The following is a 227,994-nucleotide window of genomic DNA, read 5'->3' on the forward strand; positions in this document are numbered from 1 at the left end:
TGCTGCTGGCAGGATAACCCACTCCAACTTCAGAAGGGTCAAACCTTCCTCCCCCTCACTCCAAGAAGGGAGCTGTGCCTTTTCTGAACACAAGGACTCAAACAGAGTCTGTACAAGTCACAGCTCAGCTCCAGGCTTGAAGAGGACCAATGACAGCATTATGCTCAGCCAGAGCAAAAGAAGCTGAGGACTACCATCCACAGAGACATTTTCCCATAATCAGATTGATTTGATTTGAGAAGGGGGCAGAATTCCAAGTACACTTTTTGCATATAGGAACTTGCAAACCTGTTGGGAGCTCTTGTTCTTTTCAGGATTTCACATGATTTTCCAACTAACTTATTTTTTGAACAATTTGGTCCAGCAGATTTTATTCCTGCACACTGAAAGAGCAAAATTCTCCCTCTATATCTTTGCAATAGCTTACCTGTCATTAAAAATGTAGAAGGTTTCACAGAATTCAAGGGATCTGATGATATTCATGCAGAATTTGGCCTGAAGAGAGAGCTGTTGAAGGGTAAGAGATGGAAACAGGACCCAGTCATCCTAAATGCTGTCAGACTTGTGGTCTTTCTTTGGGCCCAAAGCTAAAAGTGAGCAGGATTTCCAGGTAGAAGAGCAGAAGCTCAGCAGGAATGACACAAAGTTAGTGTGGGCATGTTTCAGGGTTTTTTTTGTTCAGTAATTTATCCCCTACATTCCTGAATTAACACACAATGCACATCTTGTGATCATTACACAAGCCCTAGTTTACACAAATATGACAAAAACCCAAGGACAGTCCCCAATATAGAAATGTCAAAATCTAAAAGCAGATCAGAGAACTTGAGACTCACCAGAAAACCAAAGGAAAGACCAAAATGGCATTCTCAAATATTTATTCTAAAGATTACTTGCCACTGTCCTCGTAATTTTTAAAGATCTTTTGGGGGATCTGCCAATGTAGAGGTAAGGCCTTGGATAACTTGACCTAATTGTAGGTTAATACTACATGACTTTCATATTCAGCAAGCTACTAGGACAAATTCTGCCACAAAAGTGCTCCTTTCAGCAGCACATTTCATATTTAATCCCAACTATCAGTTTATTTTCTAATTACAGTTTTTTAAAAAGTAGATTACCTTTTGTGAAGCAATGAAATGCATAACAATATATTGTTTCCCCTAAAGACAACAGATATACAATGTGGATGATAGGCATGATACACACAGTTAAGATGACTGTGTGACAGATTAGTAACCAGAGGCCATGAAAGAGCAGAGGGATAAAACAAAAGTAGTAAATAATTGGTCATTTTTAAGAGTTAATATGGTTGTCACATTCTTTTGTGTTTTATTTTTTATTTGGTGATAATCAGACTGTGCAAATATCATCAGAACAACAGTTCAAGAAAAACATGAACAATAAATGACAAGGTACAGACCTGAAGGATACTCTAATATTGAATTTCCACTATGAAATTTATAGATTATTGCAGCAACAATTAAACAAGCTGTTCTGTCAAGGAAAGATAAAAAAAGTACTTTTTAAAGTACCAGACTGTGAACTGCAAAATACACATCAAAAACCTCTATCCAGCAGAGAATTGTGTGCAGACTTATACATTGGTAGTAAATAAATTAGAAAGAAAACAGTTTGAAGAAGAGCCCAGCACAGTGCAGATTAAGCTCTTTTCTCTCACCTCCTCTGCTCAAAGCCATCACCTATCTTCACTACAGCCTCCAGGACCAAAATGGACTTTTCTCATCCTCAAACCATTACTTTCACCTCTAATGGTCTTCTGTAGCCTAAGTAGTTTTTTCATTCCTCTGTTATGGACTTCTATGTTGGTTTGGAGTGTCATGTCCTGATCTTTCGTTGCTGTGATGATAAAAGCCTCAGTGCAGGATCTTGCTGTGGCAAAACCTGGGCTTTTAGTAGTGTTATATTTTCTATCTTGGAAATAGTTTTGCTTTCAAATTGCCACTCAGTCTGGTGGCCACCACCATCCCAGGTACACTTTGCCAGCATGAGTAAACTGCTGCTTGCACAGACATTGACTTTGGGTTTACCAGCAATAATTGCATTAGAATAATTTTACTCCAGAGTGTGAATACAACACTTGTTGCCAGCTGAAGCAATTTTTACTCAGTCTGAACAACAGTGTCTTTTAGGGTAAATATGTTATGTTCTGGGTTGATATGCCATAATGCATTATTCTACTAAAATTTAAGGTATTTATTGAAACACATTGTAACTCTGAGATTAGCCAAAGTAACAAAACTTTCTCACTTCTTTTTCTAGCATCCATTAATTTATCTATTTGTAATTCAACACAATTAAAAAAAAAATTCAAGCTCATCATACAGCATAGGTGAATATTGCTGTGTTATCGATTACATATATGGATAGGTTGCTCCAGAAAACTAGCAAGTAGACAGTAATGTGGCTATGGAGAATTTGGGAATGCCACCAAAATCACTACTGGGATGCCATGAGTATTACTGAAAGAGGAGAATTACTCCTCCTCAATGTATCTTCCAGCTTTCTCTGTAGCCTTAAGTCCCCCTTTATTCTGCTATTAGCTCAGGACCTCAGAAGAGTTATTTCCCATCCCAGGGCCCGAAACTTAGTATTTACTTCTGTAACAATCTTCCTATAGTTATTCTGTAACATTTTTCCTAGTCTCATATTACATGATAAAATAGGACATACAGCTGTCACAATTTAGCAACTACAACTGATTTTGAGGTGGCAATTTGTTATACTCGAAGACAGGTCAGTAGCACAAACAAAACCAGCACCCCAGGTACAGCACTGCTCTGTCCCATGCTGAATTATAAGGACACTTTTCCTTCTGCCAGCCTGTCCCTGATTGCTGTGCCAAGATGAGCCATGCATGGTAAGCCTAAGGAAGAAGCAGGCACAGACATCAGCCTGGGCACACAGGGCAGCTGTGTTTCATCTTGTGACTGAAGAACAGGTCATAGCACAGTGGAGTTTCATTAAAACTACACATCTCATGTTTGCTGCTCTTTCCCAACTTTCATTTATCTCTAAAAGACAGAACCAAAGGCTTTACACTTTTGCTTTCACTTTTTTTTTTTTTTTTTTTTTTTTTTTTTTTTTTTTTGTGTGTGTGTGTGTGTGTGTATGTGAAACTTTCTGTCCTTGAAACTGCTTTGCCATTAATTTAGAGAGAGGTCACAAACTCACAAAACCCACATGGCTGCAGCTGGGCTGCTGCCGGTCCCCTGGGGCTTGGACTCTGTCACAGCTGCCCAGGCATCTCCACACACACAGAGCTTCCTCACTGCTGGAATCTCATTGCTGGGGCTGGGAATGGCGCCCGTGTCCTCTAAGCACCTCTGGCTTCCACATGAGTTTGCTCAGCTAAATGAAGACACCACAGTTTCTGTGTTTTTCAAACAGACAACAGATGATGTTACAAGGTCACAAACACCAGAGACATCGCTGAGCTTAAGAGACACAAAACCCAATGCACCAATCCATTTTGAAGACAAAAATGTTAATAATGGTTTCGTAGTCTAAGTAATGAATATAAATTTCCTTCCCCAAAACAATGACATTTCCTGAGTAACAATTGCTTGGACTTCACTCTATCCAAGTTACTGGCCTTCTACATTCAGCTGTCACTTACATGAGTAACCTTGGGTTTATTAAAATTCTTTGTTTTAATACTAAAGACAACAAAATTTTCCCATTTCAACATATCTCACTGGATTTATTACCACAGACATCTTGGAATATGAAAAATACAGAAAATCTTAAAATAGTTTCAAGAAGGTGTCTTTCATTACCTAGAAGAGAGCAGAGACAGTTTTACCTGTGAGAAATTCTGGACCCCCTGATTAATTCTGTTATGATAAATATTACAAGGTAATATTACTAATGCAACATAAATGGTTGGTTTTTTCAAAACAGCTTTCTCATATTTAGCTCAATGATCCTATGAAGTTAGAGGTTTACTCTAGTTAAAAGTGCAATACTGGTATACTGTACAGCAAAATGCACACAAAGTAAAATGATTAGTGTATGGGATAAATCCTTTGTATGTGTTAATGTTGAGATAATAAAATCGAGAAATATCCAAAACATAGGTATGTGAATATAAAATAACTTAAATGATGTTCCTTAAACCCTCTCCCCCTCCCCCCTCCCTTAACAACTGAAATCCCATTTTAGGGATCATTAACAGAACTTTGCTTAAGGAACAGTCTGTAAACTTTGCTTGAACTGCAACATTGTAAACATGCATATGTAATAAAATTTTCCAGGCTTTATATTTACATTACTGAAATTATGTATCTGTAATGTTGGCATTGTATCTTTGGAAAGTTCAACAGCCTTTCCACGGACAACTAACTTATTGCTAAGTCAAGAAAACAGTTGTAGACTTACTTCATTTAAAAGCAGTCTTATTGAATAAGATAGCATTAAACAGTGTATTAGATAGGTACAGAAAAAAACCAAAACAAAACAACCAAACCAAACAAAAAAGCCACATGGTTCATTTTGAAAACCCAGTTGTTCTCCTGACGCTGGTAAACCAATGACCTAACGTAGCAATCAATCCCTGTGCCTGCACACAGTTCAAACTCTTTTTTCACTTCCATGTTCCTTATGTACCACTGAAACCCAGAATCAACACTGAAGCAGGATCTGTGTCTCAGTAACTCCTCAGAGAAAGAATTCAAATGCATTTTCTACATTACCAGAATAATGACAGTAGGTCAGACTTGTTGACGCATTTTATTGTGAGATGGGGAGTTTGGTAAAAAACTAGAAAATGACCATGATGTAACAAGGAACTTAAAAATGAAGTTTCAGATTTGTAACATACATACATGAATACAGGAACAAATTGGCACAAAAATGTTAAACATTGTTCCCAACACTGTTTTATAAGATTATTCTAATTTGGCTTACTAAGGAAATGAGAGTTTTATGGTTAAACTAATCTCTTAATAAAACTGCAGAGCATCATGCTATTAGTCACACAGTGAATTTCAAAATTTAAGAGCTTTATATTAAAAACTGGGTAAAGGTAAAATGAATTGATTGCAATTGTAAAATTAATACATTCCCATTTTAATTCTTCTGTTCTACAGTCCAAGGCAAGTATAAATGTTAACATAACACTGTTAAATCAAATCTCAATGCAAGAGAACCGATTGCATCTCTACTTTAAATCTTATCAACTTTCCAAATTTTCATACTAAAATATATTATTGTATTAATACAAACTACAGTATTATACACTACACTGTGTAATAAATAAAGAAATATAAAAATAAGACACATAAATATAAAAGTTTTCTAAAACTAAAAAGGTACATATGTCAGTAAGAAGGGTATTAATACTGCCAGGTTTGAAGACATACAGTACAAAATGTTGCACAGATCTATAAACTAAAAGAAATAAAATAATACTGATAGGTAAAAATCAGCTAACATTGTTAATAAATGGGGTCCATAATAACTAACATTTGAAAATACTTATGAGCCAGATAACATGTCACGTATGTGTCTGAAATTAAAGTAAACCAATAAAGCAATAAAGCAGATTAGAAAATTTCCCTTGTAATTATTGTAGAGAAATTCTGCAAGTCAGGTATTAACCCAAAATACCACCAAATAATTAAATAATGAAATATACCAGTGTTCTTACTTCTCTGATGGCTGAGTGTTTTTTTTCCCCATGAATAGTTTAGAAGTTTGATACAAATCAACAAATGCTAGTTATTGTAGGCCACACATTGGATAAAGGCTGCTTAGAGCCTTTGTAATACTGATAAATGGCACTTACAGCACACAGGTCTTGCATAAGGCCAAAAGAGATACAAAGCTTCATATCATATCCTTCATATTGTTACTACATACTCAAAACACAATTACAAACACTGTTTTTGACAACTTTCCTGTCCTTACCAGTATTAACACTGTTAGTCCCTGCAATCAGAACTCAACGACAATCTTCTCAACTACATTTTTAACCACATGAGTAAGAAACTTCAGTTCTTCTATCATCTTCTTTCTTAAGGCTAACAATACACTTTAAATGATAATATGCTCTACTACAACATCTAATGTCAGAAACTGCTACCTTCTAGGTTGAATTTACAAAGGTAGCCAAGCACTGTTTGCAACTGCATTACACGTCTCTGCAAAAGGGAATTCTGTAGTGCAGAAGTTCTCACATTTTAAAACATAAGAAAATACTGAAGCGGATTTAGGAAATGTTTTACCATTAAAAAAAAAAATCATATAAATCTCTCCCAATTGTACAGTTTAAAAATTAATCAACTTAAGAATGAAAATTAATACTGATAAAACAAACAATGCCAGATGCTTGTCTAATAATCAGGTTTCCTACAACCTGTTAAACCTTTGCTTCCAGAGTCACTGTATTTTTCTAATCTGCTTCATGTTATAAACTTGTTCCTAACTTTGAAAACTGTGTGAAAAATTACTAAGTTTGAGGTTCAGGCACACCTGGATTTCTTTTTTTTTTTATTTTCTTTTTTTTTATATATATATTTTTTTACACAGTAGTGAACAGAAATCACAGTATGCAGGCTACTGCGTTTCCATGAAAAGCATGTATAATATAGAAGGAACTTCATTACCAATTTCTTTTTTTTTTTCCTTATAGAAAAAACCTAGCATGTAAGCTTTATTCGTTATTTTCTTCTGACACCTGCCCATTATTTTGTATAACTTCTGGTTCTGCATTGCTTGCTTGATTTACAGCTCCATCGTTCTTGTTCTCTTCAGTTTTCCCTTCTTCTTCTACTGCTGCGTCTTCTTCTGCATCCCCTACTTCTTGTAGTTCCCTACATTCTTTTTCCTCCTGAAGTCCCTCTATGTCTTTTTCTTCTTCCTCCTCTTCCTCTTTTTCGCTGTATTCCTCCTCTTCCCTGGTTAGGCTCTCTCTCTCATCCGAGTCGATCTGCGAGGGGGACGCCCTGACCACCACGTGCTCGCTGCTCAGGACCTCCGGGCCCATCTCCTCCGGCTCGGCGCTGTCCCGCTCCTCCGTCTCCCTTTTGCAGTAGGAGTAGCGATGGTTCATGTGCTGAGAGTAAGACCCCGAGTGTGAAAACCGCTTTCCACACTTGTCACATTGGTAGGGCTTTTCCCCAGAATGCAGTCGCATGTGTTCAATCAAATGGTGTTTGTGTTTAAATGCTTTTGTACAGATTCCACACTCGTGAGGTCTTTTACCTGTAAAGTAAAGGACAAGCAATTGGAGATTTTGTGGCTGAAGTTTTAAAAATGCACACTGTTGTTTTCATTGAAAAATGCTGGTGGTGAACTTATTAGCATGGATTAAATTTTATTTAACAAGATGTCCTACTCCATGCATTATCAATCTGAGTTTCTCTCCCAAAGGATGAAGGTGCAAGAATACATTGTCACAATCACAAGAGTCATTTGTAACTTTTTTAGGAAAACTCATAGGAGGATGAAGAGATTCTCAGATACAACTTTTAGCACAAAAAAAGTGCAAATATAAATTAGAAAAGGAGACATTTTTCTTGCATAAACTATTTTCAATCAAAACCATTTTAACTTTTCTATATTGATGGTAATCTAAAATCAACTAAACTTTTATGTTGGATTTTGTGTACCAAGTCCTTCCATGATACTGGTGAAAGGAAAAGCATTCTAAAATCTAGGTTGAATATTTTATGTACAAAACTTGCTGAATACACATGTATTGACATGAAAAATCTGCTTCACTCAGTGTGTTTCTGCTCTGTTTTCCAGCTATTGTCTTGATTCCAGAGTCTCTCATAAATGTATCAGGAGCCTAGCAGTGTTATTTTGATTTTAACATTTGAAGTTGTTACACAAAAGAACTTTGCAGTCTTAGCTCAGACATAAAAGACAAAGCAAGACAGCAGGTTTTTGGTCACACTACATAGACAACCAGCACATCCATGTCGTCTCATGCTGAACAAGCAACGAGGTGGGTGCTGGTCTCTCTTCCCACGGAACAAGTGACAGGACAAGATGCAATGGCCTCAAGTTGTGCCAGCAAAGGTTTAGATTTGAAATTAGGAAAAATTTCTTCACCAAAAGGGTTGTACTGGCACAGGCTGCCCAGGGAAGTCATTGAGTCACCATCCCCAGAGGTATTTAAAAGACGTGTAGATGTGTCACTTCTGGGACATGGTTTAATGGTGGACTTGGCAGTGCTGGGTTAATGGTTGGACCCAATGATCTTAAAGGTCTCTTCCAACCTAAATGATTTTATGATTTTGAACATTACATTGAACTCAAAACTGGTATGGGAAGAACAATTGTGTTAGGAAAAGGAGGAGTTAAAAGAGTCTCAGGACAGGATAGGTATGAAATTAGATACCCTTAATGAATACAACTTGAGAAGATCAAGGCAAAAAAGAATTTGCAATGCTTTTAATTTTATATGTGAGATAATATTAAAATGTTAATACACAGAAATATAATTAATAGAATATAGTATAGTAATTCATCTACTCTGCAAGCCAAGAAAGTAGAGCGGCATGATGGGAGTAGCCAAAAGTTCTAAAGAGTTTCTTTTATGGATGTGGGGAAAGAGGACATAACAGAGCCAGCAAGAAAGAAATACATAATACAAAACCCAATATGTATTTGGCACCTAACGAATTAAAAAAAGAATTTTTATTTTACGACACCACAGAAGAAAAAAGAGAGCAAGAGGTATTAAAAAAATCCTAAAGATACCAGAACTGGAGCCAAAAGGGACAACTATGAGAAATTAAAAATAAAAATCAAAGCCAAAAGGGTGTTCTTTGCTGGTTAGATTCTATGTCTAATGAATATCTGAAGCTGTTAATTTCAGGTCATTACAAATATGGCTCAGTTTGAAAATCCTTCATGCCAGATAGGCATGCTGCTTTTCATGTAAAGTATCAAATACATACATGATCCCTTTTTTTCAAAGTTGTATTTTTAATTTTTTCTTAATTTAAAACCAGGCAAGGTAAATTAAAAGCAATATATCCTCAGTTATAGGCTGTGGTTCACAGATGATTATTCACAAGCCAGATGCAAAACCTCCCATTTTTCTATTCAGGGTTTAGGTCTAACAAATTGAAAGAAAGACAGAATTGCTGTTGTGTCAAACAAATTTACAAAACCAGGGGTTTCTAAAGAAAGCTTAGCACAGGCAGTAAGGACTGCTACACTTCCCTCCACCGTCTGAAAACTGGATTCCAGTTGAGATTATCAGTTACACATTATCAAAGAAATAATGATTGGAAACATCTTTTCCCAGTACATACCTGTGTGTTCATACTTATGCCTCAATAATGAGCTGCTCTTCTGGAATATTTTGTCACATAAATCACATGCATACATCCCATTTTCTGTCTTTCTCATTTTTTTCTTTGGGGGTGTTGAATCAGAATCATTTTGATCTTCTACATTGGGTATTCCTTCTGAGCTAGTGTCTTGCCTTTCATCCTTCAGAAAAATTTAAAAAAAAGTTAAGTTCAATAAAAAAAGTCACCCACATAAAATGAAGCTGCTATTCTCATTCAATTCCATAAGCAGACAAACAAAATTGTTTAGACTTCCACAGTCAAAAAAAATCTTTTACTGCATTGTTCTGCTTTGCAGACCCTACCACCATCCAGATGCAGAATCCTTACTGGGACTGGCTTTAATCCCATCCAAATCTGACTGTTGTCCAGGTCCAATTCAGGGCCCATAAAATAAATGCAATATTACAGACCTGTAAAGCACTTCAGTAAGTGGGAAGAGCAAATCTGCCATCCTACTGCATTTTTTGCTAATGCTGGTCACCTACCTTTTGCTGCCTCACAGACTTTAAGAAGTTAAAAGGCTGTTTTTGCTGAAGTTTTCACAAAAATGCTATTTAAGTCACCATTCGAATTTGCATATTTGACGACCTTCTTCCTCATGAAACTACCAAAAATACTACTTAACCCCAAATTTAGGGGACTTCAAATAGTTTCATTACTAGTTTCAAAAATATAATTGTCTATTTCTAAGCATTTCAAGTGCTAAAGCTCCCCTCTAAAAGCACAGTGTTTTCTACTGACATCAGCAGCATCACTGCACACATATTTTATCACATATTATCAAATCTGAATGTAAAAGTGTACATGTTAGCTACCTCAAATGTCTGTCTCAAGCTTTTAATATAAGCAACCTTGTAACTCTTCAAGGCTCCTCAGTCTCTGGCAATACAGAAGCCTGAATAAAATGCAACAGCCAGTTTCTAAGATTTAAGCAGAAACACTCAGGCACTTTTCTGTTCTGCCCTGTCCCTACCTCAATGTGCACAGGTGATTCTCAGGAGGACTGACCCTGGTTAGATCACATCTGGATGTACCCAGGGAAGAGCAAGCCAGGATACAGGAATGGCAGATGAAGAAGACAAATACCTCCCTGACTTTCAATTGAGAGTATATCTGTGTTTTGTTTAAAATGCCATTATGGTGCAGGATGAATTCAGCTACTCTGCAAGCCAAAGAAGCAGAGCAGCGTGAAATGCAGCCAAACATTCCGAAGAGTTTATTTTCTGAGTGTGGGGAAAGAGGAGATACAGAGCCAGCAAAAGACAGAAGCTATGGTTTTACTTTGCTTTTTGATCAGGAGCATTAGATAGTCTTTAAAATAGTGAGCACTAATGTCCTAGAAAATTAAATATGGAGAAGAACTGAGCTGTCCCCACACAACAGTTTCTGTTAGTCTGGATTCAAGATGCCTGAGCTGACTAGCTTTGCAGAGGGCACAACAGTAATGTCTATTACCCATTTACAGTCAAGTCAAATAAGCCTGATAGCTTGTATTTATATTTTTGTTTAATTAACCCTGATAGTTTTCTGTTAGCTCAGCACTGATACAGATTGAATACATCATACATACATCATGCAGGAATATGGGGATCAAATTACCTGATTTCCATTGGCTTGGGTCTGTTTTGGTGGTGTCTCATGAACTGCAGGACTAACTGTAGTAGAGTATGTATAAGCCACCTGTGGAATCAAAATGGTTTGCTTATTGGCAGCAAGAGCTCTCAAGCAGGGAACACTGTTCTGGTCAGCAATGGCAACAATTGTAGGTAACTGGGCAGTGACTGTAGGTATAGCAATATTTATGGGATTGGCACTTGGTGGGATTACATTTACAATAGGATCAGAGTCTGTAACACTGTTGTCCTTTTGTGGTTCTTTTTTTGCACAAGTTAAGTTCAAAGGTTCTTCTTGGACAGAATAAACACTGTTCTGGTAAACACTAGTTATGGTAGATCTTTCCAACAGTTCTCCATGTTGCTTTGGTAGAGAAAGGTCAAGAGGTTCTATTTGTGGCTCTTCTTGTACACCCTCTGCCGTGTACGTGTAACCCTGTGAATTTCTTGATGAAGAAAGGTTTAGTGGTGATGCAGATGGCGTGCTACTGTGTGAACCATTCAGAGTTGATCCCCCTGGTAAAGTCTGAGATTTCGTTGTACTGACAGGATTTTGTGAGTTATTTGTGCTGTTCTGGGGTTCACTCACATTTGTAGTTGCTGCTTGATCATCGTTGTCTGTGGGACTGCTTAATTTAACTTGTTCAGGAGAAGATGGTCCAGAAGACTGCACAGAAATTTGTCCAGCTTGCATTTTTTCAAACCACTTTTTTACCACATCCAGTGGTAGGTTTACAGAATCTGCTATTTTTGAAAGCTCTTCTGCGCTTGGTTGTGCATTTAATGCATAATACGCCTTTAGGAGCGATAGAAGGTTCTTTAAAGGTGGCTGACCAGGAGATAAGTTGTTCTCCCCAGCTTCTGATGGGACAGGGGACTCGGGTTTCTCAGCTTCTGTTCCACTGGGCTGGGGAAGCTGAGGAGGGCTTTTTGTTTCATAGTGCTTTAATTCTTGAAGTGCATTAAGATCTCCTGGACAGTCATCACAAAGAAGACAAGTGCTATCGTTGGTCTCTCCTTCAAAGTTCTTATCTTTCTCAGACTTCACTGTGAGATCTTCTGGTAATTTCTCATTTTTGCAACTATTTGCAGGAACAGAGTTTTCTTTTTTTAGATTTTGTGGAACAACCTGAAGTTGACTTGGCTGCTCCAAGCTGTAGTTGATGATAATTTTGGTTGTCCCATCTTGGTCAACCAAAGGAAGACTGATCGCTGAAATGAGGGAATGGCCAGCTTGTTGTATAGATGCATTGTTGATTGTTTCTTGTTCTTTGGACACAAGATTAGCATGATTGTTTTCCAGTACTTGCCTTATTACATTACCATCCACTGCCACTTTCAGCACATTTTGAATGTCACTTAAATTGATGCTTATGGGAGACACCAGACCTACTGTTGGTAGAACAACAGCTTGCACCACACCCTGAGGAGAACTGGTTGCCTGCAATGGGCTACCACCACTAAAAACCCCATTCTGCAAAGGGGTTGAACAATTAATTCCTGAAGCAACCACTATGGGCTTGAATTCATAATCCACAGGTTCAGTTTTAATTTGGTTAAGAGGAAGCTGCTCTTGCAAGGGTTTATTTTCTATCTTTTGTCGTATCTGTGGTCTTGCTGGGCTACCTGGTGATGCAGAAAGGGAAGGGGAGGAGCACTGAGACATCTTGAGCCCTGACCGGGCTCGACCATTCACGGGCATCAAACCAATACACTTCTTACTGCTTATGTGTGAACTGTATGAACCAGAATGGGAAAAACGTTTCTTGCAGTTTGGGCACTCATATGGCTTCTCTCCTAAAGACAAAAAAAGAAAAGAAAAGAAAAAATGCATATGGAACAGTTAACCAGGTTACAGTGTAACTACATCAAATAATAATTACCAGAAAGAATACATTATAATGACCTCTCAAAAAGTCCTAGGGAAAAAAAAATCTAGTGAATTGAACAGTAAGAGTATAGCTCTGATCCAAGGCTCCTTTAATAAGTTTGTGATCCACTAGTAGGTATAGGATGATGCCCACATAATCATGTGTTCCAGTATTTCTCTATTTGACAATTACAGATTTCACTGAACTCCATTAAAATAGTACCCCCACTAACTTCAGAAGCTACATAAAGTACTTCAGAATGGAAAAAAAAAAGAATATGATTAAAGAAAAAAAATGCAATAAATGCAAATCATAATGTATAAGGAGCTATGCATATTTTATTGCAGCAAATGCAAATACAATCTACCCATATTTGCTACAATACTCACAATAACCCACAATACCGGGTTAAAGACAAAAATTAATAATCTCTTTTGAGTGACCACATCTAACCTATTGTTATATTATAAATTAAAATATATTATTATATATAACATTTCTTATAAATTGGAACTTTTCTAATAAATTGTGTCCTGAGTCTATGTTAATATGACTTGTCTTGAGTGATGACAATTACAGTGACAGGAGGAACACACGGTTCTTATGCCCTGATTATTATCAATTAAAATTCTCTAGCAAGGCTTGTAACACACTGAATGATCTGCAAACATTGAAGAAAAAAACAGACAAGTGAAAAGGACCAGAAAGATGTCCCTATTTCTTCTGTGACAAGTCAAGTTTTCCTTAATTGTAAGAGATTAAGTTGCAACTTAAAATCCTCTTTGAGTTTTTCTGCATATTCCCTGCACAGAGGTGAAGGCTGCAGGCAGTGCTTGCAGTATTCCAGAGGGAAAAAAATAAGGAAAACACTAGTATTTTAAACTTAGACTTACAAGACTGCTACTACATCAAAGTTATAAAGAGCAGAAATGGCAACATTAGTACTCAATTCAACGCTTGATTTATTTACCACTGTGGATTCGTAGGTGCTCCTTTAGGTGATGTTTATATTTAAAAGCTTTTCCACATTCAGTGCACTTGAATTTTCTATTACCACTGGACTGCGTCACATGTCTCTGTAAGAAAGAAGTCTTAATTATTTTACAGGACAAAATCTTGCACAAACACCTTGTATTTTCACATTGCAACAGAGAAAATGCAATACAAACCTGAAAACAATCAACCATAATTTTAAGACACTGAAGGTGGTATGGAAAAAGAAACAAATTACAAATCAGGTAAAAACTGAGACACATTTTTTCTGAATAAATCTGGTACAGTAAAAAGAAAAAAATAAATTCAAAATATAGTTGCCCCTTCTCCTAAATTCAGGTGATGTCTACACTGACATGTTATGTGAGTAGGAAGTTCCAGGATGAATCCTAATTCTACTTGTGAAAGCAAAAACATCAGGAAAAACCCCAAGCCCACTACCCACAGAATATTTCATGCAGGACAGAAAATATTAAAGTTGACAGAAGCCTGTTTAAACTTAAATCAATTGACTTGATTTTTCCATTTACATGCTTCCAGGGCTTACTGTTGGCCTTGGATTCCTCTATATAATGATGCCACAAGATTGCTCAAGGGAAGGTAGCTCAGTGACAATAAAGGGACTTCTGGTCACAATTAATTTGCAAACTAAATGTGAGAAACTAAACTGAAACAAATAAAAATATGGAGGGATTTCCCAAGTACTCAACATCAAACCTCTTCACTATTTGCACTGAAGCTCTGTGATTATTTTTGTTAGATTTTGCCTTGTGTGAGCATTTATTGTTAACTTCTAAATTGTTTTTGTCTTTATTGCTACACTAGCATAAAAAAAAGCAACAGCTAAGACAGACGTGCAATATGTAGTACATGCGACATGTATTTGCAAGATCTGTAATTTTACCCCAAACTGTGTAAAACTATGAATGTGTATTTTTAAGGACAAAAATCACATGCACTTTAAAAGTTGAAGCAGCTTAATTACCAACATGTAATAGAGGAATTAGGAATTCTTCTTTTCAAACAACTTGTTTATTAAAAAAAACCCAGCAGCTCCTTTTTAAGTAGAGCTTGCTTGACAAAAAGATATTGTACCACAATTGGGAAACAACTGCACATTTTTGGTAACTGGGGGAAGCATTTTCATAAACTCATGAACAGAGCTGTGTGGTGGCTGGTGAGCCTATGATACAAGGGACAAAGGTGGGGCAGTCCTTAGTACAGAAGATTTCTCCCCAGGTTAAGGTGACAGAAAAGGCTTTCCCCCGGAAGCATTATTCTAGTATGTTAATGTATCCCAGTTCTGCTTCCCTGGTTGGCCCATGGCCTCCCTGCCCCTTGCTACCTTGTATGTCCCTGCCCTAGAAGGTTCTCCACTCCAGGTTTCCCTCATTGGCCCCTGCCCCATCACCACTCCCTCAGAGTTTCCCCATTGGTTCCCTTACCCTAACCCCACCTGTGTACTGCCCCCGTGCCCTCAGATCATTGGTCCCTGAGGCTTGATCTGCTCCCATATTTAACCCTGGACCCTCCATTGTTCTTTGTCCCTGGAACCCTTCACGAGCGTGGCTGCATTAAACCCCTCCCGTGGAACTCTATATGGAGACCCTTCCCAGCTCTTTGTCGTCGACCCATTCACTGGAGCTATCTGCGTGTGTGTGCGTGGGCCCGTGTGGGTACAGTGGTCCTGCCGAGCGGCTTCGCTCTGGAGATGCTTTTAGGAAGGTCGTGGCACCTTGGGCTCCAGCACCGACAAGCCGCATCAGACAGTTTGTGGCAAGCTGTTCATGGACTCTGGGGACAAAGAGGCTGCCCACCACGAGCAGCGGGTGTGGATCAGTTGCCTCTGGTGTGAAACCATGTGGGGAACTCCTAGCCCTGGCTCCGGCCTGCTGCGCTCGGCAGCACTGGGAGCAGATGCTCACCACATGCTGGGGCTCTTCCCTGAGCACAGACATGACTGCTGGGCTGAGAAGTGTGCTGGAGCAGCAAGGATGGATAAAACTCGGGATGATGACCCTGCTGTGAGACACACGTGCAGATCTGAAGAACTCATGGTTGTGCAGGTTGCTGGATGAAAGTCTGAACTCTTGCAATGAGATATGCTGTCCAAATTATCAACCCTTCCTGTTCTACTCCCTGTCCTCCTTTATATGTTACAAATGCTAACAGAAGACAAATTGAAATAAGATAATCTAAATTACTTCCCAATACTCTAATTCAACGGTTCCCTTGGAATAAGCATTTGGTTGAGCTGCAGATTTTACCTTTCAGCAGATTCTGCTCCCACCCTGCTCAGGGTGGGCTGCTTCCTGTCTCCTCCTGGGCTCTGCAGTGAGGTCTCTACTCCAACTTATCCCGATTAGCATCTGACCCTCGTTCCGGGGTTTGTCAGCTGTCTTTTGCTAGTTCACATGGCTTTTCAGCTCCATTTAACTAAGTCCCTTGAAGATGATGTTCTAGAAGATTGTGGCTGACTCACTGCATTTCACTTTAATGATCCAACTGCACGGAGTCTAAGGGACCATGTCAAGATTTACTTAAGCCTGCCAAGAATCAGTTAGTACAATTTGACTTGAGATTATACAAGCTAACAGATCTCAGGATATATACAGTTACTGCAGGTCCTGGACTACATAAATATTCATACTAAGTATCAGTGCATGTATTCAATCTGTCAGAAATGATTCTGCTCCAGTCTTTAAATCTAATATTCTATTTCTAAGGCATGGAAGTCCACACTCCACTTACCAAATTTTTAATGAGTTTTCCTGTTTTCCTGATCATAGCTATAAGGTGCTTTAAGCTTTCTGCTATGTAGTGTTTCCAAATCTATTTTGCTTTAGCTTCTTATATTTGTAACTCTCTGTTCAGCTTTCTTGCTGTCTCTCGTAATACTGTTTTATCTATCTGGGACTTCGTCAGAAATACTTTGAAGGATCTTCTTTAAAAGTAACTGAGAACTCATAACACTTCTCCAAAGTACCACCTGTAATACTTTCACCTTCATTTTCTCAGATTCAAACGTTTTTCCCCATTTCAGCACTGTTAAAGCCTCATTAGAGAATTAACTGCAATATTCAAAGAACATTCCTTCACACTCCTTCAAGGACTGAAAGAAGAACCATCAGCATTAAGGTCTGTAACTAGCGACTAATACATCCCTGCATCAAATGTTTACTGTGCTTAGCACTGAAGCCCACCCCTCTCACACCAGAGAACAAAACTAATTAATGAGAATCCTCAAAAGTTATTTGGAAGACAGAAATGACAGGTATATCAGGGGTTTTTCACAGATGGTTTGACCACAGTCTCTAAGAACTGCCATTTTTCAGCAGTGTGCACAACACTGCAAAATTCTGAAAGACTACCTACAGGTGCTTCATAAATTGATGAGAAAAAAATTAAAACAAATATAAGAATCACTTTTTCACACTTCAGCATCTCTTCTGGTGCTTCACATGTGGAGTCAGACGAAACATACGCAGCATCACCTCCTACCAACTGTTAGTGGTGTAGGAGCAGCCAAGGGAGCCTTGAGGAGCATGGGGAGGAGGGAGGGATGAAGGAGAAGGTGCAGGATGGCTCTCATCTGTCTGCTGGAGCAGAAGTTTTGCACACCTCCCCCTCGCTCAGAAGGAGGTCCAGTGTGCAGGTATCCCTTCCACTGCCTTCACTACACTAGATTTTATCTTTGCTCCTTGCTTCTTTGTACAGAACAATTACAAAATTGTCACGTGATGGACATTACCAGCTAACCAAGTTATCCAAATAATCTATTGTCAGGTGAAGTTCTTTTAGAATAAGACATCAAGTTTTAAACATGCAGCTGTTTAAGATCCACAACCAGGAGGTCTATATTTTACTAAGGACAAAAGTTCATTTTCCATTACACAAATGATGTAATCATGTATATGCAGCCAAGTTTGAAGACATGACAACTTTGTGATAATAACCTAAACAAATAAGTATTTCAAATTTGCCAAGTATCTAAACTATTGTAGTTTTAATTCTGGTTATGGCTTGAGAGAAAAGAACACACTTAAACAGGTGTAATACTGAGTTCCAGATGCTTCCTAGAAACAACGTTAATCAAATACAATTGTGCCTTCAAAAGTCTAAATCCATTAAAACATATCTGTGGGAATACAATTTAAGCTTCCCTTTTTAGCAATTCTTCTGAGAGTGTTTACTCACTTGGTATTTTTTATTTTTTCATTCAAACTACATGCAAGTATGGGAAAGGCTTCCATCTCCCTCAACTACCTTATTCTTCTGGTTTTAGGCTCGTAACTGAAAAGACTGAAAACAAATGTGGTAGCCCACAAAAAAGCATTATATAAATAGCATTCATAGACTTTATAGTTAGAAATATAAGATGTATGTAAGACGAAAGTAACTTTTCAAGTAGAAGCAGAGCCAAAAAGGAAGTGAAACAGAAATTAATTGTTCATGGGAAGCATATTTGAATAAAAAAGAACTGCCACACCAGAATATGCTGGTGAGGTTATTCCAAAGCTTGTGAGAAAATAAAATCCTTGCAGCAGGATGGCTGATACTTCTTGTACCTATTTAGTTGACCTGCGAATGTGAACACTTAGGTATAGAAATGTATAATAAATTTTTAAGCCCTTGAAATTGCTGGACTTGGTAATACTTTGTAGGACGGAGGTTAATAGCCAATGTGTAAAAAAGCATCTCCTTTACTCTGGGATACAGCCTTTCAGTCTTTTAACAAAAGATCTGTTGGTTTGGTGCTACCAGAAATGGTGGAAGCACCTTTACTTTCAAATTCTGTTTTGCATCTTTCTCTTGTATTTGTCTCCTGTTTCGTTTCTGGAGAGTATCAATCTTTCTAGTCTGTCCTCAGAAGAAAACATCTCCAAACCTCTTTAAGGTGGCAGTGGAAAATCTGTATGGTTTTCTCTCTGCATAATTCCTGACTGTTTCATTTGGTTCCTGAGCCTCAGAGTGCCTCTGATAAGCTATGGAAGCATGTGCTGGGGATGGACGATGGGACATTGTGGGGATAAAAAAAGAAAAGAAGAAGAAGGACAGGAGAACAGAATCTCAGGATCTTCTGTAGTGATCAGAGGGCTAACTCATGGAAGACATTTCAGGGAACCATGCCCTCAGGTCAGTCCATGAACCAGAGAAAAGAAGCTCATAACATCTTTAGCCTTTTATGTTGCTTCATTTAGTACTGAAACACTGTATTTTACAGACTAATTATTTGTAAATTGTCTTATAGCATGAATTTAATTTAAAAACTGTACCTCACAATTCAAGCAATGGAAATTGCCCCTTGTTTCTTAAGGGCAAAAATGCTAAGAAAAAAAAAGGAAATGTTTCATTAAAGTTTTGCAATTAGATTTGAGTCATAATTTTTATGCAATTTTTATGCCAACGAATAGAAAAAAACCAACAAATTACTTATAAATGTAATAAAGCACTTCTGAAAACAACTGCCTAGATGAATGAAAACAGGAATTGAGATCTCAATCTTTGACAGCTACAGAAAAAGCCTGACTTGGGCAGCAAGCTTGAGTGTGTGCTCTGGGACTGGACCATCAGCACACAGATAATCTGCTGTGAACAGCTTACCCACTCTGCACATTTCTGCCCATATAACAACTCACAGGGTTGCTACAGAGGACAATAAACCCTTAATTCCAACGCCACTTACTGGATCTCTTCCTGATTTGTGTGATGTCATGTGGCGGTCGAGCTGCGTTCTGTAGGCAAATGTGTAACTGCACAAGGAGCAACTGAAGTTATCTTCATTTTTTTCATGGCGGTATTTGATGTGTTCCTTCAGAGAGGTGAAACGCTTGTACCCTCGATCACAGTACGGGCAGGTGAGCAGCTGGGAAAACGCGTCAGGTGTTCCTACACAGGAGAGACAATGCACCAGATTTAAATAAACAAGTTCCAAACTTATTACCAGCAACAAACAGGCTTTGCATTTACAGATATTGCTGTAAGAAAGCATGCAGCTGCTGGAAGCTCCATCTGTTTTAGAGAAGGACTAGTGATAATTCAGATTTTTTCCACAGGTATTATGCAACCTCCCACACTATGGTATGGCTGCCCCAGTGTACACTGGAGAGAGTCAGCACAATATGCTGATAGGACTAGGGGGAATGGTTTTAAACCAAAAGAGAGTAGATTGAGACTAGATATAAGGAAGAAATCTTTTGTGATAAGGGTGGTAAAACACTCGAACAGATTGCCCACAGGGGTGGTAAATGTCCCATTCCTGGAAACATTCAAGACCAGGTTGGACAGGGTTCTGAGCAACCTGATAAACTTGAAGATGTCCCAACTAATTTCAGAGGGGTTGGACCTAGAAGACCTTTAAAGGTCCTTTCCAACCCAAACCATTCTGTGATTCACAGATAAGTACATGTTATTAGGGCATACTGTCTGCAGGACAGAAAGTAGAGAGATCAAACATGAGAGCATACCTATGAGTCTAATGTGATCTATGGAATCTCTTTTGCTGGCTTTCATGAAGTACTTCTGTATTAGTACAGGGAAAAGTGAAACCAGATTGAAGCTAAATATTAATTTCACAAGTCTATTTCGAGAAGTCACCATTTATAAAGTTTTAACTCCATCCCTTCATATCAGCATATGTTTAGCCCTCCACATAGTAACTCATTCTATCCTTGAAAAATTAATTTTTTAAAGGACTGAAAAAAATATTTCTTTATAAATTGATGAAGGTATGTTCAAATAAATGCAGGGTTTGCTGTATTTGATCAAACCATCAATTTATAGGTATGATATACTCCAATGACCATGCTTCCGTGCTTCAAGACAAACAGGAAGCAAATGTTGCAAGGAGGCTTCTATGCACTGTGCTGAGCATGAGAAAGGTGGAAGGTCTTTACTGATTAACATTTTATGCTCTGACGCACAAGGGGCACATTTGTACACGCTGTCATTTTAAGTTTCAGAACTGTAAGAATTATTAATACTCATAAAATGAACCAGTACTTTAGAAAGTACTTCTGAATTATTTACCTTCATGACCTCTTCCAGCAGTTATCACCTCAGATTGATTATATGTTCCACGAAGTAGCAATTCATTCTGTTTGTGTGGAATTTACCAACTTTATTTTTACTGAATGTGCCACTGTTCTTGCAACAGTGAAAAGCAGAGTTAAACCACTTTTCCTTATTGCTAAAAATCACCACTTTTTCTGTCATATAGGTCCTTTAACACTTTGTATAGTAACAATCAAGGTAACCCCTATCCACAGGGATTTTTTGTTGTTCTTTCCATTTCCGCTTTTCCTGGTTTAACTGAAAAAATGAAGCCATCCCCACATGTGAAGAACAAGTATGCTTCCTTTCAATTCTCTTTTTACCATCTATAATTCAACTCATCTGACATAAAGAATACTCAATTTCAGCACAAATATAACTCAGTGGAAATGTCAAAAGCATGTTAATTTATATTCTATTTCCATTGGAGGAAATGGAGAAATGACAATGGTTTCCCAAAATCACTAAAAACTCTGACTCTGTCACTTCTCTTGTCCAGTAACCCAGTTTGGAAGCACATACCATTACCAAATGTCACTATATTTTTGGCATTTTCTGTTCCAAAATGATTAAAACACTAAACACTATTATTCAGCATTGTGATCTTCAGAATACTTCTCTGTGAAGTTACTGGGATAGGTCCAATTTAAATGATTAATACAAATGTGTATTTTTAATGATTACATGGAAATCATATGGCAAGTCTGCAAAACTAACTTGACAATATGTGCCACTGCAACCACATATTAAAATCTTAAATTAATGAATGCACTTTTTAAAGTAAAATTTCTAATAGCATAAAATCTCTGGAGCAGAAGAACAAAAAGGTTATCTTTACTTCTTTCACTGCTCTCCCTTAGACTCCAGTACAGTACTACTGCTACAATGACATTTATCTGTTCAGTTATATACATTTTTTAAAATGACTAGAACACAACAAATTCTAACCATTTATGTAAGATGTTACTTTTTACTGAAAAATCATAAATACTCCAACTATCACAAGCAATCTAAGCTGAACAATTAAGAAAACACACAGAATGCAAAACCCATCTGAACAGCATTTGCCTTCAAATATTTCATGACGAAGAAATGAACGAAGTGTAACTTCTCATCTCACTCAGAACACCTTAAGCATGAAACTTTCTCAGAGAAAAAGAACGAGATCTACTTAAAAATAACAACAGGCCATTATTTTTTCACATAGATGTTTTTGTATGAACAATGCTGCTTTTTTTCCCCACTGCTGTCTTTTCAGGCAAAAAAGCCAAACCCAAAAGCTTGTCATAGACTGGCTACCCAATAAAAGAAATTCTATCTAATAGATCCTTTTGGGAGCTTTGTTTAGAAATATAAAAAAGGAAAGAAACACGTTATAGCTATTCTTAAGTTATTCTTATATAAAACTGTACTATTTTGCTTTACATCTATTATATTTAATAAATGTTTATTCTGTTCTTTCATATAAGGATGTTGAATGGATTTATGAAAGCTTGAACTTTTCTTTTCAATGACTTGAGGTTATCATGTAGGTACTCATACAACTGAATCCCAGTGCATGTCTTGTTTCACAAAATCAAGTGGCAATGTTTTTTGCATGATGATCCTATCCTCTTATAATTATTTAACTAAAGTTTTTTACCTCTATAGTTACGTGTACATGCATTCTGCTGTCTTAAGTACAGCAGAAGTTTTGGGCCAAGTAGTGAGTACAACTGATTTCATAAGAACTGAACTGGTGACATATTTACCATTTTCATCCTGACCACTAGCTTCTGGTGTGCCTTGTCTCTGGTCCTCCTCAGGTGCTTCAGGGTAGATAACAGCTGTATCTTCTTGTTGAAGGAACTCTTCAACATTAGGGTCATGGTTTTGCTCATTTTCTGCATCAGAATCACATTCATCTTCTTTTACTAAGCATGAAAAACAAGCCACAAGATACAAAATTAAGTTTAAAAAGAACATAAATGAGATTCAGTAATTTACATTACCAAATCTCCCTCTAGCCAAGGATTTAAAAGCTCCTTACAGATACTAGTGTAGGTCAAGCCCTTTAAGATGCCAGATTATGCCACATTTTAAAAGAACTGGCAGCATAATGATATTTAAAAACTTGACTAAACACAGTTTACCTCTTTAACTCAGTGCATTTTTATCATTTCATATTTAGCTGTTCTTATCAATTTCCAAAAAAATCTTAAATGCAACATTAATTATGATTTAGGCCTTGTAGCTGGAAGGTCAGTTTACCATCTTGGCTCCTGTCTTTGCAAAAGGACCTTTGCTGCCTTCAAGACACAATTTTTCATGTTATTTATAACTGTTCATTAGCACAAAGAAGATATTTAAACTCAGTAACAAGCTGGCCAGAAAAATGCAGCAAACTTGAACTCTGACTGGCTTGCTCTCTGGTGTTGGAAATGGCTACCAAAAAGGCTTCAGATCTAGTTAACACGCTTCAATATTCTCCAGTTAAAAACTTAAAAGAGAAAAACCCAGTGATCAACTGTATTGCAAAATTAGCAAATAATAAAGTAAATATTTTACTTAATGCACATACGATAAATATTTGATACCAAGTATTTCCCTAAATACATTGTTCATAGAGTTTATTTTTAGCATGGTGGAACATTCTGTGAAAGCTCTGCCTGCAGCACCCTAAATCATGACAGATGTTCTCCACTATTAATGTGAGGTATATTTTTAATAGGAAAGAGAAGTTTTATGATTCATCTCAGTGTGAAGTCATATACTCAATTTACAATTTGACACAATCTTTTTATGACATGAGGCTGTCTCACATGTAGAGGGTAATGCAATGAATAATGCAGCTCTCCACATTTATGTGGAGAGAACTGACTTTATAGGAACTTAAAAGAATGTGTGAATCTAGAGTTTAAAACATATCAATGTTTAGATATGGGTTTGCTTTTAAATAAGACTTACTCTAATATTATCTATCTATCTAGTAAGGGCATTAAATAAACCCCCACACAACTTTAAAAAGTTGGATGGGATATATATTAATCTTCTGTCAAGCAGAGAACTAGAAAAAATAACAAACCATCTGTTTTTGTTTGAGTCTGAAACTGAAGTACACATTTTATTTTGCTTTCTGTGTAATCAGTACAAATAGAGGAGTTGATAATAAAATACAGTATTAGCTTAAGTTTATTTTTATATATTTTTTTGTAGTTTAAAACACTACCTGTTGATGGGTACACCTACATACGAGATCATTGCTACTCCCAGTTATTTCCTTTGGAGACATGGTGCTGCTGGAGCTCTGTGGTCAGTCCTGGGGAGGGAGGGAGGGCTGCTTTGTGTCACTGGTCACCTACACCTCTGGATCCTGGCCACCAAAAGGTGCCCAGACTATTTTCCTCAGCTAAAACACTGTTTACAGTTTAATACCTCTAGCATGGAAAAGCAAAGCAGTTTTATAAACAGAGGTGGGAGAATTCCAAAGATTTCAGAATGATACTCACCTAACCAAAATTCAATAACACTTTATGTATAAGGGACTCAGATTAACAAAGAAATACCTGTACATCCAATTTCATCTGTTTGAGCTTCAGGCCCCAGGATTTCCTTTCTTTCTTTTCCAGCTGAAATAGCACATTTCACAAAAAGAATGAACATTTTAAGAAAACCCCACAAAACAACAACAAAAGCCACATGCAGACCAACTTAATATACTTGAGTTATTTCTTCAGCAGTGCTTTCCATTTCTGTATTGTTTAGAAGAGTGTGTTTAAACACAATGTTCTTTCAAAAATATGGATGGCACATTATTTCAGCAGTGTGTGATCAGTTGAACCACAAAGGTATTTCATACTTAAGGAAACCAAACCTTAAAAGGAAGCAATACTAAACACTGACCATTATGTGAAGGGAGGTAAAGACATGGACAGTGTGTTTCACCAGCAAATCCAGAGTCAGCTCAATGGCCCCATCTGCAAATGCAGCCATCTGATACACTGGAATATTATTTCCAGAAATCAGAACATCATAAAACAAATGCAGTTACATTATTTTCTCCAATTAGCGGTTTTCAGAAATGATTGATAATTTGGTGGTAATGTCTGCAAACAGCAACCTAATGTGCTCTCTTTCTTGCAAATCATCTGGAAACCACTTAAGGCTGTGATTGCTTAAACAAAAAAAAGGATTTTAAACACGTGCTCCCCCTTCAGAACAACTGTGCACTACAGATATGCTTCACATATCGATTCCAATACTCGGTATGAGCAGAACCAACGCTGCAGAGACAACCTGCTGCCCCAGCTCTGCCAGCTCTGCTGAGCTGCAGCCTTCAAAGGATGCAGCATGGAAGTGTTAACTCACTACAGGTTGCTGGTTCAAATCAATAAATGGCCAAGTTGTTCTTTATTTTGGTTCATTGGGTAGCATGGATTGGGAAGTTCCCATAGGAAAAGCCACTGCTGATATTTCTGTCAGTACCTGCTTTCTGACAGAAGTACATAGGAAAGCTGTGTTTCTTGGTTTGCTCTTTATCAGTACTATGCTACCCTAATATACGTGAAACTGAAGTGTTATTTCATAGTTTCATTATGGAAACTTTGGATGCTTCAGACCTACACTGCAGAAAAAGGTGATGCAGAAGGTTAGAGCACACAGTTGCTCTGATCTGAAACGGCAACTATTACACTTCTATTTACCTTGCTTCACTCTACTTCAGTGCAGGAAAAATTCTTCAGCTTGGCAAATCAAAAGCCCAGAACATTCCAGCTTTTTAACTACAAGAGAACCCAATTTCTCCTTTATGTGGAAGATGATAAATCCTAGGAGAACTTTAAGTTCTCAAATAGTACCAGCTTCCTCAAAGGAAAAGCTTGATAATTCTGCCTACTTTGATCAAAGCCCACATACCCAAGGTATCTGCAAATAGTGACAATTTAAACACTTCTCTTGCTTTAAACAAGAAATGCATTTAAAAGGAAACTGTAACTCTTAAATCTTACTTTAATTTCAATTGACATCTGAAAAAAAACCAATTCAAAAAACCCCAACAAACTCAAACAGCCTGTATTTTATTGGTCAGTTCTGGATTGTGAACTAATTACATTCTTGGCTCATGGTACCAGACTTTGTTCAGAGTTTGTAAGATGGATGACTGGATGCAATGCAAATTTAAACCCAAAATTTAATTTCTTAAAATCAAACATGATGCCAACCCACTGTTTGCCTTTAAAGAGGGTTTGTGATTTTTCTCCATTATGAAATAGAGTCTACATGAGGGGGGGTATATCAGTAAGTTATTACTCTGGAAATTTAAATTACAGTGACTCCAGTAAATTCCACTGGCTTCAGTACAAATAAAAGTTATGCTTCCCAAGGGAATGACAAGGAATTTATGGCATTATAGATTAATCTCAGTGAAGTTATACCCCCTCTCAGTTCTAATAATCCTAACCTCTGTTTGGTACTGTCTCTTCCCAACAGCTAAAAGTAGGGTATAAGACAGGGAGAAACCCTTTTCCAAAGGGAAATGCTATAGGAATAATTAATAATTTGGAAAATACTAAGTAGATATCCATCCTTATACCTATGTATGTTCCAAGAAAAAGGCAACGTTGCAATCGTGCCCTCAGAAGTCCAGTTATCCCACTGCAAATACAGATGCTGGTAAGCAACAGAATGGGATGTGATGATGGGGGAACAGATATTAAGACACTGCTCAACCAAGCAGAAGTCACAGCTCTGAGTTCCAGAGGAAATTCAAGCTACCTGCTAAATGACAGCTAAAATAGAGGTCTCCACAAATAGCATGTAGGTCATGAATATGCATCCTGGTATTACAGCTGGACATACCAGACAGTTGTAAAACAGGTTCTTGAACGTCTACATCTCATCACTGTTTATGAGCTACTGCTTACAGACACAGTGGGGCTTCCCAGGGTTAAATGCTGATGATTTTCAGATGACAGGGACCAGTGTTAACTAGCAGCAAACATGCCTGACAACTACTGTCATTGGCTGACAGTAAAGATCTATGCATGGCTAAGATAACTGATCAAATCGAAACCACTAGCAAAGTGGAAATTTTAGCTGTAGGCAGAAAGACAAACTTCACTGAAATTTCCACTGCAGTCTTTATCTGCAGAGAAGGAAATAAATTCCAAAGCCCATCAAGAGAGTTTCTAATTTAAATTCTTGAGGGCTAATTTTCTGATACTCATGTAGCAAGCACTATTTACAGCTTGCAGTATTGACTGGTTGCTTGCTTTTTGATCAAAAAAAGGCCATACAGCACATCAAATGTCAGAACACACTTTTGAGCATATAGGCTCAACCTAACATTTGATGACTTAAAGGAATCTTTGAATTCCAGAAAGAGCTTAAACACAAAACATATTTATATCATTTTCAAAGATATCTTAGTTCCAGTCCTGAGACCTCCAGGTTTGCTAAATACTTACAGTACATAATAATGCTTTTTAAAGAGCTTTAATACAGCACATTTAATTCCTGCTTTTTTTTTTTCTTTTAATTGTAGCATAGCTTTTGCTTCTAACTAAAGAAAAATCATATTAGAGAATCATTGCACACATGAATGCTGGCACACTGTCAACAACTTGTACAGGATACACGTGGTTCACTTTTTTAAACCCATAGGACTGTTTCAGTTAAACCTCTTGAGAAACACACCTTATATTTAAAACACCTGTTCCTAGGGTCTTTTAGAAATTCAGTTAGAATGACTGGAAACGGAAGGAAACTAATCTGATAAAGAAATGTTATGTGTGGTGCTTCTATTCTTGGCAATTCGGGAACAGAATAAATATGCAAAAAACTCATTCTGTTAAGTTCAGCTAAACCCAGAACTACTGAGTACTACTTTACTGATGAAACACAACTTACTAAAACTGCTGTAGAATATATTTTCTAAAGATAATCACCAATCTTGAAGATGGTTGGACACCATCTACCCCAGTACCTTTCCCTGCATGAGAGAGATCATGTATTCAGTACCTCTCTCTTCTTATTTCTAACATGCAACCAAGACTGATGATATGATTTTCAGCTCATATCTTTCCTTCCAGGAAAGCTATCAAAAGAGTAAACAGTACTCTACCCTAGCAAATCAAAGCTCCATAAAACCTAATGTAGCCTTCACTTTTCTCGTGTAGTCAGAAATTTAAATGATTTATTTAAAAACCCCTAATTATAAAATTAAAAAACCCCTCCAGACTGCTACAAAAGAGGCTTCAGAATACATAATTTTTACAGACGAAATTTGTGGTTGTTGAGCAAGCCTGTATGGCAATTGATTAATCTTTTGTCTGGGTACCAATGAAATTCCATCTTCATTTGCAAACTCCAAAGTAGAGAAACATTGCCCACGTTGCAAATGTACACCCACAGTAGAATTTAAAATTAAATAGAATTTAGAATTTTAGCAAAAAAAAATTTAAAGGTTAAAAATGGTACATTTGACATAAGGAGTCAAAAAAGATGCCATCACATGTCTAGAGCCCTGAAAACCCACAGAAAGTTGCCCGAGATGCTGTGTGATGGGTACATCTCCAGGAAACGTCCAGTACAAGAGGTTTTGGCCCCAAATGTCTGTGAGCCAGTGCTCTTCTTCCCTCCCCTTTTCAGGTTTCCTACATCTATGCTTGAAGGGTTCCAGCCTACACAGAGTCCATTTTAATGTAACCACAACTTCTGATAGACACAGCCTGCAGGAGAGCAAAGACATTACAGGAAAACTAAGAAAATTACCTACCTAATAATTTAGCTCCAAAATACTCATTTCCCTGCACAGCATACCTTGGCAATAGCAGCTATGTAAAAACAGGCTGAGCTGATGCTATTCTTTGAACTCTCAGCTGCTCTCTCTCAGCTGGACTGCAGTTAGGGACCATATGACTGCTTTCCGTTTATTTAGATGTGAGGTCATGTACCATGTATTAAACCATCAGTGTTAAAAGGTGGATGCTAGGAATTGTGGCTGGAGTTCAGATACAAACAGGGATATGCTGGAAAACATTCTGTATCTTTCAGGGCATTAAGGCCAAATTCCACAATAAATTCCACTAATTTATGCATTTATCCCAATTTGGCTCAAAAGTAAGCATGCTGTGCGATATTATGAAACTCAGTATCTGATTCCACAGTAAAAAAAGCCCCATTTCCTGTCTGCTTAAAATTTTCAGCTTCTAAACCTGCTGCATAATATGTGCAGCATTTACCTCCTTCCAGTGTTTTCAAAATAAAGATTCATTAAGACTTACATAGCCAATTCTAAAACTAGTAATCTAAAAGTTATTTTTTCTGCCTGCGTTTTACAAGGAAAAAGAGAAATTAACATCTGAATTTTCTTTTTTCCATGATTTTTGGTTCCTGCTTACTCCCCAAGCTGAACCAATCCTGAATCTTACAGGGAGCTATGGCAGAGATCTGTCAGGCAAAGACTTGAAAAAACAAAGACAAAGTAACTAGTCTCTTTGGAATGCTGCATCTACACACTGGAAGCTCCTGTTAAACAGTGCAAATGGAATTAATCCACTTCTGAATCTGCTTCAAATAATAAATGAAGAACATGAAGTATGGTATAATAAATATGTTATAAACCCTCTTTTTTGATTGTGAATATTACATGTTATTTCAGTAATAATGTGACCAAAAAAAATTCTCTTGAATCTTCATTTTAGAAAACTTTCTCAACACAGTATCATCAGTGGAAATGAACATACCTTCATCTTCCCAGCAACTCTTTGTACTCCCTTCTCTTTCACTGTTTTCTGGTAATACTATATGGTCTGTTGGCAAGTCATCTTCTGGCACACTAGCATCACAGTCTGCTGCATCTGTTACACTTTCCTCTTCCACTATATGCAATTTATCTTCATCATCTGAATCTGAGTTTGCTTCTACCACATTGTTATAATTGGTGACTGTGGAGAGACAAAAACAAAATACTGATCAATATACTCTTAACTGACAGCATGGAGCTCCAAAGCTTTCAGTACTCTGGCCAGGTGGTATACATAGGGCATCTCCGTGGACTCACATTATTAGTGCTTCTTGCCCCATGGGGATGGCAGTGCCTTGTGAGCAACTTGGATGTAATGTCAGCACACAAGGAGACATCTGACAGCTCCTGGACTCCCAATCCACTGCTGGGAACCACAGCACCTCTCACTGTGCACACCCAGCATAAGGCTAGGGAAGGCAGTGGACAACTCCAGAGCTGGAGCCACAGTGGAGCAACAGAATTCCAACTGCATCACTCCAATTTGGATGCCAGCATTGCTGTACGTCTCACTTAGGATTATTATGGCACTGAAGACCCCATGGCCCCAGGCTGAGCACCCTTCAGAGAGAGCAGCCCAGCCACTCCTGGGGTCCCACGGAGCCAGCCCTTGCAGGCACACACTGTGTGCTCACCCAGCCCAGCTTCCACCGCCTCCTCCTGTAACCAATGCCACCCCACGCTCCAGCTATGGGAATCATGGAGAAACAAGCGGGAATAACAATGAGATTTAATTCAGAATGGCTTAAGTGCTCCTGATCCAAGCTAAAATGCTCTTGTAATTACATCCATTAAAGACTCAGAAGGACGAATGTGAAAGGAAAAATCACAGAGATCACTTAGATGGGGAATCTCACGTAACATTTGCCCAGTTACCATGAAAAGGTAATAACTCTACTTTCTTAGCCTGGAGAACATATTGCAAGAGTCTTTGGACAAAGGATTACATGACAATATATATGTTTCTGTCACATGGGAGCAGATTATTATTAAAATAGTCTTCATTTGTAGGCACAAAAGATCAGTTACAGCCATTTCAACTTAAAATGTAAGGAACTGAAAGTAAACTACATTAATAAAAAATGACTTTCACAATCTGTTTAAATGTCTTGTTACTCACACTGAAGTTAAACTATGAAACAGATTTACATGGGTATTATTCCTTCACTGCCAAGTTTGAACTTCTTACTAAAATGCTTCAAAATACAGTCTAAGAGAGAGAATAAATTTATAGATTGATAAACCAACAAGACTTGGCTGCAGCACTCCTTCAGTGGTTATCAGAATTATACCTGGGAGGCACATAACCATGGTACTTTATGATACCTGCATCCTGTCACTGTTAGTTCCCAAGAAGCCAGACTGATTCTTTCATGTGAAATACTGCCTATTAAGGTAGATAAATAGCAAACCAGACTCCTGCTCTTCTGAAGTTAGCTCTGTTTTTTTTAAAGTAGATATTTCAGTCATTTAAAAATGCATGTAACCAGGAAAAGTGACTAACATTATGAACAGACAGGCTACTATCTCATTTCCTTCCAATTCAGGAGAAAAATGTCTCATCTAAAACATGCATGAGAATGACAAAAGAGCCTTTTGAATTTAAAACAATCATTCAATGTTTCTGTATTTTAAATAGTGCTATTTGAAAAATGTAGTAACTCACTGCTCATGGTATTGACATCTTCTAAAACAGCAAATTTAGGCAAATTGCCTAAAAACTAGTATCTGGTCCATTTCAATTGATAGATTGATATTCACTTAATATCTTGTAGCTGATTTTGCAAAGTAAAATAGCTACTGTAAGTGATAGTGTCATACTGGGGGATATAGAAGACATACATGTATTCCCTCCCCAAAGCATAAGAGATTTATGAATTTATTCTCCTGAGAAATGGTAAATGCAACTTTAAAAAAGTGTGAGAACAGACATAAAACAGGAGGAAGTGGAAAATAATTTTAGCCTTTTATCTTGACTGGGTTTTGCTCTGAGGCTTAGATGTAGCAGATTATTAATATAAAATAGCAACATATTTACATTTGTCACACATAAAGGAGATCATTAAGAGCAGGGATCAAAATTTATAGGCATAAGTTGAAGTGTAGATAATGAATACTTGATTTTTTAAAAATAAATGTCCTGTTTAGTTTAGGAAATTAAGTGGCATTCCTTAGATTTAGAGTGGTTTTATGGAAAACAAAAGCATAATCAGTTTGTTTTCAAGAATTAGACTTACGGAGAAAAAATGTTTCTTCCTTCCTCATCAAATATATTACAGATATAATCTATTTATTATGGCTCTCTTCACCTTGAAACATTTCCATACATCCTCACTATACTCAAGTGCCAACTCTGCAAAAGTTAAAAACTCCTGCTTCCTCATAAAAAGCAAGGAAGAAATGGTCTTTGGGATTTCAGTTTCTTCCATTAAAAATCAGTTGCAAACAAGGCAAGACAATAAAGCAAACAAGAAATCTGGCTCTAACATCCTTTTTTCCTCTCCCCAAAATGCTTTGGGAAAAATAAATCTACCAAAGCTGCATCCAAAAAGGCCTCAGTGCATCTGGGATGGACAGGCAACCCACCACCAAACACAGCGGAAAGTCGAGCATTTAAAATGACAGAACCACTCATATACCTACACATAACTTTAACTAAATGATTACATGCTGCTTTCCTTCTGCAGGATTCCTGCCTCATCTAGTGCAGTGATAGCAAATATGAAGGGAATGCTCAGTTTTATGGAGTGAACTGAGCATTTGTAGCATTCTGCCTCAATTGTTTAGACTGCAAAGTGATTGCTCATTCTTCTTATTCCCGTCAGCCAGCAGTGTTCCCAGAACTTCCCTAACAGGATGATAGCCAGAATGGAACTCCATATTATATAATATATTGCATATGCTTATATGCAATATATTGTAACTGTATATTGTATAATGATATGATTATATATTTTATATTATATATAATTTCCTTACACGGTGTTCAGCAGGAATGCTTCAAAACATATAATTAACTGATCTGCAGTAGGGTGATACTATCTCCATTTTGCAGATTAGAACCCAGCTGCTTAAAACCCAGAAAAGTCTTCTGGCAATCCTGGCATTGCCACGTCAGTGCAGGGCACTTCAGGCTGTACTTTTCAGAGGACTCTGCATTTATACCGCTTTTTACACATCCAAAGCACATTTATGTTCACTCCAAATGCAGCTGTGCCCAGAGCCCAGGTACCTTGGCCCGTGTGCCACAGCAACTGGAAACATAGAGATCACCTCCAAATAAGTGACCTCCCAGAATCACATAAAACCTCTTTCGAAATGAGAAAGTAAAATCTAGTCTTTCTGTGGAGCTTTCAAACACCGTGGAGAGAGTGCTTTTGATTCCTGCAGGCCTCTACTTAAATTACTACACTTTCCAGCAATTAAGGCAAGGGTTCTGGAGGCAACAGCTTCCTTTAATAAACGCCCCTGATTCATTCTCTGGGCACCATTCCTCCTGTGAAAAAATTATGTGATCACACAATTAAAGATCTTATCGTTATGCATACATGCAAGGAATAGATTAAAACAGTTTGAACAATCTTCATTTCGACAATTTCCAACTTTTTTGAATGCTCAGCTTTCAAAGTCAAGTGTTTGATTTCAAAGAATGTATTAACATTCTTTAATGGAAATGATGGTTTAAAAAGAACAATCAAACCCTGTAATTTACTGTATTTTTAGCTAATTAAAATTAAAATCAAAAACCCATTACATGATACCATACTGATACCTTCATGGCTGCAAATCTTAGCTTTAGCAATGCAGATCTGCTTCTGGTGCCCTGCAAGACTAATGGGTGGTAGTAGGAAGCTGCTGCCTCCATTTGCTCAGACAGGTTTTGGCTCCATGTTTCACAGGAACTATGGCATCTGGCAATCAGTTCCAGGAGTAGTCATCCTCCCCCTCTCCTTTCTTCAGTTCAGTCCTACAGCCAAATTTAGACCTTCACTATCTGTACATAATTTTGTGCATTTTCTCCTCTCATCCTTGATGTTTCCTCAGTATAGTCACCACTGAAAGAAGAGGACAACAATCTCACAAGCCTTGCTCAATACCTGGCGCCACAGAAGCTGCTGAAGTTGAGAGAAATAAATTTCATTAAACCTTTTTGGATAAAGATTGAAGTATACTCAATACAAAAGCAATATGTAGAGACAACTGCTTACAATCTCTGAAAGAAATTCAATTGACTATACATAAAAGATGACTTCAAGGGGCTTCTAATTTGGCAAAATATTCCATGCTGAAAATAAAACACATGTAAAACCTTGCCTGGAACAGTTGTGGCTTCCCAGTGAAGTAGCTACAGGTATTTCAGACTTCAGTACTATTTACTTTTAGCTAATGTCATTTAAAAGTAGTGACTAGCTAAATAAAATAATTCAGCCTGGATCACAGAAACCTGGCACCAACAGCAGTCAGTGTCTCCACAATGAGACATTGCTCTGCGAAAAGCAAGGACAATTAGAGAGGTTACATCACCCTCGGCCACCACAGCTCCAGGGACGGCCATCAGCCACAGGGGACAAGCAGCAGACCACTGAAGGGTGTCTTATCTTTAACTGTAAAAGCTACAGATCATGAACCATGGCTGTAAACCACTGAAGACAGGCCACCAGACAAGCATGTATGATGTATGACACACATATGGGCCTATTCTGTTCAATGTACAGTATGCCACCTCAGCAAAATTTCACATTATTAAAGTTTAATTATTAATTTCAGCTTTACTTTCACAGATTAATAGAAAGCCTCAACAAATGTATTATGACACCGAAGACTAAATATTTATTCAATAAGACCAATTTTTATATCATTACTATGTAACATCTGAAATAACTATGAAATAGTAATTAAAAATTATATCTCATGAACCGTAATTACTTATTCTCCTCTTGAGCACTTTCTTGATACAGTATCCTGATTCTTAAAGAATAAATGACTATCTGTAGTTGAAACTTTCCTTGCTCTAAGAACAAATGACTGCAAAATGAACTGCAGAAAATGGACTTTGCTTTCTGGATTTTTACAGTCCTAAATGCAAAGCAGATGTATGACATTGCACAATTCTAATTAAAAAAGGAATGTGCTCAGATAGAAGTAGTGATTAAAGAGCTAAACCAGAAATACATATTATTTTGCTGGTTGAATACAGGTAGGAAACTATGATACATATGTCTAATCAAATCAAACATGATATTTGAAAGGAAAAAATTGCTAGTTGTCTGATTTAAAACCAGTAAACCCAGGAAATTCAAGGTGAACACTAATACTGTGGCGATGAAAGACTATAGGATTCATTTTTTCCATAACATAATGGGTGAGTCCCCAGAAGGACAATTATTATTATTGTGACTTGGGTGGCAATTGAAGGAAAGCTCCTTAAAAAGCTGTCAGTGGGTACCTGCTCACCACTCCCCCATCCAGACCTGCCCTCAGAATCCTTAGATGACATGGAAGTTGACATTCCCAGCACAAGGAATGACTCAATCAAGTTGATGACACTCAACAAGATAAAAACATACGTGATGGAATATGCATCAAAATAATTTGAGATCAGGTGGCAAGAGGACAGAACTCACTAAAGAGAGGACAGACTTCCACAGAACGAAGGCAAAATGCCTAGCATGTAATACCAGGATCTGGAAGGCTGCTTTGAACCTGCTACAACCTTTTGTTCAATACCTGACAATGGTCACTGTCTTTTATGTAGAATCTGGTCCAGCATTCTTACTACCTGTCTTTTGTACACCTCTCCATACTTAATCCAAAAATCCTACCTACTTCCACTGAAAAAAACCAAACCCACAACTTTTAGGAATTTGCAAGTTAACACCAACACCCTTGAATTTTTTAAGATGACAAACACGTAACCAATACATCCGAGTTGTGTGAGGTCAGCATCCCAACATTTAACTGGCTGGAGATGTAGAACAGGTGTGAGAGATTCTGATCTTTTAGAAATCCTACTTCTAAAAGCTCTTCCAAAATAAAAATTTTTTAATGTTCATGCATGAATACTCTTAGAAAGAAAGGTTTGATTATACAAACTGGTACAACTCCTGTGCTATTTGAAGTTCATTCCCGGTTCATGGATTTCTGCTCTGACAGCCTACAATCATCTCTTGAAAACCATTTACTCTCTGTCAGCCCACCTGAAAATCTGCTCCTATATATTATTTAGCTCTAGTCTAATATTTAAGCAAAATACATTGTGAAGTCTGAAACCCAGTCATTTAGCATTCAGTATTTTATACTTAGATTTTAGGGTATACTATTAATTTTGTTACTACTCTTGAACGAAATGCCATACTTTCGACTCTCCACTGATAAGCTGCCCAGTATCTTTAGTAAAGCCGGACCTTTATGTTCTTTTCACATTTTTCTTCTCAGTTTAATACATACACCTGACATCTAATAATATATACAGAACCATCTGAACCAGAAACATGAGAAAGAGTTTAAGGAAAAAGAAGGCATACGCTCATGCTTCTATTAAAATTCTCTGGTTGGAGATATCTGGCTTCTGGAATTCCTAAATGACTTGTGTTGTCTTCATACCTAATAGCTTCTTTTTCTGTGAATTTGTCTGCTTACTTCTTGAATTCATGAAAATTTTGGCATCTACATTAGTCTGAGGCAAGCAGTTTCACAGCTCGGTGTTGTGGGCAGACTAAGTTTCTTCTGCTGATTTTGAACCTGCTCTGCACTACATTCAGTGGGTGTCCTCTAAATCATCCCCTCTTGTGTTCTCTATGCTGTCCATGATTTCATACATGTCATCGTGCCGCCCTCCCCTACAACGCAAAGAGTCTTTGTTTGCTTGTTACTCATACAAAAGTTGTTCCACTGATCGTTTTTGCTGCACCTCTCTGGACCTTCTGTTCTGCTGCATCACTGTGTTAGCGGGGGGGGAGGTGACAATCTAGAACTGCACCCAGCATGCATCTTGCATTAGAATGGCAGCATAACAACAGGCTGTTTTCTTCTCTATCCCTTTTCTATCAGCACAAGCATATTTCTAGGACTTTTCTTGACTTCCACAAGTAATTAAGCTGTCCTTACTAAAGGCTTCTTACCTGTAAACCCAGAAGCGTTGTTCCTGAATGGTAACAATCAGCTCAGAACCCATCACAGGACCCTTCCCCAACATACACTGCTTCACTTTCACCCACCTAGAATTTTACCTGCCATACTACTGGCTTGACTATTTGGAAACACTGTCATTATTTCCTAAAAAAGTACAGGCAACCCTTAGTGGAAATATTTGCTGCTACATACTCATGTCACCGCCTTCATCAGGCAGCAGAGTGACTTCCTGTAGCACTGGGATGGCCAGCAGCATTACAGAGGAGAGTGGAGGCAGCAAAAACCATTCCATTAGGTAGCCTGTTGAATTCAGTAAAAGTACACAATGAGATCTCATTATGTGCAAAGTATGAGGAAACTGTATCATACTCTCAATTAAATCGTTCAGGAACAAAAACCATGCCAGAGATTAGTTTATGAAACAATCCATTTAAAATTTAATTTAAGAACATACTTGCAATTTTCAGAAAAGTCATCCTGCTTTTAAGAACATTTTACGTGCTATGACCATGGAGAGCAGAACTATATTTTATATATAAAAGGTTGACTCGTGTTGATTTATACTTGTGTTGATATACACATACGTGTGTGCGCTCACACAAGAACAGGGGAACTGGATTCAGTCCTTCCTCTGCCTGAAGGGATCAAACTTACATCTCCCATGAGTGTTTATATAAATACATGAATAGTTGGAAAAATATAAGTCTAAGTATTTATATGTACCAAGCACCTTTCAGATAATTTTGTTTAACTAATAAAAACCTCTTTCAAAATGTCTTTACACCTCTTAACTGAATTCTAGTCAAATGCAGCTTGACACACACTTTGATTGAATATTCCAACACATTAAAACCCATTAAATTCAAGAATCTTAATAAGCACTAAGGTATATAAATCACCTCAATACACATGTACTGGATTATTTGGTCTTCAGGTCAACTCAAAGAAACTTGGAGTTTAAAATAAATGCTTTGCAAGCAGACAGCAGACTACAATGTGCTCTAAATGCTTTACGAAAAGGGAGACTGGATGTTTGGCTTGGCTTACCTGACACATATTAAAATCAATGATGTAATTAGAATTTTTCTGCTTGTCAATTTTAAATCATGGTTTTAAAATCAATCAGCATTTGACACTAAAAAAAAAAACCACCCTGACCCTCGATGTTGATGGCAAAGTCTGGAGTAAAATCTGATGATCTAAGTCAGGACCATTTCCCCAGAACACTGGTAATGGCGACACCTCTGGCACTACGCTCTGAGATGACCTAAGTGATATATGGAGCAAATGTGGCAAATATTCCAGTCTCAGTGAGAAAATTTTCTGTTGGGTGCCTTGGTTCTTATCCTCAGGTCAGTTCTGGATAACTTAGTCTAACGTGCAAATGACATTGGAACAGGACAGTTTGGTAGTGTACTATTTGGAAATGCAGGAGGAGCTCGAGGCTTCCCAGTGGGGCAGACATGGTGGGAGTTTTGCCACCAACAGTGCCTTAGTGCCACTTGTTACAAATGTACAGATCTTACACAGGCAGGAAACTTCAAAAATCAACTCCAGCACTCATTTGAGAGTTTAGTTCTATGTAGAATTGACATGAGAATGTCCAGAGATGAGAAGAAACAAAGAGTACACACAGACAAGCATTTTAGGTGTTTAACCTTGGTCCAAAAATAACCTTTAATACAGGAAACGTGTTTACACATATAGACATAGAGATACATACTTACACACATATTTTCAAGTTTGATAGCCTACAGTTAGGTTTGGAAATGAATACCCATATCATCATAAAAAAATATTCTGCTTTTGAAATATTTCTCTTATTAAGGGCTATTACAGAGAATTAAATATAATTTTCACCACGTTGCTTTGAGACTCTTCATTACTCTGCATCTCTTCGGTGTTAAAAATGGAAGCTTTATAGCTTTGCAAAATGAAGTCTTTCAGTCTTTCAGTGACACAGAGGGACTTGCAATAGTAAATTCTCTATTGGATTTGCAAATGATGGTCCTTCGTCCAATGAAAAAGCTAACTATTGTCCAAATATTCTCTCTTTATAGTCTCTGGATTGATGTAAATGCTACATGCAAACACAAAAATTCTCAGTGGCAGCATAATTTGAAAAATGGTATGACAACAGGGTGCTTACAGGTTTGAAAATACTAAAAATTGTCCCATAAAAAAGAAATCAACCTGCAGAAACAAGACAGCCAAAGGTGTATGAGAAAATTAACTGTACCCTTTGCCTGTTATCACCATTGTACAAGCCAAGGTTTCTACAAATGAGAACTTAACTCTCTCTGTATAATCCCATGTCACCTGCTGCTGTCAGGAAGCTTTACAAAAACTTACAAGAAGTTTAATACTTTAAGGAAGTTTTTATAAAAACATGAAGCAGTGAAAAAAGAACCATATCCTCTCCATGTATTTTTTTAAATATCTACTAGAAAAAAAATTCTATAATTTCACTGCAGCTTTAAACACTGATCAGGGAAGAAGCCGTGTACTATCATATGTTTTTCTCTCTCAGAGCTCCCCCATTTCTCATGCTGTCCCTCAGGGAGCCTCAGAAAATGCAGAATAGTGTTCACTCATTATAGGTGACAAAACTTCTCCTACGCAACATGGAAGTTTTTACAAGTATTTATATTTTTGAATGCATATGGACAAAATAAATATCAAATGGAAGGTGGGGATACTCATGTAATGCACAGGCATGAACTTTTGAGTAAATCTGCATTCTGTCCATTTTTCACTTTCTAAAGAACACATAATTTTTCCATAAAGTTGCACAGGAATAAATAGAAAATGTTGATGTTAATGATTTTTTTAAAATCCCTGAAGTTTCAAAAACATACTGCAAGGACCAATTCTGGGTAGGTGGCAACATTTTAGTCACTCTCTGCTTAAATCAAAGAGGAAAAAAGCAGAAACTTTTCCCTCATGTCTTATGTGATTGCTGGTGTTTGCATTTGTGTCACCCGTATTAGTTATACAGTTTATCATTTTACTCAGAAGATTGGAAAAAATGAATCTACACACCCAAATGTGTCCCTCACAGCTGAGGACAGTCTGAGGGCTGCAGGGGTTTACTGCCTCCGAGACAACTGAGCGCCGTGATCATAAAAATCAAGCATAAGATGTATAAAAATCAGAGAAACCTTCATCTTTTAGTACCTCCAATTACTGAACAAATGGAAACAGTGAACTAAACTGACGAAAGGCTGAAAGGAAGAAGTATTTCCATGTATTACATAGTTAGTTTAACTCTTCAAAAATTACCTCTCCACTGGTGACTGTACCACTCTGCTCTGTGTTCAAAATACTCTTAGCTCCAGACAGTTGACATTTTTTTCCTTATAAAACTTCTCAGATATTAAAAAAAATTAGCTAAGAGATGCATTCAGGAGATAAGGCCATTAATTACTTTCTCAGAGACAGATTTTTAAAACCAGATGATTTATTACTACACTAGAAATTAACTCTTGCACACAGAAAAATGCCACCAATTAAAGATGAACCACAGAAAATTGTCGCATCATTAATTGGCACTTGGTACCAATGGGTTCCAATCATTTGGGAAGATGTGGTAAGAGGAACTTATTTGACTGCAGCATGATAGAGGCACTAATTTTAAGATGCATACAGGCATAAACCACACACACCAAAATTACATACAAGTTCCCTCATACTGACCAACTTTCTAAACAAGTGTAATACCCTATTTCTGCTCACAACTGCAGCATAAATTGAACACAACTCTAATACAGTTGCTTTAGATTTATCCTCATTGAAGACTTAATATGAAATACAGTTTGGTAATTACCTTAATCCATACTGAAAACCTTGATGGCCATATTTTATCATTTGTATGTAAAAAGTCAGGTTAGTAGAAGCTATCAGTTGTGACTAAACCCACTCCATGATGCTCCTCAATCCCTCAATCAATTCAGATACCATTAGGCCAGGTTAATTCTTCAGGAAGACACAGTTGACATGTTTATATAAATGTATATCTTTCATAATACTGGTTATTTTATATAACATCATTACCTAGGTTTATACACAGTAAATATTTATTTCAGGGATAATAAAAAGACCACAACACAGGGATACCAGTTTGGCTTATAGAGTTTTGAGATCCTCTTAAATATAAGCAGAAGGATGACAGTTCAGTGGCACATCCTATACATAAGAATAGCCTATGACAGGAATTTTTTCTTGTCCCAAAAATTTTATGACTATCATAAGATGCCACTAGAAGAGTCTTCAGCATTATGAAAATTTTATACATGGTACACATATCACTGAAATTCATCACATGCCTTGTGAAGCTCTGACATTTTTCTTAAAAAACTCATTCGTAAATTAATAGAACTGTAAATGACACAATTTTGAGGAGATGTTGCATAAATATAATCTCAATTGATAAATTATCAAAATAAATTTATTTAGAGAGTACAAATTTATTTTCATTTTGTATTTCACAACATTTTTTCCTAATCTCCAAGTAATTTCTTAAATCTATCTCTTGAGAGAGATGTACCTTGTCAAATGAACAATGGTCATCTATTTTCAAAAATCTGTCTTTTAAAGATGACAAGTTACATTTTGGCTTCACTCTAATTCCACATAACAACTGAACAACATTTTTAATGGTGTTCTAGGTTTCAGTTTTCAAAATATGTGTCCTGACTTTTGGATTCAGAGTAACTAATTTGTAGTGATTATATGTTATTATCATGACAGATTGTTATAGCAAACATCCCTAATTCCCTTTTTTTGAAAATAAAGATTATAAAGAGATGCCAGAATATCAAAATGTAGTTGAACAGAGTTTTACCATGTAATTTGGATGATCTGGTTTGCTACACGTAGCTTTGTACCTTGACTCACATGAGTTTATTATGCATATTCATATATGATATGCACATAATTTTTTGCATTTATATTCGCAGCTAATCAACCAAAACATTGGCAGCAGAAAATTACTGTCTGGGAGCGGTATGACAAGTTCCAAGTCTTTCCAATTTTTAACTGTCTACTGTATTTTTGCAATACTCATTTTTACATTACAGATTTTTCACATTACTGATTTTCAATTCTTTTAAAATATTAAATCACTGACCATTTATATGATTTATTTGTGTGAAGTGGGAAATAAAGCACCATCTAAATTCCAAGTGTAACTTGTTCTCTTTGCAAGATAATGAACAGCTATCATTCCCAAGAATCTACTGCAGTGTAGGAGCATTAAAAAAGATATGGTAAAAAAAAAACCACAACGGATTTACAGTGTTTTACTGGATTTCAAGGATAGACAACCCCTGGTGTCCTCTTGAAACAGGTGGCTACATGAGATTATGAAAGGCCTCATTTATCCTGTTTACATGGAAGCCTAAAGCTTAAGGAATAATTTAATTTTCAAAAGATGCATTCCATGAGGACTAGATGCATTGCTAAAATAGCAATGGGAAGTTTTATGTTAGTGGATTTTATACATTTAAATAAGACTTTTTATTTTTATACAAATCAGAATGAAACTTAATTGGTATTTCTGATACTATATTAAGGAAATAAACATATTTCACCATGCTAACCTCTTGACTTTGAAAGAGTATGAATGTATTCCACATTAGCAAGGTTATCTTTCTCTGAAGATCAAGTAATTTATGACAGGTGCTTCCAAAGGTGGGGTTAACTTCTTTAAAACTGTAATCTGGATTACAAATTGTTCATCTGTACATAAATTGTTCCCATATAGCTACTGAATCTCCCTGCAAAGGCACTTACACACAGATTTTTTTGACCAAAAAATGGACAACAAACCAGCTCTTTGGCTCCCATGTTGAAGAATAACCCCTATCTATCCAGTGCAATATTTCACTGTCACTGTTAGCACATGCTTCAAGAGAAGTCTGGTTCCCAAAGAAATGGTATGAGAAGAGAACACAACAGACTTTCAGGATTTGCACAGCCACGCTGATACTGGCACTATAGCTGCTCCCCATCAGAGATAGGAAGAGTCAAATCAGCACAGAGAAAGTGCTGCAAGAAGGAAGAGGAACACATACATGAGGTTCTTGCTGAAATACACCCATATATGCACTCTAACACAAAGAAATACTAAATTGTGCACTAGTCTTAATTTAAAAAAACCCTTACTTCTCAAAATAAGCTACTTAGGTGAACTAGCAAGCTATTAAATGTTCTAGCAAACTATTTCACACTGTTTTCATTAAAATATGAAATAACATCCTGAGAAAACAGCACTGCTAGCCTTGAAGAATGATACTCTATCTATCAAAACAGTCTTAATGAATAAGAAAATATCCTGCAAAGCCAGGAACTTCAGAGCAGACATAACATGATGACAATATTATCTCTGTCTGAACTTACGTGGCAGAGAAAGCTGGGGAATGAGAGGCTGGAGAGCTGTGCCACAGAAAGGGACCTGGAAGTCCCGGCAAGTTGAACATGAGCCAGCAGTGCCCTGGCAGCCAGGAGGGCCAACCATGTCATGGGGGGCATCAGGCACAGCATCACAAGCCAGGCAAGGGAGGGGGTTCTCCCATTCTTCTCTGGGCTGGGGTGCCCCCTCCTCGAGTACTGGGGGCAGCTTAGGGAATCGCAATGTAAAAAAGACATTGAGCTGTTAGAGAGCATCCAAAGGAGGGCCAAGAAGATAATGAAGGGCCTTGAGGGGAAGGCGTATGAGGAGTGCCTGAGATCACTTGATTTGTTCAGCCTGGAAAAGAGGAGACTGAGGGGAGACCCCATTGTGACCTTCAACATCCTCACGAGGGGAAGCGGAGGGACAGGCACTGATCTCTTCACTCTTGTGACCAGTGACGGGACTCAATGAAATGGCATGAAGCTGTGTCGAGGAAGGTTTGGGTTGGATACCAGGAAATGGTTTTTCACCCAGAGCGTGGCTGAGCACTGGAACAGTATTTCTGACTGGCAGAGCAGTGGAGCAGGGGAAGAAGGCCATTGCTTTTCCCACAATCCTGGAGGCTGCCAGCACTCCCACGGAGGGCTCCTACTCTTCCCTTCCTGAGCATCAGGGTTCTTTCCAAAAGGCAACCCTTGTCTTTAAGCCTCACATTCATCTGATTATACTTCATTCTCATATTTCTGAATCCTACCCGCAACCGAAATTCCTATCAACTGCTGAAAATTTATATATTGCTCAGTGATTTAGGAAAATAATCTGCCTCTCTCAAGAGAGATGTCGAATTCACAAACAAACGCAGTACAGGAAGAAAGGGCTGTAACTGACATAAGTACCAGGATTTCCAACATTCTTATTTATTTTTTACCTAACTTAAAGTATTTACCTAGCTTAAAGAAGCAATGGCCAAGAAAGCATTTTTACAATCAGAAAAAAAAAAAAAAATAGCTTTCCTTAATGAACAGAATCAAAGTAATTGGGCCTGTAATGTGACTGAGATCCAGAAAAAGCCATTGTGTTGTCCTCTGCTGCACCTCTGGAGAAACTCCCTCAGCTGCTTTGCTTCACTCAGCCTCACTTTTGTTTCTTAATAAACTCCAAAGTGAATTATTCCTTACACTATTTTGCATTTTCCAGTCACAAAAAAAAACCCCAAAACCTACAGGCAAAAAAATTTTTCATCTTTCATTCACTTGTTGCTACCTTTAAAGAAAAACATAAAAGGGAGACTGCAGATAATTATTATTTATATTTATATAATACTATCTGTAATTATTATTTGGAGGGGCAAGTTAAGTGCTGGCACAAAACAGTGGAAGGAAGAAAAGAACTTTTTGACATTCTTCACTTAGTGTTAACATGAGTGTACTGTGAGCTGAATGAAGAGTAGCTAATAAGCTAATGCTAAAACCTTTCTTAACCATTTATAATTACTTTCTACAATATGCAACTACATGAAACACTGAATTTCTACGAAAGCATGCACTCATGTTTGCACAGGATCAACACATGGCACAGTAAAGCTTGTAAAAGGTTCCTAACCAATAAATACTTTCAAAATAAAGCAAATAAAGATCATTTAAAATATCAATCCATAAAAGAAAACTGAGATTTTAAATATGATATTGGAATTTACTGTACAGCAGGTGTGTTCCAAGACTTGTTAATGGTGATGAATAACTGTATTCAGTTTAGTCCAACACCTCCAAATTCCCACTGTCTACACAAGGATGAAGTCAAACATTTTGAGACTTTACTTTAAAACAGCTTATCTATTTCATGTGACATTGAAGTTCATATTTAAGGTAAACAAACAGCAATAAACAACAATCTGACAACAGGATCAGTTACAGGGTAACTTAAACAGAGAGACTAGTTTCCAAAAAAGAAATTTAAAAAAAAACTGAAAAAAAAAGAGAGAGAAAGTATCCAACCCCATATTTATTCATGCAAATGACCTGACACGCATAAGAGGCATTCTTAAATTTAATTTTGCCAACTTTTTGTAAACAAATTGAAAAGACAGTTGGTATGCAACTAAGACATGTCTGACTTCAGATGAGTACTGAGGAGGACATTAAGAAACATCTGGCAGTCACTGCAAGACAGAGACTTTTCTTTGTAAATGCTGCTACAAAAACAGCTGATCCCTACAAACCTCAGTGGGAGTGTGTGGTTTACAGGTAAAACTGCTTTGTTTAGAAGGCAAATGATTTTTAAGCTTACTGTATCTGGTCTCTGATGAAGAGACAGAAATTCTAAAAAGGGAGAAAAACTTTCAAGTAACTTGTGAATTTTTTTTATTGCTTCACAGCCAGCATGAGAGATTTCTTAAGAGCTATCTGATTAAAATTACAAGTCAGAGAACTAGTGAAGACAGTAAAGGCATACTTTGTGTTACTCATAGCTACTTTAGTATATGTAATAGTTTAATTTTATAGACAGTGTCTCTATAGCAGATTTTCATTTTTAAGAATCTTATTTGCTCTGTCACAACAGCACAACTGCAATTCACTGATATGCTACGAAAAGGAATAGCAGCAGTAACAATAAAAAAAAATATTTTAACCTAGTTACTCCATTTGCAAACCTTAATAATGAAGAGTTGGCTGTTAATAGCTCAGATATTAAACATCTCTAGTCTAACAACCTTTTATTTCCTAAGGGAAATAGAACAAGAAAACATGGAATTTGAAGAATTCAAATGTGATCAGACCTGACTTCTCTCTTCTAAAAAGAGAAATATATTTTCCAACCTGATGATTTTTCCAAGAACATACCCACACCCTTTTTTAAGATCTATCTAATCTTCTGTTCCTCGTAAAAGCAGTTGAGACATCTTTATTTTGCAAATGTAACTGAAATGAAGATGATCTCCTAGAGCAGTCAGAATTGCAGAAGGGGCTGCATCAATACTGGACTAGTTTTTCAGGGGAATTTAGTTTTTTTTGAAGCTGTGATGCCATCAGAGAAAGGGAGATGCAGGGAAATGGATGGAGGATTACAACACAAGCACAGCCAGTGAGCAGAAGGCTCCTGAGAAGTCATCACTGAGTAAGAAATCAATTTACTCATGAAAAACAAACGGCCAAAATGAACGTGGAAAGATGGGATGAGATGTTTACAAAAAAAAAACCCCACAACTCAGCAAGGCTGCCTGACAGAAATAGCACTTCTGGGAAAGACAGCAGTAGAGGGGAAAAGACACATTTCCACGGTGTTGAGGATTGTATGGAAAGACTCTGTGCCCTAACTTTTCTTTACCACAGGAAGTACTTAGAGGTGTTATGGCCAGTATGAAGAGCTGCCTGCTAAAAAGTCTAATGAAATAGCTGAGAATATTACTGCATATATCAGTAATAGCCACATACATCCATACTGCTCTAGGGATGCCAAGTCAAGCCTACAACTTTCTGAACTCTGTGAACATTAATAAAGAGAATTATTAGGATGAACCTTTGTGGTTAAAGACACTGTGTAGAAACTTGAGATATCTGTTGTGGATTGGTAAAAACTGAGAGACACCTATGAAATCTCATCCTACAATTTTATTTTTTTAAGCCAAACATGAGACATGAGGTGAAATAAGTATTTCTCCCTGAAAATATGAGTCAATAAGTTTACCCTCGCCTTCAGAACATCCATCTTTCTGCAACCTGACATAAATGACATATTGGTTCTTTCTGGAGGACAAGGAAACCAGAGAGATAAAGAGCAAAGAATTTAGAACACACCCACAAGGCTTCACATTACAGTTTAAATACAACATGACTTTAAAAACCCTCAGTGTAAGAGCGAAAATCAACTTTGTTTTACCAGCTAACTTTAGATCAATTAGTAAACACTGTACTCTAATAGGAAGCAACAGGCTTCGGCCACTGCAGGTAATCACTGTGCTCCGGAAAGCAGCAGCTGTAAAGGTGCTGTAACAATACATCATCTGGCTCACTTATGAGGTCTGTTGATTAACAAACTCAAGGCCACACAAGGAAAGAGAAAAAAATGAGGGAGCGGAGTGGGTAATTAAACTTTTCGTTTACTACACAGTGCACAGAAACACATGTGAACATTCCCCACACTGGCTTCATTCCAGGTTCCTTCTCCAACATTACAATGTTGTAATACCATTCATATCAACTTAAAGACATTAAAAACCACAAAAGGAACTAAATTTTCTTAACACAAAAATGATTTAAACTCCCTGTGACTAGAAGTTTTGAACAATGACAGTGACTTTTGAGACACAAGACTATCAGGGTGGCCAGGATGGTGTAGAATTTAAGATAAAAAATTCAGTTAAATGTAAGAATTTCAGATAAATAGTTGAATTGTAATATGCCTGCTGTACTGAAAGAACAGCAGCATTGCATTTTTAAGCAACCCAAAAGTGATGTTAAACATACAAGAGAAGATCAGAAAAGTTAGTAATCCTGAGGAAATAAAAAAATAAGACATGACTGTATATATTAAAGCCAATCCTATGATGTTCAGCTCAACAGCAAATTCAGGTAATATGTTTTTGGATGAAAAAGTACAATCTTAGGGCCATTGCTTTGAGAATAAGGCATAAATAAACAACATAGGCAAAAGACGAAGTATTTCAGGCACTTAGAAAACCATACAGCAGAGTTCTAGGACTTTGATATTCCAAATAATATATTTTTTTAATGAAACTGTTTGTTTTTCAAAGCTACATACTTGTCATATACTCTATCTACATACTTGAAGAAAACTCAAGCCATATGACATTCAGATTCCTTTCTCCAGGAGAATTCCCAGGCGTTTTGACAGACTACCTACAATGGAAACACTCAACACTACAGACCCACCAACTCCTGAGTGGAAGTTCACTTTCATTTTTGGCCAGCTGAAGCAGAGTTTTGAGGAAGCTGAGCGAACCAGAAGAGCTGAAAACAATATATTGTCATAATTCGAACGCACCTAAGAAACAACATCCCTTCTCTGTAAAAAGCCTAATCTAGTTCTTAAGAACAGAAGCAATGAAGATTAATTTCACACAATACATTTATTTAAACAATATCTAGATCTTATAGTAGTCCATTAACTCAGTGCACTCTGAACACTAATTCTGCACTATCTCAGTGCCTTATGGGGTAAAACCTGTGAAATTATGAACTAATGCTTATGGAGGGATATCCTGTATGACAGCGTTTTGCTAGTACCAATTACTCCATTAAGAATTCTTAAAGGATTTAGCAAAATTATAAATTCTTTCTGTAGTTCTACTGTGACTTGTACCATTAGACAGTAGTGCAGTAGGATCAGTAACATGTTCTTAGTAATAAGCCAATATGAAACGGTGAATTTCTGTACCATTTATTAAACACTTTGAATAAGCAGTTCTGATATTACGGTCATGTCACTGCTAAAAGGCAATGCTGTAATGGAGAAAATTTACTACAGTTTTTGATTGCAAGAAGCTCAAAATGCACATGGAAGTCCCTGCAGTATTCTGATATACCCTCTCCAAAATAAGCTAAAAAGTTTTATGTTTTATACTGTCACCATGGGGTGTGCAGACCTACAAGAAACTACTTATTTGCATAAGCCAAGACACAAGAGAGAAGAGGGGCTTTAATTATTGTTCACCTTTAAAACAGGTCCACTAGGTCAAATGAGATACTAGTGATAGCAGGGCAAAAGCCAGAAAGTTATTTGTGTTATCAGCTGTATGGATAAACATTGAGTATTATTTGATTATCAGTCTTATCTACAAGCTCATTGGTATCTATGTATGCTGTTACAAAAAACTGAATTACTTCAACGTGATTTACAAATAAATAAGTCATGGTCCTTTTTTCTTTTGTTCTTATTTTTGAATAGCAATGGAAAAATTACCTGGTTGCCTTCTTGAAGTTAGAGATATTTAGAATCCTAATCACAAATCAAAAACATCAGAGACCAGTCTTACTCTCATCAGAAAGACAGATGTCTGGCTGCTTGATCAAACACGTTTGGAGCTACTCATTCTATTTAGAAAGAATTTCTGCAAGTAAAAATGGATTTGTTCACTCTTATTTTACTAACACACTATAGACAGATCATTAGGCACAGAGTAAGCAATTAATTAACTTTGTGCAGTTAAAGAAATAAACCCAAAATGTTTTCTTTAAATAATAAAAATGTCAGCCACATATACCTGTTCTGTGCACTTGTCAAAATGCAGCTTCCCCTCAGAAAAATGAGGTACAACTGAGCAGCATAAACGTTCTAACAGCAGTTTAGCAAACAAGGAGCTGTCAACTTCCAATAAGCTATTATTCACACCTCTTTAATCACTGCCACAGAGTCGATTATAAATAGCCTCATACATTTTTAAATAAGGTCATTCTGAAATGAAACAACAAAGAGGGTAGTAAATATTCCAGTACATAAGCAATTTAAATTCTACAGCATAACAGAACTGTGTGTTCGCAAATACTCAGTTTAAAGAAAGCCAACAAAACCTTTTATTAACTGGTGCAGTGTCAGACACGTAATCTCTGTGAGATCAATAAACCAGGCCAATTATGTGGTAGTTTGCAAACAGATCTGAAAGAAATGAAACTATTATGACTTGCTCACAAAATCCAGCTTCAACAGCATTATTTACAAATATAAAGTAATACAAATTAAGTTAATACAATACACAAACTGCATGTGTAAGTGTATTATGCAAACATTTCATAGGAATATGAAACAGCTTCTCTCTGCTTTCCCAGAAGAACAACACAAAGAAACAACTTATGTAGAACCCTGATTCATATGAGACCATTTTCTATTTTTCTTGGGATTTTAAATAAATAGAAATTAATACACAAAGAAAAGCAAGAAGAGATCTGCATAAGTAGAAGTGAGTTCTAATTTTTTTCCCCTCTTCCCCAGATTTTCTGAGATTCAACATTACTTCATAAAATGACAAATAGGACAATGCTAAAATCAAATCTTTATAAATTATCTCAGAGAAAAAATGATAAAAATTATGCAATTTTTTTTATCAGAAGCACTATAACAGTTAAGTGGACCACAATTTAAAGAAGTTAATTTAGCAGTACCAGAAAAGGAAAATTAGTAGAAAAAACATAACCAAATAGTTCCCATTTTACTGACCCCACGCTGCGTTGTTACTGTGAGAAGTATTGGAACATTACAAGCTCTGTTTTTCTAACTTGACAGCCATAGAATCATAGAATATCCTGAGTTGGAAGGCACCCAAAAGGATCATGAAAGTCCAGCTCCTGACCCTGCACAGGACAACCCCAAGAATCCCACCATGAGCCGAGAGCATTGTCCGAACACTTCAGGATCTCTGGCAGGCAGCGGTCACAGGACCAGGCCTGGGGAGCCTGTTCCAGGGCCCAACCACCCTCCGGGTTAAGAATCTTTTCCTAATATCAAACCTAAAAATCTCACTTGAAACAAATTCAGGCCATTTCCTCAAGTCCTGTCACTGGCCACCACAGAGAAAAGATCAATGTCTGTCTGTCCTCTTTCCCTTGTGAGGAAGCACAGACCAAATGACCTCAGCTGGGGTCATGAAACCTCAGGTTCATCCTGCAGGCTGAACAGACCAAATGACCTCAGCTGCTCCTCACATGGCTTCCCCTCGAGGCCCTGCATCATCTTTGCTGTCCTCTCTGTAGACATAGACTTGTCTGTGATTTTCAAGGCCTACTGATACATTGTGCTGTGTCCACCCATATACACATAGTCCTTACCTGTTCTGGAAAATAGGCTCCATGAGTGGGGGACCCCAATACTCCTCACTCCCCAAACCCTTCTGAGGTATATACCCAGTTACAATTTAAGCCTCACTTATTTATCAGATTTAACTCAAAGATGTTCTATATAGTTCACAGGCTGCTTTGTATCTGATTCTAAAAATGCTAGTATTTCCCATGAGCAGCAAAAATACCTAAATCTTCCTCCAACCTAGAAACATACCTTAATAGTAAAGTGCCATATTTAAGTATTCATGCACCTGGACAGACACAGGCGACAACGTTCATTGTACCTACACTCAGACCTGGCCATGCCCAGAAGCTGTATCCCCAGAGCACCATGCCTAACCTTACCACCCTGCTGCATCTTTGTAATGTTTCATGGTCTCACCATAAAGCAAGAGTGACCTCCTGCATAAAGGATATTCAGAAGTTCAATACAATTAAGAACTGAATTAACTTCAAAATTCAATTAAGAACTTCATAGCTATCAAAACATTTACCTACACCCATAAACACCCTAAAAACAGCGTAAAGGGTCCACTCTTCTCAGTCTTTCCCCACAGTAAGGCAGTACTGGTATTCTATGCAGCTATACCTTCTTATTTGATTCCTATGTCTTAAATAAAGCATATTACACACAGTGAAGTGATAAAATTGCAGCTGACTACAGCAAGATCTACCTAAAAGCAAGGAGCAAGTTTTGCTATTTCAGTTCCCAGACAATAGAGAAGTAGAAAAGGTTCAGATGTCAACAGGCATCTTCTCATTTTCTTAATATTTCTTCTCATTCAATATGCAACTAAGCTTATAATCTGGTAATTGGGAGAAGTCTAATGTTAGAGTAGTTTCAGTGGTTGCTGTAAGCCTCATGATAATTTACTTTCAGCTACTTAACAACCTTGCAGAAGCCATGGAAGACTGTGATAAACATGGAAGTTGTGATAAACAAAAGGAAGAATTGTGATACATTTCCCACCACAGTGAGAACGGCAGTTTGGATCCACAAAGCACAATGAAGTGGAGATGTGACAGGTCTGAACCCTGAAGATGTTTTAGGACAAGATACTCAGCACTATCATCAGAGATCAAGAAAGCTGCAAACCCACAGTGGCATTCCACAAGCAAATAGGAAAGGATCATGCAAATGAAACTGGAAAAATCCCATGACGTTTGGGTACCAATTATGATGCTACATTTTCTCAACACCAAAAAATTCAAGCTCACCATAAAGTACAAAAGGGTCTAGAGCAAGCTGAGCCCCAAAACAAATAAAAAGCAGTAAAGGCATAAACCACAAAAACCTTTCAATTGTAATTTGTATGCATTAGTATCAGACGTGACCTCTATAAAGAGTAAAAAGTAAAAATACAGTTTGAGTTTTATAAAATATATCTATCTAAAGACTATAGATATACAGACCTGTTTACACGCGCACACACACTTCATAAATAACTGTAGTTATAAATAACCAGTTATTTATGAAGTGCTGAACATCCTTGAAAATCACTGAAACCTATTTGGCAGTCAACAACTATAGGAAAACCAATTTTATTGTAATCGAGCAAGGGGGACTCCAGTCCTTGCTGTGTCTGTACTCTAAACATCTGAGCTGAGAACAGAAGCAGGAATGGAAAATGGAAGACAACAGAAAAGACACAACTTAGCTATGAACCAAAAGAGTTAAAAATAAACCCAACTCTCACATGATAGCAGAATATTACTCAGTATGTTAGGACCATGACACAGTAAACAGAGAATAATATGATACACATACACAGATGAAAGTAGAACAGCTACACCTATATGAGCTGTAAATTAGAATGAAACCCAATACTTAAACGGTAAAAACTTCAAAAAACTAGCAGGTGGGCAGCCCACATGGGATAAAATATCAGATAATGAAATTCAAGTTTAGAGATAACATTCCAAAGAAGGTCCTGGGGCACACAAAAAATCTGCACATGAACCTGAGTTCACTTCAATAGGAACACCGACTAAAAGTACAGCCCTACTTTTATCATACTATAATAAAATTATTTTCAACTTTATGAAGTAATTATACTCAATTACCCCAAGGAATTCAAAACTTAAAAACCAGAGTCTTGTCTTCTGACCTGCTTGTGAAAAGCCCTGCTTAATTTTTCACTTCTGACCCTACTTGCTTACTCATTTAGAACACAGTTTAATAGATAATTCCAATTACATTGAATTAAATAGTTTAAGGACAGGTATATGCATCCCAGTCATGATGATGTGTCTGTACTACTTCTGTCAGCTGACATACCAGGTACAATGGATGTTTTACCAAATCCCTGGAGAAATGAATCAGGGTAACTAAATGATGTATTTATTTAACTTGCCACTAGGTACAACAAAACAAAAAGGGGCACCTAGTCTTCAGTTCTGAATTCTGCTCTTCAATCCACAGGTTAACCTGGGCTACTCAGAAGCCATCCTACACAACTGGCTGCGTTATGGACACAGCAGCCCACGTTCAGCTGTCTTGACACATGGAGTACATCTTCTCTCAGCTTACCAGCAGGGAATTTCCAAGACAATGTGTACTTTACCCTGCTGAGCAAAGGAATTAGAACAATGAAAAAAAGGATCAGTGACAGAATGGCTTAACGTGCCAATAATATGAAAAGATGAGCCAGTTGTCAGAAAGTATCCATGGTAAAGGTTCATTTTGCTTTCTAAAGTCATTCTGAATTAGCTACATACTGGTGCAGGTGGCAGGTCTGCCGAGAAGGAATTTGACAGGGCAGTTTTTTCCTTACTCTATAGTTTAGAAGTTATGTATAGAGAATCATAAAAACACAGAATGGTTTGGGTTGGAAGGGACCTTACAGATCACCTAGTTCCAACCCAGGTGCTGGACCTTGCACTTGGCCTTGTTGAGCTTCCTGAGGTTTGTGTGGGCCCAGCTCTCAAGCCTGTCACGGCATCCCTTGCCTCCAGCAGAAGGAACTCCGCACCACAGGGCTCGGTGTCATCAGCGAACTGGCTGAGGGTGCAGTTCATCTCACTGCCCACGTCAAACAGCGCCGGTCCCAGGGGTAGCCCCTGGAATGCCACTCGCCACTGCTCTCCACTTGGACATTGAGCCCTTCTGAGTGTGACTTATCGGCCAATTTCTTATCCACCGACTGCTCCATCCATCAAATCCACGTCTCTCCAGTTTAGCGACAAGCATGTCCTGTGGGACAGTGTTGAATTCTTTCCACAAGTCCAGATAGATGACATAGCTGCTCTTCCCTTATCTACCACCGCCATAACTCTGTCATACAAGGCCACCAAATTTGTCAGACATGATTTGCCCTTAGTGAAGCCATACTGGCCGTCACTAATAATTTCCTTATCTTCCATATGCCTTAGTATAGTCTCCAGGAGGATCTGCTCCCATGGACTTGCTGGGCACTGAGGTCTTTCTTTCTTCCCTTTTTAAAAATGGGGTTATGCTTTCCCTTTTCCAGGTCCATATATAAATCATCATCAAGAAGAAATTACCCTAAGATGAAAATACATCAAAGGATGATTTCTATACCCATTTCAATGTTTTAAAATCATTATTAACCTCACACACTGAAGACAGACTACAAAAATCTTATTATTTGTAGGAAATGTCATTGAATTAATATGATACTCTTGAATTTACAGTACTGCTTCCTGGAGAAAAACTGAACAACGTCATCAAGTATTTTAGGATTCATGTAACCTGGTTGCATGAGGAACATATGACATTTCATTGTAATGAAGAAAAAACCACTACAGCATTAAAAGTCGTTCACTAGATGAAGTCTCACCTTTGTGCCTATGCCAGAGCTTCAACTAAACTATCAAAAAAATATTCCTGTTTGTTAAACCTAGTAAAATATTTCAGACAGTAAACATGATTACAACTTTTAAATAACACCTATATTTGAAATTACTTCATTCAAAGAGAATTTCACAGGTTCCCTCCATGTTAGGCTTGCAAGGCATAATGATAAACTGCTTTTATTTTCAGAACTTAGAAAAGTGTGCTTCAGAGGAAGACAACTTTTTTCATCTTTGCTTTTTAATTACTATTCTGAAACATAAAGGTGCTCTTATTTGACTAAAGACAAAGAAAAGCATACGTTTATAAGTAAGTGGTAGCAGGTATCAAATTTCTCTTCCCAACTGGTAAGAGAAACTCTCACACAGCACAGGGGAAGTGAGGGGTGCTGAGACAGAACACAAAGTTCCCCAGATCTCTGCCAGCTTTATAAAAGGTCAGAGCCTGGGGCTCCAGCTTCCTGGAGCTCCTAGGCTGCTGCTGACAAGTGAGAAGTGAGTGGGAAGGAGGGAATTTTCCCAGTTAAGTGAATGGCTCAAGAAATCCCTGGACAGGTGGAGATGGCAGTGTCAAGACAGGCTTAGATGAAAAAAGTCAGGAATCCACATCCGCAAGTGTGTATTTATGTTTACTTTATTACTTAGCAGCTTAGAGTTTGTTCTGCACACATACAGTAGCCTTATTTACTTAAACTACAAATTGTTCTGAAGAATATCCTTTTAATTTTTCAGGAAGTACTTACATGGCAAGTCCTCTTCCCATAGGTTAGTTAAGTAAAATTTGTGTACAGAGCAACCTTATTTAAATTGCTCTCTAAAAGCAAATTGAAATAGTCATATTGAAGCAAATGACAAAGAGACAGGTTTGAAGGTGAGAAAAAAATTTTCATAACACAAAGTCAACTTTAAACTTGAAACTATGAATTGATCTTAGAGATTAAAAAAGAGGAAGTGAAAAGTTACTTTTGCATGGTACCATCTGAAATTAAAGGTTTTATTTTAAAAATGCTTACACATTAACTTTAGCTCTTAAAACAATTATTTTATAACTTAACTTTGGAAAGATTCTAAGAATAGACTGGTAAGAAATGCCACAAAATAAATTCTTCCCCCAGAATCAGTGACAAGCAGTTAACAGATCAACAGCCCTCTTCAAGATGTGCCAGTTAGATTATTTCCAGTAATGTAATATCCTCTATACCCAAATCATAGATCATCTAGTTCCAACTCCTTGCCATGGGCAGGGGCACCTTCCACTAGACCAGGCTGCTCAAAGACTGATCCAATCTGGCCTTCAACACTTCTAGGGATGGGGCAGCCACAGTTTCTCTGGGCAACCTATTCAGTGCCTCACCAGTAAGGAATTTCTTCCTAATATCTAATCTAAACCTACCCTCACTCAGTTTGAAGCCACTCCCCTTTGTCCTGTCACTACACATCCTAGTAAAAAGTCTCCAATTTTCTTGAAGGCTCCTTTTAGATACTGGAAAGCCACAGTTAGGTCACCCCAAAGCCTTCTCTTTTCCCGGCTGAAATACCCCAATTCTCCCAGCCTTTCCTTGTAAGAGAGGTGCTCCATCCCTCTGATCGTCTTGGCGGCCTCCTCTGGACTCACTCCAACAGGTCAATGTCCTTCCTGTGCTGGGAATGCCAGAGCTGGACACAGCATTGCAAGTGGGGTCTTGCCAGAACAAAGCAGAGGGGCAGAATCACCTCCCTCCACCTTGTTAGATCTTTTTTATGTAATCTAACTTTGGATAGTATCACATTATCATCACAAATCAGCCCCAACTCCATTCAGAGCATCTCTGCAGAGGTGGCTGAATTTTGTGCCCTGCACACCCTCTCCTGGCTGTCCAGCCCACCTACTGAATACACAACACATATGCATGCATATACCCATAAATTTAGGAAACAAATCATGATTGCACTTATAATTTTGGAATCATAGGTAAGAGACCAGAAGTAATATTTGAATTTTTAATAGCTAGGAAAACAAACCTCTCCACAATACTGGTCTTTAGGTGTGATGGCAATTTCAAACCCAGAAGTAAATTGTGTCTGTCACTTAAACAGATAAAAATACAGTTTTTATAGCACTTTTTAGGAGCAGCTGTGCATTCACCAACAGAGAATTCATTTCAACTCTGAAAAAATTTTTCTGCAATGAGCAAAAGAGAAATAGAAGTGGTAAATATTAGCACATGCATAACTAAAATAAGAAAATTCAGTATCTTGTCAGAGGCATCTTTATGCTCTAAGCAGAACAGAAAAGTGACCGGGTATTTTGAGATGTGCATAACTTCAAAAACACAGTATGTCTTCTAATTTTCACCATTTGTTGTTACAACAGAAAATACATTCATGAGCTTTAAAGAATTTAACTACAGAATCAAGGTTGGAAAAGCCCTCTGGGGTCAAGGAGTCCAACCTCTGACTGGACACCACCATGTCAAGTGCCACATCCAATCTTTTTTTATGCACCTCCAGGGACGGTGACTCCACCACCTCCCTGGGCAGCCCGTTCCAATGTCTAATCCCCCCTTCTGTGAGGAAATTCTTCCTACTGTTACAGAAAACTTACACCTTCTGTTCCAATGTTAGTTGTGAGAGGCATTTTGTCAATGTATAGACTAACTGCAGTTGTCCCAGCACATCAGAATGTAACATCCTTAAAACAATAATCTGACATCAGGTGGGGGGAGGTTAAAAAAATACACTTCAGTACTGAAACTCTGATACTCAGCTCATTGACTATCCTCCTCTGAAATACTCTGTAAGACTAGACTGAAAAAGCCTGTGGCTCTTGTCATGACAGTACAACTTCATTTAAGCATTTTTTGGAAAAAATAATGTTTTGACCGTGTTATTTGATTCCAACAAAAAAGATCCAAGTGCCAGACCTAATGTCTAGAATTGTTGCCAGTTGAGGATTTCACTGATAAGAGAATTAAATTAGACCTAATGAAGTTTAATAGTAAAAAAACCCAAGTGGGCTGACTGCAGGTCCTACGCTCTCTCAGCACACCGCGACCACGACAGCAAACCCAAACAGAAGCAGCAATAAAAACAATAGTTTCTGCTACTGCAGAACTATTTAGTATCCTAAAGTTAAACTACAACACATCACAAAACAAACTTGCATTAGATAATTGAGAAGAAAACTGCTTGATCACCCAACCAATCCCACTGCAAAGCACCACATTTTGGGGGTTGTTGCAGTGACAGGTGGATGCTCGCTGGAGGGCAAGAACAGAAGGGGTTTGCTGCGGCACTACTTTGGCAGTTTCCTTGCCCCCTTCCATAGATCTGTCAGCATCCCATTCGTGACAGAAAAGAACTTTTCCCCTCAAACCTTAACAGTTCACAGTTTTATTTGTTCCTAGATTTTGCCATGAGAATAGGAAATCCTTATAGCCTGAGACATGTTACTCTCCTTCAAAGCAGAAGAAAATAAAGACTGTGGGTGAACAAGTAGCTGGAAAAACTCCCCTGATAATAGGCAGTATCCTAGGATGAAGAAAGTAAAATGTTCTTTACTTCTGCTTCTTCCAGGCCTCTGGCTAACTTCTCCAAGACATTAAGTGGCAGCAAGATGGGTATGAACTTGCAAGCAGCTTTTCAAGTGTTCCACTATTCATCCAACAAAATCCATGCTGTCCTGCTCACTTATATTCTGTCCAATTTTTAAGCTTTTAATTCCATTAATTTTTAATACATTAAAGATTACTTTCAGAATCTAATACATTAAAAAAAAGCCTTTGTGGAGTCAACAAAGTTGCTATAAATTCATTGGTCCTCATTTTTGGAATGAAGAGAGAACTCCACATCAGCACAAAGAAGAAACTGCCTGCCAGGTCCAAGGGGTCTGTACTCTCAGATTCTGGATTAGAGGGTGTGCTCCCAGATTCTCAACATTATTAACATTCTGTTTTCAAAACCGAAAAACATAATTTTTATGTTTTCCTTCTCATGTACAAAGCTACTCGAACATTTTCTGGTTTATTATAACAGTGTTAAAAGTCCTAGATACTTAGTAAGAGCAAATTCCTGTAACCAGTTGTTATGCTGTAGCTATCAGGTGAGCAATCTCTATCTCAGGAAGGATATGAAGAGGTCTGAAATTTAAGAAGCTAAAAATAGTTGTCAGCTCAAAACAAACCCAAAATTAATTGTATTAAACAGTTTTTAGTGTGTGAAGAAAAAACTGTCATATCTAGAAACATGTATTCAAATTTTGATACTGTACTAAATTCCCCAATTTTAAAGGACATGTGACCAGGCATAACCTCTAGCTCAGAGATGTAAAGTAGAAAATCTTGCACATGGAAGGAAAAAAAAGTTAAAGCAGGTCTAAGGTTTGAGTTTGGTTTTGGTTTTTTAAGACTGAATCTACCTTGAATAATTTTTCTTTGGGTCAGTGCTTCATTTCCCTGCCTTAGGTGTCATCTTTAGATGTTGATTTTTAAAATTTTTCTGCAGGACAAATTAAACTACTATTTTCAATAAAACTATATTGCTACAAGTGTACAATTTCTGGGGTATGTAGTACAGAAACAGGACAATTCAAAGGAGTTGTTTTTATTTTACAGATCACTAAGTTATTTTTAAGAATTCAGCTAACAGTATCTAGGAAAATGTATTAACAAACTTGAATTCATAATACAGTCACCTGTATCATCCTCAAGAAAGTTTCACAATCTACAAATGGAATGCTGAAAGCCACTGGCAGATACCCTCTGCATGGCATGTGCTACATCAACATTCGAACTAATATCCAGCTGGGGAAATTAATCTGAAAAGCATTGAACATTGTAGAAGAGATAAGAGCAGACTCAGCATATAAAAATAACTCAGCATAGATTACATAAAAGACATAATCAGGAGTTAAGCAAGGAAGATGACTGCACAGCTGAGGGGAAAATAATGCCTCCTGCAAATTCAGGTTGAGGCCCTACAACACTATACTGCATTTTTCACTCACAGAACCACCTGCTATTTTTTCACGGGACTTTCGTCTCATTCCACATACAAGACAGGCAATGCTCCTCCACTATGCAGGTAGTCAGATTTAACTTGCAGAGGTGTCACTGTGAGAATGTTCAACTCCCAGCTGACTCTGAAATTGTGTGGGACCTACTGCTCCAGCTGGATCCCCACAAATCTATGGGGTCTGATGGGATTCATCCAAGAATCCTCAAAGAGCTGGCTGATGTTATTGCAAAACCTCTCTTGATAAGCGGTCTCAAGAATCCAGAGAGGTCCCAGCTAGATGGAAGCTGGCAGAATATTGTCCCAGTTTTGAAGAAGGGCAAGAAGAAGGACCCCAGAAACTACAGACCTGTTAGTATCACTTCAGTGCCCAGTAAAATCACGGAAAAGAAGTATTGAAAAACACCTGAAGAACAACACAGTCATTGGTCACAGCCAGCATGGCCTCATGAGGGGAAAGTCCTGCTTGCAGAACCTGATTTTCTTCTATGACAGGGTAGCCCACCGAGCTGATATAGGAAAGTCAGTCGATGTAGCCTTTTTGGACTTCAGCAAAGTTTTTGATACTCTCTCACAATATGCTTAGAGACAAAGCATCCAGCTCACAGCTGGATAACCCTGTTACACGATGGGTGAGCAACCGGATCACAGGCTGGGCACAAAGTCACAGTGAATGGGGTGACCTGTCACTACTGGAGTTCCACAGGGCTCCATCCTCAGCCCAGTTCTCTTCATTAATGACTCAAAGAACACTAGGTAAGTTTGCCAATGACACTAAATTAGGAGGAGCTGTCAACTCCCTTGAGGGCAGAGAGGCCCTGCAAATTAGAGGTCTGGGCATTCGCCAACCACATGAAGTTCAACAAGGCAAAGTTCTGGATTCTGCACCTGGGATGGGGCAGCCCTGGTTGTTTGCATAGACTGGGGAATGAGAGGCTGGAGAGCAGTGCTGGGGAAAGAGACCTGGGGGTCCTGGTCCATGGCAAGTTGAACATGACCCAGCAGTGCCCTGGCAGCCAGGAGGGCCAACTGTGTCCTGGGGGGCATCAGGCACAGCATCACCAGCCGGGCAAGGGAGGGGATTGTCCCGCTCTGCTCTGCACTGGGGCGGCCTCACCTCGAGTGCTGGGGGCAGTTTTGGGTGCCACAATACAAAAAAGACATTGAGCTGTTAGAGAGTGCCCAAAGCAGGCCCCTGAGCATGGTGAAGGGTCTGGAGGGGAGCCGTGTGATGAGTGGCTGAGATCACTTGGTTTATTCAGCTGGAGAAGAGGAGACTGAGGGGAGACCTTGCTGTGGTCTTCAACAGCCTCATGAGGGGAAGCAGAGGGGCAGGTACTGATCTCTTCACTCTTGTGACCAGTGACAGGACTCGAGGGAACAGCATGAAGCTGTGGTGGGAGATGTTTATGTTCAATACCAGGAAAAAGTTTTTCACCCAGAGGATGGTTGATCACTGGAACAGGCTCCCCAGGGAAGCGGTCACAGCACCAGCCTGACAGAACTCAAGAAGTGTTTGGACAATGCACTCAGGGACGTGGTGAGATTCCTGGGGTGTCCTGTGGAGGGCCAGGAGTTGGACTCAATCCTGATAGGTCCCTTCCACCTAAGCATAATTTTAATAATATTTTTATGATCCTACGATTCTTTGTATCCATATACTTAAACATCTTCACAACATCACTCTGACAGTAGAAGAGTAGGCTTCACTTGATAAAGTAAGACCACATTTAAAAATTAAATAAAAAAGCCACCAACACAAAACAAAGTGTTCAATAATTTGAAAGTTCAAGTTTTTGGAAATATTTATTATTTTGACAGCCACATACATGGGCAGATGAGAATTTTAACAGAGTGCAGCTGCTCCTGTGAACACCAAGTGTTCTACAAAAGTGACCTGAGCAGCAGCTACACAGCCAGAGCAAGGTCTGTTCATTGATCACTGAATGAGGAACAGATGTGATGGAAAGCTGTAAATTACAAACCATTGTAACCACTACTGTTCCAGGTATGCAGTGGCCATGCTTCACATTTTACATATACTCTTTCCTTCCACTGGTGATCTTGCTCATCTCTTGGATGCTGGCCGCTCTGCATAATGACTACAGTAACTTGGTGTCAGACAGGATCTCAGACTTGTACCCCTCCTTTCTTCTCAACACTGAGAGTAATGTAGGCAAATTTATTTTGTCTCTCAAGTGTTTCCAGTCAGAGACCTGAAATAACCTTGCATCGATATCTTTGAAAGATACTATTCATTAAATCCTGAAGACAGATGAGAATGAAAGCAAAAGCTTGAAGACAAAGCTTTACCTGTACAGTAATCTCTGGTACCTCAAAAGCCTCTGCAAACATTTACACTCTTCTTGTCCCAATAACCTGAGTCGATACCAGCCCTGGCAAGGACCCACAGCCTGCTCCTTGATCCTTTCCTTAGAGCTTTCTCTTCCCCGTCAGTTAGCTTACAGGTCCCCTCTTTACAGTTTCTTTACTTTAGCCCACAGAATTCAAAGAAGTTAACAAATATCAAAGTAATGTTACAGGCACACAGAACTTAATATTCAATTTAAAAATACTACACCAAGCCTTTTCTCAAGTGCACACATGATTGGGCTAATTCAGGTTTTGCAGGTAGTTTCTCCACAGTTTTTAAAACCTTTGTTGTTTTGTTATTCTTCTTTTTAGGTGATATCCCAAGATCATAAGCAGTTAACGAAATCAGGCTAAAGAGAACCACACTCATGTCTGAGGTTCAGTAGCAAAATCCTGCTGAACAAAGTGGTTTTTCAGCTATGGATTCAGTTTGAGAGATATTAAAGACACCTAAAAACGATCATTTTGGGGACTCCTGAAATTCTAAGAACTACTATGATTAGTAGCAAAAAAATGGTATTATTTACATATTTAAGATGGAACACACCTTACTTACCAGATCTCTGATGAGAACTAAATCTTAACAACAGTACACATTTATAAACTGCACTTGAGAACCCTGAATTCTGAGTATTCTTATGGGTACACTACTAACCATATCAAAACCTTCTTTCCTGGCCCTAAATTTACCATCCTTTTGCAACATTTAGATGCCTTTTCTCAGTTAAAAAGCAAATGAAAAGTCTTAATGAAACCTTACAGAACACTATGTTCCGAACTTAGGACAAATAGTTTGCTCAACTTTCACTTCATAAACTTTGCAAAATCACTCCACAGCAAAAAGGAATTTTTAATAGAGACATGAACCCTCAGGAAGAAACAGCATAAACTCCAGCATGAAGACTTAAGTTTTCACAAAAGCAACAACAAAAAAAAGACAAAAACAAAAAAGGAAACAAAATCTTGCTTTTACAAGGTAGCATGTTACGCAGATGCAGCATACATGTAATACATATTTTAAATAATTAGTCAGATATTGGTTCTGAGATTAAATCTGAGAGTCTGGAACTGCTGTTATAAGGAAAATCTGGTAAAGCAGATGTTTAAGAATTGAAAGGAACAGAACAGATGAGGGCAGTATAGATTTTTGTCAATTAATACTTTAGAAGATAAGGAAATACTTACAGCTATTTTTAACCACAGCTTCCTGCTGTTTTCCAGACTTACATTTAAATCAAAGTGCCACTTGCAAAGTAAAACTGCAAGTCTGACAACTTTCACAAGCTGAAGCTGTTCCAAGAAAAGAAAAAAAACCAAAACCAACAAAACAAAACACAAACCCAAACAGGATCCTTCTAACTCTTCTTCTGTAAGCAATCTGTGCCATATCAGCTTATGCTAGACAGGAAGGAGCTCAAAGGGTCATGTTTTCAGTGCCATAATGTAAAAGTAAACACTGAAAAACAGGAGAAAGAGAATATTGATTCTTACAGGTCAAACAAGCACAAACAGAAAGGAAGAAATAAGTGGTGTCAAGAAAAACAGAAGTTAGCAAAATTTCCGAGAAGAACAGATTAAGTTGACTAGTCATCACACTAATTAAAAATGCTCTATATTTTCTCTAGGAAGTGCACTAAAATACATTCCTTTTCCGTTTTACAGGTGTACCTAATTTAAAACAGCATGAAACTTATAAATAGGAAAAAATCAAATAATCTATTTCCTCAAGATTGTTTGTTGCTCCACTTGTAACATGCAATTTCAGCTCAAGTATCATGCTAAAAATCCTCTTACTACCATCAGGGAAAGCTGGGTTTCTTTTCCCAGATTCATTGAAATTGAAACCAAAAAGACAGAAAAAAAAAAAAAAAGCCTTAATAAAGAAGCAGAGAAATCCAGAAATGAAACAATTCTAACATATCAAAGGCAGAAGTTACCATGTATTTTTTATGTAATGGCACCTTAATGGGTTGAAGTTTTTTTCCTATGTGTCACAGGATGACAGTCTTACTTTCAGAAATTAGATATTTAAAAAGCCATAATCATAATAAAATACATATACACGTACAAACACCCTGAATTTAAGGGGATAAACCTAAAAATCAGTGCACTGAAATGGCAGACTAGTGTTACACAAAGTGAAACTTGGGTAAAAGCAAGCGTAATTCCAATAAAGGCATATAGAAACAACCACATCAAATGCCTTTTGACTACTGCTATGGGCTGTTGGTAAAAACCAAAACTATGCTGATGAAGCTTCTAAAATAAAAAGTTAAACATGGAAATGAACTCTCATACAGCAGCACTAATACAGAAAATTAAAATCTTTGCAAGCATCCACATATCCAGTGCTTAAGTAATTGAGAATGTTTTCAGTGCATTTCATAATAGTTGTTTTATGTTTATACAGCTCAAACTCAAAGCATACAAAAATCACTGCCTATTTTAACACACTAACAAAACAATTATGAAGTGTATGACAGTTCAGGCAGAAATATTGGTTGTTATCCATTAAAAATAAAGTAAGTGGCATTCCACATAATTTACTAGTATACAAAATAGATGTTATTACTGTTCGTTTGTCACTGCAAAATCTCTCCCTATAAGCAAAACCCAACAATTAAAAAAAAGCAGAGTGAAATAAAAAGGAAAAAAACCCCAGAAGATCTAAATAGAAAGGCAAAGCATGTACAGAGGGATGATGAGAAAACTTTTTAAAGTAACAATGTGGCATACTAGACCATATAGAAGACATTCCACAGAGAATATATATAAAATCTTCTTGTTTGACTTTTATTGTATGCAGAGATTTTGATATGGGAAGTTACTGGAGCCACTGAGCCACACTGCTTAATGTGGATGGTTTGCTGTTCTCTTAGCATCTGCAGTTAGTATCTTTCACATTTTTCTCCATTTATGCTGCAAAACCAAACAGCTCATCTGTCAGAGATGAACAACAAATGAAAAAATTGTCAGAGCTTGAAGGCTGAAAGATGAATTACGAGGAGATGCCAAGCAGAGCAGCACTGCCAACACCCACTGATCCTTGAAGGTGTCCAAGGAGATGGTGGATGACACCCAGTGGTGCTCTGCCCAGAAATGGGAGTCTTGGAAGACTTGCGTAAGATGGAAGACTGCAGCGCTTGACTTTTGCAGTGGGTGGGATAGACAAGCAGCATGGGATCCACCAAGGCTAGTTAAATCTAGCTCATGGGCTCTCTAACCTTGGCACTACCTGCCAGAACCAGCACATGGCACGGTAAGGGGGCTTTCAGGCCCGTGTGCGGGATGGGGATTGGGCTGCAGTTTCTCAGTAAGGTTTCTCCTCACTTTTGAATGACCAAGAGGGATTCAATTGTGTTGAGAAGCTTTCAGGTTCTAAACTGGTTTTGGTGAAAGACTGGCAGGTCAGAAGAGTTTTGGGAAAGATCTTTTGATATGAGGGTAAAGAGCTACTGGTCACCTTGGAGGCCTCAAACATAAAAAAGAAAAGCCCACGCCAGAATGCTCCATGCAGGAAAGTCTCCATCACATAGGAATCTCTGTGGAGCTTGGAAGTAGAAGGTAGGAACACACCCTCCATCCCAGAGGGACCTCAAAAACCACACAGAGAACCAGTGAAGGACACTCCCATGCCAGATCCTTAGCCTGATTCAGGGCACAAAGTTCTTATAATCAGGTTTGATGACTCAGTTGCAGAAAACAAGGAAACAGTTTTTTGATGTATAATTTCTATCTTAAAAGACACTAAAAATTGGAGTCCTTGACCAGACTTTACTAGTTTGGCTCTGGTAGAACTGCACACACTCACCAGTAAGGGTGGGAGGGCAAAGGGACAGCTGTGGTCAAGAGGCAGAAGAGAGGCTTTAATTACCTTGTCATCATGGTTAAGGGATAACTCCCTCTTCTAACAGTGCAGTGAAAAACCAAGGTATTTAGTGTTATTCCACAAGAGCTGTTTAAAAATATGCAGGCTAGAATGAAGTTTGAAGATTGCTCAACACTCAAGTTGCTATTGGAACACTTTGTTTTCACTTTCTTATAAAAAGTAACATCAGCCAACTTTGCTAGTTTTGACATATCCTCTAATTTGAGGCAAATACTCAACATGAAGCTCATCTGTCATAAAATAGCTAAAATAATTTCAAGAAACCTGGATACAGAAAGTATTTTAAAACCTGAGCAAAATGCATGTGCACACACACTGAAGCCTCATCTTTGAGCACAGTGGCACCTGTACATTTAGTAGAAGGAGCCTGATATGTTTAACAATGTGCAATTTATAGGATAGCAATTTGCATTTTACTGTTTTCATCCCCTAGAGTTGGCCCAAAATACATCTCCAAGGCACTGTGGGAATAAGACATTTGTATATACTAATGATAATAAAAAAGCTGAGATCCACAACATTGCATAGCAAGTCTCAGTAGGTCTTTTTCAACTTTATCAGCTAAGCTGTCTAAAAACTGTGGACACTCTCAATACTGTCAGAGGTCTCTATGCTCCATTTTCCCCAAAGTAAAAGTTTTCAAGTTACAACATCCAAAGAGTTTTATACCGTACATAGACACAGCCCCAACAACTGAGTATCTTTTGTGTACTGATATTATCTGGAAGAATACTGCCACAGCAGCACTGGAAAAAGTTTAGGAATTTTACTGAGAGAGTTTTACAATCTTTCTTTGACAATCATGACTTCAAGGATAAAGTTGGTCTTTTCAAAAATGGATTTTCCCCACAGTTTTAGCTCTTTGGTTAGGTAAGCACTGAAAATACAATCCAGAAGCCAGAAAGTTTCTCCTAAGCTTTCAACTACTCTGTGCTGACACCTAGGCAACACAGAAAGGAAAATGTGATTAGAATGCAAAGGGCATGAATGAAGTGAGGAAAAGGAAAAAAGTAGATTGTAGCAGATGCGGTGAGTGGGAAGCTGCAGGAAACTGGCAAGGGAAGATTTGAGCCTACTTGGCAAGAACAGTGGGAACTGGAGGGAAGGTCAATGGAAAACCAAATCATTTGGGCAAAAAGGATGGAAGACAGAAGGGGCAGTTGACTAGGAGTCAGTAAGAAAAACGGCAGATCAAGGACTAACAAGCAGTTGGGTGAGGAGTGAGAATGAGAATGCTGAGAAAGTGGGAAAATTCTGGCAACAGAAAGAAAGGCACAAGGAGGGACTATCACAGAGCTGGGAAACTCAGAATGCAAGGGAAAGGACACAAAGACAGCATCACAGGTGCTGAAAGGCAGTGAGAAGAAGACACATTCGTGTAGCGCTTTTCCGTTTCTTCTGAAAGGCACTGATGAGGTGGGGGCACAAGAAGATGGAACAGAGCAAAAAGGAGAAAATTAGAAAGAGGTCCAAGGAAGGAAATAACAAATGGTAGCCAGAAAAAAGGAAGAAGGGAACCAGGTAAGCTTCCATGAAGATACTGGTACAGACAGAACGAATAGACTGTGATCGACACAGGAACTCTGAATAATGCAGTTGGGTACCATGACCAAGACTGAGACAAACATCCAAAGATGGAGTGGGGGTAGGGGTTTCCAAAGCAAGTTGGAAAAGAGAAATTTTCATGCTCAGAGCTACAGAAAAAGAAGCGGAAGCTTCAATGCTTTCCAGAACTTCTTCAAGTGGAATGTGTAACTCCCAACTGTTACCTGTCTTCCCTCCTGGCAAAGGTCATACAGCTTGCAAGCAAAATATGCCTTCTCCTGTTCTACAGTAGTCAATGTAACCAGCAGCAACGGCCCAAGCCATGTGACTTCATGGGGAATTTAAGGGTTCATGACTTGCTGATCAACTGCATACAGACTGACAGAATGGAAGTTCAAAGGTATCAGTTCAGGCTGTTAAAGTCCACTTTTCCTACCTCACATGAAAATAAAGACATGTGAAACCACTGTTAATGTGGCCCTTCCCACCAAAACGGTATTACTATTCAGTGTAGAAGATGCATCTCCATTGGGAAAGAATGAGGAACTGTCAGTGACTGTTGCATCTTTGGTTCTTTTATTGCAGAACTTGAAAAGCTGTGAATGACACCAGGATTGCAGCAAGACAGTCTCTCACTGATATAACCATATGCTATTCCTGTCTTTGCTACAGATTCTCTATTAACACCAAGAAAGTAATTCAGACCGAATTTATTTAAACGCCATTAATTATGCTACTTTCTCCATTTTTTTTCAGATATCCACCTGAATTTTCTTCTAAAGCAAATAGCTACTAAATAATCAGCTGCAGTTTTGCTAGCAGGAGCTATTCTTGGTATTGCACAGTATTTCTATTATTAAGTCACAAGTTAAGCAGGTTTAAGCACTGAAGTATTTAAGAATGTAAAAAAGTCACCCAAAATTGATGGAAAATCTTCCCTTTACAATTGCACCTCAAAGCAGCACAGTGAAAAGAGACAGTTGTGAAGTTTTACAAATACTTGTTCAGAAATAATTTTTATTTCTGAGTAGCATTAAACATTACACTGTAAGTTAAAAAACAATACATGGAACAATAAGATGGAAAACTGTAGTGATTAATTTTCCATTAAATATATACCACACATCTGCACTGAAACCTGAGTTTTGTGGAAAAAAATGCCAGTTATCAGGAACCTAAAAGCAATTACCCATACACATACATGCACATACATTCAGTGAAGAATCTGTGTTTGGAAAGACAGAACAGAGCGGAAAAGTAGTGAGATACAAATTAACTACGTAGCTTGCCATTTTTTAACCTCTGAACGTTCACTTACAGCAATAAAAGTTAAAACTGTTTAAGACATAAGGGCCCATAGATCAAGAAGGACAGGAATTTAGAGGGGTCTCGCTTCATGGGTTTTTTCATCTTTTAATAGAACAAGACTCCCAAATCCTAGACTACAGTCTCCAGTAGTCTTGCTGTCATGCTTCTTTCAGAGCAAATTACATTTGACAAGATTCGGATATCAACAATTAATTAAACTTGAAGTGGTAAATTATGTTCATAGCCCACTTAAAACATTAAAAGCTTCTTTTGCTGCTAAAGTTTAACAAGCAAAATTAACAGGAAAAAACAGTGGTTTTTTTAAAAAATCCTTTTCTGGCCAGATATAAGCGTTTGTTTCTCAGTCAAAATATCCACAGATCTGCCAAAAGCCAAGAAGAAACTAATGTTACACAGGGAACAGGTCATCTCCTCTGCACTGGGAACAGAGAACAGGTGATGGTGACTTACTTTATATGGGTATCAACGGCATGACTAAATATTAATTTCTCTGCAAAATATAGTAGCCCTTTCTCCAAAATAAACTTCAAAACCTGTCACTCACTTCTACAGAATAAATATAAATTAATAGAATTGCTGACATATTTTCTCCTTTGTTACATGCATATGCATCCTCTTGAGCTGGAATGAAAAAGCTTGGTCTTAAAGGTTTGAACTAGGGTAAAAAAAAAAATCCAGAGAAAGACTGGAATCCAACACATATTGCATATTTAGAGTGGGTGTGCTTAATTTGAAATAAAAAATTCCATTTCTATAGTTGAAAACCGAACAGAGAAAATAATTTAAAAGAAGTCTTCTCATGAAGAGGGAATGTTGCAGAATGGTATGTCTTGTCTTGAAAAAGAAAGAATTTACAGCAACTAGATGGACTCTCTGGAGTCTGCTGCACTCTGGTTTAGATGGAGAGTTGCTAAAAATCCACTGTTCCCATTTTTAATGTTATATTTAGTATCGGGGGAAAATTTGATTTGACAGTGAATTAATCTGTTCTTTTGGTTCTTCTTACAAGAGAAGTAATTCTGTGATAGCAGCAACCATGTAAAGCAACTGTGTTGCAGGATTTTTCTTCCGCCTTGCATTATACTTGCCTCTTAGATTGTAATTTTTCCTTTTATTGTTCTTTCCTGTTCTGCACTGGTGTTTGTATCATATTCATTTTAAATTAGATTATGCTGGCTACAGACTAGATGAAATGTTGTTGATATTTTCTCTTTATGTAATTTGGTAAATATGATAATCTGATATATAATGAACTATAAAGACCTTTTCAGTGTGCCAGTATTGCCGTTTTGGTTTAGTTTCATGGCGTGCTATGGTACTGATTTCCTCAGAGATAGAAACTAATCACAACTGCAGTAACCAGGACCATTGGCCTCAAATAAATGCTTTAAATAAAAATCAAGACTGTAAGAGAAGTCAGGAGCATTGCCATCAGAATATCTGCCATGTTTCACTCCAGTTTCCTCTTTCCAATTCTTTCTATGCTTATGAAGTTTTCCTTAACATGGGAAACAGCTACACAGTTTATGTTAGCTGAATTTGTACATTTTAAAAATGGATTTTACATAATTGATCTCACAATCAGCTGTTAAAATACATTAGTATTTGGTTCCAAAACATGGAACAAAAACCAGCTTAAATGAAATGGCAATTTTGTCCAAGCCCAACTGTTTTCCAATTCTGCTTTCTACTTTTATCTGTATCTGTACTCTATTTGCCATTTCAAATGTTCACATTGTCATTCCACCTCTTTTGAACAGTGATTCTACTTCTCATAAACCTCCTGCTTAAAACACTGCTTAATTCAGAAGGAGAAAAAACCCCCACAGTTTAAATAGAACTAGGTTAAATGTTTATTTTCTTGTTCTAGCTGCTACAGCACTATTCCTTTTAGTGCATGAATGTCTGTTGAAAAATGTTATATATCATGTTAAGATTTTAGTCTCTCTGAAAGATGAGACATCTGTTCTTTTGATGCATGTATTAGGAATCACAGATCAGCTACTTGTCCTTTATCATAGGACAAGTACTCTGCTTCAGTATTAGAGCTTTAAGAAATGGAATTTAATTTGTCCCTTTTCTATTCTAGCATGAAATCTCTCTGCAATTCCACGTCACCCTTGTTTCCATGACCCCGAATAACTTCACATCATTAGCAAAGCTACTCTTTTTGCTCTCCACACCCTTTTCCAGATAATTTATTGAACAGCAAATATCCCAGAAAGTTTTCTGCATTTGTGTGAGTATCCTATTTTATCACTACTCCCTTTTTCTCAATTTTAAATTAATTTTTCTGTATAAGTGATTTAAGAACCTTTAACAAGGTTTGGCTAACCATAACCATGTCAACCGCATATCCCTCTTCTCCACCTACCCTGTGACTCTTTTGGAGAAATCAGAAGTGTGCAATCAAGCCTGCAGGTCTGGAACTCTCTGGACTCATCCCAGAGCTGTACCCTCCTTCCCAACCACCCCCATACTGAAGCAGTCCTGAGCAATAAATATACTGAATGTCACAGATTGCTCAGCGACTTCATTCTCATGTTATCCATGAGGAAGACTACATTTTACCTGGGGGGCTGCTCACTCCTCCCCTACCTCCACAACCTGTTTTAAGGCATTTCCTTTTGCAAGGGAGCAGAGCAGGACTGTAAGTGAACTTGTCCAACCTCCTATGCTGTGAACACAGTTACCTAAAGGCATCGATTTTTTGTTCTATGACCTTATTTTCTTCAAGTGCCACTTCCATATATTAACCAGCTTCTAGTATTACAGAAAGCTTCTTGTTTCAGATGCTTGAAAAAACAGGCTTTAATAGTTTTCAAGGACCTTGTAAATTCTTCCCCAGACTCTTGGTTTGGCCCTCTCTAGTGTTTCTGGATTAAGCCTACTAGAACCTAATATACTTTCTATTCCCAGTGCTGGGCACCATTTGAACTTTGAGAAAAGGTTATGGTCCTCTTTCTGTACTTCCATTTATTGCACCATCTAATCACACAAACTCTCTTGATCTTTCACACAAGTCAACCACTTGCAGGCTATGTGGTGATTTCAAGGCTTCAAGAAAAATCACACCACTCTTGGCTGTCCCTTTCCATTCCTTTTTAGTATTAAGGAACATTCTTACAGACACACCAGTTAGGGGGGAGGGGAACAGAGAGGGGAAGGGCCTTCAATGCAACTGCAAAGGACTTGTTTTGGACAGTTGAAACATTCCTGCAGGAATGAAGTATAGTCTGATTGCTGTTAGAGTAATTCCTCAACAGCAGTATTTCCAGTATCTTAACTTGGGTTCAGTACATCATTTAGGACAAGTCAAAACCACTTTCCCTTGCAAGCTCTCCAACAATGTGGCCCGTGATATTTCTGCTATCTAACAGAAGTGTCATATCGTGTACTGAGATACTGGCAACTTCTTGCACAAACTTACCACCTTCTCTAAAAGGAGGATCAAGCATTCCTTTGGTCTTTCAGTGTAATTTAAAAGGCATCTCCAGATCCTTCAAATCATATTAATACAATCACTGTGGGGAATGATTTTATTGTGACCTTGAAGGGACAACAAAGTTCAACTGGGGACGATGTGATTGTATGTATGTGCATATATTTGCATATTAATGCCAGAGCACAACAGCAGCCTGAAGTGAAAGCTGTATCACCCCCCTTCAGCAATCACAGCTTTTATTTTTGCACTTCTGCAGCTCACTTATGTGCTGCATTCTCCACTGTAAGTACCTAATTAAGTACATTATAATTTTTCCCCATTGTATACTGCGCTATAAGATACTTTGGTTTGAGAGAACTCAACAATGTTTATAGCCAAATGAAACACTCCTTCTGAAAACAAATTCATTTAGGTTAAGTTTGGGCATTAATAAGATTATTTTGTTCTTTTCTTTATTAAAAGCATAGAAGATGTTAAAATAAGACAAGTCAGATGTATTAATGAAGCATTTTCTTTATTTTATTTTAAAATCATATCTCCTATTGACATATGCAACTAGAATTAGCTTTCATATCAGAAATATCTACATGAATGTCCATCTCCATTCAGTGCTATCCAGGTCAGTATTGACTGATGGGAAACGACAATGACTGAAACCGAAATTTTGGTTCCTTATACCAACAACATTTGTATCATCATATACATAACTGAGTGATTTCAAGATCAATACATTGCAAACACATTTAACTTGAATCCTACAAGTGTCAGACTGCACTGTCAAAAAAAGTGTAAGGTCATGTCACCTAACAGAGATGATACACAAGTCTCTATGTATATATAAAGTTCCCTAGGGACAGCTCTATAGAACAAAAAAATCTTACCAATAGACATAAGCCATAAAACAAAAATCATGTTTATGCATCTCAACAGTGGTCACTGAGATTAAACTGTAACTAAAATAGATTACCAGCTCTTTTTAAAAATGAGTTTAAAGAGTAATTGAAAACATTTGTTATCTATTATAATTTTTACAGTCTTTTTCTGTCTTCAGTCTTTGTTATTCACACGCATTTAATAACTTCCTTTGGTTTCTTCATGCCATGAGGTAAAATCTGAAAAGATTACTTTCATCCTAAAAGTGAAACCAAAACAACCCTACTCAAATCAAAGCAATTTTAAGTCAAATTGACACTAAAATTAAAGACATTCACAGCCAAGTCTTGACATTTATTATACATCAAAGGTAATAAATACACAAATATTTTGACAGGATATCTTGAAGCTGAAGAAACTCTGAATTTTATATTTTCAAATATCTGAATCAAGGCTTGAATACTATACTGAAGTCTCAGGTGAAGATTTTCAGTAGCTGTTTGAATGTATAAATATGAATAACTATAATGTAGTCATCAAATCCCATAATCCTTATCAGAACTACTATTCATCAATCCATATTAGCAGCAGAAAATGTCTACCATGCAGAAAACTCCAATATAATTTCCAGATTAAGAAAAAATACTTTCTCAATTGCCTAATAAACAAGTTAGGAAAATATTATTCTATCAGATTTTTCAAGGGGCCTTGGTAAGCACTGCTTTTTTCCCCTCCCACTTCTGAAATGCATATCTTCATTTAGAGTATTTCTAAATTTCTTACTGATTAAAAGAAAATTCCATTAGATTTAAAGCTAAGTCACTGAATAAGCAAGCCAATTCACTCAATGATGAACACTGGTAATTTTATCATCCTATCACCTTCAGTGGAAATTATAGATGGTCTCCAGACAAGAAAATTAGAGAGTAGCCTTAGAGACCAAAAAAAGCATTAAAAAAAAATGGTTGAAAGTTGACCAAAGTACACCCCTTCTGTTGTATGTCTTTAATTGCACTGCTGTTGAAGAAACTCACCACTAATGTATCTTTTTCTTTTCCTGTAAGCATACAGATTTTTTTTTTCCATTTTAAACTAATGCTTTAACCTAAGTTTACCATGCATTTTTCAAAAATGATATGCAAAAAGTTCATCAACTACTGCAAGAAACAGAGGTTGCCAAAGTTGATTCACTGGAAATTACCAAGCATTAGCAGGGATAAAGCAGTTGCAGAGCACAGACCAGTGGGTGCCCTGTTGTGACACACCAAAGCAGGACCACAACAAGAAGACAGCAGAGAACCTTTGGCCACGTCCAAGGTCTTGACACAAGTCCCACACAAAATCATCCTGTGGTCTTCCTGCACAAGTAATAGCAAGATCCCAGCTCTGAGGTTTTGAACATAGGCCATGGGACATTTGATATGGAACTAAGAATAGGTGAAACTATTTATTACACACACCCTCAAAAACCACAAAAAACCCAGACCCCAAAAAAAATGCAAGATTGTACCTACTCATGAACACAAGAGGGTTAGTTAGAGCTTGTAGATCAGAACAGAAGACTGCAAGAATGTTGTTCATTTACAATGGGCTCAAGTTTAGAATTTAGCACAATTATAAAATTGACAAGAATACAAAGCGAAATTTAACATACAGGAGTAAACACTACAGGCATCTTCTGTTAACTTCACTTTCTTTCAGAGGCCAAGTAACCAGGACACAATGGAGATGTAGGACAAAAGTTAAAATTTTTCTATTGACAAGAAGTCGGAAGAACTCCTCCTACTCATAGATAGGCAATGAATATGAATTTTGAATAATTCCTTCTGAGTAAGATTGCATGATCATTCTCTAGTACCTTTTTTTTTAAATATAAAATATCCTGACTGGTTTGGCACTAAACCTTTGCTCAAGCAGAGGTTCTTATTCAAAGATATTTTAAACCCTCCTTGAAGTTTCTGTCTCCAAGTTCAGAGTAACAAGTCAGTTGTTTTAAATTTAATTTTTTTAACTTAAATATTACTTTACTATCTATTCTTCCTCCCTATTTACATTTCACTTACATTTACTAGTCATAATAATTGCATACAGTCATGTAATCAGAAAATTAATGCAATGTATGCCTCAGCTGTATTGTACTGTTCTTACTATTCATTACAGTGCATGTTTTGATACCTCCATTTAACTATTTAAATACAGACACATATTTAGTAATGCTTCTTTACCTACTGCCATGGACACCTATTCTATTTGATAGTGGTTTCTTGAATGATGTTGGTTCCTATCTAAAAAGCTGGAAGTCTTCAATTGGCCATAGCTTTGCAAAATCACTTTCCTTCTCTAATAAGAAAGCATGAAGGAAATAAAAACAGTGGAGTTAGAATCAAAATTTTTAGTTCTCAGGGTTTCCTCTAAATTAATTCAGAGGAAGAGAAAGCATGATCCTTTTTCTGGGGCCAGGGGTTTTCCCTTTCAACTTGCATGGGAGGAATACAGAGATCTCAGAGTAATAAAAGTAGTAACCGGACATTTTACAAAACCATTTTATAAAGATTTTAAAATAAGTTAATAATAGAGCAGCATTTTGCAACCAGAGGTTAGGAATGCTTTCAGAAAGGGCACAAGAGGGAGGGGAAAGAGTAAGAAATAAAATAATAAAAGCTTTTAAAAATATGTATTTGGTTGAGGAGACCAAAAAAATCTGGATAATAGAGTGGCATCTGCATCTTCTTAAGGGTATAACAGGATTTTAGAAAAGACAGCATTCTTTATCTCTAAAGTATGGTAAGTCCCTTCTTCTACCTGACCTTTCTGATTTCTACTGAAACGCCTTATTTAACTTCCTGTAGCCCCTGCACAGGTGTCCATGTTGGGGAAGTATGTAGGTCACAGAACATACTGATGTGTAACTTCACTACACTGAAGAACCTAAGGTACTAATTTTTATTTCCTTATCTTTAATAATAAAATAATTTAATAATAATAAAAATGTAGGACAATACTTAATTAGAATAAAATCTGTTTGCATATTACACACAAATATTGACAACTAAAATATGAGTACTGTGCATATACAAGCTTTTCTTCTAATGGACTATTTGGTATCTAACACAAACCAAGCAAGAACTCACAGGAAAAACAGAATAAACACAGCATTTTAAAGCAAATGGTGTCTACAGAGTTCTACATGAAAAATCCAAATCTGCAATATTTACAAGGAGCCACTTGCTGCTGATACCAGGGCATGAGTTATAACATGGCAGTTGCTATTCCTGACAGCAGAATATCTGCATACCAGCTCCATAAGGCACATTTATGTTAGGTATTGGCCTCAACAGCTTAGCACTTGAACCTCTATTACACAATATCATGTGCATTTCCAGCAGGCTGAACTCTCACAAGAAACAAGAAGGCATTTTACTTTTAGTTTTTTAATGTAACATCTCAGCCAGGGTGTGATCAGCTAGAATGCTTCTCCAGTGTGACTCTTAACAGGTTGTGTAATTACCGAGTGTAAATACCTGCTTCAATAATTGCCTTACTTGTACTTAATAAATACCACTGCTGCCTAAGTTTATAGTTCCCAGTTCTTGAACATTTCACACTGCTCACATACCCAAAACTGTAAAACAGTTCCATCACTGATGTTCTAAAAGTAATAACCAGCACAAAAGATCCTGACTACTAGACTAAATTAACAGCGGAGGAAAGCATTTACCTTTAAATCACATACTAGTTATAAAAAGAAACCACACAAATCTTAAACAAAATAATTTACTCAGCATGCAATTAAAAGGGCCAACATGAGAAAGAGATGTTTCTCAAGGGTGACACTGGAGTCCTCAGAAGGCAGCATGCCAATACAGATACAAGTACATACAACACCCAAGTTTGTTGTATGAGGAAAGACTTGCATAAATATTTCAATATAATTCTCTAGGTCAAGACAGCACAACTGACAGTACAACTGCTCTTTGAAACAGCTTGAAACTTCCTGAAGAATCAGAACTGAATTTTTAAGCACCTTAAAGCAATGAACAATTCATACACAAACCAAATGAAAAAATTTAAATCTGAAAGCAAGCTACAAAATCTCTAAAATCATTACATACAAGAAGCTGTTGACTAACAAATTCCCAAAAGCCACATAAGCACCAGAACTACTCTTCCAAGCAAAGATCAGCATGAACCTCTCTACAGTTCTGAATGTGACCAAAAGGGGCAAGTTATTTCTCCCCCCGACCTGTAGCCTGTACTTTACTAATGACTGAAGATGAACAGAAAGGCTATAGCATTTGAAGGTTAAAAATACTGTTTGTATAAAAAAAGCAAATCCTCCACCTGAGAACTTATGTGGGAGACATTCCTGCAGTGCTTTAAAGGATGAAACTTACATCATTGCAGAGATGACTTACGCATCCAGTAGTAAAAATATTAAATTTGTCTTTAAAAAACTGTTTTCTAAGACTCCCACACACCCCCCAGAGGCATAATATCCACACAAATAAGTCAGCATGCAACAATGAAGGGTTACAACCTTTGTCTGTGACTGTGTGTGTGGGACACACAGACATGGGGATGGGGAAGGATGGCAGCACAAGGGATGTTATTTTAACATCAATCTGGAGAATACCATTGCAAACCTGAATAAGATAACAAGAAAAAGAAACAACAATCTAAAAAGAACAACAATCTTCTCTTAAAATGGATGAAGTAGAGAAGCAGGGTTATACTTCAGAAGTTCTTCAGTTTCAAGAGATGTCACTTGGTGTTTAACTCCAGTTTCAACTATTCTTCCCAAGCTGTGCATAAGGGGTTATTCCCTGGATCAGGTTCTTTGGCCATCAATTAACACTTGTAAGAAAACGGGTTATGAAATTTTAAAGATTTTTATCAATGGAATAAAATAAAAACAAACTAGGATTTTCACAGGTAAAAAGATTTTAAGCACTAGATACCAAAATAAGAGACAGGGAAGAGATGGGATGGTTGAGTACAAGCCATAATGAACTCGTTCTATGTAAAGGATGCATTCTTATCATAGAATCTGTTATTTGAAGATGCTCATCACACAAAGTTAAGAATGATAAAGCACCACATTTCAATTTAAATTATATCCCAAAAATGTTATCCTTTCACACAAGTTCATCCCTCAGTAATTTTCATATCTTGAGGAATATGGAGAACACGAAGAATTCTGCTTCCTCTACAACTCCAGAAAAAGCTGCGGTCCAGAATCACCAGCTGCTTAGCTCTGCACTGAATACCAATCCCATCACCTTCTTAAAACACCTGCTTACTGCTGAAACATAGTCAGTAGATATGTAGGACATCCTAAAGAGACTTTTTATGGCTAAGTGTGTGCATGATTAACTAATCACATAACTAAATCTACATAGTGCAACCTGCATCAGTACAAACAGCAAATCACAAGTTCTGTATCTCCTACCATACCTCACAAGAAACATGCTTTCACAGCAGTCTTCCTCAAAGACTAATGACAGGGAGGAGGAATTCTGCCTGTATCTGTTCAGTTGTTGGGTTTTAAATAGAGATTTTTCAGTTTACTTTGCTTCTTACAGGCACAGACAGGACAGCTGTGGGGAAACTCTACACGTATCTTGTTTTCAACTTATGCCAACAAGATGCTCACAAGACTCAGAGATCTGGTAACTCATATATTAAAACCCCACACACAGTATACACAATATTTCTTACCAAGGAAGTTATTTCCTGAAAGGGCAGAAGAATAACACTGCTCCTTTTCAGCCTGTGCATTATGAAGTAGTGTCTAGTGAAAACTGGTATTCCCTTACAAGACATTACAGATGAAGTGACCAAAAGAAAGAAACAAGAAGTAATTAAAAAAAATTTACACTGACGGTTTGGAGCAAAAAGATCTCTGACTCTGACAAGTTTATGATCTCTGAGAAACCAATACAAGCAAAATCAGAGCACTCTCAGTCAGAAAATAGGGAAGAAAAGTATTTACACTGGTGGCTCACAGTCCTGTCCCATCCTGTCCCCCCACATCTTCTAGCAAATTGACACATGCAGCCTTCTGGCAATTCTGTTTATTACATTTGAACATGAGCTTTATAAATTTCCAGGCTTCTTGTGTTCAGTAATATCACTCTATCCATGCATTCATCTACTGTTTTCTCTCCTACAGAGCTTAAGTCCATCTCCTAAACTCTAAATCCATGAAAGAAACATGCAAAATTGAAACAACAGTTTATTTGAAGTTTTCTTATAAATACATTAGCTTCTGTAGGAGAATATCTATCCACAAATGCATGTGTATATATATATAAAACCAGAAAGTGTAGGCAGTTGTTATTCTGTGAGGAGATTTGAATGACTTATTGCACACTCTTTGCACTAATGATTCAAAACTAAGTAGAATGCTCATCTGGGCTTTTTTACCTCTTCAGTGTAGCAGTAGAAAACCAGAGGACAAAAAAAGTGTGAGCCCATCATTCAGAAGTTACACACATTCTCCAAAACAGAACCTGTGGTGAAACAGGTATATCACTCCTCCTCAGGTATTTATGAAGTAACTATTTCTGTCTATACAGTCAGAGCCCACTGAATGTTTAACACTTTAAAAGAAAGCTTCATGGCTTAACGTGACATACAAGAAGGACTGTGGACCTCATGGAATAGGGCACTGCTGCCACTGACATGCTGTCCCTAGACCAGAAACATTTATTTGGAGTAGGAAGATGTAGCTTGAACACCACAAAGAGAAGGAAAGAGGAGGAAGAAAGTTCAGGACTTCTATCATCTAATAATGATCCTGGTTTCCTTTCAAATTATTTTCCTTAGCCAAATCATCCCAAATTTTCATCTGAAATTACCTTGGTTCCAAGCCTTTTATAAACACATAAAATTACTAATCAAGGATGCCAGAGATGGGAGGAAAGGAAAACCCTCAACAGCAGTGCTAACATGAAAAATCCTTGTGGAATTATGGTTTTAAATGTAGCCTGTTCAGTTTACTTTTTGGCTTCAAGTGTTCAATATGTAGTATGAAGAGCCATTAGAACCACGAAACATGGAGGTTATCTTTCTGACCCACTTCTGTGTAACCTTGCATTACATAATGGCACAAGGGCAACAAAAGGAGCCAAGCCCTCTCTTTGACAAGGACTCTGGCTCATTTTGTATTTGTTAGCAGGCTCAATAAATATTTGAAATGGGACTAGAAAACTATGTTAACAGTCTGACATTCCTCCCCACCCTTTTGTCCCTCCCAAACAGAGGAGATTGGCAGGGGTTATTGTTGCTCTGCATAGCAGAGTAGTAGGAATTAATGCCATCATGTTGGACACGGAACAACTTTATTTCCACACTTTCCAACATCAGTGTAACACCAGCACTGCAGAGTCTCTTTACTTAGCATACAAAACTTTAGCCAAATAGTCTCATTTTTTACCACTGTTTATTTTCAACTATGAACCATTAAAGCCACAGATACACAATATCAACTTTTGCCTCTCTTAACAATGAATTTAGAACATACTTAACTTTCTGCCAGATTATGCATGTTAAATATTTCCACATGCCAAACATTAATCTAGTAACTGCATCCAAGTCTGCTCCATAGAAGAATGATTTGCTTCAAGCGTTCAAGCTCAACTGAAAATGTGTAAAAACCCACTGTGTTGGTGGCAGTCTGAAATTATCTAGAGCAACAGGTGTTGAACCCATACATTCGATCCATTCCCAGCCAGTGACAACCAATTACAAACAAAATTCCACAAGCAGAAATGCACCAACCTTCTGCAGAAGTCCCACAGCAACAGAGAGATTACAGAGCAAAATCCACGAGCCGCTATGCCAGGCTGTGCAGGAAGCATGATGCAGCAATTTCCATTAGCACCAACACTTGCACACATCTTGCAAGAGCAGGGCCCCTCTCAATAGTTTACAGTGATGTTCTACAACTTGTTCAGCAACTGAGATTTGTCCAGCTTCAATTCCTTCTTCCTGCTGCTGTTCTACATGCTGACAAGGAAGATGCAAGCAAAAAAGGGGATGGTAGTTTACACTGAGAAATGCAACGCATACTGACAGGATGTTTTAAAAACCCTCATAGTACCAAACTGACAATCACATAGTGCAGACTTAGATCAGTAATCCAGAGCACTATTCAGCTGTAGTGTTCAACTGTGTTTCCTAAGAAGTGAGATGTTTATGGAAGTCAGAATACAATGCTTTAATCTGGCACAGTAGCTTTACATTTTACACACTATGGGTACTAGCAGTAGACTGAAGGAAAAAACATTCAATGCTTAAACCTACATTGGACTACTACATTAACTATTTGCCCCCTTAAAATGAAACATGGGAAGTTAGCTTGTTTTCCTTTTATGTTTCTCTAGCTTTCTCTCAATTTCTAATTTCTTTAAAGCTACTTAAATGCAAGCACCTTTTTCTTTAAACATAACCTTTTACATATTCTTCTGTTTTGTTTTGTGCAGCTGCTAATTTGTAAGTAGACAGTATCTGGAAACATTACAAGTGAGCAATACTTTTAGTTGAAAGAAACAGAAACATATGGATGGGTAATAACTATAGATACACCTGAAGAACAAAAAAGGAAAACTATTTAAAATTTATAACAAAAACTCCCACCAAAACCAACACCCCTCAATCTTACCACAGGAGTACCTTCAAAAGGTATGGGACTACAAACTATCATACTAATATGAAACACTTGCAAGTCTTAAATATCTACTCCATGCTGTATTTTATCACCCATCCATCTTCTCCACTGAAAACAAAACATGTAAAATCTAAGGTTTAGTCAAACTGCAACTGTTTATGTTTTCCTATTACAGTGGGAGTTAGTCATGCTTTTTTACAAACAGTTTTGAATAATTTCAACCTGTTCTCCAGTCAAGTAAGAGAAATGCAACAGCACTTGTGTACAATAAGTACAAGTGCTAAGGAAGGATACTGAACTATCTGCTCTGCATTTCTTTTTAAGGTTTTCCTTGAAACATAAACACTTAAGGTTGTAGCTCAATGATACTTTCTTCAGGAACTGTTACAACTGTTATGAGATGAATATATGGTTCTACACTTCTCTCCACATGGACAACTGCCTTTTTAAGAGAAAAAATCCCTACACCAGGCTACAGGTGACACTGTTCTCATCATGATGCTCTTAACTTTGAATTACTGCAGGAAGACACTTAGGAGTAGAACTCTTCAGGAGGATAAATGGAAAGATCTAAATAATTAGAGATACAAGTGTAGGTTACCTAAACCAAGAAGATGCCAGGTAGATGATGAAAGACAACATGCAGTACATATATAAGCATGCACCAAAATACTTCCCCCATCTCCCAAATATGAACAGCTTCCCAAACAATCATGGAGCATCCCGCATTGAAAGGGACCCGGAAAGATCACTGAAACCAACACCCATAAAATGTATATCTAGCAATTCAACAAATTTACAAATTTAGTCACCAATTGCCGATAAATACCATCACCTGAAGATCAAAATCACATCCTGAGTTAATTAGATTTTGGAATAATTGTATTTTGTTCTGTTAATCTCCAAATTCCCCATGAACAATGCAACTCAGTTAAATACAGAGGTGGGCATAGCAGGTTAATCACTAATGGCAATGCATACTAACAGAAATCTCACAGATGGCATTTGACAAATATTAACTGATATGAAGATATTTTTACAGAAGTTATCTCCTTTTCCAATCTCCAAAAATGCCAAAACATCATCACAAAACTAACATGAAAACTGAGATAAATATATTTCAATTTTGAAGAGAAACAAATAGAATGCTGCAGTTTAAAAAAGGGGAAAAATTAGAAAGGTCAAATATCAGTCTGAATTTCAGTATCTAAATTTAAGTATTAACCTTCATTCTGCCCTCTCATTCCTGCATCTCATCTAAATTAGGAGTCACAGATCCTCGCTATTCAAAATGGAGCTACCAAGTCCAAAACCAGTTAATTATTTCAGCCTGCAAAACACATGCTCTTCTGTGCTAATTAAATCCTGTAAGGACTCTTACTGGCATTTACACACAATCACATTAGTTACCACACCTCTCAGTTGAGAGCCCAGGACAATGTAGTTACAGACCAAGGCTGTCTCCACACAATCCCAATAATGTCCCAACACCACCACACTTCTCCACCTCACATTTCAAACTTCTCTCACTTTCAGTGTGGTGTAAATATACAGCACTTGTCAACAAGCTTGTAGGGTCACTATAACCAAAACAATTTCAGCAAATGAATGCTCTTGGACCACCGGAAGGACAAGCCAAACGAAGCAGAGGCAGCATTAGTTTTGCTGGGAGGCTCTTTCCTCAAAGGAATGACAGTCTTGTCAATATTGCTTAAAGTCAGGTTCCTCCTCTCCTCAAAGTTTCTTTAAGGCACATCACAAGATAGAGGGCTGTACTGGCTTTACATTGCAAGGTGTTGGTAGCAGGGTGGCTTCTAGGAGAAGATGCCAGAAGCTTCCCCTATGTCCTACAGAGCCAATGCCAGCCAGCTTCAGGACAGACCTGCTGCTGGCCAAGGCTGAACCCATCAGCGATGGCAGTAACCCATCTCTGGAATAAAACTTTTAAGAAGGGGGAAACTGCTTGGAATAACAACAGTGGAGAGAAGAGTGAATATACAAGAAACAACTCTGCAGACACCAAGGTCAGTGGAGAAGGAGGGGGAGGAGGTGCTCCGTGTGCCAGAGCTGAGGTTTCCCCTGCAGCCCATGGTGCAGACCATGGTGAGGTAGCTGTGCCCCTGCAGGTCCACAGTGGAGGCAATATCCACCTGCAGCCCACAGAAGACCCCACGCCAGAGCAGGTGGACGGCCAAAGAAGACAGACCCAGTGAGAAGCCCATCCTGGAGCAGGCTCCTAGTGGACCCACGGAGAGAGGAGCCCAGGCCAAAGCAGGTTTGCTAGCAGGACACCTGAGACCCCACAGGAGACTCACAATAAGGGAAATTATTTTAACTTCAGCAGGAGACCTATCTTCCCAGAACACACAGATCCTCTAATGCATTAGGACACGGACTAATGTAATTAACAGACTAGTGTAATTAGTTCAGCAACCTCCTTACCCTCTCGGAATAGGGAACAGGTCTAATTTGTCCTGCTTCCCAGCTCCACTTCCATCCTAGGTGGATAATCACTTACTCTTTCTGCTTCTTGAGTCAATAAGACAATCCCTTATGTTGTAGAAACTACTGCTTTAGCTGCTTTACATGCCAGAGTGCAAAAGCAAATTCCCAAGCACAACTGTGAGCTCAGTGAACACAAGAACAGCTGGTAGGAAAAAAATATGAATTACAGTTTCAAACTATCCTTGAGGACTGTTAGCATTAACTTTCATTCATGAACTGGAGCCTTAAGGACAAGCAGAAACTGGGGAATCTCCACAGGCATGGGTGGTAGCAGTACATCAAGGGAACACAGTTGTGCTGTGAGACTACACAGTCTCCTACAGAAACATTTTTCTTCCCTGTACTGAAGTGCCTTAAGATGGTACTTGAAAGCTTGACAAACACAAACTATTACAGCTTGAAGAACTTGGATTATCTGAGTATTTCTTACAACTTTCTGAACAACTACACTGCCTAGCTTTCCATGACCTTTACATGTACTAAAAGCTTTATAGCTGACAGATTTCACAGAGTAAGTATCTAAGGTTTCATCAACACTATTCCACATGTCTGTTTGGGTATGCTGTCACTATTTTTCATCCTGGAGAGTGTGAGGTTATTAACACAAATAGACACAAAAAGAGGTTCACACATTTCTGCATGTGCCTGTTTTCATACTGCTAAAGCCAGAGCCTTTCTGGATGAGGTCTCACTAAGAAGGTCTGGTTTTAAAATCTTGACAGGTATGAATTATATATATTAATGCCACAAAAGCCTTAATTATACTGACAGAAGCTGCCTTTCAAATTTACTTTGGAAATACTGTATCAGGAAATACTGTAACATGTACCTTTGTAAATTATTATTTTCCTAATATAAGCTGAATTTAATTTAGAACACCCTCAGTTTTTAATAACACTACTTCTAGTTATGCCTCCAGTCTACAGTTGCTCACCATGAAGAGCACTACTCTGAGTTACGCAGTACTCCACAAAACATCTGTAAATCACCCAGAGAAACTTACTCCAACTCAGGATTTACTCAAACTATGAGTTGTTTTGACTTCTCTTCTGAAACTGCTTTCATGGAGTTAGTCAACATGTTCTGATAACTTATGTTCTTGTTGTATCAGGCACCTCTAGTACTACAGATGGATTTAATACTAGTAAAACTACCATTCAAATTTTAATTCTCTGTTTAATTTGGTAAATAACCTGGTTCAAGTACTTTAGGGGGCCTTTAAGTAGACAAAATAAACAAAGAATAGCCTTGGCTAAAGCCCAAAATAATTATAATCAATTTTCAAAATAGCTCTGCTTGAGGGATTGTTCTCAACAGCTCCAGTCCATCACAACCCCTAAAACAATAGCAAAAAGTTTAATTTCCCCATCACTTTATGGCATGTTGAGTTGAACTTAACAGTACAATTACTGTATGAAGTCAGCATTTTCTTTGCAGCCTGGGAAGATTTAACATCTCTTGCATATGTTTCCTCAGATTTAAGTTCTTACAACTTTTCTCTAAACTTTCAATGATATCCATACACTGAGAAGCAATCAGGGTAGCCTATGAAACACAGTTCATCAAACCCAAGTTTTACTTCTGGTAGTATTTGCCTAAAAGAAACCTGAAGTCAGAAATTTAAAAAGGCATCAGGAGCTAATTTCTGCTAAGAAGTTTCTAACAATTTCAAAGACTCTTGAAATAACATCATTGGGCCCATACTACTTAAAAAGGCCATCACAACTTTTGTTAACCCATGGAACAAGCTGTATATCCAAAATAGTGAGCTATTTATGATGACAATAACTTCAGTGTGAAGAGACTCTAAAAACAGATGTAACCCCTTTGGGTCAATGAAGAGCTCTCTATATAATTCCAGGGAAAGTCTTTAAATTTGGCCTTAAATAGACACATGGAACTTCTTCAATCATGTACTCCACCAGCAAGAAGGTGGTGACTTGTCTTTGCTTACGAACAAAACAAACAAGGAATTCCACATTAACCTACAAAGTACTTAAAACGATTATATAAAAATGCCAAAAAATGCATGAAAAGCAGCAAGTAATATCCTAAACTTCAGATGGGTGTGGTCTTGATAAATACAGAAAGCAGATTATCTTTATTGTACAGAATTTTCCATAGTAACCTAATGCCTAACAGCCATCTGCTGTAAGGGGTTGCATGTTGCTGACAAGATTCAGGGGCTGCAAATTACCTAAACTGGCTCTAAGTGAGAGAGTTATATTCAAAGGCACAGCAAGTGGGAGATGCTCTACACAAAGTATTAGTGAAATTTTTAAAAAACCACAAACAAATAAATACCCACAAAAATGAAACCCCAAACAAAGTAAGTCAAAACCAAACACATGTTCTTCATTCACCATCAAGCAACCTTAAAGCTAGTGCCTATTATTGATTCAGAAGAGGGAGATTGATTACCAGAGACAGACAACACCAAAAACTGAACACAACTACTCCATTTGAAGCTGAAGACAGCACGGAGTCAGGCAGTAGGAAAAAAAATACGATGAGATTTAGTTTTCCTCCATAAAGTGGATGTATTCTTCCTCATTACTAATCTTTCAGGGTAGCAAGGAAGAGCAAGCACATAATTTGCGGGAAAACAATCAATGTTTATTACAAGGACACAAACCAAACCTCCAAATCCTTCAAAGAAGACAGTTCCAGCAATGTTAAAAGCAGTCACCTGTTTCCCTTTATCAGCAAGGTCCTTACCCATATTTGCACATTAGTGCAGAAAGAAAATGAAAGGTAGAAAAATGACTAACAAAACAGTAGTGAGATTCAGGGTGGAAATACTGAAGTGGTTAGGTAGAAAAAGCCAGGTTTCCTCACAGCTAGCTTTGTTGAGCTCAACTTCTGCACCTGGTGAAGCTTCTTGAAGAGGAGGGCAATATGAGGCACGCATTCATTTCTTCAACCACATCCAGGCAATTAAAGATAAGTTGGTTATGCTCACTTAAAAGAAATGTTTATTTTTCAATACCACATATCCTTCCATACTCTGAGACAGGACTATACAAGAAAAGAAATCCCCCTATCCTCCTCATGCTTTGACCATGCTTTCATGAAACCGGTATGTTTCATCCTTAAGCTTATCAGTTTTGATTGTTCAACATTAGATAAACCACAAATTATCATTTTTCAACACCAAAAACATAACTTCTACTTCTTTCAGTGTAAGAGCAGAGGTAACTTAATTGAGGATTTTCTGAGATATGGCCACTGCTTTCACACATCTACACTCAAGGTGCAAAGGCTGTTCTGATTAATGCATTTGGGAGAGCCACTGTAAACTTAAATTCAGGTATAAACAGCTGTCTAGTTGAACTGAGAGGACTTCTGTTTTGGTAAAAGCCTAACAAGCAAAAAGTGTTACTCTCCATCATCAGGAGCCACTGAAGGAGCAGCAACCAACCCACCAACTTGAATGACCAGAGGGAACTCAGAGAAGCAGACAGATTAAAGCAATACCATCCCTTCCTAAACATACACACACAAATATTCCCATAAAACCTCACTGCTTGCAGGCCCTAACATTGAGACAGGTAGCATAAAACCCCCTGAGGCTACAATTATTCAGTCCCAGAAGCACCTGACGGACACAGTAGTATATGAGGATCACCACCAAGAACTCTGGGAAAAAAATAGTCTCATTTTATTCTGCCATTGAAGATGAAGCTCTTTAGTACATTTTGAACCAACCCTAGAGCCTAGAAAGGCTCAAATCAATTCTTGAGCCTAGAAATGCACAAATCTGCTTTAACAATTCAATCACTCTACATGCTACAGATTTTACATCTTGTGCAATGAAAGACACAAACAAAGTGCATTACAACTATTGAAAACATCTCTCTAATCCAAAGACTCAGTTAAACCATACTGCACGAGCAGCTTGCCTCCTGATCACTTAAAATGATTTACACCTTCCACAGCCATGCAGAAGTTCTGACAGAAGCAATGCACCTGCATGCCTTTAATTCCTCCAGCAAAGCCCATTCAACATGTGTAGATACACTAATGTGTCTTAAGAATAGGAATTCTCCATACAGTGTATCTGTTCAATATATGTGCACATGATACCTCAGGTGAAAGAAAAAGCACAGTTCTAGTTTTCTAACTTGTCCTAGAGAGTACAGATCCCAGAATCCCAAATGCAATATATAAGTGAAGAACAAAAATTTCTACCAGATTATATTCCACAGAGAAACAGAAAAGTAGAAATAAACAAATAAAACCTCAACCAACAGCAAAAAACAAATAAAAACCACAAAAAAACTTAACTCAAATTGTCTGAAGATGTTGTTCTCTGTCCACCAGACAAAAATTCCTAAGCTTCAATGAGCTTTTCAATATATACAGTAAGACAAAGATGCAGTTAACATGAAAAAAACCAAAGGTTTAGTTGATCCTGGATTCCCCATCCATGACCACCTGTGAAACTTTAAAGAAGGCTATTTCTTTAAGAAATGGTTTAACAAGTTAACATGTGTGAAAGTGGTTCTGAGCACATCCCATGTCCTTCAGGGGCATCACTATTCTGAAGTAAAAAAGTTTTCAGCAAGGATTCAGTAGTCATCGATCCCATTAAAGATTTCTAACAGAAAATGAAGAGAACAGTGGCAGCCAGAAAAGCATACCAAATACCCTCACAAATCTCATTTTTATATAAAAGTCAGAAATACCCTGGGATTTTTTTCTTTGTTATAGTCAGGAAACACTCTCTAGTTCTTGTAAAGCTGTAAATCAGTTTCTAGGTCTTAAGTGATAAAAACATATCCTAAAGACCATAAATTGAAGGAAAAAGTCTCAACTTCCTCAAGATCTGATGCTATCTTAATTTTACCTTGTTGGTGTGAGGATATCAGTCTTCAGAGGTTCAAACACAGTGAAGGCAAGGGAAAAAACCCACACTTTGTAAGTTTCTTACTATTCTTTCAGGGCAACCAAAATAACTGGCTAATTAGCAAAAATTACCTCCCTCTAATGATATTAAAACTGTCTCAAATAGTTTCCTCCAGCACCCCTTGCTGGTTTTGTTCACAGTGATATAAAAAAGACACTACTCCCCAGGATACACGAAAAAGCCACAGTCTGGATTTGTAGGCCCTAGATCCTGTGTACTTTACTCTTAGACACAAGCTGAGGCCTTGCACTATTTCCTCAGAGAAAACAAAGGCTTCAACATGAAGTCTATCACAAGCTGAATACAGAAGGATTACAATAGTGAAGGGGTACAAATATCCCATACACTTAATTTTCCCATCATGATTTGTTTTACTATACAAGGATCTTCAGTGTAACGGAAAATACAGAAGTCCTTTGTGCAGAGGGCAAGTGTAGCTGAAATAGTGCCAAAAAGACTGACATGCTTTTTGCTCCATCTGCCTGCTAATAACCTAAGAAGCAATCAGCCAGCTGTCTCTGCTGTTGATCTCCAATATCCAGAAGTTCCCAAAAGACTCACAAAAGTCGCCAAACCGACACCCACAAGCAAAACCACAGCAAAGAAAATGTAAAGTCATTTTCCAGAATAGACTGGAAGACGGAGGAATCAACAGGGAGATTGTAATAAACTCCAAGAAAAATTTTTTTTTGTTTGCTTAGCAAGGACGAGAGAGAGGGAAATCTACCTCATGCTACAGCAAGTAACTGCCCCAGCACTTAACTCACTGTTTGACTAAGAGACTAACAGCGGCAGTACTCTTACCGTGAAGGAGATTCAGCATGACTATCAGGACATTAAGAAAACAATACATGCAAATCGCTGTTTTAAGAAGCAATTATCTAATGGGCTTTTGGTAAGTGCTGCCGCTTTATCAGCAAACCCTAAACCAAACAAAAACAAATACACAGGGTTTGGGGAGGGGGGGAGATGCCCACAACAAAAAGTCTACTGCCACCTTTCCCTTCTGCAATACAAGAGTGCATTAAATAGGATAAAGCCTAAACAGACATAAATGCAAAAGAGAGCATACAAATGTATTTAGTGCCACCTCTATAAAACAATATTAGTCTATACTGTTTTCATCTGCATAAATGAAAGATATACTCGAGGGCTTTTAAATCTGAAGAGGCACATATTGGTGCCCTACTCCAAGAATTTTTTACTTACCTTTTCAGAACTAAGAAGCACAAACTGTGACCCTTCAACATTTACTTAACAGTACTATTACATTTTGATCTCAAACTGATATACACGCTTTGCTTTTAAATCCCCTAATCCCCACAAAATTTCACATAGTTCTACAATGGTATAATGATAGGTGGGGCTTTTTTGTAATAAAGCAGTAGAAGAAGGATCCCAGGTGCCTGATGTTAATGAAGCTGGAAATACATCTCAAAACTTGGGAGGGAAAAAAAAAAAACCAATACCAATTTTTTCCAACTTACACTCAGCTCTTGTCAGAAGAATATTTAAAAGCGAACACCAAGATATAACCCAGTGTTTTCTTCATTCCCTCAGGTTCCTTATTTTTTAGCTGTAGTGTTTTCAGACTCTTGGCCGTCCAGTTACTGGAAATGAGATTTCTTCTTGGCAATACGTGCCACAATTGCATGTTCCAACACACAGGGCAGCACAGGCTTGCACACTCTGATCGTGATTAGAACTGACTCTCCAATGTTTCATACAGACTGATAGCTTGGGAAAGCCTCAGAAGGAGCTCTATTTTAAATTATATGTTCTAAACAGCCATTGAGACAGGGGAAAGAAGATACAAGACATCCTTGCCATTGATACTAAATAATTTGCAGGCATTCTTTAGGAAAAGGACTGCCCAAAAGGAAAGAACAACATTTTTGGATAAAGAAACTGAAGGTATCTATTTTAATACTGCTCCTGAAGTGTTATGCATGACTTGTAAAACTGATCAGTTTAAGAAACAAAAAGACTACATACAAGTTGAAAAAAAAAATCCAAAGACACCAAAGCAAACAAAACTAAATGCTACCAACTGTGACTTCAAGTTTGGTAGTAGAAATTTGTTTACTTCTTGCTACAAATTACATTTCTTTATACCACCACATGTGATGAAAATCTCTCAATTAAAGAACAGGCTACCTCAACTAGCAGCCTGATTGAAAGTACTTTATACTTCTGCTCTTGCTCTCTTTTCTAAGTTCTGTTTAATTATAGGGCTGTTTTGGGGTTGGTTTTCTTTTGGTGTGTGTTCTTGGAGGCTTTTTTTTTAGTGGGTGTTGCTGGAGTTTGGGGTTTTTTTTGGCAGAGGTGGTGTGTCAGGCATTATATATGCTTGTGACCTGAAGTTTAGAATCATGGAACAGTTTGGGTTAGAAGGGACCTTTAAAGGTCAAACTTCCACATGTGCTGCTATTGCCATCCCTCCCATGGTAAAACATAATGAGGTGTTTTGCTGTGACTGGTTGTAGCTGAAAGAAAAAGCATGCATATAATAAGAGAAAAAAACTGAAGTGTGTTGGTTTTATACTTCTGATTCAGAGGAAATTTTTTTAAGTGGACTGAAGTCTAACTGAAGGAGTTTAGCACTTGCTCAAGTTTAGTTTTTTTGTTGTTTAAAGTCAAAACTCACAAGCTGCTTCAAGGAGGCATGGTGTGTTAATTAGTTTTAAACAGGTCATAAAAGAGTCATAGTTCACATACAAAGTAATTTAACCATTCACTAAAATCCTATTCAATAGGCAATGAAGCCTAACAAACTGCTTCTTCCAGAGGTCTAGCAAAGACAAGTTCCAAGCACTTCTGAAATGAAAATATAAGCACCGACCTTTGTTAGCAAAACATATCCAACGTGGAACTCACAGCCAAACTGATTTCCCCACTTTGGCTGCACCCCCAGCAAATGGAGCATTAAAAATCATTGTTAGAAAACTTAAGTGAATTTTTCCACAATTTGCCCAACCATAAAATGTATTTTCAGTAGAAGGAGAAAGCCATCATCAACAGTTAACAATTACAAAACGTTACTGCCAAGCTGTGTGCATTAAGCCAATCTCAAATCCATAAACGTAATCTAACATCTCTCTCCCCCAACAGAGGCGAAGCAAATAAATGGAAGATGAAGAGATGGGAGTACAGAAGGCACACAGGGAGAAACTCCCTTGAACATAATAGACACTTCTTGTATTTTTGAATCCTACAAATCCAGTGGCTTTAATATAGCTGACTATGACAAGTGTTAAATTTGTCTCCTTGCTAAAAATCTCATATTAATATTTTATTTTGTTACATAATGCTTCCTTCACGCAAAGCTAAGTTCCAGAATCTTATACCTTTATGTAATACAGAGCTTACAATCCCCATCCTCAGCCTTCCCCCATATTTCACATTAAATTAAGATGAAACTAGTGTACCTCAACCCTTATCCCACAGGACAGAGTCTGCCATAGCTCCTTTCATGCCTCTTTCCCTGTGCACTCTTTTCACTGCAGCACATCTCCCTGCTCTGGAAGACAACCCAAGGCCATTCCTGGCTGAATCTACTCCAAACGCTGGGAAATTTTTCTACTTTTCTTCTTCACTCACAGTATGAGACAGAAGATAAGCAGTTGAGGAGAAGGCCCAGTGGGAACAGTAGGAAATGAACTTACAAAAAAACAGTTGTTACACAGAAACACCTTAAGCCCAGGTAAGTGCAGGGGAAATGGTTGTAAAATGCACACAATAATATTTTTGAGAATGTGGCTCCTTCTTACACTGCTTTTCTGGTCACCCCCTAATTAAGCCATCTCCTTTGTTGCTCTTTGACTAGCATAATGGCAAAAAAGGCTGTCGAAGGAACACTCAGACTTCAACAAAGCCTACAGCCTCTCAAGACTGTGTTTATTAACAGTTACATGAACACTTTAGAGTTTTTATGTAGTCATAATGCCTGGCATTATTTCTTCAATGCACCACAGAGACAGGAGGCCCTTACAAGAGACTTAAGAACATGAATCTGCTTGTCTTGAGACTGGCTTACTATCAGGTCAAAACAAACGACAGTACCCAAATATTAATCTGTGAGGTTTACAAGAGAAAAATATGAAACCAAGCTGGTCCAAGTAGTAGAAAACATCTTATTCCAAAGCTTTTAATTCTTGCTCAGGGTTGCTCTTTCACACTCAAGCTTTATAGTGTATCTTCAAACATGTTATGAGTCCCTACATTTGAATGGGTGTCTTTCCATTCTGCATTTGTCAGCTACTATTTCCTCAAAAAAGGCACTGCACCGACCACCTGTACTTGAAGTACAAGTTCTGATAATTTTTCCTGAGTTTTTTGTGCTCCTTTTATAAAAAATCCCCAAACGTAGAACTGATTTTTTCCCCCTTGAATTAATGCACAGCCATAAGACATGTCGTCTCTCCTGCAACTAGGCTGGTTCCCAGAAGCCTGAAGCTTCAGGCCTGGGACATCTCAACTCCATGAACTCTGCTGTATTAGCTATGTCTGCCAGCTGCTCTTCTCTTTTCATATATAAAATAATCTTTAAGCAGCATATGGCCTTGACTATGTGTGTATGTTCTGGCAGGTTCAGGCTAAAAGGGTTACAGGCCATTTGTCAAGCTGTATCACATTTCCTCCACGCCCTTCCTCTCCTGAGTAACCCAATGCCGCTCACAGCCAGAGCTCGATGCCGAAGCACGGCCATGACCGAGGGAAGGCTATTACTTGAACTCAGCATAACACACTGGTGCCCATACAGTGAGTCACGGCTATTAAAATAAAGCACATGACACAGCAGAAGTTAAATTGATAAGGAATTAACAGTTAATCAGGCTTGAGGAGAAAAGCCTGGCTCTCCAAAATCACAAGAGGTTAAGCCTTCAGTTCTTGGTTAGACAACCAGTGGAGCCACCATGCACCAGCACAGAAGTGAGGTCATGCTACACCATCCTTCAGATTCATGGGTGAGGAAGCCCACATTCCATGGGCCTCAAGAATTGCATTCCACTCTGCAGCATGAGATGTGTAACTGAAGGGCTCTGCCAGTTCAATACAACCAGCCAAGTCATGACCTGCACCGCCTGCTTAGGAAAAAGGACAGATCCAATAACATTTACTGGCTTATCTTAGTATCTCCAAGTGTGTTACAGGAAAACCAGAGTTTGACAATATAAACTTCTAAGTGACTCAGGGAACTTTTACTGCCATAGCTATATCAGTCAAGGCATGCTGGCCAACACCTCTGAAACCAATGCAATCAGGATGAGTTTCCAGTACACTACTGTCTTGCCTTTGGTGTCCTACTTTCCCTGAAGTGCCGTAGTGTTTTGGGACGAGGTATCCATGGATGGCTGGAACGTCAACTTCATTTCCATCGTCACAGCTTCACAGACAAGTTTTCTGTACTTCACAATTAAATCCTTTCACTGAGCCAAAGTCTTTCCATTCTAAATAGTGCCTTTAAAGAGAGTCAGTTGCATATATCAGCAGACATCTCTTTTCTCATTCAAAACAAACAAAATTAAAGGTTTATATTAACAGAGAAGGTATGACAATCACAAGAGGCTTTTCCAAGGGAATCATTCTGTTTCACATAGGTCAATGAACAGGTAATTTACAAGACATGCTTCAGTATCAGGATAAGAACTTTCCCCACATCTTGGCCAGACACCTTCAAAGAAAAACAATAAATTACTTCTTAGTACATTTAATTATGGTTGAGAAAAGTCTACAAATAATTGATGCTTTCATACCAGGGAAAAGGCCATTAAGTTTCAGAACCTGAAACGCACAGGACTTGCCACACTATGAGAATGATCAAATTTAGAGGCATTAACAAGGTGGATTTCCTCATTCATAGAGGACTTACAGGAATGGTGACTAAAGTCATAACAATAGGCAGTACATAGTGTAAGAATATGCTGTAGATATCTGCTTCAATATCTGCTTGGGGAAATATGAAATAACTGGTTTCACAAAGCAACTTTGAACAGGTGGCTGTGTTTCAAAGCATTTTGTCCAAATACAGTGGCAGCCCGATGCCTGAGAAACAGCCTAAATCCTTCTTTTTTGTAAACCTTCAGAACACCTCTATTTGAGGCACAGAGCATAAGAAAATAGAACTGCTGTACAATGAGATGTATCAGGATGCAGCAACAGATTCAGAATTTTCAACTTACTCTACCAGCTCTGTCCTGAGTCCAAGTGACTACATAGCACTACTTGGACAATGAAAATAGACCACAGTGTCTACCTTCCAGATCTTGCTGCAAGTTAGTTCTGAGATGCCCCAAAAGAGATGTTCCTCTCCTGACACAAGACCAAGCATCTGTAGAAATACTCTTACTACTCTTGGAATTGCATACCCTTTTTTAAATGGGAAGGTATGAGCTTCAATAACAGTAGTAAATTACAAAACTTGGCTTCTGAAGATATTTCTGTGCAGAAAGGCTGTCTGAATTGTTAAGTATACCATTAAAAGCATTTAGAGCACAACAGAAGAATCAACCACAGGAGTGCCCACTCAAGATAAGCCTAAGTATCATTCCTACAGCTCAAGAAGTTAAGAGCTCACCAGCTGAAGCACATATACCTTCACTTACCTGTCGTGCACTCTCTCCCTGTCCACTAACATTCATTGAAGTGGAGCAAGTTGGAGGAAGAGCTGAAGATATCTAGGAAACTACCCATGTCTACATTTGTATTGCCTGAAAAACAGTCCTTTGGTGCATCTTTCATATGCTGAACAAGCATCCATACAAATACCACAGAAGTGCCAAAACATAACCAGATCAACTTCTCAGGATTGCAACTAGAACTATGGTAGACTCTCTACTAAGATTATTCATGGCACAGCATCACAGAAGACAAATACTGATATTGCCTGTCTCACTCAGGGTTAGGCTGAAAGGAAGGGATAGAGGCAGCACATGTTTATGCAGTTAAATAACACAGGAGCATTGCAACATTTCAAGAAGTGTGGTCATTTCAAAGACAATTCATCAGCAAGCTGCATTACAATCCCCAAATAGCTGCTAACTCAACCACGTAACAACTTACAGGTTTGGATAGGTGAAAGCACAGCAGCAAAGTTGTGTTCTCATCTTCAAAACACAAGTTGAGCTCTTCATTCAAATTCTCACCTCCATGGGAACAGTGGAAGCTGTTAATGTCTCCTGCCATACCTAATATATTTTATTGGCTGTGCTACTTATTAATGTAACAGCAGCACATGGAACCTGGAATCAGAAACAGTGAAACTAATACCAGTGAAATTTATTTCTAAATGTGAATACCTAGCTTCTCAAACCTCAAAATAATGGACTCTGAACAGCTTCTTACAACCAGCTAAATGCCACACACCTAACCTTGAAATGAGTCGCAAAACAGACTGTCAGACATCTTTGCATTAGTTTGCTTTGTGGTTTGTTTCATCTATTCCAACCACATTTAAATGGGGGGGAAGGAGGGGCTGTTGGGTTTTTTTGGTTTTGGAGCTCAAAGCTATAGAAATACTCTTTATGGGACTTTTCCCAAACTCCTACACATTGGGACAAAAACTGCATTTCTTCCACTCTTCTCATGCTGGTGACACAGAGGGCTGGATCTATAGTGCTAACTGTTTTAGGAAAGGAAAATCTCATGGAAATAAATTTTTTGTCTCTTTGTTTTTTTTCCTCTTAACAATCTGTAACTTTCCAAACCATGCCTGACAGCAGCCTGCCTTCTACACTGGAAATCTGTTACAGTCCATGGTATCAAAAACATTGCTAAGCATTTAAAAGAAATTCCTTCTGGGTCCCTTTCAGAAGTTACTCCTCGGGGAACTCTTTGAAACTACCTAAAAAACTGCTGGACTCATTTACAGCTGCTTCACTTGACTAAGCAGCTCTACTAAAGTAAGTGCAAACCATACAGGTTTGAAATGGTCCATTACCATATAACTGCTGCTTTGGTGGTTCAAAACAACCACTGGAAAATGGTGATCGGCAGTCCAGATTCCAGCAGACATCATAGCAGGTATCTTTCTTTACAAAAAGTTGGTTGATATACCTCAAAGGAAATCACTGACAGGTATGATAGCATTGTCAGGAGTTAATTCAGTCACAGGACAAGAAATGCCTTTCAGTACCCAAGACTGCTACTTAAACTTTTATGTTGATGGCACGGTGGCAGGAACTTGCTGCTGTTACTCGGCAGCAAAAAAACTACTGAAATGTTGAAGCTGTAAGCAACAGGTTTGCTTTATACATTAAAAGAAACATTTTTCTGACCTGCTCAAACTAATGAGATGGTACTCAACTAGTTAAAAGACATTCCCATTACAAAAAAAAAAAATTACTTAATACAGATGCCCCTGTCCCTAGTCCTTTACACACAAATACTATACAACTCTACACAGTCATTACAGGACTGTTCTAGCTCATTACTGACCTTACCAAAAACACTACAAGTTTAACTTCAGAATGCCATCCTAAAAGAAATCCAAGGCTGAGTTTCCTGTTTGTGTAATTGTTATAGTCATCACATCTAGCAATTTATACAGATCTTCTACACTTGCACAGTTAGCAGAAAGCTTTGTTCCTACTTCACCAGGAATTAGGCTCAGAGCACTGCTAGAGCTAAACCTAAACACTCCAGTTAGACTGGGGGCCAGAGAGAGTGGGGGGGGGGGGGGGTGTGGGAAGGGGGGATAGCAGGGACAAGGGGAAACAAAGGGAAAAAACCTCACACCGGTCCAGAAGCAGAAAGGTCCACTTGGGCCCCAAAGCCAAGAAGCATCCATCTTTTATTATTTTTGCAATATAAACAAAAAAACTGTGAAAAAGCATAGCAGGGATGAAGAAGAACTAGTAAGAACTAGTAAGTTGATTCAGAAGAATGTTTGGGATGAAACAGATGCAGCCTGTCTAAACTTGAGTTGAGTTCTTCTAGCATAGATGATGGATTTTTACACCTGTATGTGATCAATATCTCAGTGCTGTAGTTATACCAACAGAGACTGTTGGCCTTGTTTCAGTTCAACTACTGTTACATGCTACTGCAACAAGAATACACCAGAACAATCACATCCTTCAAAAGAAGAAATAACTCTAAACAGCTTACAAAACCCAAAACAATTTCCTGCCATGTATGTCCTTACACTTGGAACAGAAGAAATACATTTAAATCCCAATCCCAATACCCAGAATCTGAAGATATTTTTGGTTTATACTGTTGAAAGAATAATTTTTTAGCTGAGAACACCACTTTCCCAAAACTAAAAAAAAAATTTTAAATCAAAAGAGCATACACTTCCTGTAGAGATTCCAACTTGAGCAAGATGCAGTTGTGGAAAGCCTATGATGCATGTTGCTTGCACTAGACTAGACTAAGTAAATCTGCTCTTTTCAAGAATTTTTGAAAGAACCAGATTATCTGAATCATAGTAACGATGTTGCTTGCAGCAAAGTCATTCGTAGAGATTGATTGACATTGTAACTCTTCTCTGACTTCTGCAAAGAGCTACATTCTACACTGAACAGAATTGCACTGCATATGGATATTCCTCCCTGGGTAACTCTTCCACGCTAAAAACCTCCATTGTTTCATTTACAGGAGGATGCTATTAAGTAAAGTTGTGAAATATTTCTTGCTCCCATCCAGTAAAGCAGATGCTGGTTGATCCATGGAGTGCAATCTCCCAGAGTTTACCAAGCAGACTCCTCCAGACAACTCCCACACCACATAGAAAGCAGACAGGCTCCTGGGACTGCCAGCATTTCAAAGCTGATCCTGACCAGCACCAGTCCATTTGACAACTGTGCAGTTAAGGGCCGTGTTGGGCTGTGTTTCCAGAAGGCCAGGCACCTTACATATGCTGAAACACAGGGTAGAGAGCCAAAGAGCACACACATTCAGCAGAAAACCACCTCAGAGAAAAAGCAAACATTGATCTGCAGCACTGTAGGTAGGTTACAACCACGGTGGCTTTCAACTGCACTAGCAAGAGCAGAATGGGAAAAAGATGACTATTTCACATCATCATCATCACTCTGCAAAATAGCTGGCAATTAGAGTTGCAGTGATGCTGATGACCAGCATAGTTCCTTTCTCCTTACTGATCCATTTAAAACATCACAACTACTTTTCTTCCCTTCTGGAAGACAAATCAAAAATACTAGATATGCACTGGGCCATAAAAAATGCAGTTACAGCCTTTCCAATGGTAACATCAGAGATTTAAGGTGCATCAGCACATGAGCAAGGATCAAAACAGTCACCTTTGTCAGTTATTCCACTCAATAAACAGCAGAAAGGATCACTGACAGCATCAGCAATGTGTTTTCCCCTTCCACCCCAGTCAACAGCATCTCCTGTTTAAAGCTGGCTTTAAAAAAATGCTCAAACATCTTGAAAGGTAAACAATAAAATAAATATTGTAACAGAAGGATGTTAACAGTACACTCACCCCTTGCTGAGTTTTTAGAAGCCAACAGCAGCCAATACATTGTACAGTAACTGTGTTTCTTCCCAATACAACTATCTAGTTGAAAAAAATTTGGTTATCAGGTGTACATCAAGAGCATCTCCAGCTTACTGTGGGTAGCTGCTGCACATGTGACCAAGAAAGAGAACCTAGCATCACCCAGCCCCCAGACAAAGTATGGCCAGGCACTCATTATTAAAAAACTCAGAAGTCTGATATTTGAACATATAAGTAATGCAAATAATCTACAGTTCTACCTGAGATTAAGTCTTACTTGCTGTTCTTGTGTTTTAACCCCAAGAACATCCTTCTTCAACTGTTTAGATTACACACAAAACTCAATAGTGGAGGTGATGTAAGAATCAGCTATTAATTACCTTCCCAATTCACTTGTTGGGGCAAATAACCCGTAAGAGCTCTGCTATCTGCAGAAAGCTCTCACCAATATACCAATGCTGCCCAACAACTATTCCACTGCAATGTACTTTTGCCATGGGAGAGGGATGCAGGCATATCCATTTTAAACAAAGTGTAGAAGACATACAGTCAAATTATCACATAAAAGAATATTTGTGAAAAAGGCTGCATATATTCTCCAAACTTAGAGATGTGTTGCATGCATGTAATCTTAACCAAACTGCATCTGAGTAAGTTTTTCTCAACTTTTCTTAAGCTACCGGTAATTTGGGAACATTTCTCAGAATACAAATACTGAAATCTTATATCTAGACTGTAATTCATTTCCAAGTGTGCAAAGAATTGTGTGTCCCCCCATCCCTGGGTTAAAAACAGATATCAGCATGATGATCTAGTCTGCCAACTTGAGTAGCACAGAACACAAGTTTCAGCCACCAGCTCAAGAAGTCCGTGATTTCTGGTTAACCCAGAAACTACTATTTAAAAAGGCTTATTAAGCCCATTTAAGAAATTCATTTATGGTCATCACAAACTAATGTTTGGTAAATTCCCCAAATTTAACTGTCTTTAAGATCTGGCATGTAGAAGTAGAAGCTATGCTAGTATAGCTACTGAGGAGCAATAGACATCTACCTTTACCTGCTAGCAATAGACATCTACCTTTACCAACTTCAGCTTTCACATCTTCCTCTGAGTTATGAGACTAACCACAATATTTCTTACTCTTCCTTCAGGTAAACTCAAAGTATGCTTCCTTATTCTCAGCACTAACAGTTTTGCTGAAATTTTAATATAAATTTAGTGGTTTGTTTTGGTGTTTTTTTTTTTTTTTTGGTTGTGGTGGTTTTGGTTGTGGTTGTTTATATTTATTTGTCAGTTTGGTTTGTTTTAATACAAACACAGACACAATCTTTCCTGTATATCAGGCTGGCAACAATTCTGGAGAGCTGGTACAAGAAGTGGGCATGATATTCTAGCTCTGGTCTTCACTAGTGACATATACAACTGCAACTCTCCTGCCAACAAGGAGCCATCTCAGAGTCCTGGAAGCTCACAATCAGCTGATACCACGAACCTCAGTGTCTTTCAGGACCATCCTTTCTAAGGTATGCACACATCAGCAGCAGTGAGCAACTACAGTCTGAAAGACTTTCTAGGGTTTTCAGTAATTACATTCTAGCTGAAGCTATTCAAGACTGAAATCCCCAAAAGGTCAATATGAAAAGTTAGTGAGTGAACATTCCTTCTGAGTAGATAATCTCACTTACTGCCACATATAGGACAAATTATTTTCAGATCACCAGTTTCTTTCATATTACTTTTCATAAGTTTCACTATCAAACACATGGATTTGAATTCTTCAAAAGGATATTCAGAACAGCTAAAAATACGTAAGGGTTTTTTTTAAAAAGCATTTCCTAAAGACTTCTTAAAATTTACACTAACATGAAAGGATCGGAAGAAAACACTGCATAGATCATTTTCACTCAAATATCACATTTCCAGATCATTGAAGGAATGTGGTGACTTTTAATAGAGCTTCTTGTATAACTTCAAGAGATTTTGATTTCTACAGAAATAGATCAATATACTGCTTATTCGATGAAATTAAATTAGTTCTTTTCAATGAGAATTTGGAAAAATTAATGTAAAACTTCTAATACAGTTACACATACAGACATATCTCCTCTGCAATTTTTAATAGGAATTTTTTACTCTCAAGTAAAAGCCATGGCACAAATAAACCCCAGATACAAACTGATGTTTCAAAGCAGACAGATACTACACTGATACAGTTATGAGAGAGAAGAAAAGGAAGAAAAGATACTTGTCAGGCTGCCTGCATTTATATCTGCAGAACAAGACACTGAAGAAAAAAAATCAGCATGAAGTTTGAGACAGGGATACCATCCCCTCTTAATCTCCTCCTGAGAAGTCTATACCTGTAGGGATGGTTCAAACAATCCCATCACTTTATCTCAGAATCTGAGATTTTAGAAGAAACAGTTACAGGCTGAATTCCTAGAGGATGCCTGCTCTGCATTCCACCAGTCCCCTAGTTTATTACAATAGAGAAAACCGACTCCTGTTCTAACATAAATCTATCAATTTCCATAAATGAAGTCAAAAGGACTGTAAAACAACACTGTACAGCATGAACACTAAAAGATGGAACAATTTCAGCTATAACTTTATACAGCGTGGGAGATTTAACTAAAAGTATCTATTTGTTTAAACACCATTCTTCAGTTTGTGTCTGTGCTGCTCCCCCCCCAGCCACTTCACTCTGTAAGTACTGAATGCATCCTGTGGTTAGTGAGCACTCTGAACACTGAGGACCTTGCAAAATCCAACCTGTCTGCATACCCAGAGAGGTGCACTCTGGCTACGAAGAAACCTTTAGAAAGCAACTAGGACTATAACAGGAAGAAGAAGAAGGGAGTAAGAAAAGACATTTTTGTGTCTAAGTTGCTCAGCTACACAATTGATTATTCCTTGATCTGAAACAACTAGCAATTACTCTAATCACATTGAACTCAAGGCCCTGAAAATTTCACTGCTATTAAAAAAAAAAAAGTCCTTCATAGATTCATCTCAATTCAAAGCTTAAAAGCAGCTTTTCCCATTATTAAACCTCCCCACTCCAACGCCTCAGTCTCATTTATGATCATCATTTCAGTACAAAAGCACTATTTAAGTAATCAACAGAAAATAACATTATAAGTTAAAAGCTAGTTGTGACCATCTGTGATAGCACATGCAACTGAGCAAGAGAAAACAGCACAACTTCACTGCTGCTTCCTCACAACACTTTGACATAGCATACAGATTGCAAAAAGCTCATTCCTTTCCCAGCAGGAGACACAAGAAGCCTGACTTGAGTCAGATGGGTTGAGCTACAGCTCAACACCAAGACGTTCTGAAGGGAAGCACATGGGGCAGCAGGAGGGCAGATAGCATGTTTCCCAGCTGAACTAAGACACCAGTCTATGAGTCCCAGAGAACTGAAGATTAAATTGTTAGAGAAAGCTTTAGACAGGTACCATCTTCAAGATGTAGCTTTTAGCACTCAGGAACTTCAACCACTATTGTTATTTTCAAAAGAAAGTAATAGAGGAGAGAACTCACTAAGGGGGCTGTAACAGCGAAAGAGCATGAAACAGTTTTTCAACTGGTAAAGGTAAAAACAGCGTTGAGACACAGCTCACAGATAGTAAAACCTAGATTCAGGCATTTTTGCATCAATTAGCTGCTTAAGTTCCTGCTATAATCAATGGTATATTCTGTTCATCCTAAAGCAGATACCTATGTTCAGTCAGCTGAACACTTCTTCAGGTCCACTGAGTAGGTCTCTGCAGACTATAATGAGAGCACAGGCAATGAGCTCACACCCTGGCATCTAAATTTAGGTGCCCAAGACTGTGAGCCAACTCTACAATTTATACAACCAAAGCACATAGGCATGCTGATAGACCAAACGTACACATGCTGTAAGCAACTGCTGGGACAACAGTCCTTTAAAAAAAACCTTTTCTGAGAAAGGACTTAGGGGAAAATACAAGTCAATAAGAAAGCCTGCTAACAGAACAAGCTGAATTCCTGAACTATGTTCCATACAACTTTCAGTCTGCATGAAAAGGAAATACTTTTGAGATATACATAAGGAGGGAGAGACTGCCCTACAAAAGTTGTCTTCAAAAATAGCAACACATCTGAATGACTTCCAGCACACAACTGCTCAGGGAAAACATCCCTCATTCATGAACTGTGTGAGGGCTGACATAGATTTATCTTTTTATCATAGTTTTGTCACATTTTCCCCAGTTGCTACATGGACATAGGTAGCACTGGACTTACAAACTAGAAAACTAAATAAATAAAGGTCGAGTGAAAGAAAATAATGTATTCTAAACAAAACAAAAACTCAAACAAACAAAAAAAACCCACACCAAAAAACTCCTACAACACAGAAGCTGGAATTTGAGTTAGGGCATGCTCAGACACTGCAGTAAGACAACAAAGCACCACTTCCCTGAATTGCCGTAAATTGACCACTTGTTCTTAATCTGTCCCAATTGTGAGATAACAGATCCACTTGTTGACAGAGCCATAGATTGCATCAATTGGTTGCCCATAGAATAACACTGGGACCACTTGTTTGGCAATTATGCAGGCTAACATCCCTCTCTCTCTCAGTCCCTCAGTATCACAGTCAGAGGAAAGGACAGAAGAGTGAAAGCAGCTAAAGCACAGGCTACATTCTTAACCCTTGAGATGCCAACAGTTGGGCTACTGGGGTGTTCACCTACACCCGGCTTTCTTGGTGAGTAGGATTCTCCAGGGTGAAGTGTGAGTGACACCCCTATCTACAATTCATTAATTCTTTTTCTCCTTTGGGCTTGCCTGCCGCCTTGACCAGGGCTGATTTTCAGACAAGAATCAAGATATAAAAGCATATATTCAAGCAGCAGTTACAGGAAGACTTGAGCAAAATACTGCTGTAAATAATATGACAGTGATCCTGCATTATTCTGCCATCTTGAAGTCTGACAAAAGCTGTTTGTTTCTCGCCTTTACTTTTTTAACATGACCACCAGACCTAATGCTTTCCCTAAATCTTTACTTGATAGAACATTATTTCCCTTCATCTAATACTTTGTCAAGTAATCCCAAGTAGCAGCCTCTCTGTTATTTTCCCCGAGGACCTAAATTCATAATTATTTGGATTGCCCTGTATCCTCTCTCAGCTACTAGGACAGGACTGGCTTCAAGAAACAAATCATACCAACCAACAAATAAAAATCCTGGAGAACAATTCCACAATACTACCAGTGTAGAGCTGTTGGCTTGTTTCAGTCTTTAGTAGCTGCTATTTAAATAGGATCAGAGTAATTTTTAAATGAACAGGTGAGGTGACTTTTAATTTTCCTTTTGGGATGACACATTCTACAACACAACCAAATGACAGTAGTTAACTAAAGCTCAGTGCAAAAACAAAAGCCTTGGGGCTGTCAGTAGCCAGACACTTGAGAGGGCTCAAGTGTTCCCAGACAGAGAGAAACCTGGGGACAAACCCACCAGTTTCCATTTTGATATAAGGCCATTCACATGTTCAACAAACATTGTTTAAGAGCTCAAAATTGGAGCAGGGAGCTAGAACATAGATTTCAGTCCAGTTTGAAGGAATGCTTTATGCCACTGGGCTCCAGGCGTCAGAAGGAAGACTCTCTAAATTAACAAGAAGACTCTGCAGCATGGCAAGTTGTAGGGGCAGACGAGCTGAAGGACCCCCACATGGCAGGCTTCTGCTCAGCTATTCTGCCAGGAACAGTGGCTTTGAATACACTTCTGTCTGTGCCTTTATGGTCTAAAATATTCAAAATTAGACAGCCTTTAAGGCACATTAGAGTTCATTTATTCCCCCAGGCACTTGGGACAGTAAGAGAAATGTAAAATCCAACAAGTTTACACTCCTGAATTGTCAGCTGTTGGTATTACTGAAGTATATAGCTGTCTCCTTGAACTAAACTGCATTTGAGAGCAGCTGTGAAATCAGATCGGCTTCGCAACTAGGTACAAAACAGCGGGTTTGTTTCCTCCGGCATTGCTTCTCCAGTTCAGCCTTTTCACTTCACAGCTGGTAGAGATGCTCTCCAAATCCCACCCTCACACCACTAGAAACCAAAAGAAGCCTAAGAGAACATATCAGGCTTGGAAACCAATAGAGAAGCTGTGGTAGCATTAGTTACTAGAAAACCTCCCTTAACATTTCAAGTTTGAAAGAGATTTGAAACGGAGAACATAAAGAAAATAGAAACTCTTACACAGCATGCAGCTTCATAGCCTGACAGAAGAGGAGGGAGGCAGAAATAAAAGAAAAGCTGTCATTACATAACAGTGTAAGTAGCATTTTAAGAACAGAAGGTTTGATTTACCAATTAAAAAACTTGAAACTGAAAAAATGAACATTTGACTGTTGCCTTTTCATTCTGATTAATACAAGCAAAGAATTTTCTGGTATTATTTACAAGTACCCAAGATTAGTAGATGAGAGCTCATAAACAGCTCTGAAAAACATGTATCAGTTTCACTCAACTAGAGTGGAACTGTTCAGAGTTTTGCTATACAGAGGAACAATAAGCATTGTGACATTTTATGACATATTCTAGACATAACTTACTAGTTTACAGCCTGCAAGAGGGAGTTTTAAGATGCAAGTTCTTGCTGTCATTAATATTATACAATTGAACTAAGCATGCCACAAAGAACACTACAGGCAGATTTGTCAGCTCCTAAATGCAGGCTAGTGACACTCAGGTATGTAAGTGCAATATCCAAACCACGTCAGGTTGCGATAGGAAGGGAGAGGGTACAGACCCTGGGCAGGATCCAAGCAAAAAAAGCACACCATGCTGCTCAGCTTGAGTTTCTGAGCAAAATTGCACTGGTAGTGTCAAGCAAAGGCACTAAACGTATTCCTTAAAGCAGTAAGAGATGAAATACCTCTTCTGCTCTCCTGCCAGTGGCTACTGCCTCCATAGCCCAAGACAGCTAACACAGGTATAGGTCCAGGCCTCCACTACTTTTATAAATGACTCTGCTGCGCTGAAGCCTTTTAGTTCCAGCTTGTGTGCAGGGCTGTGACCTGTGCAGCTGAGTACTCCTTCCATTGCTTCTGGGAGGAAAGCAGGAGCCAGCTCGGGGTATTCATGTCCAGTGAGAGCATGAGGCAGCTGCCTGGGTCAGGCAAGAGAAGAAGAGCCCTGATCTCCCCAGAGCACTCATTCTCCTCTCTTCCAAGACAGACTGAAATAACACAACTCTCCCTTAAAAAAAAAAAAAACAAACCCCCAAAACATCCAGCTCAAGTGTCATTCTTTGTGCAAAAATGTTTTAAATTTGAAAATTGGGTACTGAGTGAAGCATATTTGTTTTCAAGCAGAATGAACAGGTTTTTAAGAACTTATCCTCTAAGCTATGAAAAAAGAAAGTAATCAATTAAATACATAGAAGTAGTAGAAGGGAACTGCTGAGGACATCGAACTTCAAAGTTTAGTTTAAAATCTAAAGAAGTACACTCATGATTTCACAATTACTCTTAATAGGTTAGTTATATATATATAAAAAGACAGATCTCCTTGATGTTTAATGGGCTTTAAATCTCTGAAGTTAATGAGGGTGAACTATTTCTCAGTTTGGAAGCCTTTAAAAAACAAGCAAACACACTCTATCCTTAAAAATAAACTTTTCAAAATTTAATTAAAAAGTCAACAGAAAAACACCCAAACGCAAACAAGTGCAAGTGTTAAGGTGGAAAACACTGGCCAAAGCATCAGACTGGGAAGCACTCACCCCATGAGGTGCACAGGGTTCAGACACACATTAAGTTGTTTCAGGGAAAGCCTCAGAAGATGCAGGGTAAATCTACACAAGCTGAAAACCCACAAGTCAGAGAGAAATTTCCCATAAGCCTCATGTGAAAGGCTGCCTCCTTATCCTCCAGTCTTTGAATAGTGCTTTTCTTCTGAAACAAAGTGTATGAGGTACAGCGAACAAACTGTAAAGGTAACTAGGCCTTTTGTCATATAGTTCCTCCACCCACTTGTACTTTACTGCACAATAGCTCGTTTACAGATTCAGACCACTCCAGCTCCACACAGAAACAATCCTGCATTGTGAAGTGATTCTACCAGAGGAGTAAAATCTAAAAATACTGCAAAAAGTCTATAACAATCATTTCGTAGAACTCTACGGTTCTTCCCTTAGAGACAAAGGCTTTCCCAATTTGAATGGGTAATAACAGACTTAGTCACTCCTTATTTGAGTGTGACTAATAGCCTGCAAAAGCAAAAATACATATGTACCATATAAAGCTATTTATCTCTTAAAATAAAAAAAATTATTCATACTGAAGCAAAAGTAGTTGTAATATGAAAACCCATGCTACCTCCTCTCCCATGTCCACTGGGGAAAACAAAGCACTATATAGCACAGACCCATTCCTGCATGTGCTACCCAGGACAAGCTATACGTGTTTGTTTACACCAGTGGGTAGGTGCAGCAGCTACAAAACAGTGATGGGTAGAAAAACTAGCAAAGCACATGAATCGACTCTTAATCTGCCTAGTCAGCCATACATTAACACAAGTAAATCATGGGAGGCCAGTTAGGCTGTTGGGAAAGTCTGGAAGAAAAGACGGATAGCCTACCTACACTCTACTTGCACTTTCACCTCATAGAGAATAGTAACTCCATCCCCCACAAGCTGCTATAATAGAATAAAGATAAACGCAGGGATTATGCCAAGTTGACCCCAGGCTTTGTTCTTTCCCTCCAAGCATAGTCAGTGAAAAGGTCTAAACACACATCTGATTTGACAAGCATTCAGATTCACAAAGAACATGGTGAAAGTGAAATCATACTCGGGGCATTCATGGGTCCCTATGTCAAAGGTCATTCAGCAGTTTTTCAGCTGCTGCTTGCTAGGATTTGAAATGAACTAGTTTAAACCCCCATTGCCACAAACACTGACATACAGTTTATGCCAGCCAAATTTATGTCATAGCATGTTTAGCAAAATTTAGCTCAGAGATAATGTAATTTTTGCACAAACATTTAATCCTCACAACTGGCATTATCTCATCTAGAAAAGATGGATAATTTTCCTTTTTATCCAGATTCATGTCAACTCACATAACTCCTCTGCAGAAAATTGAACTATTATTAGAAAGAAGTCTGACCAAACCATTTATATGCTTCCCTCTTTACATAAAAAAACAAACCCACAGGTTTTTCTACCTAACTGGAGGTTAATTAGTTCGTTCAAACCAGAATAAAAGTCACATTTAAATCACTTAGCTAAACCAAAGAGCTCAAAAAGCTTTATCAAATAACTTATCATTGATTTTCTTAGTTTTCTCAAGTATTATTTGAGTCTTCCAGCTGCCATTCATCGTATTTAAAGAAGGCGCAGAAGAAACTAACTTGAAACAGTAGCAGGCTAGGAAGCTTCAGGGCAACTAAAAGTGGGGGAGCAGCAACTGTAAACCTGTTGAGAAATAACAACAGCGAAGGAAAACAAATGTATTCTTCCAAAGCCTTTGTGAAGCTCGCCTTCAGCTCCGGGCAGCACAGTGGCAAGCCCAGCTGTCGATTCAGCAAGCTGCAAGACTGTCACTCCAAAACAGGTCACAGTTCAGCAAGCAAGTTGTTATTTGTTTTTACTGCCGACAAAGAGGTCTACAACCTAAAAATCAGCATTTCTAAGGCAGTGTTTTCCTAGGAACAACTCTATGTCTTTACATCTTACATATAACATTTTGCCATCGGTAGACATCAGTAGACATCTGAACTATAGAAAATCTCAAGCCTCACTTTATTACAGGAGATAGTTTCACATAAGGATGCTAGCTCACTGTAGCTGGCAATCAGACTTGTTTCTGTCACTTTGTCAGCAACCCAGACTTCCCCAAAGCTGAAGAATAAGGCACCAACATCTACTACTACCACCACCTCTAGTTCCTATGCCAAAGCACTGGGAGTGCATCTGCCAAAAAGCAGCCTCTATTCCTTACAGTTTCCACCAAAGGCACACAATTTGGTAACAGCAGACATGGGACCGCTCCACTGACTGCTTCTCAAGGCAGCAGCAAGAGGGCTGTGTTTAGTGGGACACACACCATTAACTGACAGAGTTAGTTACATTACATGCTCTCACCTCAAACACTAGGGCACCAATTTAAGTAACCCTTGGGCAGGAGACAGTCTTTATTCTTTTGACAAATGGGAAAAAAAAAAAACCCACCTCTCAAGGAAGCACAAAATAGCTTGTTCTTTCTGGCTAAGGAAATAGGACCCCTGAATCGTGCAGATACTCAGGATGACTTCTTCATCTGCACCTTTCCCACATGAATAACTAAGAATCCATTTTAAGTAGAAGATTGACATGATCTCAAAGACTGAATATTTTGTTCCAGAGCACTCAAGCCTGAATGGAAACAACCCACATGTAGGCTTTCCATGAGTGTCCCGCTTGCAGAAATGGAGAAAAACAACAAAAATAAGGACACACTTCTACAGGGTTTGAGACAGGAGAGATGACTAAAAAACCCTTATTCTTTTCTCACGTGAGGATGACAACACAAGCATCACAAGGCAATGCAGGCCTCACTTCTCTCCAAATCCCTTCTGTCCCCTGCTGTGAACAAAGCACATTGCTTTCCTAATGCCTGGCAGGTTGTGTTCAAGATGGTACAGAAATTCCTCCTATTCTATCATGCTGTGTAAGCAAACAGATTTGTCATGTTGGTGCAGTTGCTTACTAGTTTTAGAATATTCTGAGATTTGTAAATGGTTGTGGTGGCTACCAGACAGTTTGGGAATCTGCGAGGTACAGTCAACAAAAATTAAAAAAAAAAAAAAAAAAAGAAATGGAATCAGAGGTATTGATTAGTATCATCAGTAACACCCAAGGCAGTAATATCAACATGCTTTTGGATGTAGGGTTTTCCAGAATACCCTTATGAGTCAACATCAAAAGGAAATCTAAGGGCAAGCCATGTGAATGAACCTGAATGATTTTGAATACGTGCCTCCTCCAAAACAGAACTTGACACTCCTTGTTCTCATATGCTACAGGCTGATCAGCTGAGCATGACATTTCAGTCTCTGCAAGTTACCCAAATTAAAGAGTTCCCAACTATATCAGAGTGTCCACTGACGTACTCTGTAATAACCATATAGGCTCTCCAGAACTGCATGATTTGCTCCAAGAAACCTAAACCACCTATTATTACAGCAGAGATAATAATAAACCTTATTTAAGCTGAAAAACATAGATTTGGCTTTTTTTGGTAGCAATTTTTCCCATCCCTAAAACCATCTTGCTTGGAAGAGGGGGAAGAATGGAGGTGAAAATACACTGTAGCTCTGCATATCTTAAAATCCTGAAGTTCTTGGGCAGCCAGATATGATAAGCAAGACAGGATTCACTACTTCATCCAGGAGTGAGAACAACATTGCACTGACTCATTTAACTTCTTTTAAGAACTACTCAGTTCCAGAATAAGGAAATAAACATGAGGGTTTATAACATCTGTCTATACAGCACATCTAAAAGACTCTTCTCTGTATTTGCTGGAGTCACCAGCATTCACACAGGGCCTAAAACACATAGAAAACACGGCAACAAACAATATCTCATATACCCTAACTTGTCTACTTGTCTACTGCAGAAACAAATCTGTTCTACCTAAGAAAAACAGCAGACAATTAAAAGGTAAACTGCATGATTCTGGGCTGAAATAGGGAGCAGGAGCAAATCACTGTAAGCCTGTGAGCTTCCACATCTTAATAGCACGGTGTTTACCAAGGCTTAAGGCAAGGGTTGGCCACTAGGGTTCCCAACAGGAAAACTGGGGGGAGGATACAAGGTGAAGGATGCAAGAAGGAACCTTCCAGGCCTGTATTTTCTATAAGCATCTCATTTTGTGACAAGCATTGCACTTTTGTTTGCACAAGGCCTTCTGTAAATTCATAGTTTGTACATTAGATACTTTACAGAGGAGACACTAAGCTCTTTCCGCCTCCTCCTCACTCCCATCAGCAAAAGACAACCTGCTTGCATAAAGTTTTAAAATATGTTGCAGTTTGAGTTAAATCTAGCAAAAACTATTCTGAACTGGTTACATTTTAAACCTGAAAAATATGGATTTACAAGTTTCTCCCCCATACCACCTCAGGCACTCCATAGCTCTGCAGCTGGTGCTCTTAATTATCCTAAACTCAGGATTCCAATCCTGCTGTATTAGTATTTGCCAAGAAAAAGTTACAAAGAGATCTTAAGCATCAACCCAAAGGCTGTTATCATTGAAGGCTAATCATGTTTATTAGTACTACGACTATATTTTACTAGTATATTTTTAAATAGAGAACTTCAACCGTATTAGTTAACCAAGTGTTTACTTCTAAACTAACAGGTACTAGCAGGACCCAGAAAGCTCTCAAAAATTCCTGGTTTCAGTGAATTTGTCTGAAAGGGACATTTGGAAATGGTGTACAGCTTGGTCAGACTGACATACCACATCACTTGACACTAATAAAGAACAATCATCCAACTCTAGGAAGCAGGAACACTGGGTTCCACACCCCACCCCTCAATGGTATATACCCCATCACAAGACTTCTTTTATGGATGTCTGGAATATAGTAGCACAGATCCTTTTATATCTGCAAACTTTCCTCATATATGGTGCTTGAACAAGCTATTGCCACCATTCCAACCTAAAAAAACAGAAAGCAGCAAGTAAAACTGTCCACCAAAAGAATAACTTTTTTGCATTACCTAAATACTTTTAAGATAATGAAACCCGTATTTCCCACATTTCCTTCTGGTTAAGTGATCTTTCAACTATTCTGCCGCTCTGCTATTCTGCAATTTTCCATATCTGTCCTGAAAACCAGCCCTGGCACAATACTGCAGCCATGCCAGCCAGGTCAGTCCAAGGCAATACCTTTCTCTGTCTGATGTGCAACTATGAAAATCCGATAAAAGACAAGAAGAGGTCTAGATTTTTTTTATTCATATTCATAAATGCAACTTTCCTAAGCTGCATTAACATGCAACATACTGCTTTCAGGAGTGCCAATTAAGTCACAGATGTTGAAAGATTTGTAAAATATGTAGCTAACGCCTTCTCCCCTAAGAGTGTTCACTTTCTTATTCTTACTCAGATGTCTTTACACCACTTACCCGTGAATACACCTCCCTTTCCATCTGTGACTGCAGAAACTAGTGGCTTCCTACTGTAAACCACAGCAATCACATGGGGCAAGGAAAGAGGAGACCAGAAAAACCCCACAGATCTCTCTTAAACTAGTCTGGAATGTGTTTTATTTGTCACCAGTTACAGATTACCCGCTGTTAAAGATAGTTAACTAAGCTTTAGTTTTATCACCAGCTTCCTTGCTAAGTAGCTACAGTCTTCAGCATCATAAAAAGCTCATATGATCACAGAAACAATTCTGAACTGCAAAATAAAAATGTATGTAAAGAGAATTAATACTGCTGCCAAGGGAGCAGCATTTGTGGAGCTCTATGGTATAATCAGTCTCAGCAGTTGTTTCCTTTTTCTTGGGGGGTTGGGGAGGCGAAGGGGAGCAGTCTTTATCGGAGGAGAAGAAGGGAGCAGAAATTTTTAAGAAGAGTTTTCACTTAAGGCGAATCAATCCAAGAGACTGGGGAAACTTTGTGTGTAACATGCAGCTAAAAGGAGATCTTCGAGGGACATGATCTTTACAACAAATAGTATCCATGTCCAGAACAGTCACAAGGAGATTTGGCAGCAGCTAACAGAATGAGAAAAATAAAACTTTTTCCAACAGCATTCCCATTTTATTTATTAAAAGTTGCAATTCATACATTTTGCTGCTATAGCATAGATTTCCAGAGTCCACTTCAGTTTTAGCCACAGTGCCACATTGAACAGACTACAACAAGCAAGACAAACTAAACCAAATGTCAGTTAAGAGGTTTGCGGTTTTTTTAATTAAGCATTTTAAGACAGGTTTTCCATGTTTTAACAATTCATCCATATTCCATATACCAAATTTTTTTTATTCTGACTTGCCAGTTAGTTTGGAAGCTCAAATGTATCAAAAGCTGTCTTAATTTCCTGAGCAGATGCAAACCAGGAAGATCTTCCATTTAGCATAAATTAACACACTGCACCTGGTTTGGGGTTTTTTTTTGTTTTTTTGTTTGTTTTTTTTTTTAACGGGGGAGAGCACCTTTTAGAGCTTGAATGCCATAAAAGCAAACAAAAAAAATCTTCTTGAAAGATGTAACTGAAAGTTAGAAGTGCACAAGCAGCCACTACTGCTTACAGACACAGTAAACTGTAGGCAACTGAGAGGGCTTTTTAAACACCATATTCTTACAGTGGGTGAGTGTAGCTGTCAAAAAAACTTGATAAGATTCCTCGTTAGTTTTCCTGCTACTGTGCTTCTGCACACAGCCTCATTTGTCTACTTGATCCAACTCTCTACAGCTTTGTATTTCATGTCCTCCTCCAATATCTGGATTCCCTGTGTCTCAGCCATGTTCCTGGCCCAATTTCCTTCAACTCTGTATTAGCACATCTTCCAAAAGACTTAATAAACCTAACACACTTCTGCAGGGCAGATTATGTAATCGTGTAACTAAGCAAAACATTAAAGATAAAAAAATTGAAAAGAAAGGAAAGAACCACACACACCTGCATGATGAAAACGAAACTGAGCCATCATGCTGTTACTCCCTTCCTTCCCCCACACATATACAGCAATCAGGAATAGCAAGTAGTACGTCACCCATTTAGCTCATCAGTATTTTCCTGCTAGAAGAACCTTCAGCACTACTCTGTAAAGCACCTAGGAATACTTTTGACAGTTGAAAAAAAATTAAGTTTATTTTACACCCATTAACATGATCATAAACCAAAGGCTACTCTCTCCATCTCCCCAGTACAGACATCCTCCATGGCAAGCTTGTCATTTCTTGCTTCATAATGGAGTCATTTTATTGTATGCAAGAAGCCCCAGGCACTCTGTACAGCCCATTACTCTTTGCTGCCCACATTCAGATGCCTAATCTGCTATCAGCCAGAAGCTTGACAGACAAAAGGAAAGGCAGGAAAACAGCACATGCAGCTGCACATGCGCAGACACACTTCAGCTACAAAGTGCTTCAACAGTAGACCAAGAATGAACAAGACACATTGGATTGACAGTCCTTCTTAAAACTATGGTTGAAGGAAGACACACGAATTCTTTAAAGGTAGACAGGTTGGGGAAATATTTATCACATAAAAAGCTTCATTAGGATGCCTATTAAGATACATTAAAGCACAAATCTGGAAGACTTTACTCAGTAAGCGAGCACCTTGGAACTTGAAAAGTCACAAACATTTTTGTTCTGAGAATTTGCTATATGAGACCTTTAAAATGCTTAAAATATTGTCAAAAGTTAGAAAGATGAAATAAGAGCTAAATATAGGGAACTGTAAACTATTAGAACAAGACATTTGACAAGCTTTCGATTTCAGCACTTCTGTTTTCTTACTGCCTCAGAAAAGCACTCACTCTTTTCTAAAAAGTTGTATATACTTTCTATATGCCAAAGTATTGTGACACCATACATATGCAAAAAGCAAATATAATGAAATGATTTGCATATAGTAGTGCACAACAAGGAGCTTTTAAATTACTTTTTTCCAGGCACTTGACACAAATAAATGGAGGAGGCTTGCAACTTCACACTAAAACCAAAGAAAATGCTCGTATTTGCTGGAGTTCTTAACCATCTTACTTTATTTCACTTCTGAAGAAAAGCATCTCAGCACTGTCACAAGCAGTACTGCCAAAAAATTTTTGAAGCATCAGATTCACAGACAACAGTTTGCATCAAACAACTCGTAAGAATTTTCTGTCAGGATCATAAACCTCTGCTGTGTGTCAGGATTTTTATTCAACTAAGTCTATTTGTATCCTTTACAGTTGGAAAGCTAAAATTCTACCTGTGTGAACTGGCTCAGTACATAGAAACAGAATGTCTGCCACTAGTTTTATTCACTCACATGCTGAGGTAAAAACCAGGCTCATCTTTTTAAGGTGTCTGTCTCCATCATGTAACTACCACATGAACTATGCAGGCGTGATTAATCACGTGGTGAAATACAGAGAACCATGGCACGTTATACTGCGTGACGTGTCACTGGAACTATTTCCCTTTTCCTATGCCACAACTACCAATTAAATTTTGCTTCTCATTTTTAAGTTATTATCTTACTTTTGTGCATAAAATCTCCCAGCATTTTGATTGCACTATAGAACCAATTCTATCTTCCAATATTCGCTCAAAATCATGTTTAGTATTCCAGGAATTCAGTAAGTCTGTCAATTCCAAATCTGGGAAATGTACAAGGTAAACCTTACCATGAAGGGCAGAAGTTGTCAGAATAGTCTGTTCCATAGAATTAGTCCCTGTGGTTTTACTATCATTACAACACTGTTACGAACAGAAGTTTACCTTGTGTTGCTACTGGGAGCATTCAAGCCAGTCTAATAGATTAAATCATTGACTATAACTACCGATATAGATACATACACGTATGTCTACAAAACAAATCCCTATTGGAAATGCAAATTCACTTTCAGCACTCAGTAGCTAGAATGTATCAAAATAGGTTGTTATTACATAGGAGCAGATTGTTGGATGGCTTGTTAAGTTTGAAGTTGGCAAGATTACTGTTTTCTTGTTGCCTTTCAGACATGGAAGTTCTGAACTCCCCTGCTGAGCCTTGTCCTGCAGGACGAGTACTTGTCTCCTTCTGCAGCCATCTGCAGCACCTCCCCAACAGCAGCACATCCCTGACGGTACTCTGCAACCTTATCTTCCTCTCCCACATGTACAAGGTAAGAGGAGGAAAAAAACCACTACATTTGCATATGTAATTATGGTGCAGCTCACCAGTGAGCAAAAAATTACTGGAAGTTGAGAACAGATATGCCCAATGACCACACCTTAGTATTTCAAATGAAAATGTTTTGCAAGGAAGGGGAAGGGACAACAGCAGGGAAGGAAGCCAGTCATTACAGCTCCAAATCTGCTTCAAAGTCCTTATTCACCACCTCATGCTCTTTACCAGGCAAACTGTACCTATGTCCTTCCTGTGAACAATAGCATAAGAATGACTCCAGTAGTGTGTGACTGGTTCTATTTTGCTTGACTTAACCAAATAGCTGTGCCAGGAGTACTATGAAGAAAAGGAAAGGCTATGGAAAGACATAAACAAAACAGGATGGAAGATTAAAAAGGTTACAGATTCTGAACAGTATCTCCTTTTCCAGTCTAAGACTTAACATGACTTACAGTAGATAGCTTACAGGAACTTAAGAGAAATGATAAAATTGACTAGAAGGTGTGAAGAAGGAAAATCTGATGCATACCTAGAAGCACACACGGTAAAAATACCTCAAGGCATTAAGAAAAGCTGTTTAAAGACAAGCACATTTTAGAAAAAGGGACAACTCATCTCCCTGAAGCTTCTGGGCATTAATAAAAATTACGTTAGCTCAGGTGAGGGGGGAGGTATTAGGAAAACAAACAAATAAAAAGCCCAACCTGCTTCTTTAGGGATCTACCAGTTCCACAAAAATCAACTTAAGCCCTGTAATTAAGGCCTGATTTTCTGTTCTTTAGTTTGCCCTTTTTCAGTTGGAATAGATTTCCCCAGGCCTTTTTCACATTGTGCCACATTTGTGATGTTTTGTAATATCATTTTGCTTCTTTCCATATACACATCTGTGGACGGATGCCTGCAAAATAGAATAGAAAATTGCCCTCAGTGTCTGTCAGCTGCCTATCAAAGAGAATTTGGAAAGGGACATTTGCTGAAATAATGAAAACATTTTGTATCACAAAAACTGAAGGTGTTCCCTAGCATCACTGGCCCAACTACTATTTGATCCTAACAAGAACAGGCACACTAGTTCATAGGTAAAAATATTCTCTACCACATCAGACTCTTAACCCCTTTACTTCAAGTGTTGTCCATGAAAGTCACTCTCAGGATCATGGTGAATGGCAAGGTTTATAACTCATTTATCTCCAGTGATCTTGCCATCTCCTCCAGCATTCCTGATCTATCACTTGACCTGTGAGAAGCTAAAGAACAAAGAAGCTTGCAGAAAGAGAGGATATCTGCATCAAAAGCAGCACAGAATACTATGTGGTTAGTTAAGGAACATTTGTTTCTTTTCCTTCTGATACACTCCTGTATCACAGAGAATTCTTGGTGTTTAAAGAACTAATTTTACCTGTCCTTTCAGGTAAAGAAGGTGAAGAAGGACCGCTACTCATATTCACAGATCCTAACTGAACAGGATGCAATGTCATCTCAGCACAGAATTTTTTTTTCCTCTCCTCTCAGTCATAATTAAGCACCCCACCACATCCCAAAGAATACATTCATCATTAGACATGTTCATTTGCTTTACACAGCTCTCCAAAAATAAGATCAATGGAACACATTGAAGGGAGAGCAACAAGAAAGATGCTACCAAACAGAAAGCAAATATTTGTAAGGGAAGCAGTAAAGGATGCCCGTTTTCAGGTTTTAACCTTTGGGTGACAGCAGTTGTTAACCAAACTGCTTTGAAACAACAGGGGTAAAGTCAAGGAGATTGTGACAGCTGGGAATGACAGCTGAAAAGGAGAGAACTGAAACAGGCTGCTTTCAAACAGTACTGACTTCTCAAAAATGAGAAAGCATATTTTTAGTTAACTTCTGTTGCTCTGAAAAAGCATGTTAAAATAAAAGATATAGTTACATTACAGTAAGGGCATCTGAGACAATCAGATTGAGGCAAAGTAAAAAAGACTCCTTTCTTCTCTATTGTCCCTTCTGGGGACACATGTACAAGTCTAAAGAAACCTGGTTAATATGTTCAGCACTACCCAACTGAAACATCTGAATCACTGCCTGACTGCTCCACACACACAAAAATTTAACAAGTTTCTTCTTTCTACTGTACCATCACCTATCCTCCTAACACATGAATGTAGGCCACCAGGTACTCACACAAGGAATTGGATGTATAGGCCAAGATACAGGAAGAGAACACTCAGTACATGTATTTTTTACTGCCTGAGAGGTGCCTACATACTGTGTGATGGAAGTAGTATTTTTCTCAGGAGTACTGAAGTAGATCTATAAAGCTATGCTGCATTTAACTGGAGTCAGTTAAATTCATCAAGTCTCACTCCTCTTGACTGGACTTCCCATTCTCCTTGACTGTCACTCAAGAATACTACTTATCTATACAAGAAAGAGATAAATAGATTATTAAATAAACAAACTGTGTCTCAATAGGAAAACCAAAAGTATTTCTGTGTGACTACTTCTTTTAAGGAAAGGCTAAAGACTAGAAAGTTGCAACTGTGAACAGTTTTTTAAAATATCAAACTTCTGTTACTCTTTCCAACAACTTAAAAATAAGATGCAAGGAACTGGACAACCAGAAAAGCAAACCAAGACTCAGAATACATGAGCACATGATAATTAGCTAAAAAATCAACTCAGAGTATTAGAGACAATGGCTTATAAAAGGTTTAAAAAACTTACCAACATAACATGGAAGCAGAAAGCATGACAAAAAAATACACTCATGAAACCCCCTATACAACTCAGCAACAATTCCAGTATTTCAAGGCATCACCCAGCCAGCTGAGGTCAAAGCTATTTACTGCTGTGATCTTCTCATGCAGCAGCCAAATACATTCCTCCCTGGAAGGCCAGCAAGGTGCATCAGAAATCAGGTATCAGACCTACAGTGAGAAGCAGAGTACTCCCCTCCCTACTCCACTCTCCCTCCTTCCCCACACATGCTTTGCCTCACCCATCCAACACTCATGCATACAACCCTCTGCTCTCTATGCCTTGCTTGGGGGTTTGTCCACTTTTTTTTAAAATTACTAAAGACTTCAAACAGCACTTCACTCAGCAGGAAAGAATCCCTACACCCAAACTGATGTATTGCAGCATCTCATGACTGGCCTAACCACATATCTTCACTAACGAAGATACCAGAACACTCTTCATACCCACCTTGCCTCACACTGCCCAGGCAGGAGCAGCACCCACCTGCACCCACAGCCACTTCCCACACAGCCCCACCTGTGACAAGCAGCTGTGGTGGTAAGACCTAGACTTGCATGTGTTTGTCCCAGTCAAGTAGACTTACCAGGTGTCTTGGGGTGACTTGATGTTGTATTCCCTATCGCTGCACTATGCCCAGAAATTAGTATATATGCCTTTCTATGCTTTTAAACTGGTGGTGGGGGAGGAGTGGTTTGGAACCTGCCTTCTCTCAGAAGATATATTTCTAAATTTGGCCAAACCAGCACACCAGGCCTGGCATTTATTTACACATTTCTGGGAAATTTTTGTTTTAAGGAGGACATGCATTTTTATTTACTTACCATTTTCAAATACTAGAAACACTGGTAATATGCTGAGACTCTTCTTTAGTCATTACTGTCACAATAAACCCAGTATCTGATGAAATCATTTTTGCCCAGATATTAAACTCCAAGAAAACAGCCTCCTTAAAATCCTCCACATCCCAGTAGCGGTGTTCATGTTAACAGTGTAGTCTTTAACTGATTCCCTCCTGATGTGATTTACTTTTGTCTACCCTCACATCACTGAACTTAAGATTTGGGAATACAAAACACATCAGAAGATAACATTCTACTTCTCTGGCACATCATTACATAGACTATGAAGACAGGAAACATCACCAGTGAAAATACTATCTTAATACTATCTAAAAATGGCTAAAGACAAAATTGAGTTTTGCATCTTGCTACCTGTTTGCTGAAAGTACAAATATTCCAATACAATAAATATGAAAGAACTTAATCAAGCTGAAAGGAATAGTAACTACCAAATAACAAAACTATTCTTTCCCTTTAAGGCTCTAGATCAAGCCAAATACAAGAGTAGTCCCGAGGATTAAAATTGGATTGAGACCCAGTCTTGCTATGGACTTCCTGTGTGACCTTGGGTAAGTCACTTGAGAATTTAGTTCTCAAAAATAACAGGCCTATTATAGCTGCCAGAATGAAGCACCAATGTTCCTGAGACCACAAATGAAAGACAGGGTTCTGCTTACTTGCCCAAAACAGAAAAGATCCTACATGTGAGTCCTCTTGAAAAATGTAGGTAACAACCATCAAAAATTCAGGAATATTGACATTAATCAGCTGAAAATTAATCTGGAACTGTACTTTGCAATATGGTATGAAAGCCTACATAAAAACAGAGTAATTTTTTCTTTCCACCTCTAATTTTGGGTATTTGAAACCTATCATGAGTAGAATCTTTATGATTTCCAGAGATGCAGTATGTACTGTTAAAGATCAAGTTTACAGTTGACAAAGTACACCTACTCCAGTCAGCCTGCAGTATCAATTAGTTAAATGTTTTCAAAGTGACTACAAGCAGCTAACGACTTGAGAGCAATACGCTTATATTTTTTGTAAATAATAATGACTGAATTTAGAAGCAGGGATTCTTAAGAGGCATTTGGCCAGATAATGTAGTTCCAGCAGTTTATAAAAAATCAGTTAAAAAACCCAAACAAGCAAAAAACCTACAACTCAAGTTTCACAGTGTTGATTTTATTTCTTTACCATAGCAATACACAGTCCCGCGCACGTTAAAAATGTCTGCCATCCCTTGCTGGCATTTTAAACTCTATTAAAACAGATGTTTCCACGCGAAGAAAGGCATTACAGTGACATTTTGACTTCAGAGCATGTCAGCCTCTCCCCCCACCACTGGAAAACTTCTATAAGAAGAAATGACAAGTTAAGACCACAACCAGAGTCTCAGTGGGGAAGGAAGCAGGGAGCAGCTGTAGAACCCTTTCTACCTGCTCTGTCTGCAGAGGAGCTGCTTACAGAGAGCAAGGGCCCAACCAAAGCCAGTAACACCGCTTAACAGGACCTGTCATAAAGCCCCAAGTCCACAGAAACCCCTCCCCATTGAGTCTATCTGATGTAACTAAAAATATTCAACAGAAAATTTGGACTGAATTCAAAGAAGTCAAATCCTCAGACTTCTAACTAAAAAAATTGAGTGATTTCTATGACAGGGAAGTCCATATCAAAACAAAAGTTTTGTCTTCTTGCTACTTTCTCCTTAAACCTTTCAGCACATGTACAGAGCCCTACAAGCAAGGAAAATTGTTTCAGGAAATAAATCACCTTAAAAAAAAAAACCAACTGCGTCAGGTAGTTAATCACCTTAAGACACCCTGCTTCACAACTGTTAAAATTACAAGCAGTGATTGCCAACAGAAAAATGAAGAAACAGTGACCTTTTTAAGAGAGCTCATTATATTTCAGTAGTTAACATTAAAACAAAAGTATTACTTGTTTATAAGAAAGGAGGCTTCCCTGGTCTCAAACAGTTAATTCAGTTGTCCATGTAGATCTGTTCACTGTGCCTGGAATTTTAACGCGGGATACATTCCACAAATCCCAAACTGCAAATTTAAATTAACACTAGAGTGAAAACATGATACCTAGTGAAAAAGAAAGGCAAGGGGGCAAGAGAAGACAGGCACAACAAGGAATGTTGTATCCCAAGTGTCACTAACACCTGACATCCTGCCAGTAGTTAACACCTTGGACCTAAAAGAAATAGGCCATGCTTTTGCCTTATTCAAAGAGACTTACAGTCTTCTTACACTTCTTAGCTTGGTAGCAAAATTTTATATTAAATTGTTATCTAATAGAAACAGAAAGAGAGGAGAATCAACTGTAAAGCAAATGAAATAGCACTCTAACAAATCAATCTACATAACCTTTTAGTAATGAACTCACTGTGATCAAGGGGTAAAATAAATAAATAAATAAATAAATAAATAAATAAAGGCTGGTTTATACCCTCTCCTCCCACGTACCTGACAGCATGCAAAATTTACTCAGATTCATACATTCTTCCTTTTACCATTAAACATGCATCTGAAAACCTGAAGCATACTTACTTTATTTTCTGAACATCTATATTTAAGGTTGGCATATTTTTAACACTCTAGTAAGGAAAGTTTTAAATATTTTGTTTGTTTTACTTATCTCACAGCATTGCTGAAGAACTAGATGTGTCACTTGTAGTTTTGTTATTGAATAAGAACTAAGACAATTCTATAACATACATGAGGGAAGCTAAGAAAACGACTAATCCTGACTGCAAACGAACTCCGAATAAGAAAACCTTTGCTGATTTTGAAGCCATATGAAGTCTACACAGGAGTCTCACAAGAATGTGGCTATGCAGACGACCGGCAAAAAATACCCAAACCATGTCTCTCTTTCCTCCTCTTCATTTTTCTATCAAAAGAGGGGGAGAAGGGGAAGAAGTAGATAGGATGAGAGACTCCCAACCAGTGCTATGTGTGTTTTATCACATGATCTCAACACTCCTTTAATTCTTCTGCTGTAGCAGATGTTTTTGTGTATTGGCTAGAACTAAGGACAATGACACAGGGTAGTTTTCTTCAGGTAGGAAGTGCCAGATTTCCTTGTAAGTGGAGGCTTTAATGGCAGCACCAATCGGCTCTTTGCTGATATCCTGCAGGGACCAATAAACAAGGTAGAAAAGGAACCAGCTCTAGAGTTAAGAAGATAAGACTGTCTTTCCAGCTAGAGTTAATGCACCAGGATGGCTCCCAAACACAGAGAGAAAGCGGGAGGAAGAAAGAAAAAACAAAACAAAAGTTTACAGTACAAGAATAGCTGTGTTAAGCTTAACAAGAGATAAACAGAAGAAAAGTTTACAGTATAATAACTGGATGCCCGGTACTATTAACTGGCATACTGGATGTCTAGTGCAATCTCTCTTAATAATCTCCTATTCTGTGGGAACCTGGAGAGGAAACAGCATAAAATTTATTTTATGGTTTTATTTTTTATACTATGGACAAGCCAGTTTCTGGTACAGCTCCTCTATGCTCATTCCTCATTAACAGAAGATACCTGTAAGAACCAAGTGCATTTAGAGACTCAGGAAAAAAAAAGCCTCATACTTACTTCATTATTTTAAATGTTAAAGGGTTAACATTTTTTCTATGCATTTTCTTTAGTAAATATTTACAAGTCAAACATAAACCCACTGCTGAGAAATCTCTATTATCCAGATTCTATTATCTAACCGATCCTGATGCTTCAATGCACAATGACTTAAGTTGGTTTTAATTCCTCAATAAAAGGAACCAAAAGCAGCCTAAACCAAGACACACTACATTGTACATTGCAGAACTAGTTGATAAAGACTCAGAGGCTTTTTACAATAAAGTGGGTGCAGCAATGAGGTCCAAAAGTGATGAAGATGAAAGATACCTGGAATGGTACCGCATCTTATACACCTTTTGTTTTCTGTGAGTGATACACACTGCAGACAAAACGTTTCATGCTAAACAGCCTTAAATCTGGTTTTCTAATATTAAGCACAAAGGAAAAACACTGACAGCAAGCGTGGTAAATAAATCCCTCCCCTGAGAATGAAAGCAGCAGACAGGAGGGGGCTGACATGCATGCAGGAGAAAACTAAACACCATCTTTTTTTTCTACCTGCACAAGTTGCCATTTGCTGCAGCAATCAGGGATCTTTTTTCCTGTCGATTTCAAAAGCCAGGTTTTCAGAAAATTTCTCTCTCGAGTCATCTGTTGATATGCTTTAAGAGTATGGTATTCATATCACTGGATCTTTAAGAGAAAAATCCATTTTCTTTCCTGTTCAGGTAAACATGTTTACAGCTCCTGCACAGACGCTGGGTGGTTCAGACTCACATGTCACACACATGTCGTCAGCAACAAGAAAAGCCCCTTTCTCTGATCATCCACATTTTTAATAAGGTAAAGAGAAAAGCACTTTCCAAACTTACCTTTAGCACAGCCAAATCATGAGCTAAATATAAATATTTACACTAGGACAAGGAATTAATAACACGAGCGTGCAAACAAGAACACTTGCTAGAAAACGCACACAGCAAAAATAAGAAAACCCTTTCAAGTTCAACGTAAGCAAACCAACCCGCTAGCCCCTGGAAAGGCCGTCATTTATCACCACGTTACGCCCCGAACAGTCAGGATTAGAGAGGTGAAGCACCGATCGTGACTCCGATCTATTTCAGCGACTGTTCACTGCATATGAAAACATCTCAGATCGCAGGCAAAGCCTTCCTATCTGTGACCCTGCACAGGAAATGCCACATAAAACCTAAAATTGCCAAGGAGGGTTACAAAATCGCCTGCTCTACATCCTCCTGCGAAGAGTCGTGCTACGAGGACCGAACTACTTCTCCATTTTCCAGAAAATAAGTAGAGAGTGGGTGTTATGAGCGTTTATTCCCCCCGCCGTGTACCTTCCCATTGCATCTTAAAGTAACACACGTACCAAAGGGAAAAAAAACCACCACCCCACAGCAGCCCTTAAGTCTGAAATGTAAATGTAATTCCTTATATAGACTGCAGCAGCTGGTCACACACGCACGGAGAGCGGAGCGGGGGCCCCCGGCCAAACCGTTACCACCCATTATTATACAAACAGGTACCTCCGAAGCCAGAGGGAAGGCAAGAAACTTCGCCGCCCGCCCCCGCCGCCCGGGCGCAGCCCTCCCTTCCCCACCGGCCCGGCGGGGCGGCAGCGCGGCCGCGGGGAGCCGCCGGGCACCAACTCTCGGCGGGGCGGGGAGGCGCGGAGCGGGCGGGTGCGGAGCGGAGCGGGGGCGCCGGCCCGGGGCGGCCGCGCTGCCCCCGCGCGAATCGCTGCCCGCTGCGGCGGCGGTGCCTCCCTCGCGTGTGCTCCCGGGTGTGCCCCCTCGGGGACGGCCGGCGTCCCCCACCGCAGCCCCCCAAAGGGCGAGCGCCGGCCGGGAGCGAGGAGCCGGCCCGCTGCCGGGCGAGCGGGGCGGGGGGGGGGGGGGGAAACTCCGGCGGGCGGCAGAGGCGCTCCCGGCGGGCGGCGGGGCGATCCCGCCCGCGGGGCCGGGGGGAGGCCCCGCTCCGCCCGGGGTAGCGCGCAGGTAACAAGTTTCGGAGTTGGGGCTGCCGCGGCCGGGCGGGCGGCGGCCGCTCCCCCGCCGCTCCCCGCGGGGCTCGGCGTCCCCGCCCGGGCCGGAGGGCGGCGGCGCGGCCGGGGGCCCCCGAACCCGCTGCCGGCGGCGGGGCGGTCGCGGGGCGTGCGGGGGAAGCAGCGTGTAACGGTCCCGGACAGCGGCGGAGTGCGGAGGCACCGCTAGGCGGAGGAGGGAGGCGGCGGCGAGGGAGGCTCCAGGTAGCGGATATAACGGTGCGGAGGGAGCCGCGCTCCCGGCGAGCCGCGGCGGGGGAATTACTTTGGCGCCCGCCCGACCTCCCCCCTGCGCGCTCGGGACGGCTCTGCCCGGCCCCCGCCCCGGCCCCGCCGCCGCTCCAGCGCGGCCGCGGCGCTGCCCCGCGGGTGACTGACCGTTGTTGCGGCGCGGGTTCGGCTGCTTCCTGCGCTTACACCTGGGGCCATCCGCCATGATCCGCTCGCTGGTGTCTAAATGCTCCAGTCACCTCCTCCCCCGCCCGCCCCCCTCCCTCCCTCCCCTCCCCCCCGGACCTGGTTTACGACACTGGGTGGTTTTACTTTTACATCACCTTCCTACACCTAGTGCTCGCCCGGAACCTTGTTGCCACGGGAGACGGGCGCTTTACGGCAGCGCGTTTGAACGGCGGCGGGGGAAAAGTTGCGCCCGCAGGTACCGGGAGCGGCGGCAGCGCCCGGGGGGGGCTCGGGCCCCCCGACCCCCGCGCTGCCGGGGCGGGGCGGGGCCGGAGCCGTGGTGGGGGGCGTCGGTGGTCGCCGGCCCCCGGGGCGGCGCCTGGGGATCCCCGCGGGGTAGTCCCGCAGCCCCGCGCGGAGGGGCCGGCCCTGCGCCCGCCCCGCTGCCAGGTGCGGCCCCCGGCAGCCGCCCCCAGGTGCGGCGGGGCCGCGGCTCCCCCGCCCCGCGGGGCAGTCCCGGCGCGGGGCCGCGCTCCCGGCCCGCGGTGCCCGCACCTGGCGGGGCGCGCAGCGCTGCGGGAGCGGCCGGGGCTCCCCGGGATCGGCGGCCGCTCTTACAGGGTGAGCGAGAAGCAGACAGCTGGACCACAGTGACGCCGTTCCCACCGTACGTGAAATCTGCCGCACTTGGGCTCTCCTTAGTCATACTTCCCTGTATCACGAAGAGGAGGAGAGGTATAAAATTCTGTGCCCTAAAAAATAAAAAGAAGAGAGTACTTTTTCACGGATGATTAATAAGCAACCTCTGTTGTGCTTAATAAACTTATTTAATGTATTAAAGATTAACTATTTATTTACTCTTGCTTTTCACTTCAGGCAATAAAATAATTTAGTAAGTTTGCTTCTAGCTTTCCTTATTTCTCTTTTTTTTTCATTCTCTTGGCATGATTCTGTGGAATTTATAGTTCTGTGCTTCTGGGGAATTCTTTTATCTAAACAAATTAAATTTCAGTGAAAGCATTTCACTTAATGGGATACTTTCAATAAGAAATTGATACACTACAGAACTTGAGGCCTTCAGCTGTTCTACATTGTCATATCCTACATGCTGTATATTCATATTCTGTAACAAGTCACCTCATTTCATGGAAGCTGCAAAACATGTATCTAGGAAATGAACTACTGAACACTGCCAGTTTATGGGCATACCTCGCATCAGAAGGTCCCACAAAAGTCTGGACAATCAGAAGGGCTTAGAAAAGAAGTATTGGGCTAAAACGGATGCAGAATTAGGTAAAGATCCAAAGGGATATTTTCCTAATTAATTTTACCCTCAAAAATGTACAAGAGCCTTGGGTTTGGATATTCACATGAGAACAGCATTTGCAGGTATCAATCATTTGTCTGATAACTCTCAAAAAATTAGTAAGTGTAGGTGTGTTGTTTTACATATGTTTTTACATCTTTACTCAGTGATGGTTGGCTGCTGACCTCAACATTTTAAACCCAAGAGTGGCTAAAGAAGGGTAGCAAATCAAACAGTACCAGGTGCTTGATGGGCTAATGGGAGTCATTCAAAAGCATTAGATTTGGCATCATCTGAGAGTACTGAACCCCGAATACAAGGATGGCTAAGAACTGCAACATGAAACCAACTACAAGATAAGAGTGACACTCGTCACCCCAAATTTCGAGTGAGCAAATTACAAAGTTTACGGCAGAGTTTTGTTTTTAGTTCAACATCCTTGCTTGTCAAGTTTCTGTGCAGAAGATATGAGTGCTTAAGGTCTTTTGGAATTGTTGGATGCTTTTTATCATTCTGTGGATGAATTTGAGGATGAACCAAAATATGATATACAGATTTTCATGCTAAGTTTTTAATTTCTTAAGTTTGGTCATGTTTTTAGAAGTTACAAATAATAAATAATACCTCTAAGCAGATTTGTAGATTTGTAAGAATATTCTCCTGTATGCCCACACAAAGTTCAAGGCCTTCTTCAAGCAACTTTGAAGAGCTTATTTTCATTGACTTTTGTCACTTTTCACCTCTGGATAAGAATTCTTGTCTCTTCCTTTTGAGCAATTTTTGTTTCCTAACAGAATGAGAAGAGAAACAGTCTCCTGGTGTTTGTTGTGCTCTTTTTCTAATAGCCTTAGTGTCTGTTTGAACTTGAGTCTCTTGAGATTTCCAAGCAGCTGGGAGAAACTGCTGACAACTCCTGGTGCCCATTACTTTCTGAAGGGCAGAACTGAAACTGGCAGGAACATTAGTAGCTGTACACTGCTACAATTTGGATAAATGAGAAGAGAAAACCAAAGCAACCTTTTTATATGTTATCTTTGAGACCAAGGAGGTCTAGGAACTAAAAAAATCAGAGGATAATGTTTTGCGTCAAGTTTTTTATGACCCCAATCACTATTCATTGTGAAAAGTGTCTCATTCATGACTTGTAAATAGATATGTAAACAGGGTGGTTTTTAAACTTTGACGTATTTAATCCGGACAACGGGGTGCTTCACATCTTTGTATATGAAGTTCCCATTGTTTACTGTCCTAAATTAAGGATGCAGCCACCACAAAAGGATTTTTACCTTCTACATTCTTCTAATCCTGGATGAAAAGCAACTAGGTAAAATTCCTGCTATCTTCGTCATGTTCTGCAGTACGTGAACATGTTGAATATGTAATTTCAACTGGTTTGTGCTGCAATAATGGAAAATCCGGGTTTTCTTTATGGTGCACAGCTTTCAATCTGACTTTTCAGTCAATGATGCAGGAATTAATTAATGTATTCATTTGCAAAATCTCAGCAAAGAGGTGTATTTCTGCATCCTCCTAAATGTGGCAGTCTCGAGAAGATATCTCTTTAAAGGAGGAATTCTAAGACAGTGGTAATCCACAACAATTTCTAGTAATATAATTTGTATGGGAATTTAGGCAACCTAAATAGGCATATTGTGGTTAAAACATGAGATTGCACAGCTGCCGTACTTCACCTTTTTTAAAATTTATTTCCACTGTCTGAAGACAAGAATAAAATACTTCCATAGTCAGACTGTTTTATGGATGCTCAAAAACCAGCTAATGATTCTTACAGACAATTTTTCCTATTTTAAATATGTTCCTTATGTTATGATTTATGATCTCTTAAGTATATATCATTAAATAAAAGCAATACTCTGTTTGTATTCCTATTCCTTATTGATGCTCATGAAATGAAGTTTCACATCCTGAGTATTCTAGATTTAAGGGTGTTCATTTAGTTTAATGAATTTAGTCATTAATGGAAAATGACTATTATTTCTTGTGTGTTGTTTCTTGTTTCATTCCTGATTTGTGGAGATTCTTTCTTTCTTTTTTTTTTTTTTTCTGATTTCCATAAGTGAAACTTTATTTTCAATTCCATGTATTTCTTGGAATGTCAGTTCCTAAAATTTATTTTTCAGTTGATGATTATTTCTTTTAGATTTTTGTTAAATGCACTTATGCTCCTCTACAGGAATTGTAGTTGAAAGATTTGTAAGGAGAACAGTGACACAGAAATACATAGTTTGCTGCAGCTGGGGAGCTAATCTTGAATAAAATGTTGATTTTAGAGGTAACAACATAGAGGTGTAGTGCCCTTTCAGATGGTCTTCCAACTTCTATTTATGCTTCAAAATGAATCTAGTAAGTTTTGAAGGTGTACCCTGGGATGTTGTATAGTCTCAAAAAAGGATAAAGCTGCTTGAAATTTTCACATTCATTTAGAGCAGACTTTGTAAATATTTATCATGGAAAATTACCTTTTTTTACACTTTCCTCATCTCATAATTTTGTTTTCTGTTTCCATACTTTACCATGAATTTACTTGTTCATTTAAAGCTTGAAGCTTATGAGGTCTTATAAACTGTTATGTCTTTGCACAACTTAAGGAGCTTGTACCTGCTTGAAAGATGTAAGTGTGAGGGTGTAACTCTGCCACAAATCATCAGTAAGTACATAGCTATAGATAGCTATAATGACTTGCATATATGCAATGGACTTTTCTAATGTCTTCCTTGTTAAGAAAACATGTTTGTGAAGGTCACAAAGGCCTTCAAACCCATTTTGTTTCTCTTACTCTTCTTTTGCCCTACTTGTTGCATACTGTTTTTCTCTTGAAAGCACTTAGCCTGTGCTGACACCTATGTCAGGTTAGTATGCTGTAAAAAATGAATGTACTAGAACATAACAAGGACCTACTGTTCCATTCTTATTTTAATTTGCAGTGTGATCTCTGTTTCAGAGCCTTCACACAAGCAAAAAATGATTTGAGAAAAAACTTGAAAAGGTAATTTCACATTCTTCATCCGAAAGGCAAACCTTGTGTATTCGAAATGGAATTGTAATGCAAATTTGGGTATAAGTGGTACATAGTGAGCAGTTGTGGGGTTTTTATGTTTGTTTTCAAAATACCTGGAATTTCAGATGAGAATGTCTACTTCAATACTTTATTTTCTACCACTAGATGCAGTAGAAAAATGCTGTTTCAAAGTACTATTTTTTGTTTTAAATTACATCTGAACTTGTGGCTGATCAAATTACACTTGTAGTGCAGTTAGATTGCCTGCTTCTATTAGTAGCATGTTTTCAATTTATCTTTGTTTATGATGACTCTGCTAAGTGTTCTTATTCTTTATACTAATTAAATACTAATGCATTGCGAATATTTTCACATATGGCTCATGGGTTTTTTGCTTCTGTAACTTCCACTCTATTTCTGATTTAGTTCTGCTCCCCAGCCCTCTTGCTGTTTGCTGTCTCACAGTTTTGTGCAATTGCTCATTTGGATCTCGTTTGGGGTTATTCCCTTTGTTATGATGTCTGTACAGCTGGTTCACACAGCTCATTAAATCCCAACTTAAAATTGATTTCCTTATTATTTCATTGCATATTCTTCTCATTTATATTTGGGGCTTTTAGTAGTTGAAACACATTCTAATGTTAGGCATTACTCATTTGTTATCTCTTGTTTTGTTTTTTTTCTCACTTTAAGTGCATAATGCTTCTCCAGGGAATGTTTGTTAATACATAAAAGGAAAGCTGTTGTTCTGGAGCTTGCAGTGTTTCTTCTGAATGTACAGAATTAACATAAAGAAAAACAGAAAAAAAAGCATGAGAGTCTACCAAAACAAACGAATAAATACAGTTGAAAGTCTCATTTTGCTTAAGACACCTCAACAAATCATCAGCCAATGCCATAAGGAGAAACACAGATATTGTGATGGTTAATTTCTGGAATTTGAAGGGAAGCTTTGATGCACTCAGTGTAGTTGGTCTGATTCTCAGGGTTGGCAAGGTCTGTCTGGTAGTTACAAACATATGGTGTTAAAAAGCAGTATGTTTGAAACTCAGATGCATAGACCAAACTTGTTGGAACTACAGAGCTGTGTAAAATTCTAGTGTAATTATAGCTGAGTTGAGTTTATTGGAGCAGGGAACAGCAGTTCAGTGCAAGAATGATCATGTGTTGATACAGAATTTGAAAGGGATTGTGATTCTCACATAAGGCTATGCATATCAAGAATTTTTGGTTGCACTGTCAAAAAGGAAAGCCTAGTTTGGATCCATACAAATAATAAAGTTTTCTGTTTTCCCTTGTGGAAATAAAAGTCTGAAAAGATTTTATGTGGGATCATCTAGAAAATGTGGGGTTTTTTACCCAACTATTAAAAGCCTGCATTACAGCAATTGTAAAAGCTGAGCAGGTGGTCCACAGGTTTCTATGAACTAAATTGTTTGAAAATTCACTTTATTAGGTTCTCTGTTCTTACTGGGGAGATTTGAACAGAGATATCTATGGTGGGTGGTATCTTAAATCCCTGGGATTTAGATATTAAGAAGAACTTCCATTTTCTTTTATTGATGACTAAATACTGTAAAAAGGACAAGACCTCTTGTGTCATCCTAAGAGAAGGACTTTAAAACACTCTCTACATCACTTAGATAAATGTTATGGACATTAGGTTATAATCTTTCTCTAGTTCCATGATTATTTTAAGTATTTTATAACCAAAAATATTCATCAGTAAAGATGAAGACCATCTGAATTTTCTTTAGGAAGTTGAATTTCCATCATTGCTGAGTGACAATGGTTCCAATTTTTATTAGAAGAGGATATAATTGAACCTTGGTTTTTAATATGCTGGAGGAACTAGGTGACTACTGGAAATTCATATTAAAGATTGGTCATACCCAATGTTTCGTGCATGCTGGGCTTGTTCTGAATAGCCCAAGTCAGTTGCTGAAGAGCAGTCAGGTAGAGAAAACACAAGTTTAAAGGTCTGCAGGTGGTTAGGTAGAGTGAAGAATTAGGTAGATTAGGGAATACCAGAGGCAGATCTTCATATGCCCAGAGAATTTAACTGAAAAATCCTGAGTAACTGGAATTAGGTTGAATCTGAAAATAGTAATTCAGAGCTTTGTATGTGTCTCCAGGATCTTGACTGATCACTGTTTTGCAAATATAAAAATGCTATCTGAAGTAATAAAATTAAAGTTTGATTTGGTTTAGGTAATTTCATTTTATTTAAAAGATTCATTACCTATTTCAGTTGCTGTTGGTAGGCCTTCAGTGGAGCAGTTGAGTTCTTGCAGGCAATGAGTAACTCCTGTTTAGTAACCATGTTAGGTGACCATGTGTGGGACTCAGCTGCCTCATGTGGTTTTACTTCTGGGCCATTCCCTCCAACTGCCTTTGTAGTTAGTGGGTATGGGTGCTAAAAAGCAGGAGCAGAGGAATTTTCCAGCTGCTGAAGCATTTTATGAAGTTTTCCTTTCTCATGCTTTAGCTGAGAAACAGAGAAAGACGGTTTTGTAAACTATATTGCAGGTGCAAGCTCTTTGTGTCTTTGTTTTCCACACTGGGAAAAATATTTTGGAGATGGGTGTCATGCCGTTCAGCCAATCGCTCTGGAAGGTGCATGGTCAAACACCCAATGGTGTTACACCACTCTTGTGAGCAAAGCCATATAAGCTGATTTATAGAGTTAAATACAGCCACTTCTGGCCTTTGAACCCCATCCTGGACTGTGTCGTTGTTGGTGCAACAGCAACAAGTGGGGATCTAGTCAGCAGAGCCTGGTACATCTCACAGGCACGTAAGTAAAGTGAGATTAATTCCAACCCATCTCTTACTCCTGACATCAGTCCAGTCAGTGAGGTATATTTTCCTGTCATGAGGTGTTTGGGGTTTTGGAGATGACTTCATTCCTCTGCTCTAATTTTCACTCCCAGTTTGATGGGGTGAATAGTCCTAGAACTTGTTGTCTCACCTGCAGCTGATGTCTGTTTTGCCAAATATATTTAGACACTGTTTCATGACAAGGCCATCTATGTGGGTTTTCATGTAATGTACTATGTATCACACAATACCAAAGGAAACAAAAGCATTTGTTATGGCATGAAAAAAATTGCTTTTTTTCTCCCACAAATACTTGAAATCCAGACATTTGTTTATAAAACATCTGGGCAGTCTTAACATAGAGAGGATAACTGTGGAGGCCTTATTCTGCAGAGATGTGCAATTCTGAAGTTCAAAGTTTGTTTCCCCAGCCAGATGTATTTGGATTCATCATTGCAGCATCTTTCAGAGAAGGATAGAAGAAATTTGCTTAATTGTTATTAATAATAGTACTTTGGTGCCATGTCATTTATTCTAAATAATGTCAAGAACTTCATGGGATTCCTTGCTAGATTTTGGTGTTACATTAATTTGCGAAATGGAAAAGCTCCTCACTTCAATAGTGTTCTTCACCATGAATCCAGGACTGTACCTACTGTGCATTCTTCACCTTAGGCTGCTTCATCTTTAGTTGCTGATTGCTTCATAAATACTGCTCTGCTCCTAAATAGCGTTTACATGTTGTGTAATGTTTCTATCTTCACACTTTTTCTTGCTTAAATGTTTATTCCAGAAGGTCTGAAAAATTATGTTTGCAACTCCTGTTAATTTCGCCTTTGACAAGTAGCTTATGGGCACCTATTTTTCAGACTCTATTTCAAGACATTCTAACTACAGGCTAGTCTTAATCTGAGTCAAATCACAGTCACGTTTTCTCTTGAACAGTAATGCACTACATTTGTTTTACAGCCTCTGTAACTGCATTTTAAGGACATATGCATAGCTTGGGTCTCCATTCTCCTTAAACTGATGCATACTGTTATGAATTCTAAGCAAACTGTTTTGGTGCCTTTTTCCCAGCTTGTTTTTCCTGTGGAATAGTGATGGATAACCCTTTCTGTTGACTTGGGCAAGATCAGAGAAAAAGAAAGCAAACAGACAGACCTGTCCATTGCTGTGACTACCTAGTCTGAAATGCCAAACTTAGCAAACAGGCTGTTCTTCATACATGAAAGAAAATACAGACACAGTACCCAGCCAGCCAGGAATCACCAAACATACCAGAGCAAAGCCCATGGCTAAAATGAAATGGAAATATTTAATGTAAATTCATCTGTGTGTTCTTTTACTTGCAACACAATGCTGTCTCTCATGTCCTACTACACCAGAGCTCAGGTTGCCGTTCTTCATTAGCTTTTCTTACCTTTCAGAATATTAAAAAATATTCAAACCAATTTTAGATAACATTTAAGGTGTGTATATTTTACTACAGTTTGTTTATATATACACACACATGCATAAAGCTATTTTTAAAGATTAGGAAGGTCACAAAGTCATGGGCTTGGCCTAGATTCATGATCCCTTGGTTATACCCACATCTGGCTGCCCCATCCCTTCCCAGATTACTCCCACCGCAGCCAAGGCTGCTGTTCAAATCCCTATGTATTAGCAAACTGAAAACAGCAATAGGCCAAATTAAAAAGGCTCCACTGGACCAGCAGCTGCAGACCCAGTTTTCCTCCCATTTGTGTGAAGTGGCTGAAGAGGCTACTGTTTCCAGTTGTAGGATCAATGTTCTTTTCAGCTGCTCCAGCTATACACAGCCTAGATGGCAACATTACAGAATGGAAATATTAATGCTTCTCTTTTCAGTCACAGAGTTTTAATTTTATCCTATAATATGTTAGCTACATTACCCCATCTCTTCCTGCAGCTTGAGAAGGTGTGTCACTTGGCAATATGTTAATGTATCTTTCCTCCTTGTTCAAAATAGTTTCCAAATCCTAATCATGCAGGTTATGCAAACCTCACTCTGAAGACGATCTTGGAACTTCCGTGGAAGGCATTCCTGGGCAGATGCTTATGTGTGATTTTGACTTATGCAATATATGGAAGGTCATACATCATGTCAGAAACATTTCATTCATCAGAGTAGTCTTCCCAAATGCTTTGAGAAACTAGGCAAAATGGGAAATTCCTTAACCAATAAGTGTTTGAGGGTTCATTTGGTCTTTTCTTGTTCCAACAACTTCTACTGTACTGTTAACTACCAGCTAAGGGGACACATCTCTGTTGGGGAATAGCATGGGGGCGTGGATAGCAGAAAAGTTCCAAATACTTTTTATTCCACTTTCCTGATGGGAAAAGATTCAGGTTTCTCCAAACCTTTTGCTCTTCCCCCTCATAATCTTAACAAATTCATCAGCAAACTCTTTTCTTCCTCAATTAAAAGAATGTCAAAAACACTTCCCTTTTGCAGTCCTACTTGGATCTAAATCTGCATTTGACATTTCATGCTACACCCAGTTCCAACAGATGTAGGCTCTGTGGCCTTGCAATTAGGTACTATGTTAAGTGATATCTAATTTTAGGACATGCCATATGGCTCTCCCTGTATTCTCCTAGATTGTGTATGAAAGGTGAGCATGCTGTTTCATTACAGAGATCCATTACTTCCTTAAGTCATGGGAAGACTCCTGCTTCCTCAAGAAGATGCAGTGCTCCTTGGACCACAATCCATCAGCAGGCTTTGTAGAGCCCTTCTACGTCCTTGTTAAAGATAGGATCTCAAAAAGAAGATATAGGCATCAATTAATATCAGGACATTGATCCCTAGCCTGAGAATGTAAATTTCAGGATGAGTATGTAGTAGTAATTTTTCTATCTTTCCCTTTAGAAGATGCTATTTGATGTTAAGGACTAGTAATCTCCAATTTTTAAGTTACTATTAATTTCAGTGAGCAGACCTGTCTTATGTTATCTGACCATCTGGGATCCTTTTATAAGAAAAACATCATTCAGTATTAGCAAGAATATTTTAGCTTGCCATATTTAATCAAAATATATTGAAGCAAGATGCAAAGCAGTAGCAGATAAAAGCTAAATTCCTCTGCAAGATGCTAAGTGAGAATAACTTTCCTGTCTAAAGAGAGTCGAAGAGTTTAAGAAATTAGTTTCGGGTTATGCAGAAAATAATAAGGAGCAGTGATTTAATAATAACACAGTTAAATATAATTATAATAATAAAACACACAAAGATTAATATACATTGACTATATGTTAGGACATATTAGGGGTTAAGATGTACATTGAGCAGAGTGTCAGGTTTTTCTCTGTGCCTCTCCCATTAGGAATTAGATCCCATTCCACAAGGCTAAAGGTAATTACCTTGTTTTCATTTTCCATGATGAATTTTTTGGTGCTGCTCTGTCAAGTTCTAACCACGTGTTTCCTAAACAGAGTCTGTCTGACCAGTGGTAAGTGCTCTGCTTGCTGGCAATGCATCCATCACTGGGAGCGCATTCCCTCCTCACCTGGCAGTGCTGCTTATCCAACTGTTCCCAGAGTGGGAATCTACAGAAGGCACTTAGAGACAGAGGAAGCTATTCCCTGGAAATCAGGGCTCTTTGAGATGAACAGAGGGAGGTTTTGGGATGATGCCTCATCACATTCTACTGAGTCAAGTCAGCATTAAGTGAATACATATTCTCTCTTGGGAGTCCTAGTTACAGCTGAGGATCTTAGGAAGTTACAGAAGGAAAGAATGAGAGCTGCTGGAGTCCTTTCATATCCTGTTCTTTTGATTATCCAAGGAAAATACAAGGAGGGCCCCATTACTCATGGAACCCAAGAACTGCAATTGCAGATTCTACCCAGCATCAATCCCACTGATTTAATCCACAAGACTCTACTGAAGAAGGATTTTTGGGGTGATCAATTAGTCACTACTAAGTACCTACAGAACTGTCTGTAGTGGGCATTACTATAAGATTTGCTAGCATCAGTGTTCTGTCTTTTCTACACACAGCTGCAGGTGCTTGGTCTCCATTTCTTCTTACCTGAATTGCTGTACATGGCATCGCAATTTTTTTGTGTGTGTGTATTTAGTATTTTGTAACAATTTATATCATTGCAAGAGTGTTTCAATGCAATTTGTTGAGGGTAATTAGTTAGTTGCCCTTCAAGGAAGTAAAAACTAAAAAGTTGTGGTCCTTTCTTGGAGGGGGACAGCTGAAATAGATCCATTGCCCACAACTGAATGGTAGGCAAATTTGTCAGGAGTCAGCTGTGCAGAGGGATGGGTGGAAGTAGGTGTCACTGGCACATGACTGGAAAAGCTGCTCTTGCAAAGGCAGAGAGAATCAACAAGAGAAGTAAAACCGTGCTTTGGGGAGAAAGTCCAGTGAAAGAACTTTGTAGTCAAAGTGCTGCTTAAAACGAGACATGAAATGGCAAGCAACACAGCTGCCTTCTAGTAGTTAACTCCTGCCTGGTTAGTGGAGCCATAAGCCACAGGTTTCTGGAAACTCTCCTGATGTGCATTTGGCAGCCAACAGCCTCAGGAGGGACTCACTCCCTGGGGCTGGGTGCCCCTGCTTGGCGCTGCTCCCCCACTTCCCGAGCCCCGGGACACCCGTCTGCATCTCCCCGGGGAAAGCTCCATTAGCCCCCTATTAGCAGAGCGAGGCAGCCAGATCAGGTTGGAAGACATCCTGCAGCATGAGCTGGTAATTAAGGATCCTCAATTAGGCAGAGCCTTGAGGCAAGAGGATGACCTCTCTCTGGGAAGAACAGGTGGGGCTGTAAATCAGTGTAAGTCGCTTGAGAACTCTTGGGGTTTGTTTGGGGTTTTTTTGGTTTTGAAGAGGATTTTTTGTTTATTTTCTCGTTTTAATTATATATGTATTACATAAATATATGAGTGGTTTAGAATGAACTGCTCCAAAATAGTGAAGCATAGATAAAGAACAGGAGAATTACCACATATTTGAATTTGTAATCATCCCAAGAATTTTGAGTACAAATTTTTGATACAGAGCATTATAAAAAAATAACAAAGCTACTGGTTAGTGGGACATCAGGGAGACACCCCAAATAATTATCTGAAAATGACCAGTGTCTTGAATGTCTCAGAGTGAAAGTCCTATGAATTAGGAACTCCATTTTCCGGCACACAGTGCATTGCTTTCAGCCATGTTTTATTCTTCATTTTTGTCTGTCCACTTTCAGATGTAACTAATCTCCCCTGGGTGGAGATTCCAGCATTACTGCAGAAACTGTCCTGCTGCACATTCCATAATAAAAAATACGCCACAACAGGTTATATTTAACAAGGAAAAGAGGAATAGAAAGTGGTACATCTGCACAATGAATATAATATAGCATTGACTTGGAATTTCCTGACTTCTGCAGTGCTTCCAAAGTAATAATGCATTAATAGAATTACACTTAGCTTTCTGCTTTTAAAAGGAAAATATTTGAAAGCAAAAGTATTTTCATCTTCCAAGTTCTTCTGGCTCCATGTGTGAGATAGTGGAAATAACACAGGGCTGTGTAACCACAGCAAACAAGTGGGGTGGGAATTCTGTTGCTGCTTGGCTGGCCCAAAGCAGAGCAGTAGTGAAGCCTGTATTTTGGATTTAATAGGTAAAAGTTTTTTTCCCCCCTAAACTCCATTCATTTCTATGGGTGAATATAAAATTACTCAGTTGTAGACAGAACTGGTGCTGACCAGAATTACTGATGTCTGTCATTTCCATTATAAGAGGCAGATTTTAGTTAGCTATAATTTCAGCTGTTGGTTGGTTGAAATTTTACCTGATTAGGCAGGACTTTCCTTTGCTGGCTAAGTCCTGCAATCTGACTTTTTCGAGTCAGAAGTTCAGCAAAATTTTTTTTATCAAGCAATTAAGCAAAAATATTTTATTTTGACCATATAGAGAAGCCCTGTATTTTAAGCTTGTTTAAAATTTGGCTCCCCATCTTGTTGGGATGTCTTTTCTGCTTTCTGTGGAAAGTCTCAGAAGTTGTAGATATTTGTTCAAATTTAGCACATGAATGACCAAAAAAAAAAAAGAAAAAAAATCCATTTACTTGACCATGCTCCAAAGCACGGACAGAATTAGATCACTGAGAAACACTTGATTGATCCACCAGTAAAAATGTTGGAAGGCAGCAGAAACATGTACATATTTAACCTCCCAGCAATTTAAACTTTAGTGGGGCTTAGCTGGTGAAATGCGTAGTTATTTTTCTTACCTGTTTTACCAGTAAAATTCCCTGATACTTACAAAACTTTGAAGTGTAGATTTTATACTCCCTCTTATAAATGAATTTTGTCTTTAGTGTCACTGTAAAACCAAAAGCATGACTGCCTGACTCACTGGCTTCTTCCTAGATATTTCTCTGGAACGCATTATCAGATACTCTTTGGATACTGACATTTTTAACCATAATAAAAAAAATGTTGAAGACGTGTAAAGATGACATAATTTTGAGATCAGTGAAGATTATTTTACATACAGCACTCTATCTTAGGTCCATTCTCTGTTTAGTCTCTTTCTAGCATCCATCTCACTGCTAACAAATAGGGATATTATTGATGTAACAGTCAGAGGCTCTGGTACTTCCTCAGTGCTCTACCAAAGTGAAAATCTCTTCTTTACTTCATTGTCCTTCTATCCTCCCCCTATTATTTTTTTTCTGTCATCAATAAGATCTAAAAAATAAAAAGTTGTAAAACTTGAATTACTACTGATAAATAAACGGCCTTATTAGTGTTCACAGAAGCAGTACCGATCTTCTGTTTCCATTATTAGAGAGATGTGTTTGTTTTCCTTCACAGGTAACTCAGTATGTCAATAATTTTAGATATTGAGTTTTGATACTTCACCGTTTTCCCGTGGGAGTATTTGGAGATAAGTTCACAAACCAGCAGGTTTTAAATAAGACATATTGCTCCTAGTTTGGAAACAGCCCTTAGAGCTGGATGTGCTGGACACGGAACACCAAGGGGCCTGACAGACAGGCTAATGCTGTCTTTGCCAACTCTCCATGAGAAGCTGGTGGATATTGAGTCAGTCCCTGGAAGTTGTCTGTCTTCTTCCATTTAACTGCAGGCTTAGAGCAAGTCTGAGCAGCTTTTCCTGTGGTGAGCCTAAGCGTGGGATCAGTGCAAACACATATGTTCTTGTGGCTTCATTGGATCCAGAAAATCTGGTGGGAGTATGTCTGCAACCTAGTCGTGATTGCTGCAAGCTGTGAGCGTGACCAGGGACACTGCAGAGCTTCAAAACCTTGGGAAGACTATGTTAAGGCTAATGACATTGGATATGCAACTGATTTACAGTGTGCTGAAAGCATCCTTCCTATAAAAGATATGTAAGAAAAAGCAATGTGAACTGTGACTTTTTGATGAGCAAGTTTGACACATTGCTGCATCCTAAAATTTTCTGGGAAGTTTTTTGTTTGTTTTTTTTTATTTTTCAGACTAAAGATATAATACTGATTTTCAGTAACTAAAAATTGCAATGTGTAGGGTGTTTACAACTTCTAGAACCTAAATCAAGGTTTTGTCTACCACTTATATGGTATCTACTTACTCCATGCCCTATTATTTAGCTTATGGGAAAAAAATGTGCAGGTGTTACTTTTTTTCCATCTGTTCTATAAACTCTGATACTGAGCTCCTAAAAAGCTCAATGCAGACTAAACAGATTAGAGTCAAAACAGTAAGGTTGCTTTTCATGCATTCTTTAAATCAGATGTTTTAATTATAGCTTTTAGTTTGTTTGCTAATTAGAAAACAGGTCCACAGTGTGGTATCTATCTACTTCCATTTGAATCAATAAACAGAAAAGTCATGAGAAAGGGACCTCTTCCCTTCAGGGAGTCTTTTCTTGTTAATGTTGACTCAGGTTGTTAGTGCTTATTCTTGTCTCCTTTCCTCTTCTTCTTACTTCCCAGTCTTTTCTCTTTCAGTTCCCCCTTGTTTCCCAACGTGGGTAAGATCTGTTGCCTTTCACATTAGCATCCATGCATTTGTCCTTCATATTTATTTGCCTGCTCTGTCATGAGCGTGCTGTATTTTTCAATTTGCATTGCAAAAGTAAGGTCTTTAACCAGGCTGAATAATGCTTTTTAAGCCAATAAAATGTTCAAATGTGAGTTTCATTGTAAGTGAAACAAGAGAAATACTTCAGCTATAAATAATGGATATGTACTTTCAAATAACATGTGAGACCTGTTTGGAATAATCCTGAAGGTTTGCCTCCCATCTGAAAATCACAGTTCTGGCTGAGAAATGAGTACTTCATGTGCTTGCAACTTGATTAAATTGAGATAAATTACTAAATGGTCTGACTTTTTCTGTTTGCTCTGTGCTTTGGATGGCGTAGTCAGATTTTGTAACTTCTCTTTTATGGTTATCTGAATCCAGTTCCTGCAAAGACCTAACGTGTATATTTTACTTTATTTTGGCTGTCTGTGTAGAGACTTTTTAGATTTGGGACCATGATTAGTTTCTTCCTTGCTGAACAGACCACTGTAAATTTCAACAGGGAAGCAGGAAAGCCCCTTAACAAATTTTAAGGAAGCTTCTAAAACAATGATTTGAGGATGTACTATTTAAAGTGAATTGCATCAGGTACTGAGGTATTTTGAAATAAAAGATGTCTGAATAACAGTGACCTGATTTTTGTGTGTTCAGACTTGCTACTGCACACTGTGAAATTAGAAACTATTTGTAAGGGAGTGAATAATCAGAAATTCAAATGTAGCCAAAATGCTGTGGTGTTTGAGGGATGCAACTCCCACTCATTTAACTGTTAGTGCAGGGTATATTGGGTCCCTGCAGACTCTAGACACACCTTGCTTGTACTCCATATTTCTCCTGTGTGTCAACTCTGAAGGGCTTTTCCCACAATCTGGAAATAAAGAAAGGTCAGTTAAAACAAATACCATAAAAGGACAAGGTAAAATTTTTCAAATTTTAGAGTCATTATCTATCTTCAAATCCCCTCACTAGACCTGCATTAAAATAATGATCACAACCCAAATATAGAATATTTGAACTGCCCTTTTCCAGGCCAGATGTGCTATGTTATGTAATTCCATTTTAGGGTGATTGCTGGAGCTTGGAGTAAAAGGAAAATGAACATATTGTAGGTATTGCTCCAAAGAGCAAACATCATAAAAAAACGTTATAAAACTCAAGGCCTTGAGCAAAACATTTTAGCAGATGTAGGTTCTACACAGAGCCTTGTCGACATACAGGCTGAATTCTTCAGCAAGGTACAATGCAGCCAGAGATTGCAAAAAGACACAAATACACATCCCAACACCGGCCCACTTTACCTGGACACATTGTAACTCCTCCGAACTCACTCCTTCACGCATGGCTCACTTCTAAGTCAAATGCGCTACAACAGGAATTTTCTCCATGTGCTTTCCAAAACCCTATTAAATCGAAACCATCCAAGCAAGTAGTTGTTGATATGTGTGTGCAACAGGCTTTCCAGAAATTCTTTGTAAATAAAGCATCAATGTTTTCCACTGCTTGCAGGGAGAAAATCTGCTGAGTTCAGAGCACTGTGATCAATCCACATTGCAAAGTCAAAAATGGAGAAACAAAGGATAATCGCTGTCCATTTTTTGCACTGCTGATGCATTAATCAGACTCCATTTTCTTCACTGCTTCAAACTGCACTCTCAGGATGATGTGCCAGCCTCCTGCCTCCATCACTTATGTAGCTGTCCCCTCTGTCACTGCAGCCAGAGGTGGGACAGCACACTTGCCACTTGAAGCATTTCACAGTTGTGATCTCAAGCAGAGGACAAATGTCTACACAGAGCATTGGTGAGGAAACTATACGGGGGAAAGACTTGGAGCATCTACAGGAAGTGTCTGAACACATGTAGGGAGTGCACAAGAGGCACTGAGCTCAGTCAGCTCAGGGTGCATTTCTTCTTTTTCAAAACTCTTTTCACTGTGAAGAAAATTTTCTTCCTTTTCAGGCGTTCTGTAGCAAGGGCAAAAATAGGAACCCAATTAGGCCTGGCCTCACTGCAGGGAGAAGAGAGCGGGCGAGGACAGAGGAGGCTGTGCCGTGGTTGTGCCTAGGGCACAACCTGCACAGGAACTCCCTGTACCTCAAGAGAAATGTGACCTTTAGCGGCTCACTTGTTCTCAGAGGGGATGGCAGAGCAGCTATCCTTGGCAAGAGCAGCAGGGGAGGCTCTATCTGAGCCCTGTTCCCTGAGGGGCTAAGCCTTGGGGTGTTTATATTTTAGGCAGCCTTTACTTCCACCTTGTAGACTCATGATGAAAGGTAGGATAAATAGTCTTTTCCCAAGCTGTTAAAGAGAAACCTGCTTCCCTCTGGGAGAGGGACTCAGCAGTAAATGGGGAGCCCTTGCAGGGTATTTAAGTGTCTGCATGGCTTCAGACTCTTTGTAAAGCTGACCAAGGGGTAGGAATAGGCAGGGTAGTTCAAGGTAGGTAGTTCAAGCACAGCGGATTCCAGTAATCTGCCAACTCTTAAGACTCACTCCATCTCTATGCTAAGTGGGCCAGTCTGAGATCTCTGGCTGAGCCTTGGGAAGGCTGATGTGCCTGCATAGCTCTCAAGTGTTGTTTAGAAAAGTCGTCATGGGTTTTCAAACCTATTCAGTTCTGCAAATGTGTTTCATTGCTATGGTATTTCCAGATCAGTGCCCCTTTTTTTTGCTTAGCATCAATAACATGAATAGGAGAGATTTAAAGACAGCAATCATATCTCCTCTCTGGCTTTATTTGGCCATGGGTTTTTGTAGTCTCATAAGGTAGTTTACTCATAAAATAAACTGCTTAACCTCATAGCCTTACTCTGCACCTATCCCAATTTGACTTTGTTTTTTCTGAATGTGAGCATCCCAGTTATACAAAAGATGTCAGGAGAGGTGTCCAATGCCTTGGACAAGGGCCTGAATTCTTCCTATGTGCTGCCAATGCTTTTCTGTATCCTATGATCATGTTTTGCATCCTATAATCATGCTTGTAATTTATCAGGACAATCCTGTCTCGGCTGCACTAATCCTGTGATCAGCCAGCAAGTTCATGCTTATGTCGCTTCTCTGTTGTTTCCATTTTGTTCTTGTTGTTAGTTAAAATTCTTGATTTCGCACCTTCTACTTTTAAATTTCTGCTTATTTCTAGTACCTCACTCCCCCTTCCTGACTTTTTCTGGGAAAAAATAAAAAGCTATGTTGATGGTGCCACCTTATCTATTGATTTTTTTTTCAAGGCACTGGTATTTTATGCAAAATAATAACGTAAACTCTCAGTGGAAGAATCAGGAGGCCTTGCACTTTTTGAAATTGAGTTAATACTGGAAGTCTTAGGCAGTGTGTGCCTGCTAACTGCACCAGGGCAGGCAGCTTGTGGAAAGCGTTGTAGTGGCTGGCAGCACTCACAGACTCTGCAGATCACAGGGAATGACTGTAGGAAGTTTATACAATTGATTAAAATATATTGTGCACAGTCATCAAAAATGCCTCACAATATTTGTAATGATGTGCTTTGTTCTAATCTTTGCTTGCATAATATCAAAGGAACATCTATTTCTAGATAAAATAAATGTAAATGGATGTAACTGAGCCTGACAAGGTTATCACTCTCCGTTTGCTGGAGGTAAGATGAGAGAGAAAATATATTCACTGTCCTGTTACCAATAAAATTCTAAAAACTCACAGGTGGAGATTTTGCTGCCTTTGGGGCTGGTACAGCAGGTCTGTGAGTGGCCATGGAGTAGAAACAGCAGTGATCCATGTGTTCCACAAAGGTGGGCTTGAAGAAACATTAGAGATTTTACAGCAGCTGAAACATAAATAAAGGAGAGAGGCAAATGTCTGAGGATGAGTCAGCCAAGAGGTGAATGCAGTTACTTGTAAGTGGGCTGTTTTGTAGATCACATTGAGATTTCTTAGCCAAGATAAGGCTGCAGAGTCTGGGCTTGAACTTTTCAGAAATCTTTGATTAATTGCGAGTGGATGATCCATCGAAAATGTTCCTGCTTCTCTCTCTCTCTTTTATTCAGCTCCTATTTCTTTAGCTTTCTGTTCTCTTGCCTTTTCCTTTTTCTCTGTATTTTTTTTCTCTAATTAAATATAAATTAAAAGGACTGCATGTTCTGTGCTGTCACTTATGATACATAACTTCTCAGCAGAAATCCCACATTCAGTAGTGATTTTAACTGACAGATTGTAATTAAATAAAGATAGATGGTTTATACATTTCAACTGTGTATCTGTGTTTCTTGTCATCTGTGTGGTTTTGTTTTCCAAGTTAACTGACTTTTAACATGTGTACATGTATAAGTATTTCTGCTTTTCTATCTGATCAGATTAGTATTATTTAGGTCACCTCTAGTCAAGCAAGCCATGCTGGTATGGCAGTGTCAGCTAGGGGAGGGACGGGTTTGGGGGTTTGGGTATTTTTTCTTGGGTTTGTTTTTTTTTTTCCTGTCTAACTGGGGAAAATCTAAGTTTAACGTGCAGTGAAATTAGAAGAATCCACAAAAGGACACAACAAAAATTCATGCTGCCTTTTTTTTTTTCTTTTTTTTTCTGAGACAGCTAATTTTCATTTGGGTAAAACTCCACGGGTGACATTGGTGTTCTTTTTCTTCCTTTCCCCCCCTTTTGCAGCGGTCCGTGCGCTGCTCCCGGCGGAGCGCGGCTGCCAGCCTGGCTGCGCGGTCCCGGCGGAGAGCTCCCAGCGGCAGCCGGAGCGGCTCCGCGTCGGGGATGCGCAGGGTCCGTCCCCGCCGCTCGGCCGGGAGCGCTGGGTCCCCGGCGGGCAGGAGGAGCGGCAGGAGCCGGCCCGGGGGTAGGCTCGGCACCGCCCGCCCCGCGCCCTGGCACAGCCGGCCCTTGGCGGCCGCAGAGCCGATGTGTTTCCCCGTGTCCTGCCAATTCCAGGCAGACGGGCCGGCCGCGGGAACAGCTGCAGGGCAGGAAGCGAACCCAGAAAGAGCTGAAAGCTGATGTTGAGCAGCAGCAGCAGCAGGCGGGACGGAGGATGCCGGATGCAGCTCTGCTCCCTCGACCGTGTAGCACATTCCCGGTGGGACCGCGGATGCGCCGCAACGGCAGCGATCGCCCTCCTGCCGGAGCACTTCTGTGCTGAACGTCAGGCAGGAAGCAAACCTGAGTGCATTGAGGCGAAAAACCTCATGTCATTTCAAAAAAGCACAAAAAACTACAAGTTAACTATAGTTACTAACTATTATATTAACTGTACTTTTCACAACATAAAATCCTATTATCTTAGAAAGTGAAATTATTTTCTTTTTTAGCCTTGCTGGCTTTTTGAGAAGAGGCCTCTTCTTTTATGGTCGTTTCTCATTTCTTATGGAGATGGTCTGCACCCCCAGGAGACCTGAAACAGTCCCCCCACTTCTGCATGGAACAAGGCAACCCCAGCTCCTGGTACACTTTCCATAGAAGAGGATGCTGTGAAACAGGAAAATTTGATTCCTTCCTGTGGGTCCTATTCACTTCTATCTTGGTAATCCCACTTCTTGTTAGCAGAAATACTAAAGACTGAGAAAACTTAGTTTATACTCTTCTGCTCCAGACCTCTGGAGCAGCCTGTATCACTGCAGCCTGCCTACTTTGTCTGTATTCAGTCCCTTTCGGTGTCAATGTTGCTCACTGGGAATTTGTTATAAAGAAAAACCTTAAATGCAAACTACTTCCCAGGCCAGTAAGAAAAATTTAAACACTTCAGGCATTCAGTCTGTGATTCAGAGATTTATTTATAAAACTGTTGATTTTGGGACATTAAACCATTGCATTTAAACTGCAGAAGTGAGTCATATTTGTGGGAGGTAATTACTACCAGAAAGCACAACTAGCTTTTGTAGGTTTCTCTGTAAAATGTCCACTTACCATCCGCAACTGCTAAAAATAACATGCTTTGTTGAATTTCAGCACAAGTTATCTTTACAGAATTATGTGGCTTTATACATGTATTCTGTTTTCCTGACATATGAAGAAATAAATGACTCACACGCCTGAGAATTTATTTGAGTGTTTTATATGGACTGTCCTGACCAGGTAACTTGTTCTGCTTATATGGTTTTCATGAAAGGCAAAGACTTTGTGGTAACTTCTAGAGAGAAGCCATTTAGCATGGGAACTGATTGTAGCAAGCACTTAGGAGCAGTGTTTGTTCATCAGAAAGGTCTCCAATTTCTTCTTTCATCCAAACCCACAATAATCTACTCGGTCTGTTCTCTTCTCCATGGTTAATAGATTTTGGGAGCTGAGGGAGTTCCAGATGTCCAACACCTGCAGAAGCTACTTGCAGAGCTGAAGGGAACTTTCCTCATTATCCCTCAGTCACGACTGAGGAATTCAAGTTTATTTAACTTGTGGTCACTTAGCAGCACACCCTACTAGCAGATGAGTCAGATGGTATGCCACCTATCCCAAGAGAATACCCTGCAACTGGGTTCAGAAAAATAATATCATCCATCCTGGCATAGCAGGCTTTGAACAGTTTCTCCCATGTCAATCAGCGAGAACTTAAGGTGCACCATGAACCCAGGCAGCCTTTCATTGCTAGCAGACCGAAAATGGAGCTGCTACTCAGCAGTTAAACCACAGTGCTCTGAGTACCTCCTTCCCCTCCACAATGGGCAGTTACAGAAGAGGCCTTCCTTTAAAAACTGCTATTACCTGTATGTATGATTTGCCAGGAATCAGGTAGTGTCTGCTACATTTCCCAGGAATCTTGTGTCAAGATCATGGTCAGGAAGTCTTTCCCCTGTCCCCCCTGCTCTTCCAAAGTGAATCCAGCTCTCACCAGCTCCATAGCCTTGGTGAGGTGATGGGGTCAGAGATGGGGAGCATGGGACTTGCACTTGCCATTCCATGGCTTTCTGAGGAAGAAATAGAAGCATTATCATCCTTAGCTATACTCCTTTGAGCAGATCCACCATATTTTACCAATATTTTTTTGACAAATAAGCACTTATTTTATTTTTCCTGGCTTTAAATATGTTTTCCCCCCCGGGATCAGGTTTTAATTACCAGCTGGCTCTGGACAAATGTGCTGGATTTGGCCATGGCAGCAAGGCTGGCTACCAGAGAGCTTGTCCACATAAAGTGAACTCCCCATGCTGCTGGGATGCCACCCTGATGTACCCACCCAGGAAGAGGGCTGAGTGACTGTCAGCCCACACTTGGAGACACCACACATGAGGGATGTCCTGGTGGTCAGGAAAAGTCAGGACTGTCTCTTGTCACTAAGATTAACTCAATTGGTAAGAGCAGGGTGCTGGTAATGCCAAGGTCATGCATTCCATCCCTGAACGGGACATTCACTTAAGTTGGACTCAATGATCTTTGTGGGTACATCCCAGCTCAGAATATTTGCTGATTCTGTGAAACCTATTTATTCTTTTGCTCACAGGGAGCTTTCAGAGCTACCTTTCTTCACTCCTGACTATCAGCATTGAATTGCACTTGGGTACACTTTACACTTTTATCTTTACAGGCAGTGGTAAAGGGCTTTTCCCACTTCCTAACTCACCTGCCCTACAACACAGCCACTTTGTCTTATTCCTTCTTCTGGCTGCAAGCTGCTGCTCTGGGTTAGGGTGAGCTTTTCTTCTGTGGTGCTTTGTCTGGACCTCTCTACACCCTGACCCCATCATTTTTAAACATGATTAGTTAGTAGAGTCTCCTGTATATTACTGGAAGAAGAAACTCCTTAATGCTATGCCTCCTTTTCTAACAGGAAACACCTTGCCAGAGCACTGAGGTGAGACAGCCCAGATCTTGCACCAGGAGAGATTTACTCTGTGTCTTCTTGCTTCTCTGTCCTTCTGACTTTGATAAGGACTGTCTACCTTTCAGTTTCTGCCGAGAGACTTTGGCCTGATATGGAGAAGCATTAAGAAAGGCTGCCTGAAGGCAGACAGACAGACAGAACAATAGCTGCAGTTTGGTACAGAATTTGGGCTCTGCAGTCTCTGGTTCATGTGTTTGTGAGGGGAGTCAGCAGTATTTTCAAGCCAGTTGCTTCCAGTGATTCACTTTCAGGAGACCTAGAAATGTTGTGAGGATAGCAGGGATAAAGACTGGTCATAGATTACTCATAAAAAGCAAGATATTTTAGTAGAATAAATTAAATGCTAGCTGACAATCTGCTTGCCAAGTTTTAGTTCAGTAGAGTTGAAATGGCCAAGTTTTTAATGCCAACAATTGAGGTTTGCAAAGGAAATACCAAACCAACCTGGTGGAAAAAGAGGCGGACATTAAATTACAGAGCAAAGACTGCCTCTACTTTGTAGGTGGAGAAATAAACAAATTACAAAGAAGAAAATCAGTTTGAGTTTTTCAATTTGATTCCTATGCCTAAGCAGAAAAATGTAGGATTTATCAGTAATCTCAGAGCTCAAGGGGACACACAGCAAGCTGTGCAGAACTGCTGGCAAGGGGACAGGGAAGAGGACCAATACAGGGAAGTGTTGCAAAAATGCTCAGAAACTGTTGCTTGGTCTCATCATGTAAAGACTTAAAAAGAGCCCAGACCACAAATTCTTGACTGTTCTTATTTCAGTTAGTGCCAAAAAGACACATTCTTTCAGGTATACAATAGTTTTTCTTGGATACAATGTCAACAGTATATACTTGTCGCTGGACATTTGTGTAATTTTTCCTGTATAATGTGTAAGAACGTGTTCCTGAATTCCTGCAGCAGCAGCAGGCCAGCTAAATTCACTGTGAGCCCTATCTTCATCCAAGAGGCATTCCACTGAAGTTGGAGAAACTATTCACTGCGTGGGGACTGCCAAAGCACACTGGAGCAAGGAGAGCAAAATCTTCTCCTGAAATATTATTTTAGTCATTTCAGTTTTATAAAGGACAGGAGAAAATGTTGTACACTTCATGGGTAGACTTATTTGTCTGCTCCAGAAGGCTGAATATATTTCATCCAGAAATGACAGCGGTGCCTAAAAAACCACTTCTCAGAATGAGAAGGTTTATTCTGCAGTGCAGCTTGCCAAACCAGATCCAGTAATGGACATCAGAGAGGTCACAGTACCGAATGCCGAGGTGTAGGCACTGGTTCTTACACAGGACCAACCCAGAGACAACTTGATCAAGCAAATTCTGTACCACGTACATCCCCAACAGATGTGCTGCATTTGTGGGTAGTGGCAGAGACTGGCTGTCAGCGGCCAAAATTTCTAGACCGCTTTTCCTCCTATTTTTAACTTGCTAGCTTAATGCAAGTCTTTCCTGCTCAGTTAAGCAGATGTCATGCTACAGCAGAGTATTTCTGGGGTTTCTGCTGTAAATTATTCATATCTGAAAAAAAGGCAGCACTGGGTACTATTTGGACACTCAATCACATGCAACAGGCACCTGTACACGCCTTTTGTGATGGTTGCAGTCATTTGCAATAAGCTGCTGTAGTTTTGCTTACCTTTTGTTATGCTTCTCTGTTCTTTCTTAATTTTCTTTTTCTGTAAATTGTTTTAACAAATTTAAAATAAATGTTTTATCACATGTACATATGTAAATCTTGTGGTGCAGAGGAATATACAGACTATTGTTACTCTTGCTTAATCAATGCACAACCTTTGTAGTTTTAACCTACCAAATAAAATCAGAGATAAGTTTTACTGATTAAATGATCTGTAGCAGCAGGAACACAATATTATTTTTTCTTATATGCTCCTTGCTAGAGGTAAATGAGATATCATTGCAGTACCGTTCACTCTGTTACAGCTCTGGCTGTGTCAGCATTTACATTGCAAACCTCTTCTTCCAGGGGTTCATAACTCAGCCATAAAATGCGCTCCAGTCTGAAACTTGGCATACAATGTCTCAGTCTGGCAGTGAATTTATTTTACAAAAAGTGAGAACAATCCAGTATCTGTTTGGCTGTATCTAAATTATAATTGTTTAGATTTTTAGCAACAGAGTAGGCTGCACAGCAGATCTGGAGAAGTACCTACCTGCCTGACACATCACTTCAGCCTCACTCTTTTAAGGCCACCATAAAATCCTGTCAAACTATGTCAAAGCCTGAAATATTTTGTGAATCTTTATGCTGCAGTGAGTTTAATCCCAAAGGTGAAGTTTCAGAAGTGTTGTGTGCTGCACTTCTCCAGGTAGTGCTGCCACTGCTCCCACTGCCAGCAGAGCTCAGCCGAGCTCCCAGGCAGCTCTTCATGGTAATAACCAAGCCCCAGACCTGCTGTGATGGTGAAGAGCAATGTCTGTTTCACTTGTACCTTCATTCTCAGGACCTGACTCTTCTCTCCCCTTCACTTCTTGCACGGGGCAGGAGCCCAGGCATCTCATCCCACACCACTCAATGCAGTCCAGGGCTGCACAGGGAGTTGGGCTGCACAGAGTCAGGCTGCCTTCCACTGGGCCAGCCTTTGATTTCCTAGCCATCACATAGGAAAAGGTCACATAAATGGTGGTGCTGTTAAAGTCACTGGATCTCATGTTCAGATGCTGAGTTTGCTGTGCCCTCCCCTTGGGTTTGCTCAGAATGTCTGATGTTACAATCCCCAAGGCCAGGTTTGTGGGCAGTGGGGAAGCAGCGCCTTCACCACACAGCCACAAACCTCCTCCTTCTCCTCAGCAGCAGTTACCTCCCCAAAGTCCTCATCCAAAGTTTCCAAGAGAATTCCTGGCATTATGACAAGATTTTTTTCTGCTGTTAGTTCTGTAACATAACTTGTGTCTTTACATCCTTGGATTTGCCATAAAATTACCACTTCCAAAAACATTAGTGTGTTAAATGTGAATACTACTAGAAAAGCAGGCAAAGGACCTTTTTATAGAGCACATCTACTCTCTGATCTTGCCCTGTGCCACACCTCAGGTTTTCTCCTTCAGTTTCAAGAACATGTTTTGGCTCTCTTTCCAACGAAACCGAGGAGCTAAATGAGCACTACTCAAGTTTGCCAGGTTTGATATATGCTCACCAACCAGCAATTATAAAAGCCATTTAAAACATAGAACGTATACTAATACATAGATTCTGAGTGATGCTGTTATTAACCATTAAAGAACATGCTTTATTTTAATAGAAATAGAAAGGCTGATGAGATTTTATCTAGAATCCATCTTTAGACAAATATATGAGATGTAGTTTCCAAATATTAATTCACTTTCATCTCATGATATTTCCTTTTGGAAAGCCTCAACCCTCCAGGTTCTCTCTGTTTCTGCACTGCAGATGTTGGAAGATTGTGATATTGATTGCATCTGTTTAAAAATGAGCAGTTGCAACATTATCTTTAATCTAAGCAATGTAAGACTACACTTGGCGAAAAAAATCATAAATGTGGCTTTGAGCATATATGTGCACAAAAGCATAATTTTAATAATGTCATAATCTTGAAATATAACTCAAGTAGACACTTAGTATTCTACAAAAATGAATTTAAAGAAAAACAGACATGATGTTCTGACTTGTTTAAGCCAAAGTTTGCATTGGATGTACATTCAGGGCATATTTTTCCTGAATTGTTCAACTATTTATGTCATTTGGAAGGAGATTATTTCCAGTCTCCAGTAATGAAACTGATCCTCGAAACTCATGGACAATTTCTATCACAGAAATAGAATCTCAAGGATTAGGTGATTAAGTCACTGAAACAACCAAATCAATCAAGTATTTGGGCTCCAGTGTAAAAGACATGTTTAATGGTAGTCAAACTGTTTTGCTGTCTCTGGGGAGTATTAAGGAATGGGAAGGAAATAAATCTTGATATGAAAATATGCAAGCTGTCATAACAAGAATTTTGGGAGAAAAAAAGGGAAAATTAAAATGTGATTCAAATTTTTTAAAATTTAGCCAAAATTGTACGTTGCACATTTACAGAACTCAACAGTTACAGTAATATACCTCCTTCCTCCTGAAGAATTTCTTCCATTAGGGTTTTTTCTGGCCAGGGAAGGCACATACATTTTGTGAGCACAGTAGAAATGCACATTAAGCAAGTATGTTCACTGTTACACTGGAAATGCAGGACATTTTTTTCTGTACAAGTACCCTGTTTTGAAAAAGCACAAAGAGCTAAAGTTCCTATTGTCACCAATTTCCACCCATGATGGAAAAAGTGGAAGCATCCACCATGCAGATAATGTCTGAAATACAACATTAGCAGAAATATTGAACCTGGAGATAAGAAAATATTTCCATGACAGCAAAAATAAATCACTCAGAAATCTTATGTAAGATTTGCTCTGATAAATTGTTAGACTGAGTCTGAAATTGGAAGACATAACTCCTTTGTTGTGATGTTATGGAGATAAGATGTTTTTCTCCGTGTTGAAACTCCTGAAATGACTGGCAAAATTCAAAGAATGAAAATATAGGTCTCAAGTGACAAATTACATTAAAAATGGCAGAATTTTTTCTACGAATGTATAAGATTATGAAACAGATTAACATGTTGAAGAAAATGCACAGAACAATATTTCTTTTTCTGCCCAAAGTTTTCCCCTTCCTGGACTTATGGGCCATGTACAACTGAGCTGAAATGAACATGCTGAAGGACAGGTTTTTCTGCCCATACACCAAGAAACTGCAGTGAGGGTCCAGCTTTTTCCTCCCTGTACCACAATCAGGATATCAGCTCTGGCCTGAAGAACTAGTGTCATCAAATAAAGCCCTGTGGCTTTTGTGACATCAAAAGTCCTTGGTTTTGTCCAGACACCCAAAGCAAATCCATCTGGGCTGTGCTGGTCCAATTTGTTTATGACATGAAATGAGCACAGCCATCAGCTTAGAGAAGACTTTGACTGCTACTAGTCCTCAACATGTGAAAGGTCTTCTCTTTCCTTAAAAGCTCTCTGTGTCATTCCATTCTTCTACTTTATCTTTGGCCCTAGTTAGCAGTGGTGTATGTAAATTAGATTAACTTACCTTGCAGAGGCTGGCCCTCTCTGTATCACCTGCAGGCCCAGACTAGCATGGAATCACATTGGCTGTCCATTGGGTGCCACTACTAGGACTGAAAGTGATCACAATTTGGTAACATACTTTCATCCATCACCTATTTATGATCTCTCATTTGCTTTCTGGTCCGTGATTCCTGAGAGGTTTATTTGGCACAGAACTGCTGCTATTTGAGCTGTGATCTGACCTGACAGAAAGACAACACTGTTTCAAAGTTATTTTATGCAACTAAACAAACATGGGGTAGAGAAGGGGAAAAGAGCTTCTAATTATTATTTGCAAGGTTGACAAAGACCTTTTAAGTCTAGAGTGGTCAGATTTTTATTTTAAACGTAACCTCAGATCAATATTGCCTTGTGGGAAATTTTGGTGGAACAAAACTAAGCATTTTGTGCTATGATTCATGCAAATCATTGGCATGTTCTTTGTTTGTGTCATCAGCTAGGTGAAGGTCATAAGTATCTCCCAACAGGACACCATCATCACTGTTCACTCATCTTCAGACTAGTAAATTAAGCTGAGTTTGAATGCAAATCCCCCATGAAGGATAAGTGTCTAAGTCCCCAGGAATCAGGTCTGCTGGTGTGATCTTCCTCTACACGCCTTTGTCACAACTCCAAGCTATCAATGACTGTATCTCTATATTCATGAAGGTGTTCACATGGTTGCACACTGCTTGGCCCCCTGCCCATAACTCTCTTAATAATACAGAAACTAGGAAATTGGATCAGACCCAGCCCCTTCAGCCCCCAGTCCTGTCCCTAGTGTGTTTAAGGCCATGTTAGAGCTCCATGGAGAAAGGGACAACTACAGAATGAGATTCCTAGCACCCTCCCATTTTATAACAGTGTTTCAAGGAATTTTGCGATAAGTAGTTCAGTTTGAAGTACTGGGCTCATCACACATAGATATACATATCAGCTATGGTAGTATTCAATTTCAAATAACAAATCAATTTATTTTTTCACTCAGCTATTATTTCAACCCTATCCTGTGACAACAGATTTCATAAAGTAATTAAGAACTGTATGAAAAAGGGCTGATGTTCAATTGTTTTAAACCTACTGTTGGATAACGTTGGCAGTCTCTAATTCTGTTGTGACAAATAGCATCTAATTTTCTCTATTTTTTCCCACAAACCATTCATAATTTCACAGATTTCCATTGCAGCCATATAAAAGAGGAAAAATTTCACTTCTGAAATTGAAAATCCTAGCCACAGCAGGTTCCCTCTACCAATGCTTTTCCAGACCTCTGATCTGCATCATACATGCTTTATTCTTTGCAGCTCTGCCGCGCACTCCCTGAAATGAGATCACCAGGCCCCAGTGTGTCTTGCAGCACTCAAGAAGCAGGAACTCCAAGGGCTGTGGCAGTGGCACACTGACTTCTGGTCCTCCTGCTGTTTCTCTCCTAAGAGCTCTTGCAGGCTGCCTGTCCCTTCAGCTGTTGCAGAGCATTGCACTGGTGTGTTCACACCTGGCTGGCTCAGAAATGTCACTGGATTTGAGAGACATGGGCTTTGGGTTTTGAGGCAGTGAAGAACTTTGTGCTTGTAGAGCTGCCCTTAAGCTTTCTGTGATTGCTAATTTCAACCAAAAAGCGTGAAGCCAATGTATGGCTGCAGAAAAAGCTCTCCATTTCCATGTGGAGAGCAGAGCAGGTTTGCTAATAACTGTCACAATTAATCCCTGTGCACTACTGGGTAGCTCTGGCCTCCTGGCTGGGACAAGAAGGTGCATGGGAGAGAGGGGTGCCAAAGATTTGAAGGAACAGTCCATTTAATTTTTTAATTTCAGTTTTGACCAAAGTAGTATGTTTACTAGGAGAAATTTGTTTCTATGAAAACATTTTATTAATTTTATTTGTTCAGAGAGCCTTGAAAAGGTGATGGAGCCCATATCCTTGACCAAATCAGCCTATCATTAAACAAATTTAACCCTTCACCCCTGTAAAAAAAAAAAGGTAATGTAAATATTGCTCAGTCTCATTTTCTGTATTTCCAATGTTGATATTTCTGTGTCACATAGGCCCTCCACATATATTTAAAGTGCATATGCTGAGAGAAACCCTTTGACTCTGCCCTTTTTGTTATTTCAATGTTCAGGAATGAAATACACTGTTTATGTGACTCCAGGTTTTGCACTTATTCATAGGCTGTGTATACTGTTCATAAGCTGGGTTTATAAAGTGGAATGACCTCAGCCACCTAGTTTTCAAGCCCCAAGTCCAGCTGTTGACACAAATCCTCCAGTCTCAAGCACATTTCTTTCTTTATGTTATTGACAGTTTTTATTTTAAATTTGCATTTTTTTCCTTGCTATTTAGAAAAGTGCATAATACAGAAATTAAAGAAACTTGGTATTCTGCCTTCTTGTCCACTGAGATTTTAGAACTCCCTTAGAGGTCACAATTTCTTTCTTCCTTGTTTATTTACTTTTCCAAAATATGCTTCTAAGAAGTTGTGGTTTCTCCTCATTACAGTAGACAGACAGAACTCTATTAGTTCAAGATAACAGCAGGTTCTGCCCTAATACAAGACATGCAATACATTTGGAGTGGGATCTGCAAGCACCTGTGTTGCCTAGAAGAAGTAAACAGAAGAGCCTAATGGAAGTAGCTTTTACTCTATGAAATATTTACAAAGTCCAAATTCCTTGATGTCCCAGCATTCCCTTCCTACCTCCCTTTCCACCCTCTGACATCCCCCACCCTCCGCCCAAGCCAATGTTGTTATCCTGGCTTATATTAGAAATCAGGAATGTCTGACTTTCTAATCTGCCGTTTAATCTGAACAGCTAAAGCTTTCTCTTGTCCTATTATATAGGAATAAAACATTCTTCACCTCCTTCTTATCACTTGCTTTCATCCAAGATAAGGTTCTTTTATAAATTAATTTTAATTTTTTTATTTCCCCCCCTGAGTAACTTCTGGAATTTGTCGTTGCCTGTTTGTGAGACAGACCCTGTCTACCTTGGAGGAATGTTTTAATAAAATGAGTGATTTCAAGGTAGGAGGTCATGCTGGTGGGAGGTCTTGAGCTAGGCATTGAACCTGCTTGGACGCTGGGGGAGGAAAACAGCCTGCAAGGCAGAGTATTTTGGAGAAGGCAGTAAAAGGGCAATCTCTGTGCACATGGCTCGGTGTTTGCCACAGGTGTAACAACTTTCTGTATCATTGCCTTTGTTTTCCCAGCTTTGGCCCCAGCACTTGAGATGCGCTGCTAGTATGTTGTAGGATTAACAAATAGACTCCAAGAGTAGCTACAGAAGGTAGAGAGTCAGTAGAGATGCTTTGAGTAGGGCACAAGGGGGGCAAAACCTGAATGTTTGCACAGAGCCATGGCCATAGCCACGAAAAGATGAAAATAAAGGTAAAGCTTTTTTATTTACTTACTTGCTGTTGCTCTCAACACACACAGGAACTAACAAGGAGTGAGTGAGATTTCAGCAAGTAATAATACCCAAACCACAGAACCAGTGGATAAGAGTGTCAGACAAATGGCCTGTTCCAGGCAGATGAAACTGCTCAAGAGGAAAATTGAGATTTATACTACACAGATGAGAAATCTGACATCATCTATGAATTCAGAGACATTAAGTATTTCCTGGTTAATGACAGTTATATTTGTGAGATATGTGCTTCCAGCTCGCAGGAATGATGAGCGAAAGAAATAGTTCTAAACCATATTTAAATGCCTCAAAATAGTGAGAGCCACAAAACTGTCCTGGGAAAAAAATGGACACAAGGGCAGAACAGATATGGGACACCAGGGAAAGCTGTTTGTCCTCTTCTGAACTGTCTGGAAAAAAAACCCCTATTCTAGTTGTGGGTGCAACAAGGTGAATGGAGCACTGCAGAACAGCTGGATTAGGTGAAGAAAAGCCACCAAGAACTGGGTCACAAACCCATTCTGTGGTTAGTAAGGTGATCAAGGTGGCTGTTGAGACAGCTAAAGGCAGAGCTGTGGTCACCAGGATCACCCACTGCTTCTGCTGGAGAAGAGAGGATGGATGAATTCTGGGCAGTACCTAAATGATCCTCCCGGGAGGAAGGCCCTGTGGATCACAGCCTCTGAGAGCCCCCGATGTGGCTGAAGCTAGAGATGGTCTCCCTGCACTGCTCCACAGAATGCACCCATGAGTGCCAAGCTGCAGATCATCTGTTTTTGCAAGGCAGTGATAAAGGACAGGCAGGTCTGCAGCAGCAGGCATCATTCATCCTCCAATGCCAGAAGGAGTCTGGGTCTCCTGTGGCAGGGAGAAAACTGTCAGGTAACCACAGCATCTGCCACTGTCTGAAGGCAGGTAAACTGAATATTGAAAAGAATGACTAAATAATATGATTATACCTAATAATGTAGGAAGAGCGTGCACCTCTTGCGGTGCAGCAATGGGCTCACTGAGATGGATGAGCCATTCAGCCGCCCACAAGTGCCCACACAGCTCCTGGCAAGTAAAGCTTGGCAGAAATGCCCCTGGGCATCTGGCCAGCCAGAGTGGTGCTGCAGCACCAGCATCCTGGGGGTATTGCAGACAGAGCTGTGTGACAGAGGAAGTCAGTAGGAATGTGTGTCTGTATTCTGCAACCTCAGCACAAAGGTCAGGGGGAGAACATTAGGGCAAAATTAGCCCAATGCTAATCCTCTGCATCTGATGTCTGTTGGTTTCTGAAGGACACTGATTGACAAGCCCCAACCAAAAGAAGAACTCTGACCATTTGTACAGACAGGCAGCTGTCTTCCTTTTGGAAAGCCCAGGGGCAGGCACAGGGAGATCTTGGGGGCCTCAGTCTCTATGGGGCAACCAGAGCTCCAGCCTGCTGCTGCAGAAGGATGACTGTGAACAAAGCAGAGCAAATTTCAGCAGCCCTGGGCTTTTGGTAACAGAGTGCCAGCATACTGTTGGGTAGAGCAAGACCAAGAGAAGAGTTTCTCTCCTCTATTTTCTTTAGGTCCATTAATTCAACAGAGGTTTTGAGCATTGTTAGTATCCCAGAGAAATCCTGATGACATATGCTAATTACACTAAGCAATTATATGACTTTTTTTTTTTTTTTTTAGTACTACAGTGGAAAACAAGATACTGTCCTCAGAACAACTCTCAGGCTGCATTTCTCTGAGGAAAATAAATAGTATTGAACAGATGATGAAACCATGTTTCATGTCCAGGCGTCTAACAAAGTACTGAAGAGCTCCAGGTGCTGCAGAGGGTAAGGCAGCCTGTGGTCACTTGTAGAAGGAATAGTGCCAAGGAAACTCCCTGTTGCCACTTGGTAAGAGACCATTTGTGACCACAGCAATAGACAGAGCAGTAGTCTCAGCAGACTGGCACCAGGAGATGAACACTCAGGCAAGCCAGTGAGTATCTCTGCCTGCCAGAATAGGATGCTCAGCTGGTGTACATCAAATAGTGTGACCATTGAGTGATTGGGTCAGGAAAATACAGGGTCAGGCACAAATTGGGTCAGGCCCAAAACAGAGTCAGAACTGATTTGTTCCATTTTAAAGGCACTAACTATGTGGCCACATTAAATTGTTACTTCTCTTTCTAAAAAATGGGCTGTGTGGAAGGCATTCAAGCAAGAGCTGAGATCTTGAAATGCAAGGTACATTTCTCAGACAGTAGGTTGTAATGCAGTGCAGCAAAATTCAAATAATTCAGTACCAGGGGAATCTGAGCACAAGACCTCTTCCCCTGGGTACCTACAAAACAAGTGAAAGGCAGGAATGACAGTAAAGAGCCAGAAGCAAAACCTGCACAGACAAGAAGAGATGTCTACTTGGAAACACCGTGCTCTTGCAGCAATCCTCCCAGGGACAAAACACCAGCTCAGCAAGAGACCAATGAGTAGCAAAATCTGGACCCCAGGGTAAGCTGACAGACAGGCTGTCAGCAGCCACAGGGGTCACAGTGCTGGGATAGATCAGTGGCTTGCAGCAATAAGGGGAGCTGAGGGTAAAGCGACTGTAGGACAGTGGGCAGGGCCTGAGTGGCAGACCAGGCACAAAGCACGAGGCAATGCTCTGATCTGCAGTGAGACGTGGGTGCTGGTGGGTGCCTGCTGGTACTCAGGGCAGCAGTGGAGTTAAAACTGAACACAGATCACCAGAAGGCAGCTGGAGAGCAAGGCAGACATAGCAGGATTTCAGGAATTCACTGATTTGACACAGGAGTGCTGGGGAAAATGGTATCCGAGGACGTCAGAGGAAGCTGCATAACTGAAGCAGACAAAGAAGCTTGAAAAACCTCATCAGCAGCAATAACACGGACAAGATGGGGAAGGCTGGACTGAAGGGGAGCACACTGGGAAGACAACAAGGCTCCAGGTACTGCTGGACAGCAGCAGGAACAGTCAGGACCCAGCTCAAGCTGTGCAGGGGTAACTCCTTGCTCAGCAATAGCTGCCAACATGGCAACAATAAACAGCTAAGAGGAGAGATTAACGACCTTCACAGGTCTTGGAGGAGCAAGTGTGGCTCTGGAGAGGGGCTTGGAGGGGGCACCAGGAACTGCATCTGCATTTGCTTGGCTTGAATGGCTGCGGCGTCTCAGGTTTTACAAGTGTGGAGTCCTTTCATGTTGTTGTCCAGTGCCCAGAACATGAAACACTTGAGGTGAAATCCTGCCCCCACTGAAGTTAATGGGAGTTTTGCCCTGAGTCTGGTTTCTCTCTGCTCACACTCTCTGGTATAAGGAAAGACAGATCTCGCCTCGAGAAAGAGGGCGGGGAGAGAAAGGAAGCGAAGGAAAACATTAGTGCGACTTTGCTGTTGAGTGTGTGCCGAGGGGACAGGGCTGGTGATCCTTCCTGCAGGGGACTGAGGCAGGCCCAGGGCTTGCTGAGCTGAACAGTGGGGAGCAGAGCTGAGAGGGCAGGAAAACCCTCAGCACAGAGGGAAGTAGATGAAGGGGGGAGCTGGCAGGAGAACAAAACCACAAACTGAATTGAAAGATGCAGCAAGGAACAATCAAATAACAAGGGGGGACCACCTCCACAGGGCAGGAGAGGAGGCAGGACATGCCACCATAACACACCTTGGCAGCACCAGCAAACCCACAACAGAGTTGGGAAAAGCACACAAAAAGATTTTTTTCCCACAATGCTTCGTTGCTATCTTAGTTTTACTGCATTGGCAAGGCAAAACACACTCATGCTGTACTGCTGGAGTGGGTAACTTCAGAAAAATGAGAAATGGGTAGGTTTATTTCTTCATGGGCATCATGGAACGAAGGCAACATTACTGTATGATACCTCAGCAGGATACCTGAATCCTATGGGTCAGTGAAAAACAAGTGGCAGAAGCAAAGAGATAGGAAGATCACACACAAAGGGTAGTTCAGTATCTGGAAGTTGTTTAAGAACCCACTAGAGGAAAGTAGCAGCTGCATGTGTCTGAGCAGTGCCAATTTCTTTGGAGCAAGCAAGCAGATTTCATTATATCTTTGGAAGAGACACCGTGGAAGACACAATGAAAGACTTTGCAGAAGAGGTCCTTTCCTTTAGCTGAAAGCTAGAATTGTGATACACACAATTCCTGATTGTCTCAGTGCTGAAAGTGCTACAAAAAAGTCAGAGAGAAAGGAAATTCCCACACTAGAGCTGCCAGTGACAGATGACAGCAATGCTGAGAAAGGTGAAAAACAGAGACAGAGCAAGAGAAGTCTGTGGGCAGACCTGTTTAGTGCTTTTCTTTTTTCCTTTGGCTGGAATGTTTTCAGATGGAAAATGCTTACTTGACTATATCAACATTTCTCTTTGTTGTTTCCTTCAAGAACATGTCTGAAGCCAGTTGACACTGGCCTACAAACCTCTTGTCACTCCCTGGCCAAAATGGGCATGAATTTCCCAGGAGGTTGGGATGATCAAGTCCAGTGTCTTTGCCCCAGCAGTGGTGACAGGATCCCTGTCCCACCACCCACAGCATCAACAGAAGGGCAAGGGGGTGGGCGAGGTCACCACAAGCTCTGGGCAGAGGTAGTGGGCAGGCATTAAGGAAGCAGAAACCTTTCAGTTTTCACTATCCTCATTCATATGGAGAGTAATTTCTGGGAAAAAGTCTGGTTTCTGTGCTCTTTCCTTGTGGACATAAGGGCAACTGTTCTCAGTGCAGACACTGCTCCCAGCACCTCATGGCCACTGAGCTTTGTGAGTCGAGCTGGCAGCCTGAACCCTACCAGTCTCCTCTCTGTCTCAGCTCATCCCTCTGCACCACTGGAAAGAGTTGTTCCCAGCTCATCGGGCTGTTATGAGACCTAATTACCAAGTGTTTATGAAGAACCTCATTCATTAGAGGAGCTTAAGCTATATAAGTGCATATTATCATTTAGGATACTTCAAGATGAAAGGCACTTAAGTGCTTGACAAGCTGAGAAAGCAAATGTATACAGGAATCACGGCATTTGCCTCTGAAACGAAGCATCTGGGCTGAGATGTAACAACTGTTTTGGGCAGCAGCACAAGGTGAGAAAAGCAAACCCCTTAAGCTCAGCTAAACATCCCAAGGCAGTCACAATGCTGCTGCTCAGGGCCCCAGCTGGGGCTGCCAGAGGGATCCCAGCACTGGGGTTGCTGTCCCTGCATGGGAAGTCTGAGCCAAGGAGTGGGCAGGGGCCAGCCAGGTGCTGCAGGGCCAGCGGGCCCCTGCCAGAGGATTGCAGATCTCAAAGGATACTGACAGCAGGTTTGCAGCTGAGAGCTTCCCATTGTCATTCTTTAGCCCCTGAGGAGAGGAGGAGGGAGGAGGACAGGGATGGGGGAGCTCATGTGCCATCTGTCTGAGCCAGAGCAGGTCAGCTAGAAGGTGCAGTGCAAGTTCAGGGCAGGAAAGATTCATCGAGCCACCCTTTTTATGGCTATTTTGCATGCATAACTTTGAGCTGAAATAAATACCTGCAGATGATTAAAGTTCCTTCCAACAGGCCCTGTAGCCTTTCAGAGGTATTAGCAGTGTGCCTCCAATAAGGAGTGCTCTGTTTTGGCGTGATAAATCCGTGCTGCACCACACCTCCCACGTACACAAGTACTCGATTTCTGCAGCATGTGGAGATAGCAATGAAGAGGCCTGGAAGGAAACCAGAAAATAGATTACTGGGGACTAGAGACCATTTAAAACACATGCTGCAGTGACAGTGAAGCTTTTTAGAGTCTTCACGAGCTATGTGCATGGGCTTGCTTTGCCCAAGGTAGGAGTCTTGAAAAGCATGTATTCCATAGCGTTTTTGACAAGGTCCTAAACAGCACAGAATTAGTATGTACTACTAAATTTCTTTCTTTCTTTGGTTCAGTTTCTTAAACTGTGTATGACATCATGATACAAAAGCAGTGAGTGAAAAATATACTGGATTATATTTTGAAGTCTTGTTAGGGAAAAAAAATCTGAGGGAAGACTTCTTAGGTACTTTTTGAGTTGCTGAGCCCTAAAGTATGTGCAGAGGCATACAAAAGGACTCCACTCATCAGACATGTACATTGTTTCTTAAGACATGGGACAAAATGTTCCATATTTGCCATCTAATATTCATGTGGGTCTTTATTTCCCAGATGTCAGTGTTCCAATTTATGTTTTAATTCTGAGATCATCTATTCTTCTCTCACTAACTGCAGTCTCTGAGATCTTATGATTTGCATTGTCCACCTGTGCATGATTCCTCATTTTATGTTCTGCAATCTTCTCCCCTCCTATCAATCTCTTGGCCTGAATCACATTATTAGTCAAACTTCTATGAACATGCGTAGTCAAATACAAAACCTTTCACTGGCCATTTTAACCTGGCTATAATGTATTTTGGGCTGTGTACCTATTTTACTTTTTTCACTATCTCTCTGATCTCACAATAAAAGCAGATGTTACATGGCATAATTCCTGCTGAGCTGAATCCAGGGCTGAGGACAGGGAGGGTGTAGGGATCACACCCCACTCCATAGGACAGCTGGGAGTGTCCTCACAGCTCCTGCCATGCACCCAAAGGCTTTGGTGTCTGGCTGTCACAACCCCCATTTTATCATCCCTGTGGCACATCCTCTGCTGCCTCTGACATCTCTCACCAGCCATGGCTGTTATCTTCCTCTGTAGGCGAGGCACAGAGGGGCTCTGGTGCTGCTCTGTGCATGCAGGGGCCAGGGCTGTTGGTTATCTGCAGGACTGTGCATGAGCAAGGCAGCGCAGACCTTGCAGCTCCCCAGCCAAACAGCCTGAGACAACAGCTGACATCTCATGGCATCTGCAGTCTATTACATCCACCTGTCTTGAAACTCCCTCAGCTGGGAGTCTGGAGAGTCTTAAAACTTCCTGAGTTCTTGTTCTGCTGGACAACTCCACTCCAGGTGAATCCCAGGAGAGGCATTTTACACTCTGCACCTCTAAAACGGAAACTGTTTTTACTCATATCACTGCATTTAGGACCAAAAATGTTGGCCCATACTAATAAAGACACACTGAGTGGATAATGACAGTATATATAGCAGTAAGAAGTTGATATTACTGAATGTCACCTTTATGTGGAAAAAAATTCTGCATTACTTGCAGAATAGGTAAATCAGTCTTGTGTTGTATAAAATCAAACTGTTAATTTACAATGAAAGAGTGTAGCACAACACAAGGAAACAAAGTACTATCTAACTTGTGCTAGCATATTGATGTATCTTTTGCATTTTAATATTTTCTTATGAAAACTCAGTGATTTAGAGGATTAATAATAGAAAGGATCCTGTGTTGCACCCAGTACCTTCAGCTCCCTGGAGCAGAAATGTAGCACCTTTCCAGGAGTGCCCTACACAGGCAGGGACTTGTTCTGAAGAAGATTGAGCTCCCTCCAACACCATTGCTTTTGAGCTTAATTCAGCTTAATTTGGCAGGATTCTCAGATAAAGTTAAATTTCAGCAATGTAGGATTTCTTGTAGCCCAAGTTTGAAGGCTTTTGAGAACTTCAGCATCATGTTGAACAGCTCCTGAATACATACATGGCAGAAATGGAGGAAAAAAGATGTTCCCCTCTAATATCTAGACGTTAGCAAGCAGGTCTCTGTGAGCAAAAAATAAAGAGAAGAAAGAAAGGATGTGAGGAAAAAATCAGAGAAAATGCAAAATCCAGGCAATTATCTTGCCTGGGTGAAGTCAAACTCACAAACAGTGTATGATAGAGTATTGAACTCCTAAAGCTCTGTAAAGTCCTGGAAGTCTGACAGTATACAAGCTGAAGGCACAGGCTGACTGTACTCTCACCAGCACTACTGAAGCTGGAAGGTGTCTATCTGAGCCTTTAAATGTTGACTGTTCTGAATGGAGATATTAGAAACACTCTTCATCTAACACAGAGCTTGATCTGGTGTGCCAGCTTCAATAGAACAGCTGCTGCAAGTACGTTTCCCAGGAGTTGATTGAACATCGGAAGGAAATTTCCAGAGTCAGAATTTACATTGTGAAGAAGTAACTTTAAAAATAAAACACAGCCTAAAGTTTAACAGAATGTTGCTATACCAGCTGCTCTTGGAAACTTGATTAAATGCAGTAAATATTTCTTAATAATATGCTGTGCTGTTGGCATAAAAGAAGGAGAGTTATATTGAGCAGGCAGAAAGTCAAAATGAAGTCGTCTCTTTCTTTACCCAGCTTCACAGATACACAGCAGGGAAACAATCACCAAAAATTGGTAATGAGTGAAGGAAATGTTACAAGTTTTTCTTTGGAGGTAACAAAAGGAATGTTATTCCATGCTTGCCTTAAGGGTAGGAGTAAGGGAGGATGAAGAAGGGAGGTAGAATCCACAAAAACATTCCACATCCTTCAGGGAAACCGAAGAAACCCAGAAGTGGCAATAGGGCTATGTCTGTAGGGGATGGCAGGGATGGAGAAATCCTGCTGTACCCACTATGGCTTCCCTTTTTGCCAGGACTGAGACTGGTAGGACAAATTCCTGCAGAAGTCACCAAATCTTTCATACTTCTGTGTTTCCTTCAATCCACCTTCATTCACTTTATTTTACATAGATTTAAATGTATGCATCTTACATATTGAGCGGCTGAAAGATGGTACAAGCCAAAGCAGCATGTAAATCACAGCAATTCATTTTCTTTGTGTCAGGTGAGCCCAAGAAGTAAAGAGGAGACTAATTTAATTTAATGGGAAGTCTAATTTAATTTAATGGGGTCTAAGCTACACTGCTGTCATATAGACACAGTCTAATCATGCCCAATGTTTCTCCAGTCAGTGCTGGTACCAGTGCTCCATGGGCACCTCTCATCAGTATGACCAAGGCTGACAAGACTTAAAAGTAACAGAAAGGGACACTTTTCCTAAAAAAACATTATTTTTAACCTTTACCGCAAAAATCTGCTCCAGTGCTTTGCATCAGAAAATCTGTGGCAATATTCAGTAGAACAGGAGCTAGAAACCAGCCTCCCTTTTATCTGAATGAGACTCTTCTCTAATAGATTAATAGAGAAGTTTACCTTTCTACCCCAGGGTCAAAGCTGGTCAACTAATTTATAGATCCAATTTACAAAGTGACTCCAGGAAAGGAGACCTTCCTGTCTTACGGACATAGAGATTTGGGAAAAACCCCCAACCAAAACCAAACAAAAAACACCCCTAAAATGTAAAAGAAAGTGAAGACATTTGTCAGGCTGTGCTTAAGGGCAGGCCATTTTCTGTGCTACGAACATGTGGAGGGTTCAGTCATGGCAGAGAAGAGTCAGAGCTCCTGACCGCTGCGCCTGGCAGGGCTTGTTCTTCCCTTCCCAGAAAGGAGGAGAGACTTTTCCAGGGATATTCTCCAGGCAGGGCAAACCATACCCACTTGATGGAAAGCAGTGGATGCTGTGTTTCCATTTGAGGCAGCTCCACTTTCCACCTGCCACAAACCTGCAGAGCACAGGGCCCTGATCCCGTCATGGTGAGCCCTCCTGCAGGAACCCTCCACTGCAGGCAGCCGGCACGGGCCACCTTTAGTTAATTGTCCAGAATCCATCAGCAAAGTCCTTTCCATGCTATGCAGGAAACAGACAAAAGCAAAGGGTTTGCAGGAAACAGTCAAAAAGAAAGGGTTTGCAAAGCCCAGTTTGCAGTTTAGTGGGTTCATCCTTGTTTGTGCAGGTGAGAAAATGCATGAGGTTTTCTATGCAGCTGAGAGAAGCTCAGTCTCATCATTTGGAAAGCCATACTGGGGCATTTCCCAACTTTTCTTAAATTTTACACAGCAAATAAAGCAGTTATGGTGATGTAAAGGGTCATAGTCTCAGTACAAAGCACTCCTTCAGGAAAACTGTGGGAATTTTCCTATGTATTTGTGAAAAGAACTTCAGGGCACGTGTGGAGGCCCTCATATATAAAGTCTATCCCTTTAGTTTTATGACAAAACGAAGTCTACATCTGCAGTTGAAGGGCCCTAGGAATATTTGCCATGTAGAAGATGACCTTACAGCACAGATTATGAGGTTCAAATACTGCAAACCTTACAAAGATTAATAAAGAGCTTTGCACTATATTCTCTTCCTGCTTATTTTGTGTGTGAATAAGAAGTAACTTCATTAAAGTCAGTGAATTACAACAATTACCAGTATGGGAGAAGAATGAACTCTCTGAATAGACTCCAAGGTTTCATCATACCAGTTTGTAGCCTGTTTTCTCACTATGATCCCCTTTTTTGTTATTTTGTCAAGTCAGGCTGAAAGAGATTAAATCCCAGCTCCAATAACTGTTCAATAGTTTAAGATCTATAAAATATTTATGCACTCAGCAGCTTGCTTCTGCATAATAAGTTTCAAAGATTGATAATAGTCCATCTCTGAGGCTTTCGACTGATGGCGTTAACTTTTAACGTGCACTTATTTACTGCCCCTAATGCTTTCCTTCTCTTTGGCTGCCTCCAGCCCAGCAGAGCCCATGCCATCAAGGCACTGCAAGGAGTGGTGCAAAGCAGGATGAGGCTTGGGTTGGGAGGGATGTGCATGCCAAGGGAGCCTTTTCTGCGGCTGTCACTGGGGTGACTAACAAGCTGGAATCCTAGGACTAGCCTAACCTGGGACACTGTGTGTGTGGGGTGTGCTCCCGGAAGGATGGTGATCTACCTGTTACTGGAGATGGCCACCAGCTCCATCAGGGCTGGGAAAGGAAGCATGAGATTTTCCTTTCACCAGACAAGCCTCTGGCCCCCGCAGTTTCACAGCCCGCCCGGGTCTCCTTTCACATTTGGGAACAAATCTGCATCACATACGGGTAAAAAACATGGTCAGGAAAAGAAGAGAGCCCCTATTTTAAGGGAAACAAAGCAACAATGGGCTCAGCGACTCGTTTGTGGTCTGCTTGGCAGGACCCAGATCGCTTTTCTTCCCTGGCTCTGCGCAGCGATAGAAGCAGGGCTGCAGCACTTAAGGCCTTGGCACGATCATCTCAGTCAGGATTTGGAGTTATTCCAGGAGGCCCAAGAAACCTACTCCTCGGGCCAAAAACTGGGAATACACAGGGCTGTTCTGGATGATTTAAGGTAGATAGCAACAATTTGAAAATGCCTATTGCCTGGCTACTCCTTCAGCCTGTGAAAATGTTTGTGGATTGTTCCAAGGTTTCAGCTGTTGCAACAATGCGGTTACTCCTCTTTAGGAGCCTGTTTTTTCCCAGGAAAATTTCCACCTGAAAAAGCTCAAAGGAAAAAAATCAGTAAATTCAAAGAAAAATCTGCAGAGGTGTTTGAACCTCTCAGTTAAGAAAGAGCATGAAAGCTCCTCACTCTATTCTCATTTCTTCTGAGAAACACATTGTATTGGCTATTTCTCAATACCATGTTGGGATAATAACAGGATCAATAAAGGACAGAAGTATTTTTGACCCAGGAACAAAGCATATAAAGCTCAGCTATGTCCTTGAACTCACGCATTATCATCTATCGTTTGCCACAGTGACTTCACAGCCATGACAGAATTGTCTGGATGAGGTTCAAGCAAGTTATTTAACCTCAGATGGATGCTAGCAAAACTGCTGCACTTATGGTATTTGCCCATTCTGATGACACCATCTTGGGTTGATTATTCCCAGAAAATTATGAATCATCATGGGTCACTTTACTCTCTGCAGATTCACTTCTAGAAGATACTGTTATTTTTTTAACATTTGGGGTGTTAAGCAACATCCTCCTTGTGAGTTCTATGGGAAAGGAACCACAGTAACACATATATTCCTGAAGAATTAAGTAAATCCTGAACAAAATTTTCCCATAAAAATTTGATGCTGCTGCTCTAATTTCCAAACAATCATCAGCATTTGGAAGACTACAGGAAAATATTCAGGATTAAGGGAGCCATTGCCTTACATGTGAAACAGAAACTCCAAAAGCCGCTTGTAAATTAGAGTCAGGGAGTCTTGAATCCATCCCTTTCCTGCATATATGGGAGAAGGAATACAGGTATGCCAAGATATTCCCCACCTTATTCTGACACATTCTGCTGATATTGGTTCTGCAAAACTCAAATCTGATGTCTGTAACATAAATATTGGTCTTAAATAAAACTCTTAAGAAAATACATTATGGAGAAATGTGTTGGTATTCACCTAATGAAAATGAAGGAAGTACAGGAGCAGTTTAAAACCACACCACGGCCATGCAATGTTGATGTTTGAAGATGGAAACAAAGATGTAATGGAAGCAAGACATGGTGCAAAGAGGAGACAGGATGTGGTGGGAACCATGGCATAAAGGCTGCAATGCTGTCATGCTTACAACTGGAGGCCTTGATGTCTGGACCTTCCCGCTTACCCACAACATTTACCATTGGCTCCTCTGCCTGCAGTCACACATTCCAGGTAAATCCTGGATTGTCAGACCTCTGCTAACATCACACTGGAGGCTTTAACTGTGAGATAAAACTGATCTTCAGATAGAAAACAAGGCATTATGCCAATGGAATTGCCTAGAAGGGGAAGGGCTAAGTGTGATGGCTGGTAGCACTAACACTGTCAATGTGCAGAAATCCAGCTCTGGTACCAGCAGGAAGAGATCTATGTCTCAGCCCAAATGGCACTGAGGATATGTGTTATGTGGGATGTTTTCAGTCACAGAGTGAGAGTTCCCTAGAGAGGCTGCCAGTTTCTTACTGTAAGCTCCATGTCCATCTTCTTCCGTTGTAGTGCTCATGGTCAGTGCTCAGCAAGTCAGAAGCTCTTTCTGACTGGTTTCAATCCCACATTTTTATAGTTTTGGGAAATTTCTAAACTCTCAGTTATGGTAATTTATGCCATAATTTTCTTGACATTCACTATAAATGTGTGTGTACACGAGAGAAATGGAAAGAGAACAGCGAATATTTCTTTTCTGGCAACACTGTTGTGCCACTCCCCTTAAGAAGGGGAAAATACATGATGTTTATAAGTTCTGGCTTTTGGAAAAGTCCTATTTTATGTACCATGTAAAAAAAAATTGAATTTATATTATTTCAGCACTAACATTCCTACTAAATTCAAAGGTCCAGACTCACACCTTAACTAGGAAAATCTCTTGCAGGTTTTGTGGATAGATGAAAAGAAAAACAGTGTTCAGAATAACACTCTGGTAAGTATTGGAAAAATAATAGCCTTTAGAGAATCACTTCAATAATTTCAGGATTAGCATTTGGACAAGCTGCTGATGTTCAGAAAATCCCTCTTTAGAACAACGAGACTGTGTGTTGGTGGGGAATGTGCTCGACTCCTACAGGGACAAGGCAAACATGTGTTCATCCAGAGCAATGACTGTACCACTTCAGAGAGCTTTGCTGCAAAAGACTCTCATGACTCTCACTGAATTGGGCTTTTCAAGTCCTACCAGACTCTTCTCTCAGCTTTAATTTCAGCCACAGCTTCTATAAGGATTTAATTAAATATTTGCAGATACAGCAGACTTCAGCAGACAGCTGTTTCCAGGAGATCTGCACAGTAGCAATGCTTGGCTTCAGAAAGTCTCCTGGAAGGATGGCAATGGAGAAGAGTATCACCATCTCTGTATGTGACCCTCCCAGTGGAGAGAGTATTACCTGAAGCCAAGATGAGATACATGCTCGTCCACAAAGGCTGATGATCTTGAACACCAACCAGACGCTCACTGCATTAAGAGGGACATGTAACTACAGGTAAAGAGCACAGCTCTGGTTTAAATTATCTGTGCAAGTAGGTAGAGGAGCTGAGTTCAGTTCTTACAACACAGATGAAACACTGGTGGATGTGAAAGGCTATAGAGCTCCATGATGCATTACGGTGCCGTCCAAAAAAAGCCATTTAGTTGATCCAAATTAGTCAATACTTTAAAATAAGGTGGCTGGGACTAGGAACAGGATGCCGAAGGAGTTACATCCAGCCTGTTTGCAACCTAGAGAGAGCACGGAAGGGTTAGGTCTTGGCTTCTGAGGGAGATATCTAAACCAAGGCAATAGGAAAGAGCACAGGTGCCATTGGAGCTGGCTCAGAGCTTCATGTCTCCAGTCTCTGCCTAGGCATGGCCCAGAGGTGGGAGCCTTGTCCAGAGGCTCAGCACCCACCTGTGCAGTGCTAGACCAGGTGGTCACGCTGGCCCTTGACACCCGGTTTTACCAGGTTTTTAGTGGTGGGAGGACCTTCCAGGAATGAGAAATTTGATTTCACATGCTGTCATTGCCTGAAGGGGTTCTGACCCTCACCTGCTGTTTCGAAGTGTTCCCAGCCGACAAACTTAGCGAGACAGGGAGTATTAGGGAGGCTGTGGAATAGAAGAGCATTAGAGTGGCCATACTCCACTGTGGATTTACCCCTCACTCACAAGGGATCAGACCCTTGGTTTGTGGAAGGTTGTTGAAATATTTTTCTCTCAAACCTATCAGTAGTTATCAGAATTATTCTTTTAACTGGATGGGTTTGAACAACATGGGAATCTTGCCTCATGGCAGTGAGAGATTGTTCCCTGCAGGATACATTCTGGAACTAATGCAATTTTCCTGCATGTTTGAATGAGATGCTATTAATATGTATCGAATGTTCACTTAGCAATAATTGTATCTACTTCATTACTAATGACAGTAATGCTGCCATTTAGAAATTTTATTAAAAATTTGCAGCTGAGAGGGTAATCCCAGTTTAAATACTGCATTCCTGCTTAACAGTTCTTAGACCAGAGTCAGCCTCTTTAATGGTTCTTGAATGCAGTGGAGAAAATTGGATTCTTGCAAATCATTCGAAACCATTTGAAAAGCCATGCAAGCTGCTTTAATGATTGATCCATTCAGCAATTAAAAGAGCTGGAGTAAAGGTGAAAATCTTTTTGTAATCCTCTGCACTGCCTTTTCTGCTCCACAGAGCTCCATCTGAGTTACAGGACCAAGGGCTCTTCCTACCTCTCACATTTAGCTACAGAGCCTGTTGAAAGCCTAAACCGAGGCAGTGGTGAGGGCCAGATGCCTTCTTTGTCTGCTGTGGTTTCCTAAGAAAGGAAAAGGTAAAAGAAAACTGAATTTTGGTGCTTTGGATGACAGATCATGAGTGCACCAAGGAGCAGACCTGCTTCATCCAGAGGTAGCTGGCCAAGCTTCCAGCTGCTGAACTCTTCAGGTGTGGATCCAACCCTGTAAGTGAGAGACCAAACTTTAGTCTGCTAAGCCTCATACTTCTACAGAGCTACAAGGCTGAGTGTGTCTTGCAGGTGTGACAAGAAGTAAAACACCTCAAACGCTGACAGAATACTCTTTGGAAATTAGGATACCATCTCTTATCTGGGTCTTTTTTGATAGTATTGCTGTGGGGATCACTGGCCAAAGCAGTGGGGAGGCGCTGCCCAGTGTCTGCATGGCCCTTCCCACCTAAGGTGACCAGTCCTGCCTCACATTTCATGACCCTCCACCCTTCAAATAGCATCTACACTCCTGCTAGTAATAGCCTTCCTCTATCTGATAGAGCCTCACAAGGTGCTCTGAAATTTTAACTAACATCTCACATGCCTATTAATCTCTTGAAAAATCAAATAAATTAATGGTGAAATGAATCTTGTGCCTTAAGTGGATGGGCCTTGTAAGGCTTAACTCAGCAAAAATACATTGAGATGTCACTCAGGCAGGCACCACCAGGATAATAGGGGACTTTCTAATAGGATTTTTCTCTCTCTTCAGAGTTTTCTCCAACACTGGAGTAAGCATTTTATTGGTCTTGCTGACTCACACCTTTAATTAGGAAAGAGCAATGTTTTCTGTTCTCTGAATAATATGCTTAAATAAAATGTTACAAGTACTCAAACGTATTAAAATATTTAAGAAAATATTCCATAATTTAATGTCATATATATTTCTTGGCAGCAGTGAACTCCAAGAGCCTGAAGCTGTAATTGAACAATAAATTTAAACCATGATTTCAGCCCATGTATTATAGATGTGTTTGGGATCTTTACCAAGCTCCTTGCTGATACCATGTCATCAGAATTCCTCTTTTTCAGACAAACTCTTTCTGTGCATTTTTTATAGACAAGTCCTGGTATTGCAGCAGTAATGACTGCAAAGTCGTATTTGACTGTAATTTTGAGGTCTTAACACATGGAAATTGGATAGACCTATGACGCCCTTTCCTTCAAAGCTGAAAAATAGCCACTAAATTTATTTTTCTGACCTGAGAGGTTTTTGGGTAGGTTATTTTCTGGCTTTTTATAAATACCTTAATAATTTATTCACATGCAGAACTGGCCATCTACGCACCTTGCTAGAACTTGATATTTAGAATATTTACAATTTCAAACCTCCAGGGATCTTCATCCACTGCTTATAAAGACAGATTTAATCATTACAGATGCTGTGCAAAGATTATTGAAAATACTATTCAGTAGCTATTCAGCAAGCTAAAAGAAGGCTCCTTTTCCTCTGTTGTGTGAGAACATCTGAATTCTGGGTCTGTGCTGGATCTATAGCCAAGTTAATCCAAACTGCCTCCAATCAGTTTATGCAAAGTACCTCTAGCTCAGGGAAATGCAATTGTGAATTTGCAAGCATGTATGCTTAGATCTGAATTCAATCGCTTGCCTCTGTCATGGCAGAGCAATATGGCAAGGGAGCAAATTTAGAGTCAACTTCTGCTTTTTGGTTTTGGCTCCTTGAGGCTCAGGGCCTCAAAAGAAACTGTTCTGCAAAAAGTCATCTGTGCCGTTGCCCTCCATGGCATATGAAAACTGACCAAAAAAAGGTGCCAAGCAATGAAATGAAGGTTGCCATGTCCACTTCAGGGGAAAAAAAATAGCTCCTGCTATTTCTTACTGAGGGATTTGGGAGTTCTCTCCTCCAAAACCAGTCTCTGGTTGACCATCTGTTGTTTCTGAATCTGCTCCAAACCTCCTTTCCTGAGCAGGACTGTCAAGAAACTTGTAAGACAGACCTTGGAGTCTGGACATCCTCGAGGCTCCTGTGCTCCCAGGCTGCCTGGTGCCCAGCCAGAGAATGTGACAGGCTGCCCTTCCTGGGGGGTCAGGAGCCAGTGGCCAGCACAGGGAGCTCCAGTGGCTGTCCCACACATACCTGTGTGTGAGGTTGTCATTCACAGGAGGATTTTATTATGGGGCACCCATTCACTCTGGAGCAGAGTGTACAACGTCACCTCTTCTTGCTTTGCCCATACAATTTTGTTCCACAATTTAAAGATGTTCTGGAGACTCCTTACCACTCCAGTCAATGAGACTTGGATAACTCTTGTGTTATGCTGGCATGACTGAGCAAATTCTGTAGCTGGAAGCTAGGACTGGGTCTGTATGAAGATCTTTTGTTCCCAAGAGCATGAGCTCATTTTTGGTGTGTAGGATTTCTTCTCTTCCCTTTACTCTAGCCTCAAGGGCCATGTAATTCTTCTTTTGTATGGTATTCGGCTATTCCTCTGTATTCATGATGTTCCTTAACATTAGGTCACCAGCTAATTCATCTGCAGAGCTCTAATGGCTTTGACAAGGTCATTATCAAAATATTAAGACTTTGGAGTCTCTCCTAGTAACCTCCCTCCAGCCCCATATTTCTTGCAGGATTACTCATTGTCTCCTTTTCCTTCACACTCCTATCTCTAAGCCAGCTTCTTACTCACCTTTCACTTTCCCAACTGACCCCAGCTTTTCCAACGTAAAGAAAGGATTTCCATATGACCTATAGTAAAATATCCTACTAAAGCCCAGAGACTTTGTATAGAATATTTTCTTTATTAGATAAATTTAATGTTTTATTAAAGGCAATCTGTCAGGAGCTACCTTAAAATCACTCCTGTTGTGTTGTACCACTTTAATTACGATTTTCTTCAGAATCTGTTTTAAACCATGAATACTGCTGAGACAGACTAATGAGTCTAGAATTAATCTGAGTACTTTGTTTCCCTTCTGAAGCCCCCGTCTTGCCATTTTTTGTGCCAGTATTTTTCAGAACGCAGGGATGAGGTCATACAATTTCTCTGAACCAAGTGCATTCAACTCCTTGAGTTTTGTTTCCACCATGATTTCCAGCTCTTTTTACCATCATCTGTCTTTTCCTCTCATGATTAAGCTCATCACCCCTGTGGGAAACTGAGGCAAAGTCTGGATCCATAGTGTCTCTCTTCTATTTCCCTGTGTTTTACACTGTTGAAGAGCTCTTGCTCTTTTGTTCAAGCTTTGCAAGATCAATGTCAGTTTTCCTTTGGCAGTACTAAGAATACCTCTGCTTCTCTCTTTTTGCACATTGCTCCTCTTTCCAACTTTTGTACAGATTTATTCTCTTTCTTATGTCTCTCTGTCTAGCCTAGTCTGGAGTAGAAATCTATCTTCTTGCATTTTATCCTGTTTGGGATATAGATTTCTGATCCTATTTTTGATGCTTGTCCTGAATGTATTTTCTTCACCTGCATGTTCGGGACTCAGCCTTAAACTCCAGCTCACTGGATTTCTGGAGGACATAGGATGCAACTGTAGCAGATGGTGGTGTGGCTGAAACACCCAAATTTCTCTCCTGAGGTCTCAAGCTGCAGCTGGAGGATTGTGGGCTGTGGCTGGAGCAGGAGGCAATTGCTGCAGGTGGCTGCTGGAGGAAACAGCCCATACTGTGATCCTGCCATGCTCCCGGGTGCCCACACAGTATCCCAGTCAGTCCTCTGCTTTGAAATGAAGGTAGAAGCTCCAGCCAAAGAGTTTGTCAGCCATTGGTGCTCTATGTTTGGACATGACAGAAAGGAGAACTGGGCACAAGGTTCACCTTGCTATGGGATGGGCACAAGACACAAAATACTCATGAAACAGGTTTTTAACACTCACTGCCTGTGAGGACTATTGCAGATGATCATCTCCAACTTCCCAACAGAGAAATGCAGGAGATCATGCTAAACTAGCACTCCAGAGACTGCAGGCCGAAGCTCAGCAGTGGCCAAGGTGCAACTTCATGGCCAGTGTAGCACAGGATGAGGAGGAAAATAAGGGAATGGTGGCATTTGTAATGATGTAAAAATAATCTGAGACTTTCTTTCTGCTGCTCTGAATGTCTCAAGGCCCGTGGCAGGAGCAGAACACTGGAGGGATTATGAATACATTCTCAAGTAATCATTGTTCCTGCTTTGGGATGGGGAGCGGAGGTGGTAAAGAAGCAGTTTTTACTACTAAATAACTCCCCTGCTGAAGGGAGTAGTGAGGAACACTGAAGAAAGGTTTCCCCCAGTAAAACAGCACAAAGTATCCCAGTAGAGTGGTGAATCCTATCTTTTCCTGGATTTCTGTTCCAGCATTTGAGTAATTTATGCCACAACTGAGGTCTGGGATGACTACAACTGAGGGGTTTTGGTCTGCCTGGGTGGCAAATAAAGGCGGCAGGAGGCAGCTGAGCTGCTGCAATGGGACCGAACTGGGACCCGGTGGCACCGAGCACTCTGCAGCCAGCACCTGCCATTCCCTCAGGGCAGCCCTGGTCACCTCAGAAATGAAAAATATTTTCCCACTGAAGGAGTGACAACTGAGCACTCAGGGGCTTCTGAAGAATGGCTGGCTGAGTCACTGGGAGTAAGCACAGCTTTGTGTGTGCTCTCAGGTGTCGTTCACAGGTAGGGCTGTGAGCCCCGGTCCTGTGCTGCTGGCCCCAGCTCGTGTGCCCTGGTCCTGCACACCCACAGAGGGGCTACCCCTGTGTGAGCTCAGCGAAAATGCATCTGCTGGAAGCAGGGCAGGCTATGTCCAGGCCCCAAGCATGAGGCTCAGAGACTCTCAGGCAAGCGAGACTTTAGAAAGTAAAAGCTTTTTCCCATGAAGTGGTCACTGCAGTGTCTAAACACAGGGAAACATCTGTTCTGTAGAGAAACACATTCTGTTTCAACATCAGGCTCTTTGGAAACATTTGTGTAATCAACAAAATGGCAAACATTTTAATTTGCAACCCACTGTACACTACAGAGACTTCACTGAAGTCATGAAAGCTGAAATCCCACCAGATAAGAGCGGGCACTGTTGTCAGCAGGGCCATCCTATACCAGGTGAGTATCTGACCCTAAAGCCTTTAAAATGTGATAGTGTCTGTATCTGGGAGTTGTGCAGCACTGAGAACTTATTTTTCTTTTTTTTTTTAAAGGCATCTGTCTACAGAAACAGTATTGCTAAAGGAATAAAAAAGTACAGCATGATATACTCAAACAGGAATATCTTACACTGAGCCCTTAAAATGTTTCTGTATCTTCTGTGATCTTTGGATGCATATTTACTGATAGGGCAATTTCCAGACCATTGCTGCTCTGATGGAAAGTGGACTTTTTTATTAAGCCATGTGTGGTTTTATTTCAGCAAATGAAACTTCATGTGTGCCACTGGTGTTTTGATCACAGGATAATTTTTGTAACACAGTGGAAAGCCTGAGACTTAAAGAAAAATTCCAAAGGTGAATGAATGATAAAATGATTAAAAAAAAAAAAAAAGAACTTTACATAAGAAAGAAAATATAAACCCCACAACAGTATCTTATATAAAATAGCAGCAAGAAATTCTATGACAGTTTCCCCGGGAGGGCAAAATGAACAAATCCAGTTGTATAAAACTGTTTTGCTGTTTATTAGATAATTATTTCTCTGTCCAGTGCAATACCAGGCCATGTTTGATAACTTACACAGACTGAGAGCTGTGAAGATGAGAGGGTTTAAATTTCTGAAATAAAAATCAAACCAAATTCTTTAGTTATTCAGAGCCATTGAACTAGAACATCATAGTACAGAATATTACATTCTATCACAATCCATCTACCTTTTAGGCAAATTTATTGTTCTGGTTATAAAAAAACCCCAACAGTCCTCTACTTGTCATATTTGATCATACACTGTATTCTTTAATGCCAAATGCGTTGCTGTAATTCGCCATCATCCCTGAAGATGTTCTTGAAAATGAGATGTTTCATCTCAGTGGTCATACCCTGCTGACATTTTTAAAATAAATAAATTATCAGTTCTGTAGTACTGTTGCCAAGGTTTAAGAGGAATTTACATAGAACACTGTGCTTCTGTGAGAATTGTGAAATCTTAATCTTCAAGTAAGCGACAAAACTATTATTAACATATCTCTAGGTAATGTTGTTTGGTGTTAATACTCAGTGGAATATACTTTTCATTAAAATATGAAAGCAGTCCTAATATGCTTTACTCTCAGACTTACTAGCTATGTTGTTTCTTGGAATAACTGCAATATGGAAATTAATCTAGTCTTACTCAAATGACTTTTGTATCATGTACAAACTCTGGATTCCTTCATGAGTGGCAAGATGAATTGAGACAGGAGGCAAAGCCAATAAAAATGCCTATTAAAGCCAGAGGTTTCAAAGCAACGAGGTGATTCCCAGCGATGTGAAACGCAGCTCCTCAGCTCTCTATGGCACATCTCATCTGATCTCGTGCTGGTGAATGCTTAGCTCAGCCTCATCACAGGAGTGAGCTCTGAGAGTGTTAATATGCAGCTCAAGCTGGCCCTGGGACTTGGCAGGGTGATCCCCACTGTGAGAAGAGCAGGCACCCTGTTTGTCAGAGTATGAACACACAGTCTGAGGCTGGGTCCCTGAAGCTCCCTCTGCCAGATGGCCAAGCTGAAAGATTGGGCAGGTTGTTGTAGCCATCCAGGTATCTTCCAGAAAATTAAAATCCCTCCTCCATGTATCCACAAAAAGAAATTTAAACAGCCTCATATTAAAAAATACATTAAATATGAAATGATTGTAAATATGAAATGTTTGCAGCAAAAGTAGCTGCAGAAATAATAATAATTTTAAAAAATAGAAGAAAGAAAAGAGAAGATTTTTTTCCTAGTGAAGTCTGACTTCAACGGATTCAGTGAATTCACCAGGAAGTAAACAATATTTTTATTATCATGTGGATAGGGAAAGAATAAATTACATCAGCCACTTAAAGTTTGGAAAAGTTTTTTCCCAGATGATCTGTGCAAAACTGGTGTGTGTGAATTCAGCCTAGTGAAAATTAACAAATGACAGTAAATGGTTAATTTTCACCTGGGAAAAATTTAACTGTTGGGCTAAATCAAAATACTATTCTAGTAAAACAGGTGATTAAAAGTGTATTAACAGGTGAATAAAAAGTGTATATAATTGGAGAGATGGCAAAAAAGTAAAAGGCAGGCAGGGTGTAAATGGGATTGCAAGAAGCTTGAAACATCTTAAGACAGTTCATGAGCAGCCCTGCAGAGGAAGAAAGTTGCTTCCAATAAACAGAAGGTTGAGCAGTGTTAACAATGGACTTATTGCTTGCCTCTCAACACACCATAACCAGTCAGAAAATAAAACCAGGAGTGAGGGAGAAGCTGGTGAAATCCTTGGAGGAAGAGTAAATTTACACGGAAATGTGGTTTTGAAAGCCCTGAAATTATTTGTGAGTTCAGCTTGAGGCACTCAAATAGTTTCACTTCATTTCTTTCCTTTTTTTTTTTTTGGCAAGAAGGTAGGGAGAAGGAAGAAAGGAAGGAGCCAGAAGAGGAGGTGTCATTTCATCCTCCTTCATCTTCTACTCACCTTGTCCTTTGTCTGGGCCATGGGAGACCCAGCTGTAAATTCCTTTCCCTTCTGAAAGGACCAGACCTTGAAGAAATATCCAGAGATGTGCCCATAAAGTTTTCATCTTAGTCTTTGGGAAGAAGATCACTATTCTCAGATGTTGATCAATACCTTACCAAAACTAACCTAAAAGAAAAATTAAATATTTGACAAAATTCTTCCATTTTCCTTGTTTTTCCTCCACTGCTCTGTGCAAACACTTCCAGCTTTTCTTTTTAAATCTCACAGCCTACAGCATGCAGTAATAGCTCATTCATTATTCAAGTAAATGTTTCTGTAACTGTGTTAATAATAGTCCTCATAGCTAAGTACAGTAGTCTAGCTGGTAGAGTTAAAGTTCCCACAGAGCTTTTGTTTTCCTCAGTTTGCAATAATATTCCCAATAAAGTCATTCATGGAAATGACTGTGTCACAGCAGCTTATGCCTAACACCCAGTGAATTATTATAACAAGATTTGTTAAAACTGTGGAGGAGATTTGCAGTAAGATAGTTATCTGAAAATGATCTTTAGGAAAAAAAAAATGTTGAAAGCTCTCAATTCAAGGTATGCTGCTTTCTCCACTGCAGTCAATTCCAAGAGCTGCTGAGGTTACTGTAACATCTGAAGGTAGCTTGTGATTGGAAGCTTAGAGAATTTTCCCTCATACAACACAGAAGCTGAGGCACCAACACAGGCAGAAGTGCTCAATGTGGAGCACACATTTAAAAGCGGAGCTAAGGATAAATTTTGAATAAAATACTTCAGTGTGTAGAAAAATGAGAAAATAATTAGACTAATAAAGCACAAAAATCTTTATTATTTGGTAAGAACATACTGGCATGACATACATAAAAGTAAATTATGCTTCTTCTAAACTCATAGAGTCCTGTGAGTTAAAAAAACCCCAGTACATTAAAGCAAGATGATGGATATAATTTATTTAGAGTGTTGAAAAGCTTCCGATAGGATTCTGCCTGTGAGAATATGAAAGAAGTCTGGTAACAAGAAGGTGAGGTAAAATCTTGTCCTGGATTAACAACTGCTGAAGAGACAAGCTGGCAGTGGAAATAAATATCTGAAGCCTGAGGCTGGAAAATATTAAGAGCAAAGCACCCTAAGGATGTCTATAAGGACTACTTTTTATCTGTCCATATGCAGGTGACTATGTTGTACATACATTACACTGATTTCCTTCAATTTCTATGAGGATCTCTTTACAACAGGCAGAAGACGAATATGGGCTTTGAGATAAGGAATGCACCTATTAGGTTTTTTATAGATTTTTTATGTCTTAAGACATAGTCTTAAGACTATGATCATAGTTTCAGTGGATTTGCTAAGTACTGCATTTTCTAATAACACTAAGAATTTGATGAACAATGAAATGTCAAAATATGCAGCTGATAAAAGCTTGATCAGAAAGGAAAAGCTGCAAAGGATTGTTTGAAACACCAGACAACTCTAATACCACCAGTGGTTGTCCTAACATGATGGCAGATGAACTTGAACTAAAAGGTAATGCATTTGAAAGAAATAATTTAAACTACTCTGACACACTGATGGCTTCAGAATTAACTGTAATGTCTGGGGAAAAGACCTGAGCACTATTGTGAACAGCTCAGTGAAGATACTAAGCAGCAGAAGCAAAAAAATGTGCCTGAGATGCTGCAGAAAGGGGATGCATTAAGAAGAGAATAAGAATGTACCTACCCTGGTGCACAGATGAGGCTGCAGGTGTAGCCACATGTGCACTCAGAGGGGTGGCTCATCAGCCTCATTACTGTGTGTGACTTCAGATGCCACATGTACAGTGTGAACCTGGTAAAAGGATCTGTGAATAATTCATGGTTCCCATGTGAGTAGAAGGGCTGAGGATGATGAAGCTGGTCACTTGTGTCTAGGAGCCAGCCAGTCCTTCTGGCAATGTACCAAAAGTTGGGAGAATGGAAAGATTTGGGTTGGCATAAGGGGTGTCTCAGCTGCTCCTTTTCAGGTTATTTCCAAGTAATTCTGCCAGGATTTGCCGCTCTGTAATTTTTCAACCAGGATCATGGCTTATCTTGCCTCTCATACTATTAATTATTGTCATACTTATGGCCTGGGTGCATAAACCCACATAGAAAACTGAAACAGTGCTTGTCAGGACTCATGAAGGAACCATGAAAGGAAGGGCTGGGGGGTGAAACTGCGGAAGAGCAGTGACAGTGAGCAGTGGGGAGTGGAGAGGAGGCAGGAGATGGCAGAACCCCATGGGACCCCCCATCCAGTCTGGACTAACCCTCAGACAGCCTCTCTTCGGCAAAGTTTTTCTCTGCCTCCAGGTTTGTGGCGCACCAACATCCCTGACACATTGTTTTACACCTAGTTCCCATTTAAGATAAATAGAGGAAGCTTGTAACCCTGGCTGAGTTGCAGTTTCTCTGGCTTTGACACAAGATAACCCCTGAAAAATGCAAACTGAATTATGGTTATCTTTGCTACCAGAAGGGCTAAACACTTCATTAGGTTTTTAAATGAAAGCTTAGTTTCTGGAGAACGCAGTCAAATCTGCAGGAAGGACCTAATTCCTCCCACATTTTCATGAGCATAGAGGATCAACAGCTTTGCCAGTCAGATGCTCTTGTTCTGCCTGTCCCAGAAAACAAGCAAAAGGGGAAGCTTGCAATTTACAAGATGACACTTTTAAAGCTGACAAAGAGAATCATGAATAAGTAGGGTAGAGTAAACCTGTAGAATTCACTGAAGAAAGTTTTTAATGTATTCTGCAGGATTAGAAAAGCACCAGCCTTTTATAAAGGTAATGTTTGCACTGTACTAGTTACAGTAGCTGCAAATGATGTTAAGAGCCAACATGTTTTCCCTGGCCTGACCTAGTGGATTGAAGCCAGAGGGGCAGTAGGAGGTATTCTCTGCTCTATAACCCTCCTCATTTACCACGAACCTCATCCCAGTGTTGTTTGTTGTGTCCTTTCTCACTGGTGGTAATACTGTGTCAAAATCAAAAACTTTCCTTGAAACAAAGAAGTGATTTTTCTTCATACTGCAAAAACAAAATTGAAACTCTGACTCCCAAAGTTTCAAAAACGCAAAAAGAAAAAAACCCAATGAAATCTGCACTTTTTTTTTTTTTTTTTTTTGATAGATCATGATATGTGAGTGGCTGATGTCAGCAGTACTGAGAATGGCTTCTGGAGCTGATGGGACCTGCAAGGAGTGTTCCAAGAGGCATGAGGAGGCACGAGCAGCCACTGACACCAAGGAGGGACTGAGGAAACAGAGGGAAGGGTAGGAAAGAGAAAGAAGCTTTACATTTCCCTGTTCTAAAATTCTCTGAAGAAGGCAGTGAAAAGCCTCTGAAAGAAGCTCAAATAACCTAGCAAATGAAAATGGAGCCTGAATTCGAAAGGACTGCTGAGAATGAAGCTCAATAGCACTAAGGAGGATGGCTCAGTCCTGTAGTAGATCAGGTGAAGGCTTCACCATGTTGGATCGTTTCATGTTTTGCCTGCGTGTTCACTTGGATTGCATGGAGTCCTGATTTAGTGGGACAGCTAAAATATCCAAAAAGCAAGAAGAAAGTAGTCATTGGCCAAGTAATCATTATAAAAACATTCATTGACAAAAATAGTCTTTTGTAAATGTGATGAGCTCTTCTCTTCCAGAATTGCCACATAGGAACCAGCAATACATGTTTTCTCATTACTGATGAAAGTGACATGAATGCTGCAGACAGTTCATTACATTAGTGAGACACATATTCCCATGGATCATCAACAAGACTATCTGAGACCTCTGAAACCTGAAATGTCGTAACTCGGAAGCTGGATGTATCCTCTTCTCTTAAAGCAAGTGAGACCAAAGGAGGAAACACTTACTTTCTCCTTTAAGTTCTTCAGCAAAAGAAGCTCATAAGGAATTGACATAGGACCCCACTTTGAAGCATAACTCAAATAAAACCTCGTAATTGAAGCTGAGTTAATGGGCAATGCCATGCTGGCTTTATAATACAAGCCATGCACCTGTCTCTATAATGCCATACCCCATGAGAAGATCCAGTGGTGGAGTCTGATAATGAGCCAACATCACACAGCCACATTGCTGCTGGATGTACTGCACAAGGTGTCAGCATCCTGCCAAACTTATTCCCTGAATAGGCATGGCTGATGTTTCCAGAAGCTGTAAGACATCTAGGAGAGTCGCCAACAGGGAGCAAAACCAATGCTGCCAGTAGTAGGATGGGATAGTGCCAAATTAGTACAGAAGTTCCTGTATGTGCCAAATAGCTTTCTAATTACATTGCGATCAGCAAGACAAAACTGTGTCTCTTTAAAAACATATGTCTGTATTCACAGTGGGTCTTCAATGCAGAAGGGGAATTTAGATGCAAAATGGCAGATGGGAAAGGCTTGTTTGTTTTCAGATGTTTCTGTGCTTCCAGGACCCCAGGATCCATAGGACTGACCCCTTCCCTCCAAAGAAAGCAAAGAAGAGGACAAAGAAGAGGTAGGATCTAGCAGATTAGAAAGTGGTGGGACTATATAATGTATGGCCACACATAGAAACAGGTAACTCTGGCAGGTACCTTCCCACTAAACACCAAACAAAACCCATTGGGGTTCTGTTTGGCTGCTTTTGGTTGGTTAGCACATGTTCCAAACATAGCACCGGACTGCCGGCCCCAGTTCCTTCTGTGTTTTTGATTTCAGTGTGATTTTCTTTTCAAATGAATATAGGACATATTTCTAAGAGTTGGTTGCAGAAGGCCAAACTTGAATAAGCTGGTCCAAATTACAAGGATGCATCTGATACTCATTAAAAAGAGGATGCAACGGCTTTTGGAACAGATAGTGGATAGGAGTACATCATGGGGGATTTTACAAAGAATGAAAGGTGAATCATGTTGCTGTAGAAATAATTATTTAAATATGTGGTAGGTAAAATTTCATCTGGATCCTTTGCACTCTTTCAGACTTTCTTTGAGCTCCTCTAATGGGTAATGAGGCCACCACGCAGCAGAGTGATGAGCGGGTTGACATGTACATGGGCTTAATTATCTGCCTCTTCCCCAGGCCATTACCCTCGGGGGCCAAGTACATTTTGTAGCCAGCAAAAAAAATTAAAAGTGGAGAACAAGTGAAAATGTTGACTGCTCTGTTGGTTTGATGGGTGGCTATAGTGCTTTTAGCACACAGTGAGCTCTGGTGTAGATCTGTGCTACAGTAGCTAGAGTAGCTCCCTTTCCAGACTCCCAGAAGTCGCACTACGGCAGAACACTTTTCTCCACTTTCAGTACCTTTCATGTGTAGGTTTTATGTGTAGCTGCTCCTGCCCCACACACCTCCAAAACATGGGTTTTGGGGCAGTATTCAACAGCTGGGTTACAGCACAAGGGCAGCCCCTGAGATGATCACACAGGTTCCCTCTGTGAATATGAGTATTTTGAGAAACAACCTAACCAGGCTGGAGCTTCAGTATTTTCCCACTTCTCCACATGTCCTTGGTTGAAGTGGCCGGATCCCTGTTAGCATGTGAAATAACCACATGGCTGGGATAAATCAGTAACAGTGTATGCAGAATTAAAACTAATAAATGTATTCAGTACGGCATTTTCTGTTTCTGAGTACACAAGGTTTGTGCAGGACTGCTTGGATATAGATATCATTTACCATACCCAAAAGGACATTTCTCCAGTTACCAGTGTGCTCATCATTCTGTGAGGCATCTATGCAGACTCAGCACCTTGCAGCAGGTCCATGCATACAAAATAGCAGATGTTTTGTTTTGTTTTGTTATTTTATTTACATTTTGTGAGTTTGGGCAAATTTTATCCATATCAGTTTGTATGAATCTACCTGCAGCACAAATTTCTGGGTCCTCCATAACTAGTGTGGGCTAATTCAGCAGGCTACCACTCCCCAGGCCCTACATGTAGTGCTCTGACAACCTGTTTTCTTTGAGATTTCAGGCATTCCAATATTGCAGACCATTAATTGTAGAAATCTCCTGGCTTCTGTTTGAGGAATAAAAACAATTTACTTCAACAGGAGGTAGTCCCTCATGAGATACATCCAGCTGGCCACAGCGGGGATCAGCCTCGTCGTCTTTATGAGCAGGATATGTTCACATGCCAAAGTCAGCAGAAACAAAATAGATGACACATCCACACTCTGAAGGTTTGTATTCCCAATAAACCCAAGCAGAAATAAGACAGGATGAGGAGCCAGATCCAAATCAAGCATTTAATTCAAACATTTACATGCCTGAGATCAAACTCTTGGATTATGGATTAAATCCCTAAAACGTTTAGGAAGGCAGGAGCTGCCTGTGAGCTGTGTTTTAGATATGTCTGGGGACGCTTTGTGACATCTGTTGTACAAGCTTGGGTTTGTAAAACTCACATGCAAAAGAGTGGGTTTAGACCAAACTGCTGATGTCTGAAATTTTCACTCTGCTTGATATGAGACATTGCCAAATCTCCAGCAGTATCTGTGTCTGGGACTTTTTTACCTCTCATCCCACACACCTTGAGCTGATTTTTACTTGGACAACTTCTTGCTATTTATACTTTGGGAGCCATATATCAAGGAGAAATCTGCTCGGAGGGAGAGGACAGGGATTCTGTTCTCTGATCCTTAATGCAATTTTCAGCTTGAGGTGATTTAAGTCTTTCTGTTCAAAAAATCTGACATCAGTCATGCACTCTCAGCCAAGTGAGGTTACTCAGGATTTATAGCATTCTGTTGTGTGACCACTGAATTTGGAGTACTTTTGTTAGGATGATGTTTGCTATTGTGGTTTAGGGACACTTCTGTCTCACCCCTTTTCTTCTAATTTTGTGTCCCTGCATCCCTGCATGGAAAGTAGTAGAACAATGAAGCTCAACAGCACTTTTCACCAGACCCTGCTGGTGAAACCACCACAGGCCCCCAAGCCACCTTCTCTATATTCTCTTGGGTATTTTTGAACAGCAATGTGCTCCTCACAGGTAATTTCAGAATTTCTATTGGAGTTCCTCGTAGCCTTGTGGAATGAAACCTGGAGTCCTGACTAAAGAAAGCCTCATAAGGCTCATGCCTACCTGGGTGCCTGAGTGTTGGGCATGTCCCAACCTTTCCTCTGGCCCCACACAGCTCTAGAGTGACAGCTCTGATGGTGCTGCATAGTGCTGGGAGAGAGAGCTCCTTTCAGGGGCACCTGGAGGATACAAAGGTATCTCCAGATCATGGCTAGGGGCACTTTCTCCTGGTTTGAGCTAAATGCTAACTGGACTGGACTTCCTCTCTTACCACACTGTTGGGTTTGAGGACAAGCCAGTGTCAGCAGCTGTCCATCGCTGAGAGACAGAAACAGCCAGAATAGGCCCTAAAATGGACCTCTGTGCAGATCTGGCATTTCAGCTCTGAATTCAGTGGGGAACAATTGAGAGCTTCTACATGTTCAGTGGATACAGCATGAAAGAAGGTATCCTAGCACAGGGAACTTTGTACATTCATCTTTTTTCAAAACTCGCTAAAAGGGATTGATATATTTTGCAGCAGTTTTCCAGCTTTGGGAAATCTTGTGTGATATAACATTCCAGAGGGAAGAAGATATTACACTGTTATTGCCAGGGTCTGGGGTAAGGCTGTTTGTGCCAGTCATGCAAGATATGTCCACGCTGTGCTGCCACAGACAGCTCGCTTGCCACACAAAGTCTCTGAAAACAAAGGGGCTTGAGGTTAGGAGTGGGGAGCTCCATGAAAACCATAAGTTATCTTGCTTGAAAATAAAGACTGATGATTAAATGTACTATTTTATACATTTTTCACAGATTGAGTGCCTCTCTTTTCTGTGCTTGCTGTTTTTTAACCTTCCCTGCACACAGCATCATAAATATATGTTAACACTCTTTCCTTTGGATTAGCTAACAAAACATCTTCTCTGAATTCCCCCTCCAATCTGTGTAGTTACATTCCTCCTTAACTTGGTAGAGCTCCAAGACACCATTCCACAGATAACTTGCCATGCAACCTGTGGCTGTGTGTAAATAAATGTGTATATATAGTGTATGTGGTGTCCTCCATAAAGGCAGAACTGTACATATTAGAGCTGTTTAGAATCAACAAGGACTTGGTAAATAGATGGGTTTTGCACTTCATTTTCTCTCTCCTCTCTCCATCAGAAAGAGACTAAGTAGAAATTGCTCATTTGAGCAAGGTTCATCCCTGTTGGATCAATTCTTTACTCTAGGAGTTCTGCCTGAAATGCAAGTGAAAGCTCAGACCTGAGGTCATTACATTTGCGTAAATTAGGCAACCATGCAGGAGTAGAGTCTGGCCTGCCAGCACCCAGCAATGGGGGGAGGAGGGGGGCAGTGCCTGCCTGTGGGCATGAGAGCAGGCAGCATTCTCCCCCAGGCAGGATGAGGCTGGCTGGTGCCCACAGGGAGGTTCAACTCTGCAATACCTTCCCTGTTCCTTTGGGTTTAGAAGCACTGACAGATCTTTTCCTTCCACTTAGAAAAACTCAGTCAATAGTGAAGAGTGAATTCTAAATGTGCACATCCCACATTAAATGTTTTCCAAAGGACTTTAACTATTTGTTTGAAGCCCTGTTACTGCTTTCTGTCACCATCCTTCCCCTTTCCCAGTCCTTTGAAAGTTTCCCTGCCCTCACAGCAGATCAAAGCAGCCAGCTCCAGTGCCTGCTCTGTGGTCACCCAGAGGTGTGCAGGGCCAGGGCTGAGCTCAGAGCCCCATCTTGGCCGAGCTGCATGGAGCTGGCTCAGCTGGCTCAGGCCCAGGATGCAGCTTATCTGCCAGCAGAGAAGCCACCCATGGATAATGGAAAGTGACTGCAGCAATGGAACATGTTACAAAACTCCTACTGACTTCAAGAGAGTCGACCGGCAGAAATCACTGTGTACTTACACTAGGGAAGTAATCTGGGACAGTAAATTAATCTCAGCAGTCCTAGCTTCAGGGGTTCTTGAAGCTATTTTGTGCAGTTTTCCTTTGCATGGATTTGTTCACTATTAAATTAGTAAGAATGAAGCCAAACTTCTCTCAAACTGCTGAGCTGTGCTTTGTTTTGGGATTTCCAGAGAAACAGATGAAGCTAGAATTTAGTCTGACTCCCACCCTGAAGCAGAAACTGGTCCATGTCTGCTGAAAGCCTTGTGACTCTCTGCGAGCTTGAATCCAGCTTGGCCTGTGATCTATATCTGTGTCCACCTGGCTTCAAGTCTCTTTACAGAAGATCCACCCAGCTGTAGTTCAGGAGTAGAACAAGTCAAGCTTCATGTATGAGCTGGACCACCCACAATATTAATCGATCCAAAATGCAAATTTAATAGCCATAATCAGAGAAAACAGTGGAACTTCTGGTTTCCTCTTTAATAAGAGATATATGAAATTCAGGGAGGAAAGAGTAGCGTGTCTACATGAGGCAGTATTTCGTAATTTTACTTTTTGCAGTAAAAAATGGGCCCAGCCCAAGCATTTCCAGGGAAGATCAGATTTGTGTCCAGACCCATGTCAGTATTCCATTTTTGAGTGTCAGGGGTACAGAAAACAACATTTTTCTTTTAAAGTTGAATTTCCAGCTGTGGTGCTCTGAGGAGCAGCTCTGTGATGAGCCAGAGAAGAGAGAAGAAACCTATTGAATTGCCATGGATTTTCATGCAGCACCAGGAGGAAGTGGGAGAATGTTCTCTTTATAAAGGTGCCTGGGCATGGGGACAATGGCTTCCTCTCCATGGCTGCAAGGGGTGTCTTGGCTGCAGCATTAGCTGGGCTGCTCCTTAAGAGTTGCCCCTTGCCTTTTTCCTGCCTCCCACAAAAACCTCTCTTGAGGTGACCTCTACACTGGCAGGGAATACAGGCAAGAGAATAGATGCTGCTTTGCCTCTCCCCTGCCTGCTTGGACCAGCACAAGCCCTTGCAGTGCAGTAACTGGTAGGAGATGCTTCTAGAAATGCAGGTGGCCATGAGGGGAGCATGGCCACAGCAGGGACACCATCGCCCAGGTGGGACACTGTCAGGGCAGCCTCAAGTCACCTGAGACAGTTCTCAGCTCTGGAGCTGCAGTTTGGTAGACACAGCCCTGCCTGCAAGAGCCATGACAGGCAGCTGCACCACCATGAGGAACAGTGTCCCCATCATCACCCCCTGACCGAGCATTCCAGAAGGAAGCCCAGTCAGTCCTTCCTCCTCTGGCCCAACTCAACCCTCTGCACTTCCAGCTTAGAGACTGCCTGGCTCCCTCAGGGCTGCCAAAAGCTCTCTGGCTTTAGGAGCACAGCTGTTGAGTGACCTGACAAAGGAACAACAAATTTGTTATGCCTATTTTATAATTTTATTGGCAATAGAACTTCTGTGACAGGAGAAAGGGAAGACTGTGCTTCCTAAGAGCCTGAGGAGTGAAGGACACACTTGTGCATTGTCACTGGTATGGGTGGAATATGGCCACAAGAAGGTCCTTTCTCGCTACATAGAGGCCCTGTAAGCTGTAGAGGAAACAAAATGTGCTCTGCTAGAAACCTCTGCTTGCTTTCACCTGAGAGCTAGCAGCAAGGCAAAGATCACATTCTGCCAGGTCTAGTGTTGCCTCAGCACTGGTAAAAGCTTTATTGCCTGTAGAATCAAATACAGGTCTCAGATTGCTTTCCTTAAAGCAGTTTTTTGTCTTCATGCTTCCTTGGCTGCTCTTAAAATGTTGCTGTTGGTCGGATGCACACATTGAAACAAGCATGAAGATTTGTAACCTTCTGTCAGCTGAGACACTTTCTTTTCCCTTCAAAAGTTCCCACAGATGATGCTCTGGCTTGTGTTCCTGCACCAGTGAGTCATTTCCCTGTCTACCTTCTGCCTACACACACTCCAGGTGCTGATGCCTCTCTGGGATGTTGAGTATGAAACTGAAGTGATTTGCTGAATTAAGACTACATGAAAGTGTTTCCTTTTTGTTGACTTCTTCAAAGACTTCCCATCTCTTTTTCTTTTTTTTTTTTTCCCTCTTGTCTCTCTTACTGTAATTTTTCATCATAGCTACATATGAGCTTGGTTTGCAGACTAAGTTAATTTTCTGTTGACAGCCAGGCCAGAGAGGTGCTTTCAAACAGATTTTCCCCCCATCTCTGCAGTGGGAGGGAGTGATGTCAGCTGAGGACCAGGAGGAGGGTATGTGAACTTCTGCAGGGAAGGGGCTCATTTGAACAGGGTGGCAAAGATGTTGTCAGAAGAATGCGATTCAAGAACACGCTCTTCTGAAGTCTGTGCACTTGAATGGAGGATCTGAAGGAACCATGACAGTAAGATCCAAACCTGAACACTGGTGCATCTACACCAGTGTCCTAGCTTGGGCCAGGAGCCAACTTCCAAAGCCAGTCTCCCAGTGGTCCCCACTTCCTGTGCTTTCTTTTCATTTGTGGAGTGGATCTGGAAGAGATGAACCCAATGCCTTTCAGATGAAACACACACTTAAAAACATGCTCTGGGAGCCCACTGTGTACAAACACATGTTCAGTCCATGCTGTGCTCCAGGTAGCACACTGTTCCCATGGGATGGCTGCTGACGGGCCTGAAATTCAGGCTAAAAATAATAAAAAATCAAAGCTTCAACATGGACAAAGGAACACTGGCCAGTGCTCCACTGTGATCATACAGAGAAAAGTCTAATGATATTTGGAAATAATACCATCTGTATTCAAAACAGAGTGTTTAAAAAAGCTTGTGAAGTGACATATCACTCATGAAAGAGTTGCCAGTACAGACAGAGCTGTCGAGAAGATGCCACATATATTGCATATGAAGTCTTTGTACACATTCTAGAACTGTTTTAGTGTCACTAAGCAAAAAACAAAAAAACCAAAAAACCTATGCATTATATAGATGACAAGTATTTATATATATTATATATGCACTATAATATATATAATATATATATGCATTTATATATATATAAATAATTATTTATATATATTATATGTATAAAATCATCTCCCTGTGTATGTTGTGATTTTGAACATGGTGGATCTATTATTCACTCATGCTAACCTCTGTAAGGGAACACAGGGATTCTGTAACATGTTTCATCCCAGTCCTTGCTTCGTATAAAGAAACAGTAAAATTACTGATGTATAATCTGAAAGAGAATAAATCTTAGTATCTGCAACATAAACTTTGCTACTCCTGCTCTATCTTGTTCTGGAAGACACAGCATCATGAAAAGCAGTTATAGTAGTAAAAGCTTAATTATTCTTTACTAATTACTGGATGAAATACATTAAATGTCAAGGGTATCTGTAGTAAAAAATTACATCATGTATGATATAATTACATACACAAAACTATGTTTAAATAGCTGTAAGTGTCTGGCTAAGCCAAATCAACCAAAAAATTCAAAGACAATATTGACAAAGGCCCTTAAATCACACTGTTGTGTATAAAAGATTTTCACAGAAATCATGTTAGTTTTAATTACAAACTTTATGGTGGATTAAGGTCTATTCTGTATTTTTATAATTATTCATTTTTATTTCAATGTGAATAAAGCCAATGATAATGTTATTTTGAACAGCTGGCATACTTGTGGCGATGATAAAAATTAGTTGATCAATGTATAATATTACCTTGTGACATAGATATAGCTATGGATATAATGTTACCTAAAGGCTGTGGGAAGAGCTATCTAAATCTATAGTGTGACTGCTACCATGTTTTGTGTCTTCAGAAATTATGCTCTTATGTGGTCACAGCAAAGCATCTCAAATTGGATGTTCTTGATGTCAGCATAACTTAAAAATGTTTGTGCAGTCTGACCAAGGTGTAGGAAAGCCTTCGGCAGAGCAGGAACTTGCAGTGGCTCCAGGTTTGAGGGTCAGCTGGAACGTCTCCCTTCTTGCAGCTCCAGAGAATCTCAGCGTTGCTCTTGCCGACAACTTTTCTCCTAGGTTTCAGGATGAAGCAGACATTACTTACATTAAAGGAGGAACTTACATGGGCAATGCTGCTGGACCTAACAGGAGCAGCGTGACTGCAATGCTACCGTAATGAAAATACTCAAAAGAAGTGTCATGAATTAAACAACTCTACGTTATTTAATAACACAAACCTTGATTGACTTTTACTACCCACTGACCCACCTAAGTTTTTCATGTCAGGTGTTTTCAGCCGATTCGCGCTGAGGAAGCTCAGCCAGCCCAGCTCTCGGGCCGAGGTGGCGGCGGCAGAGCGGCAGCAGCGGGGGCGCATCCGGCGGCGCTGGGGCAGCAGCAGCAGCAGCAGCAGCAGCAGCAGCAGCAGCCTGGCTGCCGGGGAGCTTTGTTCCTTTGTTCCCCCAGCCCCGCTTCCCCGGCCAGACCAGCCTCCGCGCAGCCTGCTCGTGGCTTTGCTTTTTCTCCCCCTGCTTGCTCACCTGCAGTCTCTGTTCATATTGTTTTATGGTACTTTAGACAACGGGTTTTAACAGCTAAACATAAAAGCCACTGAGAGCATAAACAGGAAACTTGTGTTTAGGTGGGAGTGCCTAGGAATTTTATACTGCTGACCACAGAGGCCATGGGAGAAAGGAAATAGGAAAAACACTGTAAATACCTGGGTGACTAATGACTTGTGCTGTTCATCTGGCTTTTCAGAACACGAAAAGTTCAGCCTTTTCCAGGCAAAACAGAGAAGGGCAGACACAAATTCTCCGGTCAATACTCTCCATTTCCCCCCGCTGCCCGTTTCCCTGCTCGCTTCCACCACGGAAAGCGCCCCGTTCCTACCAAGTCAAATAAACCCACAATAAATTGTCGTCTGGCACTTGAGGCTGCGTGCACTGACGGCCGAGGGAGGGAGTGTGACACGTGAGGGTGCTCGCCTGCTCTCCGCATTCGCACCGCCTAAGAGGATTTAGAAGAAAGAAAGCAAATTTGCAGCCCCCTGTTTTGTGTTCAGGCAGCAGCTGGAGTTTGGGGGCAGCGTGAGCCTTTGTCCAGTCTGCCTCGCCGGCTCCCGAAAGGGTTGCCATTGTTCCCGAGGGGCCTCCACGGGGCTGCTCCTGTGCCCGCTCCCTTTTATCGCCAGCCGCACGGCTTGGGAGAGGTTTTGTCTTTTGCTGACAGCAGCAGATTTGGCCGATCGGCATCTCCCATGCGACGGCGCTGGGGTAGGATTTCCAGGTTGGCCATCTGCGCGGGGGGACTGGCAGAGTAGGGCGTTTTGGCGACCGGGAGATTCTCCTCCGGGGGCCACTGCTGCTGGTGAAACCACGACATCTGGTCACCTTCACCGGGCGTGCGGGGTCCGGTTTCACTCCAAAGCTGGGGCGGTTTCTCGCACTGAGAGCGTGACCCGGCGGAGGAGGGAAGAAGGCAGATGAGGGTGCTCCCCCAGGTCACGTTTCTGGAGGGGAGCACCAGCCCTGCGGGAAGGCAGAGAAGCCGGGCCCTTCAGCACGTGCAGCCCCCTGGGAACCCCAGGAGCCCACCCGCAGCTCTGGCCAGCGCTTGCCTCAGTTTCCCGGGGAGCTCAGCCCGAAGGGTTAGTGCTGCAGGAAGGGCAGGGCAATGTGGGCTCCAGCAGCACAATGGAGGGAGCCCCTCTGGTGTCCTTTATTCAGTCCTTGCTGCTTCTCTCTCCCACAGCACAAAAACTGATAAAGACCAACTTTTTTTTTCATCAAGCTCGCATAAAAAACCAATAATCTGCAGGTAATACCAATGTGTCCAGGCTGCTTCAGAGAAGGACCATCACAGCTGGGGATGTCAGCCCTGGAGCAGCAGCTGGATCTTGCTGAAATCAAGTGTGTTACTAAACAGGGGTGGAATTTCACTCATGGAAAGTTAAGCACATCTGTAAATATTTCTCTGAATTCAGGCTGGGGTTTCATCCACAATGAACTTGTCGTCTGATTGCTGAATTGATACGATAAGCCATGGCAATGCTTAGGAGGGCACTGGGGAGGACAGCTTTGTTGATAGCCAGGCATGATCACTTCCAGACTGTGCGAGCACTGAATTTCATTGACAGAGATGCATGTATACACTCGTATGTATATGTTACTTGATGTTTACACATACCTATAGTTATAAACGGGTGTAGATAGAAAGTGACTCCAGTTTATCATAACATAGTTACTTGTTCCTATGCAGTTATAAAAATATGTAGTGAAGGTTGCTGTGATCATAAAACAGACCCCCCGCTCCCTTTTTTTTTTTCCTCTCATTAATATTATAGCAATAAAAGATGCTGGGCTCTCTAAAATCTCCTCTTTTCCAAAGGGCAGCCACAGACCAAGAAAATAGCAGTACAAACTGTCCAACACTACAACTCCAACCTCATCCGGAGGGCCTGCTCGGATTCTGTCCTCTCAGCTGGCAGTGCCTCACCGGCAGCAAGCACACAACCTCACCGCAGTCCAAGGAAATCGCTGGATGCTTCTCGGGAAGGTGAAAAACGCTCTGCTGAGCGACAGCCCCAGCGCAAAAGCCACCGAGGGACTCAGAAGCATCTGTATTGCAATGGCGAAGTTCAGCCCCCCGCCACAGCTCGTGCAGTGCGGGTGTCTTGAGGTCCTCGCACGCTGCCCGGGAGGAATCGCAGTGCTCGGAGCCCAGCAGGGCACACATGGCTAATTGGGGTGGGAAGGACAGCGCTCCTTCCTCTGAGCTGACTGCCTAAGCCAGCTCTCACACAACGACCCTGAAGCTGTGTCCTGAAGACTGTAGTGGCCAAAGCATTTCTCAGGGCTTTACTGCTAAATCCCTTCTCCCGCACAATACTGAAAAGGGGCTCTGACCCAAGACTCTTTTCGTTTAAATACCCGAGCTGCCAAGCTACAGATTTTCAGGGATTCCTTTTGAAACTCTTCCACTTCGTACAAAGCGATTAAATATTCATTGGCACGGGGACTGAGAGCCGGCCTCCTGGATGAGCACCCCCACCCCAAGCCGCAGAGCCCTTTTCATTCCCATCCTCTGAATATTTAATAAGCTCATACAAAGCAGAGAGGCTTCAGCAGGGGAGCCTGGGAGAGACCCGGCAGTGAGACCCGCTGATCAGAGTGCGCGGCAGAGACACCCGATCCCAGGCGCCTGCTCCAAAGCAGGCAGATGAAGGATTTGAGCATTCGGCTCAGCATAGCTGTGAGCGTGTTAGCTATTCACAGCAGAGGATGTGACACTTCCTTTCTCTTCTCTCCCCCACCCCGTCTTTTATTCCAGTTAGATGTGGTTTAACCACCTCAGAGTCCAGCAGGAAGAAAGGATGAGGAATGCTTAGTTTGTGTCCTGAAAACTGTACAAAATGAATGGATGAAAATTTGATGAGAAGTTTTTCAGCCATTCAAGCACCTCACTTAATAATTCAGATGTTTGATTTTCTTCTTCAGTATGCAGTAAGGATTAATGCACTTCGAAGATGATATAGAAACTTTAGTTTCCAGGAGAAAAGCCTCAGATTTAAAAAGAAATCCCACACAGGAGCATGACATTATTACGTGAGCTTCTATCCTCCTGATTCCCTTAACTGATGACTGGGACAGGCTTTGCACTGAAATTTCAGCATAGAGAGATCTTTTGCAGCCTACCTCTAATAAACAAAGTTCACAGCGGAAATGCTGACAGGCTGTGATCAAAGCAGCACCCTCAGGTGTTGCTGTGATATACTGCTTGCTTACTAAAACACAGCAGTTCAAACAGCCTGGCTGTATTTAATTGGTATGTATAGTATTTCCAACTCGGGGAGCTCAACACCAAAGAAGGTTTCTCTTAGATCTTTCACTCTGCCATTGTTCTGCTATTTGCTCAGAAGAAAGACATTTAGGAGACCAAGTTTTGGTTTACATCTGGAACAAGAACCGTAGGACTATTCATAACATTGCCTTGAACTTTATAAGAGGCTACCCTGTGAGCACTCCTCTGCTGTTTCCACTCTGAAGTCCATGCTGTCCTCTCCACATTTGTGGGGAGCAGCTCTTCCCCAGTGACGAGTGAAGATCTTTACTTCAGTCACATCAACTGCATATGCAAAAAAATGACACTGTCAGTACATCGTAATGCAGTTTTAGTGTCTTTAAAGCATTAGAAAAAGAGAAAAACATCCAGAGGATGAATTCTTGGATTTACCAGTCACCATCCAGGACTTCCTAGTGTCTGGAGCAGTGCTTGGCTCCATACTCAAAGTTCACAACTCATCCTCTGAAATTCAGATGTGTGTCTAAAACTTTGGCCTGGCCTGACCTATGAGATACAGGCTCAGATACTCTCAAGAAAGAGTATTTTTTTCTTCCCCAGTTCTCTCACAACATCTGCCACAGTCCCAGATCCTGGCTCTCAGTCTCAGTCTTCTTACCCGAGGAGTCCAGACCTCCACCACTGTCATGTTCCTCCCTCTTTGGTCAGTGAATTCCCGCTTCTAATCAGTTTATACTTCTTGGTTCCACCATCTGTTTGTTGTTTTCCTTTAGTCAAGTTTTTGCCTTCTTTCCAGCTGCTCCAAAGATTTCCTTGTTTACACTGCCTCAGTTCTGGCAGGGATGTTTCTTCCCATCCCCGACTTTTACTTTGTGCATCCAAAGTCGGAGAAATCCACTTGCTTTGACTTTGGATGGAGTACATTCAGCCCAGGGTAAAGATAATGCACATACCAGCTTTGTGCCAGGCAAGAGCTGTGAGGGGATAGAACATGTGCAGTCACTCTCCATGGACAAACAACATCTTCTTTCATCCACTCCAGCAGCCCTGAGAAACTTGCATGTGTGCCTTAAAGATGGAATGCATGGAGATAATTAATTCCTAAATTAAAATGTCTCTACTTAGCATGGGCAAAGTAGGTTTTATTCCAAAAGTTTTTAACTGGACCTAAATGAGAGACTTCTATAAAAACAGCATCAGGCATTTCCCAACAGAAAAGGCCACTTTGCTCCACTCCTGCATTTTGAGTCACTGCTATAAACTGTTGAGAAACTGTGCCTTTTTGAAAAAAGTTTGTTATAATTTTTTTGGTAATATGAACAAACCAAAATATTTTCTCAATTCTTGTTCCCAGAATCTGCTAAACTGTTTTGATATAATTTTTTCCAAAAATTCTGCCTTAGGCATACACCTGGAATATAAAGTATCATCCCAAATAGTTAAAACTTGACCGTGTCTCAAAATGTGATTTTATAATAGGAAATATTGTGCAAATATCATATCATGCACTATTAGCCCCACCTATTAAAAATATTTCCTTATGTGTAGCAAAGAGGCTTATACAAACCAGCACTTGCAGATGTAGTCACTATTTCCTAGTGTGCAATACCTTAGTAATTTTGACTTTTACAAAATTACTGAGTGCAACAAGATAACATTAATGAAATAATCCCTTGGTGAATTTATTCTTTTAAATAAAAGCTTGCTTTGAATTATGCTGTAAAAATGTATCTTTAAATCAACTAATTTCCATTTAATTACATGGATATTAGTTAAAACCAGCTGAGTGGACTTTTTAATTTTTAATTGTGAAAGTTCTTTCCCAATCTGAACTCTTCTATGCCAAGTTTCTGCATTGAGCACATTTTTACGGTCTAGTTATAAACCCTAGAAAAACAACATTTATAGGAAATGTTGACACAACCTTGAATAAAGTGGTGCTAGCTGACACCTCTATATTTTCAATTTGGGGATTTCTACTGGGAAAATATAAACGCTAATGCAGTAAAGGAAGCCAACTATAATAAAACCCCCATAGTCTTCCTGTTCACCCCACGAAGACCTACTTCAAAAAGCACCAACTCAGACTGGAGATGAGTTGAAGTTAACTGCATTCCTCTGAGGGTACTAAAAATTACCTGCAGGTAGTTCAGCCTTACAGTTACTTGCAAGAGTTCAGTTTAGCCAAAGACATGTGAATATCCATCAGAAAAGAAAAAAAAAGTGAAAAGAAAATGAGGATGTGCATAAGCTCAAAGAAAGGGTGCTAGTCCATTTATTATCCTTCCTAGCACAACATGAAAAGAGGAAAATAGACTTCACAGATTCTAGTGAAAAAAATGCATGTGCACACAGGGAAAAATATAGAAATGGAAAGTGAAAAGTGAAGTTAGCTTTCCTACCTGTATCTTTTAATTCTGGCTCACCTAAAATGAATGAATGAAGGAAGGGCAGGGGCCCCTGCTTAGCTTTATTTTTAAAGGTGTTTGAAAAGATTCATGAGCAAACATCAGGATGATTTTCAGGACAGCTTCTGAGTCTTGGCAACAGAGATTTGAAAGTGGTAGGTAGCTGACCCTGCCTCAAGAATAAAACCCAATCATGTTGGTAATACAATGGAAGTTACACTGTTGGAGGGAGGATGTTGGAGGGAAAAGGTGGTAATTTCAGAATTTTAATATGAAATTCAGAATAAAACCCAAATGATATTGTTTAAGGGTAAATTGTGCTAGCCTGGTTGTCTTCTGTGATAAGATGTCTGGCTCTGTACAGGAGGGGAATACAGTGGATGGCATTTCCCTTGATTTAAGCAATTGTTCAGAGATGATTTCTCATAGCATCCTTGTAGCCAAACTGGGGAGATATGGACTAGATGGCTGGACTTGAAGATCTGTGATAAACTGACTGAATTTTCAGGCTCAAAGAAAATTAACCAATGGTTCAGTCTAACTGGCAACCAGTTTAATAGTTTACTATATTTAACAGTGGGGCTGATGCTGTTTAATGTATTACTTAGTCTCTTGGACAATAATCTATAATGCACTTCAGCATTATAGATACATATATATATATATATATATATCTCCCTCTATATATAGATATATAATGTACTCACATATTTGCAGATAATATCAAACTGGGGAGAGGGGTCACTATTCTGGAGGCCAGAGCTGCCATTCAGGAGGACATCAACAAGGTGGAGAAATGGGCGATGAGAAAACTCTTGCAGTTCAACAAAGGAAAGCACAAAAGCTGCACCTGGGCTGAGTTAACCCAACACAGGAGAACTGCTGGACTTGTGCTGGCTCTCCAGGAAAGGAGCTGGCAGTCCTGGTGAACAACAGGTTAAACAAGTCAGTAGTGTGCCTCTGCATTCTGGGCTGTAATAGGAAAGGTAAAGCCAATGGGTCAGAGGAAGGGACTATTCTCCTCCCCTTGGCAATCATGAGACCTTGTATGAAATAATGTGTCCAGCATGGGATCCCCTGGTGCAAGCGAAATACTGATAAATGGTAGAGTACAGAAGAAGGCCAGCAAGAAGCTCAAGGGGCTGAAGCAAGAGACAATAAAGTGAGGTTGAGAGAACTGGCTTTGCTGAGCCTGGGGATGAAAAGGATCAGGAGAAATCTCACTGTTGTTTTCAGTTACCTAGGGAATGGTTGCAGAGAAGATGGGACTGACTCTTCCTGAAGCTGCACAGCAGAAAGATAACAGGCAAGACAAATCTAAGAATGGCAAATTCCAATTGGACATGTGGGAGAAAAAAATCCCAGTGAGAATAGCTGAACAATGGCCAGGCTGCCCAAAGAGATTGTGAGAGCTGTTCTTAGAGATACTCAAACCTCAGCTGGGCAGGTTAACCATGCTTTGAAGAGCGGTTGGGCAAGGCGATATCCAGAAGACCCTTTCAACCTGAATGGTTCTGTTACCATTTGCTATTTATAAATCTTCCTGACTTGCCAGTTCAAGGGGTGGCTGGGATAATCAAGACTTTCCAATGTCCCTTCTGGCATTGACTTGCTCAGTGGAAGAGGAGCAAGTGGGAATGGTGACACACTGAGCAGCAGCCTGCTGGCTTTTAGGCGCCATTCAGATTTCTCCTTTAGACAAACTGGCTGCTGATAGAGCTGGATACTTGCCTGCCTTTGAGTGCCCAGCCTTATCTGTTTTTAAGGAAAGGCATGCTGTACTCTCTAGCAACACTAGAAAGTATTGGCCTGAGTTTTTCTTTAGTTGCTATCATACCTAACCTTCACCTCTTCAGAGGCAAACACTAAAAAGTTATGTAAAAAGCCAAACTGAATCATCCTGGTAAATAACACTGACCTTGTCTTAGACCTGAAATGACCTACCCTTATATAGCTGTAACCCACTCCACTTAATGCAGTTAACAAACTGTAGTCCTTTGATTCAGTGAGACACTTGCTGCTTTTACCATTACTTTTGTCTTGTCTAATTGTCTATTAAGAAGGTAATTTGGGTTACACCCCAATGAAAATCAGACCTACCTAACCTTCTGCAACTCCCAAGAGACCCTTCATTGAGGTATCTCTGCGAGCAGAAGAGCTTTGGATGATAGGGGGTTTTTTTTAACCTCACTAACATTTCAGCCATTCTGGCAGCAATTTATATCATTTCTGCCTGCTGCCTCCTTCTTCTTCTGTTTTCCCCCATAGGTTTCACAAGATATCACAGTAACCTTGGCAAAAATGTGAAGTCTACTTTAAGGTTAATGCTAAACTTCTGTAGTACATTATTTTAAGGTTTAAAAGAAAGATAGTAAGTTCCAGTATGTACCTGTCAGTACTAAATGATTGTTCATTTCCTGTGAATTGGGAATAAAGTAATAACATACATCTGGCGAGCTGAAACATGTTGCTTATTTCTTTTTCTTCTCTGAGCCATATCCTTTACCAGCTGTGAGACATCACCATGCAGAATCTCCAAATACCTTTGAGAAAAATTAAAACAAAGGAACAGAGGGCTGGAAGGGACCCCCTGTGTCTTGGAGCCCAGTTCCCTGCTAGCCCCAGGCCACATCACACAATGCCTTTCCTCAGCTGTTCGCACTCCATCTGACAACCCCTCTTGTGCCCCCATACTTGCATTGGAAGCCTGCTCTCTCCAGCATTGACTGCTCAACTGGCTACATAATGTCTTTCAGCTTCCAGTTAAAATACATTCATGGGCAGTTTATGCCCATTTGTTCTTGTGCCAACACTGTACTTTATCTTCAAAAGATCTTTTCCTTCCTTGATGTTTAACCTCCCAGTGTATTTATAGAAAGCAATGACATTCTGTATCAGCTTTTGTTTTGCTACACTAAATATGTCAAGCTCTTCTGGCCTCCTTATGCAAAGTAGAATTTCCATTCCCTCCCATTACAACTTCACTGCCCTTGTTCTCAAATAATTTTTGGCCCAGGGGGTTGTTGCTGGACACAGTGATCCTGAAAATGTTTCATCAACTTATTTTATTAGTTGCTAACCATTTTCTTGTGTGAATCAAGCCAGAAGATGACATGGTAAAAGGATATACATCACTAAATGTACTAAATACATTGAGAAAAATCCAATTACAGACTCCTTTCCCTTTGTGAATGTAGTATTTCTAAATGTTAGGTGTTTGTGGGGTTTGCAAGACAGTGGAACTCTGATAATGGATCATGAAGCACATGTTAGAGCCTAGAAAAGGAGGTTGAGGTATGAAAACAACAGCCATGGAAACACAGTGATTAGAATAAAAAGAGTCCAAGGGAGAGGTGAAGTAGGATTTATTACTGCACTGCAATGGATGATAAAGGAGGTGATTAGAAATTAACTGTCAAATTCAATTTGTTACACTCTTCTGGCCAGACAAATACTTGAAACATAAAAATACATATTTACAAGAATAAAAACCTCAGCTTGGGGCATTCTCCCATCTTCCATTTGAAAGCATAAAGGATGGCAACTGAAATTATTTTTTATGCTATAAATACTGTTTGCTTTCTGTGTATCTCCAAGTCAGAACAATAGAAGAATGTAACCAGCATGATTAAGTGGAGAACAGAAGATCCTCTGCATTTTTCTCTACGTGCACTCAGTCTTCTTAGCTCTTGAGCAACTTAATGTAAAAGTTTAAATTTTATGTTCTCATTGTTCATTTCCAAGGCGTGACCTGAATAAAATCCCTGGGGGGAAAACCCACAAAACAAAAGGTCTTATTGATTGAATGTTAGTATATAGTCTTTTATGGAATATAATTTCAATGCACATATTGCTTATCATGATACTGAAATAACAAATTTCTTCAGTCTTTCACAGCAGTTCCTGAAATTTAGCATCACTTTCACGGTTTCTGCCAGCACTGAGCTATGCCCCTGTAGAGTAATTTTCTTTAGTATAATACACCACATAAATATCATAGTTTTATCTGATGGCAATGAATCTTAGAGGCAAGCAGTTCTTTTCCCAGCTCTTTCATATCATATTCATAAAGGCATGAGGGCAGCTTGAATCATTAAACATTAAGCTGAAAGGCAGCATTTGGAAGAGACCTGAATGGGGACCTCCCTGCTGGATTAAACGTAATGTTCTCCTTGCAGAAAATGGCTAACTCGGCTGCAGGCAGGAGGTGAGCTCCACTGCTCTCTGCGTTCCCAGGGAGGAGAAGTTGTGGTTTGTGCAATTTTGCTTTATGTAAGAAGCAGATTCCCAGTCATTGTTCAGCTGCAGTTGCATTAGGCAAAGTCTTTGTACCTCTTCTGCCCTTTGTGGTTCTCTAGACACGTGAGCGTCGTCCTTCTGCATGCAAATCTCTGTGTGTTTTGAAGATATTTTTCCTCTGTGACCTGCCTATTGGAACCACTGAGGCTCAGATTACAGTGGTATTCAATAGATATTAAGCACACACTGGTACTTTTTCAGGCAGGAATGACCTCTTGAATTTGGAGCTGTAAAATGCAGCTACCGTGTTTACTCAGTTAGTGGACAAATTGTGCTCCCCAGGTCTCATATTCTCAGGTTGGTTGTAAATGTTTTTGTTTTGCTTATACCACGTTCTGGGACTCAAATTGCATACCCTCCTGGGGTCTCTGCCTGTATGAGACTCTCTCGAAAAACAGGACTTGATTGGGCCCTAGTTCTGCATCGGTCACCCCTCCAAATCTCTATGTCAGCTCAAGCACAATGTCTGATAATGGAGAAAACTCAGCTGCAGTGTAACAGAGTCACTACATGAGATCATCCTTTTTTTATTCTAATATCTTCAAATGAGTCTATTTCAGGAATTGAGAATAATTCTCTTGGAGCAATGAAGTTTATATAGCCAACATAAACAAACCTACGCCTGCTTCATGCCAGGAGAGGAGAGAGGGGGAGATATTTCTTTTGCTACCAACATAGGCTCTCTTGCTTGAGTAGTAATTTTGGCAGATGCTACCATATTTAACTTCCCACAATGGCACTGTTTATTTAAGGCCAATATAAAACATCCCTGGCCCTTCTCTTAGATTTTTCAGTCCCTTGGTTGACTTTCATGTATCCTTTTAAGCACATTTTTTATGGTGCCTTTGGAATCACTGCTCAGTGCCTTTAAATAAAATACTTCCAAACAACAAGAACTTCATCTTAGCAGGGTGAGAAAATAAGCTGTACATGGGCCACTGCTCATGGATTTCACTACTTTCTGTTCTCAACAGTAGCTCAGAGGAACAAATAACTGCCAGACTAGAGGTACTAGCCAAGTACCTTGCCACCAACAAAGATCAGTTGTGATTATTTAGAGAAGAGTGTAAAAAATGAGTAGTGGTACTTTGCCTAATATGCACTTGAGTTCCTGACAATCATTTTGTCTAAGGCTACACTGTTTTGTTTTATCAGGCTGACCTAGAATAAATTTAATTCCAGTTTTTGCACTCTGACTATTTGTGGTATAGAAAATATATTTGCAGCTGTAAATTTTTCCCAGATTTGCATTTGATTTTAAATCAAAAGCAAAAATGTAGCTGCAAAACTGAGTTTCAAAGCCTTGTAAGAAGTTTACTAGGTCCTTAGGGACAATGGCTTATGGTCAGCCCAACAGCCTGTGCTTTTTACAGAACATGGTTACTTTTCACCCCTGATTTCAGGCAGAAGCCTCCTTCTCTACATGAGTGCAGTGGCACCATTTCTGTTTGTACCCATGATATCTCAGTTACTGGTCTCTGGCTTCACATGTGCCAGAGCAGAGCTGTGCTCCAGCCAAAGCCACTGCCTAAAAATATCCATCTGCTAACCAAGCTGCCACAGGTCCTGATGAGCCACCGTGGGCTGCCGGCCACGAGGCACTGTGGCAACAGCCACAGGACACCTCTGCCCAGGAGCACCCTGCTGCTTTGGAGCTGGACAGCTTGAGCAGTCAGCACTTCCCAGCCTGGCAGGGACAGCTGGGGATTGTAGTCTTCAGAATTCTTGCCTATTCAAGGAAATGGGTTAGAAATGGCTTTATAGTGGCCTACTCACATCCTAATTTTTCTCCAAGACGTGTTATTTCTGCTTAACTATTTACTGTTGGTATTTTGGTAAACCTCTGGCTACTCAGAGTTTCTGGTCATGCTTTTCTACTGCCTTCCCCAGGTAAGAATATCACCTAATACTTCAATACCCTTTAATACCACCACCATTGTTTTTTTCCTGTGTTTTCCTGTGAAATACTGTGGGTGCCAAACACAACCCAAACAGCCATCTGCAGGAACAGTGTCTCCCAGAGGAGGTGCAGAATGTGCACAAACATGTGCTCTGTTTTCCTAAGGACACCTGCCAGAATCCTGCTGATGCACCAAGCATAGGAAAATATTTGGCACAAGCCACGTCTCCAAAGATTTCTCTCCTTGTAGGTAGTGGAAAGTATTCCTTTCTTAACATACTTACTTCATTTTTTTGGGGTTCTCTCTATATAAGTGAATGCTTCTATTGTTCCCTGCTGTGGTGTCCAACAAGCACAGCCACTCATGGTTTCTCAGATCTCTCAGAGCACTTATCCAGTCTCATTTTAGCTCCTGCCTCAAGGTGAGTGGTATGAACTGTTGTTATGCTGCATTCTCCCTGCTCTGTCCTGTTCTTCTGAGGGTTTCTTTTTTCCTCAGAAGACTTCCCCTAATTCATTTTCAGCTTTTTAAGTCCTTGGGCTTCCCAACAAATGCATCTTCTTAAAGGCACTAAGATTTTTTAACTCATTAATGGGTACTGCCTTCACCAGTATACTCATGAATTGTGCTGAGGTGGTGGCATGACTGGAATATTAATAAATGAAGCATTAGCTTGCCCAGAAGGACAGGGAAGATTAGATATACTGCCCTGCATTGAAGGGTACACAGGTGTGCTGGGAGATCTAGAATGTGGAGGAATTTACTATCTCTGAGAAGGTAAAAGGGGAAAAGAATATGAAGGCTTTGATTGCAGGGATTGCAAAATATTAAACAAGGAAGACTTGAGGCTGTTTGTGTCCAAAAAGCAGAATCAGACAAAGGAAAATATATAATATTAATGAGGGATTTTAACAACCCAGGTATTCCTTGGTGAAAGAATGCAACAGAACACCAATGTCCAGCGAGTTCCTGGAATTACTGGCAATTCTTGTTTTAAAAAGTGTAGGATTTTCCAGATTTGAAGCTAAGCAGTAAAGAACGATGTGAGAATGTGAAGGTGAAAGATTACATATGTAAGAGTAACCTTGGAGTCACAGGGTATAGGATTCTTGGAAAGGTGAGGAAGAAGAGCAAAAGAAGATGATGGACTAGAAGTGTGGAGGTTTCAATAAACTAATAGATATCAGGTAGCCAAGTGAACATAGGCATCAAAGACAGCTGTAAATTAATCAAAAAAAAAGTTTCTAAGCATATATTATTCCCCATGAGAGAAACTATAGACACTGTAAAAAGAGAACAAACTGGTTAAGCTATTTGCAAAATATGGTCAAAGGAAGTAAAATGAAATACTTGCACAGCATAAACAACACAGTGAGAAAATAGAGGGGAAAGGAGCTATGATGGAACATGATAACTATTCTGAAATAGAGAAAAAGTCCCATAAAAAAGAGAGGGTTTTTTTGTTCAAAACCATAGGATTAGATTATAGCAAAAATTTTAATTTCATCATTCAGTAAAACTTTCAGTGGTAAAGTAGTAGAAAGCTAGTTTATATTGTTTGTGAGTAGGGACATCACAATTTACATCAATGGAGGTTTTTAGGAAAGACAGGAAACTGTCAGAAGTCATCTAGAAATAGTTCCTATTGGTGGGTAAAACAGTGGCTGCATGATCTCTTGACTATCTTTCTAGGCATTTATTCAATTTTTATGGACCTATGCTTCATTTATTAATCAACTTTACATTTTGTTCACATGGTCCCTTTATGTGTGTGTTCATTACATAAAGGCCTAAATCTTGCCTCTTTACCACCTTCTTTATCTGAATTTTTAGTGTTAAAATTCATAGTGGTCCTGCTTTGGCTAGTATACCTCTACCCTCCTTAAAAACTGGAGCTCTTTCACTTGCATTCCCTGATTTTTGATCGCAACATTTTCCAGTGATCCTACAAAAAATCTTCTGAACTGGAAGTTCCATTATTGCCCTTTTATTTCCTGCTGGGCACAATTTCCAGACACTTGGAAATTTATACAGTGATGTTGTCCTTTAGGTATTACATCTCATTCCATGGACCAGCATTATTATAAGATGATGGGTGTTCACTTTCCAAAATATAATTATGAGAATGATTAGAAGAGTGAAAGAGTGGCAGCAGGAGCACACAAAATGAATGCATTTTCTTGGTACAGAAGCAGATATTGTTCATCTTTAAGATTTTCACTGGAGTAAGTTACAAGGTAAGAGAGAGAATCAGGAGGACCTGATGACTGAAGCCAGATCCCCTCCTTTCCTTAACTCCACTGTTCTTAGCAATTCATTCTTAGAGATTTTGACTTGTGCTCAATTTCCCTAGCAGCAGAGTTCATATGTACTTGATTACTTACACAGGAGACAATTTAACCATGAAAACCTCATATGTGAGGGATTAGCTGAGGGCAAAGAAGGGCTCTTAAACTCTTAATGTAAGTATGGTCATGACAGCACAGTTTGATTAAATTGAAACATTTCACTTAGAAAAGTATAGATTTAATTCTAATAATTTTAAAGGTGTCAAAAAGGAAGGGGTACTCATTTCACTCAGCACATACAGTCTGCACATCTGTCTCCCTGAGGGAAACAATGAACAAACCTTGCACGGAAAAAATAAACAATTACCGTTTCTGTACATCATTCATCTTCTGGTACTTGCAGTTTTTGTGGACACATCTGCATGATTTCTACAAATCCTATTACACTTCATACAGAGAAATGAGGTTAGTGATACAAAGTTTTATTTGAGAAGAAGACATGCTGTAGCTCTGTACTACGGTAAAATGTGTTAGAAGTTGTCTCTTATTTCCTGCAGATAAATGCTGTTGCAGATACTACTGCTGTCTTTTTCCCATTGTAATGGTTTTGTCTCTGACCATGGTTTTCATGCTTAATTTTTATGTTTATCATCAGTCATGCAATTCCAATTGACATATGATTTGATTTTTCTGCTACATAAACCAATTTTACATCTGTGTAGTTCCAGTAACTGGGGCTACTCACGCCACAAGAAAAGGATGAAGCCTTTTTTGTTTTCTTTAGTTTCTCTTTCCTTAATCACTTGGGCCAGATTCTTAGCTAATTTAATTTTCCTCTGTTATCTTCAGTTCAGCTCTGTTGACATACTGTATTGGCAAAATTTGCACTTCATTGTTCAGGTAAACTTTGAAACGAGTCAGTTAAAATTTCTGCTTTTCTACTCTACTGAACTCTTTCCTCAGTGTTGAACACTTCAAGCTCTCTTCCTGCCCTCACAGGCACCCATGTGATCTGCTAAAAAAATGCATGTGAAATTGCTGGCTGAACTTGCAAGATAGGTCCCTAAAAATAATCATCTTGAAATCAATGGCTGGACTTAAGAAACCTCGTTTATACATTTAATGCAATGTGATAAATTACTGCTGCACTGTATTAAGAGTTTATACTGAGAGTGACTCAAGTGGATGGTATGAACTGCTTTATCCACCAGCTAAAAATCTGTTTTCTTCTCAGTCACTTCTGCCTCACAGAGAAGGGGAAAAGCAAGGGGGATTCCTGACTGGTTCTGACTTCAGCAACAGAGTGAACAGCCCCCTGGGTGTGTGAAGAAATGAAAAAGTGTGCAACCATCACCCTCCTACAATTGCTCACAATTTAAAAGCCAGCCAGCAGCAGGAACAGGAAGAGAAAAGGTCACAAGAGGACAGTGTCCATGGCCAGCATCAGGTTTCACAGAAGGGACCATAAAGGAGAAAATGAAAAACATTTGGACTTAATTAAGGCACTAATCTGAAAAAATGAGGAACAGTTGAAAGCTGCAGAGTTGGGGCATTGTATAAACTTCTTTTCTCGATTGCAAAGTAACCTTGCAGTAGCTTCTGCTACTGAGAATAAGGGAGGAAGAGGTTGGTAGGAGTTGGGGCTCTGAGGTCTACCCTAGAGCACTGGTTTTTTTTAGTGAAGCAGCATCAATAAAGGCAAAGGAGGGAGTACAAAAGGAAAAGGGTCTGTGAGAAAATGACATACGTTGCTAAGAGCTTTGCTCCCTTACAGAGAGTGCTTTCACATCTTTGAAAATATGTATTTCTCCTAGAAGTAGCTTTTCAGTTGTCATCTTAAATTTTCTGCTAGAAAATTCTCTGTGCTTATATATACTATATAAATAACAGGTAAATACTGAGTTATATAAAATAACATTGCAGATAATATGCACATATATTTGCTTGCATTTATCTCAAAAGAAAAAAAAGTTGGCACACACATCTGCAAGAAACAAAACAAAAGAAGACAAGATGCTGGATTTCCTTCCAGCCTTTGCAAGGCCTATCTGCACTACAGCTTTGATTAACTAAAGGCAGAGGTATCTGACTTAGTTCCAGTCTTCTGTGTTTTGTCACTTGTTTGGATACAACAGTGTTAAAAAACAAAATTAGGGGACTTTCTTGCAGTCAGTGGCCTGCCTGTACTTCACCATGCAAAGCACTGTAGTTCTGGGCATCCCAGACAGACAGACAGTGAGAATGCTCAACCTCAAAGTCTGATCTTTCAACTGCTGCAAACTGGCATAGCTATTCAGCAGGGAAATGCAGTGCTGCTCAATATGGCACTGGCATAAATTAACCCATTAGAAGCTGCATGAGCACATCTGAGGTATTGAATAAGCAGGGATTACAGTTAGATGAGAGTTAAAATGGATGTTGTGTGTCTAAATGCATAATTTCTTCTTTTCCTTATGGTCATAACAAAGACTAAGAAGAGTGCATTTTGTTCACGTGCAGAGACCAAGGCAGATTTGCTACCAGACGGGGTAAGCATGTCTTATGCAAAATTTTCTATGGGGAGACAGATTTCTAGTCCAGGATTCAAGACAGAGGGATGCTTGTGAGTAGGAAACAAAGGACATAGCAATTTCTGTTTTTTAATCAGCTGTTTTTCACCTTTTAGATTAACATTTAATGGAGACAATTAATTTTCAGTATTATCAAACACGAAACCGGATATTAGACTATTTTTCCCATTCCAGTTTCCATATGAAATTTCTCAGCTTTAGCAGTTTGAGGACCCCTATGGACCCCTATCCTTATCTACAGAAAACAGACTCCATTAAGAATAGAATGATGTTGCTTTATGTCATATGGGGGTATGGCCCTCAGTCCAGGTATGTCTTCAGCTGAGTTTTGGGCCCTGATTCACCCACACATTGTTTCATACGCAGCTGTCTGGGCAAACCAGTTTCAAACTGTGCACAGAAAGCTGCTCAAGTACCTGACAGTAGCCTGCATCTATTTTGCATGATAAGTGCAATAGATAAAGACAAGGTAGTGTAGAACCAAAGCAACCTCTTGTTCCCTTCCCATTAACATACAGGAAAAGATTGGAACACTGATGTCTATTGAGGTAAAGAATTATATAATAATATTGTTATTCGAGAAAAATGAAATAGAGCTTTTTGATAGAAATATGTACTATTTGGTAAGCATACTTAGAAGTTTGTGGGTCTTACATGAATGTTCTTTTTAAATTACGTTTTGTGGCAATTCTTTCTAAAAACAGCTGTGGCATGCAGTAAATAGTACAGTTGTTGCTTTGAAAAAAAATCTGTGTCTGCAGTGGTCTGAAAATAAAATCCCACATCAAAAAGTTCACTGCAAGTTAGCCCTGCTCACAGACAAAGGCTACTTATGAAAGGATGTGTGTGGAGTTATTTCTAAGCAATAGTTTTCCATGTAGTTATTTTGGAATTGCAAATATTTTTCTCTTGTTTTCCCATCACTGGTGAAATGTGTTCCCTTTCAGCCTCAGAAGAATACTGGACAGGTGCACTGAAAGCCCCAAACTTGCTTGCACTTGAAAGGTGCTTGCATGGTTCACTCAGCTGGTAGAGCTTATTCTGTTATCATTTAGGCCAGATTTATGCTGATGGAACACCTCTGGGTGAAATCCATGTCTTTTTGAACTCAGGGCTAAGATTAACTCCAGGGACAGCCAAATGAAACCAGCTTACAGAGAGAGTACTGGAAATACCTTTGTTATTTATGCATTTGACTTAAGCCAAGTGATCTAATTGTTGATGGGTTTCAGTAAAGCATGCCCCAGCTGATGCCATTAAAGTCAACCAAGTTAATCTTGTTTTACATATGTGGGATTGGGATCAGGATTTGTCTAAAGATTCTTTTTTCATTCATTTAAGTGGAGGAAGTGGAACTAAAGGTTTTTACAGCTGAATTAGGACTTTAAAACAAGAGTAGATGAAGGGAGAAAGGAAGATTACAGTGAACTTCTCTGAAGTGTCCAGCCTACTGAGGAGCAGCTTTTGTTGCCACTGCCAGCCTGTATATTTACATGCAATTCTTATGCTTTATTTCCAAAAGCCTCATCAAGGTACCTCCTGCCTTTTCTTATGTTACTTTTCTCCCTGAGATTACCAGCAAGCAAGTTTTCTACTCCTTTTCTAGCCCTTGAACTGGGTAGCAGCATTTTAATGTTTTAAAGTAGTATTTGTGGCAGCTACATGGGAACCGTTGTTTTTTTTCAAATTCTACTGCTGTCTGAGGTAAATTTAAGCATAGATGCTACACAGTAATCATTAATGCCCTGCCATGTATGTGCATGGATTGCTGCAGAGGTCAGTCCTGTCCTTCCCAAGTGCTACATTTAGTTCCATCTATGAGTCACTAACCCAAACATTGAGAAGGCACTGTCAGAGCAAATGAAGCAGAAAAGTTGCTCCCAAAAATCAGTGGACACAAATCTCTCTCCTCTGCTTTCTGAAGGGATGCCAGTTCCTCCTGTGTATACACCTGGTAGAGCAGCACTGCTCAAAGAAACATCTCAATCTTCCATGGCAACAAGCCCAGAAGCTGATCTGCCATCCCCAACCTGGTTAACTACTAACAGGCAGTAAGTGGGGGCAGCCAGCACCCCAAAGAGCAAGGGCAACCTATTTCTTCTGTACTGGGGACAACTTTCATACTGCTGCTCTGGTGCTGCAACACTTAGGTGACTTCTAGGACACAGATTTCTAGGGAGTTCCTTTACCTTTCTGGCAATCTGCTAGGAGGCTCAGACATCTGAGTTTTACTTCACCACCTATCCCGGGAGGTCTGCTAGCTGGCTCAGTCTACAAGCACTTCTTATGTGCAGTGATTCCAGAAAAACAGCTTTTCAGTTCTTGTCTTTCTTCTTCTCTGTTAAGAATACTCCCATGTCCTCAGAAACCCGTTGAAATTACACTGCCAAAACAGTCTGCTGCCCACCTGCCAGTGTGCCAAAAGTGCACACTCTGATGGAGACGCTCTCAGCATCCTCTACGCTGCCTGTCAAAGGGGGCGCTGGCAAAATCAGCAGATGCTAACACAGGAATCATGGGAGTTGTTACCTTTAAGTCCAGTTTCCAAAATTCTGTAGTTTCTGGTACACATCCCAGAATTCACCATTAGAAAAACAACTATGGAATAGCCCCATGGAATATTGGAGGATTTATTAATAATAGACATAGACCTGTAGAGACTGTGTGATTAATAAGAGAAGCACCTTGACTGGGGGAAAAAAAGGTGGGATGTGTGCACCTCTGTTTAATCTCTTTAATTACTATAATTTCAGTGAATGACTCAACTAATCTAATGGAATAACTCCAAGCAGACATATCCAGGAATTTCCCACTGATGTCTCCCAAAGTCACATCCCCACTTTTTGCATCTTTTCTCTCTATTGCTTTGTAAAAAGGACTTCTAATTCTGTACACTTTATTATTGAGCCTGTTCTAATTAGGAGTGCCCCTAAAAAACTTTGTTTCTTTCTCTCTTCTGTAGAGAGAAAAGTTTTTATTTTAAAAATCAAAACAGTCCTTCTTCCATATTCTGCCTTTATACTGTGTATATTCTGTCGTCCTAAATTTTACCAGTGCAAATTCAGAGACATGATCTCTCAGCATGGGGGAAAGTTGTAGTTATTTATACATAACTTAGAACATGCTTTGGTATGCGTTCCTAGCTAAATATATATAAAAAAAACAACTACCAACTCAACATCTTCTGAAAAATTAATGTTCTCAATTCAGTGACATTTTTTATTATGCACCTTCATTTGGCTTAGTAGGCTACGCATGAAAGCATCCAATCAGGAATCATTAGTGACAGTTACTAAATTTCAGCTTTTGCCTCCTGTTTCCAGGATTTTTTTTGTTTTATTTCAACATAATTCTGACTATGTTTTCATGTCTAAAGGATATAAATAATAAAAATATTAAAGAGACATACATAGACATCAGAACCTTTGGTTTTTTCTCAGATCCACCAATTTCACCTATATAGGACTACAATCGTGTCTAAAAGGCTTAAGTACTCAGTGTCAATATCAACTAAATAGCCATGCTTTAAAAAACCTTTTTGTATGACATTTGGAAAAACCTGGTGATAGAAAAACATATACTTTCTCCTTCAAGAGTAAATCAAAGTATGACTCCTTCACACTCAGCCTGTCCTTCAGATATGTAACTATAAACCCATTACGTTCCATCTCTAGATACGGTGCTCTAGCTCTCCATTTCATGTAACTTAAATTATGTACAACACATGCTCATGAATTAAAATATAGTTGTTGCTTTTTATGAAGAAAATAAACAGCAGGATATATGCTATCATTGCCATCACAGAGAGCTTTACTGAATAATTCCTTTGACTACGGTATGAAACACACAACTTTAAACATCAGCAACTGAAGTATGAACAAATAGGCTGATAAAAGGCTTTCCTGACCAAAGATTTATCTATTCCAATGTCTTACCTCCTAGCAGATATGTAGGGAAAAGTACTACAAGAAATTTCAGTACTTCTTCCGAATACTCTCCCACCTTCCACAGTTTGTGGCCCCAGGAATACCTTTTTTTTTTTAAACCTTTATTTCATATAGCAAGATGACATTTTTTATTAAATATAACAATAAACTATATCTATTATTTTTTATGTTTTATACTTGCCATTATTAGACTAAAACTTTTCTTTAGTTTTATTTCACAAGCTGGAAAATTCTAGCTAGATTTCTTGTGCTGAAACAAAGTGCCCTCCTCACTTTTTATATGGACGTGTCCTGCTGCTCTGGAACCCAGCGGGGGGGGGAGAAGCTGTGGGAGACTCCTTTGCTGTCCTCTGTACCAGACACCTTACATCAGGCACCTCCTTTCTCCTCTCTTACGTCTGCTAAGTAATTCAATGAGTACACTAACTCTACCTGCACTTGTGTTAGCATTACTATGTGGACTATAACTGGTGAGAACTCGCTACTATATCCTGCATCCTTCTTGTGACATATTTTACCCTTAACCCAGGAGATGAATTACCAAAATGGTACCATTTCTTTCTGTTCAGGATGCAGATGTCTTGGCACAGGATTTGCTGTGAAGAATCATAGCTCAATATTATTGGTCTTTTCCTTCCTCTCAATGTTGGACTGCTCATGGCCAAGAGCTGGATTGTCACAGGCCTTGTAAGCTTCTTTTCTTAACCGGCTGCCGATGGAAATGAAGTATTTGCAACACTGCTTTTCTTCTAGTGGTGTGGCTTGTTTTTTCTTTTCCTGCCTACCAGTGCCCTGGTAGTAACAGAGGAATCCACCGAGAATCTTTGTCTGCATCTGGAAGAGGAGTCTGAAAGAAAATGACATTCTTACTGGTTTTGCAGCAATAAGCAGGTAGGGGAGAACAGCAAGATAAAATTGTGCCATTTGGGGGGATTAGCTGGACACAGATTGTGCTGTATTTTAGGTGGCAGCAGCTGGCTGATGACCTAGCAAGCTCAAAGCATTGCTAGCCATCGTACTGGTGTCCCTTGCAAGACTGGGAACATCAGGATGGTCCTGAATGCAATAGAAGTGGACAAATGTATAGCGAATCAAGGTGCAGGAATTTTAAGACTACTGGAACAACTTATTTTCTTGCCTTACGCTACCCTTTAAGAACATACTGTTTGTGGTTTTAAAGCTAAAGTCAGGTTTTGCCTTTCTATAATTTTTCTATTTGAGGATGACAAGGCACTATATGAGCATTAGATCATTTTTCCACACACACTTTCTGAAATTATGCACTCGCTGTATTCATAAGGAAAACATGTAAACTGGATTTACTAATTAAAGCAGTTATAGATTTTTATTTGTGGACCTTATTCACTAACACATTTTTATATACATATGTACAAATAATATATATGAAAAATAAAATAACAGTGAATGTATCAACTATGTAAAATACCCAGATAATAAACTATAAAAATTATTAGGTTTCTTCACCACTGGCTTAAAACTGTAATAGTTGGTTTCATATTTATGTGTGATACGAATTCTGAAAAAAGAATAATACATTTTTAATGCTTTTAAATATACTGATTTTCTAGGGGTTTCAGAGGACAGACTTTTGTTTAATCATATTTCTGGGCTGTTGCCAGGCTGTCACTATTCCCTAGAGATGAATCTCTGGACATCAGAGATTGTCCCCTGAAGCTGCATCTACAGACATTAAAGATCCAGAGTCGTTACATACCTTAAGCTAGGAGAGACAGGGGACTTGGTCCCAATTACAGCTTATGCCCATTTAAGGTTCTTTAAGCTTAATGCAGAAGCCTTGATGCAAATGAAAATCAGGTCCTCAGTCACTTCAAAAGTACTCACAAAAAAGGTTAAAATTCTGTTTAACTTCCTCTTCTTATCAAAGTCTTGGAAAAAGAGAGCCTTTTCATAAGGACTGAGCACTGCATGTTTTATCTGAAGTCTGCCGTTTAAAGAGGGTGATTGATTTTTCCACATTAAGGGCAAAATAGCAGGAAATCTGTGCCTCACTAACTCTTACACACATACCTGCTAGCAAATGAGAAGCTCTTTATTCAAATCAAAATGGGATTTCTGGGTTTAAACTGTAGGACTTGAAGGGCACAATTCCTTTGGCTTTGTCTTAAATTAAGAGCCAGAAATTATTTCCCTGTGAGACTTCAAGTTAGACCTTTGCCAAGGCCATGGGTCACTTGATTGCATCCAGAAGTTTACTCTATACTTAGCTGGTGATGTGTCGATATGATGAGGTTTCAGCACATGATACTTCATAGAGACTGAAGCTGGTTCCCATGATTTTTTAAATTCAGTTGGGGAATAGGAGTACATAAAATCTGACTATAATTTTCAGGTTTTTTTTTTTCCATGTTACAGTTTTCCAGAAGCGTAAGCATTTACAGGGACCTTTGATTTCTCACTTTTAACTCTACATCATAGAGTTATTAATGAAAATGAAAAATAAAACTGCCCTGTAGATGCACTGCTGTGAAAAAAAATTTTTCTAATTAAATGTGGAGTAAGTGACTGTGATAAAACCTCTTGGTAACAGGCCCGGCCACTGTGGGACAAGAGGTCATGCTTCACGTGCCAAGAATGACAGTGAGATGCTACAGGGGTTTGAGAACCAGTTGGAGAGTCAGTTCTCTAGTTCAGTGACCTCACTTCAGTGGGAACTGTATAAACACAGAAGTCGACCAAATAAATTTAGATGTATTTATAACTCTCTTGTGTAGTGAAGTACACTGAAGACAAGTGATGCAGAAATTATAGACTGCCAGTAATGGTAAAAGAAAACAACAACAAACACAACTTTAAATATATATTATAAAGAGCAGACAAGGAAAAAAAACTTTCCAGAGAAGACTGCCAGTAGCTCAGTGACACTCAGCTTTTTCACACCAGGATCCCTTTCCGATATGATTTACCTCTAACAGGAGCCTCTATCTTATTTGTCAATCTGGGCAGAACAGACTGGCTGGGATTCTCTGAGAAACCCTGCAAAAACATTAGGGCTTCCTTGCCTCGGTGACTAACAGGGAAAGGAGAATATAGTTTTCTTGCTCACTGAGTGGCATACAGATAAAGTATTCAAATTAATTCTTTGAAATGAAAGAAAGAAAATAGCAAGAACTGCCTCAAGAGGTACTAAAGGACTATTTTAAATTTATTGAGATTAAAAGGACAAAAATTCTTTGTAGTCCCATCTCCCACACATCCCAGACATTCTGCAGATATCTATAGGATGGTTTAAAACAAATCCAGATTGCAATTTTCATTAACACCAATGGTCTGTCTTGCAATTCAAGAGCAATTTGCTCACCCTCATTGCTGCAGCTCTGCTAGACATGGCTGCATGTGTGCCACCTCTGCACTCCCAGAAGGTCCTGTGCAAACCACACCCTGGGACAACCATCGGCAAGAAGCAAAGTCCCAATGTGCAAATCTTCTGCACTACAAAACTGAAACAGAGGGGCATTTCCTTGTATTAGAGGAGAGACATATTGCAAAATACACACACAAATAAAGATTTTTATGAGAACATGTGATTAACCATCTAGAAAGCCAAGAGTGTATCCGTGGCACAGATCATCAGGTGTTAAAAGCACAGCTGTCTGTGCAGGGTTCCTGCTCTACTCACTGCCTTGAAAGGCCTCTCTGTGAAATGCAGTTTTCATTCAAAAGTTTATTTTTACAAAGCATCTCTTCATTGTCAGCATAACACCTTCATGAACTAACCCAAAATTCTAAGCAAAAGCAATTTAATCCTTGTCTCTGAAACACAGCATCCTCTTGCTATACAGCATTTCTAGAATAAGATAGATAATGGTCAAGTATGGTTTGCAGTTACAAAGGGCATTCTATGCTTTCATTGAAAAAAAAGGCCATATTTGATTTTTTTTTTAGTCTTCCAGTATTTGTCCCTCTTTTCAAGCTTCATTGACAGCGCTACAGGAAGTTTCACAGCAAACACCTTTTATCCCCTAGGATGCAAAGCAGCTGGGCTGGCTGACGGACTTACAACATTTTTCTAATGTTTCCTTGATTGCTTTTTAGGAACAGCTATATTTATAAATCTTTTGTTGCTTCTAAGTTGTCCAGTGTTTATGGAAATTCCTTTCTACATGAATATGAAACTATCTTCACAACTTCTGAATCATTAATTTCTGTCATTCCCATTTAATGTTGTGCTTATTTTCAGTTTCCCTTCACCTTGCAGAGGCTTTTTAGTCCACAGTAGTAGTAAAAAACATTTCGTGATACTGAAAGAAGGGAGTTTGCTTTTTCCTGCTTGCAAGCCTGCAGGTTTCCTCTCAGTCATGTGTGTTTCCTTGGCTTCTCATTAAGAAAAACAAAAAGAGAGACAAGAACTATGTGTTCTTGGCTTGTCACTGTATTTTAATACCTTGAAGGACAGAGATCAACTTGTTGGGCACAAAATGAAAACTTTAGAACAAGCAGCTTATGTGTTTTTAAAAATAATTTTTATTTGGCATCACCAGTCAAGCCTTTCATGTTGCTGAAATCTATTGCTGTCTTTGAAAAATCAGTCAACCTAAGCTGGTACCAAATCAGTTCAAAGATAGTTTTTTCCTACTTTAAGATTTCCTAGAAGCTTCTGAAAGTGTCACCTCAAAAGAAGGATAACAAATACTTAAAATATGTTCCTACTCTCTTCTATAAAGCAGTAATAAAGGACATAAATTCTGGACTTCACAACACAAAAGCTACGTCGAAAGAATTTTAAGAGGTTGAGAAATCACATACTGAGAATTTAGGAAACACCAACCAGCCTGATTTTAGCTTTCATGCTCTTGATGACGATACAATTCTTAGTTATGCGTGTCCAACCGTTTTTTAAAAAACAGAACAAGAAGTTCACTAAACGAGCAATTACTGTGTATTTACTTTCCTTTTCTGGCCAGGTGGGTGATCAACCATACAGTGTGCTGTTGTTTTGACTACTGTGCTGACCACCAGCAGAGATGGATTCTCCTCTTCTGTGCAAATGAAGATATATGCTTTTGACCTTTAATCTGCAGATATATATTATTGTAAGGGGAAATATTAAAATTAAGTATCTCTGATCCATTCCAGGAGTTGGAATAGGGTGTGTTCTTGTGTGTTAAATTATTCTGTTTGCTGTCCATTTATCTGTCCTTCCCCTTCTACCTACTCCTGCAAGCCTATCCTGTCCCACTTCACCAGACTGAAGTCTTTTTACTTCACTTATGGGACTCTGCCCAGCCTCAGTCTTCTTGTCCAGCTGTTTCAAGATAAGATCAAAATCATTTTCTGAAAATCGCTATTCGGCCATCCCCTAACACAGGAGGTACTTGAGCTCATAGATTTGAGGCAGTGCCGTAGCCCCCTGTTAGAGTCAGAAGAGAAGAAACAAGAACTTCTAGGGTGCCATTGATCTGTTGGAGACTGGGGGAGTTAAACTGCTGCCCAGACTTCTCTGACACATTGGCTTAATATGCAGTCACTTTGAGTCTTATGCAAAGGTATTTCTTACTAGCATATGAACCGCCCTTCCAATTTCCAACAGAATTTGTTTCAGATTTTTTTCTTCTCATTTTTTCTGAGATGTATCTTTTTAGATCTGCTCTGTCCCTTGGATTTTTCCCCCTGTATTCATTTCAGTTGCTTGTTCTGCTTATTTGATCTTGATCTTGGCTTCTTTATTATCTTAATTGGCATTTCTCCCTCTTTTTTTTTTTTCTTTTTTTTTTTTTTTCCAGAAGCAGTGTTTCAGCACTTAAACATCTGACAGGTTAATCATGACAAAAAGAAATGTACTTAAATCTCATTATATTTTTCAACTTCAAAGAGTTTTGCTCATATTTATTAATGTATCATCACAATATTTAAGTCAGAATTACCACTGCTGTTTCAAAGGTAGGTGAACTGAGGTGCAGACATTAACGCTTAAATCTCTTACACATTTGAGAAGTACAAATAGTCAGCAGGAGGCCTAATCTGTAGGAAGCGGGAGAAGTCTGGTTCTAAGAGGTTTTTCAAAGCTTGTGTTTGGTATTGTCCAAGTTCCCCAACTTCTTTGAGTCTGTGCTCTAGTGCAGCGGATTTAAGTAGCTTCATCCTCTTTAAATAACAGTGTTCTGAAGTGCTCCAAACTTAACTACTGAAACCAACACTATCCTAAATGATTCTCTGCTTGCTCTAAAGCAAACTAGTACTATGCAGTAATACCTTACTGCATGTTAGTAGATTTTCTTTAAAGATGATGTAAAATTCCTCTATGTAGACTAAAGTGCAAGAGAGAACATCAGGGTAAGGATTAATTTTCTAAAACTTCACTGATTACAGGAGGGTGGGAAGTATTACAGTTGTCTGTTGCTGCTGCTCTCCCCATAAAGGCTCCAGTTCACAGCACCACTGAACACAGTGGTTCACCCCCTTATGACCACGTTTTGGCATTTCCACTTGCACTGATATATGGCAAAAGCACTGCTGTGCAAACACCTCTATTAATTTAATTCTGGCAATATACCGCACTGCTAAATACAAAAAAAAAAAAAAAAAAAAAAAAGGGCGTTGCAACCATGGATTTTTTTACTACCCTAAACTACTAAGTAGTGCACATTAATACTGTACATCATAAAATTCTTAATCATGTAGGTATACTCTTCACTTTCTTCTATCTGATAATACACTACCACTCTTCTAAATTACTACCAATGTAATCTTTAAAACAGTAGCTCTTTGTCCTCTCTAGGTTGCAAAAAGAGAAAGTATTATCTTCATCAGATATCACAGCTTTCATTTTTTCCTATGGTATTGTTTATTGGTGACTAAGGTCTGTTTACTCTCAATTCTAAGCAGAAACTCATTCTACGACTTTGCTTTTAAGAAAAACTCCTTCACAAAAGTTGGTATAATAAATGGAGATCACTGACACACTTTTCTGAAAAATATTCAGGAAACAGTACTACTGAATATCATAAGCTCAGATGTTGAGGTGCTACACCACAGAAAATATTTTCTTCAACTAGTCACAATGAATCATTTTTCCCAGTGTTGTTTTAAAACTTGATATTCCAGATTGACATTAATTATCACTGCTACAAAGTTTCTACAGTATATCATGAAGTAAGGCTTGAGGAAAATTAATACACTCTCTATTAGAAATGAGTGATCTTTTCTGTGAATACTGAAAACAGTCTATACATGAAGTTTATATTGCCATCAGATCTCTTTTCTTTTTCACCAGCAACAGATAAATCCATGGTACCATTTTTTAAAAAATGAAAACTAATAGTTGGCAAAGGCACAAATACGTGTGCACATTAGAAAGATTATTTTGTCTCTCCAAGTGGCATGTAATATATCAAGAACCATTGTATGCTCATTATGCCACATCTGTGGTTCAGAATGGCAGTACATACAGTGTAGTAATACTTTTGCGTAAGCAACAGTTAGGACTTGCATAAATTCAAAAGGAATTACAATTATTTAACATCATTTGGACAACTCACCTTTGAATTCACTCTATTTTATAAGTTCTGTAACTGCAAACCACTTCAGCTTTAGTAGGTACATAAAGGTGAAGAATAAGTATGTTTATTTTTAAACTGCCGTTCCTGTTGAAATTGTCAATGACTTTTAAATGAAGTATTCTGAAGCACTGGAATAGTTATTTCAGATACAGAGCTTCCAAGTGGAACACATGACTGAAGAGAAGTATCATATCATAAATGTTCTGAAATGACTTTGAGCCAGTCTACCTGTTTTATCACCACAAATTTCATTTGCCAAGATCCAGTTGCTGTATTCACAAAACTGTGCTTATGTTCAGAATCACTATTTCTAATTCACATTTATTTTCAGGAAATTTGAGTTCAAAAAGAGCTTAAACTTCTAACTTATTTTTATTGCTCGGCTACACTGGAAATAAGTGTCAAATACTCAGGATATCTGCTTCCTTAGCTGTCACTTTGCAGTGAACTGCAGAAACAGGTTTTCAGAAAAGTGCACATACATTTTAAATATATTTCTAATTGTTAGCACACAGTCTATACCTACACAATTCACATTTCAGCCTTAGGTACATGTAAAGAATTGTGAGTATTTGGAAGACATTCCATATTCCTTCTATCTTTTCCCACACTGATTTCTTTTGCCACTTTTGGTGCTTTTGGTCTTTTTAGCATAGCTGCATCATGATGCTAAGTACATGATAGCAAAAACCATCAGAATTAAATGCTTAGCATAACACCATTTCCTCCTTTCCTTTACTCCCACTTGCCAGAAGCTGTGTTAATGCTTTTCCACAGATTCTTTGTTCCAACTGTGGCTAGGGCATCCCTGTTACCCTTTCTTCCAGCAAAGGGCCATGGCAGAAAGCCGAGCTGAGTGCAGGCTCACGGGAGATGGGGTGTCCTGGCAGAGCACATGTGAGAGGAGCTCATGAAGATGGACACAGTCCTGCATCACAGGATGAAACTGGAAAAGGACATGGCCTCAATGTCCAATAACCTTTGAAGCCGTGCAGACAGAAGTCCTCTTCTTCCCCACAAGTAACATCTCTGTGGTAGAAGAGATGGTTAGAAGAAGGGAAAGGAAATAGTTTGTTTTTTTTTTTTAATTCTGAATGTTGTTTCCCTTCGCACCTATATATTCTACACTTCCCTTTTTTCTTCTGCACCTTTCATCTCTCTCCTGCCCAAATTACTTCTCCCTTCAGCCTTCTCTTAAATCCTGTATTATCCTATTTCTGACACACTTTCATTTATCCCTTCATAGAACCATAGAATCATTTATATTGGAAAAGACTGTAAGATCATCAAGTCCAACTGTTAACACAGTTAACTAGTGCCAAGTCCAGCACTAAACCATGTCCCTAAGCCCAATGTCTTTTAAGCACTTTTTTACACATCTTTTAAATACCTCCAGGGATGGTGCCTCCATCACTACCTCTGGCAGCCTGTTCCAGTGCTTAACAACCCTGCTGGAGAAGAAATTCTTATCAATATCCAATCTAAACCTCTCCTGGTGCAATTCAGGGCCATTTTCTCTCATCCTAGTTCTTGTTACTTGGCAAAAGAGGTTGATGCCCACCTGGGCACTCACTGGCTCACGTTCAGCTGCTGTCCATCAACACCCCCAGGTCCTTTTCCACCAGGCAGTTTTCCAGCTGCTCTTCCTCCACCCTTTAGTGCTGCAGGGGTTGCTGTGACCCAAAGGCAGGGTCGGGCACTTGGCCTTGTTGAACCTCATACCATTGGCCTCAGCCCATGGATCCAGCCTATCCACATCCCTCTCAGAGCCTTCCTGCCCTCCAGTAGATCAACACTTCTGCCCAACTTCTTGTGTCCGCAAACTGAGTGTGCGTGCTCTTGGTCTCCCCACTCAGATCATCAATAAAGGTATTAAACGTGCCTGACCCCAACACTGAGCCCTGAGGAACATCACTGATGATCAGTGACCAGCTGGATGTAGCTCTATTCACCAACTCCCTCTAGGCCTGGCCATCCAGTTTTTTTTACACAGTGAAGAGCACACCTGTCCAAGCCATGAGCAGTAGTTTACCCAGAATGCTGTGGGGAACAGTGTCAAAGGCTTTACTAAAATCCAGGTAGACACATCCACAGCCCTTCCCTCATCTACTATGTGGGTCACCCTGCCATAGAAGACCAGGTCAGTCAATCAGGACCTGCCTTTAATAAACCCATGCTGGCTGGGCCTGATTACCTGTACATGCTGTGTGAGGCTGTGAGGATACTCAAGATTATTGGCTTCATATCCAAACTAAACCTTCCCTGTCACAACTTTGAAGCCATTTCCTCTTATCCCATCACTTGTTACTTGTGAGACTGGCCCCACCTCACTCCAACCTCCTTTTAGGTAGCTCTAAAGAGCAACTAGGTCTTCCCTGTACCTGCTTTTCTCCAGATTAAACACCCCCAGCTCCCTCAGCTGCTCCTCATCAGACTTGTGCTTCAGATGCTTCACCAGCTTTGCTGCCTTTCTCTGGACACGCTCCAGCACTGCAATGTCTTTTAAAATGAGGGCCCCAAAACCAAGCCAGTACTTGACACACGGCCTCACCACTGCCAAGCACAGAACCACTGTCGTGGCCTCGTGGCGGTGCTGGATGGTGAGATGCCGTGACCTTCTGAAAGCATCTCCAAGGCGAAGCCACTCAGCAGGACCACCACACACTCACACACACGTACACACACACACGCATGGATAGCTCCAGAAAATGGGTCAACGACAAAGGGACAGGAAGGGTCTTCTTATGGGGTTCCACAGGAGGAGTTTAATGCAGCCACAAGTGTGAGGAGGTCTAGGGACAAAGACAAAGAACATGGGAGGATCCAGGTTTCTATATGGGAGTGGAGGGAGCATCAGGGACCAATAATCTGAGGGCACAGGGGCAGTACACAGGCGGGGCTAGGGTAAGGGAACCAATGGGGAAACTCCGAGGGAGGGGCGATGGGGCAGGGGCCAATGGGAGAACAGGGAATGGAGAACCTTCTAAAACAGGGACATGTAAAGTAAGAAGGGGCGGGGAGGCCAACGGGCCAACCAGGGAAGCAGAACTGGGGTGCATTACCATAACAAAACAAAGCATCCTGGGGGAAACCTCTTTTGTCATGCTATCCTGGGGAGGTTCTTTGGTACTAGGGACTATCCCACTAATGGACGCCCTTTGTCCCTTGTACCACAGGCCCACCGACCTCCACAACTCCCCCTTCTTTATTAATTAAAAAGGCTTCCCCTAAGGATCTTAAAACCAAATGTTTCAAACAACTAAATATACACAAAACAACAAAGATGACCAAAAGAACCCACAACACAACCCTCAACAGGGAAGCAAATCACGCTGTGAGCCCCTATTGTCCCAGCAGGTCCTCAAGCCACTCAGGTGGTTTTTCCTTCTTTAAGTCCGTGATTAAGTCCCGCATCTTGTGGATGCTGGTGTGGATGCTTTCACCAGACGTCTTCTTTGGGCTGCGCTACCATCCATGCATCCATGGCTGATGTTGTCAGGAGCATCCAGAAGATAGTGGTGAGGCAAGTGCTGGGCATCATGGTGGTGAATGTGGGCATGGGCTCTGGCAGTGGCCTCTGTTGAGGTTTTAAATAAAGTTAATAAAAATTGCAGTTTTGGGTGGGGGGGGGAGAACCCCTCCTTTCTCTCCCTCTTTGCATTCCCCCTTCTTTATTACCTAAGAAGCCGGGGAAAAAAGAAATGGTAACAGGGTATGGGAACATGTGGCTGGGGAATGGATAACGTGGAGGAAAAGAAGGGGGTAAGATTTGGGAAGACGCTAAAAGTGTAGGACTTACCTGGTGGAGGCTCTGGTTGTGGGACGGTGGGTCAGTGTCGGTGGTGGGGATCTGCACCATCTCCGTCTCCATGCTGCGCTTTTCTGGTTTTGAGGTTGCACCCTATTTGTCTCTTTCGAAGTTGTGTTCATGGGAGTTGCTGGGCCAGTGTAGGGTTTGATGTTCTTGCCTGGAAGCCACCTCAGGCCTGATGGTGTTGATACACAGGCATATCCCTTCCCCCAGGTTATTAAAGGGAAAGGGCCCAATATTTGTTGGCTCTCAGGATCCTTGATCAGCACTGGAGGCTTCTGATTGAGCTTAGCTCGGGCTGAATTGGAGAAGTGCCGGAATACTGGGGGGGTTGGCTCCGTGAATGAGCAGTTCAGGAAATTCATTGTGAAAAGGGCCTTACGGAGCCTTTCACTGGGAGGACTGATCTCTGTCCCTCCCCACTGTTATCAAGGACTTGGTTAATGGTACAGTGGGCCCCCTCAACAATTGACTATCCTGTAGGAGAATGGGGTATGCCAGTGCCGTGCTTAACCCCCCACTGATTAAAGAAATCTCTAAATCTGTGGGAGGTGTAAGCAGGGCCGTTGTCTGTTTTGATTTGTTCCAGGACGCCTAAGGTGGCAAACGCGAGGAGGAGTGCCTGATGGTATCTTTGGTCTTCTCTCCTGTGTGGGCCAAGGCAAACACCGCTCCTGAAAACGTGTCAATGGACACGTGTATGTACTTTTGCCTGCTGAAAGCCGGGTAGTGGGTGACATTGGTCTGCCACAACTGGCTGCTGTTGAGTCCTCCGGGGTTAACCCCAGAACCCAACGATGGCAGTTGGTAGTGCTGGCAGTTGGGACAGGTTGCAACGATAGCCCTCGCTTGGTCACACGGCAGATGGAACTGAGGGCTGAGGCATGAGGGCTGGTCCACTTTGATGACAGAACTCATAGCTCAGCTTGGCTTCTGAAAAGATGTCTGGTATGCTGGCATTCTGGAGAGGCATGGCCAGGGCATCCGCTCTTCTATTGCCCTCCGCGATGGGCCCTGGGAGCTTGGTGTGTGACCTCACACGCATTATATGGAACAGTTGCTTTCGGTAGGAGAGGAGATAGATTAACCTCAGAAGCAACCTGTGTATTGCTCACCTCTTTTAGCAAAGAGTGTTCGGCCCTAGCAGTTATACCAGCTACATATGACGAATCTGTGACCAAATTAATCGGTTCTTTGACTCTCTCAAAAGCCCTGACAACAGCTGCTAGCGCCACAATCTGTGGGGAACCCTCAACAATTTGGACATCAGACTCCCACTTCTGCATCTTTGGATCTTTCCAAATCATAGCTGACTTGTATGAGCCCCACGAGCCATCTGTAAAAACTGTCAAGGCCTTGAGAGGGGTACGTCTTTGGAGTGGTTTTGGGGCCAAATGAAAGACTGAATTGAAGAGCTTATGACTGGGCTCATGGATGGAAATTTGGCCTGTGTAGCTGTCAAGGGCGAACTGGAGGTACTTGTTGTTCTGGAGCAAATGGTCCAGAACCCCAGTGTAAGTGGAAGTGCCTGTAAAATCACATCCTGCAAGGGTGTGGAGGTGTGCCCTAGCTTTAATGATTAGCTGAGCCATGAGCTCATGTGGTGTTGTGATAGTTTTAATTGGCTGATTGTGAAGGAAGAACCACTTGATGATGAGGAGTGGGTCGTTCAGTGTCGCATCCCATTGAAAAATTAGCGCTTTGAACCTGGGTGACTTACCCAGGACGATCAAGCTGAGTGGCAGTGTGGGGTCTACTCAATGCACCTGCCGTGAGGACAAGCCTTCCTGCACCTTCCTGATAGACTCCTGGGCCTTCGGGGTGATGGTTCGTGGCGAGTTGAGGTCCTCGCTGCCTCGGACGACGTTGAAGAGTGGCGCGAGCTCCTCTGTTGTCATCCCCAGCAGTGGATGCACCCAATTAATAGGCCCGCAGAGCTGGTGGAGGTCGCGGAGGGTCCTTGGGTTGTCCCTGATGGTGAGCTGCTGGGGTACGACAGTCCGCTCACCGATCTGGAGTCCCAGGTAGGTCCAGGGGCAGGGGCACTGAATCTTGTCCTCGCGTATTTCAAAACTGGCTTCTTCGATGGTCTTGATGGTCCTTGATAGCACAATGTCCAAATAGGACTGGTACTGGAAACAGATTAAAATATCGTCCATGTAGTGCAGGATGATGACGTCAGGAAATGTCTTTCTTATAGG

At 39.9% G+C, this 227,994-nt stretch overlaps 1 protein-coding gene and 1 long non-coding RNA gene across 2 annotated transcripts; one reads left to right on the plus strand and one right to left on the minus strand.

Annotated features, from left to right (window-relative positions):
• Nucleotides 1-4,733: 4,733 nt before the first annotated feature.
• On the minus strand, nucleotides 4,734-126,333 carry ZEB1 (zinc finger E-box binding homeobox 1). The gene is made up of 9 exons (XM_069006531.1): nucleotides 126,252-126,333; nucleotides 29,589-29,789; nucleotides 24,411-24,473; nucleotides 22,617-22,778; nucleotides 19,499-19,701; nucleotides 13,790-13,895; nucleotides 10,935-12,745; nucleotides 9,294-9,474; nucleotides 4,734-7,227 (listed from the first exon to the last, which is right to left on the minus strand). The coding sequence occupies exons 1-9, from the start codon at nucleotides 126,307-126,309 to the stop codon at nucleotides 6,677-6,679; spliced, it is 3,336 nt and encodes a 1,111-aa protein (XP_068862632.1). The 5' UTR covers nucleotides 126,310-126,333; the 3' UTR covers nucleotides 4,734-6,676.
• Nucleotides 125,743-127,179, plus strand: LOC138106253 (uncharacterized). Its single transcript, XR_011148951.1, has 2 exons — nucleotides 125,743-126,077; nucleotides 126,442-127,179. It is a non-coding gene; the product is annotated as an uncharacterized lncRNA (long non-coding RNA).
• Nucleotides 127,180-227,994: the final 100,815 nt, after the last annotated feature.

The sequence above is a fragment of the Aphelocoma coerulescens genome, chromosome 2 (genome assembly GCF_041296385.1).
Source record: "Aphelocoma coerulescens isolate FSJ_1873_10779 chromosome 2, UR_Acoe_1.0, whole genome shotgun sequence".
Lineage (NCBI taxonomy): Eukaryota > Metazoa > Chordata > Aves > Passeriformes > Corvidae > Aphelocoma > Aphelocoma coerulescens.

Coding starts and splice junctions, on each gene's coding strand:
- ZEB1 (XM_069006531.1), bottom strand. CDS start 126,309: ATGGCGGATGGCCCCAGGTGTAAGCGCAGGAAGCAGCCGAACCCGCGC. Junction 29,790..126,251: donor GAACCCGCGCCGCAACAACG/GTCAGTCACCCG, acceptor GTCTCTCCACAG/TCACCAATTATAACAATGTG. Junction 7,228..9,293: donor GCATAAGTATGAACACACAG/GTATGTACTGGG, acceptor TTTACTTTACAG/GTAAAAGACCTCACGAGTGT.